Below are 228643 nucleotides of genomic sequence, written 5' to 3'. Positions count from 1 at the left end.
GAAGCAAGTCCTTGGCAAACCCTGCCAGGACGGTGCGGCCAGTGCTGCTGACAAGGCCCAGTGCCAGCGGGCACAGCAGCGGGGTCTGTGTGCCCACAGGAGCACAGCTCTGCCCCTCACAGCCTGCCCAGGGCTCACAGCTCTGCCCAGGGCTCACAGCTCTGCCCCTCACAGCCTGCCCAGAGCTCACAGCCTGCCCAGAGCTCACAGCTCTGCCCAGCGCTCACAGCCTGCCCAGAGCTCACAGCTCTGCCCCTCACAGCTCTGCCCCTCACAGCTCTGCCCAGGGCTCACAGCTCTGCCCAGGGCTCACAGCTCTGCCCAGGGCTCACAGCCGCGGCCTCCCCGAGCACCAGGCACCTGCAGTCCAGTAAAGCCCAGAGGAGAGCCAGTGAAGTGGGGAGTGCAGGGAGAGAAGACGAAAAAGAAGGGCACACTGTATACGTAGTTCAAGGAAAACAAACAAGCAAGCACTCTGAACAAGCCCTTTTTTTTTTGCACATAGAAGAATTCACAGCGTTACAGAGAGGGACTGCAAAGCCAGCGAGTTCTGCCTCGAGGCCCCGGACAAAGCTGGGCTGCCTGTGGAAGAGGATGGAGAATGCATCAGTGTAATGCTGTGTGCTGCCCAGGAAACACCTGTCAGCACGGGAAACCTGTGTTACTGCTTCGTGATCTCTTAAAATTGTAGCTAATAAATAATAACAAAACCGGATTGCACATTCATGATGGAATATTCAATTTGTTTATTCCCACTGATCATTGAAGAAAATACTAAATATATATATATATATTTTTACTATGAGGCATCAGAAGACTTCACATAGCACCAAGTTAACTTCTAGTTACCTTACATACCTTACATGCATTACTGCTGGGGAACATTCACAAAAAAATTATTAAAACTCCCAATATGAATAACAGAAGAAAATAAAGATATAATCAGAAGTACCAGCCTATAATCTCCATTACTAAGACTGATCAACACTCATTGTATAAGAACAAGTAAAAATGTGGTTGTTCTGTAAGCTTAAGTCAGATAAAAATAAGAAATAGTATTACATCCATCTTTGTTTTATGATTCAGGTCAGGTTAAGTAGTCTGACAATAAAGAATCTTTGTCCCAAATACAGCTAGCAATGCATTCTTGATGAGACCTCCTCTCATATCCAAACCAGTCCTTACCTTCCCCAACAATTAAAGAGGAGGCATAAAATAAGATCTGACAGGTTTGCACATAAAAAAGGGCAGACTGAATCTACAGGAGTGGTGGAAATGCATCAATTCCTCAGACCAAGCTGAACAAAGTGAACAAAGTACAGAGCACTGCAGTGGACAGGACTACAACCCCCCTGGTAACAAAACCCAGTCCCATGCAGCAGCAGAATGGTCACATCAGAGTACAGCCCATACTGAACGGGTTTAGAAGGAAACTGCTCATCAGGAGCTTCGAGACGCTTAACCCAGAGATAAGGAGATATAAATAGCAGTTGAAAATGGTATTCTTTAGGAGTGCTTCAGGACACGGCTCGCTTTCTCATTCTGTGGCTACACGTACACAAGATACAAAGAGAGGAGCTGGATGCCCCAACCCTGGAAACATTCAAGGTCAGACTGGGCTGGGCTCTAAGAAACCTGATTTAGTTGGAGATGTCCCTGCTCATTGCAGGGGGGCTGGACTAGAAGACACTTAAAGGTCCCTTCCAACCCAAACTATTCCATGACATCTTGCAGGATTTGATCTTCACTACACGTTCTGTACTAGTGCCATGGACTTGCTTTCAACATCAGTAACACACAGTTTTTGCAGTAACAACCAAAGTAAGACTATGCACTTCATAAGAAGCTATGAAACATCTCTCCAGGCTAGCCAGGCAATTATTCACTGCGGTCCTTTGGCTCCCGGTACTTCCACTGGATGTAGTCAAAGATGTCTTCTTCACATTCCACGGGCAGGGCCTCTCCAGCAACTCCTGCAAGTGAATTACAGATGCTGTTTGAAAGGGGGATGGTCTGTGCCATTCCAGACAAGCCAAGTGCATTGCAAGATGAAGACAAAACTGCTGTAAGTAAAGCAGACTTAAAAAATCACCCAGAAAAACCCTCACTGCTCCCCTGGCCTTTTCATACAGTGTGTAGGTGATTATTCCTATTAGTGTCAAAGGAAATAAGGTAATGAATGAACTTTGGGCCATGTGGTTGTGCAGTTAAATACATTTATAGTCATGTGCATGTGTGTATAGTCACCTCCCCTCCAAAACAAAACAACTGAAGGACGTGGCATATCCTGTGAAAAGAGTGGGAAACCCCTTATGTGCTGTGCTTGACACAGAAAAAACAATCTTTACACCAGTAAGACTTTAAGAAGATTAGGCAGCCCAAAGAGGTAACTCTGTGCCACAGCACTGCCTGTACATAAGCAGGCTCCCTCTTCTTGCTGTAATGGTGCCCAACACCAAAAAGGACACTGTAAAAACAGTGTTTATCAGAGCTATTTGCAAACCACCCAGAGATCACACCCAGCATGTGAGCAGAGGAACACTGTGCAGAGCCCCAGACTGACCAGTGACACCCAAGCGACGGATGGTGTACTCATTGATGGTGAAGCCCATCTCCAGGGCATGAGCTCTCATGTTCTTATTGAATATATCACTCCCTGTGAAGTACAGCACACCACAGTAATACTGATCCTTGGGGATAAGCCTAGAGGAAAAAGCAGAAGTGCAGACAGAGCAAATATATAACAAAAAAGCTACAAGCCACTTGAAATTCAGCCCTTCAGACACTGCTGTGGGTCTGCTTTCTGTTTATGTCCACACATCCTGCAACTCTGTACATTTGATTTTCCCCAAGCCAGATGCGAGAATGAAATGAACTAAATATCAAAGAAAGGTTCACCTGACCCAGAAGTTACTGGTGTTCAGCCACTACCTGGTTATGGTGCTTGCACTCCTGCCAAGAATTAATGTCAAAGCAGGACGGTAAAACAGGACACAATTCTGAACCTGGATAGAATGTCATGATTTAAAATACAGCATTATTGCTAATAACCTGTTGGAGATACTGGCAGTTGTACAGTGGCTTCCTCAGTGCAAAGGAATTAGAAACCCAGTAAATGCCGTGTTCTGCCAATGGAAGGAGAGATCTGACTGCAGAAGTGGATGTAAATGCCTGCTCTGCAGCAGACAGCTGCACTGGGGGTCTGGCTGGGGTTTTTTGGGTGCATTACCTGATATCAATTCTCCTGTGGGGATAGGCTGTGCCATCTTCTTTCTCTGGCAGCTGACAGACACCCTGGGAGGAAGTAAGGCAAGCAAGAAATCCAAATGAAACTAAACAGATTTGAGATCAATCTTTACCACCCCACCCTTAAAAACCCTCTAAACAATCCTCAGTTATCTGGAAAGCAAAGTTAAATTCCAGCTGATTAAATATTTCACTGGAACAGCTGGATATCTGAGTACAGTAAATCATTAGAAACTGGGGGGGTAAAGGAAGTTTTTTCTTGAGAAATCCTCTGCCTCTTTTCAGTTCAAACTGCTTTTTAATCTTCATGCAATATTTAAGTTAAAAAAGAAAAGGAAAAGCTGCGTTGTGTGCAAGGGATCTAAGAAAACTAATGTTCCTGTAATTCACTTCTTGCTTTAGGCATCCAACACAATCCCTATTATATCCTGAGTCTGGCATCTTACCCATTAAATCTGTTCTGCAGCAAAACTCACAAAAAAAAGGAGACCAAAGTGTGTTGTGTATTGGACAAAATCAGGGGAACAGAGGTCCGAGAGCACAGACAAGTGTTACCAAGGTCTCGAGGACAGAGTTAGGAAAGGGGTCACTGGTGCTGCTGAAGGAGGGAGGTTGTGCTGAAGTTCTGGGGAAATACCACCAAACCAGAGACACAACTGACCTGGTGTGGTGCAGGGTGTCAGAGCTACAGAAATATCTGTATACTTACTGAGATCTTACTGTAAGAGATTCCCTAAGAGCTAACTGTAGGAAGTTTTTATGGGAGGCAAGGGGGAGAATTAAAAATAAAATAAAATAAAATCACAATTCCAGCAGTCTAAAGAATGTATCTTGTATGTATCCCAGCTTCTGTCAGGAAAGGTAATCCCACCACAACATCCCTCACCACCAAAGAAGCCCTTACCATGAATTTGGTGTCACCTTTAGACAGCATATCTGTGACAAAGTGGACTTTTTCCAGTTGTTCCACAACTTGATGCAGAAGTTTTGACTAGGAACAATGACAACACAACAGAAATCAGTTCACAGGTAACGAGAATATCTTACCTATTTATACTAGATGGTGGCTCACATAAGTACAGGACATCACCATAAATATATGTATTATTCTACACGAGATTTGACCCCGGGGGAAAAAATGTAAGTGATTATAACTCCTCAAATTAAACATGGTGATCCAAGAGAGGAGATTAAAATTACAGTAATGAGAAGATGCAAAAAGCTGCAGTACAAGTCTGAGACTACATCTCTTCTGAATTTAAACACACCCTGGTGGAAGGAAAGCCCAGCACTGACTCACAGCAGCTGCAAACACACCTGTTTGGAGGACTGGGATGTGAAGCTCGGATGGGTCAGGAGAACATCCATATCACCACTTGACTCTGCACCTGGGCGAGGGAAAAGCACAGAAAAACCCCTCTGTGCATGACAAAGTGCACTGACATTGGTGAAATTCCATCTAACCTTTTCCTATAAACGTGTTTTTCTGGTAGAGTCACTGTTCAAGAATATTTGTTAAAAAAAAAAAAAGAGAACCTTGTTCTTCCACCAAAAAGTTTCTATCCCCCATACCTCAGAAAATTCCCCAGAATTTCCTGCTGTACTCTCTGGCAATAAGGGCAAATGTTGATCATGCAAAGCAAACAATTCACATTAGAACATACTACTCTTTATGGGGGCAGAAGCAAGGGTTCACGTGGCTGCCTCATCACTGAACTGACCCATCAAGACAATACCAAGAGGTCAGGTTCTGGCACAGACTGTCTCTGGAAGAACATCACACACAGTAAAGGGTCTTGCTTATTATCCCAAAATAAACATAACAAGATCAGAGAGTACCAACCTCGTCTAAAACTGCCACAGACCGTAGCAATATAGTTTGGGTCCAGCTTCTTTACCTCTTTCAGCACAATTTCCTGTGTAAAAAGGAAAGATGTGTGTTGGGAGGCGTCAGTCATTCACTGGCCATCAGTACCTCACATCCTGAACAAAGACATTCTTACCTGCATTTGCAGCATTTCTTCCCTTGGGATTCTTTTCTCAAAATCTTCAAAATATCTGCATATATAAAAATAAAAGTATCTAAAAGAGTGCCAGAGGTAGCATCTTAATTTTTTAGTCAATTAAATGCGTATCAGAGGAAAGAATACAACTTATGTTACTGTCACATCACAGAAAGCTCCCAACTCCCACCAAGGGGAGAGTAAAACCTCAAAACTGCAAGTCTGACAATGCTTAGAAGATGGTTTCATTATTTCCACTGCACATGAAGAGCTGCTATGAGGTGGGAGTAGTATATCATACGTTCCATCCTGGTGTCTGGAGGAGCCACTAGAAAAGCCAAGGAAGCTTACTTCAGTCCAATTCGCTGGTGGTGGGTCAGCTTGTGCTCATTTTTTCTGAGATCTAGAACAATTAAGAAAAAAAAAAAAAGAGTTACCTTAGGACTCAAAATATTACAGTAAGTTTTCAGCAATGCAAAAATGATGCACACAAAGAATACGTGAGGAGAAGACAACAAGCTCAAGGGAAGGAGTGTTAAACTGACTGTGCAGCAGCTGACAGGATGACCACAAATGCACAGAGCACTTCCCAATAGACTTAGCAGGCTACTGAAGAGCACATTTGCTATCACAGAACCCTCTGGGAGAGGCAGCACGACAAAAAAAAACACGACACATCAGTGGAGTGTGAACTGAGGCCCTAAATCTACACTTACCTTCTAAAGTCTTAATTCCTTCCTCGACAAACTTCCTAGCAGCAGCAGGACTGCAAAGAGACAAGGCAATCTGGCATCAGGAACGGCAAGAGTCTTACAACACTGAACAGGACATCCCAGTGCACTGTAACTGGCTGGGTTCTTAAAGGCCGAGTCTGAGGGCACTTGTGACCTTACCCTCTTCTCAGCATTAGGCATTTTCAGTGCATGCTTTCAGCTGGAGCCTCAAGAGAGGCAACTTCCACTGTCCTGAGACAGGACAACACCCAACCTTCTCCTTCTGTGTCCCATCTCAATTCCTCAAAGGCATTCTCAAATCCCAGCATATCCTCAACCTTTGTGCACAGTTTTTCTCAGAACTGAGAATGATTGCATTACCCACCCTCAGCCTCAAGGGTTCTAACAAAACAAAACAATTGTTACCCAATGCCAGTAACTCGTGTCAGGAAATTGATAGAAGCACTTGTATCATCTTGTCGAATCTACGAAAACAAAACAACACAAGCCAATTCCTCCTTTACTCCTTTTGCAATTAACAAAAAACCCTCTGAGAAGATAAAACAGCTTAGTCAGACTCTGCTTTGGAGGCTCACCACAAATTTCTACTTACCATACACCCTATGTTCACCATTCTTAAGACTGACCTCAATCTCTCCAGGGACAAGAACAGAAACTGTGCAAAGCAAGCAGGCTACTTTGCAAGTTCCAAAGGAAAGCAACTATTGAGAAACAGAGCACAAGGGAAAGAAACCCACCTTTTCCAATTTGCGTAGTTTTCCAGTGGATAAGAACTCATCTATCTTCTCGGCAATCTTAGCACCTACTCCATCCTAAATATTGGGGGGTGAGGACAAACAAGTTACCTTCAAAAATCACTTAAAGTCATTATATTTGGGAAGAAAAGAAAGCTCCCTAGAATTTAGAGTCCCAGAAAGAACTATGGGCCTCCCAAGACCACGACAAAATACGGGACCACAAAGGAGCACAGGAATTCCAGGCTATAACACAACTCCCTGACAGGAGTTACAGGTTCGACTCGATGATCTCAGAGATCTTTTCCAACCCGGCTGATCCCGGGATTCTGTGAAACCCCCACAGTGGCCACCTCGCCCCCGAGCCCCGGGTCCCCCCGCGGGCACCAAAATCCCTACCAGCTTCTTGGCCTCGGCGCCGCTGCGGATCTTGCTGGGGTACCGGGCGATCACCGAGGCCGCCTTCCTGCGGAAAGTGCCGGTCAGTGCCCGGGCCGGGGGGCGCGGGGGCCGCGGCGGGGCCGGGGGGGCTGTACCTGTAGGCGTTGTACTTGTGGATGGCCCGGTTCACGTTGCGCTCGTAGTTGGCCAGTTCTGCGGGAGGAGAGAGTGGTGAGAGCCCGGACACGGACACAAACACACACCCTACACACACCCCACACACACACAGACACACCAACACACAGACACACATACCCCAACCACCCACACCTACAGACACACAGACACGCACCAACACACAGACACACACACCAACACACAGACACACATACCCCAACCACCCACACCTACATAGACACACACAGACAACTACACAGACACACGCACACCCACACACACCAACCTACCCACACACACGCAGACACACCAACACACAGACACACCAACACACAGACATACATATCCCAACCCACCCACACCTACACAGACACACACACACACACACACCTACGCACAGACACACACACACAGACACACACAGACACAGACACCCCTACGCACAGACACACGCACACACAGACACAGACAGACACACAGACACACACCCTAACACCCACACACAGACACACACAGACCAACACACACCAACCCACACCCCCCCACACACACCGGGCGGGCAGGCGGCACCTACCCATGAGGAAGTCGGTGATGCCCTCGTTGGGGCTCTCCTGGGGGGCTTTCCGCTTGCTCATGGCCGGCACCGGGGGCGGCCCCGAGGGGACGGGGATGGGGTTCAGGATCGGGATGGGGTTCAGGATCGGGATGGGGTTCAGGATCGGGATGGGGTTCGGGATCGGGATCGGGACCGGTCTCGGCCCTCGCGGCCGCAGCTCCGGGAGCTCCGCGGAGCCGCCTCAGGGAGGCGCTTCCGGCCGTGTCGTCACAGCCGGCCCGGCCCCGGAGGCCTTAAACTGAGCCAAACTCCCCCTTTTACACCTTTTTCGGCGTTTAACTTGAGGCGAGACCCTTCTTTCTTTATGAAGGATCAAACTGAGGGACACACGCACCCCCTTTAGCGGCGTTTAAAGGGTTTAAATCGAGAGGAAGACAGTGACGTGGACAGGGAGACATCCCCCCCCTTCAGAGGTGTTCCCTCGCCCGCCTAATCCAGAGGAAAATAAAAGAGAAAAAAAAATGAAAGAAAAAATACAATAAAGACTAAATAATACAAATATAGAAAATAAAAATAAAATTAAAAAAATAAAAAGTCCTGGGAGAGGTCTGGGATCTACAACCATAGTAAATTAGGATTGTGAGCAGGGAAGATACCAGAATCCCGGAGCTTCCAGCCACCTGAGGAGCACATTTGCATCCCTTTGTTTATCCCACCTGTGTCTTCCCAGCATCTCCCTTTCTTTCCAGCGGGAGGGGTCTCTCTTTGAAGCCTTCCCGGCCTCAGGAATGAGCATCTCCATTCCTGGGGGTGTTTGAGGTGGCTTTTTTCAACGCTCTGTGTGTTCAGATCCTTCACACCCCCATGGAACGTGATAACCCCGAGCCGTGGGTGGGAGGATCAGCACAAGTGTGTCCCTCCAGGTGTGGGAGGTTCCCAAACTGCTCTGCCTGAACAAACCCTTCCTTTCCAGCCACCTGCACATGGAGCTGCTCCTGGGAAAGTGGCACCAGGCCCCGCTGTGTTTTGGGTTGACTCTTGTTGTGGTTTTTTCTCTGGATTCCCAGTAAAAAGGGGCAAAAATGAGGCTTTGCCTTTCCAGGCTCACACAGTGAGGACTCCTCAGGACTTCCTGTAATACAGGAATATTATCCCTTTCCAGGATAAAAAAACCAAACAACTGAGGTGGTAAAACCTGCCCCATCGTGGTGTCCCTGCCCATTAATTCAGCAAATCCTCCTGGCTGATGAGGGGGAATAATGACAAATGTCAAAACATTCCCACCTGACAGTTAGAAATGCGCATTTAGGAAGCACTCCAGTGTTTCAGCAGGATTTCTGGAGAGGGGCACTCTGTTTAGAGAGCAGACTTTTCCTTGGAAACAGCCCTGAAGGAGAACAGGGGGAGTTCAAGGGCAGACCTGGGTGTGATGTTAAAGCCACTCCCCACTGACCTGCAGCTCCGGGTGGGATTTTCCCTTCCCTGAAAAGCCAGAAGCTGCTGTTTTTATTTCAGCCTGAACCAAAACCCTTGATTTTTTCATCATTTGTCCCAGTTCAGCTGTGGAGCTGTGAACCCCTGGCGAGGTGGGGTTGGAGGAAGATGAGGGTTTCTTCCCCGACATGGATGTAAACAGGAATGCACATGGAGGGGTCGGCTTCAGAGATCCAAAATAGCTTGTTTTGGGATTTAACTAAGGCAGAACTGCCCCCTTGGAGCCTGATCCCAAATGGCTGGTGGTTCCCCTCTCCTCCGATGTCTGCTGAGAGCCAGGGATCCCACAGGGATTTGCGTGGAAGCAGGGGATGGAATGCTGGGGGTAGGTGGGCTGGTTGGGCTCCATCACAGGAGGGTTCCCAGGGACACTCTGCAACTCCAGGTGCTCCATTGCTCCAGGCCTCAGTTTCACAGACCGGAGCATCCTGGATCCTGTGGATGCAGTGGGAGAAGCCTGAGGATGCCAGGAGATGGCACCATCCTCCCGGCTGGAGCTGCCACCTCTTCCTTCAGGGAAAGGGCTGTCTAGCCCTGGAACAGGTTGCCCAGGGAATCACTAAGGATCATGGAATCATGAAGGTTGGAAAAGCCCTCTAAGGTCACTGAGTCAGGTGCCCAGGGCCACCACTAACCCATGTCCCCACGTGCCACATCCACAGGGATGTTAAATCTCCCCAGGGATAGGGACTCCACACCTGCCCAGGGCTAGGCAGCCCTTTCCATGAAGGAATTTCCCCAATATCCAACCTGAACCTCCCCTGGCACAACCTGCGGCCATTTCCTCTCAGCCCCGTGTTCTCAATCAAACAAAGGACCCACATACTGGGGGAGCCTGGGAGGGCAGAATCCCTGATTTGGGAGCATTTGGGATTTATGGAGCTGGGATGTGACGAGGGTCATCCAACAACTCACCCAAGGACATCTGTGGTGTCTGACTGAGAAGAAATGGAATTTTAATAGGAAGAAGGAACTGGATTTTAGTAGGAAATTGTTGTCCCAGTGCAGCGGGTGCCTGTGGGTGCAAGATGAACCTTCAAAAATCCCTGGCCAAAGGAGTGTGTGGGAAAATAGGGATTTTTATCCTCTTTCTTTTATATTTCTCTCCTGTTCTCTCCACAGAGCTGCTGGCACACGGATCAATAGATTGGCACCTTGACCTTGGTGCCGTCCCCATCCCAATGGATGCGGGTGGGACACCAGCACAGCGGGATTGGGGCAGGATTGGTGCAGGATCCCCCGGGCACCACCGGCCGTGCCGGGATGTCTTCCTGCTTCCCAAGCCACGGGATCTCCCCTGGACCATGAGCCGTGCCAGGATGTCTCCCAGCTCCGGAGCCAGGCTCCTGATGGATTTTTGGCGGGTTGGCCCCTGGCCGAGCCGCTTCCCCGCCGTTCAAAGGCTTTTCTTGTTCGGCGCCGGCTCCCGGAGAAGGGCTCCTTTCACAGCCGCCTTTCCGAGACAGAAATTGTCATTTTCCAAACACAGCTTCCCTTCTCCTGGCCCAGAGCCTTCCTCCTCCCTGACGTCAGCAGCCTTTGTGATGCTCTGGTGGAATTTTGTGCTCCTGGTTCTTTTCACTGGGTTTAGATATCAGGGGGTGAGGGGCAATGGGGAGGCCACGGTGGGATTCTGACGGAGCCAGGGGGTTGGCACTGGGATCTGAGCAGGTCTGGAGCCTTGGGAACCGGCACAGAGTCCTGACAGATGTGGAGAACTTTGGTTTTGAGTTTCCTGGTGTGATGGGAGAAGAAAGGGATGAATTTTTGTCATGATTATTCTCATTATTATTTCATTATCATAACTGATCATTATTGCCATTATTACCTTGTCTTTTACTAATTCCTAGGTTTTTGGGGCTGCCAAGGATTTTCCAATGTGCTCACAGAAACCAAGGTGCACGTCAGAGAGGCCATGGCTCCATGTCCCTGGAGAACTCCGGGCTCACTCAGCTCTGGTCCATCCTGAGGGGCTGAAGGCTCCTGGTGCCTTTTCCACGATGGGGAAATGAGGGTGAGGAGCTGGCACAGACATGCAGGGGGTGTTTTCCCTCTTGCGAAACCCCTGGGTGCCGTCACCTGGCCGAGACACAGTCACCACTCAGGACAACATTGCAACACAACCCCAAAATAGCAGCAATCCCCAGAAAACTAATGCCCTGCTCCCTGCCCGAATTCCCCTCCTTGCTCCAGCCCTGTCTCCTGGATCCATCGGAATGCCTGGAGGGCAGAGCTGGTGGCATCATCCCAGGGTTTGTCCCTGCAGCCCCGGTGACTCCCGGCTGTGCCCGCGCTGCTCCTGGCACTCGAAATTTTCCAGCCCTGGCCCTGGCCCAGCGTCGGGGTTTGTTTGGCAGCAGTGCAGAATCTGCTCAGTGTTGCCACCGGAGCAAAGTCTGGGTCTCTCCCGGGCTCTTCCCATGGAATGTTTGTGTTTCATCCCGATTCCCATCCCCACCCTGGTGGCTCAGCCGGGACGTGTCCCCTGCAGAGTCCCCTCAGCCTTGGGGCCCTGTGGGGTCACACTTGATCCTTAAAAGGGGTCTGGGGGGTTGGGATGGAATGGGCTGGCACAGCAGCTCCTCTTCCCATTCCCATCTCATCCATGCAGGGGACCCTCGTGGTGCCACCAGCCTGTCACCTTCTGTGTGAGGGTCCCCTGGCACAGCTCCTGGATCCATTGGAATGCACAGCATTCCAATGTACAGGTGAGGTCTCTGGTCCCCACCACTGCCCAGAGCAGGGACACCGAGGTGGGGGACACCAAATTCCTGGACTCCCTGTCTGCCAGAGGGTCATTGCTGGCTCTTCCCAGCTCCATAATGAGCCAAACTCCGAGCTTTGGAGTGCTTTAGGGTCTGGCAGCAGTGGCTGTGCCGTGACCTCGCCAGGATCAGGAGCAGATCCCAACCTTCCCCTCCCAGTTTGTCTCCCTTGGGAAACGCAGGTGTGAGCTGTGTAAGATCTCAGGGATCTGCGAGTGCCTGGGAACATCCGATGGCTCCAGGGCCTTCCTCTGCTTCCCAAAGGAGTTCCGGAGAGCGCCTGGACCTGTCAGACCTGTGTGGCCTTCCCGGGGCAGGGACACATTCCAGCCGTTCCTGCGGGCTGAGTCACGCGTGGCTCCCGCGGCTCCTGGCCTGCGATCCTTCACCCCCATCTCCACTTCCCAAGGTGAATCATTCCCGTGGGAGGGAGCTGGGAATCGCCTATCGCACCGGGGAGGCTCAGCCCGGGGCAGGGACCACAACAGGGCTGTTTTCCCACGTTCCCGGGGAAGGATGGGAGCTCTGGGCATGATCCCGGGCAGCCGAGAGGCTGTGCTGGTGCCATCCCAAGGGGCCCATAACATCCCAAATCTCCTGGCTCTGGTTCTGGCAATGCCATCCCAAGGTGCCGATCCCATCTCAAGATGCCAATGCCATCCCAAGCTTTCCAGCTCCTGTTGTGCCGATGCCATCCCAAGGTGCCAATGCCCTCCCAAGGTACCAATGCCATCCCTCCCCTCCCATCTCTGGTTGTTCCACTGTCATCCCAAGGTGCCGATGCCATCTCAAGGTTCCAATGCCATCCCAAGGTGCCGATGCCATCCCAAACCTTCTGGCTCTGGTTCCGCCAATGCCATCCCCAGGTCCCAACACCATCCCCAGGTGCTGATCCCATCCCCAGGTGCCGGTGCCATGCCCTGCCCGGCTGCGGGAGCGGGCGGATTCCCGGGCAGGGGATGGATTCCCGGGCGGTCGCCGCGTGGGGAGCGGGGCCGCGGGCGCTGAGTCAGCGCTCCGGAGGGTGCGGAGCCGCTCCTGCCGGGCCGGCACAATGGGAGCGCTGGATAAACAGGCTGAACAAGGACAAACAGCTCCCGCGGGGGCACTGCCAGCATTGTGACCGCCCGGATTAATGGCCCGGACACTGAGAGCCTCTGTTCCACCGCCGGCTGCTTTCCGGGGGCTTTTTCCTGGCTGGACACCCTTTCCTGGCCCTTTGCCCTGCTCCGGTGGCTCAGGGAGAAAGGAAGGACACAGGGAGGAATCTCAAGCCTGAACACCTTAGCTGCATGGCTGGGGAAACCTGCCTGGGGGTCCCACCTGTGCTGGGAGGGTATCCTGAGCCTCCCAGCCCCTTCCCGGTGTCATTTGGGAATGTTGCTCCCCCAAAAGTCACCCCAACACCCTCCTGCCCTTCCCCACTCAGCCACTGAAAAACCTCAGAGGGATCCTGAGGGGGAGAAGGAGAACCAGAGCATGGATTTGGGGTCCCACTGCAATGCCCTGGGCAGATCCCTAGAAGGAGTAGGAGAACCAGAGTGTGGATTTGGGGTCCCACCACAAAACCCCAGAGGGATCCCAAGGAGGAGGAGGAGAACCAGAGTGTGGATTTGGGGTTTCTGAGGGCACAGCCAGACGTGCAGCCGCCCGAGTGCTCTCCAGGCTCGGGTCACCGCAGCTGAATGATCCCTGTGTCCGTGGCACGGGTGGACGTGGCTTCCCATGACCACAGCAGGTCACGGAGAGCTGGGAAACCCCAAAACACCTGGCACGGGGACCTGCCAGAGCCACCACAGGGTCGGCTCCGGAGCGGGATCAGCCCCTCTCCTGCATTCCCGGGGAGAATTCCTGCTCACTCTGGACATGCTGATCCCTGCTCTGCCACTGCTGGATAAACATATATTTAATATAATCTGGTGCTAACTGATCCATTATTGACATTATCCCGGGAGCTGCCAACCCGGAGCCGGCGGCATTCCGGCAGCCAACAAAGCCCTTGTTAGTGTCCAGCCTTGGACTGCTCCAAAATCCTTTATTTATGGAGGTTTTAGGTGAAAAAAGGGACATAAACAGAAAAGGGGGAGTAAGGAAAAGGGGAGGGAAGGGAGAAAACCCTGAGAAGTTATTTAGGAAAGGAAGAAAGAAAAAAAAACTGGAATAAAATGGACATTCACGGGGAAAATCCTGGCTATGAAAGAGCCTTTTAAGCCGGTGGAAAAACAGAACCTGTAAGATAAAGCCAGGAAAAAATTCCCAATAAAGCCCCATTTTTAGTGGGATGGAAGAGACATTGGAGGTGATGCCTGCCTGATAATGGGATGAAGATGCCCCGGGATGGGTCAGACCCCCAAAATTTGGGTCTGGGGAGATGTTGGAGGCACTGCCCTTCCAGTAACAGCCCTGGCATGGGCCAGACCCCCAAAATCCAGGATGGGGCAGCAGCGATCGGAGCATCCCGGGGCTGGGACTCTCCAGAGCAGCAACATTCCTGACCCTGGGAATAACATTTAATTTATTCTCAGCCCATATATTAAGAAAATAAACACGGGGGGGAGGAGGGGCTGTTCCCCCCCTCAGCCGCCGCCTGATTGATTTCAGGGCTCCCCGGAGCAGCCAAACCCATCCCGGCGGCTACAATTTGGGATTGTGTGAGGCGGCGGGAAGGGCCGGGGGGAGCCCAGCGCCGTGTTTTCCCTCTGCCTCATTTTCACCTTCCCCATCCAAAGCAAACAGGCGGCCGGAGGCTTTTCTGCCGGACACGAGAACACACAGCTCCCTTGTTCCTCACTTCTCCGGGGAGGGAGGGAAACGGGGGGATTGGGGGATTTTTTCCTGTTTTTTTCATCACCACATTGGAATATCGGTGATTAAAATCATGGGAGCACAAGAGGGATGAGAATCCACAGTGAGGAGAATATTCCCTGTCCATCCCAGGGGGCTGGAATTGTCCCCGTGGGGGCACAGAGGGTGTTTGGGGGGGGGGGGGAATTCCCCAAACCCCCAAAGTCCCATATTTTGGGTGAGTTTTCCCATCAACTGCTGCATGGAGGGGTCCAAAGCCTTGCCCTCCAGCCTGGATAAATCCCCAAATCCCACGTTTTGGGTGGGTTTCCCACTGGCTGCTGCATGGAAGGGTCCAAAGTGTCACCTTCCACCCTGGATATCCCACAGGCAGGGAAAGAGGAGGGAATGGAGGTTGAAGGGGAAAGGGTTTATACACCTTTTTCAGGGATTTGCCCTAAATTGATGGATTTATCCCAGATTCAACTCGGCTCTGCTGGATCTGTGGGATCTGCCCCTGGGAATGACCCTTTAATCCCAAACCCAGCATAAACCATGGACAAAGAGCAATTCCAAAAGGAAAACCCAACCCCCGGAGGCTCCCAGGGCAGGAACAATTAAAGAATCCCAATTTAATTATCCTTATAATCCCAAAATAACACCTGGCTTGGGTTTGTGGTTTTATAACTCAGGGAAGAGGAACTGGAGCCCTGGAACTCTGGAGCCAGCACTCGGAGAGGGCTGGATTGTGTGGGGTGATGTCCTGCGTGCTGCTTCCAGAGGGTGGGGATCGGGAATGTTGGTGGGGGTCGGGGGTGCTGGAGGGTGTTGGGAATGCTCATAGAGGATGTTGAGGAGTGTTGAGAATGCCAGTGGGTGCTGGGAATGCTGGAGGGTGTTGGGAATACTGGTGGGGGCTGGGAATGCTGGTGGATGTCAGGGATGATGGTGGGTGTCGGGAATGCCAGTGGGTGTCAGGAATGATGGTGGTGCCAGGGAGGAAAGAGTCACCTTTTCATACACCCTGCCCATGACATTCCAGGTGCTTTTGAGGTACTCGGGATCAGCCCAAATCCCTTTGGCTCCTCCTGCCCACTCCACTGCCCTGGCCCTGCCACCATTCCCATTCCAATGGCAGCTAATGCTTGCAATGCTGATTCCCAGTGGGTGGGAGGACGATGGCACGGGAGGAAACCTCTGCTTCCAAAGAAACCTCTTTGAAAACTCTGCTTCCCTGTTATCATCCCAGGAAAGCAGAAATGGGGGGAACACCCCACCTTTCCCATACTGGGATCGGCTCCCAGGGTGTTTTCCCCTTGGATGGCTGGAAGGGGAATCACTGGCAATGGCAGAGGATCCTTTATGGGGTTGGCGGGACCCCACTGAGTGCCACCCCAGGATATGGCAGCTGGATTTGTCCTGTCCTCGGGGATATATCTGCCTGGAGCAGCTGGGAAAGACTTGGGATGGTTGGGATGAGCCCCACTGGGTGGAAATGCCGTGAGTGCCTGAAGGAACAGAGAGCCCGGGATGTGCAGCCCACAGGGCCCCCCGTGATCCAACAGGCTCCAGTGGGATTTGGGGATGGCCATGGCACTGGGATGCTTGTGTTCTGAGGTAACATTCCAATGGATTTTGGGGTGCTGGGGATTCGGGATCGGCAGCGTTGGGAAGAGCTGGCTCCCAGCCCCTTCAAAGAGCCGCTTTCAAGTGCCGAGGGGAGATGGTATCACCTGGGAACGGGGAGGGCTGGGCCCCGCTCCCACCACAGGGCTGGGAGCAGCTCCCACGGGACGCCGGCACAGCCCGGCATGGCTGCAGGGACTCCTGGCACAGCGGGGTCCGGGTGGACCCCCTGCCTGTCCCCACCCCTGGGGGCTTCCATGGCTTAAATACGGTATCCCAGGGGATGATCCTCATGGATCACAGGGGATGTGTCAGCCACCAGATGGATTTGAGCCACCACAGTCTCTTTGTCCCCAAACAATGTCTCCACAACACATATCTTTCCCGAAAGGAATCCCAGCTGGGCCTGTCGGATTTTGGGATGACCAAGGTTGGGATCAGTGGGGTGGGGACCCTGTAGATTTTGGGCTGACCAAGGCTGGGATCAGCAGCAGTTGAGGATGATGAAGGATGTGCTGGCAGCAGATTTGGCAATCCGGGAGTCACGGGAGTGCACAGAGGGATGGGGGGGGCTCCTGGTTCCTCCTGCTCCCCCTCCTTGTGGGGACCCCGGTCAGGAGGTGTCACTGAGCTGGGGGCTCTGGGGGTGTTGGGACTCCAGGGAGTGTGGGGGGTCCCAAATGGTCCCATGGCAGAGACCCCGGGTAGTTCCATGGGGGTGTCCCGGATAGTCCGGTGACGGGGGCGCCCAGTGGGGCCACAGATAGTTCCGTGAGGGGGTCACGGATGACCCCGTGAGGGGCGCCCTGGATGTTCCCATGAGGGGGATCCCGAGCCGTCCCATAACGGGGGTCCCAGGCAGTGCCGTGAGGGGGGTCCGGGTGATCCTGCGAGGGCTGTCAGGACAGTCCCCTGAGGGGGGTCTCGGGCGGTTCCGGGGGGGGTCCCGGATAATGCCCTGAGGGGGTGTCTCGGTGCTGCCCTGAGGAGGGTCCCGGATAATCCCCTGAGGGGGTGTCTCGGTGCTGCCCTGAGGAGGGTCCCGCTGTCCCCTGAGGGGGTGTCTCGGTGCTGCCCTGAGGAGGGTCCCGCTGTCCCCTGAGGGGTCCGGTGGGCGGCGGTTCCCGCGCTGTGCCCGCCCCGGCCCGGCCGGTGCCGCCCATTTCCGCCGGGCGGAGCCGCCCCTCGGCCCCGCAGCGGCCCCGCCGCCACCGCCCGCCCCCGGCCCCGGCCCCGGCGCCGGCCCCGCTCGCTCCGGTGCAGCCCCGCCATGGCGGGCGGCCCGGCCGCGCTGGCCCTCGGTACGTGCGGGGCCGCTCCGGGACCGGGGGGCTCGGGGGGCTCCGGCCCGGGGGGTCCGCGCCCCGCCTGCCCCGCACGGACCCCGCCGAGGGGAGCGGGGGGGGACGCCCGCAGCCCCCTCCGCACTGGCGGGTTCTGAAGGGTTTGGGGGTTTTGGGGGTGGTTTGTGGTTGTTTGGTGCGCGAATGCCGTGAAATCCCATAAAATCCCCCGGGCGGTCGCTCCCGAAGTTCGTTCCCTGTGGGAAGGCGCCTTCGCCGCGACGCGTGAGTACGGCCCCGGCCGCTAATTAGGGCGGTTAATTAGAGCTGGGGGCTAATTAGAGCAGGGGTGGTGGTTGCCGGGGAAAGGGGGAGCAGGGGGAAGCGGGGGTTCTCCAGGATGGAGCGGGGCGATGCTGCGGATGGGACGGAGGCGCTTCCCAGGCTGGAAGTGGGATGAGTGTGGATGTGGGAGAACGCGGAGCCGGGTCCTGGGTGCCCCTCATGGGATGCGGCACCGGGAAGGATCCGCGGTTGGATTTGTCCCGCTGTCCTCCAGGAGGACGTGGTGTCCCCGCCTGTGTCACCCACAGCTCCGGGGCTCCTCGCCGGGGCAAGGGTTGTTCTATCCCGGTGGGAAAGAGCCGCTTGGCAGCGCTTGGATTCGGGAAAGTGGCTGGAATTGGCTCCGCTCCAGCTCTTGGAGCTGCTGCTTTGGCTCCGCGTCTCCGGATCCCTCGGGGGGTCTGAGAATCCCTTGAGGGTGTCGGTGACACCCCTCAGCTCATCCAGGGGCTCCCCTGGCCCCTCTGCTCATGCTGCTTCCCATTCCTGTGGCTCCAGACCTCTCCAACCCCGATGGTTGCCCACCTCGGGGGGCTGATCTGCAGGTTGCCCACCTGTCTGGGCGCTGTAATCCCCCATCCAGGAGCAGTGGCTCCTGGGGGATCAGATCCAAATCTCGATGGGGAGAGAGCTCTGGATAAAATGCATCAAGCCAGCAGATCGGAGCATCCACTTGGAATATCATGGAGAAGGGGAAAACCCCCTCCAGCACAACGTACATGCACCTAAAGGCTTCCAAGGGCTGGGCTGGAGCTGAGGGGAAATTGGAGCCAAGCGGATCAGGAGGGAAAACTTGGAGCAGGGAACAGACCCCAGCGATAACAGCGGAGGCAAGAGGAGCTGAGCCCTTTGCTGGGGGAGGAGGCTGGGAATTAGTGAGAGGGAGAACCGGAGGCTGGGAATTAGTGGGATGGAATTGTTGGATCTGTATCTATCCATCAGAAAGGCTTGGGAGTCCCTCGGTGAGCTGGGGGTTCATGCCAGCAGGGTGACTTCAGGGGGCTTGGCTGGCAGAGGAGGTGATGGCAAGGAGAGCTTCCCAAATGTCCCCAGAGAACGGGATGGGACTAGAAAACCAAGTGAGAGCAGCTGCCTGGGATGGCTGGTGGAGGCAGCCCCAGTCCAGGGGCCGGTCAGACCGAGGGTGTGGATTCCACTGTGTCCATGAGGTGTCCATGGGGAGCCACTGGAGCCCTCGGCTGGCGTTGGGGATGGAAAACTGCTGCCAAGGACTGGCACCAGTGACAAGGTGGTCACACGGGGCAAGCTGGGCTTCCCCCTCAGCCGGGCTTTGCAGGGGCAGATGTTACACCTGACAGGGAAGAGACGTTGGGAAGAGGCACTGCTGGAGCCAAGAGGGATCCCGGCAGGAGAACAGGCAAGCCAGAACTCTGGAGGGAGTGGTACAGCCACCCCATGGCACAGGGATGAGCCATTTCCCAAATAACACCTGGAGTGGAGGGCAGAATATCGGGACAAGCCGGAGCGGGGCTGGAGGACGGAGCACTGTCCAGCACTGAGCCAAAAAAATGGGAAAACCTGATTAAATTTCCATGGGAAGAAAACCCCTGAGGTCTCCAACAAAAGCAGGGAAGCCGTGGCTGATCCCTGAAGCTGCAGTGATCCCTGGAGCCGTGGTCAGTTCCTGAAGCTCCAGTGATCCCTGAAGCTCCAGGGCCGCTGGGATTTGCTGGATGTGAAGCCCGAGGGTCTGTCTCGCCTTTCTGCGCCGTTCGATTAAATCCATGCAGGAAATTGGGTCAAATCCAGGGAAGGGGCTGCTGCCCTCGGCTGGCTCCACAGCCCAGGAAGGCTCAGAGCGGGGGGGCCGCTCCATCCCCGCTAAGGGGGCAGCTCGGGGGGGTCATTCCAAGCCTTCCCGTCCTGCAGCCCCTCCTTCTGCCTGCACAAGGAATTCCTGCGTTTTCCTTAAAACTCTTGGAGTGATTTTGGTGAACCCTCTCAGCTTTTGGGGGGTCACAGCGTGGCTGATTCCCATCTCTGCCCCTTCCCACAGGTGTCCTGCTCGCCGCGTGCCACGCGCTGGAGAACACCACGGCAGCCCGGAATGGTGAGTGTGCCAGTGGGAATTGTGGGGTATCCGTGTTTCCAGCCTGCCTGGGATCAGCCACATGGATGCTCTGGCATCCCACCCTCCTCCCTGCAGGATAATGGGGCGCTGGGTGGGATCCTGCCCCCACAGGGACTTTATCCCTAAGGAAAAACTGGGCTCTGCAGTGGCTGTTGTCCATGCACCTTGCTTTTGGGGGGTGGAAATTCCTCAGAGTCCTGCTGCGTGACCACTCGGAAGTGTGTCCCACCGGGAAGCTGCTGGTGCCTGACGGTCCTGGCGGCACCGGGAGGATAAATTGGCTCATTCATGGAAGTGGCACAATGGGCTGTGCCAGCCCAGGGCCCTTCGCTCCCAGCACAGCTCCGATGGGATGTGCCAGCCTCGGGAAGGGCTGGCTGCAGGCGGGGCTGGGACATTTGGGGCTGGAAATGCTCCCTTTGGGGCTGGACACCCTTTCCTTTTAGGGCTGGGAAACCTTTTCCTTTTGGGGCTGGGAAAGTCTCCCTTTGAGGCAGGAAAACTTCCTTTGGGGCTGGAAAATGGGATAGTTCAATGGCGTCGTTTGGGAAAGTGGTGCCAGGAGGCTTTGGAGCAAAACCCTGTGGCACTACCATCACCCTGAGGGTGCTGGCAGCCCTTTTGCTGATGGATGTGTGCCCAACCTCCCTTTGGGGCTGGGAAACCTCCTTTTGGGACTGGAAAATGGGATGGTTCAACGGCATTGCTTGGGAAGCATTAAAGGGAACGGTGCTGGGAGGCTTTGAAGTAAAACTCTGTGGCAGGGAAGGCACCCTGAGGATGCTGGCACCCCCCTTCCCAGTGGATGTGTTCCCAATCTCCTTTTGGGGCTGGGAAATCTCATTTTGGGCTGGCAAATCTCCTTTTGGCGCTGAATAATGGGATGGTTCAACAGCATTATTTGGGAAGCAGTGCTGGGAGGTTTGGGAGCAAAACCCCGTGATGGGGTTGGCACTGGCATCCTGAGGATGCTGGCAGCCCCTTTCCCAGTGGATTTGTGCCCATCCCAGAGGCTGGAGGGTGGGAGCTGATCCGAGGGGACACTGCAGGGACAGGGATCCTTGGGGTGGGAGGAGGAGGAGGAGGAGTTGGCTGCAATGTGGGCAACAGCTGGGAATGCCGAGGCTGAACAGGAGCCAGGATACCCCGGGAACTGTGCTGGATCCAGGGATGCACCACAGGGACAAAGGGACGTGCTGCCTCTTCCAGCCCTGCTGGTCCATCCTCAGCAATTCCAGGGGGCTCCGAGCCTGGCATGGGGGGCTTGGAATCCGGGGGGCACAGCAGGCACAGGCTTGGATTTGTGGGTTAAAACCCTAAAAAGGGGTAGTTTTGTAAAGATATTCCAACCAGAAGGAGGAATCTGGGCTCTCCTGGGATATTCCATCCCTGGGGATGGAGGTGTCGGGGTTTTCCCGGCGAGGCGCTGATTTTGGCAGCGATTCCCACTGTGAACTCCAAATCCCTGTGGGAGCCATCCCGCTCCGTGGTTCCTCGCCTGGGCTCCCCGAGGACCCGGAAGCATTCCCGCATCCATGGCTTTAATTACCCTGGCCTGCCATAAATCCACGGCACAGGAACTTGAGGTGGCTTTGAAACGACAGCGATCGGATGTGCTTTATTCCCGGGATAATCCCAGTGCAGGATATTTGCTTCCCGTGTCTATAATTCAAACCAGCGTGGGATGTAATGGAAAACAGGATCCCGGCAAAGCCACCGGCTCGGGCAGAGCTGCAGCGACTCCGACGTTCTTTAACTCTCTCCTCCTCCATTTTAAGCTCTTTAGGAAATTCCTTCAGGATTATTTTTTGCTGCTGGTTTAAGCAGGACCCGTCTGGGCTCCCTTGGGTGGTCACTGGACTGTATCCCACGTGCTGATCCCAAAATAAAGCCATCCAGCCCCAAAACAGAGCTGGGTAGGTGTTGGGCTTGGGAAATTCCCTAAAAATGCTGTTTTGTCCTTGTTTTTGCTCCCAGCTCCAGGCCCACCGGTGGCAGCGGCCGTGAGGTCCCACTTCAACGACTGTCCTGACTCCCACAGCCAGTTCTGCTTCCACGGCACCTGCCGGTTCCTGGTCCAGGAGGACAAGCCAGCGTGTGTGTGAGTGCCGGGAAACCTCTGGGGTGCAGCTCCTGGGGCTTCCTTGGGGTCTTCCCTCGTCTGTGCCGTGGGGATCCCCAAAGAGCCAGGTTGAGCCTGGCTTTGCTGGCTGCCAGCGGGTCCTGGGGCTGCCTCTGGTGTCCATCCCATGTGTCCTTGTTCCCAGGGTGACTCCCCTGTCCCTCCCATTTGTCCCTGGGGCTGACTCCCATGTCCCTCCTGTGTGTCCCTTATTCTGGGCTGTCTCTGCTGTCCCTCCCCTGTGTCCCCTATCCCGGGGTGACTCTTGTCCCTGCGGTGTGTCCCCTGTCCTGAGGTGACTCCTCTGTCCCTCCCCTGTGTCCCCTGTCCTGAGGTGACTCCTCTGTCCCTCCCCTGTGTCCCCTATCCCGGGGTGACTCCTCTGTCCCTCCCCTGTGTCCCCTATCCTGGGGTGACTCCTCTGTCCCTCCCCTGTGTCCCCTGTCCCAGGGTGACTCCGCTGTCCCCGTTCCTGGTGCAGGTGCCACTCTGGGTACGTGGGGACACGCTGTGAACACGCCGACCTCCTGGCCGTGGTGGCTGCCAACCAGAAGAAACAGACGATCACAGCCCTGCTCGTGGTGGCCGTGGTGGCCTCGGTGCTGCTCATCTCTGTCTGCGTCCTCATCCAGTGAGTATCCGGGGCCGGGGGCACCCCGGGGCATCCAGCACCCCCCGGATACATCCCGGGGAGGGGCCTGGGACCCCCTGACCGCCCCCTCCCCGCTCCCTTCCAGCTGCTGCCGCCTGCGGAAGCGATGCCCGTGGTGCCGGGAGCCCGGAGGGGGCCAGGAGAAACCAGGGGGGCTCCTCAAGGGGGGCACCTCCTGCTGCCACGCTGAGACAGGTGAGGGCTGGGGGGACCTCCTGCTGGGACAGGGAGGGGACAGGGGGCACCTGAGGGGTGGCACCTGCTGCTGAGACAGGTGAGGGACAGGGGACACCTGAGGGGTGGCACCTGCTGCCATGCCAAGACAGGTGCCCGGGGGCACCATGGTGGGACCACAACCACCAGCACCCCGGGGTATAACCCACTGCCCCCTCCTTCCCCACAGGTGTGTGACGGAGCCAGGACCCCCCGGACCCCGGGAATGGCACAGCACCTCTCCTCTGCTTTCGGTCTATTTTCTGGGATGTTTTCCCCCTTTTTCCTCATTTTCCCACCACCACGGAAGAAGCAAGGCAGGAACGTACTCAGCAGCACCAGCAGAGCCACGGGCCCGAGCCCTGGCCTTGTGCCAGTGGGCTTTGCCTTCGGTTTTGGGTTGTTTTCCCTGGTTTTTGCCTCCTGGATGATTGTTTTTAAACCAGAACCCCGGCAGGATGGGGCTTTATTTTTCTACAGAGACAGAACCTCGGCAGCCACTCGGCCCATGCTCATTTTGGGGACAAATACAAGCTTTTTATTAATAATAAAATGAACCTTAATCCTAGGAAACCTCCTCGGGCTGGAGCTCCAACCTCCAGCACGGCCTTAATCCTCCCCGTAGTCCTTCTCATAACCAACCTGGCGCTTTTTCCTCTGTTTTTTGGGTTATTTTTGGTTTTTTTTAAGTCATGGTTACTCTTATGTCTTCTGTATATGTTGCACTGAAAGTTAATATTTAATGTTTTAATTTATTTTGTGTGGTTTAAATTAATTTTGATTCCTATAAATATGTTCTTGTGATCGCCTGGTCTTTTTTTTTTTCCCTCTCCTAATACCTGGATTAGAGTTATTTAAGTGATATAAAAGACACTTTTTTTCAGAAAACTCGTGGTTTGGGGCTTTTTTGGGGGGATATTTGTGAAGGAGGTGCTGGGTCCTGTGACAGGGTGGGGAGTACCCCCAGGGTGCAGGACTGATGCTCCAGTGATGGGCTCAGCCCCCTTTTCCCATGTTTTTATACCAAATCATGAAGCCAGGAGTGAGGAAAGGGTGGACCTGCAGAATTTGGGGGCCTGGGGGGCCACATCCCCACCCCCCCAGCAGCATGGGGGATGTGTTTGGGGGAGGGTGAGCCAGAGAATTCGGGGGGCTGCAGGATCTCATCCCTGACCCAGCCCGCCAGCACTGTCAGGGATGTGTTTGGGGGGGGAACACAGCGAATTTGGGGTGTTGCTTTTCCTCCATGGCCAGTTTGGGGGGTGAGGGGGGAATGACCTTAATCCTTGTTCTGGATTAAAGTCATAGGGGGTGACCCCGGTCATTGCAGCACGTGGCAGGGGGGGTTGCATTGCCCCCCTGGCCCCCCCATGGGGCCCCGCTCGCCCCCCCCCGTTTTTTGGGGGGCGAGCATTGCAGTGAGGAGGGTGGGCACTGCCCCCGCCCCGAGCCCCCCGGTTTTGGGGGGTGGACATTGGAGCACGGGGGGGTTGTATCGCCCCATCCACCCCACCCCGAGCCCCCTGGGGTTGCCCGGCCCGACCTCTCCCCCCCCCGCCCCGGTGTTTGGGGGGCAGCAGGGGCTGGGAATTCCTCGATTCCCTGGGATACACCCCGATGGTTCCCGTCCCCCCGGCCCGGCCCTGGCCCGGCCCCCCCGACCCCAGCCCGGCCCCGCTCGGGGCGGGCCCGAGGCCGCGGTGCCGGGCGGGGATGGCGGAGGCGGAGGCGGCGCAGGGCCGGGTCCAGGCGGCCGTGGAGAGCGCGGTGCAGGGGCTGGAGCGGGAGCGGATCCGCGCCATGCAGGTACCGGGACGGGGGGGACACGCCCGGGGGGCTCCAGGGCCGCGCAGGGGCCGCTTCCCCCCCAGCCCCACGTGTGACCCGGGCAGCGCCGTGACCAGCCCTGTGAACCCCCCCCGTGCTTGTTCTCTGTCCCCACACACACCATGTGTCCCCTACACGTGCCCTGTGCCCCCTAAATATGCCCTGTGCCCCCCCCACGCCCCGTCCCCCCCATTCCCAGGGCAGCTGCAGGCTCAGGGGGCTCCTCCTGGGGTCTCCCACAGAGTGTGGGGGGTGTCCCCCACGCTGACCCCCCCTGACACGCCCCCACACTGCCCCCCTGCTTGCCATGCCCCTCTGGATGACCCCACTAACCCCCCCCGTCCCCTCCACACCCCTGGGGGTGCCCCTCATTAGCCCCCCTCCCCTCCACGTCCCTGGGGGGGGTCACTCACTGCCTCCCCCTCCTCTCCCTGTCCCTCAGGGTGTCCCCCATCAACTCCCCTGTCCCCTCCACGTCCCTGGGGGTGCCCCCATTAACTCCCCCCTGTCCCTGGGGGTGTCCCCTCTCACCCTGTCCCCCGTGCCCAGGGTGCCATGTTCCGGTGCAGTGCCCGTTGCTGTGAGGACGGCTCAGCCTCCATGCAGGAGGTCCAGCGCTGCATCGAGCGCTGCCACGCGCCCCTGGCCCAGGCCCAGGCCATCGTCACTGCCGAGCTCGAGCACTTCCAGGTGAGACATTCCCCCCCCAGTGCCAGCCCCGTGCCCCCCAGCACACCCTGAACCAGCCCTGCCCACCCCCACACCCTGTGCAGGGCCTGACCCCCCCCAAATCTCTGCACCCCCTTACTGCATGTCCTGTGCCCCCTAAATATGCCCTCTGCCCCCCAGTGCATCTCCTCTGCCCCCCAACACACCCTGTGCCCCCCAAAACACCCTGTGCCCCCCATTGTATCTCCTGCATCCCCCAACATTCCCTGTGCCCCCAGACATGCCCTGTGCCCTCCATCCAGTGCATCTCCTGTGCTCCCCAACACCCTGTGTGCCCCCCAGCACCCCCCATACAGCCCATGACCCCCCCAAATCCCTGTTTCCCCCCCCAGGACCGGCTGAGCCGCTGCTCCCTGCAGTGCCGGGACCAGGCGAAGGACGCGCTGGACTCGGGGGGCTCGGAGCCCAAGGTGAGGGGGCAGCTGGACGCCTGCCTGGCCTCCTGCGGGGACCAGCACCTGCGCCTCGTGCCCCTCATGGCCAGGAAGATGAGGGACGGGCTGGCTGCCATCCAGCAGTGATGGGGGGGCACCAGGGAGACCCCCCCCAACGGCCTCATCAAAGGAGAGCGGCTGCGGGGACCCGGGAATTCCCAAAGTGCAGCTGGGACACACTGAAGGACATTGGTACCACCCAAACCCTGCCTGGGACCCCCCAAAATATACTTGGTACAACCCAAAACTCACCTGGGACCCTCCAAATACACCTGGGAGTTCTCAAAACGTACCTGGGATACATCAAAACTCACCTGGGATTCACCAAAGGACATTGGTACCACCCAAACCCTGCCTGGGACCCCCCAATATACACTTGGTACAACCCAAAACTCACCTGGGACACCCCCCCCAAAATACACCTGAGCTGGTTCTGGCTTCTCCTGCACCCCAAAATACAGCTGGGACACCCCCCCAAATACACCTGGAAATTCCCAAAACACGCCTGGGATACACCAAAAGATATTGGTACGACCCAAAACTCACCTGGGACCCCCCCCAACTGGGATTCCCCAGAACACAGGAGGGGCCCCTCCCGTGGGTGCTGGGGGTGTCCTGAGTGGGTGGGTGAGGGTGGGGCTGGTGGGCACCCCCATCTTGGGGGCTCGGGGGAGGATGGGGCACACAAGCGGGGCTGCTGGGCACCCAGGGGGGCACCCCCAACTTGAGGGGCTCGGGGGGCTGTGGTGGGGAGGGTGGGGCCGGGGGCACCCATGGCCCTGCTCGGGCAGGGGGAGCCCAGAGCGCTCTGTGCGGGGCGATGCTGGTGTGGGGTGACCCCAAATGTGCTGGGGGGCGGTGGGGGGCGTCTGCAGGGCCCAGGGGGACCCCCCCTGTGTGTGTGTACGTGGCGTGGGGCGGCTCCTGCACACGGGCACAGCCCCGGGGTGAGCCCCAGCCACACACACATTGCACACATGTGCACACATGTGCACACACCCCGTACATGCACCGCACACGTATGGACATGGGCACACATGTATAACACACATGTACACATACATGTACACACATGCGCACACACCCTCTACACACCTCCTACACACATGCACACACACACTGTGCACACATGGCACGCATGTGGACACATGCACACAACATGTGCACACGTGCACTCACCTCACACACGCGCACACACACATTCATTCACACACGTGTTCTCACACACCCATACACACACATGCACATGTTCTCACACACACACATACACACACGTGTTCTCACACGCACGTGTTCTCACACACACATGTTCTCACATACACACACACGTGTTCTCACACACCCGTACACACACACATGTTCTCACACACACACACACGTGTTCACACGTGTTCACACCCGCACACCCCATGGCGGCCGTACCGTACCTCCCGTAAAGCCTCGCACTCCCGCTCCCCCCAACCTACCGCGCCGCTACTCGAATCAGTGCGGTAGCGGCGCCGCGGGCTGCCATTGGCTGGCGGGCCGCAGTGGCGTCGAGGCGCGGTGACGTCAGAGCCAGCGCGCGGCAGGGACGAGCTGAGGGCGCCATGAGCAAAGCGCACCCGCCGGAGCTGAAAAAGTGGGTCCGGGGGCGGCACCGGGGGTGGGACCGGGCCGGGGACCGGGTCGGGGGGCGAGGGGGCCGGGGGGAAGCGCGGGGGCCGCCGCTTGCCGCGGTTCCGGCGTGCACCGCGCTGTCATGGCGGCGGCGGGGTGGTCGCCCCGGTGTGATGGCGGCGGTGGAGGGTGCAGGGGGGTCTCTCGCCCCGTTTCCCCCCCGCCGGTGCTGACCCGGCCGCCGTTTCGTTGCAGGTTCATGGACAAGAAGCTGTCATGTGAGTCCCGTGGCTGATCCCGCCCCCGCGGGGGGAACGGGACCCCTGCCCCCCCCCGCTCCCCCGTGATGCCGTTTTGGGGACCCTCCCGGCCCCTCTGCCGCTCACAGTGCCCGGGAACCCTGCCTCGCTCCCTCTCATGGCCCCTGGTATCAGGGCCCTCCACCCACGCCGGTCCCCCGCACGGCCCCTGATTTTGGGGACCCCCTCACAATGCCCAGGGAGGAGGGTCCTGCCCAGCACAGACCAGACCCCCTGGAGCAGACCCTGCCTAATTTCAGGCTTCACAATCCACTAATTTAAATTAAAATCCATTGAAGTTACAACCCATTAAGACCTAATCCAAAAACTTAAGTATAATATTAATTTAAAACTCCCTTTTTCTCCCTCTCTCCCCTCACCCCCTCAACGGGCTGCACTAAACCCTCCCCATTAACACCCCCCACACGTGTCCTGCCCCTCCCGGGCTGCGGTTTTGGGGTGAATCCCTCCCGTTTTGGGGTTTGCCCTTCCCTAACCCCCCTGGGTTCCCTGCAGTGAAGCTGAACGGGGGCCGACACGTGCAGGGGATCCTGAGGGGCTTCGACCCCTTCATGAACCTGGTCATCGACGAGTGCGTGGAGATGGCGCCGGGCGGGCAGCAGAACAACATCGGCATGGTGGTGAGTGCACTGGGGGCACTGGGACGGACTGGTGGGCACAGACAGGGCCGGCGTGGGCAGAGCAAGGGACAGGTGTGGGATGTGTCAGCCTGGGCTTTACAGAGCTTTGGATGCCGTCTCCATCCTGCTGCACTCTCAACTTTCCCCTTCCAGGTGATCCGAGGGAACAGCATCATCATGCTGGAAGCTTTGGAACGAGTATAACTCTGGAAGAACCCAAATCCCGACCCACCGGTGCTGTTCCCTCCCCCAGGATGATGCCCACGAGGATACAACTATTTTGTTTTGTTTTAAAATAAATTTTGTAATGGTTGACATAACTCATCCTTACATCATTTTTTGCCAGCTGGGTGTTAATTCCACTCCCAGTCTCAGGAGAACTTTAAAGGAGCCTGAATTTATTGAAGAGGGTGTTAAATTTGTGCTACTTCTGGTGTTATTCATGTTATTTCATGACTTAAAAAAATGTCAGGCCATGAAATTCCTTATTAACTCCTTCACACACACATACAGCGATGGATATTTGTGGGTTTCCTTCTTTCCCACCCATTTTGGCAGCTTGCAGCACACAAGTTCCCCTCCCATAAGCAGTTTGGGAAGCTAATTAAACCCCAGTTTCCACCCTGAGGAATAATTAGTTGGTAGACAGTTTGGAAAGTAGCTGAGGCAGAGAGATGGACAGTCAAGGAGTGGATATTCCAAGCTGGAGAAGGGATATCACAGGGTTATCAGAATAGGGATAGGGATATCAGCAGGGCTTCACAGTGATCCTGAGCTGGGAGGGAACTTTTGGGGTCAATATGGCACTTTTGGGGTCAATGTGGCACTTTGAATGACTTCTCTAATCTCAGACAGGGATAGCTGGAGCAGTTTGAGGAAAAGGCATTTGCTTGAGGAAAACGTCCTGGCTCGCTTGGGAATGCCTCCTGTGCCACTTCACCCCTGTCCTGCCCCCTCTTGGGTTGGCCAAATGGCCTCAAGTTGCACCATGGGAGGTTTAGGTTGGATATGAGGAAAATTTTCTTCATGGAAGGGGTTGTTCAGCCCTGGAAGCGTTCAGAAATCACGTGGATGTGGCATAATTAGTGGTGACCGTGGTGGTGGTGTTGGACTTGATGCTCTTGAAGGTCTTTCCCATGGTGGTGGTGTTGTCAGACGTTGGACTCGATGATCTTAAAAGCCTTTTCCAAACCTATCCCACAATTCTACAGAACACCCTGGGTGGGCTCAGCAGGGAGTTGCTGTTCGTTAGTGTTAATGAACCCCAGGGCCCCCCCTCCCCGGGGGTCAGAGCTCCGTTTTGAGCTTCTCGTGCAGGCCCTCCTGGTCGATCCTGTCGGAGCGGCCGTGCCAGCGGTGGAAGGCGAGGAGGGCGGCGTTCCTGGCGGCGATGGCACACATCTCCATGGCGCTGGCCGCCCGCTCCAGCCCGTTCAGGTAGTACACGTGGTCGTGCAGGATGATGGGGGGGCATTTCTCGGGAGGGCTGTACTGGGGATACGCCAACCACGACTTCACCTTGACCGAGTCGTACGAGGAGAAGAGCAGGGTGAGCTGCTCCTTGGTGAGCACTTCGTTGGAAAATATCTTCCAGATGGCTGATTCCAGTGGTAGCTTCCCGTCCCCAGTGGCGTCCCCCACGGGGTGCACCACCCCCAGGCTGTTGATGAACAGCTTGGGGTTCTCCGTGGTGAAGATGCCGCTCAAATGAAAGGCCTGTGGGTCCTGGTAGCCAAAGAAAGAGGTGTTTAACCGCCCGTGCACCAGGGTGGTGACAGTCTGGTGGTAGGGATTTGGGAATTCCGGGACGGGAGGGTCGAAGTTCCTGAAGGTGATGTTGGCCATGCTGCGGCCCAGCGGAGCAGCGATGATGACCATGTCGTACGTGTCCCCTGTCAGCCCTGAGGACGTGTTGTAGGTGACCTGGTACAGCTTCACAGGATCCCCTGCAGAGAACAGCTCAGTTATCCCACCTCCTGACGGGAGGGAATCCCATTTTTCCCATTTGGGTTTATAGTACCAGCTTAGCTGTCAGCTGAGTTTTGAGTCCTGTTTACATGGAATGGTTTGGGTTGACAGGGATCTTAAAGCCCATCCAGTCCCACCCCCTGACATGGGCAGAGACACTTTCCACTATCCCAGGTTGCTCCAAGCCCCGTCCAACCTGGCCTTGGACACTTCCAGAGATGGGGCAGCCACAGCTTCTCTGGGAATTCCATCCCAGCCCCTCCCCACCCTCCCAGGGAAGAATTTTCATCCTGAAAGCCCAAGGAGCTGCAGCCATGGGGCTGAGGGTGGTCTCCAGTGTTGCCATTCCCCTCCCCACTGAGGGAAATCCACCCCAACTCACCACTGGGCCTGGGTCTGATTTTTGGCTCTATGGACACAACTGTTCCAGGGATAACATCAGCCTTGGAGGCATAGAGGAGGCCGGGGCAGACGAGTTTGTTGCCCCCTTTCACAGACCAAAGACCTGACTGCACCCCGGCCAGAGAAACAGCACCTGCAAGGAAACCACTATCATTTGGTGTCATTGTGTAGGGAAGCACTGGAAAGGCAAAGCGGAGAATTAGGGGGGATAAATATCCCTTTGGGGCTCAGCTTGGAGTCCAGGGAGCAGGAATCCCAACACCTGTGAAGAGCATGAGGTCCCTGGGACAGCCAGGATGGGAGACTGACCTCCAAAACACTCACCTACAAAGGCATTGATGTTGACTCCTTGCCCATAGTTAACCCTCATGACCGGACAGATGACCTCGTTGATGAATTTTTGGGAGAACCCCGCTCTCTGCAGGGCCTCGTCGATGCTCTGGTTCAGCATCCGCATGAAGTCGTCCCCTCCCAGGGCGTGCACCAGCTGCTCATTGCTGCTGAAGGCGTAGTCGTGCATCTGGTAGCGATAGATCCTTTAATTGGAGACAAGGAATTCGTTATTAATTATCTCTGTGGCTCTGGGAAGCTGTTGGGGATCTCATGATGTAGCTCCCAGCCCTTCGTGGGAGCAGCAGGACAAGGGCCTGGAGGGACAGGACAAAGAGGGGAGGTTTAGGTTGGGTATAAGGAATTTTTTTATGATGAGGGTGGGGAGGCCCTGGCACAGGTTGCCCAGAGAAGCTGTGGCTGCCCCATGCCTGGAAGTGTCCAAGGCCAGGTTGGACGGGGCTTGGAGCAACCTGGGCTAGTGGAAGGTGTCCCTCAGATGGTTTTTCCATCTTTTTCGCACTTCTCCCCTCTGAGGGCCCAACATACCTCATGAACTTGTCCAGGATGTCCTCCACCCACATGGACATGCGCAGGGGGTTGAGCCCATAGTGCCAGAGCTGCTTGAGGAGGTTGATGATGTACCAGCTGCTCTCCTCAAACACAAACTCCTCCCCGTTGTAAACGCCAGCGAGGCTGCCCGGGACTGGGGTGGCTGAGAGGCCTTCAGGAAAAGGGGTGAAAACATTAATTTAGGGAAAAGAAGAGCTCTTACACCTTGATTTTACCTTTCTGAGACAACCTGGCTTTGCGTTGATAAGGGTGAGTGACGAGACTGGATTATTCCCAAGGGATGGAAAGGGGAATTAGCTCTTGACAAGGAGCCAGGAAGTGATCTGAGGTGACTTTTGGACCTTTATTAAGGCATTAATGGGTCACTCATGGGAAGGGGGTGTCCCACTTCCATTGGGATGTGGGTTTCCTTTGCCTGGAGGGGGGCTGGGGTACCACAGGGGCTATAGGGAGAAGATATGGGGGGGCTACTGGGGAAAGACATGGAGGGGATATTGGGGAAAGAAGAGGGACCATTAGGGAAGGATATGAAGGGCTATTTGAGAAAGGAAGGAGGGCTCTTGGGAAGGATATGGGGGGCTATTGAGGAAGAAACGGAGACTGCTGGGGAAGGACATGAGGGGGATTTGGGAAAAGGAGGAGGACTGCTGGGGAAGGATATGTGGGGGATATTGGGAAAAGAAGAAAGAGGGGGGACTACTGAGGAAGAATATGGAAGACTTTGGGAAAGGAAGGAAGGCTCTAGGGAAGGATATGGATGGGCTACTGGGGAAGAAAGGAGGGCAAGACCTGTTCTTTAGAGGGATGTCCCCCAGCAGAGTGGGATCCAGAGCATGCCAGGGGGATGATTTTGGGATCAAGGGATGATTTGGGGGCTGGAGGACACTGTGACTGGGGATCCCCACTCACCCAATTCCTTGACAAAGTGCTTCATGTGCAGGTTGAGGGGGTGGATGATGGACCCCCCGGCCTCGTAGGCGGCCCCCTCGACGTCCAGCGTGGCCAGCCGGCCGCCCACCGCCGCCTTCTCCAGCACGTCCAGCCGCACGCCCGGGCCGAACTTCTGCCGCAGGAAATACGCGGCGGCCGAGCCGCCGATCCCGCCGCCCACCACGGCTGGGGAACGGGGCCGGTCACCTCCGCGGGTCCCTCACAGCCCCCGGCCTTCACAGATCCCCTCACGGGCCCCTCCGTCACAGATCCCCTCACAACCCGCCTTCTCACCCTCCTCACAGATCCCCTCACAACCCGCCTTCTCACCCTCCTCACAGATCCCCTCACAACCCCCCTTCACACCCCCCCCAGATCCCCTCACAATCCCCCTTCTCACCCTCCTCACAGATCCCCTCACAACCCCCCTTCACACCCCCCCCAGATCCCCTCACGGGCCCCTCCTTCACATCCCCTCGCGCTCCCCGCACCCCCTGTCCCTCCCCGGCCGCACCGATCCTGGCGGGCGCATCGCGGCGGCCGCGGGCGGGCGGGCAGAGCGCGGCGAGGAGCAGCAGGAGCGGGCACAGGCCGTGCATGGCGCCGGGCCCGGGCGCAGGACGCGGCCGAAGGGCGAGGGGCGGGCCGGGAGCCGGCGCAGGGCCGGAAGCCGCTGGGATGATGAGGGGCCGGGAGGGGAAGTTGTAGCAACCGCGCCGCTGGTGTAGTGGTATCATGCAAGATTCCCATTCTTGCGACCCGGGTTCGATTCCCGGGCGGCGCATTGAGATTTTAGTCCCTCGACCTTTAATTCTTAACCGAAATATTTGTACTCCCTTCACTCTGAATTTCTTTACTTTCAATTCAATTCTTTTAATTCTTTTATTTTTAACTTCTTCATTTTAAATTCCTTCACTTTTAATTCCTTTATTTAACGCCTTCGTTTTTCTTTTCCCACCCTCCACCCCGATACCCCCGTTCCCAGCGACCTGATGTCCCTTTTCACCCCTTTCACTTTTAACCCCTTTACTTTTAACTACTTCACTTTTAACTCCTTCCTATATTTCAATTCCTTTACTTTTCAATCCCTTCATTTTAACCCCTCTATTTTTAATCATCCCCGCCGTTCCCTGTCGCGCACGCGCAGATTGGCAGCGGGCGGGGCGCGCGCTCCCGCTCCGTTCCCGCGCTCTCTCCGCGCACGCGCGTTCCCGCCCCTCCACCGCCCCCCCCCAGCCCCCTCAGCCCGCCCGCCCGCCGCCATCTTGCGAGGAGCTGCCGCGGGACCGTCCGCCGGCGGGGCCGGCGCCGCTCGGGCTGCCCGGGCTGCCCAGGGCTCACGGGGCCGCCCCGGCGGGCGGGAAGAGCCGGGGTGGGCGGCGGCGGCGCCATGGAGGATGAAATGCCCAAGACCCTGTGAGTGGGGAGGGGGCGAGACCGCCTATTGTTCCCGGCTCCGCGGGGAGGGGCGGCCCGGGGTCGCCTCACGGAGGGGCCCCTCAGGCACCGGCGGCGCCGCTGGGGCTCCGCCGCGGGCCCTCAGCTGCCCGCAGTGCTGGGGGAGCGACCCCCGCCTGGGGCTAAGGGGTACCCGGCGCCCCCTGCGGTGTTCCTGCCCCTTCCCGGTTCCCAGTGCTGGTCACCGCCGTCCTGCCCCGCGATCCGGATGTTATCCCGGGCCTCCAGCTCACTTCTGGAGGAAAAGGGGGTCTGGAAGATGTGTCCGCCCTCCCCAGTCCATCCTAGCACGTGGCAGGGGACGGAACTGGATGATCAAGGTCCCTTCCACCCCAGACCGTTCCATGATGACGATCCTATCATCCCACATGCTCCATGTGCATTTTGTGAGCGTCTGGCTGGATTTTACTATCTCTGGAGCACGTGGCACCACCAGCTCCCAGGGAATGTGGGCACTGCCCTGGGAAACAGCTGGAGCCCCAGTGCCATGATCAGCAGCTCCAAGGAAGTACCCAGGAGGTGCCCATGAATCCGTTGTTTGCCCCAGTGTTCAAAGCACGCCTTGAGCCTGTTACTTCCCAAAGAACTAATTATGAAGCTGTGTCGGGGAGGTTTACATTGGGTATTAGGAAAAGGTGGTGGTGCTGTGGACACCTGACACTTTTCCAGGCACGGGAGAGCTCCTGTGCACCCCTGGTGCTGTTTCCCAGAGCTCCTGTGCACACCTGAGCTGTGTGTTTCCCTCCTTTTCCCAGGCAGGTGTTACCTGGAGTGGTATCCCTCGTGTAGATCAGGGAAATCAGCCTCCAGTCTTCCCATCTGACCTCTACCAGCTTCATTCTCCAGTGCAGGAGCAAAGGCAGGAGGGAGAGGGAATCATTCCAAGGCGAGGGAACATTGTGCCCTTGGATTGCTGCACCTCCCCAGGGCTTGAGAAACAACTTGGCTGAGTGACCGCAGGAAAACAAGCCCTTGAGGTGCCTCACGGCAGTGACCACTCTGTCTGCTCCTCCAATCCCGTTGTCTTCCCACATTTTGGGAGCTATTCTCGGCATCAGCAAACATGGTCAGACCTGTTGGTGTGTTTTGTGTTTATTTAGGAAGATGTCCCCCCCCCATCCCAATGGTTGTGTGGAGCCTGGTGGTCTCGGTGTGTTCCCGAGGGAATGAGGTCCCTGTCCTGGAGCACGTGCAGCTTGTGGCACAGACATGGAATTACTGAGGGTGGAAAAGATCTCCAGGATCATTGAGTCCGACCTTAAACACGGCCGGGTTCTGAGCACAGCTGAGGACTGAGCAACACCCTGGGATGGGATTCCTATGGCACCTCCCAGTGACTTTCTCAAATCACACAGGGCATTGTCACGAGCTGGGTGTCACAGGGCACGTTTAGAACGAGCAGTTGAAGGCAGAAAGTGCAGCTTAAGGTGATCTTTGCAGCTGGGGGGCCAAAGTGCATGTTAAATCCATGTCTACGCGAGGATTTCTGTAGGATTTCTGCTCCAGAAACCCCACCTGGGTGTAGATTTTGGGGCTCCCTCAGTTGTGTGACATCGTGAGGGGCCTCCAAAGCCCTCTGCACCCCTGTCCCTGTTCCTTTCCTTCCTTTAGCACATTTCAGACATTTTTCTGGAATAGATTCCAGACGTTATTGGAAGTAACACCTTGGTTTTGCCATTTCCACATAACCCGTGTCTGTGAGGGGGTGTAGATCCTTTAGGAGCTCTTTTATGTAAATGATTTCCTGGAGAGGCAGCTTGTTCTCCCTTCCTTGAAAACCACTCTTCACCAGCAGATTGCAGATCTGCAGAGTGGTTACAAGATGGGTTTGAAGTGACTAAGTCCTCTTGTTTGTGTTTTCCATGGAAGTCCAGGGATGCTTGTGGAATACGTGTCCTAATTCAGTTTGTGTGTCTGAAAGAAGTGCTGGCAGTGGTTGGGTTTTACTTCTCAAGAAGCCACACGCAGTGAATAAAGTTGGAAAATACAGTCCTTCATCTGCAGAGAGTCACCAACCAACTCATTAATTGGATTCTCTTCCAATTAGCAGGAAAGAGAAGGATGGGAAAGGTGCAGGAAGAGACAGGACTGAGATCTCCTCCTGTGAGTGCAGAGCTTGGGGTGTGGGCACCCTGTTTGGGGAACTCTCAGTCACAAATTAATTTGGACCCAGAAGGTCACATGAGGCTCAGTTTATGCATTATCCAAAGGATGACAATATTGAAAAAAAAAGGGGGAGGAAAAAAGAGGCCTTTCTAGTTCTGGTCTGGTTGACAAGGTGATGATCAGTCAAAGGTTGGACTTCATGAGGTCTTTCTCAAGTAAATGATTCTGTGATTCTGACTCTTGGTTGAACTTGATGTGGGGGATAATGTCCTGGTTAATTACCTTAATGAAGTGCACCAATCCCTCCTTTTTTGAAGGTTTTAGGGCTTAAGGAAACTTGTCAGAAGTGCAGGAATTACTCAGAGCAAGATGATGGCTGTGAAGGTCTGTCTGGGGATTTTAAAATACACTCCTGACTCCTCCCTGAAATAGTTGTCCAAATTATTAACACAGGGCTCCTGTATTTATCACTTCTGGCAGCAAAACAGGCTCTGTGTCTCCTTCCCACAATATCTGCCTAACCAAATATTGGAGCTCATCCCTCTGGCAGGTTCCTGGCCTTGTGTCAACACCAGGAGCACGAGCAGCCCCTGTTGTTGCTGCCTGGTTGTTTTCCTACAACACCTTTACAACTCTTGGCAGCAGGTGGGGGGGTTGCAGGTGCACCCAGGTGGTTTTGGTGGTGGGATTTGTCCAGGATTCCCGTGGCAGAGGTTACCCACAGAACATTCCTTTGTGGGAAGCTGCTGCCACACCTCGGGGGCTGAGGTTTCTCGCTGTGCTTTTTATAAAAATCTCGTGACTTGGGCTTGACAACAACAACAAAAACACCCACCTGTGGTTCATGGGGGTCTGAGAAAGCCAAAATCCCAGATGGGAGCAGGGGTTGGGGTTGTGTTTGTGCACTCGAGCACGTTGGCCTGTGGTCTCACACAGATCTGATGCTTCCAAAACCTGAGGCCTTTGAAAGAAATGGACCAAATGTTGTGTAACAACCTTGACAAACACCAGCCTGAGCTGTTGGGGCAGCTGGGAAATGGTGCCTGGGGAATGATGATGTTGTACAGATACCAGAACTGCCATTTCTGTGCGTGGAAATCAGTTTGGTGGGTTGAGTTCATGGAGTTACAGGGTCATGGAGTTATTTGAGTTGGAAGGGACCTTAAAGATAATCCAGTTTATCTCACCCCCCTTTCGTGGGCAGGAACACGTTCCACTAGACCAGGCTGCCCTGTTGGACTGACCCTTCCTCTCCAAACATCCCATACAAACCCAAATAAGTTCAAATAAATATGATTAAATAATAGAATCATAGAATGGTTGGGTTGGAAGGGACCTTAAAGCCATCCCTGCTCATCCCAGGGGCAGAGACACTTTCCACTCTCCCAGGTTGCTCCAAGCCCTGTCCAGCCTGGCCTTGGACACTTCCAGGGATGGGCAGCCACAGCTTCTCTGGGAATTCCATCCCAGCCCCTCCCCACCCTCCCAGGGAAGGATTCCTTCCCAGTATCCCATCTAACCCTGCCCTCTGTCAGGGGGAAGCTATCCCCCTTTTCCTGTCCCTGCAGTCCCTTGCCCAGAGCCCTCTGCAGCTCCCAGTGTGACCAACACCCGTGTCTGTGCTGTGTTTGATCCTCAGGTACGTGGGGAACCTGTCCAGGGACGTGACCGAGGCTCTGATCCTCCAGCTGTTCAGCCAGATCGGACCATGCAAAAACTGCAAGATGATCATGGATGTAAGAGCCTGCACTGATTGCCGTGTTCCTCATGGCTCATGGCTCCAGGCCGTACTTGTGTGTCTGGGAATTCCCCTGGAAAAAGGGCACGACCAGTTAAAGGGGGTAATAAGCCTGGAGGTGCTGCTGTGTGCTTTTGGCATCATTCCTGCCTTGTGCCTGGGGTGTGAATTTAAGGATGGGTGGACATGGCGAGGGGGAGTGAACAGCTTAAACCGTGGGGGGGGTTGTAAATGAGATTTTAAAAATTCTCTAATTTCAACTTTGTAAGGCAGAGCTTTGTCAGTCCCTGAATGCAATCCCTGTGCAGTGAAAAAGCCTGTCCACGTGGGGATGCTGAGGGGTGAGGAATCAGGAGCTGAGCAGAGCAGCTGAGTGCAGCCTGAGGAGGTTTGCATCCCTGACCCTGGGTTTGCCTGTTGTCTCAGACAGCTGGAAACGATCCCTACTGCTTCGTGGAGTTCTACGAGCACCGGCACGCGGCCGCCGCGCTGGCGGCCATGAACGGCAGGAAGATAATGGGTAAGGTAAGCTGCCCTGGCTGCGGGTGAGTGAGCGGGACAGCAGGCTGTCCCCGGGTGGGGAGGATGGATCCAGGGGCACAGTTCCACTGCAGACACACTGGAGCTGTCAGACACTTCGTTGGGACAGAGACTGTAACAGAACGCGGCTGGGAAGAGAAGTTCAGACTGTTGTAGGAAGAAGGCAGAGGGAGGTGGGAATGTGGAACTGGGAGGGAGGAACGCCCACAGAATTCCAGAGTGGTTGGGGTTAGAAGGGACCTCTGGAGATGATCCCACCCAGCCCCCCTGCCAAGGCAGGTTTACCCAGAGCAGGTTACACAGGGTGTTGTCTAGGCAGGGGTTGAATGTCTCCAGAGAAGATTCCACAGCCTGTTCCAGGGCTCTGTCACCCTCAAAGGAAAGTTTTCCATCGTATTTTCCTCATATTCAGGTGGAAATTCCCACGTTTCAGTTCATGCCCGTTGCCTCTTATCCTGTCACTGGGCAGCACTGAAGAGAGTCTGTCCCCATCCTCTTGACACTTCCCTGTAAGATATTTGGAAGTCATTCCCCGTGGTCCAAAGACCCTCTCCAGCTCTTGGAGCCCCTTTAGGCACTGGAAGGTCTCTGAGGTCTCCACAGAGCCTTCTCCAGGCTGGACGCCCCCAGCTTTTCCAGCCTGTCTCCGTGGCAGAGCTGCTCCAGCCCTCAGAATAATCTTAAGAACAAGCCCTCTCCCTAGAAATATGTGTTAAACTTGACCTTTCACCCCAGCCTTGCCCATGGGGAGCTCTGTAGGGTCAGAATTAAGTGCTGGAGGTGTCTTGAGCTCAGTTGTGAGTTCCAGGATCTAATGATCTTCCATTTGCAGGAGGTCAAAGTGAACTGGGCCACCACCCCCAGCAGCCAGAAGAAGGACACCAGCAGTAAGTACCACTTATGCCTGAGTTGTACAAGTTCTTAAACATAAATACATCAAATGATGCTTTGTGGGAATGTTTTTATTGTAGTCCTAATTAATGTCTTTGTCTTAATAAACTGAAGAAGAAATCTGATCTTTGCCATCAGGTAGTTCCGTTGCCAGCACAGCGTTCACAAGGTAACTGTGTCTTCTTAAACATAAGTGGAAATATCTCCAGGGTCTTCACCAACCACCTGAAGCTGTGTTTGGGTGGTTTTGGTTTTTTTTTTTTCTCTCCATTTATTTTTTATGGAAAGGCTTCCCTTGGAATTCCTGTAGGCTGGTGAGGGTAAACCACGGCAGCATCTGAGTTGACTGGAGTTTGGTATCTGCTGTAGCACAGATCTGGGGGACACGGTGATTGTGGTGAAAAACTCTTTAGATTCAGGACTGGTTTTCCTCCTTTCATGGCAAACTGTTAAGTTGGGTTGTTTTGATCTGTCCTTTATGACCTGCAGTGTTAACCCAGACATTGTGGGTAGGATCAAAATCCCTCCTGCGTTTCTTGAAGCATTCCAGCTTATGGGACTTCAAGGAGCAAGTGATCTCCTGCCACATCCAGAGGAGCTAAGGCTGCCCCACCCCTGGAAACGTCCAAGGCCCGGTTGGACAGGGCTTGGAGCAGCCTGGGATAGTGGAAGGTGTCTGTGGCAGGGTATGGGACTGGGTGTTTTAAAGGTCCCTTCCAACCCAAACCATTCTATGATTCCATAATTCTGTGTCACAGCTTAATGCTGGCATAGGAAGAGAAAAATTTTTGTGTAATCTGGACACATTAAGTAAGTAGTTTCAGATTTGTACAGTAAATACTGGCAGGTCTTAAAAGCAGTTGGTAAAAATCAAGATACAAAAGTGACTGCAGTGTCCTTCAAATCACTGACTTGTAGCACTGCCAAGCACAGAGAACAGCAGTGAATTCTGTTCCACAGCAAACTCTGGTCTTCATGTAGAAGAATATTAATTCATGAATATTAATTGATTATTAATTTATTTTTTGTGGTATATATTAGGTATTTTTGTTGTATTTAATAATGTATTTTTAATAATAGCTGGAGTTTTAATAAAGGTTTTCTTAATTTATTTTTTTTTTTACTCTATTCTGTACAGAGTTGTTCAACCATTAAGTGCTTCTTTCTCTTTTTCCCCAAAAGACCATTTCCATGTCTTTGTGGGAGACCTCAGTCCAGAGATCACAACTGAAGACATCAAAGCAGCCTTTGCCCCCTTTGGAAGAATATCGTAAGTCCTTTTTTAGGGCACATAATCTCCAAGTTCTCTCTCCCAAGTGGAGGCAGCTTTGTGTGTGAGTAAGTAACACTGTGCAGGGCAGGGACACACACTCCTCTGGTCACACAGCAGCCTCTCACCCGAATCCTTTATCCCAGTTTGTTCTGCTTTCCTGGAACAGTTGTGTCCAGCTTGCTTTGGCTTTATCCTCCTTGCCTCATTTGGCAAAGCAACACTGGAAAATCCAGACTCTTCAGCCCGGGGTGTGCATTTCCCTGGCCCTCTCAGCCCAGTTTGCACTCTGGATTTTTGGGGTGCCAGCCACTCATGGCCAATGTTTTTTATGGAGTTAATCCCCATTTCCCACAAAATGAACCTTTTTTGAGCACAAGGCTCGCTGGGGCACTGGGGCAGCGTCAGCCCTTGACCCAGGGCCCCCCAGAGGGGTCAGGGAGCTGAGCTGGTCCCAGCGGGGCAGGGATGGTCCCAGCCCTCCCTGCCAGTCTGTCCTACTCAGGGTGTAGCAGAGAGAGGAGCAGTTCCTTCATTCCGTCCTCCAAACGTAAACCATTAATTTTCCTTGTAGTGTTGTCTGTACTGGACATTGGAGTTTCTTGATGGTGATGTAAGAACATAGAGTGCTTTGGAGTGTTGGGTAGTGAAGCATTTAATTGAAGTAAGTTTGTTTTTTGTTGTTTTATTTTTTTTTACCCCTCAAGAGTCCAGTTTATTCCTCTTTTAATGCCAGCTTGATTTCCTTTTATTAGAAGGTTTAAAATTTATCTGTGTGTGGTCTTGCTTCAGACATCCCCAATGCCTGACTGCAGCTAATGGTCACCAGGGAGTGCAGAGGGAGGGCTCCAAGGAGGCAGTTCATGCTCTCATCCTCTGGCCAGATGTGCTGGATGGAAGGGACAGGCTGGAATGATGGGAGAAGGAGGCAGGAGCGGGCAGTGAGAGAGAGTTTCCCCCTACCTGGGTATCAGAGGTGACAGCTCAGTGGACACACATTCCATAAATAACCCCCTAAGCTCCCTCCTACCCCTGAATTTGAGGCCAGGCCTGTTGTCCCATCTTTCCTGGAAGAGTTTTTTCCCTGGAAGAGCTATCCCTGTGTGATGGTGGTGATGGGGAGTGGTGCTTGTGCTGCTGACACACAGAACACTTGTGGTTTGCCTTGGCTCAAACTGACCATCCAAGCTGAAACTCAGTTTTTTCCCCAAAAAAGCAGAATTATCCCCTTAATGACTTTTTTGAACTCTTTTTCCAAACTCAGAATGACCCAGATTTTCTTCTTATTTAAGTTTAACCTGGAAAAACAAGTGATTGAATGAAGTGACTTGACTTTACCTGTTCTTTATCAGTGACCAGCCTGTGGAATTGTGCTGCTAATGGAATATTTCCTGATTGATTTCTTTTTATTTTAATCTTTACTGGTGCCAAACTGAGCTTTTTTTCATTAATGACACCGAGGTTGAAGTACTGCATGATTAGCTCAGAAAGAAATTGGGTAATTCTTTGCATCTGGCTTTTTTTAAACAAACACCGTTTCGTTGTGGTTCCTTTTTTCACTTGCTCTGTGCATGTTTTCACTTGTTCTCAAGTCTTTATTCCCAAGTTTTCAGTTGAGGGTAAGTAGAGATGAGTTTTTCCCTCACTCCCTCTCTAGACTCAGCTTCCCAAAGTGGCTTTTCTCTGGCAATTTGTAATGTTTGATCCAAGTTCTGACCTAGGAAAGAGAAAAAAGGGGAAGTGGGGGAGGGTCTAACAGAGAGGAAAGGACAAATATTCCTGCTGTAGCTTTGGGAGAGGGATTTTCATTAGGCACCACTGACACTGTCATGCTGCGGGTGCCATAATTACACTTAATTAGGCTTACAAACTCCAGGCCTTAACAAACTTTCTCTCCATTGTGGCTTCTCCTTTGAGTCTCAATGCTGTGCCCACATTAACACTGTTTTTCCTCTGCCCCCTCTGACTTCTCCAGCCCTAAATTGCATGACTTCCTGAGTGGTTTTGCTGCTGTTTCTGTTTCTTTTCCTGCCTGTCCGTGGTGGGAGGGAGGAGAGGGTGGCCTGGGATGAGGACACCTCACCCTGGGCTGGCTGGGCCCCGAACTGCTGCTGTATCCTCCAGTGGGTTTAGCTCTGGTAACTGGGTTCTCTTCCTAACTCAATCCCAAATAATAGGGCTCTGGTTATTTTGCAGAGTGTCCCTGAAGAATGGACAGAATTCCATGGCTAACCACAAGCTACAGTTCACAGTGGACAAACGTTGTAGTTTTCTTATTTATTTTTATCAATTTTATTCATTTTTTTCCCTCTTTTTTATATATATTTCGTAGTTCCAATCTCTGTTGTACCAATGCTGTGTAATGTGTAGTTTGTAAAGATATGAATATTGCAGTGTTTTCTTCACTAATTTCTGAAATATCAATCTCTCAAAATTTACAGCTGCCCACAGTCCAAACAGGGGGTAACGACCCAAGAATTAAAGAATTCAGTTAACAGGCGATGTATGCCTTTTAATTCCTATCTTCTTTTTTTTTATTTTTTTTTCTATTTAATATTTGGAATGAGTATGTAGAATGTGTTGGCAAATAAATAAAAGTTTAAAAATGGCGTGGTTCAAGAGAGCCATTCAGCTCACGTCAGCCTTAAGCCATCTGGAATAGCTGCTTTGACCATGCTTTGTGCCTTAACGGTCTGTGAGAGTGTTTTGAAGCAGGAGCCAGCTGTAGAGTGCAGACATTTGTTAGAGAAGCCATTGATTTACATGTTTACACAATTAAGTTTTAATTTTGCTGCTACCTGGCAAAGCCTTAGTAAAGTTCTGTGTAGACAAGGAGCCTTTTGCTTTGAGTGTGTTGCTGGTGCAGTGAAGAGCTGAGGATTAGTGGAGGTGAGAGAGGAAAATGACTCAGGGACTCGAGGAGGGGCTGCACTGGAAGGGGCTGAACTGGCTCTTGTTTGTGCTTTGTAGGGACGCACGGGTGGTCAAGGACATGGCGACAGGGAAGTCCAAGGGATATGGCTTCGTGTCCTTCTTCAATAAATGGGTAAGATCCCTTCCTTTCCTTCTTCAGTAAGCGGGTAAGATCCTCTAGTTTCCTTCTTCAATAAAGGGGAAACATCCCTTTGTTTCCTTCCTCAGTAAATGGGTTACATCCTTCATTTCCTTTGTCAATAAATGGGAAAGATCCCTTCTTCTTCAGTAAATGGCTGAGCTGTGCCATGGTCTTGAGCTTGCCTCGATGATTGTCACTGGAGTGTTCTCAGTCCCAATCTCTCTCCAGCTTTGGTTTCCCTGCCTGTCATGGGGAGAAGCTTCTCTCTCTATATATAAACCCATATAAATCACAGAATCCCACAATGGTTTGGGTTGGAAGGGACCTTAAAGCCCATCCAGTTCCACCCCCTGCCATGGGCAGAGACACCTTCCACTGGACTAGGTTGCTCCCAGCCCCGTCCAGCCTGGCCTTGGACACTGCCAGGGCTTTGTCAGTCAGGAGCACGGCGATGTCACTCCCTTGGCTCTCTCACAGGGGAGGAGTTGCTGACAGAGGGTTTTGTTGTCTCCTCTCCCCACAGGACGCAGAGAACGCGATCCAGCAGATGGGGGGGCAGTGGCTCGGGGGACGGCAAATCCGCACCAACTGGGCCACGAGGAAACCTCCGGCTCCAAAGAGCACCTATGAGTGTAGGTGCTCAGCTGGGTGCCTTGCCAGCCTCCCGAGTCAGGGAATCACGGAATGGGTTGGGGTGGAGGGACCTCAGAGCCATCCCATTCTACCCCCTGCCATGGGCAGGGACACTTTCCACTAGCCCAGGTTGCTCCAAGCCCTGTCCACCCTGGCCTTGGACAGTGCCAGGGATACAGGGGCAGCCACAGCTTCTCTGGGAATTCCATTCTCAGCCCCTCACCACCCTCACAGCCAGGAATTCCTTCCCAGTATCCCATCTAACCCTGCTCTCTGGCAGTGGGAAGCCATTCCCCCCTTGTCCTGTCCCTCCATCCCTTGTCCCAAGTCCCTCTCCAGCTCTCTGGGAGCCCCTTTAGTCACTAGAAGGCGCTCTTAAGTCTCTCCACAGAGATTCTCAGTGGGGTGTTTGCAGGTTGTGCTCAACACCTTTTGCCAGTCAGGATTATAATTATAATTCCCCCACCATTCCTGTCGAATCCACTGAAAATCCCTGTCCAATCTCTCCCAGCAAACACCAAACAACTGTCCTACGACGATGTGGTCACCCAGTCCAGCCCCAGCAACTGCACCGTGTACTGTGGGGGGGTTACCTCGGGCCTCACAGGTACGTGGGGTTCCCCCTGTGCCCCCTGTTCCTGGGGTTCCCCCTGTGCCCCCTGTTCCTGTGCCCCTGCGGGTTCCTCACGCCGCTCCCTGTCCTTCCTGCTCCAGAGCAGCTGATGCGCCAGACCTTCTCCCCCTTTGGGCAGATCCTGGAGATCCGAGTGTTCCCGGATAAAGGATACTCCTTCGTGCGGTAGGTGGGCCGAGGGCATGGTGGGTCTGCACGGGTGGGAGTTTGCCAGGCTGCAGAGCCCACGCTGCAGCAGCTCCCTCTGCTCTGAGGAGGGGTTATGGGCTGTAACACGCAGGAAAACCCCCAGAAAACAGCTGGAACCGTACAGGACCTTGGTCTGTTGTGTCATCTCAGAGGAGTTACTGAAGCACTTTGAGTCTTTCCAAAACCACCATCCCTTTATTGATGAAGCTCCATATAGCAGAAAACATCATAAATTGACTGCTCTCCTTGCTGGATTTTCCAGTGTATTTAGGGAGAATCACAGCATGGGGACAGGAAGAGCAGCCCCAACCCTTCGTCACCCGTGACCTCACGTCCTGCCACCTACTGGGGTGGGACAGGGGCAGTTCCAGCTGATTCTGAGGCCCCAAACCCATCCTGGGCTAGCGAGGACCCTGGGGGTTATCCCAGCTGTTATTCCCTGAGTGAGTGGCTCGTGTTGTCCCACCTTGATCCCGGCAGGTTCAATTCCCACGAGAGTGCAGCGCACGCCATCGTGTCCGTCAACGGCACCACCATCGAGGGCCACGTCGTGAAGTGCTACTGGGGCAAGGAGACCCCTGACATGGTCAGCCCCGTGCAGCAGGTCAGGGCTGCTCCTCTGGGAAGTTCCTTAGTGTCTGCTGGGAATTCCTTAAGGGGCTGGAAAATGTGAATGAGCTGGGGGGGCTCAGCCTGGAGAAAAGGAGGCTCGGAGGGGACCTTGTCGCTCTCTGCAACTTCCTGACAGGAGGGGGGAGCCTGTGTCCCTGGCAGTGTCCAAGGCCAGGTTGGAGCAGCCTGGCCTGGTGGAAGGTGTCATTCCCTGATTCCTACCCTGGCTCTTCCCACAGAACCAGCTGAGTTACCCCCCTCCCTACGGGCAGTGGGGGCAGTGGTACGGCGGGGCCCAGCTCGGGCAGTACGTGCCCAACGGGTGGCAGGTGCCCACCTATGGCGTGTATGGCCAGGCCTGGAACCAGCAGGGATTCAGGTGAGTTCGGGGGGGGCTTTAATCTCCTTTTTATCCCCTTGGGAAACGGCTTTGTGACCCTACAACCCCCTCAAAGCTGTTCCGCTCCAGGACATGGCGCTTGGGACGGGTGGAGAACAACTCCCCCACCCCTCTCAGTGCCCCAATTCCTCATCAAACCCCCCTTCCCTTATCCCCCCCCATTCCTAAGGGATTCTCCTCTCCCCCCACAGCCAGACCCAGTCGGCAGCAGCCTGGATGGGCCCCAACTATGGAGTGCAACCCCCCCAGGGCCAGAACGGCGCCGTGGTGCCCCCCCAGCCCGGCTTCCGCGTGGGCTTCGAGACCCCCTGAGCGCAGGGACCCCCCAGCACCCCCCACCCGGGTATTTATTACCAGAGCCACAATCCGAGGGGTTGGAATCATGGAAAAATCGCCCCCACCCTTTCAATTTTAACAAAATCCCCCCTTCCCCCCCCACACCCAGATGCTGGATCGCCGCCTTCTGCCTTGGTTGTTTTTTCCTCCTTTTGATGTGTTTCTTAAATTCAGTGTTTTTTAGAAACACAAATGCAGGGACTTCGCTGCCTTAGCTCAGAATTGGGGCAGGAATTGCACAAGTCATCCTTGTTTTTGTATTTTTGGGGAGGTTTTCCCTCGGAGCCGATGGAAAAATACACCATAAACAGCTGTAAACCCCCCCAAAATAAGCCAAAAGTGTGGGAATCCTGGAGCTGCCACATCTTCAGCCTCACACCCTGTTTTTAAGCAGCCTCTTGGAAAAACCCTCTGGTTTTTCTTCCACCGGGAGGGGTTTTTTTTGAGGATAAATTACTCGTTTACATCATTTTTTGTGGATCTCAGTGTGTTTTTCAGGGTCGGTTTTGCCTTACGATGGGGGGAAAAAAAGGGTGTGACAACACCCATCTCCCCACGTGAGCCAAGATTCCCACCCTGGGACAGCAAAATTCCTGTTGCTAAAACGTGACAAATCCCTCCAGGGTTGTTACTTTGATTTTTTTTTTTTTTTACTGATTTCTACATTTTCCTGTAAAATATTTGAGCAAATTGAAGAATTTTGCACAACTTTTGGCCACTTTTGTACTTTTCCTTATTTAAAGGTAGGACATGGAGTCTTTTTGATGTGATTTTATGCCTCAAATCTTCTTTTTTTCCCTTATTTTTTTGTGGATATCAAATATCTCTTGGAATATAAAGTTTTTAATGAATTGTGTAAAATTCCCTCGATATCCCAGGTGTGTTTTACAAGGGAGTGAAGGTGAGAAGAGCTCCCAAACCTGATCTATCAGAGGCCAAAAACACCCTTTTTTTAATCCTACCTCTTGCCCAGCCTTTAAAAAAAAAAACACAAACCCACAAAAATGGAATAAAAAAAGGAAAAAATTTAAAAAAAAAAAAAAAAAAAAAAAAAAAGGAAAAATTAAAAAAACCCTGAAGCTTGTGTGCTGTGTTTTGTTGGTCACGGGGGGGAGTGGAGCGGGTGCTGGTGGGATTTGGGGGGAAAGGTTGGAATTTGGGGGGGAAAGGGGAGAAAGTGGTGAAATTTTGCCGCGGGGGCTGCTGGGAGTTGAAGTCCAGGCCCTGGTGTGGCCGTAGCCCCTCTTTGGACTACATCTCCCAGCAGCCCCCGGGACGCACACGTGGTGCTGACAGACCAATAAGAGCGCGCGAATGGCGGAAGTGGGACCCCCCCCTCACGGCGCCCACAGCGGCGGTAACGGGGCTGCAGGTACCGGGGCGGGGGAGAGACCTCCCTGGGGCTGGGGGGAGAGATCCCCGGGCTGGGGGTCAGGGGACGCGGGGCAGAGCAGGGACGGGCACGGCTTCCTGGGGGTCACGGGGAGCCCTCCCACTCCCCCCCAGTGTCACACTGGGATAGGGAGCTGTGTGAGGGGGGGAATGGGTTGAGGGGCTGAAGTCGCTGTTCTGATCCTCAGAACTGGCCAAACTGGTGCAAAACCCAACATGGGGGGGCAAGAGGGAATCGCTCCATTCCTGCCCCCATTCCTGCCCTATTCCTGCCCCATTCCTTGCCCCCATTCCTTGCCCCCATTCCTGCCCATGATTCATGTTTTCTGGGGTGACATGGGGACTGTCAGGGTGGCTCAAGGACTGTCAGGATGGCACAGGGATCGGACAGCGTGTCCCAGGGACTGTTGGGACACCACTGGCACCACCAGTGACCAGCCAACTAATCTGTTCCCCCTCATTTCCCCCCTCTGTGCCCTCCCAGCTCCCTGAGCATGGACTCCCCGCCATCGAGGCCCAAAGCCCCCTCCTTCCTGTCGGACCTGGGCAAGGCCACCCTGCGGGGCATCCGCAAGTGCCCCCGCTGTGGCACCTACAACGGCACGCGGGGGCTGAGCTGCAAGAACCAGCGGTGTGGGACGGTGTTCCGGCCCGGCGCCCGCCGCCCACCCGGCCCCGGCGCCGTGCGCGTCCTCACCGGCTCCCCCGCGCAGCTCTACTCCGTGCGGCACCGCGGGCACCACGCCCGCTGCTTCGTGGAGCTGGGGGTCTCCGAGACCGCCATCCAGACTCCCGAAGGCACTCTCATCACCCAGCTGAGCTCGGGGCGCTGCCACGCACCCGCCTGTGGCACGGCGGTGGCGGAGGACAAGCAGTGCCAGCACCTGAAGCTGGCACTGGGCTGCCAGGCCGAGGCCACGCCGCTGCCCCTCAAGAGCTCTGTGCTGGGCTCCCTGCAGGCACCCCCCGAGGCCAAGCAGAGCCTGTGGGAGCTGGCGACGGAGCCCACGGGGCCGCTGGTGCAGAGGGTCACCAGGAGCGTGCTGGTGGTCAAGTGCCAGGCCAGCCAGAGGCACGACCTGGGCTACCTGCACGCCTGCTTCGCTCAGCACCGCTTCTCCTGCGCCTGCCGGAGCCCCCGCGCTGGGCACGGCAAGGGGGAGGAGGAGGAGGAGGAGGAGGAGGAAGAGGTCCCACCAACACGCTGCATCCACTTCTTCGCCTGCATCTGCGCCTTCGCCAGCGATGAGAGCCTGGCCCAGGAGTTCGCCGAGTTCCTCGCTTCCGACGCCGGGGGTGGGAAGGGGGGGCACACGGGGGCTTTGGGGGGTGTTGAGGGGTTGGTGACACCCCAGCCTGGGCCCTGGCAGCTCCCAGCAGCCCTTACACCTGCTCCCGGTCAGCAGCTACCCTGGGGGTTGGGTTTGTGTCCTGCCCAGTCCCTCTGCACGGGGAGTGATTCCCACCATGATGCAGCCAGCTCCTGGTTCCCAGAGTGTGGGAGCAGAATGAGGAGCTCCCCGTGCTCCCATGAGAGCTAGGTGGGGGCAGATCCCACTGGGATTCACTGCCTTGGGTGCTCAGGGCGTGCTGGGGTTGTTTTCCAGGGCTGGAACCTGTGAACCCCCTCCCACAGCAGCCTCTGGGGTTAATTCCCTGTGAACCCCTCCCACAGCAGCAATATCTGGGGTTCACTGCCCCAAGGGGGTTCTGCACCCCAAAAGCTTCACCCTGATATCCCCATCCCATGCTGTCCTTGGGCATCCAAAGGTTGGAAACCCCCCCTGAGGGCACAATGGGAGCAGGATAAAATCCCCCCTCCCCTCAATGTCCCCCCAAAGGAGCATGTCCGGAGGAGGGGGGATTCCCCTGCAAACATTTGGGATGTGCTGGGAGGTATTGGAGGGGCACATGAGCCCCCTGTTCCCTGGTTGAGATGTTTTTAGGGACAGGATTTGTGTCCCCAGGTCTGAAGGGTGCGGTGATTCCACAGCTGGTTTGTGGCCCCAGATCCACAGCACGGCCTCGGGGGGTGGCTGCTGGCAAGGCCAGGAAGAGGAAAAAGGATGTGGGGCCAGGTGAGTGGCCCTGGGAAGGTCTGTGGGATGGGTGAGAGCTGAAATTCCCCTTGGGAGCACCTCCAAGGGACTGGGATCCAGCTTGAGGATTGGGTGGGATTTGAAATCCTCCAGCAATGCAGCTCCAAGGGACTAGGATCCAGCTGTGTCGGTGCCAGTGGAGCCTTGGGAACAACCCCAACCTGGCCCAAAGGGGTTTTTTCCCATGCTCATGGTGGTGTTATGGAGGAGAAGGGCTCCAAGGAAGGAGGTGACAGGCAGGGATCCCATGGGGTGACTCCTGCAGTGACAACCCCTCCCTCAGGGACACAGGTGACCAGCCCGCTCCTGGCTCCGGACCCGGCTCATCCCGGCCCCAGAAGGAGCAGCCTCAGGAAGCCACCAGTCGCCTCGTCCTCCCTGAAGAGACACAGTGAGTCTGGGGGCACCCAGGGCCCCCTTGGCAGTGCCCACTCTGGGTTTATGTAGATTTATATGGGTATTGGGAAGGGATTCTTCCCTGGGAGGGTGGTGAGGGGCTGGGATGGAATTCCCAGAGAAGCTGTGGCTGCCCCTGTATCCCTGCCAGTGTCCAAGGCCAGGCTGGACAGAGCTTGGAGCAACCTGGGATAGTGGAAGATGTCCCTGCCCATGGGATGGGCATGGAGGGCTTTAAGATCCCTTCCAACCCAAACCATTCCATGATTCTATGATTTGAGTTTTCATGGGGTGTTTGGAGAAGGGTCTGTCCTTTTGAGTTTCTTCAGAACCCTGGAGAAACCCTCTCTCCATGCTGGCAATGCCCTGTGCCAGGGCAGGAGCCTCTGCTTGGTGCTTTTCTCTCTCTCAGCTTTAGTTTTGGCCTGGAAAGTGGAACAAATCCCTCATTTTTCCCTTTTTCCCTGAGACAAAGCACATCCATCCCACCCCACAGCCAGGAAGGGCTGGTTTGGCTTCCACAGATGCCCCTGGGGAATGTGTGGGTGCTCTGGGGGATGACATTCCAACATCCCTTCCCTCCCTCCTGCAGGCTGTACCCAGGTGCTGGATGAGTCCCAGGTGTCCCTGTCCTTCCAGGACTGGCTGGCCAGTGTCACGGAGCGCATCCACCAAACCATGCACTACCAGTTTGAGGGTGAGTCTGGGGGGCACCCAGGGGGGCTTTGGGGCTCCAGCCCACCCAGGGACTGCCCCCAGGGCTTTGTCTGGTTTGCAGGGAATTTATTGTGCCCTGGGAAGTTTTACTGCCTTTGATTCAGGTCAGATCAAAGTGAGGGGGGGGATTCTGCCCCTCTGCCCTGCTCAGGTGAGACCCCACCTGCCTCCAGCTCTGAGACCCCAACATGGAGGAGGCCACAGAAATGCTCCAAGGGCATCTTCAGGTGGCATCTGGAGCACAGACAGCACAGGGAAGGGACATCGGGGGATTTCAGGGTGGGAGGGAGGAACAGGGTCAGAGTCCAGCTCCTCATGGACAGGAGGGTGCTGGGTTCCTCTCCCAGGGAGGGGACAAGGGGCACAGGGCACCCAATGAAATACCAGCCTCCAAATCCAAGATACTTCCCTGGAAACATGGTCAGACCTCAGCACTGCTGATCCAAGCAGCCCCAGGCACGCTCAGGGCCCGAGCAGGATGAGGGTCCTGGATCCCCCAGCCCCTGATCCCTGTGCTCCCCCTGTTCCCCCTGCAGGGCGTCCTGAGCCCCTGGTGTTCCACATCCCCCAGGCCTTCTTTGATGCCCTCCAGCAGCGCATCTCCAGTGGGAGCAGCAAGAAGAGGCTCCCCAACTCCACCACGGGTGAGGGATCCCAGGGGAGAAAAGGGAGAAAAAAGAGGTGGGGGGGAAAACAGGGGGGAAAAAAGAGGGTAAAAAAAAAGGGGGAGAAGGGAGAAAAGAGGGACAAAAAAAGGGGGGGAAAGTGGGGGGAAAAAAGTGTGTGGGTGAGGCAAAAGGTGAAGGGAAGAAAGAGAAAAAAGGGGAGGAAGCCCCGCAAGACCCCCCCAGCCCTGACAGCCCACCCTCCCCAGCCTTCGTGCGCAGGGACGCGCTGCCCCTGGGCACCTTCTCCAAGTACACCTGGCACATCACCAACGTCCTGCAGGTGAAGCAGATCTTCGACACGCCTGAGGTAAGGGGGGAGCAGCCCCTCCGGCCCCCCAGAGCCCCCCCACAACCCCTCCTGACCCCCCCCTCGCCACAGCTGCCATTGGAGATCACGAGGAGCTTCGTGCAGAACAGGGATGGCTCCTACGAGCCCTTCCGGACCCCCCGCGTGGAGGTGGAGCCCGTGGGAGACGGGTTTGGGACACCCGAGAAACAGCCCCCCCTGCGGCCCCTGGAGCTCCAGACCTTCCTCAAAGTTGGTGAGTGAGGGGGGGGGAGCAGAGTGGGACCCCAGAATCCACAGGGAGGGGCAGGATGGGACCCTGAAATCCACGGGGAGGGGGAGCAGAATCCTGGGAACCCTGGGGACTGTAAAGAGAGGGAGAAAAGGGGGAGCCCAGGGGAGGGGGGGGCTCGGAGGAGGGGGCAGGCCCAGAGGGTGAGGGGGCTTCAAGGGAGGGGGGAAAGGGGGACCCAGACGGTGAGGGGCAAACACACAGACACCCCTGGAGGCTCTGAAGAGAGGCAGAACAGGGGGTCCAGAGAATGGGGGCTACAAAAACACCCCTGGAGGCTTCAAGAGAGGTTAAAGGAAAGTCTGGAGGGTGGGGGGCTTCAGTGGAGGGGCAGGGGGGGCCTGCACCCACCCCGCCGTGCCCCCCCAGGACACACATCCCCCACGCAGAAGGAGCCCACCCCATTCACCATCGAGTGGATCCCCAACATCCTGCCCCGCTCCCGCCTGGGGGAGCTGCGCCTCAAGTTCCAGTACGGCCACCACGGGGGGCCCCGGCCCGCGGGACCCCCCCGGGACCCCCCTCCGACCGACCCCCCGCTGGAGCTGCCCCCCCTCAGCACCATCGCCTTCCCCTGAGCCCCCCAAACCGCCCCCCGGCACTGGCACCTGCACAGACACGATGGAGCCCCCCCAAAATAAACCCCCCTCAGCACATGCTCTGAGTCTCCACTGCAGGGGGGAAGGAGGGACATCTGGGGAGACCCCCAGGGTGGAGGGGGGAAGAGGGGGAGACCCCCAGGAGGGGAGTGGAAAGAGGGGGGAAACCTGGGGAGCCCCTCAGGATGGGTGGGGGTCACCCGGAAGGTGGGAAGGGGGGCTGTGACTGACAGCCGGGGGGGGGGGAGGGGGCCCAGGGTATGGGGGGCAGACCCCCTCATATGGGGGGGGGCTCTGAGGAGGGTCTTACCTGGGTAATCCCAGTGGCTGCTGCAGGGTTTGGGGGGGCACAGAGAGAGCCCCCGGCACCCCAGAGAGGAGGGGCAGTGCCCCAACACCCCATGGTGGGGGTAGCCCCCCACCCAGCAAGGCCAGGGACCCCAAAATCGAGTTTGAAAGAGAGACGGGGGCTGGGGGGGGGCAGCCAGAGCCCCCCAGAGCCCCCCGGCAGTACTGGGGGGGCAGCCAGAGCCCCCCAGAACCCCCCGGCAGTACTGGAGGGGCAGCCAGAGCCCCCCAGAACCCCCCGGCAGTACTGGGGGGGACCCAGTGCCGCCCTCCCGCCGCCAGGGGGCGCTGCCGCCCCGGTCCCGATCCAAGATGGCGGCGGCTGCGCGTGCCCTGAGGGTGAGGGGGCACCGGGGGAACCGGGAATGGGGGGGACACGGGGCCGGGGGGGGATGGTGGGGGTGGGGGGACACTGGGAACACTGGGAATGGAGAACACAGGGGATGGGGGTACTGCGGAAGGGGGTCACTGCGTATAGGGAACACTGGGGACACTGGATATAGGAAACACGGAGTGCGGGGGGACACTGGGTGCAGGGGACACCACGTGTGGGGGGCACTGGTCCCCTCCCCGGGGGGCTCCAGCAGCGCTGACCCCACTCTGGGGACAGCGGGGTCCGGGGGGACAGTGGCTGTTGGGGGCAGGGGACTGGGACAGGCCCCCAGCCCCGGCTGCCCCCCAGCCCTGTGACCCCCCCAGGTACTGCCCTGTGCCCTGCCTGTCCCCCGGCACCTCCACACCACCCCCGCCTGCCTCAAGGTGAGTCCTGGGGCCCCCGGGGTGTCCCCTCCCTGCGCCCCCCGGGCTGTGCCCGCCCCGGGCTGTGCCCCCCTGACCCCTGTCCCTGCAGACGCGGGCGGCGCGGGTCCGGGTGGGCAAAGGGGACAAGCCCGTGACCTACGAGCAGGCACATCCCCCCCACTACATCGCCCACCGCAAGGGCTGGCTCTCCCTGCACACCGGTGGGTACCGGGCACGGGGGGACGGCGGGGGGGCGTGGGGCACACAGAGGGGCAGCGGGTGGGGAGGATGAGGGCACCCGTGGGGAGGGATCACGGGGCGTTGTGGGGACAGCGCCGTGTGGATCACACAGGGGCAGGGACGTGGGGCACGAGGGCACTGTGGGACACATGGGTGTTGTGGGAGCAGGGATGTGTGGGGTGGGCACAGGGGGTCGGCAGTGCCAGCACAGGGTGGCAGCAGTGCCAGCCCCCGGTGCCAGCCGTGCCCCTGTGCCCAGGTAACCTGCACGGCGAGGCAGGCGCGGCAGAGCGGGCAGTGGAGGACTCGTTCCTGCGCCGCTTCATGTATGGCACCTTCCCGGGGCTCCTGGCGGACGAGGTGGTGCTGAAGCGCCGCGGGAACCTGCTGGTGATCTGTGCCCTGCTTAGCCGGGCACTGCCCCCCAGCAAGATCTACTTCCTGGTGGGCTACACCGAGACCCTCCTGAGCCACTTCTACAAGTGCCCCGTGCGCCTGGAGCTGCAGACGGTGCCCGCCCGCGTGGTCTACAAGTACCTGTAGTGCCCGGCAATAAACACCTAGCTCTGAGTGGTTTGTGGTGCAGGGACCTTGGGACCCCCAGTGCCACCCCTGGCACGGGCAGGGACAGTGCCACCAGCACAGGGGGCTCCCAGCCCCGGCCAGCCTGTCACTTGGTCTGTCCCCACAGTGCCCTCGTGCCCCAGAGAACCCTGTCCCTGTGTGTCCCATCTCAGTGGTGCCACGTGCCCCCCATGTCCCTGTCCCCATGATGTCCATGTCCCCATTGTGTCCCTCTGCCTCACACATTCCTGTGTCCCTCATGTCCCTGTCCCCACACTGCCCGTGTGCCTCACACGTCCCTGTCTCCACACTGTCCATGTCCCTGTCCCCACAGTGCCCTTGTGCCACACACATCCTGTCCCCGTGTCCCCATCCCATGTCCCCATCCCCATGTGACACTTCAGAGCCAAGACACACCCCCACCCGCCCCAGTTAAACCAGTCCAGTCTCTGAGAAAACCAGTTTAAATAGAACAGCAGCAGCAATGGGAGCAAGAGGGGAGTGAGAGGGGCCAGGAGGGCTCAGCTCTTCCCGGGCTTGTCCATGTCCTTGTCCTTGAAGTAGGTTTTGCCAGAGCCCAGCCCTGCACCCTGTGTGTCCCCCGGCGTGTCCCCTGCTGGCACCCGCGGGCTGGGCCCTGTGGGGACAACAGGGATGGTGCCAGGCTGTCCCTGTGCCCCGGGGGTGGCACACAGGGCCAGGGCACTGTCCCAGGGGTGGGGCCAGGGGATCCTTACCGATGTAGCTGAGGAGCACGGGCAGGAAGACCAGGCCATGTGCCAACCCCACGAGGGTGATGATGAAGTTGAGGCGGAAGAAGAAGATCTGGATGAGCTGGGCCTTGGCGAAGGCCAGGACCACCACCCCCGGCAGGCTGGTCATGGCTACCCCGGCCACCACCTGTGGCCACAGCAAGGACGCCATCAGGGACAGGGTGGCCAGGCCACCCTGAGCCCCCCAGCACAGCAGGGGAGGGGTGGGGGCCCAGGGGCTTGGGGGCACAGGGTGTCCCCCCCCCAGCACCACGTCCCTCTCCCCCCTCCCCATCCTGGGCCTCCCATGGTGTCACCTTTGGCCCCCCAGGAGGATTTGGGGTGCCATGGCATCCCCCCAATCCCAACAGGGTTAGGGGTCCCACAGTGTCACCCCCAGGCAGGACTGGGGGGCCCACAGTGTCACCTGTGCCCACCTTGCTGCCCATGGTGTTGGTGGCCTCGGCAGCTCGTTCCACCCTGGTGGGCTGGGCACTGCGGGCGAAGGCGCACGTGATGTGGGACACGAACTCCACCGAGATGCCCACGGCCTGTGGGGACACCGCATGTCACCCCCTCTGCTGCCACCCCCTGTGCCCCCAAAGCCACCCTTGCCTCCCAAATCCCTGTGCCTATTCTCCCCATGCCCCTTGTCCCCTGTGCCACTCCGTGCGTGCCAGGTCCCCAAACCACCCCACACTGCCAGTGTCCCCGTGCCCCCCTGTGTGTCCCATGTCCCCATTCCACCCATGTCCTTGTGCCACCTCACATTTCCCGTGTCCCTGTGCCACCCCTCATGCCCTATGTCCCTGTGTCCCCAGTGGGCCCCGTGCCCCCCGTGCCCCCACCGCGACGAGGTTGATGAGGGCGACGGCGTTGTAGGGCACGTCCCAGAGGGCCATGAACCCCACGGTGTCCAGCAGGATCATGGCGATGGTGACCAGGGTGGCACAGCTGGAGCGCAGGTCCATGCCCAGCAGCAGGAAGGACACGGCGAAGGTGGGCACCAGGCACATGGCCAGTGTCACCAGCCCCTCGACCACCACCGTCAGGTACTGCTCGTAGTACACGTACGTCACCCTGCAGGGGTGGCACCATGATGTGACACTGTGACAGGGCACCAGGCACCCAAAATGGGCACTGCGTACCCGAACACAGGCACCCGCACCCCGACGTGGGCACTGGGACCCCAACAGGGGTTCCCACAGCAACCCCAGCCCTGAACTGGGCACCCCTGTTAACCCCAGTGAGGCACTGAAGTGCCCACATTGTCCTTGACCTGGGCACCCCTGAACTGGTCATCCTCTAACTGGGCACCCACAGTGACCCCCAGCAAGGGCACCCTCAGCACCACTGGATGGGCACCCCTTAACTGAGCATCCCCAACTGGAGCACCCCTTGACTGGGAACCCCTTAACTGGACACACACTTGTGATCCCCAGTTCGAGTGCTGGGGCACCCACAGCACCCCACAATGGGCACCCTTTAACTGGGCACCCCTTAAGTTGGGACCCCCACTGACTCCTGACTGGGGCACCCACTTGTGACTCCCAAGAAGGGTGCTGGGGCACTCCCAGGACCTCGTGCTCTGCACCCTGGCCTGGGCACCCTTAACTGGGCGTTCCTGAACTGGGCACCCATTGCTGACCCCACACCAGCCAGCGGTGCCCCCCCCAGCACCTCGCCCCTCTCCCCCTTCCCCATCCTGCACCTCCCATGCCCCCTCCGGTCCCAGGTGGGCACTCACGTGTAGGGGAACACGCTGAAGTCGGGGTCTGTGCCGGGCACCCTGCGCAGGGTGCGGGTCAGGGTGTCCCCCAGGGCACGGGCTGCCCGCAGAGCCGCCGTGTACTCCTGCGAGGTGCGCAGCGGGCGCTGGTACGCCATGAACCGGGTGGCTGGCACAGAGCGGGGGGGGTCAGGGGCACCCCCGGGGGCCCACCGGGCACCCCCCGGCCCACGCCAGCCCTGCACTCACCCAGGATGGTGCCGTTCTCGTCCATGCTCACTGAAGTGTCATAGGCGCCCAGGCCCCTGCGGGGGGGACGGGGGTCAGGAGGCACCCAGGGGGGCACCCAGGGGTGGGTGGTGGGCGGTTACCCACTGATGGCCATGTCTGGGTAGGGGACCCCCAGTGCCACGTACCCCTTGGCACACTGCAGGGTGGGCCGGTCCTGCAGGAACCAGGGCAGGAAGCGCTGGAATTCCTCGGCCGTGGGGCGTCGGAGCGTGTTCAGGCACTGCCCCGCAAGACAGCTCAGGTTATCTGTGGGCACAGGGGGTCAGCAGTGGGGGGCACCCAGTGTGCTCCCAAGGGCCTCCCAATGGCCACCACAGTGGCCACTGCGTGTAGACCCAAGAACCACCATGGTGGGCACCCACTGGCCACAGTGGCACATCCACCCCGTGCCCCCCAGCCCCTACTCACTGCTGGTGGAGGGGCAGAACTCCCCCTTGTGCTCCCCAAACTGGTGGATGCGGCAGCAGCGGCTCGTGGGGTTCAGCCAGTCCAGGAAATCGTCCACCCAGGAGGTGGCCGGGATGGCCAGGTAGGACCTGGAGGGGGCACACAGGGCTGGCAGGAGCTGGTCACCCCTCCCCTGTGCCCCCCCGTGCCCCCTCTGTGTACCCACACATTGGGGAAGTCGGTGGCGTGTTGGATGGTCTGGGTGAGCGAATCGGAGTCGCAGCCGGCGCTGGAGCAGATGGCGTTGGTGCCGTTGGCAGAGGAGAAGTCGTACCCGCCCGTGGTGACGAAGTAGGTGGGCACCCCCACGGCCAGGTACTGGTTCAGTGCCGAGAAGTACTGCAGCATGTACGAGTCCTGGGGGCACCCCCGTCAGCTTGGAGGGCCCAGAGGGTCCCACCATCCCCATGTGTCACCCTGTAGGGCCTTGTCACCCACTGCAACACCCTCAGGGTCCTAAGGGGTCACGAGGGTCATCCCATCTCCATGTGTCACCATCTAGGGCCACGTCACCCGCCCAGCACATGCAGGGTCCTGTGGGGCCCAGAGGGTCACCCCATCTCCGTCTGTCACCACCTAGGGCCATGTCACCCCCCCATGTGTCACCCTATAGGGCCATGTCACCCCCACAATGTGTCCCCAAGCCCCCTCATAGGGGCCACCCCCCCGAGATGTCCCCCTATAGACCCCGCTGTCCCCTCGTGTCCCCCCTGTCCCTGTGCCCCCCCCACCCCCTGGCGGTCCCGCTCCCACCTCGGGCAGGGCGAGCTCCTGGTCCAGCCCCACGGGCACCTGGAACAGCAGGAACAGCCCGGCACAGGCCAGGAACAGAAACAGCAGCACCTGGGGGGCACCTGGTCAGGGACCTCCAGGACCCCTGACACCCCACAGCTCCCCCTGGTACCCCACAGCCCCCCAAATTCCCTCCCAAGACCCCTGGTCCCCTCCAGCCCCCACGTCCCATCCCACTCCCAAGCCCCCCATGTCCTCCCCACCTCCCAGGACCCCCCAGAATCCCCGTGCCCCCCATTCTCCCATTCTCCCCGATGCCTCCACAAACCCCCATTCCCCTGGTGCCCCAACGCCCCCCATGGCCCCCCCCACCATTCCTCCCATGCCCACCTTTCCCCTCATCCCTCCACTCCCCCCCAGCCCCCCACTTCCCCCAGCCCCCCTTCTCCCCCCGTGCCCGCCGTGCCCCCTCACCACGCAGGGCCGAACGCGGCGGTGCAGCAGGAAGGGGGTGTAGTAGCGCTCCAGGAGGGGCCGCAGCAGCCGAGCCCCCTCCCCGGCCGGGCCCCCTCTGCCCTCCCCGCAGCAGCAGCACAGGTCAAACCTCCCGGCCTGGGGGCACACGGGGGGTTGGCACGGGGCCCCCACGGCCCCCTGCCCACCCCTGGCACACACTGCCTACCCTGCGCCCACCCCCTCTGCCCTCCCCACGCCCCCAGAGCCCCCCGGGTGGTACCTCCTGCCGCCGGGCATCCAGTGCCACCAGTGCCACGAACCCCGACATCTGGAGCAGGAAGTCGAAGGCGATGGCGACGGCGGCCGTGAGGGCGAAGGTTTGCACGGCGGGCATGGACGAGAGGGCACCTGCGGGACCCCGGGCTCAGCGGGCACCCCGCACCCCGCAGCCCCCGCGCCAGCGAGCGCTGTGCCAGCCCCCTGCACTGCCCTGTCCCCCCTGTGCCCACCGTGCCCAGCTCCTGTGCCGTGGTCCCGTGCCCCCACGGTGCCCCCCCTGTACCCCGTGCACCCCACATGTCCCTCCATGCCCCCATGTCACTGTGCCCCCCCCGTGCTCCTGTTGCCCCCCACCATTTCCCAGTGTTCCTGTGCCCACCCTGTGCACCCCCATGTCCCTGTGCCCCCAGTCGCCTCTGTTTCCCCATGCCCCCCGTGTTCCTGTGCCCCCGCTGCCCTCCTGTGTCCCCTACATGTCCCTGTGCCCTTGGTCCACCCCCGTGTCCCTGTGCCCCCCCCGAGCCCCCCGAGCTCACCCAGGAGGAAGCAGATGGCCTCGGAGATGCTGCACAGCAACATGCTGGGTGCCACCTCCGCCAGCACCCGCCCCAGGTGCTGCTCCCGCGTCTCGTCCGGCTCCCGCTGCGACTGCTGCTGGCAGGGGTGGTCAGGGGGGACCCCATGGGGCACCCCCACCCTGGGGGAGAACCCCAAAGGTACCCCCCACCCCCTGGGGGAGCCCCATTGGGCACCCACCGCCCGGCCTTGGGGCTGCTGTGCCCCATGGGCGCCTCCCTCCCCACCCTACCCCATGGGGACCCCCAGGTGCCCCCCCAGGGCCACATTCCCCATGAGAATCCCCGAATGCCCCCGTGCCCCCCCTGCCCTCGGTGCCCCCCCATCCCGGACCTGGAACTCCTGCACGAAGATGAAGATGTTGTCGGCGCCCACAGCGAGCACGAGGAAGGGCACGACCTCGAGGATGATGAGGGACGAGGGCATCCCCAGCAGCGCCAGGAACCCCATGGAAGCAAACACGGCCCCCAGGACCACGGCGATGCCCCCCATTGCCAGCGTCACCTTCGACTCCACCTGTGACACCCGCACTCAGCACCCCAGCTCCTCTAGAACCCCACCCAGATCCCATTGGGACCTCCCAGAACCCCTGGACACCCCCCGGGACCCCCCCAGATCCCCCAGGACCCCCTTGGAACCCCTGGACACCCCCCAGGACGCCCCCGGATCCCCCAGGACCCCCTTGGGACCCCTGGACACCCCCCAGGACGCCCCCGGATCCCCCAGGACCCCCTTGGGACCCCTGGACACCCCACGGGACCCCCCCGGACCCACTGGCACACCACCCGCGATCCCCCGGCTCCACCAGGACCCCCCCTGGGACCCCCTGAACCTCCCGTAACCCCCCCGGGACGCCCCTGGGACCCCTGGACTCCCCGGACACCCCCCTCGGGCCCCCGGGCGCACCAGCACGCGGCTCCAGGCCGTGTACTCGCCCAGGGCCAGCGCGATGTAGGCGAACACGAGCAGGTAACTGAGCGCGAACACCGGCAGGTCCTCCCCGCTCGTGCGGTTGATCTCGTCCTCCAGGGAGCGCTGGGGGGGCACCGACAGGAGAGGGGGAATGAGGGGCACGGACAGCCGAGGGGACACCGGGCACGCCGGGGACCCCCCATCCCACCCTGAGAATGGGCACACGGGATGTGGGTGGGGAAATCAGGGGCACAGGGACATGGGGGGGCACAGGGATGTGGGGGGGGCACAGGGATGTGGGGGGGCACAGGGACATGGGGCACTGGGGGCACCAGGGTCACGGGGGACATGGGGGGGTATGGGGAGCACTGGGGGCACAGGGACACAGAGAGGACGCAGAGGGGACACAGGGGACACCGGGAGGGGTCTGACCTCGGCCATGAACGTGACCGACAGGTTGGGGCTGTGCGAGCGCTGGAAATCCTGAACCACCTCGAGGAACTTGCTCTCCCAGCTCAGAACCCACTCGAGCCGGGGGTCACCGCGGGGGAAGTTGTTCAGGGAGTAGGTGATGATCAGAGCCTCGGCCTCCGTGTACTCTGAGTCTGGGGACACAGGGACATGGGGGACATGGAGGGACACGGGGGACACGGCAGAGACACCTCACAGGTCCCCCCCTGCCCCATGGAGCCCCCTGTCCCCCCAAGGTGTCCCCATGCCCCCTGTCCTACAGGTGCCCCCCAGGCCCTATGAGGACCCCTGTCCCCGAGGTGTCCCCATTGCCCACAGGTCCCCCACACCCCATAGAGACAGACCTCTGTCCCCCCAAGGTGTCCCCATGTCCCACAGGGACCCCCATTGCCCACAGGTCCCCCATCCCCCAGGTGTCCCCGTGCCCCCAGGTCCCCCCTGCCCCACAGAGCCCTCCACCTACCCAGGTCCCTGTGTCCCTTGCCCTCTGTGCCCCCATACCCTGGTATCCCCCGAAGGCGATGTATGGGAACACGGGCCCGCCATACTCGGCCATACAGCTCAGCTCCAGCGCTGTGATGTCCTTGAAGGAGAGCGGGGAGCTGGTGGGGACAGGGTGCCAGGGGGTCAGCGGGGGCACCCATCACCGCCCTGAGCCCACCTGGACCCAGCTGCAAGGGGGGACCCAGAGAGAACCCCAACCCCACAGCCTGGCACCCTGTGGGCACCTGCCAGTGCTGGGGGACTCAGAAATGGCACCCCAACCCCACAGCCTGGTACCCCATAGACACTGTGCCATGCTGGGCACCCCATGGAGAACCCTCCAGCTCCACAGGTATCACCCCAGCCCCACACCACCGATACCACCCCACGGCCAGGGTCTCATGGACATCACTCCAGACTCTACTGGGCTCCCCATGGGCACTGTGCCATAGTGGGCACCCCATAGAGACCCTCCCAGCCATCCCCCCAGGGACACCCCCTGTGCCCCCCGTGGCGCAGCACCCACCTGACGCAGTAGATGAGGTGGTCGTGCCAGTCCACAGTACCCGTCTCTTTGCCGTCCTCCTGCAGGGCGGTGAGTGCCAGGTGGGAGCGGTTGTTCTGGAAGTACTGGGTGACGCTGTTGACACAGCAGTCGCCCAGGGTGGGCTCTGTGGGGTTCAGGGGGGCATAACACACGTCCTTGAGTGTCACGTTCCTGCCCGCCTGTGGTGCCCAGGCTTCGATGCCCGCCAGCCGCTCCTGCAGCTCCAGCAGCGCCCGCAGCACGTCCTGGGCCAGGACCCCACTGAAGTTCTTGGCCCCCAAGATCACGGAGTCGTAGCGAGCCCCGGCCCTGCCCGGCGCCGTCACAATGATCTGGTTGGTGCGCAGGAAGGGCCCGAAGTGCTGGTCGTGGAAGGCCTTCTCCTGCCTGGCACGGCTGCCCGGCGCCGACCAGAGCTCCACGGGGTCCGTGGTGAGCCGGAGGGTCACCATCCCGGCCGAGAGCCCCCCAGCCACCACCACGGCCACCGCCAGCACCACCACGGGCCTTGAGGCCACCAGTGTCCCCCACCAGCGGAACGCCCGTGCCAGGGCCTGGTGACTGACGTCGCTCGCCCGTGCTGAGCACCCGCGGGCAGCGGGCACCGCCTGCGGCACCGTGAGCCCCTTGGAGCGCCGCTGGCACAGCAGGGCCACGAGGAAGACCATGGCAAAGAAGGCGAAGAGCAGGACACAGAGCACCAGGACGCCGTCGGCCTCGCCCAGCCGGAATGGGCGCGACGGGTCTGTGGGGGCCACCACGGGCGGGCAGGACTCGGCGCAGTCCTGGCATGAGCAGGGCTCTTCATCCTCACTCGGCGCCTCACTGCAGCGCCAGACCTGTGCGTCCAGCGGCTCGATGGCATCGCCCGGCTCGGTGCCGTTGGGCACCAGCTGGAAGTTGATCTGCAGCGGCGCCAGCCCGTTGTTCTTGTCGCCCTGGAAGTCCAGCCAGCGCTGGGGGGTGCAGAGCTCGGCACCGTAGCGCCCGCACATGGTGGCGATGGCGAAGCCGCCGGTGGACGGGAGCCGCACCCCTTGGCACGAGGAGAAGGCGGCATCGGCGAAGCGCTGCCGGTAGAAGCTCTGATACTCCACCACCGCCACGCTGGGCACCCCAGTCACCGATGTGCGGTTCACCACCCGCGTCACGTTGGTGAAGAGGCTCTGGTCGGGGCTGCAGGTGTTGTGGCAGTACAGGCTGGCGAAGTTGCGGGCGCAGGACGGGCACCGCGCCAGGACGGTGCCCGAGAGCGCGACGCTGAGCTGGAGCGCGCTGAGCTGCGCGTAGGTGCAGCACACCAGGGTGGTCTCGTTGTCCCCCCGCACCAGGTCCGGGCACACGGAACGCAGCAGGGTCAGCACGGTACTGGTGGCCACCCGGGCAGGGGTGTTGGACAGGCAGGGCACGTTGGAGGGCACCAGCGACACGTTCACCTCGGGGTTGCGCCCGCACTCGCCATAGAAGGAGCAGTACCCGGCACGGTGGATCGGGGTGAAGGATGGGGAGGCCTGGGGGGGCGGAGGGGGAGGCGGGAAGGGGTTTGGGGAGGGGGATGGCACTGTCAGCATCCAAATGGTACCCAACAGGCATCTGGTGGGCACTGCAGAGGTGTCCCCCCATCTGTCACTGCTAGGCCCTCAAATCACTACCCAAAGGGTACCACAATGGTTTCCTCCCACTCTGCCACCCTCAGCCCCACCACTGTCACCCAACAGGCACCCAGTGGGTGCCACACCAGTGTCCTCCCAGCTCTGCCACCCCAAGACCCTCCAAACATCACCCAATGGGCACCATGCCAGCGTCCCCCTACTCTGCCACGCCCAGCCCCTCTAAATGTCACCAAATGGGTACCAGAATGGGGTTCCCTGGCTCTGCCACCCTCAGCCCCCCCAAGGGGCACCCAACAGGCACCCGATGGGCATTGTACCATCACCCCCCCACTCTGCCACCCTCAGCCCCCCAAGTGTCACCCAGTGGGTGCCACACCAGTGTCCCCCTACTCTGCCATCCCCAGCCCCCCACACCCCACCCCTCCCCCTCAGAGTGCCCGTGTCCCCCCAGTGCCACCCCAGCTCCTACCAGTGCCAGCAGTGCTGCCAGGAGGGCGCTGGGCAGCGCCAGGGACCCCGCCATGGTGGCAGAGGGGTGTCCCCGACACCGCCCAGCCCGTTTTATATGGGTGGCACCCCCGGGGCAGGCACTGCCTTGGCAGGGCCCTGCTGGTCTGATAGCCACAAGGCCAATCAGCCCTGGTCAGGGCTGTAAATGGGGGATCATTAACCCGGGGGATCATTAACGAAGATCGATCGATTGATCCCGGGGCGGGGCCGGAGCCGCTTCCTGGGAAACCCGAACCGGCACAACAGGGGAGCTGGGCACGGAAATGGGGCACTGGGGCACAAACCGGGGGATTCGGGAGCGCTGCGGGGGCACACGGGAGTGGGGGGAGGGAGCGACAGTGTGGGGTCACCCCCGGGTGTTGTGGCAGTGCCAGGGGCTTGCCACAGGTGTGTCCTGCAGGGAAACCCCCCTGTGCTCCCCACTCTGTGGCCAGGGATGTGCTGGTGCTGGTGCCATCCCAGGGGCAGGTGGGTGACACTCTGCTGCCATGCCAAGGGGTGGGTGGGTGATATTTCAGCGCCATCCCGGGGGGCAGGTGGGTGACATCCCAGTGCCATCCTGATCAACAGGTGGGTGCCATCCTGGTGCCATCCCCATGGACAGGTGTGTGACACCCCAGTGCCATCCCAGTGGTTGGGTGGGTGCCGTCCCAGTGTCATCCCCGTGGGCAGGTGTGTGACACCCCAGTGCCCTGTGCCCAGTGCCAGGGAAGGGTCCAGAGCCTTGGACCCCGATAAGGCCCTGGAACCCTGATAAAGTGCCGGGAACCCTGATAAGTGTCTGGGTCACGATAAGTGTCTGGGCGGGCACTGACGGGCAGGGCTGGGCCATCCCAGCCTGGTGCCATCCCGCCACAGCGTTCCCTTGGGGTGCCTGAGGGGCTCCGAGCCCCTGAACCCATCGGTGCCACCTCTCAGGGTGTCCCTGCCCCCCCCTTTATGACCCTGGGCGGTGATAAGGGGGGTGGTCCCGCTCTGGCACCTTTGCCCGGGTCCCACACCTGCGACACCAGCCCAGCCCTGGTCACGTCACGCAGGGCGGGCACCACGCCCACACACACAGCACCCCAAAACCAGCCCCCTGGCACCTTTATTGGGCACAGCACAGCCCTCGGGCCCTGGGGGGATGCAGGGGGGCACAGCACAGCCCTCAGGCCCCCGGAGGGGCACAGGGGGGTCAGGGGGTGGGCACAGCCCGGCCCTTGGCACCACGCCGGGAGAACTTGAAGCTCTGCAGAGGGTTCCCGGTGCCACGGGGCTGGAAAAGAAGAGCAGGGAGGGGATCTTCAGGGGGCTCAGGAGGGATATTTGAGGGTGTTTGGGGGCATTCTGGGGTTCAGGGGAGGGAGCTGAGGGAGCGGGGAGGCATTTGAGGGTGCAGTGGGGAGATTTGGGGGGATTTCAGGGAGCAAGGGGGGATTTGGGGTATTTTGGGGGGGTTAGGGGCTCAGGGGAGATTTAGGGGAGTGGGGGTGATTTGGGGGTGTTTTGGCTTTGCAGGGGAGGATTTGGGGGTCCAGGGGGTAATTTGGGGTTCAGGGGGAATTCTAGGGAGTGAGGGGGATTTGGGGGTCTGTGCAGGGGATTTAGGGGTGTTTGGGGACGTTTGGGGTCTCAGGGAGAGGATGTGGGGGGGATTTGGGGTCTCAGGGAGGGGGTTTGGGGGTCACTCACAGCAGGTTTCCCCCTGTGGGCACTGGGTCCTCGGAGCACTCGGGGGCCCTTTCGTTTCCTGGGGCCAGGCCTGGCAATGCCCCGGAGGCTGGGGGGCACTGTGGGGGGGCACTGGGGGTTAGTCCTGTCCCCCTTCCGCCCTGTTTTCCCCCTAATTCCCCCCATTTTCCCCCCAATCCCCCCCATTTTTGCCCATTTCTCCCCCCATGCCCCTGTTGTGCCCCGTTTTTGCCCGTTCCCCCGTACCCAGGTAGTCTGGCACGTTCCTCAGGTGAGGTTTCACGATGGCCGGGTGCAGGGGCTTGTCGTGGCGCAGCACATGCAGGTCCCGGGGGTTGTCCTCGAAATAGGCCTGGCCGTGGACAATGAGGGGGGGGAAGTTGGCACTGCCCAGGGATCCCCTGTGTCCCCCCAGGGACCCCCAAACCCCTCCCCGAGCCCCTCGGGGTCACCTTGAGCTTCTCGGAGTTGAGCAGCTCGTCCCTGATCTCGCGCAGCCGCGCCTCCTTCACCGCCTGCTTGGTCACCGAGCGCATGGCATCCTTTGGGGGGGCACAGCGGGGTCAGAGGGTGCCACTCCCCCTCCGAGTCACCAGGACCTTCCCTGGTACCACCAACACCCCCCTGGTGTTGCCAGGACCTCGTCAGTGCCACCAGCAGCCCCCTGTCCCCCCCAGCCCTGCCGGTGCCCCCCGTACCCGGCAGCGGTAGCGCAGCGACTCGATCTCCTCCATGCAGAACTTGTAGGGCTGGAGCATGGACTGCCCGTTCTCTGAGGGGACACAGAGGATCACTCCAGTCCCCCAGTGTCCCCCAGCCCCCCAGGTGGCACAGGGACCCCCAAACCTCCTGCCAGCGCGTCCTCGATGCGGGTGAGCCCCTCGTGCTCCTCGGGCAGCGCCAGGGTCAGTGCTGTGCCAGGGTTGTCACCGCGGGCTGTCCTGGGGGGTGCAGGGGGGACACAGGGTGGGACCACGGCCAGCCTGGCACCCCTAGGGTCCCCCAGTGCCCACACAGACCTGCCCACACGGTGGATGTAGGACTCGACTGTGGGGGGGACGTCGAAGTTGATGACGGCCGAGACGTTCTGGAAGTCGATGCCCCGCGCGACCCCATACTCGGGGTCCTGGGCCTTGGCCTTCCCCTTGTCCTTGGCCTTCCCCTTCCTGGGGGAACACAGGGACACCAGGGGTTGGGGGGGCTCAGGAGGGACACCCAGAGCAAGTGGGCATCTGGGATATGGGGACAGGGAGGCTGGGAAAGGGGATCCCCTGGGCACAAGGACATCCTGGGCACGGTGAGGCCACGGTCACAGGGACACCCTGAGCCCCCCAAGGGGGACACATTTGCACAGGAACAGGACACTGGTGGCCACCCAGGTCCCTGGTGATGCCCACAGGACACTGGTGTTACCCATGTGATACTGGTGGCATCAGTGGCTCCCTGGTGGCATCTTCAGGGCACTGGTTGCACTCCCAGGTCCCTGGTGTCACCCCCTCGTTACTGGTGCCACCCACAGGACACTGGTGGCACCAATGGGTCCCTGGTGACATCCCCCAACCCCCGTGCTCACCCCGGGGTCCCCCCTTTCCGTGCTTGGCGCTGGGGGGTCTCCACAGGCCCCTCCTCGTCGGTGGCCACGATGAAGTCGTAGAGGCCACGGTTGAATTGGGCGATGACGTGGCACCTGGGGACAGAGGAGACCCTCAGTGTGCCCACCCCCCTCCGTGTGACACCCCCCGGACACCCCCAGGGACCCCTGTCCTTCCTCACGGGGTGTCCTTAATCCGCCTTTTCCCCTGGCACCCAAGGGACACCCTCTTGTCCCCAGGAACCCCCCCATGACCACCCAGCTCCCAGGGACCCCCCCAGTGTCCTTATCCCCCCCAGCACTTCCCCTGGCACTCCACAACTCACCTGGGACACCCCCTCTGACCCCAGGGAGAACCCCCAGGGGCTCAGGGGGCATGCCAAGGTGTTCTCCGGGTGCCCCATCACTCCCTGAGCCCTTTGAGGACCCCGTGAGCACCCCGTTCTCCTCTTTACCCTCTTTCCCACCTCAAGGACGCCCCACCCCATCCAGGCACCCACCATCTCCTTGGGAATACCAGGAGCAAGTGGGAATCCCAAACTGATCTCCTTTGTGGACATCCCTGAGCACCCCATTATCCCCCTCACCCTCTTTCCCACCATCCCAGGAACACCCCACCCCACCCAGGCCCCTTTCCCACCCTCTGGAATACGGGGACAGCATGTGCAGCTCGGAGCTGAGGGTGCAGGTGGGGATCCCAAACTGAGACCCTTCACGGACACCCCTGTCACCACCTCAGGGACACCCCTGCGACCCCAGGGACACCCCTGTGACCCCAGGGACACCCCAGGGCCCCCCCAGCACCCCTGGTATACCGGGAGGCCGCGGGCAGCTCGGAGTTGAGGGTGCAGGCGGGGATGCCGAACTGCTCGAGGAAGAGCTTGAGGCGGAAGGCCCTGGCCAGGCTGCCCACGAAGAGCAGGGCCCGGCCCCGCAGCAGCCGCAGCTGCAGCAGCGCCACGAGCACCAGGAACTTGTCCTCCTCCGTCCCACAGCGCACCTGGAACTGCTGCAGCTGGGAATGGCCCGGCAGCCGCGGCTCCGGGGGCAGCACCAGCACCTGGGACGGGGGAAAACGGGGAAAAACGGGGGGGCTGTGGCACCCACAGGGTCCTCTGGGCTCCTTGTGTCTCCTAAATCTGCTCCTGGGGGGCGGTGCTCCCAAATCCCGGCATTTTCCCATCTTTGTGCCCGCTCTGGATCCTCCTTGGATCCTGCAAACCTCCCTCAGAGCCCCCAAACCTCCCCCTGGATGCCCCAAACCTCCCCCTGGATGCCCCAAACCTCCCCCTGGATGCCCCAAACCCCTCCCAGCCCCTCATTCCTCACGGGGTTGTGCAGCACAAGCTCCTGCAGCGCCTCCAGCTCGGGGTTGAACGTGGCCGACACCAGCAGGGCCTGGTAGATCTTGGGCAGGTGGCTGAGGGGAACAGGGGGCTCAGTGCCCCCCAGGCCCCCTGGCACCAGGCCTGGTGATGCTCTGCTGCCCCTCTCGAGCCCCCCTGTGCCCCCCAGCCCTGGCAATGCCCCCAAAACTCATTGTGCCCCAAAGTCTCCCTGCTTTAACAATGTCCCCCAAACCCCAGCAGTGCCCTCCAAACCCAAGGTGGTGCCCCCATAACTTTCAGTGCCCCCCAAACTCCTGGGCTGTGCCCCCCCCACAACCTCCACCCCCAACAGTGTCTCCCAGTCCCCTGGCTGTGCCTTCTACCCTTTCCAGCCCTGCTGCTTCCCCCAGCCCTGGCAGAGCCCCCCCATGCTCCCATCCCCTGCCCCCCATGTCCCCATCGGTGCCCCCTGTGGCACTCCACCCCAAACCCTCAGTGCCCCCAAAACCCTCAGTGCCCCCAAACCCCTGGCACTGCCCTCCATGCCCTCCACCCCCAGTAGTGGCCCCAGTACCCCCATCCCTGCTCCCATGTGCCCTGTCCATGCCCCCCACACCCCCTGTGCCCCCTCACCAGAGGAGGGCCTTGATGTCGTCCCCAAACCCAAAGGACAGCAGCAGATCGGCCTCATCCAGCACCAGCAGCTCCAGCGAGTGCCGCAGGCTCAGGCTGTGCCCGCCCAGGTGGGCCAGGACCCGCCCCGGGGTGCCCACCACCACGTCAGGCTGCTCCATCAGCACGGGCCTGGCACACACACGGGGTAAGGGAGGGCTGAGGGGCTCAGGGGGCACAGGGAGGGTCGGGGGCACACAGGGCACAGGGGTCCCTCACCTCTGGGCAGCAGGGTCGCTCTGTGAGCACAGGTCCACCACACGCAGCCGGCGGGCACAGAAGGCCGAGAGCTGGCGCAGGGTGTGCCCGACCTGCCGGCCCAGCTCCGCCGAGGGCACCAGCACCAGGGCACGGACGGCCTGGGGCAGCGCTGGGGATGCCTGGGGGACAGGAGCTGTCACTGGGGCACACAGGGATCCCCCCGTGTGCCATAGAGCCCAGTCCTGCACCCCCCGAGGGCACCAGTGCCCACACAGCCTGTGGGCACCAGCACTGACACCGGGGGAACAGGGACATCAAGGACACCCCTGTGCCCCACAGAGCCCACCATGTCCTGGATGCCCCATGGTGCCCCCCACCCCAAGGTGCCCCCATGACCCCACTGCCAGGATGCCCAATACCCCCCATCCCCCGTGCCCCCCATGCCCTCACCTCTTTGATGCTGAGCAGTTTGTGCAGCAGGGGCAGCCCGTAGGCTCCTGTTTTCCCGGAGCCCGTCCTGGCCCGTGCCAGCAGGTCCCTGCCCTCCAATGCCAGGGGGATGGCCTGGGCCTGGATGGCCGTGGGCGTTGCCCAGCCCAGTTCTGCCACCGCCTGGGGGGACACCGGGGTCATCACAGGGATTAGGACAACCCCTGTCCATGGTGGGGGACACAGAAACCCCCCCAGATAGGCCCTCTCCACGGTGGGGTCATCAGTGCCCCCCAAGGCCCACAGACACCCCCTCCTCAAAACGGGGGACCTCACTGTCCCACTCTGTCCTACAGACATCCCCACCAAAACCCGGGGTCCCCAATGCCCCCCCAAGACACTCCCTCCCCATGGTGGGGGTCCCCAGGGACTCCAAAACCCTCTCAGCCCCCTCGAGGCCTCCCCTCACTCCCCGTGGACCCCTCCCGTGGGGCTGAGCCCCCTCCCCGTGTCCCGAAGGCCCCTGTTTTCCCCTCCCGTGTCCCCCGGCCTCCCCACCCTCAGCAGCCGCGGGTCCAGCCCCATGTGCTCGAAGCCCGACGCCGCCGTGTCCGCCGCCATCTTCGCCGCCCCGCCCACAGACACTTCCGGTTGTGTGCACAGAGCGCCGCCGAGGAGGCAGGCGCCGCAGCGCCCCCTGGTGGTGGAGGAATGCTCGGGGCTGGAGGAGCCCCTGAAACCTCGTCCCCCCCCTGTCCCAGGGGTCTTTTTTGGGGGGATTCATTCCCCAGGAGGGGGAAAACGCACTGTAGAAAGGTAGCTGGATGGCTGAACCCCCACCCTGGCTTCCTGCAGCAGCAGATTCCCTCCCCAGTCCAAAAAAGCACCAGGAAGCCCCATTGAAACAAAAAACCCTTTTATTTTCCCCAATAAAATCTTTATTTTCCCCCAAGTAGGGGGCGGGTTCCCCCCTCCCAGATGGCAGGCAGGGCCCCCCCAAACCTGCCCACCATCCCCAGCGTCCCAGCAGGCAGCAAAGGTCCCTCCCCAGGTCTGTGGGAGTCCCCCGGGGCGGGCTGGATCCCCCCTTTGGGGCGTGTTGGGTGATTTGGGGGAGCCTCTCAGGGGTTTGGGGTGGCTACACCAACTTCTTGGCCTCAAAGAAGCTCTTGAGGTGCCTCATCTGCCAGATACCAGTGAGGATGAGGATGATGGTCTGGGCGATGGACCACCAGAGCACCCTCTGGTTGGTGCTCTCGCTCGTCATGCGGAACCGCTCCTCCCGGTACTGCCCCAAAAATGGGGAAAGGGGGTCAGAGAGGGGGGGAAACTGGGTGATCCCCCCAAACTGACCCTGCAGGACCCCCTGCTCACCCTCTGGTAGTTCTGCTCCTTCTGGATCTGCTCCACCTGGTCCAGGAGTTGCCGTGCCCGGAGCTGCAGCTCTGTCAGCTTGTCCTTGGCCGCGATCTCGGGGTAGTTGTTGGTGTGTTCACCCACCTGGATGTCCAGGTGTACCCGCTGCAGGCACAGAAGGGGTCGGGGGGGCTCAGGGGGTGGCACAGGGTGGCAGAGACCCCCCCTAGCGTTGGGGACCCCTCCCCAGTGTTCCCAGTTTGCCCCAGCAGTACCAGTTTGCCCCCAGCGAACAGGGCCATGCGGGTGGAGTTGGAGTGCAGGCAGATCTGGTGCTCCCCCGGCGTGTGGGATGTGAAGGTGAAGCGACCCTCGGAGCCGTACTGGCGGGACAGCACCACCTGGGACAGGGACAGTGTCACACACAGCCCAGGGACCCACAGGGACACTGTGACACTACGGGGACAGCACCACTTGGGGACATGGGGGGCGTGTCACACCCCCAGGACTGGGAAAGGGCCACTGTCACACCCTGGGACACTGGGACAGGGCCACTGTCACCCACTCCAGGGCGCCAAGACAGGGCCACTGCCCTGTCCTGGAGGTGCCCACCTTTCCGTCGGGGTCCTTGACCTCCACGTGCATGCCCAGCCCGGGAGTGGAGGGCAGGAACGACTCGGACTGTTTGTCCCACAGCTGTGTCCGGTAGTTCCCTGGGAACGGGGGGGACACGGGGTCGGGGAGGGTCCAACTCCCATCCCAGTGCCCCCCAGCCCGGCCCCTCCATCCCCCTTCCCAGGGGTTCCTCCTGCCCTTCCCCATCGCACCTGGGGGGTTTCTCAGTCCCTCCCATCGCCCTCCCCCCCAACCCGGTGGTCTCCAGTGTTGCCCCCCCCCCCAGTGCCCGGGGGTCGCTCCCGTGACATCCCTGGTGACCCCTCCCAGATCCCGGTGGTCTCTCCCATCCCCAAAAAGCACCTGGTGGCCCCTCCCGGTCCCCACTGGTCTCCTCGTCCCCTCCCGTACGGAGTGGTCCCTCCTGTCCCCCCCCCCAGATCCCGGTGGTCTCACCCCCCTGCAGTACCCAACGGTCCCTCCCATTACCCCCAATCCGCAGTGGTTCTTCCCGTTACCCCCCAAGTCTCCGGTGGTCTCTCCCCCCCCGCCACAATGGTCCCTGCCGTGCCCCCTCCCCTCGCACCGATGACCATGGTCTCGTCGGGGATCTCCTCGATGAAGCAGCGCTTCTCTGTCTCCCCGATGTGGAAGTAAAGCCCGTGTGCGCCGCAGCCGAGGAGCAGCAGCAGCAGCGCGGCCTCCGCCGCGCTCAGCGCCCTCAGCGCCGCCATGGCCCAGCCGCTGCCGCCCGCGGGGGCGCTCTGCGCATGGGCTGCCGCCTCACCGCGCACGCTACGCATGCGCTTCTCCCGCACTTAGCGCCTTGCGCCTGCGCCGGGGCTTCACATCCCGCATTCCGCAAGCGCATATCGCGCCCTTACCGCCCTGCCCGTGCATGGAGGCTTCACATCGCTCTCTGCGCATGCGCTACCCACCCCGAGCCACTCAGCGCTGCCCACGCCGCTCCTGTGGGCCTCCCGCCTTCGTAACTGCGCATGCGTACGACGCCCCCTCGCGGTGGCGCAACAGGGAGGGCGCCGCTCCCTCACTAGGGAGACTTGGGTTCGAGACCCGCTGCGGCCAGTCGGGGGTCGCACTGACCCCCTGTCATGTCGCCGTGTCGCCCCCCTCAATGTTTCACCTCGGGTGTCACCCCCCCGAGCTGCCCAGCGCTGGGCGGGGGCGAGCCCCGCCTCCCTCCCCAGCAGTGTGGCAACACCACTGCCACCCTCCTTCCTTCCTTCCTCCCTCTCGCGGTCCCGCAGCATGAGTAGGGTGGGGGGTCCCGCGGGTGAGAGCGGGGACCCCCGGCAGGGCTCGGCGGGCCGGGAGGGGAAGCGGAACCGTGGTGGTTGTTACGCCACTGGGAGCCCCCCACCCCCGCAGGACTGGCATTTCGAGGGGGTTATAAGGGCGGGGGTGCTGGGCCGGTGTTGGGGTGCCAGAGGGTGCCAGGGCGGCTCCGGAGCACCATGGCCAGCGCCCTCACCCTCTCCCTCTTCCTCCTCCTCTGCGCAGAGGCTGAAGGCTTCTCCCCCTGCCAGGCACCCACCCTGCAGACCAAGGTGTTCCAGTACCGGTAAGGAGGGCAGGGGGCACCCCTAGGGGACCCTGAGGGGTGGCAGAGGGTGACACCGCTGTCTGTGCCCCCCAGGCTCTGGGATGTGAACCAGAAGTCGCTGTACCTGCGGGATGACCAACTGCTGGCCGGGCACCTGCAAGGGGCCAACGCCGCCCTGGAAGGTGATGAGGGGTCACAGGGGGGACGTGGGGGTGGTGAGGGACCCTGACCCTAATCCTGATGGCCCCCCGGGTGTGTGACCCCCCCAGAGAAGGTGTTCTGGGTGCCCAACCGCGCCTTCGAGCCCACCCGGCTCCCCGTCATCCTGGGCATCCGCAACGGCACCCGCTGCCTCGCCAGCCACCCCAAAACCAGCACCACCCCGGCACTGCAGCTGCAGGTGGGACAGACACGGGGACAGGGGCATGGGGACACTGAGGGGACACCAAAGGGATGGCGACACCATGGGATGGGGACACTGTGGGACAGGGATGCCAAGGGGATGCCATGGGGATGAGGACACCACAAGGGTGGAGACATGGGGACTGCAGGGATGGGGACCCAGGGACCTCAGGGATGGCACGGTGTGGGGTGGGGACACAGGGACTGTGGGGATGGGACATCGTGGGGACAGTGCCACCTCAGCCCCCGGTGGCACAGCGCCCGTGTCCCCTGCTGGCCGTGGGTGCCAGCCCTGCCGTGCTGCCCCCCAGGCCGTGGGTGACCCCTCTGTCCCCGCAGGCCGTGGACATCCGGGAGCTGCCCCACACCGGGGAGGCCTCGGCCGCCTTCACCTTCTTCCGCTCCTACAAGGACGGGCTGTGGCGCTTCGAGTCTGCTGCCAACCCCGGCTGGTTCCTCTGCACCTCTGCCCGGGGCCACCAGCCCCTGGCGCTGTCCCGCAGCCACGATGCCACCCACCTGCTCGACTTCTACTTCCAGCTCTGCTGAGCCCCCCTGGCACAGCCATGGGGACACTCCCAACTGGGAACAGGGACGTCCTCAGCCTGGGGACAGTGGCACCTCCCCCAGGATAGTGCCAGCTCCTTGGGGAGGGTGACATCCCCACCCAGGTTGGTGACATCCTCACCCCGAGGATGGTGCCAGCCCCCTGGCGAAGGTGACATTCCACTGGGAAAAGTGACATCCTCACTCCAGGGTAGGTGCCATCCCCACAGGACGGTGCCATCCCCTTCGGAAGGGTGGCATCCTCCCCAGGATAGTGGCATCCTCGCCCTGGGCATGGTGCCAGCCCCATGGGGACGGTGACATCCTCACCCCCGGGCTGGTGCCACCAGCCTCCCACCACCTCCGACGGTGCCATCCCCGCGGGGACAGCGCCGTCCTCCCCCCTGCGCCGCTGAGGCAATAAAGATGCTCAGGCCAGCGCGGTGCCCGTGGCGTGGGTGGCACCGGGGACAGGGCACGGGGGGGCGGCGGTGGCTGCGTCACCCGCGGAGTGTCCCGGGTTGCGCCACCGGCCCGTGGGGACGGGAACGGCGCGTCCCCAGCCCGGGGTGACGCAGCCGGGGCTGCCCCGGTCCGGGCACCTTCGGGGCCGCCCCTTCCCGGATCCCGCCGGGGAAACGACGCTTCCCGCCCGGCACACCCGGCCTGGCACCGCGGGGAGGGGACGCGGGGACACGGCACGCGTGGGAATGGGGCACAGGGACACCGCGGGGACAGGGGATGTGGGACCGGGGGACACCGGGACACGCGGGGCTGTGGGGACGGGGCACATGGGTACAGGGCACATGGGATCTTGGGGACAGGACACCACGGGGACAGGGCTTGTGGAACCATGGGGACAGGGAGGACACAAACATGGGGACAGGTATCACGGGGATGGGGCACATGGGCATGTGGGACCCAGGGACAGAGGGCACAGCACAGGGACAGGGGGCACAGGACCATGGGGATGGGACACAGGTGCCTGTGGGGACAGGGCTCACAGGCACCATGGGGACAAGGCACATGGGAAAATGCTGACAGGGCACTGGGGACACACCGGTACCTGTGGGACAGGACACACTGCGGGGACAGGGCTGGTGGTGGGGGACATGGCACAGGGGACATCCCTGCCACGGTGACCATGGGCAGCACAGTGGATAATGGGGACAAGGGGCCCAGGTGGCATTTCCCCATGCCAGCTTGGCACTGCCCTACAATCAGCAGGGCGGGCTCTGCCCCCCGCCCTGCCCGGCCCTATAAAGCCACCACCACCCCCAGGGGACAGAGCCCAGACAGGACCGGACCTCGGGAGCTGCCAGAGTCACAGGTACCTGGGAATGGGGACAGGGACAGGCCAGGTCCTGCCTGGGAACAATTCCCAGGGCTGGGAACAGGGACAGGGACAAGCAGGTCCTGCCCAGGAAGGATTCCCAGAGTGTTCACTCTGGATGCTCCTGATGGCCGGGGCTGGCAGCAGGGGACAGGGGTGAGTGGCAGGGGTGTCCTCCACCTGTGTCCCCCGTGTCACCCGTGTCCCCCTCTCCCTCCAGGCCCAGCCATGTCCCGCGTGTCCAGACCTGCTGTCACGTGAGTGGGGACAGGGTGGGATGGGGCTGCCCCTCCCTTCGGACCTGGGTCGGGTCACCCCGTGTGACACCCATCTTCACCCCCTCTCTCTCCCCCCTCCCCGGTGCAGAGGGGCCCGGGGTCCCCGGGGACCCCCCAAGCGGTCCCACCCCCTGGGAGTCCTGACGGGGCCCGGGAACGCGGCCGAGTCTGTCATCGACCCCGACATGGAGGCCCTGTTCGAGGACTTCCTGGGGAAAGGTAGAGGCAGTGCCTGCTGGGTGCCCCACGGGTCCCCCGTGTCCTCAGGTGTCCCTGTGTCCATCCCTGCCCCCAAATTCCTATGTCCCCCATCCCCACATCCCTGTGGTGCCCACTTGTGCCCGTGCACCCATGTGCCCCCTCGTGTACCCATGTGTCCATGTGCCTCTTTCCCACTCCCCACGTCTGCCACACTCGTGTCTCCAATCCCCATGTCCCCGTGTCCCCCATCCCCACATCCTTGTCATGTCCCCAGTCATGTCCCCACGTCTCCACATGCCCAAGACACCCCATGTCCCCATGTTCCCCATGTACCCGTGGGCCCCATCCCCACGTCCCTGTGATGTGCCCACGTCCCCATGTCCCCGTGTCCCCACGTGTCCGTCCCCACCGTGTCCCCATCCCCACATCCCTGTGTCCCGTCCCTGTGTCCTCACATGTCCCCGTGTCCCCAAAAGTGACGATGATGGCCTCGGCGGCCTCGCGCCCCCCGGCCCAGCCGTACCACTACGTGCTGCGGGACACGGAGCAGAAGGGGCTGTGCCTGCGGGACGGGCACCTGGTGGCCACCAGCCTGCAGGGCGCCAACGCCGCCCAGGAAGGTGGGTGTCGTCCGTGGGGAGGGTGCCCCCCCTCGAGGGCCCCCACCCAGCCCCGTGTCCCCACAGAGCCCATCAGCGTCGTGCCCAACCGGCACCTGGAGCGCTGGCGCTGCCCCCTCATCGTGGGCATCCGCGGGGGCACCCGCGCCCTGTCCTGCGGCACCGGCCCCGAGCCTTGGCTGCACCTGGAGGTGAGGGGGCACCTGGGGGGGCAACAGGGTTGGTCAACCCAAGGTAGAGGGGCACCCAGAGGTGGGTCAACCCAAAATGGGGGCACCCTGAGGTGGTGGGGACCTGGTGGTGATGTCACCTGGAGATGGGGGTTTCTTGAGGTGGGGTCACCTGGAGGTGGGGTCACCTGGCAATGGAGTCACCTGGAGATGGGGGTTCCTGGGATGGTGCCGCCCTGGGGTGGTGTCCCAGCTCTGTGTGTCCCTCCGGCAGGACGTGGAGCTGCTGGAGCTGTTCTCAAAGAAGGGAGACGAGGCCACGCCCTTCACCTTCTACAAAACCTTCGGGGGGTCCACGCACACCTTCGAGGCCGCAGCGTTCCCAGGGCTGTTCCTCAGCACGGCCCCAGGCCCGGGGGAGGCCCTGGCCATGGCCCCCCCCCACGGGGCCACCGCCTTCTACCTGCGCCGAAAGTGACCCCGGCACCCACAGGCGGGGGGCACTCATGGGGGGCACCCATGGGGGGACATCCACGGGTGGGGGCGTCCTCCCTTCCAAATAAAGCGACAGTCTTGGTGTCAGCTCAGGGTGTGTGATTTGGGGAGGGGGGCCAGGATCGGGCCCCGTGGGGCAGGATCGACCCACAGGGTCAGGATGGTCCACGGGGGCTCCATCGGGATCGGTCCCGCGGGGCAGCCCGGGGGCTCGTGGCCTCTCGGGGGGCGTGGCCTAACAAGTGGGCGTGACAACAACGAACTCATCGAGCCCCTGGCCCCGCCCCCGAGGAGGGGGCGTGTCTACCCGACCCCCGAGAGGGGGCGTGCCCAGCCGAGGCCCCGCCCCCGCCCGCGCGGCAGTGCCGGTAAGGGGGGGAGGGACTCCGGGGGTCCCCACGGCCCGGGGGGTGGGAGCGAGGGGTCCCTGTGGGGCCCCCAGAGCCCTCGGAGCCCCCCCGGGCTCCCCACACCGCCCTGCAGGGTCCTCCAAGCCGTGAGGGTTCCCCCAGAAAATCCAGGATACCCCCACCCTTCGGGCCCCCCCGTAGCCCTCGGGGCCCCCCATAACTCTTGGGGTCCCCCCATAACTCTTGGGTCCCCCTTGGACTCTGAAGGTCCCCCCTGGAGCCCCCACTTGTCTCTGGGCCTCTTCACTCCGTGGGGTCTCCCCCACCCATTTGGGGTCACCCCTACACCTTTTGAGGTCCCCTCAACCCCTGTGGACCCCACCCCCCTCCTGAGCCCCCCGAAACTTTTGGTTTGCCCTGGTCTTTGGGGTCCCACCCATCGGGGTCCCCAACACCCCCCAGAGCACCCCAAATTCCTTTGGACTCCCCCACCCTTTGAGGTCCCCCCCCTTTGGGGCCCCACCCCAACTTTTGGGGTCCCTACCCTCAGATACCCCCCACCTCTCCCCATAACCACTTGGGATCCCCACAGACAGACCTTTCCTCCCCCTCCTCAAGCCCCTTTAAAAGCCTTTGCGGGGCGGTTTTGGGGGGGATTTGGGGGTGCAGCCCCCCCCCCCAGGCTGAGGGGGGTCTGTGGGTGCCCTCCCCCCGTTTCCTGCCCCGCGGGGCGGAAGCGGTGCCGGTGACGCGGTGACACGGGGTGGGTGACGTGGGGCCGTGGGGTGACGGGGCCGGACACGGGGTGTGCAGGTGCTGGGTGAGGGTGCCGGGACCCCCCACCTGGCCGTGGGGGCCTCCTGACCACCCCCTGACCCTCCTTCCCTTCCCCGAGCCTCCTCCCCCTCTCCCTCCTCCTCCTCCTCTTCCTTCCTCCTTCCTCCTCTAAGCCCTCCCTCCTCCTCCTCCTCCTCCGCTTCCTCCTTCCCTCTCTCCTGCCTTCTCCCTTCATCCATCCCCCTCCTTCCCTCCTTCTTCCTCCATCCTTCCTTCCCTCTTTTCCTTCATCCCTTCCGCCCACTCTTCCCTCTCTCTCTCATTCCCTGCCTCCCTCCCTCCCTTCCTCCCCCCTTCCTTTCCTTCCTCTTTTCTCCTTCTCCCTTCCCCCCTTCCTCCTTCCTCCTTCATCTCTTCCTCCCCTCAACTTCCCTCCCTCTCTTCCCCCTCCTTCCTCCCTTCCTCCTCTATCCTTCCCTCCTCCCTCCTCTTCCTTCCCTCTTTCCTCCCTCCTTCCTTCCTCCCTCCCTCCCTTCTTCTCCCCTCTTTCCTCCTTCATCCCTCTCTCCCATCTTTCTTCCCCCTTCCTTCCAACCCTTCCTTCCTCATTCCTCTCTTCTCCCTCCCTCTCTCATCCCTCCCTCGCTCTCTCCCTTCTCCCTCCCTTCCTCCTCAATCCCTCCTTCCCTCCTTTCCTCCATCGTCCTGCCATCCTTCATCCCTTCCCCCTCCCTCCCTCCTCTCCTTTCTTCATCCCTCTCTCCCTCCTCTCTCCTCTCCCCCTCCTCCTCCTCCCTCCTCCCCTTCCCTTCCCACCCCACCCCACCCCTCCCTACATGTTAGACCCCCCACCCACATCCCCTCTCCTCCCTCTGCCCCCAGGGCCCCCCCCGCCATGGGCACGGACCCTTTGGACCCTCAGGACCCTCAGGACCCTCGGGGCAGCGCAGCCCCCCCCAGCCTGGCCGGGCAGCTGTAGGGAGGGGCCCCATGGAGCCTGCGGGGACCCCCCCGACCCCTCCCGGGGTGCTGGCGGCGCAGGACGCCATCGTCTTCTCCGGGGGGGGAGCCGAGGCGGTGACCCCCCCCCTGGCACCCCCCCTGGCATCCCCCTTGACCCCCACCCTGACCTCCCCCCAGGCACCCCCCCTGACTCCCTCCCAGACCACCCTGGCACCCCCAGTAACCCCCTCCCTGACCCCCGTGACCCCCACCCAGGCCCCCTCCCCAGCCCCCCCCCAGGCCCCCAGCGCCCCCCCCGACGTGTTCTGGGCCAGCCTGGCCCGTGCCCAGCTCTGCGTGTGGGACCTGCAGGGAGCCCTCGAGGGGCAGCCCCCCCCCAGGGACCCCCTGCCCCAGCACCCCTGGGACCCCCCCCACTGTGGGGACACGGCCCCCGGCACCGCCCCCCCCCAGCCTGGGGGTCCGGAGGAGAACGTGCAGAGCCTGGGGGTGGATGGGAGCAGCTTCCAGGAGCTCCAAGGCTGTGGATCCACGTTGGAGAACATCTTCCACATGTCTGTGGATGGGAATGTCCCACCCAAACCCATGGATAAGAGCAACTTCCAGGAGCTCCAAGGCCATGGATCTACATTTGAGAGCATCTTCCACGTGTCCATAGGGGGGAACATCCCACCCAAGCCTGTGCTCATGGATGGGAGCATCTTCCACACGTCCATGGATGGGTCCATCCCACCCAATTCCGTGCCCATGGATAAGAACATCCCACCCCAGTCCATGCCCATGGATGGGGGCACTTTCCATGAGGACCAAGGCCACGAATCCACACACAAGAGCATCTCCCTCGTGCCTTCAGGTGGGGCCATCTCCCTAAAATCCGTGCCCGTGGACAAGAGCATCCCACCCGAGTCCTTGCCCTTGGATGGGAGTGTCTTCCAGGAGGACCAAGGCTGTGGATTCATTTTTGGGAGCATCTTCCATGTGTCCATGGGTGAGAGCATCTCCCCCAGGTCCATGGCTGTGGGTGGGAGCAGCTCCCCCACGTCCATGCCCACGGATCAGGGAATCTCTCAGGAACATGTGACTGTGGATGGGACCATCTCACCCAAGCCCGTGGCCATGGATGAGACCAACTCGTGCACAGGCAGGAGCATCTCAGGGGAGACTGTGCCAGAGGGTGGGACCATCTCACACGTGTCCATGTCCACGGATGTGCCAAAGGATGGGACCATCTCACCCAAGTCTGTGCCCATGGGTAGGACCGTCTCTCAGGAGAATGTAGATTCGACCATCTCACCCGAGTCTATGACCGTGGATGGGCCCAACTTGCCCAAATCTGTGCCTGTGGATGGGACCATCTCACCCAAATCTGTGCCTGTGGATGGGACCATCTCACCCAAATCTGTGCCTGTGGATGGGACCATCTCACCCACGTTCATGCCCATGGGTGGGACCATCTCTCCAGAGGATGTGCCCATGGACGCAGCAATCCCATCTATGCCCATGACCATGGATAGGACCATCCCATCCAGGTTCACGACCACAGATGGGACCATCTCACCCAAATTCGTGCCCATGGATGGGACCATCTCTCAGGAGCACCTGACCATGGATTTGACCATCTCGGCCAAGTCCGTGACCATGGATGAGACCCACCTGTCCAAGACTGTGATGATGGATGGGACCATCTTGCCCAAAACTGTGCCCACGGGTGGGACCACAGCCCCTGAGCCCCGAGCCCCCGAACGCGGCAAAGAGGAGAAGAGTGAGGATGATGAGGTTGATGAGGAGGAGGATGACGACGATGACCACGGCAGCACCTCCCCAGAGGAAGATGCCGAGGACGAGGAGGACCTGGAGGAGGAGGAGGAGCCCCAGTTCCACACCAACCCCCTGTTCCAGAGCCGGCTGGTGGCCCTTGGGGGGGCCCAGGGGGTGCCCCTTTACCGGACCCACAGCGCCGCCTTCGCCGAGGGGGGGAACACCACAGGGGGCACCGGGGCAGAACGGGGGGACCCCCAAACCCCCCCCATGCCCACAGCCCTCAGGGGTCACCCCGAAGGGGACATCGGGGACATCGCCGTGGAGTGGGGTGAGTGTGGGGACCCCCCATCCTTGGGGAGGCTGGTTTTGGGGGGGGCACTGATGCTGATGGGGACCACCCCCCCGTGTCTTCTCCTCCCCCAGGACCCCCTCAACCCTCAGACCGGGCACTCTCTGACCCCCCGGAGCTGCCCCTGGGATCTGGGAGGGGGCAGCTGGAATGGGCGGAGCAGGACCCCCCTGCAGTCCCCACCCCTCTGGAGCCCAGCCCAGGTGAGGGGGACTGGGACCCCCCTACCCCTCCTGAGCTCACCCCAGAGCAGGGGGGCCAGGACCCCCCCACTCCCGGGTACCCCCCAGGAGGGGGACATGAGGATCTGCCCCTCCCCAGGCCCCCGACCCCCCCAGAGCCACTCCTGGGAGAGGGGTCTGGGACCTCCACCAGCCCCCCAGTGCCCCCAGATTTGCCCCAGAAGGGGGGGCAACAAACCCCTCCAGCCCCCCCTGATTTGCCCCTCAAAGAGGGGCAAGAGACCCCCACAGATTTACCCCAAAAAGGGGGGTTCCAAACCACCCCAGCCCCCCCAGATACACCACAGAAAGGGGGGTACAAGACCCCCCCCACCCCCTCCTCTTTGTCCCCAAAAGAGGGACACCAGAGCCCCCCAGAACCCCCAGATTTGCCCCAGGCAGAGACACACCAGGCCCTCCCAGCCCCCCCAGATTTACCCCAAAGAAGGGGGAAACGAACCCTCCCAGACCCCCCCAGTTTGCCTCAGGGAGGGGGGTACGAGACCCCACCAGCACCCCCAGATTTGCCCCAAAAAGGGAGGAACGAAATCCCCCCAGATTCCCTCAATGTGGCCCAAAAAAGAGGGGGGTACCAGACCCCCCCAGGCCCCCCCGACCTGGCCCAAGAAGGAGGGGACCAAACTACCCCAGATTTGCCCCAGGGAGGGGGGCACCAGACCCCTCCAGTACCCCGAGATTTTCCCCAGAAAGGGGGGTACCAAACCCCTCCAACCACCCCAGATTTACCCCAAAAGGAGGGGCACCAGGCCCCCCCAGATGTGCCCCAGGTCGGGGGCCATCAAACACCCTCAGCCGCCCCCAATATCCCCCCAAAAGGGGGGCACCAGACCCCTCCACCCCCCCCAGATTTGAACCAAGGAGTGGGGTTCCAGCCCCCCGCCGCCCCCCCAGATTTGCCCCCAAAAGGGGGGTTCCAGCTGCCTGTCAAGTCCTTGCCACCCACCGATTTATCCCAGGGAGGGGGACACCAGAACCCCCCCAGCCCCCTGACCCCCCTCAAACCCCCCCTCAGCCCCCTTTACCAGCCCCCCCCCAACTCCCCCCAGCTCGGCCCCCCCGCCCCCCTGAGAGTGATGCACAAACCCCCCCCCAGCCCTGTGACCCTCCAAAATCCCCCCCAGCGTCCCCCCAGCCCCCAACCTGCCCCGTATCAGCCCCCGGGAGGGGGGTCCCAGCCCCTCTGCCCCCTGCCCTCACCGCCCCCCCCGGGACCGGGGCTTTCCGAGGGGTCCCGGGGGGGGCCCCTCCTGCCAGGACGTGGTTGTTTGTGGCTCCCGGCCCGGGGGGGGGAAGGGGCGCAGGGACCCCCCCTCGGGCCCCCCCCCGCACGCCCCGACATGGAGGAGTCGCCCCCCGAGACGGGCCTGGAGCCCCCGCCGGACCCCCCCGACAGCAGCCCTGGGTGAGGGACCCCCCCGCCGGCGCCGGGACCCCCAGACCCGTGTGGGACACCCCCCTTCCTGCTGCCCCCTCAAAACTCTCTCTGACCTCCCACAAACTCTGTCTGACCCCCCCGGCCCCCCCATCTCTGTCCCCCCCACCTGCCCCTCCCAGAGCCTCTGTGACCCCCCCTCACCCCCATGTGTCCCCCTGGCTCCCCCAGTTCCTCCAGTCCCTCCTGTACGCCCCCATTCCTCAACCCCCCCCCCGTGCTCCTCCAGCCCCCCAAATCCTGTCTGTCCATCCTCTCAGACCCCCCATTCCCCCCCCCATCCCCCCGAACTCCCCCGGCTCCCCTGCCCCATCCAGGCAGGGATGGGGACCCCCCCAGTCCTGCCTGACCCCCCCAAACCCTCCTTGCCCTGTCTGTCTGTCCCTCAGCCCCCCATTTATGCCCCCCCAACTCCCCCCAGACTCCCCCTCACCCCCTCGAGCCCCCCATGCCCCCCCAGTCCTCCCCTATTCCCTCCCACACCCCCTCCTCCCCACCCAGGCAGGGTTTTGGGGTCCCTCCACCCCCGGCCCTTCCTGACCCCTCCTTCCCCCCCAGATCCCCTTTAGGGGGGCCGGTGGAGCCCCCCGGGGGGGGGTCCCAGCCGGGGCGGGGGGAGGCCCAACGTTTGGCCTCCCGCCTGTTCCACCTGGAGGGTGTCCGGAAATCCCAGGTGGCCTCGTTCCTCCGCAAAAAGTAAGGATTTGGGGGGTCCCCTCCCCCTTTTGGGGGTCCTCTGGGCTCCAATCCCACCCCCCCAAACTCGTGTGCCCCCCCCAGCAATGATTTCAGCACGATGGTGGCCCAGGAATACCTGGAATTCTTCCAGTTCCGGGGGCAGACGCTGGACCAGGCGCTCAGGTTGGGATGGGAGGGGGCTGGGTGGGGCTTTGGGGGGGCAAAGGGACACCCCGAAATCGATGGGGGGGTGGGAGGGATGTGGGGTTGGGGGACGTGAAGAAAGGAGATGTGGGGTGGTTTGGGGAATGGTGGGGTCTGGGGGGGGGAAGATTTGGGGTGATGAGGGATCCGGGGGGATAGATTTGGGGTCCAGGGGGGCCGATTTGGGGTTCAGGGGGCAGATTTGGGATCCAAGCAGGCAGAAACACACCCAAGGGGATGTGGTTTTGGGGTCCCCCATGCTGGAGATGTCCCTGGGGGGGTATTTTTGGGGTCCCCCCCGGTGGTGCCCCTGGGGGGTGTTTTTGGGGTCCCCCAGCCCGGGGTTCCCCCAGGTCGTTCCTGCAGGCCCTGGTGCTGTCGGGGGAGACGCAGGAGCGGGAGCGGGTCCTGGGCCACTTCTCCCGGCGCTTCCACCACTGCAACCCCGGGGCCTTCCCGTCCCCCGGTGAGACCCCAGACCCCAAACACCCCCCGGGGACCCCTAGAGCTGGTTAATGCCCCCTAACCCCCCCCGTGCCTCAGTTTCCCCACCCAGCCCCTCCCAGGGCTACAAGGCCCCCCCCAGCTGCACCTTTTGGGGTTCAGGGGGTGGGTGCCCTTACTGGGGGGGGGTCTCCTCACACCCTCCAGCCCCCTCAAATCCCCCTCAGCCCCCCAAACCATCCCCACATCCCCACAAAGCTCCTTCACCTCCCTCTGTGCCTCAGTTTCCCCACTCACCCACACCCCCTCCCAGCCCCCCGGGGCCCCCCCAGCTGCACCTTTTGGGGTTCAGGGGGCGGGTCCCCTCACCTGGTGGGGTGGTAGAACCCCCATGTGACACCCCCAACCCCCCAGACTCGGTTCACTCCCTCACCTGTGCCCTGATGCTGCTGAACACGGACCTGCACGGGCAGGTGAGCACGGAGGGGGACTCCAAAACCCCCCAAAATCTACACCCTGCCTTTTTCGGGGGGGACTGTGGGGGATATGGGAGTGTGAGGGGCAAGGGGTTTGGGGAATGGCTTGGGGCAGATGGGGAATTTTGGGGGGGCCCAGGGGGTGGATTGGGGGTTTGGTGGGTGCAGGGGCAGATTTGGGGTGTGTTGGGATCTGGGAGGGCACATTTGAGACATTTTGGGGGCAGATTGGAGGTTTTGGCGGCCCCAGTGGGACAGATTGGAGTTGTTTTGGACCTGGGCAGGGGGCAGATTTGCGGTCTCCCCAATTTCTGGGCTGGATTTGGGGCCCCCGCCCTCCAACTGTGCCCCCCCAGCTCGCAACACCCCCAAATTTGCCCCCCCAGCACCTGCGCCGGGCCATGACCAGCTCCGAGTTCGTGTCCAACCTCAGCGGGATGAACGACGGGCAGGACTTTCCCAGGGAGCAGCTCAAGGTATTCTGGGGGGGGCCTGAGGCTGAAAAAGGGGGTTCCCTCCCCTGAACCCCCTCAAGCCCCCCCCACACCCCCTGACCCCCCGAATTTCCCCCCCCCAGGCTCTTTATGGCTCCATCCGCAGCAAGAAGCTGGAGTGGGCGACGTGAGTGGGGGGAGCTTGGGGGGGATTTGGGGGCTGGGGGGGGCTTCCTGTGATCCTGAACGTCCCACAGGGAGGAGGAGGAGGAGGAGGAAGAGGCCGGGGGAGGGAAGAAGATCCTCCCCCAAATCCCAGAGCTGCCAGGGGGGGCCGTGACCTTCCGCAGGGGGTGGTTGGCCAGGAAGGTCCTGGCAGAGGCTGATGGCAAGAAAAGTGAGTCTGGGGGGATTTGGGGGGCTTGGGGTACAGGGGGAAGGATTTGGGGTGGGTTAGGGGGTGCAGGGAGGCAGATCTGGGGTGGTTTTGGGGCTCAGGGGAGAAGATTTGGGGGGCGTTTGGATCTGGAGGGGCAGATTTGGGATTTTGGGGATCCAGGGGAGCAGAGCTGGGGTGTTGTAGGGTAGATTTGGGATCCATTGGGTCAGGCTTGTGGGGGGTAGATCTGGGGTGGTTTGGAGTTGGTGGGGGGGCATATTTGGGCTGTCTCTTCCTCTTTAGGGTCCCAGAGGGTGACTTTGGGGTGCGTTGGGATCTCTGGATGCAGCTTTGGGGGTGGGACACAGATGTGGGACCGTTTGAGCTCCACTGTGACCTGGGGGGGCCCATTTCAGGCTCCACTGCACCGGGGCAGTGTCTCACTGTAGGGGGGTATTTTTGGGGTGTCCTTTGTGTCCCACCCCCATCTCACCGTTCCAGCTCCCTGGGGCCGCCGGGGCTGGAAGCCCTTCCAAGCCGTTCTCCGCGGGACCTTCCTGTTCTTCCTCAAGGCTGGGGGGGGGGCCCGGGGGGTCTCCCGACGCCCCTCAGAACCGGGGCCCCCCGGGGCCCCCCCAGAGGAGGGTGGGGGGGCCGAGGAGCCCCTGGGGGTCCATCATGCCCTGGCTGAGAGGGCCCCCAAATACACCAAGCGGCCCAACGTGTTCCGGCTGCAAACGGCCGAGCGGAGGCTGTTCCTGTTCCAGGCGCCGTGAGTGACCTGGGGGGGGAAAAAAGGGGGTCACGGCAGGGGGTCCCTGCAGGGTGTGACAGCACTGGTGACGTCACTGGTGATGTCACGATCCAGCACCCCCGAGGAGATGCTGTCCTGGATTTCCCGGATCAATCTCGTGGCCGCCCTGTTCTCCTCCCCTCCGTTCCCAGCGGCCGTGGGGTCCCAGCGACGCTTCGTGAGGCCCATCCTGCCCACGGCCCCCAGCAGGAGCCCCCCAGTAAGACCCCTGGGACCCCCAAATAGGGGTGACACCCCTGGGTGCCCATCACCCCCAGCTGAAGCCCCCGAGTGAGACCCTTCCAAGCCCCCTGAGTAGGAGGGTTCACCCCTGGGTGCCCAACCAGCTCCATCCTCCCCACAGCCCATGGTGAGACCCCCAAGGCCCCTGGGTGGGTGGAGACACCCCTGGGTGCCCATCAGTCCCCCCCGAGCCCCCCGGGTGGGTGGGTGGGGGTCAGCCCTGGTCTCCCCCCAGGAGGAGCAGCTGCGGTGCCACGAGCAGTGGCTGGAGCGGGTGGGGCAGGAGCTCCTGGAGCACCAGAGGCACCTCCCCGAGGGCCGGGGCCGCGCCCGGGACCTGGACGAGTATCGGGTCAAGAAGGAATTCCTGCTGGAGGAGGTGGGTGGGGACATGGGGACACCCAAGGCAGGGGGAACACCAGGACACCGGACACATCAGGGACACTGGGGAGGTCCCCAGGGTGGTTTCTTATTTTAATCCTTTTGTTCTCCATGGAGGACACCAGGAACGGCCCCATGGCAATGGCTCATCTCCATCCTTATCTTCCTGGTGGTCTAGGTAGCACTGTGGGACAGGGGGGACACTGGGAACACCAGGAATGTCCCCGTGATGGTGGCTCATTCCCATCCTTATTTCTCCCATGGGATGGACACTGCTATGGAACAGAGAGACCCTGGGGACAGGAGGGGACACAGGGGACAGGGGTGGTGACCGGGGGGGTGACCCGTCCGTGACCCCCTCGTCCCCCCAGCGCCGGCGCTACGAGACCTACGTGCAGGTGCTGGAGACGTGGCTGAACTCGGGCGCCCGGGACCTGGAGGGGTGGGAGGCGCAGGCAGGGGGGGCCCCCCCAGACCCCCCCACTCTGACCAAGGCCCACTCGAGCCCCTCACTGGCCCCTGAGCCCCCCCCGGGCCCCACCGTCCGTGTCCGGAGGAACATCTCGGAGCGAAGGACCGTGAGGAAAATCGTCCCCAAGCGCAACAAGAACCTGCTGTGACCCCCTGGGGGGACCCCAAGGGACAGGATCCCACCGGGGAGCCACCCCCAGGACCCCTCGGTACGAGGTTCTTTGGGGGGTCCCGGTACGAGGTTCCTTGGGGCCCCCCCAGTTTGAGCCACCCTGGGGGGATTCAGGATGGGGAAACTCAGGGAAAACACCCCTTTCCCCCTCCCAAAAAGGGGGCTGGGGGGGCTGAGGGGTTGTAACTCCCCCCCCCAGGACCCCCAGCCTCCCCCCTGCACCTGCTGCCTGCTGCTCTCTGTGTGCAATAAAGGTGTGTCCCACCGCTGGCATTCCCAGATCCCAAAATTCCTGAGGGGGAGGGTCAGGGTGGGATTTGGGAACCCTGGGAACCCCCCCCTTCCCACCAGTGCTGCTTCATCGGGGGGGGGGGTAGGGGTGTGAAACCCACAGCACCAACCCCCCACTCCCTCCAAAATAGCGGGAAACCTCCCCAAAATTCCATGCTGGAGAATGGGGGGGAGGGGTGTGGAACCCAGTGGACCCCCCCATCCCCAGAATTCCAGTCTATGGGGAGGTGGGATCCACTGGAAACACCCCCCCCCAAAAAAAAATTAGACCCACTGGAAACTCCCCCAAAATTCCAGGTGTGAGGGAGATGGTTCCCTCTCCTGAAGTTTTCCTCATTAACTATTGGTGCTAATTGGGCTGGGGGGCTGAATTTTGGGAAGGAGGGAAGGTGAAAATTGGATACTCCAAAGGGAGTGATAAAATTAGGATAAATTTATTATAAAGTGAGAATTTAGAGCGATGATTAAAGGGGGGCCCAAACCCCCCCAAACTGGTGACTGGGAGAAGGGGGGTCGTCAATTAGGAGCTAATGAAGATCCTAGATGTTTATTAAGTAGTTTTCTGCTCCTCCTGTTTTCCCAGATTCCCAAGGCCGACGGAGACCCCCCAAACTGGGGAGGGGGCTCAGGGTGACCCAGGGCAGCACCAGTGCCCCCCAATCCCTAAAACCCCCCCAAAACTGCCTTTTTTTCCCCAGTTTCACCAGTTCAAACACCCCTTCCCAGAAATCCCAACCCCCATCCCAGTAATCCCAACTCCCAGTCCCAGAAATCCCAAAGGGATGAGTTCAAAGGGCTGTTTCTGGGGGGAAAACCCCGTGGAAATGGTGACGTGGAGCACCATCACCAATCCCTGTGGTGCCACCGCATCCCGAAAACATTCCAGTCTGAGCAGGGATGAGGAGTGGGGAGAACCCACTGCCAGAAGAAGTGGGAATTCCATGGGTTTTCCCTGTTAGGATGAGGAAACATCGACCAGGAGACGCAGATTCCACCACAGACACGCAGCAGGGGGAACAAATCCCTGTCCTTGAGCATCGGGAATGGGATGGGGAGGGAAAATGGGGCTGAAATCCCACAGCACAGGTCCCTGTCCGAGGCAATTCCCAGAATTCCAGCGCCTCAGGCATATTCCAGCTGGGCGGGGCCACAGGGCTCCGGGGCCGTGTCTGAGCCCTTGGAAAGGTAATCCCGGACCTCCAGCTCCATCTTCTTGGCCTTCAGGGCCGCCGAGTGCAGTTTCTCCAGGAAATCCGGCATTCCTGGGAAAAGGGGGAGGGAGAGCCCACTGGGATCCAGGATTGCTGAGGGAAGAGGCTCCCAATCCATCCCCTCCTCCAGCTCCGTTCCCAGCTCACCTCGTTCTTCTCCCTCCTGATTTTCCCTTTCTCTCCTTGTTTTTCCCTCCTAATTTTTCCTTTCCCTCCTGATTCTTGTCCTTCCCAATTTTTCCTTTTCCCTCCCAGTTTTTCCTTTCCCCCCCAGGTTCTTCTTCTTCCCAGTTCTTCCTTTCCCTCCTGATTTTCCCTTTCCTTCACAATTTTTCTTTTCCCTCCAAACTTTTCCTTTCCCTCCTGATTCTTCCTATCCCTCCCAATTTTTCTTTTTGGTCCTTCCCCATTTTTCCCCCCATAATGTCACTTTTTAAGCCTCTCCATGTATCCCCCTCCCTGCTCTGGAGCGGGAAGGGAAGGGGGCCCCTGTGGAGGGAGGATCCCGAGGGAATTCCGGGCACTCACCGCTGGAGACCATCCAGCTGACGCAGTAGCGCGGGAACACGGTCTGGGGGTTGTCACTGTAGGTGAGCAGGTAATCGAACCCATTCTGGGGGGACAAACATTCCTGGGATCCCCAGCCCATCTCAAACCCCCGCTGGAGCCGCTCCCACCTCCCCCAAGGAATTCCCTGTGGAGCTGCTCATATCCCACAGGAAAAGCTGCCAGAGCCTCTGAGAGCATTGACAAAAGACCCAAGGAAATCCCACCAGGAGGGAATTTGGGAGGAGGAGGTGGCATTCCCTGAGTATTCCAAGCTCTACCCATGCTCTGGACGGCCTGGAAATAACCCATAAACCTTTTTCCAAGAGGATTTAGTGCTTGGAATGAGACTTGGGAGGCTCGTGGCTTCGTAAAGGGAGCTCTGAAAGGGAGTGTTTGGCTCCCTCAAGAGCACCAAATTCCTGAAGGAAAAGTCCCAGGATAGTGAGATAGAGCTGCAAATCCTTCCCAAGCCACACATGCATATGCTTTCCTTGCCTTTGGAAAAATAATTCGCCCTCCTCCCATAAATCATGGAATGGTTTGGGCTGGAAGAGACCTTAAAGATCATCAAATTCAACCCCTACGGCTGGACTTTCCCAATGTTTGGATTATTGCCCAGCTCCCAGGGCAGGAGAAGGAGCAGATCCCTCTGGAGCAGCAGGAGGATCCTCCCCACGCCAGGTTTTCCGCCCCCTTTCCCAGATTTACCTCATCAAAGGTTTTGTGGGGTCGGATCACCATCTGGGACTCGTAGGTCCTCACCCGGACGTACTCGGGATCCTCGGGAACGCTGGGATGCTCCACAGCCCTGGGAGGAGGAGGAGCATCCCAAGGTGAGCTCAGGGTGCCAATTACACCCAGAATCCACCAGTTTTTTGGAGGTGGGGGGTAAAAAACCGACATTTTCCCCCCAAAAAACAGTTGTTTTATTTCCCAAATGAATCTCGGCGGGATCGATGGGGGTCAGTAAAGTCAGTTAAGTTTATACCCAGCTCCCCGTGGATCTTTAGGGATGGGAATGGTGGGAATTCCCTCCAGGAACACCCACCTCGACACCAGCACCATCAGGTTGTTCTCCTTGTCCACGTTGTAGCGCCGGACGTAGACGTAATCCCGGGAATACATGGGATACTGCAGGAAGGGCCCCGGGATTGGGATCAGCCCCCGCTCCCGGCCCTGCCCAGGGCAGATCCCGGGATGGGCGGGGACTCACCGGGAAGTGGGTGACCCAGTGAATCACCTCGGAGCCCGTGGCCACGTCCCGCTCGATCACATCCAGTTTGATCACCAGGGAATCCCATTTCTTCCGATATTCCGTGTCCAGCTGGGAAGGGACAGAAGCTGAGTCAGCGGAAATTCCAGCAGAGGGGGATGAAGGGAGGGAAATATCCCTTTTTTTTTTTCCCTGTCTCCTGTGGGAACATTCAGTGTCATGGGCAGGCAGGGAATTATTAATATCCTGGAATATTCTGGAAGTTGGGAGAGAGGGACTTGGGATCAGGAATCCACTGGGATCCTGCAGCCCAATCCTTCACTTCCAGCAGCAAAACCCACCTGGAGAACAGGATAATCCACTGGGATCGGCTCTGGATCGTGCAAATGGTACAAAGGGAAGGGAATATTCCCAGTTCCCCCATCCCATCCTCTGGAAGAGGCTCCTGGAGCTCCATCCCACCCCCTGAAGTGATTCCAAAGGTGCTGCTCACCTGGACATTGAAGAACTGCCTAGGAGTCACATCCGTGTAGGATCCAAACACTGGAAAACAGAGCCTGGAATGAGAACTCCTGATCCCAGGAAAGGATTGGCAATGAGCAACTCCTGATCCCAGGGCAGGGTTAGGAGGGAAAGGGGAGTTTTAAGGCCCTCTGGAAGAATAAAGTGGGATGGAGCAGCAGGGATGGGTGTAAAGGATGGTAATTCCTGTTTTTCCTGAGGACAGGGATGAGTGAGGCCCAATCCCAGGGGACCTGGGCCATGGAAAAGCCCATGGATACCTCGGTACTGGTACAGGTGGGATCCCTGGATCGGCCTCCGCCACAGCCTGAAGTGCTTCTTGTCCATGATGAGCTCCCAGGGCTGCTCCCGCTCCGAGGGCTGGAATTCCATGGGGCCACTGCCCTGGGCCAGGCTGGACAGGTTCTCCATGTGCTTCATCTCCTGCGCGGAGCTGCCGGAACAAATCCCACCAGGAGTCAGGAATGGGCCCCTCGGAGCGGCCGGGAGCCCCCCGGGCTCGGAAAACACCCCAGGACTCAGGGAGAGGGGCAGGGAACTGAGTTTGGGTGTGGGAATGGCATGGAAATCCCAGGTTTTGGGGTGGGAAGAGCTGCCTGGGCTTGAAAATCCCATTTTTTGGGGAAATCCCATTTCTTCGTGTGGAAAAAGCTGCCTGGGCTTGGAAATTCCTTTTTTTTATTATTATTTGCTTTGGGAAGAGCTGCCTGGGAATGGAAAACGTGTCCTCTCATCCCTCTTCCCACTTTTCCTCTGCTGGAACTCTAGTTTTTGGAAATACCAGCCTTTCTCTAAGGGAAAATAACCCTCAGGGGGTGCAGAGCAGGATTTGTTTTCCTGGCTGGATCAAAGCTGAGCAGGATGGAATGGGATGGGAGATGGATTTAAGGAAAAGCAGGATTTGGAGGCACCAAAATTCCCCGTGGAGCTGCTCACATCCCAGATGTGAGATGCTGCAAATCGTTCCCAAGCCATGCAGAGGATTGGGATTTGGGGGGAAAAGGAAGCAGGGATGGGGTTCCTGCTGTTCCAGGGGGTGGGAGAGGGGGAAGAAGGGAATCTCCAACAGCAGCTGGAGCAGGAAATGGCAGTCACAGGAGGAAAGGAGCTGGAAAAGCCCTGGATCAACCCCCAGTTTCAGCCTCCTCAGCCAACAGAAACTGGAGCTGGATTTGGATCCCAATTCCCAAAAATCCAGCGGAAAAAAGCCTGGAACCCCCCCCCCCCACTGGGATAACCCCTCTGAATATGGCCTAAGCTCCCAAAAACAGCCCTGGAGAGGGAAGGCTGGTTCATCCACCCCCAAAGCCCCTGGGAATGCCAAGGAAGGAGGGAGGAGGATCCCGGGGTGCTTTCAGAGGCACTAATTAATGCAGGTAATTAATGAACAGAGCTGGAATTAACGACCTGGGACCGGCCGAGCTCGTGTTCCCATTCCTTGGAACCACTCCCTTCCCAGATCTCCAGGCAGATCCCAAAGCTCCACAGCATCAACTGGATCCACAAGCCTGTTTTCTGCAGGTATTCCCTTTGGGACTGAGGCTCTTCCACAACCCCAACCCCTCCATCCTGCCCTTCCCGTCCCGGGATGAGCCATTCCAGCCCCAGCCCTGTCCATCCATGGGATCAGCAGCATTCCCAACCACCAGGTGAGCCACTGGACATGGGATCCAGGGACAGGGAGCCGAGAATGATCCCCAGGGGGGTGGGATGGGATCCAACTGGGACAAGGAGCAAAGTGCTCCTGCTTCTCCAAATCCATCCTGCCCGGCCAGGAAAACCACAACCACGGGATTTATCCCTTTGGAATGAGGCTGTGCCCGCCCTGCTCCCCTCCCAGTCCAAGATTCCTGGCTCCCTGAGGAGGGGACACAGAACCGGAGCATCCCAAAGCCCAGACCCCCGAACCTGCTCCTGTCATTCCCAAATCCCATGAATTACTGAATTAGGGATGTGGTTCCCAACCTTGGCAGTGGCTCCATCCGGCACAGCCCGATCCCAGGAGCCTCCAGACAAGGGGACACCAAGGGGACACTGGAGCCGCTTCCCTGGCCCCTGTCCAGCTCCACGTGTCCAAGTGGGACACGTGTGATCCCCCCATGGCACCTTCCAGCCAGGAATTCTACTTTTCCCAAGGAAAAACAAGCCTTTCCTGAAGTGAAATGAGCAGGAAGGAAAACTGGGAGTCGACTGAAACCCCGGGAGGTGACTCAGCCCATGAGGAAAAAGGGATTCTCTGTAAGGATTTCACCTGTTCATGGATTCCTGGGATCATTTTAGGGCCTGTGTGAGGCTCATTCCCACCTGTCCAGCCAAAAATGTTGGATGTGGAAGAGGGGAAGGAAATTCCTGCCTGCCAAGAGCTCCCAGAATTCCAGCCAAGATCCCACTGGGGGCTTTGCTGCTCCCAGAATTAGGTTGGAGATGGAGAGGAAATAAATGGAATGAGGAGAAAGGAAAAACGAAGAAGAATCCCAGGGAACGTTCCTGTGCCTGGGAAAAGTCTCAGGAAGAGGATTTGGAATCCTCAAATCCAGTTGAGGAGGCTCAAGACCTGACCTTGAGCAAGGAAATCCCGCCTGGTTTTAATCCCAGGACTAAACCCAGCCCTGCTGAGCCACTGGAAAACTCCCCAGGGTTTATCCTCAATCCCAAAGGCTCCTTTTTGGGGAATGAAATTGGGATTTGGGGCTTTTTCCCAGCTGGGAATCTCCCTAAAATCTCCAGAGGTGCCAGGAGGGGGGGGGGGATTCCTCATTAACTCCAGGGTTAATTAAGCCTTAAATGAGGTGCTTCTCAAACTCTGGGTGATGAATCCCTGTGGGATGAGGAACCTGGAGGTGGAATTTCAGATCCCAAGATTCCCATAAAGGGTTAATTACCCCCTGCTGAGTCATGGGGTAATTAAGGGAATTAATCCCTAAGGAAGCCTCGAGATTCCAAGGACACTCCAAGAGCTGCTGGTGGGGGGGAGGCCCTTCTACCTCCATCCCGTGAGATTTGGGTGTCTCACCCCCCCCTTTGGGCACAGGGATGGGTTTGGAGGGTCCCCAGCAATGGAGTGGAGAACCCCTTTTTCCATGGGGAGAATTCCCAATGACACCACCCCCAGGCAGCATCCCAAAGTTTGGGGCGGGTGGAGGGGACACCCCAACAACCCCCTCAGGAATTTTGGGGAGGGATTTGGGGGGACAGGGGGGTACCCCGAGATCAGAATTGGGGCACTCTAAGGTCCGAATTGGGGAATACCCCAGATGGAGAGGATTTAGGGAACAGTGCCCCCCAGCACCCCAAAAAAGGAAGGGTGTACCTTCCAGGGCAAATTTTTGCAGGGCACCCCCAAATTTAGGGGGGCACCCCCAGATCAACACGGGATGGGCACTCCCATCCCAGGAAATCGGGGGGAACCCTGAGGATTTGGGGGTACCCAGGATCTAAGGAAGGGGAGAGGGCGCTGGGGGACCTGGAGGCCCCAGTGGAGGTGGGGGGGGGTGTCCCTGTCCTGGGTGTCCCACGGTGGGGGTATCCCGGGGACTTGGGGGTCCCGTTCCCAGTGTCCCAACCCCAGGGCCCCGTTCCCGAGGGTGCCCCATTCCCAATGTCCCCGTTCCCGGTGACCCCTTCCCGGGGGTGTCCCATTCCTCGTCCCCGGTGTCCCGGTGCCCTGTTCCCCGTATCCCGCTCCCGGTGTCTCCCCGCTCACGCACCGCCGCAGCTCCTCCTCCTCGATGCGCCGCCCGTCCCACACGAACACCCCGGCGAGCGCGGCCATCAGGCGCCCGGGGCCGGCGAGGGCGGGGCGGCCGCGGAGCGCTCCCCGCCACCACCCCCCCCAGCCCGATCCCGATCCCGATCCTGATCCTCCTCCTCCTCCTCCCTCCGCCGCCGTCCCCTCCCCGTGCCCGCGGGGCCAGGCCCGCCGAGCCCGCCGCGCCCCGTGCACCGTCACGCAGCTGCACTGGCGGGCCAACAGCGCGGCGGGGGCGGCCCGGGGAGTCCCTGCGGGGGTCCCTGCTCGGGGGGTCCCGGGGGTCCCTCCGCGGGGGCTCCGCGCGGCGCGGGCGCCGAGCGCCCTCCACATGCCGCCGGAACGGCCCGTCGCCCCCGGGGCAACGTCATCGCCCCGCGCCGCACAACCCATTGGCTGCGACCGCACCGCCCCCCGCGCTCATTGGGCCGTGTGGGACGGGCGGCCACGCCCACCCGGAGGGCGAGGGCAGAGCTTGGGATGCGGGATTGGGCGGAGCTTGTGGGAGGTCAGTTGGGGATGGGGCGGGGTCTGTAGAAGGGACACGCCCCCAGCGGGGCGGGAGGGGAATTGGGGGGCAAGGGGGATTTTGGAGGGTAATAGGGGGGTAAGGGGGCTATTGGGGAGTAAGGGGGATTTTGAGGAGTTATGGGATGGGCAAGGGGGACTTTGGGGGGGAATGGAGGATTACAGGATTATAGCAATGGATGGGTATCGGGGGCCGGCGGGAAGGGGTCAGGGGGGTCCGGGGAGGGGCAATGAGGCTGGGGCAAGGCGGGGTTTGGGAGTCAGTGGGAGGTTATGGGTGGCAGGGCTGGCCCCTGGTCCCTGCCCAGAAGGGCCCAGTCCGGGATGTTTTGCGGGGACAGCACAAGGCCCCCCTTCCCCAGCCCAAAGCAGGAGCTCCACACACAGCTCTTTGCACCCCTTTATTCCCCCTGGAGCCCCAAATCCCGCGGCTCCCACATCCCAACATTTCCAAACCCTAACCTTCCCCCCTTTCCCCCGAGCTCTACAGGAAACAACATCATGTCCCATTTTGGGGTCTTTTTTTACCCAAATTCAGAACGTTTAAGCTCAGACTATTTACACCCAACCCCCCTCTTGCATATCCAGGGAATCCCAAAGCCTTTCCCAGCTGCGGGATGTTCCCTTTGGGAGCCCCTGACCCCCCATTCCCAGGATCCCCCCAAAGGGGTTTTAGTGTTGATTTGGCTCCTTGGAGCCTCCCAGGGCTCGGGAAGGGCTTTTCCCAGGATGAGTTTTCCAGATTCCGGATTCCACCCGGAGAGCGACCGAGGCTCTTGCATAGCCAGGGGCAGGGGGGAAAAAGGGATGGGGGTGGGGGGGCAAGAAAGCAGGAAAACAGGGATAAAAGCGTTGGGGGAACGGTGGAAAACCTAAACCAAGCCATTTTCCAGGCCTAAAGCTTCTTCCTGGAGCCAGCCTGGGGCTTTCCTGGATCGTCTTTCAGGCCCTTCCAAGCCAAACCATTCCATGATTCCCTGGTGGGATTTTCGGTGCTGGTCGATGAATCCCATGGGTTTTTTCCTTATTATTTGCCTTAAACAGCCCCAAAATCTGCTGGATTCCTCCTCTGGGATGGGAAATGCTGGATCAGCTTCTCCTGGTGCTCCAGCACCATCCAGGGAAAGTGTCTGCTCCTGGATGGAGCATCCCAGGGACTGAAGAGGGAAAAGGGGGCAAGGAACCAAGAGCAGGAGGGAAAAACAGAATTTGGGAGGAAAAAGCAGGAGAGTGGGGGCGGCGTGGAGGGATTTGCATAAAAGCTCCAGGATTTTTCCAGCGTGGGCTCCTGCTTCCCAGGAGCTGTGGCTGGGCCAAAGTCTGGGGTTATTTTGGCTAAAAATCCCAAAATTTTACCGGCAGGAGTCAGATGATCCCAAAAACCCCCAGAGTTTTCCTCCCCGTGCTGTGCCAGAGGCCCCAAAACTGTCCCAGTCCTTCCCAGACCTTGGAATAAAGTGCAGAATGTCCGTGTAGTGAGAAGAGAGGTGCAGGGAGAGCCGGGAGTGGGAATTTCCACCTCCTGCCGTGCAGGATGGGCCATCCCTGCCCTGGGAATGTGGTGGGAGCTTCCCTGATATAAATATATATAAATATATATAAATATATCCACTCGTGTCCAGGCCTTGGGGGCCTTGGAGGAGGAGGGAACGAGCTCTGACGTGGGAATGTGGACCCCACACCCCCCATTCCAAGAAGAACTGTGGATCCCAAACCTCTCATTCCCAGGAGAATTGTGGATCCCTCATTCCCAGGATTGTGGATCCCTTATTCCCAGGGGAAACATGGATGCCCCATTCCCAGGAGGAGCCATGTGGGGGAAACGAGGCTGAGTCCAAATGTCGCCGCGGAGCCACAAACCCAAGGCCGGGAATCAAATGCCACCAATCCGCCCCAAAAACCTCTTGTGGAGAGCCCCGGGAGCCACAGGAGGTGGGAGTGGGGCCGGAGGGACATTCCAGGCGGGATCAGGGGGTGTAGGCCGGCGGAGGCTGGAACTGGTTGATCACCTCGTACTCGGCCGGGTAGGGCTCGTTCTCCTCCATCTCCGAGAGCAGCTCCAGCGCCTGCTCCTCCTCCTCGGTGGGATAATGCCGGAGCAGGTTGGCGGCCGTGGCCAGGATCGAGGCCCCCCCCGCCCCCGCCACCAGGTAGAAGCTGACGGCGAAGATGACGTAGACCTGGGAGCCGTGGTACTTCTTGTGCTGCTGCTGCTGCGCCAGGATCAGCTCCGACGCCCAGTAGCAGAACCCGATGACGGTGGCACATTGCAGGACTGGGAGGGACAAGGAAAATGGGGAGAAATGGGAGAAAAATCAGTCACAGAGTGGTTTGCGATGAACAGGGATGTGGGCAAGGGCAGAGCTCGGGGTGAAATGTGGTGACAAACACCCAAAACCCAGCCAGAAATCTACAAAAAATGTGAGGCTTTCCCTGCAGGAATTCCCGGTTGGAATTCCCTGGCTGTACCTGTGAGGATTTTTCTGCAGAATTCCCGGCCGTACCTGTCAGGATGTGGGCGAAGGCGTAGCGCCGGGTGATTTTCAGCGCCGGGTGTTTGGGGCCGAACACGTCGAGCAGAAAGGCCGAGAGGCTGCACAGGATTCCCAGGAAGCAGAAGGCAGCAATGACCCGGAGCAGCAGCACCGTCTGCGGGTTCATGCAATAGTCTGGGAGAGAGGGACGGAGGTGAGCACCCAAAAAACCCTCTTTTCCACCCAAATTTCCCCCTGCTCCAATCTCACCCGAATCCTTGAGGATTAAAATCAGAACCCTCCAGATTCCACAAGATCCATGACAGGGAAAGGGGCTGTAACACTGCCACTCCCCCACACCATCACAAATTTTAATAAATTCATCCAAATATTCATTTAAATATCATGTTAATTAGTGCTAATGAACACGTGCCAGTGTGAGACATGCTGGGAATGAGTCTCCAGTTCCATCCGTGCCTGAGGAGGGTGAGTAATGCTGGAAAAATAGGTGGGAAGGGGCCTCTCCAAGGGCCACAGTTAACCAAAAGCAGGAAAACAGGCAGGTGTGCAGCTGCCTGTGGAGTTATATCCATAGAGTTATACCCCCTTCCAACCCGAACCATTCCAGGATTTTATATCTGGAGCTGAATTTGTACAGTGGGGCCGTGGGTGTTGGTGGAAGGGAACGGGAGGACTTGGAGGGGGATGTAGGGGGGTCAGAGAGAGACGGAAAGGGATGGAGGGGGTGGAGAGGGATGGAAGGGGGACAGAGGGGTTGAAAGGAGAGGGGAGGGAAGGGGATGGAGGAGAACGGAAGGTGAGATGGAGGGGGGACAGAGAGGGATGGAAGAAGGATGGAAGCAGGACAGAATGGGGTGAAGAGGATGGCAGGGGACAAAGGACTGAAGGGATGGAAGGGGCCAAAGGGGTCTCACCTCGGAGCAGCTCGGGGTTCACATAGCCCAGTACATCGGCCACCCCCAGCTCCTGGCGGGAGCAGGTGCCGCCGTGGATGCGGAGCCAGGCGGGCTCAGCCAGGGCGGTGCAGAGCGCGGTGATGGACAGAGCCCCGGGCAGCGCCGACGCCAAGCTCCGCTCCGGCTGCTTCGGCAGCCCCGCCGCGCCCCGCCGCCGCCTCCCGCCCGGCCCCGCCGGCCCGCCCGGCGCGTACATCGCGGCGGGCACCGGCACCGGGGGCACCGCCGACACCGGCACCGGCAGCACCGGCACTGGGGCCGCGGGCACCGGGGACACCGGGAACGGGACCCCCGACCCCCGCTCTCGACCCCCGGCAGTGGCTCCGGGACACTCGGCGGCGAGCCCGGGACCACCGGCAGCGGCTCCGGTCCCACAACAGCGGCTCCGCGTCCCCGATACCGGACCCGGGCCCCTGACACCGGCCCTGGATCACCCGACACCGGCCCGGGGTCCCCGCAGCAGCCCCGGACCCCCCGATACCGGCTCGGCCCCTCGGCAGCGGCTCCGGACGCCCCGTTCGCGTCCCCCCTTCCCGGTTCCCGGCCCTGCCCGTTCCCGTCCCCGCCCTAGTTCCGGCGCGGCCGTTTCCGTTTCCGCGCTGTCCCCGCGATGCCCGAAGCGCTGTCGCTGCTGTGCCGAGTCCCCGCGCACCCCGAGTCCCGCTGCTGGGCCCTGGCCTGGAGCCCCGGCGGGGCCCTGCTCGCGTCCTGCGGGGGCGACCGCGCCGTGCGCGTGTGGGGACGGGCGGGTACGGGGCAACGGGCCGGGCGGGACCGGGCCGGTGTGGGGGAGAGCGGAGCGTGCGGGGCTGGCAGGGGGAGGAAGGACCGGGGCTGGGCGGGTACGGGGGGACCGGGCCGTGCGGGGCCGTGCGGGTGCGGAGGAGCAGCAGGGGGGAAAGGGGGGCTGTGAGGGGGGACGGGGTTACGGGCTCGCTGTGGGCGTGGCTTTACTGGGGGCGGAGTTAGAGGGTTTGGATGGGTTGTGGGGGCGGGGCTACATCGCGGATGGGGGCGGAGCTGTGGCGAGGGGCGGGGTTAGCAGTTCATGTGGGCGGGGTTATCATCTTGTGTGGGCGTGGCTTGGTCGGGGGCGTGTCCCGTGTTCGGGTGGTCCCATCCTGGGCTGGGTGAGGCTGGGGGTGACTGGGGCGGGGCTGGGGTGGCAGGGGCGTGGCCTGTGCCCATGGGGTCCCATTCCACGTGCCAGGCAGTGCTGGGTATGGCTGGGGTGTGGTCGGGGCAGTGCTGGGTGTGGATCTGGGTGTGGCCGGAGCGTGTCCCGTGTCCATGGACCCTATCCCACCCCCCCAGGCTCCAGCTGGACATGCCGAGCGGTGCTGGGGGACGGGCACCAGCGCACCGTGCGCAGGGTCGCCTGGTCCCCCTGTGGCTCCTACCTGGCTTCTGCCAGCTTCGATGGCACCACCTGTGTCTGGAAGCGGCAGGAGGATGGATTTGAGGTGAGACCACCCCCTCAGAATCCCCCCATCCCCCCTGGGGCCCTCCAACCTGTCCCAGCCTTTACTGTCCCCCTGCAGTGCGTGGCCACCCTCGAGGGGCACGAGAATGAGGTGAAGTCAGTGGCCTGGGCACCCTCAGGGTCCCTGTTGGCCACGTGCAGCCGAGACAAGAGTGTCTGGGTGTGGGAAGGTGAGGAGGGGCTGGGGGGGGCTGGGAAAGACTGGGGGGAGGTGTTCGGGGGCTCAGCCAGACCCCCCCTGACCACTCTGTCCCCCCACAGTGGATGAGGAGGAGGAATATGAGTGTGTGAGTGTCCTCAATGCTCACACACAGGACGTGAAACATGTGGTGTGGCACCCGAGCCAGGAGGTGAGAGGGGGGACTTCCCAGAGTCCCCCCGGTCCTATCCTGTCTCCCCCCGCCCCCTTCCAGCCCCTCCTGTGGTCCCATCCAGAGTGATTTAGGGTCACTTTGCCCCCCCACCTGCCTCCCCAGCTCCTGGCCTCTGCCAGCTACGACGACACGGTGCGTCTGTACCGGGAGGAGGAGGACGACTGGGTGTGCTGTGCCACCCTGGAGGGACACGACTCCACCGTCTGGGCCGTGGCCTTTGACAAGGAGGGGGAGCGTCTGGCGTCTGTCAGCGACGACAGGACCCTCCGGGTGTGGCGCCGGTACCACCCCGGGAACCAGGAAGGTGAGGGGAGGTGGGGGGAGAGCTGTGGGGAGGGGAAAGGGGGAGAGAAAAGAGGAAGAGGGAAAAGAAGAGGGAGAGGGGAAAGGGAGGAGAAAGAGGGGAAAAGAGAGGGGAAAGGAGAAGTAAAGGAGGAAAAGAAAGAGGGTCAAAAGAGAGAAGGAGAGGAAGAGGGAAGGCAGAGGGAAAAGAGGGAGAAAGCATAAGGAAAGGGAAATGAGGGAAAGGGGAGGAGAGGGAAAGGGAAGGAAGAGGGAGAAGGAGAGGGAAAGGGAAAAGAGAGGGAAAGAGAAAAAGGGGAGGGAAAGGGCACTGAGCTCTCTCACCTCCCTCCAGGCGTGGCCTGCAGTGGCACCGATCCCACCTGGAAGTGTGTGTGCACCCTCTCAGGGTATCACAGCAGGACCATCTACGACGTGTCCTGGTGAGGGGCAGGTATTGGGGGCACCCCAAAACAGGGCCCTGTTCCCTCCTGGTGACACCCACGACCCCTCCAGGTGCCACCTCATTAGGGCCCTGTCCCTTCCAGATGCCACCTCCCCAGGTCCCATCCCCTCTGTGTGTCCCCCAGGTGCCACCTGACAGGTGCCCTGGCCACAGCCTGTGGTGACGACGCCATCCGGGTGTTCGAGGAGAGCCCCACGTCGGAGGAGGCCCAACCCACCTTCAGCCTCACCGCCCACGTGCCCCGGGCACACTCCCAGGACGTCAACGGGGTGGCCTGGAACCCCAAGGAGCCAGGACTCCTGGCGTCCTGCAGCGATGACGGGGACATCGCCTTCTGGAAGTACCAGCGCCCCGAGGGCTGCTGAGGGGGACAGACCCCCTTGTGTGTCCCCTGAGCCCACCCTGGCCTGCTCCTCCTTCTCACCTGTGGGAGGCCAGGACAGCTGTGCCAGACTCTGGTTGGATCCAGGATCTGGAGCAGGACTTTCTCCCCTCTCTTCCCCCCCCCCCAATAAATCCATGAGCTCCTGGCCTCTGGATCTTCCTTCCACAAGTGGTTTGGAGCTTATAGTTCTTGGGTTGATGGTTGGACTCGATCCTAAAATCTCTTCCAACCTTCAGGATTCCATGATCACACACCTGGGATCTTCCTTTCACACTCCAGGAACCCTCAGAGTGACACAAGAGAGTGTGGGTGCTCCATGGATGAGGTGGCACGAGGGGACAGGACCACCCAAGGGGAAGCACTGAGGTGTTGGGATCATCATAGTTTTCCCAGAAATGTCCTAATTAGTGCTGCTGATGAGCTGGTTGAGCCTCAGGGTGAAGGCAGAGCTCAGTGAGTCTGGAGTCACACTTTTTCCCCCCCTCCTCACCCCATCAGCACAGAGTCAGGTCCCGAGATTTATTGCAGTTGCTGTCATGCAGCTCCTGCCTAGAAAACACTGTACAAAGCATCCACACTTTAAAAAACCAAAGGAAAACACGTGGAAAACACATGGAAACAACACAAAGGGAGGGGACACGAGTGCTGTGGAGGTTGGGAGTGGGGGGCTGAGCTCCGGGGGGGATCCTCTGGCCTGGGATCAGTCAGAGTCGCTGTCGCTTTCTGCCTCCTTCACGTCTACACTGAACTTGTACTCCTGGTCACAGCCCATGTAGGCGTCACTCATGAAGTACAATGTGTAGTTGTGAGTCCCCGTGGCTGGAGCCACGAAATCCAGCTTGACCTGGGTGGGGAGGGGGAGGTGTTGGGATGGCAGCAGGGACAGCAGGGAAGGTAAGGTGCCCAGTGCCACCCCCGGTGCCACCCCCTACTCACCTTGGCCTTCTGCTGCAGCGTCAGGCGCTTGATGGAGATGAGGCTGTTGGACTTGGAGTCTCCGATCACCACCCACCAGCCCTCCTCACGTTTCTGAGGGGGAGGGAGGAGCAAACAGGTGAGATCTGGGGACAATTCCCCCCCTCCCCAACCTGCCACCCCGGTGTCACCATACCTGAGGGAACAGGGGTGCGATGACGGGCCCTGTGACCTCCTCCTCACGCTCCAGCTGCACCAGCACCACCACGGGCCCTCCACTGCAGGAACAGAACCACAGGATCGTGGAATGATTGGGGTTGGAGGGACCTTAAATTCCACCCAGCTGGAGGGACCCCAAGGCCACCCACCTGCGGATGCTGTCCTTGTCCACCACCTCGTAGGACAGCTCGATGTTGGGGTAGCGGTTGCAGAACCGGGCGACATCGGCGATCTGGGCATCTGAGAGCTGCAGCAGCGCGTTCCTGTCCTCGTCCTCCATCTCCATGATGTCAAACACGCTCTCCACACCCTGCAAGGAGGGATTTTTTCAGCCTGGAGCTTCCCGGCACTCCGAGGGCAGGACCCTGGTGCTCCTCCCACCAGGATTTTACCTTGTCCGTGCAGCGCTTGATGTGCTCCGAGGTGAAGTGAGGCAGCTGCTTGAGGTAGGAGTCCTTGGACCACATGGCCTGGGTGACCATCTGGGCCAGCTCCATGGCGGCCAGAGCTGGGCTCAGCCACCCATTGCTGGACAGCACGTCCACGCAGGCCTGGATCAGTCGGATCGCCTGGACATGGGGGACAGAACGGGTTAAGGGGTGGAGACGGTGACACGGGGAGTTGGGTTGGTGTGCCCAGGGTTTGGTAGTGGAGGGGCTACAGGGTTGGATTCAGTGAGAAACTGCCAGAAGTTTGCCCCGTGTCCAGCAGAGCCAATTCCAGCAGAGCCAGGACAGACCCACCACTGGCCAAAGCTGAGCCCAGCAGGAATGACAGTTACACCTCTGGGATAACATGTTTAAGGAAAAAGTTATGGCACAGATGGAACTGGGTGCAGGGAGGAGCAGAGTGAGAACATGTGAGAGGAGCAGCCCTGCAGAGCAGGAGGAGCAACATGGTATGAACTGACTGTGACCCCCATTCCCATCTCTGGAGGTAGGAGGGAGAGCCTGGGAAGGAGGGAGGGGAAAGTGTTTTTTGAAGACTTATTTAACTTTTCATTATCCTGCTCTGATTTGGTTGGTAATAAATTCAATTCCTATCCCCAGTTCGAGTCTGTTTTGCCCATGGAGGTGATTAATGAGGGATCTCTCCCTGTCCTTATCACAACTCATGGACCTTTCCCTATATTTTCTCTCCCCTGTCCAGTTGTGGAGGGCAGTGACAGAGTGGTTTTGGTGGGCCCCCCAGCCCCACCTTGCTGAGGATTTCCTCGGTGTCCGACTGCAGCTCCGCACTCAGTTGCATCCGGGACAGGTGGGCCTGGAGCAGCAGGTTGGTCTTGACGTGGGGATCATTGAATTTGGGGTTGGTCAACTTGTGGGGGACCTTTTGGGACAGCTGTGGGAAGAAATGATTAACTCATCAGTGCTTTACCCTGAAAACATGGACAATTCCATCCCTGGGGTGATGCAGAGAAACCACCTTTTGGAATCACAGCATTAATTAGGTTGGAAGAGACCTCCAAGGTCACTGAGTCCAATCTGTGACCAATCCCCACCTTGTCACCCAGCCCAGAGCTCTGAGCACCATGTCCAGTCGTTCAGAAATTCCCCCCCTGAGCCTCACCTGGCGCAGCAGGTTGTCCTCGTGGTGCCGGATGGGGATGTTCTCGTACTCAGCGGCGTTGGAGATGATCTCAATGAGCCCTCTCACCTTGGTCTTGGCATTAAGGGACATGCTGAAGAGCTCTGGGGAAGGGACGAGTGGAGACAGCATGAAAACACTGATTTTTTTCAGAGAAAAGAGGCAAAAGGATGGAGTTTTACACAGCCACAGCACCTTCTCTGTCACCTGCGGCACTGGATCAGGGACGGAGGGCAGGTGTGGTGCCTGTCCCTGGGGAGCCCTCACCTATGGTGGTGTAGTTGATGTAGTAGTAGGCAGCAATCATGCCCAGGTTCAGAGGAGCCACATCCATCTCATCTTCGATGCTGATGCACTTGGACTGCTCCAGGTCGCTCAGGGTCTGCTCCACCAGCTCGGAGAGGTGATCTGAAAGGTGCCTGTGGGACACACCTGTGGGTACAGCAGAGCTCAGAGACTTTCCAGGAAGGGCAAAAAAAGCTGCAGAGCCCACAGGCAGAGGGTCCCTGATACCCTCAGCCCTCTCTGCCCACCTTGCAGGTTGTAGTAGTTGGGGTTCTGGGTCATCCTGCGGTACAGGAAGGTCCATGTGAGATAATCCACCGCATCCTGCTTGTTCTCGATGGTCTTGGTGACGATCTCGGCGTTGAAGTGGTCGTGCATGCAGTGATCCAGGTGGGATTCCACTGGCAGGGGCTCGTACAGGAACTTCTTGAAGAAATCCTACAGCCAGGGCAGGAGGGAAGGGGTAAATAAACCTCCAAAATCCCAGAGCGACTCCCAGGTCGCAGCCACACGGCTCTGAGTGAGGGTTATCCATCAGCTGGGAGAGAAACATCTGCCTCCACACCCTAGGAAGATATTTGAAGACCAGGAACGTGCTCCAGCCCTCACCCACCTTCTTGGACCCCTGGCACATGATGACACAACGGCCCTCGTCGTCCTGCAGCGGGCGGTTGGCGTGGCCCACCATCTGCAGCACATCGTAGATGGGGTAATCCACATACCTGGGCAGGGACAGAGGGTGAGCAGAGCTCCAAGGAGAGCTCCCAGGGATCCCCTTGGGCAGGAATGAGGCCCTGTGGGATTGGGGGGCTCCACTCACGCATGGATCTTGCCGTTGTAGTACTGGGTGTCCATGATGATCACCAGGTGGGCTGCGATGTTCATGCCCCAGCACAGGCTGCGGGAGGCCACCATCACCTGGACTGCGCCTGGAAGGGGAACAGGGAGGGTGCTCAGCATTTTTGCAGGGCACTGGAATTGGGGGGGGGGAGAGATCTGTGGGGTTCTGTGCTCCCCAGAGGGGTCTGGGAATACAGGGAGGTGCAGGAAAGGTGGGGGGTGATGTTTAAGATGGCAGATTTTTTGGATGTGAGAGGTAGAGGATCACGGAATCATGGAATGGTTAGGGTTAGAAGGGACCTTAAAGATCTTCCTGTTCCACCCCCTGCCATGGGCAGGGACATCTTCCACTAGCCCAGGTTGCTCCAAGCCCTGTGCAACCCGGCCTTGAACACTTCCAGGGATCCAGGGGCAGCCACAGCTGCTCTGGGAATTCCATTCCAGCCCCTCCCCACCCTCACAGGGAAGAATTCCTTCCTACTATCCCATCTAACCCTGCCCTCTGTCAGTGGGAAGCCATTCCTCCTTGTCCTGTCCCTCCAGGCCATTGTCCAAAGTCCCTCTCCAGCTCCTGGAGCCCCTTTAGTCTCTGGAAGGGGCTCTCAGGTCTCTGTTAGAAGTGCCACAAAGCTTGGACAAGGTGTCATCTCCAGTCCCAAGACTTTGGGCACTGCTGAGCTCCAAGGAAAAGGGTTCCAGGCCCTGTCCCCACCCTACCCCTTACCAGAGCTGAAGAGCTGCTCCACCACACGTCGTTCCATGGCCGTGAGCCCCTCGTGCAAGTACCCAACCCCGTTCACCAGTGTCTCCTTCAGGGTGTTGTCGTTCAGCTTGTCCAGGTACGGCACCAGGTCCTTCTCTGCGCAGTGCAGGAACCTGCCAGGGAACCATGGAATGGTTTGGGTTGGAAAAATCCAGTAAGATCATCGAGTCCAACTGTTCCCCCAGTGCTGCCCAGGCCACCACTGACCATGTTCACAAGTGCCATCAGGGATGGGGACTTCACCTCTGTGCCAGGGCTGGACAGCTCTTTCCATGAAGGAATTTCGCCAGTATCCAACCTGACCTTCCCCTGGCACAGCTTGAGGCCATTTCCCCTTGTCCTGTCCCTTGTTCCCTGGGAGCAGAGCCCGACCCCCCCCAGCTCCCCCTCCTGTCAGGGAGTTGCAGAGAGTGAGAAGGTCCCCCCTGAGCCTCCTTTTCTCCAGGCAGAGCCCCCCCCAGCTCCCTCAGCCGCTTCCCCAGCTCCGTCCTCTTCCCTGGACACGCTCCAGCCCCTCGCTGGGGTGCGAGTCCCCCCGTGATGTTCCCCCAGGTGCCCCATGTCCCCCCCCAAGTGCCCCATGTCCCCCTCCAGGTGCCCCATGTCCCCCCCCAAGTGCCCCATGTCCCCCTCCAGGTGCCCCATGTCCCCCCCAGCCCCGTGTCCCCACCTCTGGCGCTGCACATCCGAGGCACAGGTGGTGAGGATGTTGATGGCCGTGAGCCGGGTCTGTTTGCGGGACGGCACGAAGACAATGACGGGTTTTTTGGGCGAGTGCTTCATGACAGCGTGGTACACAGGCTTGGCCATGGACAGCAGCCGCGTCTGCGTGTGGCTGATGTTGAAGCCCTGCCCAGGGAGAGTCACCAAACCAGTTACGTTTTCTTTAAAAATATAGATATTGTATTATAATCACATTATAGTCACATTATAATCACATAATCACACTATAACCACATTATAAAATATATTAATAGTCTTGTGCCAGCTGCCTTAATTACCTGTTATCAGTGATTAGTTAATGTGGACTAGGAGACATCTTAGATTTGGGAACAAGGGTTGTGTGTCAGAGCAAAGAAGGCAATAATAATTGCAATAATATATATCAATGCAATATAATAAAATAATAACTTATATTTTTATTAATTAATTAATTTATAAACCCCAATCATTCAGTGTCCTTTCACTCTAATCTATCCCAAAAGGATTACTAACAAGAATCAATGAAACAAGAATTAACAATAACAGGAACTAACAACAATCCCAAGGGATTATTAACAACAACAAGAATTAACAACAATCCCAAGGCACCATCCCCCTCCGGGGCAGGAGGCACACAGGTGCCATTCCCAGCCCTACCTGGATGTGCAGCTCCAGGGGCACGGGGCGCACGTTAGGGTGGAAGTTGAAGGTGGAGGTGGCACTGCAGCCCAGCCAGTGGGCCACGTCCTTGGCGTTGGACAGGGACGAGCTGAGGGCCACGATGCGGATCGGCCGCTCGATCTGAGAGGAGATGTAGCGCATCCGGGAGCAGATCACCTCCAGCACGGGCTGTGGGGACACACCTTGGAGTGGGAATGGGGACACGGAGAGCTCCCTGCTGGGGGACAGGTGGGAGATTCCAGGGGATGCCCCTCCTGAGCTTCCCAAGGGATACAGCTCTCCTATGCCAGCCCATGGGAGAATTCCCAGCTGGGGAAGTTGAGCTGAGAGTGGATACAGCATCAATCCACCCCATTCCCAGGAAGGAAAGCTGATTGGACCTGGATACAGGATCAATCCACCCCATTCCCAGCAGGAAAAGCTGATCCAGACTGGACACAGCACCAGTTCACCCACCATGAGGGACATCCCCCAAGGAGAAGCACTTTCTCCCCTCCCCAACTCACCCCATTTTCCCCCCCAATCAGGTGCACTTCATCCACGATGAACAGGTTCACGTTCTGGACGTTCTTCCTCTGCTTCCAGCGGCGGGACAGGATGTCCCACTTCTCTGGGGTGCTGATGATGATGTTCCCTTTTCCCAGCAGCTTCAGGTCGGTGCTGGTTTCCCCCGTCAGCAGAACCACCTTCTTGTTGAGGCGCTCCTGGAACTTCTCGTACCAGTCCATGAAAACCTGCCAACGAATGAGAAAGATGCTGCTGTTACCCTCAAATTTCTACCAAATTCCTGATGCAGGCTGGCAATGGGATAGTGCCTCTGCTCCCTCAGGGAGGACACAATAATCAGATAACTCTGGAGTTATCCCAAGGGTTGTGACAGCAAAGAAGGGATGAGGAAAACGAAACGGGGGATGAGGATGGAAATCAAAGCTGAGATAAAGCCCCAGGTATTCCCAGGATGTTGGACCCACCTGCTCTGCCAGGGCCTCCATGGGAGTGATGTACACACAGCGTCCTTCGGAATTCTGGAGCAACATCCTCAGGATGGCAAACTCGGCACAGATGGTTTTCCCACTCCCCGTGGGGGCTCCCACAAACACGTTGTCATCGCTGTTGTAAACCGTGTTGAACACTGGGGACACAGGGACAACCAGTTCAGTGAAAATCCCCATGGATTTCTGGGAATGGGATGGGAAAACATGGTCTGGATCCAGCCTACACAAGAGGAGCTCCAGAAAAGGCTGTTTAGGGAGTTTTAGCCTAGGATTCACTGAGCAAAACAGGTTCTAATCTGTGACAGGAGCTCCCAAGTGGGAATTCCCCACTCCAGGCAGGGAAACTCCAAGAGGGAAGATCCCAACTTCATCCCTGCAAGCAGCAGAGCTGGAAAAGTTTGGGCACAGCATCCAGGAGCAAATCTGCTGCTTCAGGAATGTGCCAAAGATCCTCTGGAGGAAGATTTTGAGACATCAAACCTCGCAGGCTCCAGGAGGTTGAGGGAGACATCATTTGGTATGAAATTCCTGACTTCACATGGATAAATCCCACAAAAACAAGGCTGGATGGGGCTGGGGGGGCAGCTTGAAGGAAGTGAAACACCCACCCTGGGTCTGGATGGGGTTGAAGAAGGGGAACTTGTCCTGGTAGAGGCTCTCGAAGGCGCTGTTCCGCAGGGCCGACACGGGCAGGGGCTGCAGGTCCAGCAGCTCCGTGGGGGGGGGATACTTCTCTGGGAGGATCAGGTGCCGGAAGGAAACGGGTAGCTGGGTCTCACAGGCTGTCACACACACAAAAACACATTTTCACCTTCAAAACCACTCCCATGGCTCCATCTCTACACACAAAAACATATTTTCAGCTCCAAAATCCCTTCCACGGCTCCCTCCCTACCTGCACAAACATTTTCCCCTCCAAACCCACTCCCACAGCTCCCGCTGTCAAGGGGTCCTCCAGTTCTGTTGTCACTTGGATTCCAGGTTTTTCCTCCAGAAAAGCACTCAGAGGGAGGATTATCCAACCCCTGAGGCCCTTGGGGGAAGCACTGGGGTGCTCTGGGGTGAGGGGACTCACAGAGCCAGCGATCGGAGACCACCCGGATGAAGTACTGGGGGGGCAGTGGCTCAAACACAGGCACAAAGAAGGTCACCAGGTGCTCGTCCTGGGCATACTTGGATTTCAGCAGGAAGTACTCATGGTGCAGAATCACCTCACTGTCCACATCCTCCACCAGGATCCAGAAGGCCTCGGATGAGCCGTGGACCTGAGCAGGGACAGATCTCACCTTCAGGGCACAGCCCAGAGCCCCCAGTTCCAGACAACCAGCAGCTGTCCCACAGCAACCCAGACCCAAAAATGCCCTTTTTCCAGCAAACAGGGTATTTACCCTGATGATTTTCACAAACAAGTCCCCAAAAATGCCCTTTTTTAAACCAGAGTATTTTCCCTCATGATTTTCACAACTCAGCCCCAAAATTCCCCCTTTTCCCTGCCATCCTGATGATGTTTGGAGGCAGAACTCACCTTCTCATCCCACTGGAAGTCGGGAGCGATGGTGAGCTCCACTTTGAGGGTGGAGCGGGTGATGGGCTGTAAATGCACAGACAGCTCCAGTTTGGGGAACAGATGAACATATTTGTGGATTGTTTTGCCCATTTTGGGCATCCTGATCAGTTCTCCTGCAAGAAAAAGGGGACACCGTGACCACAGCTCCCAAACTGAGGATTCCAAGCAATCCCAGCAGCTGGAAGGCACCAGGATGAAGCCTCTGCCCTCCTCCAGCTGTACCAAGACCCTCACCAGGAACAAGCCCCCCAGTCTCTGCATCAAAACATGGAATCATGGAATGGTTTGGGTTAAAACCCATCCACTCCAACCCTCTGTCAGGGGCAGAGACACCTTCCACTAGATCAAGTTGCTCCAACCTAGCCTTGGAACACTTCCAGGGATTCAGGGCCAGCCACAACCCCTCTGGACAAGCTGTGCCAGTGTCCCACATCCCTTCCCAAAGGAGGGGTGGGAACAGGCAGCCCCTTCCCATGCCTCAGTACCGATTTCATTGTGGTTCAAGTCGTAGAGTCGCTCGAAGGGGAAATTCTTCTTCTCGATTTTTTTCACCACCTCCTCAGGCAGCTTCTTGAACTGGCGCAGAGGACACATGGATTGCCACCTGCAGGGACACACGGATCAGGCACGGGAACCCTGGGAAGCCTGGAAGCAGGACCTCCCCGGACCTCCTCACTCACATGCGCTTGTCGATCATCTTGCAGAGGTTGAGGGTCTTGTCTGTGAGTTGGGCCCAGCCCCGGTTGAGGACGATCTCAAAGATGGCTCTCATGAGCCTCCCGGCCGACTGTGGGCATGGAGCAGCTCTGGGTCAGCATATCCCACCCTTCCCTCCTTCCCACCCCAGTTCCTGACCAGCTAAAACTCATGGAATTGTTTGGGCTGGAAGGGACCTTAAAGCCCATCCAGTCTAACCCTCTGCCATGGGCAGGGACACCTTCCACTATCCCAGGTTGCTCCAAGTCCCATCCAACCCGGCCTTGAACACTTCCAGGGATCCAGGGGCAGCCCCTTAATTATTGTGATTCCAAACCAGAGACTCCCATGAAGATCTCATTCCCACCCCGACAGGAATTACACCTTCCCACCGCTCCCAGCTCTGATTTCCGGAGGCATTTTTGAACATAAACTCAATGTCTGAGGTGGAAAGAGTTGTAGGATTAGACAGATCCTAAGGGAACATGCTCGCTCCTCACCTGGGTCACATACACCATGTCAGCCATGAGGGCGAACCCCTCCAGCTTCAGCTGGGAGATAAAGGCCTGCAGGAGCACGTTGATCTGGGAAGGACAAGGAGAGGCTCTCAAGATACATCCCGGGAAAGCTGTTTTTCCTGGTGCCATATTTCCCAGGAAAGCTGCTTTTCCTGCTACCTGATTCCCTCTCTCAGCTCCCCTCTTGGTGCCCAATCCCAGTGGATTGGGATGGACACAGCAGGACAGCAGTGACCAATGGGACTGGTTGTCCCCAACCAGGGACATGGAGCACCTGCAGCTCTTTGAGCATTCCAGACACATCCAGGATGTCCCACAGAGGGAAGGGAGCAGAATTCCTTGCCCAGGGGGGAATTTGCTATCCCAGCTCTCTCCCAAGGATCCTGCTCCCCCTCTAGACAGGCAGAGAAGCCCCTCCAGGGCTCACCTTGGCACTGGGCTCCTCAATGCTCTCCTTCACCGGGATGGGAACTCGCTCCAGCAGCTTCTGCAGCTCCAGCTTCTCCTCCTGCAGGAAAACAAGGCAGGAGGGATGAGATGGTCCCTCAGGGAAAGCTCTGCTTTGTTCCTGCAGCACCAGGATCTGTGTCACCCAGAACAGGCAGATTTTTCATATTTTCCCCACTTTTCTCTGCCTCGTCTGGACACTTTTCCTGCCTTCACAAAGCTGGGAGGGGGTTGTTCCAGTGGAAAAGGGTCTGGAGGTCTTTTAAGGTCCTTCCAAGCAAACACTCCCTAGAGGAGAGCTCAAGCCAAGACTCGGGGAGGGGGGGAACAGGAGAATTGCAACTCTTGAAGAAATTAAACTCACCAATTTCAGATCCCCCTTACTAAATAAAAGTCTGACAAGATTAGAAATGAATTCTAGAGAAATAATTCCTAAGGTTTTTATCCTGTTTCCTGGGAAACAGGCTCATGTCTGTTTTGCTCATCAGTCTTTTCCTCTCCTAGGAACTTCTGAAGATTCCAATTTCCAGCTTGGAATCACTTGGAAAGAAGTGGAAGATCAATAATACTTCCAAGTATTAAAAATATTTTATATTCTATATATTCTATATTCTGGGTCTCTCATTGCTCCTCTTATTCATAGGAATCTTTTCCTCACAATCATGTCTTTCCTTATTTCTTTAACCTGCTCCCTCACAGGGTGATGCTTCCAAGAAAGGCCTCAGAGAAAAAACAAACATGTTCCTTCCCTGAGCTTTTCCAGCCAGATTTTGGCATTAAAAATGGTTGTGAAATTAGGGATGCACATCCTGAAACTGGGGATGCACTTCCTGAAGTCAGGAATGCACATCCTACGAACAGAAACTGGGATGACAGAGGATGAGAGAACTCGATCAGAAAAGACCTGGATAGAAAACACTAGGAAAATATGGATCAGCTATTGCAAATACACATTGCATCCTAGTTCTTTGGGCAAAAAAAAGCAGGATTGATCCCATATCCTTCCATCTTTCTCCCTGACCACTCTGGGACCCTCATCTTCTTTTGCTTCTGGCTCTCCTGTAGTTTTGCTGTTGTTGTTTGGCTCCGTACCTCCCTCACGGTGATGTTCCGGAATTCCGAGGACAGGGAGAAGACCCGGAAGAGCTCAATCTCGCTCAGGGTGGGTTTCAGGAGCTGGTTGTAGGTCTGCACGGTCTCGTTGGTGATGTAGTAGTGGCTGGCAATGCGGCCCAGCTCCGTCACCTGGGGGGACAAGGCTCAGATTCCAACTGCTCCTGGCACAGGCTGGATGAGAACAGGGCTGCAGCAGGGAAAATGGCTACAGGAAAAACTTCTAGGCTGCAAACATCCCAGGAAAGCTGCTTTTCTTGATTTCCCAGGAAAGCTGTTTTTCCTGGTGCCTAATTCCCCTTTCTTGTCTCACTCTCTCTGAAGCAATGGAAATGCAACAGGAAGGGGAATCTGCCCAGGAGGCAGCAGTAAACACAAAGCAGGTTTGAGGGCCAGGTGTTATCCCAGGTGTTATCCCAGGGCCAGGTGTTATCCTGTGCCACCTCCCTGGAACCACAGACATGCCCAGCGGCATTCCTTGAGATCCGTGTTTAACTGTATCCCTTCTCCCAGCCAGGGGATGCTCTGTTGGCTCCCAGTACCTTCCCCAGGGGCTGCCTCACCTGGAAATTCCCAGTTTTCTTGTCGTACTTCACCAGGTTGTTCTTGTCCAGCATCAGGGCCGCGGTGTGCACCAGATCCAGGCGCCGCTGGTCCAGGAGCGGATCTGCCTTCAGGTCGTCATGGGAGATTCCATAGAGGGTTGGGGAGCGCAGCATCCGGATGTACAGGTAGGTATAGCCCAGCCAGTTCACTGCATCCTGAGGGAACACCAACACCATCCCATGAACACAGCCCTTGGAAATCACAGGTGATGTTCCAGCTCAGAGCCAGGTGCTCCAGATCTACACAGAGCCTGATCCCAGCTCAATCCCACTGGATCACACTAAACCAGAGCATGGAAGCCCAGCAGGACCACCCACAGCTCCTCTCCTGCACCAGAAAAATATTAATGAATTAAAATCCAAAAAAACACCCATCTTCCACATGCAGATTTTTCCCTGAGTGTCTTTTTCCACATGGAAAACTTCACTCTCAGTGATGGAAGCATCCACTCTGCACCTGATTCCCCACCCAGTAATTACCATGGCTCCAAATCTCTTATCTCCTCCCAGTTCCCACTGGGTGCCAACCAAGGGCAGAGATTCCCACTCGCCTTGGCATTCTGGACATTCCCAAGGACGGTCTCTGCGTTCAGCATGTCTGGGAGCTTTGACACCATCTGGCTCTCGATGGGGAGCTGTTGGTTGAGCAGGGACAGGTAATACTGGAGCTCGCCATGGGATGTGATAAGAATTCCCTCTCCTTTGGTGTCGTACTGGGGTCTCCCAGCACGTCCCAGCATCTGAAAATGGGAAAATGAGGTCAGCAAAACATCAGAGCTTTGGAATTCCATTGTTTTGGTTGGAAAACACCTCCAAGATAATCAAATTCAACCATCAAACAAGGAATTTCTCCTTGCTGCCATGTCCTGGGGCTTTTCTGCCAGGTTGCTCAGCCTGCTGCTACTTCCAGCTGGCAGGAGACACATGGAAATAGCTCAGATGTGTCTGGGCAAGGAATTATGGAGGAATTGTTTGTCCAGAACACAGGGACTGTCTGACAGGAAAGAATAGGGAGCGACTACACGGAGAAGACACAAACAGAGATTTTAAATGTGGGATCTGAGGAAGGGAAAATCCTGCCCCGGGGTCCTGGTGGTTTCTTTGTTCCCAGAAGTTCACCTGGAGGATGTCCAGGGCTCCCAGCTCGGTCCAGCGCCCCTTCTCCGGGCTGTACACCTGAGTCCCCTTGATGATGACAGTGTGGGCAGGAAGGTTCACCCCCCAGGCCAGGGTGGCTGTGGAGACCAGCACCTGCAGGGAAAAACAGGGATCAAAGCCAGGCACAAACCTCTTCCGAAGGAAAACATGGATCTAAATGCTGGGCCCAACTCCAGACAAGCACAAAAGGGATAAAGACTGGGAAATGGGACTGTCTTAAAAAATCCTTCCATTTATCCCATGGCCAGGAAATTTTGGATGAGGTTTTGCCAAAGTGGCATTTGAGGAGGAACCAGCTCTGGGACAGAGCTCTGGTTGAAATCACCTGAAATTCCTGCCCTCTCCCCTCCTGGCCACATGTTTTTACCTATTTTATTCCTACTCTTCAGGAAAATCAGCCAGGCCAAGGGGATAAATCCATGCCCTCTCTTCTCCTGACCAAATGCTTTAAGTCTCTATTTGGATCCTATTCTTCAGGAAAGTCAAGGCTGCCTCCAGCAGCAGAGTGGGATGGGGTTGGCTACCCTTGATCCTCAGGATTTTGCCCAAAAAGGCCATTGGAAAACACAGACTGTGTTTTTTGTGAAGAGCCTGCCCTGGCTAAAGCTGTGACTCCTCCTGGAAGTGCTCCTGGCTCACCTGGATGTGCTTGTCAGCAAACAGATCCTCCACCAGCGTCCGGTCCACGCGGGTCATCCCGGCGTGGTGGATGGCAAAGCCGTAGGGCAGGAGATCCTTCAGCTCCAGGTTCTGTGGCATAAACACAACCAGCTCTGGGGTTTCTACCCAGGGAGAAAACAAGGTGGAGCATCCCAGGGGAAAGGCTGTGAATCTGCACCAATCTGGTAGGATGTTTATCATGGAATCATGGAAAAGCCTTCTAAGATCATCGAGTCCAACCATTCCCTCAGGACTACCAAGGCCACCCCTAACCCGTGTCCCCAAGTGCCACATCCCCAGGGATGTTAAATCCCCCCAGGGATGGGGGCTCCACCCCTGTGCCAGGGCTGAATGGCCTGTTCCATGAAGGAATTTCCCCAGTATCCAATCCAGTCTATCCAATCTCACCTTGCACTGCTCAGCTTCCGTCCTCAGAACTTCGGTGGAGGCTGAGCCCTCCCGCAGGAAGAGGCCCAGGGTGTCCTTCTCCAGGCACATGTCCCTGATGGCCCTGGCTGTCTTCCCAGTCTCCTTCCTGGAGTGCACAAACACCAGGACCTGTCAAACAAGCAGATGAGACATCACTGAGCAAGGAATCACTGTGGTAGCTCCTGAAAAAGATGCCCAACCCAACCTGTTCCTGGTGCTCAGGGTAAGGAGAGACCTGGAATTAATCCAGATGTGGCTGCACATAGAGCTCCTGATTTATTAGGGCAGCACACCAAAATTCCCTCATCCTAAAAGGACTATCCCTACATTAATCAGAGCTGGCACAGAAAAAACTGTGTGCCTTCTCCCCTCATGGACCTCCCCTCTACTGCAGCTTCTCCAGAGCAACAGGAGCTCAAAGGGGATTAAGTGTGTCAGGAATGAAGTCTCCAACCTGGTTCTTCCCAGCATGCTCCATAATCTTCTCATAAACAATCTCATTCATGATCTGGAAGCGTTTGATGGCTTTCTTCTCTGTGATGCCAACATAGGTCTGCTCCAGGGGCACTGGGCGGAAGCTGTGGGGAAAAAAAACCCCAACCCATCAAAGAGAAAATGAGAGAAAAAACCCTCCCACAAAGGTCAAAAGGTATCCAAAGGCATCCTGCTTTTTGGCCAGCTCAACTCCTTTGTGCCTTGATGTACTCAGAGCTCTGATGGCTCTAGCTGAGCCATAAGGACCAGCCACAATCCCTCCTGATTCCTGGAATCCATTTGCTACTCAGGGAGCAAAGAGGGTGTTCTGGGAACTACCATCATCCTAGTTTAGGCTTCCTTCCAGCAGCTCCTGCTGCCCACAGGGGTGGCAGAGCTTCTCTGCCTTCTCCCAGCACCTTCCTGCAGGGATGACCATGCAGAAACATGATTTGGGGGATGTATTTAACTGCTCTAGACCCAAAAATGCTTTTAATGACCCATCAAAGAGCAACTAAACATGTGCTGAAGGTCTGGTAAGGCCCTGGCACCATCTGACAGATGGACACTCTATGCTGCTGAAGGAGGGAGGTGTAAGTCCAGCTGGAAAAGCTTTCCAAGGTACCTGTTATCAAAGTAGAACAAGCCTTTGGCTGGGTCCACCCTCAGGAACGTGGCCACGTCCTCGTAGTTGGGCAGGGTGGCACTGAGGCCAACCAGCCTCACATCCTCCTGGGTCATCTCGATGTTCCGGATGGCTCTGGCCACCAGGGACTCCAGGACGGGGCCGCGGTCGTCATGCAGGAGGTGGATCTCATCCTGCACAGAGAGAATGGGAACAGGGTTATCCCTGCTCCAAACTGCCTCTTTCATTGGACTGTGGAATGGTTTGGGTTGGAAGGACCTTAAAGCCATCCAGTCCCACCCCCTGCCATGTGCAGGGACACCTTCCACTATCCCAGGTTGCTCCAAGCCCCATCCAATCCGGCCTTGGACACTTCCAGGGATGGGGCAGCCACAGCTGCTCTGGGAATTCCATCCCAGCCCCTCCCCACCCACCCAGGGAAGGAATGTCCCATCTAACCCTGCCCTCTGTCAGGGGGAAGCCATTCCCTCTCGTCCTGACCCTCCAGGCCCTTTCCAAAACCCCTTCCCCATCTTTCTTAGAAGCCCTCTTTAAGCAGGGAATTATACTTTCAAACCTTTCATCCCAAAAACCTACAAGTGGAGCAATTTGTTGATTCCCAGCCTTGGAAACTTGGGATGTCTCCAGGGGTGGGCAATCCACAACCTCTCTGGAAAACCTGATCCATTTTTGGGGTGATTCCTTGGCTTTTGTGGACTGGAGCAGCTCAGCGCAGGGCTCAAAGCCTGAGTGTCTCCAGAACCAAGAGACACCTTCACACACGTTCAGGAACCACAGAGATGGAGGACACAGTGCTCCCCACCCCCCTCCTCCTCCCTGCCGGGGCTCTGGAGGCCCTAGTGCTGCTCACCAGTATGACCAGTCGCACCAGCTGGGTGTAGGTCCTCTCCCCTCCCTTGCGGGTGATGATGTCCCACTTCTCGGGGGTGCACACGATGATCTGGGTCGCGCTGATCTCCTCCTTGCACAGCTGGTGGTCCCCGGTCAGCTCGGCCACGTTGATCCCGTATGTGGCCAAGCGCTGGGAGGAAACCACAGGGCAAACATGGACAGCCTCTTCCATGAAGGAATTTTCACTATATCCAATCTAAACCTCCCCTGGCATAGCTTGAGGCCGTTTCCCCTTGTCCTGTCCCTCGTTCCCTGGGAGCAGAGTCTGACTTCCCCCAGCTCCCCCTTCCTGTCAGGGAGTTGCAGAGAGCGAGAAGGTCCCCCCTGAGCCTCCTCTTCTCCAGGCTGAGCCCCCACAGCTCCCTCAGCTGCTCCTGGTGCTCCGGACCCTTTCCCAGCTCCGTCCCCTTCCCTGCACATGCTTCAGCCCCTCAATGTTTTGTCATGAGGAGCCCAAAACTGCTCCCCAAATTCAAAGTGCCTCCCAGCACAGGACACCCATCCACCCTCACCTATGTTCCCGCATGGGCAGGACCAAACCTGTCCTCACCTTCCCAAAGCTTCCCACCATCTCCTGCACCAAGGACCTCATGGGAGCAATGTAGATGATCTTGAAATCATCCACGTTGATGGTCCCGTCCATGTTGATGTGCTTCCCGATCTCCCTCAACATGCACATGAGCGCCACATTCGTCTTCCCAGCGCCCTGGAAGGCAAGACCACCAAATCACATCAAATCCCTGGCTTCTTCAGGGGAAAGGGTCTCCCAAAGTCATCATCCTAGTGGGTTCCCCTCACACAGGCCCTGAATCCCGGGATCTCACCGTGGGAGCACAGAGCAGCAGGTTCTCATCCGACTCCAGCGCTGCACGGTACAGTTTGCTCTGGATACGGTTCAGGGTCTTAAACCCCTCAAATCCAGCCTGGGCGTATTTGGGCAACTTTTCCACAGAAACCAATTGCTGAAAAGCGGGGAGAAAAATGGGAAAACATTGAGTTCAGCCTTGAGTTCAGAGGCTGCAGGGCAGATGTGGGATCTCGAGGACAGCCTGGTGAGCAGCAGCAGGGATGTCTTATTTCCAGATGGGAGGAAAATCCCTGTGCCCTGGGATCATGGAGCAGGTTAAGGAAGGATCAAACAGGGCTCATTAGCAGGCACATGCACTTCAACCAGGCTAAGTTATATCTGACTACACATCAGAAGACCAAACCCCTGCTGTGCTCCTGTGGTGGGACAGATCAGACCACATTGGTGCTTCCAGTACGGATCAAAAGAGGGGATTTATCCCAATTAATCACACAGCTCCAGCCCACACGGGAAGGAGAGAGAAAAAGCGGAGCTGAGGGCTCAGCAGAGCAGCTGGACGGGGCAGAGCAGCCCCAAAACGGAAACCACTGCACAGGATGAACAGTCCACAAGTGGGAAACCAGAAATCAGGAAGTGTCTTCAGACACGTGGAAAAGAAGGGTCTGCAGGGAATGTGAGAGAGAGGAACAGCCACATCAAAGCTGCTGAGTCACAGGAAGTGTCTGTCACGGCATCAGCAACAGCTCAGGGACTCACACAATGGTTTGGGTCGGGAGGGAACTTAAAGGTCATCCTGTTCCAACCCCTGCCATGAGCAGGGACATCTTCCACTATCCCAGGTTGCTCCAACCTGGCCTTGGACACTTCCAGGGATGGGGCATACACAGCCTCTCTGGGAATTCCATCCCAGGCCCTCACTCCCTCACAGGGAGGAATTCCTTCCCAATATTCCACCCAAATCTCCCTTTTTCCAGTAGGAAGCCATTCCTCCTTGTTCTGTCCCTCCACCCCTTATGCAGAGCCCCTCTCCAGCTCTCTGAGAGCCCCTTTAGGCACTGGAAGGGCTCCAAGGTGTCCCTCAGTACTAAGTAAGTGAGAACAGACAGGTCACCAACCTCTTCAGCCCCAAAAGGCTTTGGTTTCAGGGCAGGCACATGAACCTCCTCGTAGCCCTTGCGCTGCCGGCGGAAGGATCCATCCGGGAGCTGGCATCGCTTGTTGGCCATGAAGTGACTGCCCTGGGCAAACACCAGATCCTCCAAATCCAGCACCTGTCGTGGAGCCAGTGCCTGGAGATAGATGGGAAAGGGGCACAGTTTAGGGAACAACATTCTCCTGGTGTTTTCACCCTGGGATGAAAGGAAAAGCTACTGCATCCAGCTGGAAAGCGCCTCTGGAGCACATCAGGGCTTGTTCATGGTATCTTCATGCTCATGTTACTGCAAATACCCTTTTTGCTCTGACTGAGCATGTTTCAGGAAGACTGGGAACAGATCCAAGGGTTTTACCTCTCCTCCTTGGTCCAGATCCATGGTCTCCAGGTCCGTGTCCATGCGGGACTGCCGCACACGCTCCCGGCGGGACCGCTCCTCCTGTGGGGAGAGACCAGGAGTCAGCCCTGGGAACAGCCTGAGCCTCCTCCATGGGCTGCCAGGAGCTCCTGTCACACCCTGCAGGTCCTGTGCCCCCATTCCCTTTGAGCATAGGCATCCACAGAAACAGGAAAAACCATTTGTGGCAGGAAAAACCAGTGCCCTCAAGGCCAGGACATAAATGTGACATCTGGGAGAGCAGAAGAAGGGAAGCAGGGAGGGAAAATGCAGCCAGCAGCACCTCCCAATCCCAGAGACACCAAATACACAACATAACCAGGGGAGTTTCCAGCCACAAACCAGGAATGTAGTATTAATCCCATAAAACAACCCCCAAATCAGTTCTGGAAGAGCAAAGGCCAAGCAGGGGTCATCCTGCACAGCAATAATTAGGTTCAGTGTCCCATTCCAGCCCCAGAGAAGCAGAGGTGACAACCAGAGGGGTCGAGCCTCATATGGGGGAGGCCAGAGGTGAAAGAGGACACTTGAAGACAGTTCATAAATGTGGAAATTGCTGACATGACCCTTTTCCTGGGAAAGCGGAGCCCTGCGTACCTCAAAAATAAGAAGTGGTGAAAAGACTGTCCTTTCTGAGCAGCATTTCCCACGGACTGGGGGCTCCAGCTCGGTCAGCAGCTCCTCTCTCCCACCCAAACCAACCCAGACAGTCCACAGCCAATCCCCCATCCTGCCCCAGCTTCCCCCCAGCTCACCCGGATCAGATCCTCCTTCTCCGTCTCGTGCAGCTGGTACAGGAACTTGGAGAGCTCGGGATCTGCCTCCATCTTGCCCATGATCCTTTCCTTCTCAGCTTCACTCTGGGCACTGGCCAGCAAAGTGCAGTACAGGACTGGGGGGGACAGGAGTGAGGGTGAGCCAAACAAGGGACAAACACGGGTCCAACCTTCCCAAGGCAACAGTTCAAAAGCCTTGGATTGTGGCGGAATCATGTCAGAAGAGCAGGAAGTGGAGGGGAAGATGAACGTGGAGGTGTGAAGAAGGAGCTGACAGTAAGAGTGAAAGTGGAAGTGAAGGTAGCGGAGAAGGTGGAAGGGAAGGGGAGGTAGAGGTGAGGGCGGAAGGGAAGAGGAAGGTGATGGTGGAGGTGTGAAGGTGAAGGTGAAGGAGGTGAAGGAAGTGAAGGTAGAGGTGGAGGTGATGGAGGTGAAGACGAAGGTCACTCACTCATCATCCGGTGCTGCCGCAGGACCTTGATGAAGTCGAAGGTGTTGAAGCCCAGGAGCAGAACCAGCTGGTTCTCACATTCCCGGTCATCACTGGCAGTCTGGGAGAAGAGATACGGAATGACCAGTAATCTCTGTGCCCACAGACCCTGGATCCCTGTCTTCCATGAAACTGAAGGCACGAGCAGCTCAGCAGCAGCAGCAAACAAGGCCAGGTTTGAGCGACTGGGCCTGAAATAACAATCTCACCTTCCCTCTAATTCCCTTTTTTCCCACCAGGCCATGATGCCCAAAACACATCAGCAACAGAATTAGGAGGGAAATGGACACTATGGATGCTGATCTCCCAGCAAACACCAACACAAACCCACCACCTCCCCCTCAAGAGATCCCTGTGAACTAAGACTAAGCCCAGCCTAGTCCAGTCTTGTCCACAACTCAATCTAATGTGAAGAAACCTAAATTTTGGGGGCAAATTCCTGCCTTCCAGGCAGATAGACACTTCAAGGCCGCTGTGATCCCATAGATCAGGTGTCCACTGACCTTCAGGATCTCCAGCACCTCATCTGCCTTTTTCTGGGACACGATGGCGTCATCGTAGAAGCGGCTGAGCTGCCGCTGGAGCCAGAAGGCATCGATGTCTCTGGGGTGTAGATCCTTCTTCTTGGAGCTCATCAGCTCCCCCGATGCCACGAGCTTGGGAAAAGCCCCAAAAAACATTATTTCCCCGTGGCCTTGGTGTGGTGGAGCTAGAGTTTGGGGTGTCAGAGGGATGTTCATTCTTGAACACCCATTTTGGCTGCACTCAGAGAACTCCAAGGCTCCTTTCCACCCCCAAAACCCAACAGGATCACCAATCCTGCTCCAGATGATCCCAAGCCCACGTTCCATGTGACTCACGTTGGCTGAGAGGGTGCAACGCACAACAGCCTCGTCCCCTTCCATGTCATCGTCCGACGCCTCGTCACGGACTTCCCCGTAAATGTCCTCATCCCCTTCCTGTAGAAAGCAGGAATCTGGTAAGTGGCTCTTCCAAACATCAAAGAGCAGCTTTTCATTGGCAAGAATGACTCATCTGGCAGCTCATTCCCAAGGGGAACAGCCTGACTTGTGCTTTTAGCGGGAATGTGGCGCTGCAGCTCAGGTGAAGCTCCACGTGGTATTTCTACTCTAAACAGGATCTGCCAGTGACTCCTCCAACAATCCCCTATTTATCCCTCTTTTCTCTTAGCCCTTTCCAAAACCAATCCTGGAGAGTGTTTCTGTGCAACACCTCCACCCAGCGCATCCAAATCCCTCTTTTCCATCTGTCAAGTTTCCCCACTAGATCTAAATGTCACCATCTGTCTCCCATCACGCTGAGTCATGGTAAGCCTTGGATTAGTAGGATAAGCCACAAATCCTCCCCAGGCTGGGAAGTGGCATCTAAAATAATCCAGGTTCTGCCCGTAAGAGACGTCCCAGCCTGAGCCAACGTCCCCTTTCTGAATGGGACAGAGGGAAATGGGACAAATGCGGTCCCTGCGGAGCCACCTCCAGCCTCATCTCCTACCTCCTCATCAGACTCAAACTGCACGTTCACCCCGTAGGTCTCATCGATGTTGTCGTCTGCAGGGAAGAGGGGAGGGAATTCAGCAGGGAATCTGGGCGACACATGCAAAACTTCCAGACCCATATCCCACCCACATCCACACCTCGGAAACACCAAAATAACGCGGTTTGGGGGCCTGGAAACCACCTCAAAGCGTTTCCCTGTGTGCCAACAGCACCAGCCACCCCTCTGCCCGACCCCACCGCCAGAGAAGCCCCATACCCATGTTCTGGATCTCCTTGTCCCCCCCATAGTCGGTGATCTTCTTGCCCAGGTTCACCAGGACGTGGTACCGCGTGTCGTCCGTCTGGCCCAGCAGGAGGTCGATCTCCTTCCGACGCTCCTTGTCCCGCAGCTTCTCGTTCTTCAGCACAGCCAGGACCTCATCAGCTGCCCCACAAAGGATGTCCCGGGGCTGGGAAAGGGGTGACAAGCAGGGAATTCAATATGGAAAAAGTCTTGAATCTTTCTGGGCCCCCCAAGTACCAAAGAACCACTTCACCACAATGAAATCACCATCGGAACATCCCCAAGCCCCAAAGCAGCACCAACAGAGGAAAAAAAAGGATGCCCAGAGAAGCTGTGGATGCCCCTGGATCTCTGGAAGTGTCCAAGGCCAGGTTGGACAGGCCTTGGAGCAACCTGGCCTAGCAGGTGTCCCTGCCCATGGAACTGGATGGTCTTTAAGGTCCCTGCCGAGGCAAACCACTCCATGTGCTAGTTTAGATTGCATATTGGGAAGAAATATTGGATGTCCCCGGGTCCCTGGAAGTGTTCCAGGCCAGGCTGGATGGGACTTGGTCTATGGAAGGTGTCCCTGCCCATGGCAGGGGGTGGAATGGGATGATCTTGTCCCTCCAACCCACACCATTCCATATCTCCATGAACCCATGGGATGACAGGGATAGATTAACCAATCCAAGGGTTGGATCTCTCTAACCCAGGCTGTGATCCCAGCCTCACCTGGTCCCCCAGGGCTGCCTGGATGAAGCTCAGCAGGACCTCGTAGGTCTCACGAGTCTCCTTGGTCTTGGGTTTGTAGATGATCCCAACCATCTCATCGATGCCCTCAGACAGCAGAGTGTAGCCCTTCATCTTGTTGATGTCGTGCCTGTCCTCGTCTCTCTTCCTCCTCCTGTGGACAGGAGCAGGAGCGGGACATGGAGTCAGAGCCACAAAGTACCACAAGGCTCCTTAATTTCAAAAATAAAGGGGTAAAAGTGATTGATTTTAATTTCTCCCCTTCGATTTGCAGTTCCTAACACAGAGCAAGTGACTCCAAGTGGAGAAAACTATGTGTTTCTGACATGCACGTTGGTGGGGTTTGGTCTCCAGCCCTGTGCTCACATCACCACAAGGTTTTCCACCTCCAAATATTCCCAACATTGGAGAAGAGAAGGGTCCAGGGAGACCTTGGAGCCCCTTCCAGTGCCCAAAGAGGCTCTAGGAGAGGGACTTTGGACAAGGGATGGAGGGACAGAACAAGGGGGAACGGCTTCCCGCTGGAAAGGGGGAGATTTGAGTGGGATATGGGGAAGAAATTCCTCCCTGTGAGGGTGGGGAGGGGCTGGGATGCAATTCCCAGAGAGGCTGTGGCTGCCCCTGGATCTCTGGCAGTGCCCAAGGCCAGGCTGGACCCTGCTCTGGTGTCAGGCCAACGGTCTTTAAGGTCCCTCCCACCCCAAACCTTTCTGTGACCCCCCAAAATCCTGTTTGGGGACAGGAATTCCCATTCCAGGCCCAGCTCCCACTTACTTGGCTCTTCTCTCCTCCTGCATCTGGGGTTTGGTCCTCTGGGCCTTGTCTCCCATGCGGGTCCCCTCGAGCTTCCCCACCAGTGACAGCACCTCCCCCGTAGGCTCGTCCCGGCGCGTGCGATCGATCAGGGACCGGTCGGCTTGGAGCACCAGGTTGGAGTTCTGGGGGATGGAGAACGGGGTCAGGGGGGCTCAGGGAAACCCTGAAATGGGGCTGGGGGGGGGAGCAGGGAGACCCTGGAATGGGGCTCAGGGAGATGAGGATCCTGAAATGGGTCTGAGGGGAACTGGGAGGGGTCCCAGAATGAGGTTGAGGGGGATCAGAAGGTCCCAAAATAGGGCTGAAAAGGGTCAGGGGGGGTCCTGAAACGGGTCCCTCTATAGGGCTGAGGGTCCTGAAATGGGGTTCAGGGACACCGGGGGTCCCAAATGTGCGGCTGAGGAGGGTCAGGGGATCCTGAAATAGGACTGAAGAAGTCAGGGGGTCCCACTGGAGATCCCACCAAGGGGTCGAGGGGGCTGGAGTGGTCCCTCCATGGGAGGGGGGGGGCTGGGGATCCCGAAATGGGTCCCAACCTGGGGCTGAGGGGGGCCTGGGGGGTCCCGAAGGAGGGACTGAGGTGGGTCAGAGGGTCCCACCGTGGCGCTGAGTGGGGTTGACGGTACCGGGGGAAGATTCACGGCACTGGGCCCGTACTCACCGCCTTGTACTCATACTGCAGGCTCCGGGCGGTCACGTCCGCCATAGTGGGGCCGAGATGGGGGCCGAGGCCGGGACCAGGGTCAGAACCGGAGCCGGGGCCGGACGAGGCCGCGCCGCCGCCGCGCCGGAACTTCCGGGTCGCGCCGCCGTTTCCGCCTGACCCGGAAAAGCGTCCGCACCCCGGGAGCGCAAGGCTGCGCCCACCCCACTCTGATTGGTTGGTGCGGGCTACACCCCGCCCCCCGGCACAGAGAAATGGCTATGATTGGTTTAACTGCTCGCCCGCCGCGCTCTGACTGGCCAGCAGATGTGTGGGTGGGGCGGAGAGTTTGAAAACGCAGGGGCGGGGCAGGGACGGGGTCAGCTCTCCGTTCACCGCTTCCTATTGGCTGTTCCCGAGTAAGCCACGCCACCTGCTCCTGGCCCTGCCCGTTCCGCGGTGAGGGGACGCGTGAGGGCCTCGCGAGATGCTGCCCACCCTGCCAGCCCCCGCCAGCCCCCGCCAGCCCCTCTGCTCCTCCCAGGCGTCTGTCCTGCTCCCGGTGCCACGGCCTGGTGCTGTGTGCCCCGTGGGTGCCCCACGCATGCCGCGGACGCTGCGCCCTCGTTATCTCTGCCCCGCTAATTAGTGGAGCAGTGCCAATGCCAGCGCCTGGAGTGGTGCCCGCCGGCCATGCCAGCCTGGCCCTGCCCTAGCGGGGACATCACCACGGGGGTTTTGAGGCCCCTCGGTGACACGGCACCTTCCCCCTCCAGTTCCTGGGGGTCACCCAGCTGTGCCACCACATCCACAGTGCCCACCTGGAGCTCATCGTCCTCCTCTCCTCCCTCACCCTTGCCCAGGCAGGTACTCCAGGAAAGTATCCTAGGCAGGGACCCTGTAAAGGTATCCTGGGCAGGGATCCCGGGCAAATACCACAGGCAGGATTCCTGGGCAGGGATCCTGGGAAAGCATCCTGGGCAGGTACCCAGGCAAGGACTCTGGGCAGGGACCCTGGGCAGGTATCCAGGAAAAGTACCCTGGGCATGGACCCCGGGCAGGATTACTGGGCAGGTGTCCCAGTCAGGTCCCAGCTGGGCCAAACTCACCCATGCCCACAGTGCTGTGTCCAGTGGGATGCCATCGGCCTGTGCCACCCGCGGGAGGGTGGCAGGAGCTGCCAGGGCCCCGTGCCAGGGCCGGGAGGCGGCTGCTCTAATTCCTTTATTCCAGCCGGTTGTGCAGACACAAAGCAGGCATGGCCCAGCTGCTGGCACTGTCCCCTCGCCACGCTCACCAGGGGCACCAGGGCTGGGGATGGCACCGGGAATGGCACCAGGACCATGACACCAGTGGGTGGCACCAGGGATGGCACTGGGGCCACAGCAGCACTGGGGGTGGCATCAGGGACAGGCACGTGGGCACACACTGGCCCCTCCCTCACCTCTTGTCCCTCTCCCCAGGGAATTTTTCCAGGCCATGCTGGAGCTGCTGTGGGAGCCACCGGACACGAGGCCACCCCCAGGGCATGGGCACAGTCGGTGGCACCATATAGGGGGAACCTGCCAGGAGGTCCAGCCCTGAACCACCTCTTGGGATGGTTTCCAGTGCTGGCACAGCCCAGAGGGACCCAGAAGAGGCTGACCAGGAGGTGGGACCCCCCTCGGTGGGGTGTGGGTGACGTGGGGCACCCCAAAATGTCCCCGTGCCTCTCTTGGTGACCCCTGTGCCCACTCACAGGGAGTCAGGCTGAGCCAAATGGGGTTAAACCAAGCTGGGCTGAACCAAACTAGGCTGAGCTGAGCCTGGTTAAGGTGACTTGAACTGGACTGAGCCAAACCAGGACACCCCAAACTGGACTGAGTTGAGCCTGGTTGAACTGAGCTGAACCAAGCTGAGCCAGGCCTGGGCTAAGCAAGACCAGGTTAAACTGAGCCGAGCTGAACTGAACTGAGGTGAGCCAAGCTAAGCCGACCCGGCTAGTTCCAATCTGACACAACTGGTTCTGATCCAATCTGAGCCGACTGTTTCCCATGCAATCCAACCCAATCTGACCCGATCCAAACCTGGCTGAGCAAAGCCAGGTTAAACTGAGCCAAGCCCAGCCAAGCTGAGCTGAGCTGACTGGTTCCAATCTGATCCAACTGGTTGTGATCAGACCTCAGCAGAGCTGAGTAGAGCTCAACTGAACCAAGCTGGGCTGAGCCAAGTGGTTCCAAACAGACACGACTGGTTCTGATCTGATCCAACAGGTTCTGATCCCACCGGGCCATGATGGGGGTGCTGTGGGAGCTGGGCTGAGCCAATGGGTTCCAATACAACCCAACTGGTTCTGATCCGATCTGATCTGGGCCGGGTTGAGCTGAGCCCAGCGGAGCTGAGCCGAGCTCACTGGTTCTGGATCCGACCTGACTAGTTCTGATCCAAATCAAACTAAGCCAAACCGAGCTGAGCTGGGCTGAGCCATCTGGTTCCAATACGACCTGATTGTTTCTGATGCGATCTGATCTGAGCTGACTGGTCCTGGATCCGAACGGAACCGAGCTGAGCTGGGCTGAGCCAACTGGTTCCAATACGGCCTGACTGGTTCTGATCCCATCCGAGCCGAGCGGTTCCGATCCCACCCGAGCGGTTCCGATCTGACCCGACCCGACCCGACCCGCGCCCCCTCCGCGGGGCTCCGCACGTGACGTCACTGCGGGGGCGTGTCCCCGCGGAGCCGCGCGGCGCGCACCCGCCGCCGCCCCTCACGGCCGCTCCCGCCTCAGCCGGGCCCCCCCGGGCCGTCCCTCCCCCCCCCTCACCGCCCCTCACGGCCGCTCCCGCCTCAGCCGGGCCCCCCCGGGCCGTCCCTCCCCCACCTCACCGCCCCTCGCAGCCGCCGCCGCCTCCCGCGCCCCCCCGGGCCCCGCGCCCCTCACGGCCGCTCCCGCCGCCCCCCCCGGACCCCCCCGGAGCCGCCGTCGCGCCCCGAGGTGAGTGCGGGCCCCCCCCCGCCGGCCCGGCCCCCCCGCCCCGCCCCGGTATTGTTGTGGCGGAGCCGCGGGGGCGGGGGGAGGAGGGGGAGGCGCTTTGTTCCGCCCGGTACCGGCCATCGGCACCGGCTCCCCCTGCTCGTGGGGGGACCGGGACCCCCCGTCGGTAACGGGGACGTCCCTTCTGCCGGGAGCCGTCGGTGCAACGGGAACTGCCCCCCCAGTACCGGCAACTGGTGCGCGGGAGGGGCCCTCACCCGCGGGTGCCGTGGGGAACCCCGGGATGGGAGCATCGTGGCTGGCGCTGCAAATAGGGACCCCCCAATCTGGGATGGGACCCCCGGGTGGCACCGTCGTGGAGACCCCCCTGGGATGGGACCATTGTGGAGACTCCTTGGGTTGGCACTGCCACAGGGACCCCCTACCCAGGATGAGACCCCACCCGGGATGGCACCGCTGTGAGATCGTGGGACACCAGACTCCCTGTGGGATCCCCAGGTGTACAGCACCAAAACTGGGGACCCCGGGGACCCCGTCCTGCCTGTTGCACTCTGATGGTGCCTGTCCCCGCTTTGGGCACCCTGGCCGCGCCCAGGGCACCCCAGCTTTGCCTGTTGCACCCTGACTGTGCCTGTGGCGCCCCAGCTATACCCATTGCACGCCAACTGTTCCCATGGCACCCTGGCCATGACCAGGGCACCCCAGCTTTGCCTGTTGTACCCAGCCATGCCTGTGGCCCCCCCCAACTTTGCCCATGGCACCCTGGCATGCTCAGGGCACCCCTGTTTTGCCCATGTCACCCCAGCTGTGCATGTGGCACCCTGGCCATGACTGTGGTCTGTGGCACCTTTACTGTGCTTTTGTCTCCAGAGCCAAGCCCGTTGTACCCTAGATATGCCCGTGGCACCCCAGCTTTGCCTGTTGTACCCCAGCCGTGTCCCTGGCACCCCAGATTTGCCTGTTGCACTCTGCCCATGCCCATGCTGCTGTGGCCATGCCTGTTGCACCTCATCTTTGCCTATGGCATTCCAGATTTGCCTGTTGTACCCTGACCATGCCTGTAGCACCCCAGAGTTGCCCATGGCACCCCAGCTATGCCCACAGCACCCTGGGCATGCCTATGGCACCCCAGCTTTGCCTGTGGCATCCCAACTGTGCCCATGTCCTGGCCCTGCCCAGGGCATCCCATCTTTGTCCATATGACCCATCTTTGCCCGTGGCACCCTGTCCACGCCCGTGGCACCTCAACTGTGCCCGTGACACCCCAGCTTTGCCTGTAGCACCCTGACTGTGCCCATGACACCCCAGCTTTGCTCATGGCAGCCCATCTTTGCCTGTCGCACCCCAGCTGTGCCTGTGGCACCCTCAGCCCTCCACCCTGCCGGGGTGTCCCCCATTCCCACGCCTGTTCCCGGCCTCCCACCCTCCCGGAAATCCTTCCCTGGCGGCGCGGGGGCCCTCCCGGACCCCCCCAACTTCCTGCTTCCCGCCGGGCAGGGCAGAACAATTCCCGGCCGCCGCATCCTGCCCGGCCCGGGGCGCGGGAGGGGGGCACTGCGGGGGCGCCCCCAGGACACCAGGCAGGGCCTGGGGGTCCGGGGCAGGACGTGGGGTGGGGAGGGAGAGCGGACGGGACGAGTTTCCTGAGCCTCGTCACAGCTGGAGGAGGGGCTGTGGCGGGGGGGGGGGGCAGAGTCGGGGACCCCCCAAGGGCGTGGGGGGCCCTCGTGACACCCTTCCCTCAATGCCGCCTTGTCCCCGTGCGGCCCGCGTGACGCTGCTGCCCCGTGGCCCTGACGGGGCCCCGGCGTGGCCGTGTCTCCCCCCAGGGACCCCCTGGTGTCCCCCCCGCCCCAGCGCCATGGCCCCTGGCCGGCCGCTGGCCCTTGCCTTGCTGCTAGCCCTCGCCACCGCTGCTGCTGCCACCGCTGTCACTGCCCCGGGGGCCTCGTGGAGCGCTGTGCCCCGGAGAACTGTCCTCTATGCCGGTGAGTACTGGGGGACACCCTGGGGGGCTCAGGGAGGGAGGGGAAAGGGGGGAAACTAAGGCACAGTGGGTGGGAGTGTTGATTCTGTCCCTTGCTGACAGCGGGTGACACGTTGGTGGTTCAGGCATGAGGCTTTGGCTTGTCCCCCCAAAGCTTGTCAGCATTGTGGGACACCCCCCACCCAGGTCGGTGTTCCCAAAATTGGGAGTCTGTGGAAGAAGAGGAGGGACATGCAGGGACTGCTCCCTGTCCTGGTGCTGTGCCGGTGCCTGGGGTCCCCAGGCCTGTGATATGTCCCATCCCTCTTCCATGGCCCTTGTACCATCCCTCTGGCATGTCCCCTGTCCCCAGCCCTGTGCCATGTCCCTTGTCCCGTCCCTGTCTATGTCCTCCTGCCCTGCCAGCATCCTGAGATTCCATCCTTTTCCCATCCCAGCACAGTGTCCCTGTGCTGTGCCATCACCCTGTGTCCCCATCTGCCGTGCCCTGTGTTCCTGTCCCCGTGCTGTGCCAGCTCCGATGCTCCTGTCCCTGTGTCCCCATGTCATGCCCCATTCCCCTGTCCCTGTGGGGTGGCAGTGCCCTGTGTCCTCTATCCCTGTTGTGTGCCAGTGTCCCTGTGCTATGTCCCCTGTCCCCCTGCCTGTGACTCCTGTCTCCTTTACTGTGTTCCGTCTGCACTCCTGCAACCCCCACCTTTCTGCCGTGCCACTGTCCCCATGCAGACCCCATCCCCTGTCCCCTCTCCCCACACCCAGGACCCCCACCCTTCTGCCGTGTCCCTGTGCCGTCCCCGTGCCGTCCCCGTGCCTCCCCCGTGCCGTGCCATCCCAACATCCCCGTCCCCACCCGGGGGCCCTGGTGCTGCCCCATCAATGGGCCCTTTCTGCAGGGCCCGGGGGTGGCTGGGGGGCACAAGGGGGGGCCGGGGGGGGCCGCAGGGTCTCTGCAAAGGCCACTGTGTTCGCCCGGCGCCGTCCGTGTGGGTGACAAAGAGCCCTTTGTGTGCCACAGGGCCAGGGGGCTCGGGGGGGTTCTAGTGGGCGAGGGGGGTTTTGTGGATGCACCCACCCAGGGCAGGGGGTCCCTGCAGCGCTGGGGGGCTCTGGAGGGTTTCCAGTGGTGGTGAGGGGCTGTGGGTGCACCCAGCCAGGGTGGGGGTCCCTGCAGGGCTGGGCAGTTCTGGGGGAATTCTGGTGGGGGATGGTGGTTCTGCGGGTTCACCCACCCGGGGTGGGGGTCCCCATGGGGCTGGGGGAGTTTAGGGGTGTTCCAGTGGGTGGGGTGGTTGTATGGGTGTGCTCGCCTGGGATGGGGTCCCTGCGGGGCTGGGGTGTCCCAGCCTGATGTCCTGTGTCCCCGCAGAGCTGCGGGATGCAGCCAAGCGCTTCTCCCACGGGGGGGTCTCGCACTACCTGACGCTGACGCTGGACGAGGCCGAGGGGCTGCTCTACGTGGGGGCTCGGGAGGCCCTGTTCGCCCTGGCCACCGGCACCGTGGAGCTCAAGGCAGCGGTGAGGCCCCAGAACTCTCAGAAGGAGGGGAGGTTTTGGGGGGAGTGTGAGATTCCAGCCCCCTCACCCGTTCTGCGCCCCCAGATCTCCTGGGAAGCCCCGGTGGAGAAGAAGGCTGAGTGTGTGCAGAAGGGCAAGAACAACCAGGTGGGTGCTGTGAGCGCAGTGGTGGGGTTTGGGGCACTCTGGGGTGGCCCCCCCTGTGAGGACACCCCATTAATGTTCCCTCTGTCACCCCCCCAGACCGACTGCTTCAACTACGTGCGGTTCCTGCAGAGCTACAACAGCTCCCACCTCTATGCCTGCGGCACCTACGCCTTCCAGCCCAAGTGCACCTACATCGTGAGTGGGGGGGGGGGGCAACACCTGGTTAGGCCCCAGTGCACCCCTGTACCCCGGGATGAGGCCCAAGAGCATCACTGAGGGGTGTCCCTCTTGCCAGGGGCAGCATTCAGGGGTGCCCCTGTGGGCAGGGGGGTGTCTTATGCCCATGAGGTAGGTTTGGGGAGGGTCTCCTGTGCCCTTGGAGTGTTGTTGGCGTGTCTCTGTGCCCAAAGGGGTCATCTGGGGCGTATCCCTGTCCACAGGGGTGGTATTCACTCCCCTGTGGGCAGGGGAGTGTCTTGTGCCTGTAAGCAGGGGGAGTTTGGGGGTGTCTTCTGTGCCCTTGGAGTCTTGTTGGGATGTCCCTGTCCACAGAAGGGTCATCCAGGGGTATCACTGTGCCCAGGAGGTTCATCTGGGGTCATATCCCTGTGCCTGGGGCCTGTCTGGGCATTGGGGGACATGAACTGAGCAGGGGGTCGGGACCCCCACCTACTCCTGTGCCCCCCAGGAACTGTCCGGATTCACCCTGGACCAAGTGGCATTTGAGGACGGCAAAGGGAAGTGTCCCTACGACCCCACCAAGGGGCACACTGGCCTCATCGTGGGTAAGTGGCACCACTGGGCACCTGCTGGGCTCAGGGGGATGCCCACCGTGCCCCCCACCCCCCTAAAACCCCTCCCTCACAGACGGGGAGCTCTACTCAGCCACCTTCAACAACTTCCTGGGCACGGAGCCTGTCATCCTGCGCAACCTGGGCCCGCACTACTCCATGAAGACGGAGTATCTCACCTCCTGGCTCAATGGTAGGGATGGGGGACACACAGGGAGGGGACAGTGGGGTCAACCATGTCCTGGGGACATCAGGCCCAACATCACCGGCCAGGCGAGGGAGGGGATTGTCCGGCTCTGCTCTGACCTGGGGTGGCCTCACTTGCAATATTGGGGCAGTTTGGGGGGACAAAATATAAGGAAGATATTGAGCCATTAGAGAGTGTCCAAAGGAGGCAACGAAGATGGTGAAGAGCCTTGAGGGGAAACCGTGTGAGGACGCTGAGGGCATGTGGTCTGTTCAGCTGGAGAAGAGAAGATTGAGGGGAGACCTCATTGCAGTTACAGCTTCCTGGGAAGGGGAAGAGGAGTGGCAGGCGCTGAGCTCTACTCTGTGGGGACCAGGGACAGGACCCCAGGGAATGGCCTGAAGTTGTGTCGGGAGATATTAGAAGAAGGTTCTTCCCCCAAAAGGGTGGTTGGGCACTGAACAGGCTCCCCAGGGCAGTGGTCACAACCCCAAGGCTGCCAGAGCTTAAGGAGCATTCAGATGATACTCTGGGGCACATGGTGTGACTCTTTGGAATGGGCCTGCACAGGGCCAGGAGTTGGACTCGATAATCCTTGTGGGTCTCTTCCAACTGAGCGCGTTCTGCCACTCCCCCACCCCCACACGGTGTCACCCCGTGTTTCCCCAGAGCCCCACTTCGTGGCCTCAGCGTTCGTGCAGGAGAGCTCTGGCAGCAGCACCGGCGATGACGACAAGGTGTATTTCTTCTTCAGTGAGCGCGCGGTGGAGTACGACTGCTATGCTGAGCAGGTGGTGGCCCGGGTGGCCAGGGTGTGCAAGGTATGGAGGGGACACCACAGGGACACCAAAAACCGGGATAGGAACTCTCCAAGCAGTTTTTTGGGTTGGAAAGCTGACGTTCCTTTGTTGGGTGCACCCAAATGCACCCCCAGCACCCACTAGAGCAGGGGACAGTCATGAACTGATCCATATTCATCACGTTGTGTAACATATTCATTGTGTTTCCTGAATAATCTGCTAATTATTTCCGTGGATTTATTTGGATATGAGTAAGGGTCTTTTGAGGGTCTTTGGTGGTCGTTTGGGAACATCCCATTCCCCAAATTTCCCTTTGATGGTTCTGGATCTTCTGATGAATCTTTTCTCCTTCTCAAGTACATGGTCAGGTCATGGTGCCCCTTCTCTAATCAGTCTTTGACACACAACCCTTGTTCCCAAAACAAAGACATCTAGTACTTATTAATCATTGATATAGGTAATTAAGGCAGCAATAGCTGGAACAAGACTATTAATCACTGATTTAGGGATCAAATACTGTTGTGTTGAAGTTAATTGTCCAACACCTTCCCCCACTGCTGCACAGACCCTTTGTAACCAGTTTGGTGTCACCGTGGTGGCTGTGCCATGCGGTGACTGTGGCCTTTTCTCTGTGTCCAGGGGGATGTGGGTGGTGCCCGGACGCTCCAGAAGAAGTGGACGACATTCCTGAAGGCCCGTTTGGTGTGTTCAGCCCCGGAGCAGCAGCTCCACTTCAACCGGCTCCAGGCCGTGTTCACCCTGCCCGGGGCTGAGTGGCAGGAAACCACCTTCTTTGGGGTGTTCCAGGCCCACTGGTGAGTCCGGGGGGATGTGGCATGCCAGGGATCCCCAGGATGGAGGCTTCCTGCCCCAACCCCTGCTGTGCCTGCAGGGGGGACGTGGATGTCTCAGCCATCTGCCGGTACCACATCCTGGAGGTGAAGAAGGCATTTGAGGGGCCCTACAAGGAGTACCGGGAGCAGGCGCAGAGGTGGGGCCGTTACTCAGATGAGGTGCCCAGTCCCCGGCCCGGAGCGGTGAGTGGGCACTGGGGACTAGGGGGGAAGGGTGGGATCCATCTGTGTGGCTGAGGGCCCTCAGTGCCCTCCTAAGAGACTGGCATCTGTCCATGTGCCTGATAGTGCTCTCTCTGCCCTCCTAAATGGGCTGGGATCCATCCACATGGCTGATGGTGCCCTCCTAAAGGGGGGTGGGATCCCTCCATGCTCCTAATGGTGCCCTCAGTGCCCTCCTGAGAGGGACTGGGATCCCTCCCCGCTCCTGACACTGCCCCTATGCCCTCCCCACAGTGCATCACGGACTGGCACCGGCAGAACGGCTTTGCCAGCTCCCTGGAGCTGCCCGACAACACCCTGAACTTTGCCAAGAAGCACCCACTGATGGATGAGCCGGTGCCGCCGCAGCGCGGGCGCCCGCTGCTGCTCAAGAAGGACTCTAACTTCACCCAGCTGGTGGTGGATCGCGTGGCTGGGCTGGATGGCACCGTCTATGAGGTGCTTTTCATCGGCACAGGTACCTGGGGCAGCTGGGAGGGCACGGAGGGGACAGTCCATGCTATGGCACAGCCCTGAGCACCTGCCCTGCTCACAGGTGATGGGTGGGTGCACAAGGCGCTGGATTTGGGCACTTCCATCCACCTGGTGGAGGAGCTGCAGGTGTTCGAGCCGGCACAGCCCGTGGAGAGCCTGGTGCTGGCCAGGAGGAAGGTGAGCAGGGCTGTGGGGCCAGGGGTGGCACTGCGGGGACACCTCGGGGCAGGGTCACCTCAGCCCTTTTCCCTGCCCTCGTAGAAGCTGCTCTTCGCCGGCTCCCGTTTCCAGGTGGCCCAGCTACCCCTGGCCGACTGCGGGCGGTACCAGTCGTGCACAGACTGTGTCCTGGCACGGGATCCCTACTGCGCCTGGAGCCGGAACGGCAGCACCTGTGTCCGGATTGATGGGCAGAACGGGTACGGGATGGGCTGGGGGATCCCTCATCTACAGCTTCCTCATGGGAGGAAGCTCCATCTCTGTGACTGGTGACAGGACCCTAGAACAGCTGGAGCTGTGTCAGGGGAGGTTTAGGTCGGATATTGAGAAAAGGTTCTTCCCCCAGAGGGTGGCTGGGCACTGAACAGGCTCCCCAGGGCAGTGGTCACAGCCCCAAGGCTGCCAGAGCTCAAGGAGTGTTCGGACAAAGCTCTCAGGGACAGGGTGGATTTTGGGGTGTCCTGTGCAGGGCCAGGAGTTGGACAGGATGATCCTTGTGAGTCCCTTCCAATATTCCATAATTTTAGATTGGGGAATGTTTAGACAGTGCTCTCAGATGTTGAGATTTGGGGACTGGGGGGTACTTTTGGGGGTGTCCTGTGCAGAGCCAGGAGCTGGACTCATCCTTGTGGGTCCCTCCCAACTCAGGATATTCTGTGATTCTCTGGGTATGGGGCTCCCCTGGGAGGGGGAGGACACCCTACAAGGACTCCTCCTCACTGCACCCCCTCCTGCCACAGGTCCCACCTGGTGCAGGACGTGCTGAGCTCCGACACTGGCGCCTGCTCCGTCCCTCAGGCAGCCAAACAAGGTGAGCCCCCCTGAGCCACATGGATCCCCCATGCTCTTCCTGCCCTCCCTCCTGACCCCCCTCTCTCCCCACAGGGCCCCTCACCCCCAAGAACGTGACGGTGGTGGCAGGCACCGACCTGGTGTTGACGTGCCGCCTGGGCTCCAACCTGGCACGGGCGCAGTGGACGTTTGAGGGCCGTGCGCTGCCGGCCGAGCAGGCGCTGGTGCTGAGCGACGCGCGGCTGCGGGCGCTGGTGGTGCCGGGCGCTGGTGCCCAGCACAGTGGCACATACCGGTGCCTGGCGGAGGAGCAGGGGGCCCCCTTGGGCACCCAGGAGTACCAGGTGACTGTGCTGGCGGGGCCCGGGGCGCCGCTAGAGGCGCGGGCACCGCTGGAGAGCCTGGGCGTGGTGTGGGTGCTGGCCGTGTGCCTGGGCGCCCTGTGCCTCGTACTGCTGCTCGCTGTGCTCTCGCTGTGGCGGCGCCTGCGTGAGGAGCTGGGCAAGGGCACCAAGGCCATCGAGAGCACCCTGGTGTACCCCATTGAGCTGCCCAAGGAGCCACCCAGTCCCCGCTTCGTGTCCAGCGCCGCCTCCGACTCGGATGAGAAGCTCTGGGACCCCTCCAGCTACTACTACTCGGACGGGTCCCTGAAGATTGTGCCTGGCCACGCCACCTGTCGCAACGGCGGCCCTGGCACCGCTGCCTCGCCACCCGCTGCCATCCCTGGGCAGCCCCTGCACTCGCCCACCCGCATCCACCTGGGACCCCTGCGCGGCTCCTCGTCCAACGGGTACATCCGGCTGGCACTGGGTGCCGAGGAGCGCCCACCCTGTGCCGACCTGGCTGAGGAGCTGCGGCGGAAGCTGCAGCAGCGCCAGCCCCTGCCCGACTCCAACCCCGAGGAGTCATCGGTCTGAGCCGGAGGGATTGGCACCACCTACCTCAGGGCCCCACCCCAGACCCCAGGGTGGGCACCCTGGCCTAAGGACTGGCACCGGCACCCAGCCTGGGGCTGTGGGGTGGGCGCTGGCACCTGCCCTGGGGACAGGATTGTTGCCTCGGTGCCAGTACCCGCCTTGGGAACTGATATATTGGCACTGGTACTTGCCTTGGGAACAGGATTGCCACCCTGGTACCCTCTTTGGGGACAGGATTGTCACCCCAGCACCTGCTTTGGGGACAGGATTGTCACCCCGGTACCAGTACCTATGTTGGAGACTGACACACTGGCACTGGCACCTGCTTTGGGGACAGGATTGTCACCCCAGCACCTGCTATGAGGACAGGAGTGTCACCCTGGTGCCAGCACCCACCTTGGGGGCAGGATTGTCAGCCTGTTTGCCAGTACCTGTGTTAGGGACTGACCCACTGGCACTGGCACCCACCTTGGGGACAGGATTGTCACCTGGTACTTGCCCTGGCAGTGGGATTCCTACCCTGGCACCACCTTGGGGACAGAAGTGTCACCCTGACACTCACCCTGGGGTATCACATTTGGGGTCCTGGTGCCCATTTTGGGCCCCAGAGCCACCCTCGGTCACCACACCCGCCTTCGGTACCATGTCCCACACAAGGGACAGACCTTGGGGACAGCCCCCTCCCCAGCCCACGCCCCGGTGGCCCCAGGATGTTTTTTGGGCTGATTTCTGAACTGATCGGGTTTTTCTTCCTGAGAACTTTTCTATTACCCCCACCCCAGTGTCCCCCTTCCCAGGGCTCTGCCCCCCCAGCCCTGACTGTACATCCCCTCCCAACCCCCCGCCTGCTCCCCCTGCACGGTCCCCTCCCATTTTGTATAACCCTCCCAGTGTAATTTATTTGTTACCGAAATATATTTATTTGCTGTAAATACGTGAGTATTTTTATATTAATAATAAAAGGAGTTGAAAATACGAATTCTCTCTGAAAAGTGACACCTGCGGTGGCCACAGCCAGTGCTGGGAGGGATGCTGGGCCCCCCCCGGGTGCTGAGCTCATGGAAAAAGGCTCATAAAAGGGCTATAAAAGGGCATCGCGGTGCCGTTCCCAGGCGGGGGGGCCGGGGCTGCCCGTGCCCCCCCCCGGATGCGGGGGGTCAGCACGGGGGGGTCCCCGGGGAGGCTCTGCTGGGAAACCAGGCGGAAGCAGGACCAGGATCCTGGGGAGGGGGGGGGGGCTTGGGAACGGGGCCAGGGGTGGCACCAGGGCGTGGGAAGTGGGGCTGCGGGGGCCCTGAGCCCTCCGGGGTGGGAGGGTGAGGACTGGGGGCTCTGGGACACCCATTGCTGAGGGGAGGATGGGGGTTTGGGACCCCACAGCCAGGAGGGGACAGGTCTGGAGACCTCCCAAGTATGTGGGGGGTGATTCCTACACCCCCCAAAGTATGGAGGGGTGACCCCTGGGCCCTCCACAGTGAGGAGGGGAGACCTGAGACCCCCATTGCTGGGTGGGGGGTGAGGCTTGGGGATCTCACAGGTAGGATAGGAGAGGCCTGGAGACATCATAAGTGTGTGGGGGTGGTCCTTAAGCCCCCGTAGCGCGGAGGGGTGGCCCCAGGGACCCCCATGGGGAGGGAGGCCGGACCCTCCATAACGGGGGAGTTGGTGGCCCCCGGGGGGGGGCGGGAAGGGCCGCTGAGCACAGTGGCGGGCGCGGGCGCCCCCTGGCGGCGGCTCCGGGGCACTGCGGGGGAGCGGGCCTTTGCCTCGGGGGCGGGGCCCCTCGGCTGCATTCGGCCCTTTCCGTCAATCTTCGATTTCCGTCAATCCTCGGTCCTTTCCATCAACTTCCGGTCTTTTCGTTCAATTTCCGGTCCATTCCGTCAACTTCCGGTCTTTTCCGTTAGTTTCCGGTCTTTTCCGTTAATTTCCGGTCTTTGCCATTAATTTCCGGCTATTTCCGTCAACTTTCGGTCTTTTCCGTCATTTTCCGGACTTTTCCGTCAATTTCCGGTCTTTTCCGTCAATTTCCGGTCTTTTCCGTCATTTTCCGGACTTTTCCGTCAGTTTCCGGTCTTTTCCGTCAATTTCCGTACTTTTCCGTCAGTTTACGGTCTTTTCCGTCATTTTCCGGACTTTTCCGTCAGTTTCCGGTCTTTTCCGTCAGTTTCCGGACTTTTCCGTCAGTTTACGGTCTTTTCCGTCATTTTCCGGACTTTTCCGTCAATTTCCGGTCTTTTCCGTCAACTTCCGGACTTTTCCGTCAATTTCCGGTCTTTTCCGTCAATTTCCGGTCTTTTCCGTCAATTTCCGGACTTTTCCGTCAGTTTCCGGTCTTTTCCGTCAGTTTACGGTCTTTTCCGTCAACTTTCGGTCTTTTCCGTCAGTTTCCGGACTTTTCCGTCAATTTCCGGACTTTTCCGTCAATTTCCGGTCTTTTCCGTCAGTTTCCGTACTTTTCCGTCAATTTCCGGTCTTTTCCGTCAACTTCCGGACTTTTCCGTCAATTTCCGGTCTTTTCCGTCAGTTTACGGTCTTTTCCGTCAATTTCCGGACTTTTCCGTCAGTTTCCGGTCTTTTCCGTCAGTTTACGGTCTTTTCCGTCAATTTCCGGTCTTTTCCGTCAATTTCCGTACTTTTCCGTCAGTTTACGGTCTTTTCCGTCAATTTCCGGACTTTTCCGTCAGTTTACGGTCTTTTCCGTCAATTTCCGGTCTTTTCCGTCAGTTTACGGTCTTTTCCGTCAATTTCCGGTCCTTTCCGTCCATCTCCGCCCCCGTCCCAGTCGCCCCCCGGTCTCTCCGGTCCCCCGGCGCCATGGCCGGGGGTCGCCGCTCTCCGCCCGGTCCGTGCTGCCCCGGGCAGGGGGCGATGTCCGATCCTTGCTGCTCGGGGCCGGTGGCCGTGCCCAGCGTACACCAGAGCCTGGCCGAGATGGACTTCGAGCGGGGTCCGGTGGGCTCTGGGGGTACCGGCGGGGTGCGCGGAGGTGCCGGTACCGGGAGGGTACAGGGGGGCTCTGGGCAGGAGTACCCGGTACCGGGGGTCCCAGGGCAGCCCCGGAGGTCGGTCCCGGCCTGACCCGGCCCCGCTGCCTGCAGGGATCTGGGCGGCCGCGCGGGACGGGGACGAGCCGCGGGTACTGCGGCTGCTGGAGCGGCGCGGGGACCCCGGAGAGCCCGACCGGGCGGGGTACACGGCACTGGTACGGGGGTCTGGGGGTCCTGGGGGGGCACACGGCCCTGCTGCGGTGGGCACGGGGGATGGCACGGGGGGCTCAACCTGGCGGGTACACGGCCCCGGTATGGGGGTCCCGGGGGTCCCGACCCCCCTGCCCACTCTCTTCCCCCCTCCTTCTCTCAAGCACTACGCCAGCCGTAACGGGCACCTGGGGGTGTGCCGGGTGCTGCTGGAGCGGGGGGCTCCCTGCGACGCCCGGACCCCCGGTGGGGCCACCCCCCTGCACCGCGCCTGCTACTGCGGCCACCTCGCCGTGAGCCGCCTCCTGCTCCAGCACGGGGCCGACCCCGCGGCCACCGACGGCGACGGGCGGACCCCCCTACACAAGGTGGGGAGGCACGGGGGGGAACCTTCTGTCCTTGGCACTGAACAAGGTGGAGGGGTTACAGGATGGGAGGGGGCAAAGAGGGTCCCCCTGTCCCTGGCACTGCACAAGGTCGGTGGGGGGACACGGGGGGAGGGACCCCCTGCGCAAGATGGGGGGAGGATACAGGGGGTCCCCTCTTTCACACAAAGGGGGTGGGCGCACAGGGTCTCCCCTCCCATGGCATGACCTGCACAAGGTGGTTGGGGGGCACAGGAGTGTTCCACCTGCACAAGGTGGGAGCTGGGGGTCCCCTCTTCCCCTCAAGGTGGGTGGGGGGCACGGGGAGCCCCCTTTCTCACCTAAGGTGGGTGGGGAGCCTGGGGGTGGGGGTGTCTCTCTGTCCCTCTGGGGGTCACACAAATGCCCTCCCAGGCAGCCGAGCAGGGGCACCGTGAGCTCTGTGCACTCCTCCTGCGGCTCTGCCCGGCTCTGGCCACACTCCAGGATTCCAGGGGCCGCCTCCCGCGGGATGGGGCCCACCCGGACGTGCGGGACCTGCTGGACACCTGAGGGGACACGGGACACCCGGAGCCACCCCAGTGGGACCTCCAGAGGCGTCTCCAATGGACAAACACAGCCTGTGGCACCAACTCTGTGCCCTTGTCACCTGTGCCAGAGGCCAGGGTGTGGGGGGGGTCACACCAGGAGGGAGGGAGGTCCCCCTCCCGCCTTCCAGGGACTTTGTTTCCTAAAAAACCCACTAAAAATGTGGAAAAGTTTGTTGAAACAGTAAATTCCGCGGGAGGTGGGAGGGCTCCTGTGCTTCCCCCTGGGGTGGTTGGGAGGGAACAGCAGCTGCTCAGGGGATTCTGGGCGGATCCAGATCCCACTGTGGGGGGAGGCAGAGGCAGGAGGGCCGTGGATGGAACCTTGTCCTTCAGTGGTTGGGCACTGATCCCGCTTGTCCAGGATCTCCAACAGCACCTTTTCCTCCCTGACCTCAGAGACGAGTCTCCGCCTTTGTGGGTGCCTAGGTAGGACTTCATGGAATCCTCAAATGGTTTGTGTTGGAAGAAACCTTAAAGCCCATCCAGTCCCACCCCCTGCCACAGGTAGGGACGCCTTCCACTAGATCAGGTTGCTCCAAGCCCCATCCAACCTGGCCTTGGACACTTCCAGGGCTGGGGTGGTGCCAGGTGGTGCCCTCGGGATCCCCCTCCCATCACCAGGCCCCTCGCCCCCCGTGAACCACGGCAGAGACCCACGTACAGATATAGACTTTTATTACCCATCTGGCAAAAAAATCCCTCAAAAAAACCCCAGGAGATAAAATCCCGTGGTTGTTTCACAACCAGGAAGGGGGGGGGGGATTGGGGAGGGGTAGACCCTGCCCTCTCCCCTCCAACCCACTGGGCCCTACCCTCCCCAGACATACAAATCAAACCTGAACAATAAATAGGAATTCCCAGGGGAGGGGTTAGGGGTTTGCATAGAGGAAGATTTAATAAAAAAAAGGGCTTTTTTTTTTGTCCTGGCTTATTATTATTAATTATCATTATTATTATTAATTATTATTATTCTCTCTAAAAATGTCCCCACAGAAGGACCTCTAGGAACTGATCGTCAAGACATGATTAACAAAAATAATTAATTAACCTTCTCCCAATAACTTACAGAGTTCAAATCAGGGAACTTGTGCTTTTCTTAGGGGGGGTCTCCCCCTTTCCCAAAACTAGGAATAAACCCAGAGGGAGGGGGGTCCCGATGGCTTTGGGGGTCCCCCGGTGCCTTGGGGGACACATGACCCCCTCCTGCCTGTACAACTTTGGTCACTAGCGCTGTGTCACCCCAAAAAAACCCACAAAACTGGGATCCTGGTGCATCTCCCCCCGCCCCCGTACCGACCCCTGACCCCCTTCCCCAAGACCCTGAGACCCCCTGTGGTGGGGGGAAGGCACTGAAACCCCCCAAGGGGGACCCCGGACTGCTTGTGGTTGGGGGGTCCCAGGGGGCTCCAAGCCCATCCCCATGTCCCCGGCCAGCAGGAAAGGGGGTTGGGAATGGGGAGGGGGAGAGGCTGCAGCACAACCAGGGGGTCCCTGACACCAAAAACACCCCAGAGGGGCAGGGACCCCCATCCTGGGGGGGCCTGAGGGGCTGGGACCTCCATCTTGGGGGTCCCAATGTGGTGTAGGAATCCCAAGGGCTCAGGACCCCCATCCCAGGAGGGTGTAGAAGTCCTCAGGGATCTGGGATGCCCATCCTGGGAGTACCACAGTGGTGTAGGAGACCCCAAGGGGCTGAGATTTCCATCCTGGGACCCCCCCAAAATGGTGTAGGATTGGAACCCCCATCCCAGGCTGGTGTAGGAGCCCTGAGGGGCCGGGATTCCCATCCCAGGGGATCCCAAAGAGCCGGGATGCCCATCCCAGGGTCCCAACGTGGTGTAGGAGAGCCGAGGGCCCAGGACCCCCATCCCAGGCTGGTGTAGGAAAGGGAACATCCATCCCATGGGTCCCAATAGCACAAGAGCCCTGAGGGGGTGGGATGTCCATCCTGGGGGTCCCAAAGGGTCAGGACACCCATCCTGTGGATCTGAAAGGGCCAGGACATCCCAAGGATCCCAAAGGACCAGCCCATCCATCCCAAGGGTCTTGAAGGGCCAGGATGTCCATTCCGAGGATCCCAAAGGGCAGGAACATCCATCCCCAGGGTCCTACTGTGGCAAACAAGACCCCAATGTCCCTGAGCTGTGTGGGCGGTGCTGGCGGTGCCTTTGGTGCCGCCTCCGCCGCTGCTCCAATCAATCCCAAAAAAACGAGCCAGCCTGGAAACAGCAGCAAATTCCAGCTCCTCCATTCTTCACTGTGCTGTTGTCACTTCTCCTGGCTCATATTCCAGTGGCAGCCAATTCCTGCCGGGATGGGGGTCCCTGCACCGGGCACGCCCCGGGCCCTCCGGAGCGCGCCGGCGCTGGCCGGGGTCAGACGTTGTTGTTCTCCGTGGAACTGTGGTTGCTCCGGCGGCCCTGGCAGTTCCTGTCGTTCAGGAGGCTCGTGGTCTCATCTGCGGGGGCCGAAGGCTCTGGTCTCTCTGGATTGTCGGGGCCCGGTCTGGGGGAGTTGTTGCTGTCAGGGGACTGGGGACAACTGTCCATGCGGGAGGCTGTGAGGCCGTTCAGGTACTCCTGGCGTGTGATCTGGGCCAGGGAAAAAACAGGGATGACGGAGGGATTCCTGGTGTTTCCCTGTTCCCCTTCTCAGTGTTTCCCTGTCCCTGGTGTTTCCTTGTCCCCATCCTGGTGTTTCCCTGTCCTCCTTCCCAGTATTTCCCTGTCCCCATTCCCACTGTTTCCTGTTCCTGGTGTTTCCCTGTCCCCAGTGTTCCCCTGTCCCCATTCCTGCTGATCCTGTCCCCATCCCCACCGTTCTGTGCCCACCTTGACGAACTGGAGGTCGGTCAGTGCCCGGAGGCTGAAATCAGCCACGTACTGGTTCCCAGTCCCGCTGAGCTGGTTGGTGCTGCTGCTCACGGCCGACGAGATGGACTCGGAGCGCTCGTGGTTGCTCAGGGAGGCCGAGCGGGCCAGGCCGCTTCCACGGGATGGGGACCGGAATTCTGGGGGATCAGAGGGGTGGGGTGAGACCCCAGAGCCCCCGGAACTGGGAGGGGACTATGGAGTGCTGGGGAGCGGGCTGGGAGCTCAGCCCAGTCACAAGGGGCCAGGACACACATCCCAGGGCATCCCACAGCTGTCCCAGGGCATCCCAAGGGGGTGTAGGAGACCCAAGGGGTCAGGACACCCATCCTAGGACATCCCAAGGCAGTGCAGGAGCCATCTCATCCATGAGGCTCCCCGTGTGGCTGCTCAAGGACCCCAAAGCTAGGGCAATGGGATTCAGCCCAGGTGTCCCTGAGGACACACTGCCCAACCCAAGGGGCACCAACAGGGCTCAGAGCCTCCGGCATCTCCCACCTGCAGCCCTATCCCAGGGAGCATCCCGAGGGATCAGGGGCTTCTCACCAGATCCAGGAGGGGGGCTGAGGGCCATCACCCCGTAGTAGGTAAACGGTCCCGCCTCAAACTTCATGCACTCCTTGCCAGCCTCCACCTCCACCTTGCCCTGCCAGGCGGAGACATTCCATAATCCACATCCTTAAGGAATGAGACCCCTCCCCTCCCCACAGCATTCCCAGTGGAATGGAGGCCCCCAGGAACCCTCCAAACCTGCAGGATGAGGATGAAGTAGTCAGCAGGCTTGTTCTTGCAGTAGAGGTAGTGCTGGGGGGATTTCTTGTCCTCCTCATTGAACTTAAGCTCCTGGATGACGTCAGAATATCCAAGGAGCCGCAGCAGGATCTTCTCTGACATGAGGGTAGGGCTGAAAAGTGGCACCTCTGGGAGAGGGAAAAGGGGTCACACATGGTTTTTGTCCTTCCAGGGGCAGGTGCAACCTCCCCATCCCTTGGGATGGTGCCTGGGATGGAATGGGCTCCAGCAACAGCTCCCTCTGGGAGAACTCACGGATCCAGCTCCAGGTCCCCAGCAAGGGCATTCCCTTGGGAACAGGATCATCCTGGAGTTGCACCCCCCGGAGGTCCCCAGCTTTGGGAATAGGATCATCCTGGAGGTCCCCAGCAAAGCCATCCCCAGCCTTGGGAACAGGATCATCCCAGAGGTCCTCACCCAGATCATCCCAGGGGGACAGGGCCCTGTCAGAGGCAGGTCTGGCATTCCCAAACCTCATCCCTTCCCATTTGGGGGGGGGAAGGGGAAACAGAGCAAAGGAAAGCAGGACAAGACCCATCATTTCTCCATGAGATGGTTGGAGCAACTCCTTGGAGTCTCCAGGGCCAGAGCTGGCATGGGGGACACAGGGACACACCGAGCCCATCCTGGGTTTCCCTGAGCCACAGGGAGCTCCCCCTTCCCAGAACTCACCAGTCAGGAGGAACCTGTGGGCAGCCAAGAGGAGCTGAGGGGATACCTTGACCTTTTGCTCGCTGACGGGGTCCTTGAAGGCCGAGAAGTCCCTCCTGTTCTTCTGGTTGGTCACGCGCTTCCGGCTGCGGTTGTCGACTGTGGGGGGCAGGAGTCAGCTCTGGGGGGGATGGCAGGACCCCTGGCACGGGGTGGAGGGAGGATCGGTCCAGAGTGGGTGGGAACAGCCCATGGGGGAACAGGAGCAGCCCATGGGGGGACAGGATCTCCCCACAGAGGGGGTCAGGATCTCCCCATGGAAGGACAGGATGATGGGAACGGGGGGAGCCCCAATACCTACTGTAGGTGTCAGACTCATCCAGGATCTCGGACTTGATGATCTCCTCGATCACATCCTCCAGGGTCACCAGCCCCAGCACCTCGTAGAAGGGATCCCCCTCCCCCTCGTTGTTCACCTTCTGCACAATGGCCAGGTGGGATTTCCCTATGGATAGACAGAGATGTTGGAATGGGAGACACCTCAACACCCTGGGATGTCCCTGGGCCCGGCCCTTCCCTCCCCAGAGCAATAAACCAGTTCAAATCTAACAATAAACCAATTAAAACCTAAACCAGTTCAAATCTAAACAAGCCCTTGGGCCGGGCTTGGCTCCCAGGGTAATGACACTAATTAAGCCCAGGGTGGTGATTAAGGCTGGGACTGAGGCACCCTCCAAGCTGAAGTACCTGGGAGCTGCCTTGGGATGTGGGATTGGCCAAGGGCATCCCAGGGGATGGGATGAGACAAGAGCAACCATGTCACCACCACCACGGCCACCAGGAATTGTGTTTCACCCAGAATTCCTTTCCCAAATTCTTTGGCAGCTCTTCCAAGCTGATCCTATCCCAGAGGAAACGCTCTGGACACCTGGTGTCCACCCGATCCCAGAGCTAAAACACCCCAGGGAACAGAGCCAAGGGCCCTGGCCAGCAGCAGTAATGTCCTTCCAGGCAGGAAAACCTTCCAGTCCTGGATTTAGGGCTCCCCTCATCCCATTCCAGCAGGATTCCAGCTAAATCCCAACCACTGAAAGTGCATCATCCTGCCCCAGCTGCTCCATGAAATGGAGTTTCTCCTGCTTTGTCCCAAAATCCCGCAAAACCAGCAGAAAAAATTCCTAGGATGTTTCCACTTCCACATGGAAAACTGGTATCCTTATCCTGGGGAAACTGGGGCTTGGAGAGGGCAACATTCCCTCCCTGACCTCAGTGCATCCCAAAATAAAGGCACTTTTACCTTCTCAAGGCCTACACGGGGTGTCCCACTTGTGTCCTGCTCTGGCATTATTCCAAACCTGCCCTTCCTGACTCTCTCCACTACTTAATTTTAGAGCTACAGGCCCCTCATCACTCAGGGAAAGGGGAATTTTAGGGATGGGCACCACACAGATCTCCTTTTTCTCCCCCTCTGGCCACGCTCCTTCCAAAGCTGGAAAAAGGTGGTGCCTGAAGGGGTGGGAATGCCCAAAAATTGTTGTTTGGGTCATTAAACCCCCTTTATGGCCCTGTTTGACACCTGGGTGGGGCGTGCTGGGGACAGGTGACGGGACTGGGGCCGGCCCAGGTGAGTCAGGAGCTGCTCCCTGTGGGATAAGCAGGACAGGGAGCGGCCCCGGCACAGCAAACACAGCCCGGGGAGCCCAAACCCACAGGCAAAGGGCACCTGGATGGGCATCACCAGGGAGTGATGGATACTGGGACCCCCTTTGGGGCTCCCCACAGGAACAGGGAGCTCCCCATGGGGTGTTCTTGGAATCCTGGAATGGTTGGGAGGGAACTCAAAGGCCATCCAGTGCCATGGGCAGGGACACCTTCCACTATCCCAGGTTGCTCCAAGCCCTGTCCAACCTGGTCTTGGACACTTCCAGGGATGGGGCAGCCACAGCTTCTCTGGGAATTTCATCCCAGCCCCTCCCCACCCTCACAGGGAAGAATTCCTTCCCAATATCCCACCTAAATTCCTCCTTTGTCCTGTCCCTCCATCCCTTACTCAAAGTCCCTCTCCAGGTCTTGGAGCCCCTTTAGACTCCGGAAGGGGCTCTAAGGTCCCCCTGGAGCCTTCTCTTCTCCAGGCTGGACATTCCCAGCTCACCCAGCCTGTCTCCATAGGCAAGTTCCCCACTTAAAAGCCTCACACCAAGAGGAGAAAGTTGGGAAGAGGCCAGACATGGATGTGGAAACTATCACCCCAAGGCCAGTGACTGTGACAACAGGAGAGTTTTGGCTGCCAAGCCCCACAATTAGCACAACTAGTTAATTATTCCCTCTGGATGCACCTCTCGTGCCTGATCCAGGGGGATGAGGCAGATCCTCACCATGGAGCTGCATCCATGAGGAATGTGTGGGGCTCAGCTCCAAACCAGCCCCACAAATTCCCTTCTCCTGACCCGGTAGTGGAAAAATAAGAGCCCTGGGTGTTATGGGCGGCTTTGAGCCCGGAAGGAACGTGGTTAAATCCCTTAATCAGGATCCAACGAGGGAAAGCTGCTGCCAGGAGCGGGGATAACTCCAGATCCGGCAGCAACTCTGCTCCCATGTCCTGCTTTTTGGAGCTGGACTGGGGTGGGACAGCCCTGGAGAGCCAGGCTTGGATGTGCCAGCTCCCAAAGCCTCACCCAGGCTCCAGGAGGGATTAGGATCCCCAAATCCGTGCATGATCTCCCGGGAATGTCCTGCGAATCTCCTGGATCTGCTCCTGGTGCTCTGGAAAGTGTAACAGGAGCTGGAGAGTGTGTGGGATCATGGATGGCCTGGGATGGTGCAGGATCACCCAGCACCGCTGCTCCAGAGCTGGGATCTTCCCTCCATCCTGGCCCCATGCAGGAGCTGGGCAGGGAAGGAGGTCCCTGCCTGGGCTGGAAAGGCCTGGGGAGGGCAAATCCTTCCTGGGAGCTTTGCTGTGCCTGGTGGGTTCATCCCACAGCAAGCTCACATCCCACTCATCCTCCCAATCCCACTTTTTGGTGCCCTGATGCCACGAGTGGGAGGAAGAGCAGGGATAGGAGCCAGGACAGAGCAACCCTCACCATTCCCAAGTGTCAGGAAGAGCCTGGAAGAGGGAGCCAAGCCCAAAATCAGGGACCAGAGTGATTCCCCAGCCGTTATCCAAAAGCCTCCAGGGCTGATAATCAAAAACAAGGAAACACTCCCAAAGCATTCCTGGAGGCAACACCGGGTTTGGTGACCCCCTGTCCATCCCTAGGTGGCCTCAATCCCTCAGGATCACAACCACTCAAACCATGAGGAACCCCAGGGAGGGCAAAACTCCCTGGAATTCTGCCTCCAGCTGGCAGGAACCAGCGACCCCTCTACCTTTTTTGAACTCCTCCAGCATGGCATCGAGCTTGGTGTCATGGAACACAACGTGCACAGGGTGGTTGTAAAACTTGGTGATGGTCTTGAGGGCAGTGCAGTCATCGGGGTCCACGAAGGCCAGGTCCTGCACGTAGAGGATGTCCATGATGTTCGCCCTGTCGCCCTCGTAGACGGGGATCCGGGTGTACCCGCTCTGCATAATCTCAGACATAGTGTTGAAGTCCAGGACGGCATCGCTGCTGATCATAAAGCAGTTGGGCAACGGGGTCATCACGTCCTCTACGGTCTTGGTGCGCAGCTCCAGCGCACCCTGGATCATGTTCAGTTCCTCCTTGACCAGATCATTGAAAGACTCCGTCACCTTCAGCATCTCCAGGAACCTCTCCCGGTTGTAAACGGTGCTGATCTCTTGGCCCAGGATGCAGTCCAGCAGTCTGCTGATGGGGTAGGACAGGGGCAGCGTGAGCAGCATGAAAAACTTGGTCACCAGAATGGTCTTGGCACCCACAGCCAGCCCGTGCCGGGAGCACAACGCCTGGGGAACAATCTCCCCGAGGATCACGATCCCCACGGTTGAGGCCACCACGGCGCCTACGCCGGAGCCAGTCAGGTCATCCAGAAGGATGGTGAGGGTCGTGTTGACCAACACGTTGCCCAACAGCAGCGAACAGAGCAGGTAGTTTCCTTTCTTCCGTATGGGGCTGATCCTGCGGGCATAGCGTCGCTCCTTCTCCGAGCCGCAGTTCTGCAGGATGCGGAGCTCGATGGGGTCGAGTGCCATCAGCCCCAGGTTCAGCCCGCTGAACATCCCGGACAGCCCCAGCAACGCGGCGATGAGAATCACCTGCAGCCACAGCGGCAGCAGGGACTTCTTCTCTTCCAGGACCACCACCTGCCCATCGGGTCCCTGGTGCGGCAGCCAGGGCTGGTCAGGCCGGCGCTGCGAGCACAGCACGTAGGCCTTGGCTTTCTCGTGCTTGCGCAGGGGCAGCACCCGCAGCCACAGCAGCGCCGAGGTGTCGCGGGGCTCGGTGGGGCCGGGCCGCACCAGCAGGTCCTGCGAGCGCTCCCCGCACGTCTCGTTCACGGCCGGGATGGCATCCGGCCTCAGCTCGGCGAAGGCCACACGCTCCGCGGCTCCCGGGCCCAACCCCAGCCCGTAGAGCCGGAGCAGGGCCTCGCTGCCCTCCGTGAGCCGGATGGGCCCCGGAGCCACCCCGGCCACGGGCTCGGGAGGTTTCGTGCTGCCTTCCAGCCGCAGCCCCAGCACTACGGTGTCGAGGGCGGGCGTGGCGAGGGCGGGCTGCGGCAGGAGGAGGAGAAGGAGGACCGGCGGCAGGAGGAACCCCGTGGGCAGCGGAGCCCCCGCGGAGGGACCGGAGCTCCCGGGGCCGCCCCCGGCAGGGCTCCCGCAGCCGCTGCCGCCCGCCATGTTGGACACTGGCGGGACCGGCGCGAGTAGGGGGCGGACACGGCGCGATGACATCATAGGGGGCGGGACTATCGACACGCCCCATGGGGAGCAAATAGGAAGACCACGCCCATTTTGTGGCGTAATGCAAAAGGACACGCCTCCATAGGAGATCACACAGCGACACGCCCCGTTCGTGACGCCTGCACATGGACACGCCCCTGCGGGTCAATTATCGGGACACGCCCCGTTCGTGACGCCTGCACATGGACACGCCCCTGCGGGTCAATTATCGGGACACGCCCCCAATGGTGACGTCACGCGGCGCGACACTCTCCCCGGGCAGCAGCGACTCCGGTCACGTACCCTGAGGGAGGAAAGATGCGGGGATAAGCCCCCGCTGTGACGTCACGAATAGAAACACGCCCCCTCGGGGAATCGCTAGAGGGACACGGCTCGGTTGAGACGTCCCACACAAGACCACACCCTCTCGTGGAGTAACTCTCGGTCACGCCCCCGATGACGTCGGCCAGAACGCCACGCCCCTGCTCGGGGAGCCACACGACTGACCACGCCCCCCACACGGCACGTGCTGGGTCACCCCCCTGGAATGACGTTATTCGCTCAAACCACGCCCCCGAAGGCGGGAGAAGGGTGGCACTAGAAGCTACAGTGGGCACTAGGACCTGGAGGGGTGGGGGGCATTAGGACTCGGGATGGGGTGGCACTAGAGCCTGGAGGGGGTCACAAGGAGCTGGTGGGAGAATAGCACATGGGAAGGCACTAGGGCCTCTAGGGTGGGGGCACAGGGACCTGGAGGGGAGTGGCACAAGGTTCTGGGGCGAGGGGAGCATTAGAACCGGAGGGGGGGGGGGGCACTAGGACCCGGGGCTGCAGGTCCCACATTACCTTCCGCTCTCAGGCGCCCAGAACTACATTACCCCCCACTGCCCGCGCGCCTCCCGCCCTCCCAACTGACAGACAGCCCTCTTCACCAACCATCCTCGCTGAACGCCCCAGTGGGCGGGCACATTGGCTCGGGGCAGCCAATCGGCGCGCGGGGAGGGGCGGCGGAGGGAAGATGGCGGCGGTGGAACGGTGGCGGGCCGGGATGGCCTTGCTGGCCCTGCTGGCCTTGGGGTTCGGCCGGGTCCGGGCCGAGCAGACCGAGGAGCACCTCAAGCGCGAGCACTCGCTGTCCAAGCCCTACCAGGGTGAGAGGGCGGGCGGGTGGTGAGCGGTGCACGGTGCCGGTGCTCCGGTACCGACGATGCGTGTGGGCCCGCAGGTGTGGGCTCGGCCAGCTCGGGGCTGTGGGACCTGCTGGGCAACGCCATGGTCATGACCCAGTTCATCCGCCTCACCCCTGACGTGCAGAGCAAGCAAGGAGCCGTGTGGAACCGCGTGGTGAGCGAGGGGCGCCGCGGGGGCACCGGGATGGGGGGGGAGGGAGGTAGGGGAGAGGGTCGGGACCGGGGGGACTCAGGGATGGAGTGTTGAGGGCTGGGGGAGAGGGTCGGGATCGAGACAGGAGGGGGCCGGGATTGGGGGTGACACGTTATGGGATCAGAGGAGAGGACTGAGATTGGGACAGGAGAGGGTCGGGACTAGGGGGACTCGGGGATGGAGTGGGGAGGGCTGGATGAGAGGGCTGGGACACAGCAGGCATCGAAATGACGGAATGATGGATATTGGTGAAGGAACAAGGAATGATGGATTTTGGTGAGAGAAAGGGGGAATGAGGGCATGTGGAGTGTTGAGATGGGCAGGGAATGGCATGGACAGTTCCTGTTGTCCCCTCACTGTTGGCAGGAGAGACCCACTAAATTCCCATTTTTCCCCTCTTTTCCAGCCCTGTTACCTGCGGGATTGGGAGATGCAGGTGCACTTCAAAATCCATGGACAAGGCAAGAAGAACCTGAACGGGGATGGCTTTGCCATCTGGTACACCAAGGACAGGATGCAGCCGGGTAAAATCCCATGGGAAGGGGTCAGAGCACACCTTGGATGGGCCTTGGAGCAATCTGGATTCATGGAAAAGATCCCTGACTGTGGCAGGGGTGGGACTGGATGGTTCTTAGGGTCTTGTCCAAGCCAAACCCATTCCATGACGATAAGGAACAAACCCTGCCTGGCATTTCCAGCCTCATCCCAAGGTCTCTCCTTCCTCCTAGGACCTGTGTTTGGAAGCAAGGATAACTTCCTCGGCCTGGGAGTGTTTGTGGACACTTATCCAAACGAGGAGAAACAGCAGGAGGTGAGCAGAGAGGGAGGAATGGGATGGGTTACACCAAGGTTATGGACACAGCTTTTCTTTGGAATCATAAATTCAACTCAGCTCCTGCTCTTCCTCCTTCCTCTGCTTTTCTACAGGGTTGGATTTAGTTCCTGGTGAGGGAACATGGGAGAAGCTGGGGGTGGTTTTGTGGGAAGCTTTTTCCCAGAAGAAGGGATTTTAGGGCAGGAAGAGCTGAGTTGATGGAGCTGGGAATTCTGCTGTTGGGGGCTGTACCAAGAGTAGGGGCTGAGTAAACCTTGAGTAAGGGCTGAGGAGCCTTTCCCTATTCTCAGGCGCCTCTTCGAAAGGTCTAAAGGGCCTCGTGTTCCTGATGTTGTTTGGGGTTTAGTGGTGTCATTCCCGTGGAAAAATAAGTGCAGAGGTGGATAAACCTGGACTATTCCCACCCTGTTATAGAATCATGGAATCCTGGAATGGTTTGGGTTGGAAGGGACCTTAAAGCCCATCTAGTGCCACCCTTGCCATGAGCAGGGACACCTTCCTTTAGCCCAGGTTGCTCCAAGCCCTGTCCAACCTGGCCTTGGACACTTCCAGGAATCCAGGAGCATCCACAGCTTCTCTGGGCAACCTGTAGCTGGAAACTTCCATCCCTCCAAACCCAAAGTTGGGTCTTCTCTCATTTCCAATTCCTCCTAAAAACCAGGTGATACTCTAACCCAATACTGATATTTTATGACCTTGAGTAACTCTCAGCTTTTATCACAATCCCCAAACCCACTGGCTCCGAGGCAGGGATGGACTTTGTGCTGGGAAAAGCCTTTCCAAGCTGCTGGATTAGCGAAGTGTTGGATGTATCTTTGGATTTGTAGAGTGGCAGCTCTGCTTTTATGGGATAAAGTGGCACACAACACGTCTTAATTAGAGGGAATAACTAGTGGAATGTGGGTGACACAGAGCAGGAGCCGGAAGGGGGTCAAGCACCAAGAAAAACTGTTTCTGTGGGTTCCGAGCTGCTCATTCCCACTTTTGCAAGGACAAAAAAAAAAGGATTTTATTCCCGAGGGAAGCTTGGTTGGGATTCCCTGTGGGGCTGTGGGGGTTCAAGGAGCGACTCCATCCGTGGTCTTGTGACTCCATCTTGCCTCCTGGCGCTGCTTCCATGCCGTATATCCCGGGATTTGGTACTGACACCCCCCCCCCCCATGCTCCCAGTCCTGGGAAGGCAGGAGGTGCTCCAGGAGGAGGTTTCCCGGGATGCAGGGCCCTCCTGGACTCTGCCCTGTGACCGTGTTGCTCTGTGCTCTCTCTTGCTTTGCGCTCATTCCGGAGGGCAGGCTCAGAAGAGGAGGTACAGCCCAGGAAACCAGGTACTGGCTCCTGCTCCTCAGGGTTCCAGGGCAAGGAATTCCCTCCCAAGGGCTCCAGGAATCCCTGTGGGAGCCGGGAGGGACTGCATGGAATGTGTGCTCCATCCAGGATCTCTGGGAGCTGAGGCTGAGCCTTGGGGATGGAGTGGGGTCATGGTGGTGTCTTGTGGAGCAGATTTTTTGGGAGTGAAGGAGTTTGGGGCTAGGGATGGAGCAGGGTCATGTTGGTGTCTTGTTGAGCAGATTATTTGGGATGGAGTTTGGGGTTAGGGATGGAGCAGGGTTGTGATGGTGTTGTGTGGAGAAGGTTATTTGGGATGAAGGAATTTGATTGGGGTGGAGTTCAGGGTCAGGGGAGGAGCAGGACCATGCTGATGATTGTTGAGGCAGATTCTTGGGGAGTGATGAAGGAATTTGGGGTCAGGGGTGGAGTGGAATCATGTTGAGGCAGATGGTTGAGGTGGAGTTTGGGGTCAGGGATGGAGCAGCGTAGTCCTGATGTTTTGTGGAGCAGATCCTTGGGGTTGAACAAGTTCAGGTCCAGGGGGCTGCTGTGACTCTTGCCTTTGGAGATGCTCCGGGGTCCAGACTCCCTTGTCAGACCCCAAACTCACTCCCTGTCCCCCTGGCAGCGGGTGTTCCCCTACATCTCAGCCATGGTGAACAATGGCTCCCTGACCTACGACCACGACCGGGACGGACGCCCCACGGAGCTGGGGGGCTGCACGGCCATGGTGAGGAACTTGCCCCACGACACCTTCCTGGTCATCCGCTACGTCAAGAGGAGGCTCACGGTGAGTGCTGCCCATGATGCCTAAAAACAGCACTTAAATAAACCCCCCAAAACTCAATTTGTGAGTTTTAGAAGGTAGCATTTCCTTTTATTATGCCAAATATAATATATGTAATATTTATATATTATTACATTGATATATTAATATATTAATTTTACGAGAATCTAATTTCTTCCAAAGCATGCATGCAGTTACCAAAGCCTCTTGCTTTTATTTAGTTATTTATTTTGTTTATTATTTAGTTAATTTAGTTAATTAGTTAATTTATTATTTAGTTTATTTAGTTAGATAATTTATTATTTAGTTACCTGATTAATAATTTAAAGCATTACCTAATACTGTTACACCCACTTCCAAAACCATCCCTCTCATAGTACCATCTTTGCTCCACCCCTGACACACCTCCTGAATTTGAGTCGGAGGTCTCAAAGACCCTTGATCTTCCACTTCCTTGTTTCCTTTGGCACAGTATCAGCCTTCTGGAAGGGTTTCAAGGCTTCTAAATAGCTTCGACTGCTTATATCAAGTGTTATGTGTCTTTCTCAGCACATTTTTACAGACAGAGAACTCTCCTCCTCATTAAAATCCCTCATCTGTTGAAATTCTTAACAAAGAACGTAAAAACAGTGTTTGTAGAATTCTTGTTCGAAGGCACCAACAAGTTACCCCAAAACTTATAGGATATAGATTTGAAGGCATCACCCACCTGGGGGGGTTGCCCAGGGGGGTCCCCATGGGGCTCAGGGAGGTGTTTGTCCCACAGGTTTTGATCGACATCGATGGGAAGCACGAGTGGAGGGACTGCATCGACGTGCCGGGCGTGCACCTGCCCCGAGGGTACTACTTTGGGACGTCCTCGGTCACCGGGGACCTGTCAGGTACTGCCAGGGGAGTCCAGGTAGGATTCCCTAAAGGCTATGGCAGATCTGGGGAGCTACAGGGCCTTATGGAAGCATTTGAGGGCCTTTCCCTTCTTTGGGGAGCTTTCCCTGCTTTGAGGAACTTTCCCTTCTGAGTTTTCCATGGCATTCCGGCCCCTGGCCAGAGCTTTGGGAATGGGTGACCCCTCAGGACACCTCAGTTTTCCCTCTCCTTCCAGACAACCATGACATCATCTCACTGAAGCTGTACCAGCTCACAGTGGAGCGAACACCGGAGGAGGAAAAGCGGGACAGGGAGGTGTTCCTGCCTGTTGTGGACAACCTGAAACTGCCTGGAAGTGAGTGAGAACCTCTGGCTTCACGGTGGGGAAGGTGGGACAAGGAGGGATTTGGGGACACTTGGAGCTGGGGAGGAAAAAGGAACTTTGATTTTCGGGGTCCCCACTGTGAGGGTCCATCTGCCAGTCTGGGGTGGGAGGGAGGTGGGTCATGTCCCATCCTGAAATTCCACCATGAGTTCCTGGTTTGCCCCAGGGTCTCAGGGCCCAAAAGCTTTGGGGAGCTGAACCCCTAGGGGTGTGGGACGGTGAAAACGTCTGGAGCAGGGAAATCTCTGCTAATTTTGGGGCTCTCTGAGGTCTCATGGGGTTTTCCCTCCCTCTTCTCCCAGTGGAAGCACCTCTGGAGCCCATGAGTGGCCTGGCCCTGTTCCTCATTGTGTTCTTCTCGCTGGTGGCCCTCGTCTTCGCCATCGTCATCGGAATCATTGTCTACAACAAGTGGCAGGAGCAGAGCCGGAAACATTTCTACTGACCTGGGAAACACCCGGGATGGCCTACTCCTGGGCTTTGCCGGCCACATCCCAACTCCCACCCATCCCAGACTGGCCTGATGGACAGACCCTCGTGGTGGAGACCACGAAATCCCAGCGGGAGCAGCCACTGTTCACCTGAGGGCTCCAGAGCTGCTGCGCGGATCCCAGTGGGAGTGGATGTGCCATGGAGGGGGAGCTGAGTCCTGAGGGGGCTTTGCTGGGAATGGCTCCGGAAGGGGGGGTTTAGGGAGCCCCAGCACAGGGGCTGTGACACCCCAGGAGCCATGGGAGCATGTCAGTCCTCACTGGATTCCTGCTGGAGCCCCTCATCTCAAGTGATGTCAGTGCCAGGAGAGACTTTCCAAGCTCTTCATCCCACTCTGGCTGCTTCCCACGTGGAGGCCAGCCTGCTTTGCCTTGTTGGAACCCCCGACCTGCCCCTCTGGGTGCTGAGTTTTGGTGTTTGGAGCCAGATGCTGGTGGTTCTCCAGCAGTTTTCCCAGCGGGATGAATTGGGAAGCTGTGTGGCTGCAACCCCCTCCCCACATCTCCTGCCGCATTCCTGCTGCGTCCTGCATGTCGTGTCCTGGCTCCGGGACTCACTGCATCCTGGAACCCTCCAGGAGGGGATTCCCAAGCTTTTGGAATCGATTCCTAAGCCTCTGAGCCAGAGCTCCTGCTGCCTGCAGGGAGTCGGGGTTGTTCCTACCTCAGTGACTGTTTTGGGAAGGGATTTCTCTGGAGGGTCCCTCACCCCTGGACACCCAATGGTCCCCAGAGAGACCCAGGAGAGGGAAATGCTGAATCAGTGGGGACTCTGGCTCTGGGAATATGAAGATGGCAGCTCCCTCCTCGCTGGGATCCAGGGGATCCAAGCCCAATCCTGTGGTTTTCCAGGACATTCCCACCCAGGACAGATCCTGGGGGGTCTCAGCGGTACCTGGGCCAGGGGAGGACACCCGTGGCTGGTGGTTTTTCGGGTCACTGGGGGCAGTGGGAGCTGTTTTCCAAGTGCCCAATGGGGGGTTGTGGTGTGGAAGGAGAGTTTTCCTGGTGTTTTGCCTCATTTTTGCCTGATCAGGATGGAATTTTGTGGCCTCTCTCTGGAGCTGTAACTGGTGTCTTGGAATAAACATTGGAGGGTGTGTGTGATGTCACCGTGGTCCTTGTCACTGCTGAGGCCCCTGGATGTGGCAATTCCCTCCCAAATTATCTCCCTGAGTGCCAGAATGAATTGGGAGCTGTGTCCTGGTGCCATGGGGCTCCCCAGAGTCATGGAATCATGGAATGGTTTGGGTTGGAAGGGATCTTGAAAGCCCATCCAGTCCCACCCCTTGCCATGGGCAGGGACACCTTCCATCATCCCAGGTTGCTCCAAGCCCCATCCAACCTGGCCTTGGATGCTGCCAGGGGTCCAGGGGCAGCCACAGATTCTCTGGGCAACCTGTACCAGTGTCCCAACCTCCCGTGAACACACGAGATGGCTTCATGAGATGGACATCAGGAGGAATTTCTTCCTGGAAAGGGTGATCAGGCATTGGAAGGGGCTGCCCAGGGAGGTGGTAGGGTCCCCATCCCTGGAGGTATCCAGGGAACGACTGGAGGTGGCACTCAGTGCTCTGGTCTGGGTGACAAGGTGGGAATCGGTCACAAGTTGGACTTGATGATCCCAGAGCTCTTTTCCAACTTCAGGGATTCTAGGATTCTGTGATAAGTGGAGCAGCTCTGGCTGCTCCTCTTCCTCCTCTTTCTCCTCCTCTTTCTCCTCCTCTCAGGCGGCCTTTGCCGGTGCGGGCGGGTCCGGGGCACCCGCGGCGTTGGGTGACACCCCTCACAGCCCAACCCAGGACCGGAAAATCAGGGTGATCGTACCCGGAGGTCCCCCCCGGGGGGTCTCTCGGAGCGGATCCTCCACCCCCCGCTCTTCCCCCAGCCCCGGCCGTTATCGCACGCGCAGCGCGCGCCGCCGTTCAAACCGCGGGGCGGTCCACGCGCTGATTGGCCGGCGGGGCGGGGCGGACTGCGCGCTGATTGGCCCCTAGGGGCGCGCGCGCGGGGAGGGCGGGCGCGGCCATGGCGGTGGGCGGGGCCCAGGGCCGCGTTTGATCGCGGGGCGGTCCCGGTTCGATGCCGCCGGGACTGGGGTTCGGACCCGCTCGATCCCTCTCCCAGGACGATGACCGCCCGCACCCCGCGCTGCGCCGCCGCAGCCTCTCCGGCCCCGCGGGCCCTGGGCAGCGCCGGCACCCCCGTGCTGGCCGAGTGCCCCGGCAACGACGATGAGCGCGAGCGGCGGCAGCGCCGGCGCTCCAGGGCCGCCGACTTCTCGCTGGGCCTCGGCTCCCCCGCGCCCAGGTACGGTCGGTGCTGCCTGACAGGAGGGTGGAGCCGCGGGGGGGTCGGACTCTTCTCCCAGGACAAGAGGGCACAGTCTCAAGCTGCGCCAGGGCAGGTTTAGGTTGGACATTAGGAAGAAATTCTTTACAGAGGCAGTGATCAGACATTGGAATGGGCTGCCCAGGGAGGTGGTGGAGTCGCCGTCCCTAGAGGTGTTTTCTAAGAAGAGACTGGATGTGGCACTCGGTGCCGTGGTCTGCATGACAAGGTGGTGTTGGGTCACAGGTTGGATTTGATGATCTCAGAGATCTTTTCCAACCTCAGTGATGCTGTGATTCTCAGCCCCGTGACCCCTCCGTGTGTCCCGCAGGCAGGAGGGCTGGCAGCTCCCGCAGTGGAGCAACGTGCAGATCTCGGAGCACTACAGCACCTGCATCCGCCTCTCCACGGAAAACGTGAGTCCCAGGGCATCGGAACCGGTCCTTAAATACTCACTCTGGAGGTTAAATCCCCCTGGCTGCAAGGTTGGAGGGGGATTTAAAAGCCTTGGGCCTTGCATGGTTATTCATGTGTTGCCTTAAGAGACCGCAGAAAAAAAGGACTCCAGCCAATTAGTGGATAAGACAAGATAAAGAGAGTAGGTCCTTTAATTTCAGGCCTGAGGCCCAGTGAATACATATGACACGCCTGCCGTGTCCACGGGGTTCCACAATTTAAGGTATTATCTCAACCAATCCCAGATCTGTCCACCCCCCAGATCCTCCTCCCGGCACACCCCTCTGGAAATTGAGGCAGGGGGCTCTGGGACCCCCTCTTCCTTGTCTTCATCTTCCTCAAAGCACATCCAGTCCTTGGAGCTCCTCCAAAGTTCTGGGCTTGAAGGTCGTTGTGTCTGTGGAGTATCTTGTTCAAACCAGGGTGCAGATGTTCTTAAACAGAATGAAGGCCTACCTTGAGGGAAGTCTAAACATGCTAACGGAATTCAGAGGGGTTGATATGGAATGGGGAAACAGGGTGGGGTAAATGTGTAAACTACTGTGCTAAAGGGTGAGCTAACTACAGCTACATTAAAATCTACATTCACTACACAGCTTCTAAAATCTACAAAAGTTAAGAAAACCAAAAAGCTCTGAGGCATCATATGGAATCACAGGATGGGTCGGTGGGTCCAACCTTGCTGCTCCAGCAGGGCCTTCCCAGAGCACATGGAACAGGATTGTGTCCAAGTGGTTCTGGAATATCTCAAATTACAGTGACATATTCACAGTTTGTCCTAGAAAGGCACAAGTCACAGAACCACAGAAATACAGAATGTCTAAGGTTGGAAGGGACCAAGGGCTCACTGCTGGTCAGGGAAGACCTGTCCACAAGGACCCTCAAGTCCCCCCCCCCCCAGCCTGTGCTGCTGCCTGGGGTTGTTCCTCCCCAGGTGCAGGACCTGCATTTGCCCTATTGAATTTCAGAAGGTTCTTCTCTGCCTGTCTCTCCACTGTCCTCCTATTCCTCTTCCCTGGGCCAACCATGGGCCTGTTGGTGCCCTCCCATCACTAACACACCTTACAGCCCATGTCCCCTTGGCCCTGCCCTAAATCCCCCCCTGAGCTGGGGGTCCAGGCAGGGTGAGGGGTGTCCTTGGCCCGGGGATTGGTCCCAAGCTGTGCTTTGTTCCAGAAAATCACCTCGAGAAACGCCTTTGGTTTACATCTCATCGACTACATGACTGAGATCCTGAAGCAGAAGAACTCTGAGCTCACAAGCTTCAAGGTGAGAGGAGTTTATTTCCATCTGGTGCTTTATTTCCATTTGGATTTAACCCAGCTAATATCAACCCTCAAATAATGCTCAGGTAGCTGAGCCTGTTACTGCCACCAAAAATATCTGGGAGAGGCAGCACATTCACTTGTTGCAGGAGTTTAAGGCTGTGAATAATCCTTTTGTACCACAGAAATTAATGTCTGAATTCTCTCAGTTATGGTCCTTCTAAAGGAAATCTTGCTTAAAAGTAAGGTTTGTTAATATTGAGTGTTAAAGCCAGGAAAAAAATAAGGCTGGAAAAGAAAGGAAGTTAGTGCTGGTCTGATTTTGATCTAGGAATGGATCAGAATAAGAACTTGCCAAGGAAAAGACAAACTTTAATAGTTGACTGATGCTGGGAGGGAAAACTGGGTTCTTGGATGAAGGAATAAATGGCTGAACTTTTGATGTGGCCTCAAGGAACCTCTGAATGAGCTGGTTGTGTTTGATGGGATGAAGAAAGGCTGGGAAAGGCTGCACAGGATTTTATTGGGGGATTTTCCACCTTCCAGGGGGAAGTCTGTGATCAAAAAAGGAACTTGGTATCTCCTGTTTCTTCACCTCTGGAGTTCATAATCTGGGAAAACAGAACGATACCAATGGGGTGACCCTAAAAAAGGCATGAAGGGGAAATGGAGGAGAGAGTTTTGCTTCTCCCCATTGCTTAATCTTGGCAACTTTTTAAGCATTTTTCTGTGTGATCCCAAAAGATGAAGCAAACTGTGGGGAAAACACACCCTGGCTCCTGCTGGGGGGCCATTAGCTTTTAGAATAAATCCTTTTCCAACTGTTCACAGTTTTTCTTGTGATGCAGAGCATTCAGGAGCTCAGTCTTGTATCTTATAGATGAGACTTTTCCCTTTCCAACTGAGAATTCCCTGTCCCTGCTGTCAGGTCGCAGCTGGAACGTTGGATGCCAGTGCCAAGATCTACTCTGTGCGTGTGGACACGGTCTATGCAGACACCTACAAAGTCCTTGGGGGCTTGGGCAAGGACTCAGCACCTGCCAAGGGCCTGGACAGCCCAGGGGAAGGTGGGCAATTCCCTCATTTTCCTGTTAAGCTGCTGCTTTTCCACCTGGGAACAAAAGGAACCTCAGTGCTCAGGGAATTTCAAAGCGCTTTAGAATTAAATTTTCAAGGTCTGGGAGGTCCCAAATTGATTTCCCCGGGTGTTTGTTTAGGGAGGGTTGGGATGAGGATCTGCATCTGTTGCTCAGTCCTGAATTCAGTGGTTTAGTCCAGGGATTTAGATTTAGACACAAACCGCAGTTGGTCTGATCTGAACCAGTAACAATGAAGGGCCTCATGCTTTGCTGTCCTTTGCTTTGAAATAAATGTGCCAAATAGAGGCAATTTGTGGCCAAATAGAGGCAATTTGTGACCAGGTAGAGTTGATAAAAAGCAAAACAGCATCCAGGCAGTGAAACATTGGTGGTTTATGCTAATAAATCACTGACTGAGCAACTTCATTGTGTATTTGTTGTACAAATTGAACTCAAAGTTGTTCTATCCCTCCTTGGGGTATTTTAGCAAGTTTTCTAAGTGTCATTTGTTCTTCTTTCCCTTTCAGAAGACAGTTCAGCTCCTGAGGCCGTCAAGAAAGTTCAGCCAAAGAAAAAACAGTCCTTCAAAACTATCGAGCAGAATTTGAACAACATCAATGTGTCAGAGGCCAATCGCAGGTGGAAGGTGGGTTTTGGGGGAGGCTGCTGGAGCAGCTGTGTGTAGGAGGAAGGGGGTTGTCACCTCATCTTCCTCATCTCTGTTTTTCTTCTTGTTCATTCCTCTCTTGGGCTCTGACAGTCACGTACATGTCTGGATTGTGCTGCTGCAGCAGAGTTGTGTCCAGTCAGGTCTGAAAGGGAGCTGGGAGGGCTCTTTCCTTACTTGAAAAGATCATGAATTATGGGATGGTTTGGGTGGGAAGGGATCTTAAAGATCAACCAATTCCACCCTCTGCCATGGGTAGGGACACCTTCCACTATCCCAGGTTGCTCCAAACCCTGTCCTACCTGACCTTGGACACTTCCAGGGATGGGGAGGAGATGTTTGGGGTCATTATCCACTTCCCTCCACACCTGCAGGTGGATCCCATGTTCCAGAAAGCAGCAGCATCCTTTGATGAATGCAGCACTGCTGGGATTTTCCTCACTCGTCTGCGCTCCCAGAACTTCCACAGCGAGCTCCAGTTTGAGTCCAGGATTGTCCCTCTCCCTTCCTCGGAGACTCTCTCGCTGCCAAACTCAGATCCCGTGAAAATGATGGGTTTAAAGTGTGGGTGTTGGGCTTATCCAGACCTTTCTATGCTTTTCATCTCCCAAGTGAGCTCATTTTAGTCTCAGTTGCCTTGAGCTGTGCTTTGGTCACTGCTTGGCTGTCCTGGGGCACCAGTGCTCTGATCCTGGCCCAGTTGGGAGCAGCTGCTGGAAAACCAGGACCTCTGTAGGTTTTAGAACTTGACCTGTCACCCAACCTCTGGCACATCTGGCACAGCAGATGCTGGTCTGAGCTTTGCAGGACTTGGGATTAGTGCTCCAGGCTAAGGACTGACCTTCTCAGAGTGTGTTGAGCCTGGATATAGGACCAGCCCCAGCTGCTCTGACAAGATTCCCAGAGTTATTCCCACCCTGGAGTTAGGGTGGGAACTGAAATATCCCTTATAAATGAACTCTGCATAGAAGAAGAGCTGCCCACATACGTGACTTTAAGATTAATTAATTAAGAAATCATGCCTGGCACTAGTTTTAGGTGCTGGTTTTGGATCCTGAGTCTAATCCCTCCCCATTGCCCTCCCTGTCTCCAGCCCTGCTGGCTCAGTGTGTTGAGAAACGTCCCATTTGCTCTTCCCTGGCTGGTTTCCAGTTCACAAAGTGGGATGAGGAGTCCCATGAGGAGGTAGGTTGGATGGCTCTGTGCTGGGTGGGATAACTGGGCCAGGTGGGATACCTGAGTTCTCACCTCCGAGATACACAGGGGGAGGTTGTGCTGCAGGGCTGCTGCTATCCTGCTTTTTCATGGAATCATAGAATCCCAGACTGGTTTGGGTTGGAAGGGACCTTAAAGCCCATCCAGTCCCAACCCCTGCCATGGGCAGGGACACCTTTCACTATCCCAGGTTGCTCCATCCCTGTCCAACCTGGCCTTGGACACTCCCAGGGATGGGGCAGCCACAACTTCTCTGGGAATTCCATCCCTGCTCCTCACCACCCTCCCAGGGAAGAATCCCTTCCCAATATCCTGTCTAAATCCACCCTCCTTCAGCTCAAGGCCATTAAGCTGAAGCTTCCTTAGCTTCAAATACCTTCCTGAGTTCCTTCTTCTCTCAGTCAGTGTTGGCCCTGCTGGATAAATTTAAGAAGAGTGAGCACGTGTTTGACCCCAACGCGGAGGTGGAGAGTGATGGGGAGGGCTGTGCTCCCCTCCTGCCAGAGGATGACTTCCACTCGGATTCCCCTGGGAGCAGAGCAGCAAAAAAGCTTGAGGATATCACAGATAACATCAACTCCTTTGGAACAATCAGCCAGAACCAGAGCAAGAGGTGAGTGCTCGCTGAAAATCCATAGCTTTGCTTTGATGGCAACTCACAACTTTTGGCAGCTCTCTGGGGAATCTTTTGTTCCCTGCTTCCTCCTCCAGTTCTGGGTAAATCCAGGGATGTGTTATGGGAATATCTCTGCCTTCCAAGGGGATCGTTGTCAAATCCACCTCTTTTTTTGCAGCAGCCTCACAGATTTAAGACATTGCAACACCCCCAGCTCTGGTTAGAGACCAGGAGTCCTTCCCTGCTGGCACAGTGAACGGGAACGTCTGTCCAGAGCTGCCCTGGGTATTCAATGCCCTCAGGAGTGCCAAAGGAATGGTTTCACTGAGTGCACATATGCTCTTTCCAGGACTGACGGGGCTCTTTTTGGAGAGGGAGATGTTGAGACCATGTGCCTTCACCTCTCCATGAATCCAGGGGAATATTCCTACTTCAGTCCCCGCACTCTGTCCATGTGGGCTGGCCCCCAGCACTGGCGCTTCAAACCTCGCCACACATGTAGGTATTTGGGGACAGCAGCTGCTGCCAGGTCCTGCTCACCCCAGAGATCAGGGAATCATGGAATGAGTTGGGCTGGAAGGGAGCTCAAAGCCCATCCAATTCCATGGGCAGGGACACCTTCCACCAGACCAGGTTGCTCCAAGCCCCGTCCAACCTGGCTGTGGACACTTCCAGGGATGGGGCAGCCACAGCTTCTCTAGGAATTCCATCCCAGCCCCTCACAGAGAGGAATTCCTTCCCAATATCCCATCTAAACCCACCCTCCTTCAGCTTAAGGCCATTAAGACTAAATTAGACTTTCTGCTTCCATAAAAAGATGCTGATCCCTGTAAAACATGAAGGTGACAACAACACATTGCTTTCCCAAAACAAAGGGTGGGATCCATCCTTGTGGGTGGATCTGTGTGGAGCAGATGCTCAGGTTGGGAGTGAGCTGCTTGTCCTGGCTCTGTCACCAAGCACTGACACTTCACTTCCTTTCTGCAGCCAATGCCAACTCTGAAAAGGAGACCAGGAAAAGGAATGTAAAGAAAGTGTTTGAGCTGGACTTTGATGAGAATGTTGACTTTGAAGCCTATTTCCGTAAGACCAAGGTACCTGCTGAGTTCCTGCCTCTTCCTGCTCTCCATTTTGCTGGATTCTTCCTGGTTTACACCCTTCCTGGTTTACACCTGGTTTACAACTAGGTGTCCAGGGTGCTGAATGGAAGCTACTGGATGCACCAGCTGAACCCATTGTGGAATTCCTCCTTGGAGGCATCCCAGACCTTGCCCCCTTTTAGACAAAGACCTGTGTTCAAAGCACTTATTTGTGCATGAAAAGCTCCTGCCTGATGGCATCTTCCACCCCTTTCCCAGGCATCTGTAACTCTGGCCAAATCCATCCTGGAAAGACAGAATGTGAGAAGCACCACGCTCCCCACAGACTTCACCTATAACCCTCAGAACATGCTCCAGCTGTTCCTCAAACCACTTGTTAAGGTAAGAGCCTTCTCTGAAGTCCTCTCAGCAATAAGTCCAGGCTCAAAATCTCCAAAATTCTTGAAATCCTGGGAGTCTTTTGGAATGCTCCTCAGGGTTGGGGATGGGCCAGTGTGTGACACGGAGCTGACCCACTGTGGATGCCGAGGCTGTTGTAGGGGGTTGCTGGAGGTGTGTGAGGAGGAGGAAGAGCTAGAAGGGGATGAAGGAACATGACACAGGCATTGCTTGGGGAAATATTTAATATTTTTCCTTCCCTGGTCTGTCCCTGTAGCTCAACAGGACATCGGAGCCAGTCACCCCCTTGGAGAACGAAGCTGAGATTGGGGACTATGACTACAACAACCCCAATGACACCTCCAACTTCTGCCCTGCCCTACAGGTAAAGAGCAAGAAAGTCTTTTTTCTGTTTGATACATGATGGGAATGATTTAGGGATAATCCATGTCCAGAATTAATTACTAGTGAAAAGGAAGTGGAGCTGTAGAGTCTCTGTGCCCATCCCATCCCCTCACTGACATCACCTGAACTTTGCCTTTGGTGTTTGCACCTGCTGCAGAAACCCCATTCCAGGCTTTTCCAGGCCCCGAAGTGGGAATAAATTCCATGTCTCACCTCTGCACTGAGCTCTGCACAGGGAGTTTTCCTCCCAGCCCTTCCAAGCTCCAGTTGAAGTTGATTTCTCTTAAAGCTTCAGCTTTCTGCCAGGTGGTGGTTGTCACAAGTCCTGGCTGGTCCCACTCTGGCAGCAGAGCCCTCCTCTCCTTGTTTTTCCATGTATTATGGGATCCCAGAATGGTTTGGGTGGGAAGGGACCCTAAAGCCCATCCAGTTCCACTCCCTGCCATGGGCAGGGACACCTTCCTCTTCACCAGTTGCTCCAGCCTGGCCTTGGACACTGCCAGGGATGGGGCAGCCACAGCTCCTCTGGGAATTCCATCCCAGCCCCTCCCACACCCTCCCAGCGAAGAATCCCTTCCCAATATCCCATCTCAACCCACTCCCTGTCAGTTTAAATCCATTGAACCAACAGTTTAAACCCAAGTATTTCAGCTGCCTCTGGGGTGGGTCTGATGAGGGTCTGAGACCCCCAGTGCTGCTGGTGGGATGGAGCTGGAGCTGCCAGAGATGGGCAAGAACATGGAATGGTTTGGGTTGGAAGGGACTTTAAAGGTCATCCAGTGCCACCCCCTGCCAGGGGCAGGGACACCTTCCACTATCCCAGGTTGCTCCAAGCCCCGTCCAACCTGACCTTGGACACTCCCAGAACGCAGGACATGTTTTTGATATTCTTCTCTCTAGATTCAGCCTTAGAGAGGCTGAATAAGACCCTGTTCTGTGGAGAATGTGGGCAGGAATTGCCACCGTGGAGAGGCTCCTCAGGGATGTCTCTTGGTGGTGTCACTGCTGTGTCTCCTGTCCAGGTCGCAGACAGTGACGATGACAATAACCCTTCTGAGTTCCTGGGTCAGACAGAGGAGTTCAATCCCCAGGGGCTGCAGCTCAACAGGGTGGACGTCACCACGTACGGGGAGCTGAACCTCATCGCTGAGCCCCAGAAGGTGAGCACTGGGGGCTACTCCCAACACTCAGAAATTTTTGAATTTCTAAAAATTAAAAGCTGTTTAAATTAAAAAATTAAAAGTTAAAATTAGAAGTTTCTTAAAATTAAAAGACAGAACTAGAATCTAGTTGATTCTGTGATTCTGTCAAAGTTTCTTAAAATTGAAAGTTCCTTAAAATTAAATATTTCTTAAAATTAAACATTTCTTGAAAGTTGTCTCAGGATTAGAGATTCCGAGACAGCTTTCCCTGGTGCAGGGTCTCCTGGGTTTGCTGCTGGATACTTTATTCCCAGCTGATCCTTCATGTAAGAGGAGGGAATTAAACACCAAAGGCCATTCCCAAGGGAACCATGCCTTGGTTATCCCTGTGATCCCAGTGATCTCCACTTACCCTGCCTGTCCTTCCCTCAGATCAATAAAATTGAAATTCAATATGCAAAGACTGCCAAGAAAATGGACATGAGGAGGCTGAAGGAAAACATGTGGCAGCTGTTGACTGATGGGCAGAAGAAAGGGACAGTGGGAGAGGTGAGTGCAGGAGGAGCTGGATTCCTCAGGAAGTGTCCTGAGGGAATTGTGCAGGTTTATCAGCAATCCCTTTCTTGTTCCCATGGGTTGGTGGTACAGACCAAGTGTGACTTGCAGGGGATTGTATCTGGATTTTGGGGAGCAGACTTTGTCTCTGATTTTTGCTGAGTAGGTAGAAGATGCTGAGAAAGAGAAGGACGCGTCAGTGGTGGCAGGAGAGAAGAAGCTGAGCAACATCACAGAGGACCTGCTGCACAGGTAGAGACTCTAAACCAGGTTGGACTGAAGATAGGACAGACTTTAGTGAAGTTTGGGCAAGAACAGCCCCCTCTGTGTCTGTCACAGCCCTTCTCTTGCTCCAGGTTTTCCTGGGGGAGCTGTGGGTTCATCCAGCTCAGCAGCGGAAGGGGAAAGTGGAAAAAAGCAGATCCCTAGGGAGGAGCTGATCTCTGTGCTCTGTCCATCCTAATCTTGGTCTCCCTTCCGTTCCATAGGCTTCCTGCTGCCATGGCAACCAACCTGTCCGTGCCCTTGGCCTTCATGTGCCTCCTGCACTTGGCAAATGAGAAGGTGAGTGCACACCTGGGGCAGGACCGCTTCCTGAATCAGGATTTCTGGACTTTTCCCATGCCCACAGTGGACACTGATGGGCTGGGAACACCAGCATTCCCAGCTGGTTGCTCTCAGTCCTTCCCTGTCCTTGGGTCTGGCAGCACTTTGCTCCTCAGAGTTGTTTCAAGTGTTGTGAGTGTTCCAGGTTCCCAGTCATGGAATAGAATCCCAGAATTACTGAGGTTGGAAAAGACCTCCAAGATCACAGAGTCCAGTCTTTGACTGATCTCCACCATCCCAACCAGCCCAGAGCACTGAGTGCCACCACCAAGTGAGGTGTTCCTTTGACACCTCCAGGGATGGAGACTCCACCACCTCCCTGGGCAGCCCCTTCCAATGCCTGACAACCTGTTCCACGGAAAAATTTCAACCTGAACCTCCCCTGGCACAGCTTGAGGCCTTGTCCTCCTGTCCCTTGTTCCCTGGAGAAGAGTCCAACCCCAAAAAGCAACAGCCCTGGCCTTGCTGAGGAGGGGCTGGAGTTGTTCTGAACCTTCATCCTGTGGGGGTTTTACGCCTTCAGACTTCGAGGGGTACAGTCTGGCTTTGTCAAACTCAGCTTTCCCTTTGTATTCCCAGAGTCTGAAGCTGGAGGGTACAGAGGACATGTCTGATGTCCTGGTGACACAAGACAACTGAGCCACATGTGGAGCAGCCCCCTGGAATGACCCCAGGCTGGAGCTCAGTGTCCCAGCTCTGGACTCTGATCAGTGGCAGATGTTTCTCCTCCCAGCTGAGAAATCCCACTGGTCTCTGCACCTCAGGAAGGCTTTTAAGTCAGGGATGTCCCACTTGACCACAGGACCTGCACAGATGGTTGTGGCTCAGCCTTCCTGGCTCCTGCCATCTCTGATCCATCAGCTTTTCCTGGAATGGGTAGTGGAGTTCCTCCATTTCACTGTGAACCACCAGTGCCTACAGCAACAGGCTCTTCTGTGTGTGTCCCAAAAGGTTCCTCTGTCTGTCTCAAAAGGTTCCTCTGTGTGTCCTTCCCTGTCTGTTATTCTTAGTTTTTGGACTGACTGTTACTCCTATCTCCAGTTCCTCCCACAGTCCTGTTCACCCCATGAAAGGATTTACCTTTTACACTGTGTTTAAAGATAATAAATTGCTCCACACTGTGCAGATGGGCCTTTGAAGGAGTCTCCAAACCAGAAGGAGTTAAAATAACACAGGAGGGTTGGGGGCAGAAGGGTTGGGGCAGCTCCCTAAAAAAGGGGGTCCAGGAGTCATTGGGATCATGTGGTTGGATCACCAGCCTCGACCCCTCCTCCAGTACCCAAACAATGGGAGCAGGACCAGCCTGGAGATGGTGACCAGGGTCAACCAAGAGCTGAGATCACCAGGGATGTTCCTGGTGCTGAGGCAGGTCCAGGATCAAGCTGGGAAGTCGGTCTGGAGGTCGTGTTTGGGTCCAGGTTCCACGTGCCAGACTGGAGCTGGAGCTGCAGCTCCCTGCCAGCACCAAGGCCATCAACCCACAGGGGGAGGATTCATTCCAGCCCCAAAGCCCCCCCAAATCCCTGGAGATAAGGAACCCTCTCCCTGCAGCCAAAGCTCCTGCCAGAGCTGCCAAATTAGCACAGACTCAGAAGCTGGGCTTGCAGGTTTGGGCTATTTTCCCCTTCTTTTCCATTTCCTTTTCCTCCACCTCTTCCTTCTCAATTACCTTTTCCTCCTACTTTTCCTATTCCGCCTTCTCCTTTTCCACATCCTTTTCCATTTCCTTTCCCTCCATCTCCTTCTCTGTTGTCTTTTTCCTTCTTATCCTCCTCTTTTTCCTCTTCCTTTTCTTTTTCCATTTCCTTTTCCTCCATCTCCTCCCTCTCCTTTTCCATTTTCTTTCCCTTCATCTCCTTCTCCTCTTCCTCCATCTCCTTTTCCTTTTTCTTTTCTTCCTTCTCCTTTTTCCTCTTCCTCCTTTTCCTCCTCTTTAGGGATGGCAGCTGGCTCAGGGTTCCCCCCTGGCTGAGCCCCAACACCTTTTATTGCACCGATGGCTCCTCTCACTCCCGACACCTTCCAACCCCAACAATTCCCCTTTTCCTCCAACACCTCTTCCAGGATTAAAACCTAAAATCCCCCTGGGGAAGAAGATTTCCCTGGAGCTCCTGTTGGAGTGGAGCTCTGAAGGGGCTAGATCCCACCGAGGGGTGCTCAGCTACCCTTGGTACCCTGAAATTCTATGTATTCCTGAAATCCAGTGTAATTCCGAAATCCAATGTATTGCCAAAATCCAAGCCATCCCAGAGCTGACGGAAAGTCCCTGCAGGCTGGACCCTGATCATGGGGAAACTGAGGCAGGGACAACCCTCAAATCCCCCTTCCCACATCTCTGGACACACCCCCTCCCATTCTGCCCAAATATAAACCAGAGCCGGGAATAAAAACCCGAATAGGGTTTCTTTTGTTGTTTATTTTACGCATTTTTGTTAAATTCTGATATTTTTACGTAGAGGGCGGGAGCCTTCCTGGAATGAGAGGGTTTAATGTCACCTCGGATCCTTCACCCCCTTCCTGGCCCCGGAGGAGGGGACAGGAGCCAAATCTTCCCCCTCCCCCAATTTCCCCCCGCTTTTGCTTTCTCTGCTTTTTTGGCCCAAAATGAGTCACCGGGGGATTTTTTTTCTCTCATTTTTCGGGACTCTTTCACAAGCCGAAAGAGGGGAGGGATTCTCGGGGGGCTGCAATGGGGCTGAGCACCCCTGGGTGCCCTCCAGCAGCCCCAGCTGGGGTTCCCAACGAGGGGACAAGGGACGACATCCCTGGAGGTGTCACCCACCGCCCGCGCGGTGCTGGGACCCCCCCCCGGAAGGGGACCAAAGTGGCCACGTCCAGTGACCGCGACGCAGCCGTGTCCCCAAGCCCCGGGTGGCTCCGGGGGGGAGCCTGGGGCTGGAAAGTCCTGCCTAGTCATCCAGGGGGTGGCGCGGGGTGAGAGCCCCAAAAAGCGCGTCCGTTCCGGTAAGGAAAGAGTCAATGGCCCGCGCGGAGCCGCCTCAGCCCCGCACACGCCACTTCCCCGAGCGGGGCTGACTCATCCCCGCGCTCCGTCCCGCTCCCGATACCGGCTCCCACGCTCCATGAGCCGCTCGACCTGAGCCCCTCCGTGAGTACCGGGGGTCCCGTAGGGGGTTGGGGGTCCCGGCATCCGCCACGAGCCACGTGTCACCCCGCCCCACTGCCCGCTTCGCCCCATCCCGGCGGGGACCCCACGAACTCGGCTGGGAATCCCAAAATCCCAAACCCCATAGAAGTGGGGTGCCCCCCAACTACGCGGGGAGACCCCAACCTGTGCTCGCCCCCACCTGCCCCAAAGCCCCTTTTCCAGCCTCTCCCACCGCGCCGGGTGATGTCAGGGGTTCGTCTCCCGGTGCCCGCGGGATGGGAAGGGATGACTTCACCCCATTACTCACCCGCCGTCACGATTTGGCTCCGCTCCCGCGCTATTCCCGGCTCAGCCCCGTGCTCCAACAGGGAATTCGGGCCTGGATAGCACGAGTTCGGCTTAATGGGGGGATTTCGGGAAAGAGAGGGAGCCCCAAAAGCGCTCCGGGGGGTCGCAGGGGTTCGGAGCGCGGCGGGATTTGGGATGAGTTTGGCCGCCGCGAAAGAGCCGCCGAAGCGCCGTTAACTGTCATTTTAATCAAATTATTGAGTAATTAGAGTCACCTCCACCCCATAACTCCCCCGCTCAAGTAGGTTACAGATGGTTCCCGCCGGCAGGAGATGTTCATCCCCGAATCGGCCGTTTTTCGTCCCCAAACCCCCGACATCCCCGCCGGCGGGGGGAAATCGCGTCAGCGGTGCCGGGAACCGGCCGGGAACCGCCGGAATCGCGGGGAGCACGAGAAGGGGGACATGTGTGAACATGTGTGAGCTTCACCTGTACTTGAACACGCGCGCACGCACACACACACACACAGAGGTGCCCACCAGCACCCACACATCACCTCCACGCAGAGGTGTGTCCCCCCACGTGTGTCTCACTTGTAGCTCACCTGCACATGTATGTGCTCACCTGCACACACCTGTACTCACCTGTGCTCACATGCATGTTTGCACTTGTGTGCTCGTGTAAACACACCTGGGCACGTGTTCACTCTGACGCGCGTATGTGCTCATCTGCACATGGGGACACACATTACGTACCTACCTGCACTCACCTGTGCTCACACGCACACACATATCGGCACTTCTATGCCCTCATATACACACCTGGCCACGTGTGTTCACCCTGCATGAGGACAGACACGTACCACTCACCTGTACTCATAGACATGTTGGCAGCTGTATGCACGTGTAAACACGCCTGGGCACGTGTGTTCACCCTGCACACGAGAACACACATGTACACACCCACCCATGGCCGCGCAGACGCTGCCGCTTCCGGACTACAAGTTCCATCACACCCCTCGCCGGGGACGGGGCCGACCCTCCCGACCGCCCAATAGGCGGAGGGGGCGAGTTGGTCCCACCCAATGGGGGCCGAGGGGGCGTGTTGGCCCCGCCCCTCGGGCGCGCCCCAGTCACGTGGTGCAGGCGCGGCGGGTGAGCGATCAGGGGCGGCAGGGGGGGGGACGGGGACACGAGGGGGTCCCGTGGGAAGGGGTGAGTCAGAGGGGGGTTGGATCCCCCCCCGACCGGGCCTCATTTACTTCAGGTTGGCAGCGCCTTTTTTTGCCGTTTTTCCATGGGTTTTACCCCAAAAAGTGGGCGGGGGGGACTATTGGGGGGGTACCGAGGCCTGGATTGGGGGGGGCAGTCAGCGAGCAGCTTCAGGCCACGAGTGGCCGATTTCGGGTGACGCCGTGACCCGAATCATCCCGATTTCTCCTTAATTTTATGGGAGCAGCAACAATTTGGGGGTCTCACCTCCCCTTCCCCCTCCTTTTTTTTTCCTTTTCAGGACCTCTTCCTAAAGCAACAGTTTGGGGTCTCTCACTCCCCGCACCCCATTTTTTCCCCCTCAGGACCCTCCTAAGCTCAAAGCCAACGACTCCCCCCCATGGAGAACAACCAACCAGGGCAACAAGACCCCCAAGAAGCCACCACCAGCAATCCCACAGTGAGTTCACCCCGAGATTTTAAGGGGGGTGCTGAACCCTCCCAAATTTGGTGGGGGGACAAGGGCGAGCAGCGCTTTGGCCGCCAGTGAAAGAGAGGAAGAGGAAGAGAAGGGTGAAATTTCCAGCCTTGCGGGGGAAAACCAGACCTAAACCGGCATTTTTTAGAGGAAAAATGAACTGTCCCATATAAATAATACTTTTTATAATTAGTTTTTATCCTGAAGAGGAAACAGCATTTAGATTTTGTGGCACTGGATCCCCCTCCCTCCTCAGCGGCTTTTTCTTCCACCCCAAAAAAAAAGCGCCTCAAAATAGTTGAGCCATTAAAACCCAGCATCTGTCACAAGAGTTTAAATGAATCGAGAGAAGAATCACCACCAAAAAAAAACCTAAAAAAGAATCAAAGGCCGGACTTGGGAGCCAAGCAGCTGCTTTGCCCAAAAATAGCAACAAGTTTTATAACTCCGGAAAATGTAGAACAAACAAACGGGGCACATTTTTAGCTGAGAAAGGCGGTGGCGGTGGGAGGGAGGGAGGAGGAATTCCTGCCCCTCTGTTTTCCTGGAAGCTGTTCCTCGTGTTCTTGCCTGGATCCAGAGCTTTGACCAACTTGGCCACTGTCCCGGGGTGACAAAAACGAGCCCAGAGCTGCTTGAATCGCCAGGCAGGGGGTGGGGGAGCTGCTGCTCGGCCTCAGTTTCCCCAAATTTCCCCCCTCCCGTGTCCCACAGGAGGATCTGGGTCCCGAGGATGGATCTGAGCAGGAGAAGCCAGTGGGGGAAGGGGAGAAGGAGAAGGAGGAGGAGGAGGCTTTTCTGGTCAGTCTCTACAAGTTCATGAAGGACCGACACACCCCCATTGAGAGGATCCCCCACCTCGGCTTCAAGCAGAGTATGGACTCCCCAAATCCCCTGGGGACAGGGAGACCCCCCCGTGTCCCCCTGACCCTTGGCCTCTCCTCTTTATTGCCAGTTAACCTCTGGAAGATCTACAAAGCTGTGGAGAAGTTGGGAGCCTATGAGCTGGTAAGTGGTGTCTGGAGGTGCTGGTGTCCCCTGGGTGCCAGGATGTCCCTGGGTGTCAGGATGTCTCCTGGGCATTGGGGTGTCCGGATGTCCTATGCACATCACAATCTCCTGTGCACACTCGGCTGTCCCCTGGGTGTCATGGCTGTCCCCTGGGTACTGGGCTGTCCCCTGAGCACCCGGTGTCACCTCTCCCTCCCCGTGCAGGTGACAGGGCGCCGGCTCTGGAAGAACGTGTACGACGAGCTCGGGGGGAGCCCCGGCAGCACCAGCGCTGCCACCTGCACCCGGCGCCACTATGAGAGGTGGGCACACAAGGGGGATTGGGGGGGTGTCTATCCCTTCCTGGGCCTCAGCTCTCCCTCTCAGGGCCAGTTCTCACTGTGCCCCCCCCCCCCCCCCCCCCACCCACAGGCTGGTCCTTCCCTACGTGCGGCACCTCAAGGGGGAGGAGGACAAGCCGCTGCCCCCCAGCAAACCTCGCAAGCAGTACAAGGGCTCCAAGGATGACAAGAGCAAGAGGGCCAGGAAGGAGAAGGGCAGGGAGCAGGTGTGTGGCTCCTCTGGAAGTTTTGGGAACAGCCTCGGACCCCCATGTCCATCCCTCACCCACTGGGGTGCGCAGGGAAGAGCAAGGAGGGATGTGGATCACTGGGAAAAGGGAGTGGAGGGTGGTTGGAAAAAGGGAATGGAAAAGGGGGAATGAAGTTGGGGGATCCAGGAGCCCATCCCGGGATGCAGCACCCACTTCCCAATAACTCCCTCTGCCTGCAGACGCCTCCGGACAAGGTGAAAACGGAGGTGGCAGCTGGCACCGAGGACACCCGGGACATCCCAGAGCGGGGCCGGGTGGCCCAGGGATCCATCCCAGCAATGCCACCCCACTGCTCCAGCTTGGCAATCCCGACTCCCAGCCCCTCGGGGGGGCATCCCAGCCCCTGCCAGACCCATAGCGAGACCTACAAGTGCCTTTTCTCCAGCTTCTACTCCAAAGGGAACCACCCCATCATGTCCCCACTAGCCAAGAAGAAGCTGCTGGCCCAGGTGAGCGAGGCTGAGTCCCGGCGCTGCCACAAACGCCACTGCCTCGAGGGCCGGTGGGCACCAAGCGCTGCCACCACCAGCCACAACCCGCCCCGGCCGGCCCCTGAGAGGAGCCCGGAGCCCTCAGCTCAGGATACAGTTCCGAGCATCAGGAATGAGGTGGGACCTTCCACCAGCGCATCCCCCGGGGGCACAGACACCCAGGGGTGCCCCCGGGCCGAGAATGGGGGTCCGGCACCTGCCGTGTTCACCGGCTACTTCCATGCCTACCGCAGCGAGGGGCTCCCGCCCAGTGCCCCCCATCCGCTCTGGGGGTACTTCTCCAACCTGAAGGATTTTTTGGAGCCGCCTCCTGCCTTCCCAGAGCCAGAGCAGCCCCAGGACCTGCGGAGCAAAGTGTGGGAGAGCCAGGGGGCTGCCGTGCAGGCCTGGGTGCCCCCCGGACCCGGACCCGCTGCCAGGGCCAGGCATGGCCATGAGAAGGAGGAGGAGGAGGATGACGAGGAGCCCTTTGGCCCCAAATTCGGCGCCGTGTCCCCCTTCCCCAGGGAGGCCGAGGGCAGGGACATGGGCTCCAGCCCCCTGGGGGGCCACCGCGGGCTGGCCAAGCCCAAGGCCGTGGTGGCCAGTCCCAGCTTTGCTGCACTGCACTTCCCGCCAAGCTTCGGGAGCCCTCTGGAGCACCTCAAAACTCAGGGTGTGCCTGTGGCCCCTGCGCTCTCTGCCAACCCCTTTGTCATCCCGGCCTTTCCCAGCCCCTTGGTGGTGGGCTCCACGCAGCCCCCGGAGCTGTGCCGGCCACTGGGCACCGGCCCCAGGCACTACCCCAATTCCTACAGGAATTCCCTGCGCCACCGGTCCTACCCATGGCACAGCCACCATTCCTGTGGCTCCCAGCACGTGCCAGCCTTCCACCGCCACACCAAGCTGTAGGAATTCCATCCCAGCCAGCAGCATTCCCTGTGGAGGAGGGAGAAGCCAGGATGGCCCACCGGGAAGTGCCAGGGCCATCACCGCTCCAGGGCTGAGAGGGGACAATCGGGACCGAGTAATTTTTACTCTTGATCTTGAGCTGTTTGTATCCAACCTTGTTATGGTGGTGACTTAATTACGTATCACATAGTTCTATATATATTTTATATACACACCTATAAAAAGGGAGCAAAATGAGTGCTGGACCCATTCCTATTTTGTCCCTCTGTTTCTCTACAGAAATCCACCCTCACCACAAGTTCCCCCCAGCTGCCTCTGGAGGGGCTGTGGCCACAAACTCAGCACAGAAGAATAAAAAAGGAAATTTTTATTAAACAATAACAAACCCAGAAAAACATCACCCCTCTGCCCAGGGGGCTGCTCCTTTCCCACCCCTCAGCCTTCCTGTGGGTCCCTGGGGTCCCTACGGCTGGTAGGTGATGCTGGAGGAGCTGTCGAGCCTGAGGATGCGCACAAAGTGTCTGTTGGCTTGAGCCTCCCTGGGGTGGATGATGGTGCTGCCATTGTCCACCATGGGGGGAGCCCTCCCCAGGGTCTCCAGGGGCCCCAGGACGTGGCTCTTGGCTAGGCTGACCTGAGGTGTCCCAGGGCCCTGTCACCCTTCCCTAGGATCAGGAGGAGCATCCTGGAGGGGCTTTGCAGGGCAGGTCCCACCTTGGGGTGCACCAGGGTGGCAAAGGGGAGGGCACCAGTGGAGGAGGAGGAAGGCTGGATGCCCAGCAGTGTGAGGGGCACGGCAGGAGCCTCACTCATCCCAGGCTTGGTGAGAGCTGAGAGCCTGGCGGCTGACATGACGTAGAGGGTCTTCATGGGGCTGGTGGCGGTCACTGTGGAGAAGGGGAGAGGATCAGCAGTGGGGGACATGGTGCTCACCCTGGGAGCTGATGGGAATTGTGCCCCCCAAAAGCATCTTGGCCATGAAGCAAATGTTGCTTCATGTGAAGCAAAAATCAAGGGCTTGAGGTGCAGCTGAGCCAAGCCTGGGATGGGGACATGGAGAGCACTGGGATTATCCCAATGCTGCACCCTTCAGCTCTTCCAGACTGAACAGAAGGACCTGGCCCGGTCCACTCTCCGGAGTGAGACCCCAAAACTGGCACAACCCCAGCCCTGGCACAACCCAGGCAGGGAAACCATAACAACGAAAACTGGCACCACTCTACTCCCAGACCACTCAGATTCCCCTCCTGTTTGATGCCTAGGGGGAAGGAAAGCTACCCCCTCAAAGTGCAGCTCAGATGCTCCAGGCACAGTTGAAATCCATGACCAGTTGAAATGGCTTCCAGCTTCCTGCAAAGGCCCAGCTGGAATTTCAAAGGGAACAACCAACAATAGCTCCGGCTACTGCTGAAAACACAAGAGTTTAAGCCCCCAGCATTATCCCCCAAAGCCTTTTGTAAATCCAGTCTGTTCCAGGAAGCCCTGGATTACGTAACCCTCTGCGCCAGAGGGACAGGGAGCTGATGTCAAGGGCTATAATTAGTTACAAAAACACACAGCTCACCCCATTTCCTGTAAAAGGCAGCTTTCAGTTTGCTTTTGAAGCAACTCTTACACCAGCCACACAATTAAGCCCTGCCTTGAACACACAAGCTCAGCATTGTAGGGAAAAGTCACAGCTCAGGATCAAATATCCACTTTCAAGTGGCACCACATAAAAAATTAACCCTTCCCTAAACCACTCAACCCTGGAGTCAATCTGTGTCAAGTTCCATCACTTCTCCTGGGTATTTAGGGGGTCTCAAAGGTAACAAGGACATGAAGGAAAGCACAGCAGCTCTGATGTTTACTGAAAAGCACAAAAGCTGTTTCCCACATGGATGAGGAGTTTCAGACCTACACAAGTTACTCCCCTGGTGCTCAGGGGGGATCTGAGGGGCACCAGCTCGGGATTCTGAGCTCTGCCTTAGCCAGGTTCTAAGCTCAGCGACTGAAAGAAACTCAGAAGGATGTGGATGCTCCCAAATCTGAGCTTTAACCAGCAGTAAACCATGATTTTGCATGGGAACTCCCAGCAATGACAGATGCAATGTCAGCTCTAACAGGACAAACAAAGGATTTCTGGCTGCTGCTCTTTGTACTCACCCAACTTCCATCCAAAGGCTTCACCTGAAGGGTAATTTTTACCTGGGGATTCAGTAACATGCTGATGGCAGTTTTCCAAGTCTAGCTGGAGATTCCCTTGGTGCAGTATTAGTGTGGGAAGGTTTAGATGGGATACTGGGAATTGTTCCCTGGGAGAGTGGGGAGGCCCTGGCACAGGTTGCCCTGCAAAAACCTTGGAGCTCTTTCCAGTGCCTAAAGGGGCTCCAAGAGCTGGAGAGGGACTTGGGATAGAGCAAGGCAGAATGGCTTCCAATTGTCAGGGGGTAGGGTTAAATGGGATATTGGGAAGGAATTCTTCCCTGTGAGGGTGGGGAGGGGGCGGGATGGAATTCCGAGAGAAGCTGTGGCTGCCCTGGATCCCTGAAAGTGTCCAAGACCAGGCTGGATCGGGCTTGGAGCAACTTGGTCTAGTGGAAGATGTCCCTGCCCGTGGCAGGGGGTGGAATGGGATGAGCTTTAAGGTCCCTTGCAACCCAAACCAGTCCATGATTCTGTGATATCAAGCACAATCAACCCTGACACAGACACGATGATGACTTGGATCTTCTCAACCACCTCAGCAAATCACCAACTCATCACACCCAAGAGATGTGACCAAGAACACTTTCCCCCCCACAGCCACACCTGCCCTTGGACTGCGACAGTCAGAAACAGCTCAAGTGAGCAGTGATGGACATATTCTGTGGGGAAGGGTGTCCCAGATTACCTGAGGGCCCTGTGTCTGCATGGGCTGCTCCTCCAGCTGGGGCTGGATCATCCCCATGGCCGCCTGGTTCAGGGTGCTCACACGGCCGGGCTGCCCTCGCAGGGTCACAGTGATGGTCGTGGGTGCCTTCAGGCCTGGAAAACACACATGGGAGATGTCCCTGAGACAGAGGGATTGTGGAAGCCACAATCAGCAGCTTGGGGGGCACCAGAAGTCTTTTCATCAGAGGCGGCTCCTTGGAAACTGCCAGCACATGTGGTTGTCCATAAGGAAAAAGGTTTGGGAACGCTGGTCTCGGGGTGCTCCAGGCACCTGGATCACCTTCCAGCCTCCCTTCTCCCTCACCCTCAGGGTGCTCCAGGCACCTCCCTGCCTCCTTATCCCTCACTCTCAGGGCGTTGGGGTGTTCCAGCCCAGTCCTTCCTTCTTCCTCACTCTCGGGGGTGTTCCAGATGCCTCCCTGCCCCCATGTCCCTCACCTGCTGCCTGGTTGGAGATCTGGGCCAGCCCTGGCAGGCTGCTGGCCAGCTTGGCCAGCCCCCCATTGGTCAGCAGCTGGTGGATGGCCGAGGGCTTCCCACTGGCTGAGGCCCCCAGGGCCAGGGAGGTGGGCACAGGGATGGTGCGGACGATGGTGCCCGTGTCTGTGGTGATGGCACTGAGGCTCTGTAGGGCTGTGGGAGCCTTCACAGCTGAGCTCTGCAAGGACAAGCAGCAGCACTGAGCACCTGGAAAGAAAGGGGATGAGGCGGTGGCACAGCCTCTCCCTCCCACAGAAGCCAGAGGTGTTAGAGGTCATGGTTTTCCCACTTTTTTCTTGGTCACACGCAGGTTTAAATGCCAGTAAACTTGTCCCTTCCAGTTTGCACATCTCATTTCGGCTTGATACTATGACTGGAAGAAACTGAGCCCACTCCAAATGAAGCCACGCATGAAATCACCTCACACTGAAGGGATGAGCAGTGCAGTGAGAGGTCACAGGTGTGTGTTTTCCCAGAATATCCAGGAGAATGATCCCTGATTCCTCTAAATCCATTCTCCAACCCAGCATTTTCTAGAAGGCTGCCTAGAAACACCTTCCCACAGACCCCTTCCCTAGACCTGTCACTGAGCCTCCCCTCCTCATCTCTCCTGGTCCTGGAGCAAACAGGGCCTTGTCCAAGTTCCCTCTAACTCCAGCCTGCACACAGCTTCCCTGTGGGATCTCCAGTGGATACCTGCACAGGTGGCCCAGCAGCCATGCTGGCAGGGAGGGTGGATGCCTTGGTCCCAATGTCCTGCAGGCTGAAGCTCAGCCCTTGGAGCAGGCTGCTGGCAGATGCTGCTCCTAAAAAAGAAAAAAATCCAGGAAAAGAATCAAATCAGGCTTGCAGAATTCAGCAGCATGAAATTCCAGGTGTGTCCCATGGCTGGAAACCTGCTCTTTAACGAGCAGCAACCCGAGGTTGGCGGGAATCCTCCAAGCTGCTCTACACACATAGTGCCACATGTTTCATAGAATCATGGAATATCCTGAGTTGGATGATCCACAAGGATCATGGATCCAACTCCTGGCCCTGCACAGACACCCCAACAATCCCACCGTGTCCCTGAGAGCGTTGTCCCAACGCTCCTTGAGCTCTGCCAGCCTTGGGGCCATGACCAAACTCTGGGGAGCCTGTTCAGTGCCTAACCACCCTCTGGGGAAAGAACCTTTTCCCCATATCCCACCTAAATCCCCCTAGCACAGCTTCATTCCACTGCTGCAGCTATAAATGGGGTCACTTGTGAAACCCAAGATGCAAGAAGAGGTCGGGTTTGGTGTTTCAAGGCATCATTACATACAAGTGACACAATTATCAGATCAGCTGCTGCATCCCACTGCATCTTCCACAGCAAATCCCTACAAATCCTGCCTCAACCAGACCCAAAGCAACCAGGGAATGCAAGGAAGAGCCTCCACTGAGTGATTTTGAACCTGGTTTACCTTTTACCTTCCCGGGACAGACATAGGGAGGTGGATACCTTGGAGGGCACTGGTTGGCTGGGCCTGCAGGCCGTGGGTGCTGCTGGCCACCAGCCTGCTCTGCAGGGCATGGAATGCACTGGGAGCTGTGCTACTGGGAATTCCAGTTGGAGCGGGGCTTAGTGATGCCTCTGCTGCTGAACTCAGCCTAAAAGAGAAGAAAGAGGCTCCCATCAGTGACAAACCACACAGGGACACAGATGGCACCAACCCAAACAACCAGCAGGACTCCTGAAGGAAGGGAGTTGAGCTACAAGAACCCAAAGCAAGAGAATCATGGAATTGTTAAGGTTGTAAAAGGCCTTTAAGATAATCAAGTCCAAGGGAAGTTTCCCTGTTCCACTGCAGGAGCACCTGTGGCAAAATCCATGGATTTCCAAACTGGAAGGGCTTGTTACAAGCGTGCACCTCTCTGGGTCACCCTACACAAAAGTCGTTGACCCCAAAGCGACACTCTTCCTGTTTAAAACCTATTTTCTATTTAAAACAACTCTTCTCCTCTCTCAGATCACAGAATCTCAAAACATTTTGGGTCCCATTTGAGGGACCTCAAATCCAGTTCCACCCAGGGACATCTTCCACCAGACCAGGTTGCTCCAAGCCCTGTCCAACCTGGCCTTGGACACTTCCAGGGATGGGGAATCCACAGTCTCTCTGGGCAAAAAGATCAGTCAGAGTCTGGTTGCACAAAGCTTGGGTTTGAATTAGAAGGGAAAACAGGCATCAGCATGAGATTCATCCCCCAACAGAAATCTCTATGGGCAGTTAATGACCTTCATGAGTCACTTTGAGGCTTTTCCCTGTCTTTGGGAAAATAAAAGTTTGACTGTCAAAGGGAATTAAGGGAAGGATTAAACACTGAATTTCTGCCAAAGCCACCCCAGTCATTCAAAAGACAGATAACCTGAATTTGGGGAACTACATAAAACATAACCCAACAGCCACAATACCTTCTACTTCTGCCCATTTCTGCCATTCACAGGCTCGACTCCCAGGTGACAACGAGTTTTCAGGAGCCCAAAAGCCTCCTGCCACATGGCAGAACATTCCAGTGAGAAGCAAGAAACCAGAAAGCTCCATATGCAGGACTGCCCCTGTTGTGGTGTTTCCTGTCGAAGAGACCCACAGCTCATGAATCCCAAATTCCCACTCACCTGGGGGTGGAGAGCAGCCCCGAGAGCTCCTTTGCTCCAGACACGGCCATGGGCACCGGCTTTCCGGAGACAACTGCAAGAGAAAAAGGACAATCCTCATTTTCCCTCCTCCACGGGGCTTTAGGGAATTTTTAGGGATCCCCCTCTCACACAAGTACCCACAGGCACGGCCATGGGTTCATCCTGCCCCCAGAACATCTTCTCCAGGAAAAACACACATCCCAAAGAACAAAGTCCAATCAAAACTGCTGTGGAACGACAGCCAAGATTGAAGGATCAGCTTCCAAAGTCTCGGGAATCTCAGCCCCTCGACACCAAATCCAAATCTCTCTCCTAAACATTGTCTCCACTAATCCCCTCCTAAGTTCATCATGGCACAGTTGAACCACCTCAATGGATTTTTGGGATCTGGCTGATGGATTTTGTAAGGATTCTTTAATTAAAGACACTTTACAAAATACACAGGGATGCGACGAGTCACGAGATTTGTTTATTGCGGTGTTTTTTGGGATACAACTGTGTTTGTCTTGTGCTTTCCTCCTGCTCACACCGGGTAAGAGGGAATTCTTGTTTTGGTTCATGTTTTACTTCTGTAATTCATTTCCTTTCTGTGAAAAGAAGTAAAGTTTGGAAAATTAAATAAAATAAAATAAAAAAAGACTCCAGAAAGCAGAGATTTTCAAAGCTGCCCGAAGATCAACTGTAACCTTCCAAAACGATGTGGATTTAGGTACTTTCACAGTTTAAAACAACTGTTAAATTAGCAGGAAAGGAGCAGAATTATTTCTCAGCTTGGAAAAGCTCTGATTTCTGAGCAGAACGGAGACACTTTCAGTCCGTAACCTTATGGATCTGGAGCTCTGGCAGGAGGAAAACACACACTCCAGACAAGAAAACATCCTTCAGGGTCACAGGGAACAGCAGCCAAAGCTTTTGGTCTCTCTTCCAAAGGCTCAAGGGGAAGAAGATGGAGCACATCACCTCTCCTTGGATACAGGATGTATTGTGGTGGGTCTTCCCAGATGCAGAGGTAGGAAAGCTGGGATTTTTATACGTGCGCCAACTGTGTGCTGTGCCAGACTCCAGGCCCCACGGGGCTGAAGTGTCTGAACACACAAAGGTCTTCCAAAGGGAGGAACACGGTTGCCATCCCTAAAGCAGGAGCATATTCCAGGTGGGAGGAGCAGAACCAGAGATGCACCCAACCTACGTGGAGCAAGGGGTCCAGCAGGACCAGCATCCTGCTTCCAGCAGCAGCTCCACACTCAGAGGAAGGAGGGAGTAAGACCAGAGGAAAGTGTAAAACCAGAGGAAGGTGTAAGACCACAGGAAGGTGTAAAATTCACCTCCCAGCTCCAGGCTGCAGCCAAGCATTCTGCTGGAATGTGCAATTCCAACTGCTATGGAAAACAGGATCCTGTCAAGCCCCAACATGTCACACTCCCCCAGCTGCCCCCAAGCCACTCACACCTTGAGCCACCACCTTTTCTGCAGCAAACTCCTCCAAAAATGGCAGCAATAGGTCAATAAATCACAGCTCCCTCCCCTCCCTGCAGGTGCCCCTGAGGGCAGATCTGGGCACAGCCAGGGCCCCGTTTTTGGGTTAAGAAGCAGCTGTGCAGCCACAACTCACTTTCTGCCTGGGTGGTGAGGGCTGCTCCGGTGCCCATGGCAGCAGCATCCCCGTGGGAGACAATGGTCACCTTGATTTTGGCTCGTTTGGAGGATTTGGAGCACTGGGTCGGGCTGGGGGGCTGGTGCCTCTTCAGCTGCAAACGCACATCATCTTTCTCAGCCCCTTCCGAGGGCTCTGGCACCGGAACTGGGGGACACAGAAGGAGCTGTTTGAGCACCTCTAGGTCAGCGCTGCTCCTCTGGGCACAGGAGGGACACATGCCCATGCACACACCTCCTCAGTTCCCTCCATGTCAGCCTTGCCCACTCCCATGCACCAGGAACACGCTTTCCTTTCCACCTCAGCTGGCTCCTGCCTGTCCTGCGCCGAGTTAAGGCCAGGATTTGGCTTAAGCTACTCACAGGCTAAGGCAGGATGGGATGTAACATCTGTCTTGCCTCTGCAGAGAAGGGAAATGGATGTGGACAGTGATACCACACCTCCACATCAACACTTTTCATTTCGAAGTGTGGCACATACAAATCCTGGCAAAAGGCCCCTCCAACATCCCTAATTTCCAGGTGAGGGGATCAAGGTGGAGACTTGCAGAGATGGTGCAGGATCAGAGCTCAGCCTGCTTGCTCCTCCAACACAGCCAAGGGATTTGCACACCTATTATTCTTCCTGGAGCTGGGCAGGTTTTTGGGAGGCACCAAGCAAAGCAGAAAAGGTGCTGCAGCAAAGCCAAGCCCCTCAAAGTCCCACACTGGCACTTGGGGAGAAAACCCACATGTTGAGAGTTCTCTTCCACACCAATGTGTCATTTTGCTGCCACATCCTTGATGTGTCACATCCATTCCATCCTCCCTAAAGCATAAACTTCCCAGGGCCAAAGCCTGTGAAAAAGCACAGGGGACCCACAACAGCTCAGGAACAAGACATAGCCATGAGCTGCCACATCCTGCCCATCCAGCATCCCCCACGATCATCCAGTCCAGCCTGAAATGCTGGGAATTCCCTGTATCCAGATGGTCCTGGGCATCCAAGCCATGTATTCCACAGCCCAGAGGCCAAGATGTACATCCCTTTTTATTTATAAATATCCAGGTGCAGATATATTGTATAAAATATATATAGATATGTGTGTACGTATATATTTACACACTGTGTACCACCTACACACCTCAGAACTGTGGATGTAGGACAGGATTGCAGTCAAATCCCGAAATTTCAGGCAACTCCAAGCATTTTGGGGCTGCTCTGGTCCCCAAGACAAGTGCCAAGCTTGCTGTCCTGCTCTCCAAGGCTGGACCTGAGGCCTGTTCACTCATGCAACACTTTCATGCCTTTGCCCTCCTCCAAACATGCACCATCCAGGCCCAGATGCATCCAGGAAGTCCTCGGAGCCGTGCACAGCCTGCAGGCCCCACAGCCCCACCCAAGGGCCACCAGCCAAGCAGGACAGTGAAAGGCACGTGCACAGGTGTCAGGTGTCCCTCAAAGCATCAACAAGCAGTGACCCAACGTCCCTCTGTGTTCCCACCACTCCAGGGAGGACCCTGTTCTTCCTTGTGGATCCATGAAGCTCCACTCCCCTTCCTGCCTCACATCTCAGGCATTAACAAGCCCAGAGATTTTAACTGGCTTTTGAAGTTATGAACAGACCCCCCCCAGGCTTGTGCCAGGCTCTCCACAGCTCCCACCAGCTGGGGATTCCCCTGCAGGGCTCCAAGTGTGCTCTCTCCCCTCATGGCACAGGGGAGAGCTCTAAGCGAGGCTCCAGGGAGAAAGAAACCCCTAAACCAGGCTCAAGAGGGAAAGAAACCTTTCAAACCACCAGCCTGGGGCAATACCTGCCTCAGGGGTTGATTACCATGGTTGGAGAGTTAAAGGCAACAGCATTTGGGGTGGCAGAGGAACTTCTCACCCAGATCAGCTCTCAGCACCCTAATGGAGTACTGACATACTCATATGACACCACCACAGCCTCCCAAATCCTTGGATTTCCACTTTGCCTGCCCTCCTAACCCCAGATCCACACGTTCACTGGCATTCGTGATGGTAAAACACATCTTCAGATACTATGGATTTCGCCCCTTGATTCCAAACCCTCAGAGCATGACACACTCAGTTACCTCTGTGCTCAACTTGAGAGACTCTAGGACTACAGAGCGCTCACTTCCACATGTCTCCTGGTCCAGACAGTATCCCTCTCCCCGATCTATCACAGCTTCCCAAAGCCACCCCTCTCCCTGATCCATCACAGCTTCCCAAAGCCACCCCTCTCCCTGATCCATCACAGCTTCCCAAAGCCACCCCTCTCCCTGATCCATCACAGCTTCCCAAAGCCATCCCCCTCCCTGACCTCTCTGCTCTAATTCCCTCAGACCAAGCAAAGCTGCTCCACGTGTCCCTTCTGAGTCACTTGGCTGTCCCTTGTTTCTCTCCCACGTGTCTGGGATGCTCCACCACAACCACACATGGTCTCTTCAGGTTGATGTCCATGTCCCCTTCTCACCCCCAGCAAAGAAAAAGGGTTAAACTCGTGCACAAAGCTTTAGTCCATCAGAGCAAACCAGCTGCCAGACACTGCCTTTATCCACTGGGAACAAGGAAGAGCTCGGGAAAAGTCACAGCTCCCAGGTAAAGTGGGCCCTTGGCTCCAGCTCCAAATACAGCAAAGAGGAAGCAAAAAGCAGGGGGACAAGGGGACACGTTGGGCCACATCCCCAAATCAATGCAAGGGGAGAGGAAGATGATGGAAGAAGGGAGCAGAGACAGAGAGGAGGGAGATAGGAAGAGAGACAGCTGGAAGTGAGAGGATACTCACCAAAGAGACATGAAGAGGTGCCAGGAGGAAGAGCTTTCCTCACCAGCATGTTTTGTTTCAGAAAAGCAGCAAACTGAGCTGAAATGAATCAGAGAGAATTACAGGATCACAGGATCTCTGGAGGGGACAGGGAGCTCCAGGGACACCACAGACAGACCTCTGAGCAGAGACAGAGCTCTGGACATAACTCATCCAGCCACAGGCACAACGGAGACACAGCCACCTCTTTCTCATCCCACCTCTCACTTGGAGACCTCTCCAGCCCCACAGCCACTGTGAAAAGGCCCTGGAAACAAGAGCAGGCCTGGCTGGAAGAGCACAGCTAAGATTGGCTCAGTTGCACCAAGGAGCTGAGAGCAGCTGGGAGACGTGAGCCAGCACATCCCTCAGCAGCTCCAGCCAGGAGCAGCAGCATTGCTGACTAAACCAGAGAGCCGTGACACAGCCAAAGACCCAAAAAGACCCACAGACCCTCCTCCTGCCTCCCATGTGCTACCTGGAAACTGTTTCCCTCAGCTACAACAACAAAGGAATACAATCCTTCAGTCCATTGTCTGAGAAATTAAGGAAAATGCAAGCTTCAGCTTCCTCCTGGAGTCTATCCCTGAATTAGGAAAAGGTTTCAGAGGATGTGGAAGGTCACAGGAGACAACAATGAGCCTGTTCAGGTCTGCCCTGGGCAAAGAAATAAGGAGAGAAGGAAGGATGGAGAACTATTGCCCAGGGATTTGCCAGGAGGATCCTCATCCACAAAACCACTTCCTACGCTCCGAGCATTCACCACCACAATGAAGCTGCACAGAAAGGTTTTAAATCAACACTAACAGGACACAAAACTCCACAGGGTGGGTTCTTATTCAGAGCGGGTTTTCCACAGTCATTTACTGCAAGATCACTCTATAATCCCCTAAATCCCACAGTTTCAGTCTCAATTCAACAGCCTCAAACATCACCTGAGCATCTTTATTCTCTCCTGAGCACCTTCAGTCTCTTCCCAGGGAGCCTTCAAGGATTCATGACACTGGACAAGGGGCTCCCACTTCCAAAAGGATTAGAGCAAGGCTACAGAGGGATTTGATGAGCCAAAGTGAAAGTCCTTCCCACTCCCCAACAGCAGGAAGACTCCACAAGCTCCACAAACATAATTCCCAACATAATTCCAACCCTCCAATCCTTTCAGATGGCAGTGACAGGGACTAAGCTGGAGAAAAAGTTGCCACGGGGAGCTTGGAATTCAAGACAGGACTCTGAAGACAAAAACCTCCACACACTAGGACAGAAAAAGATCAAAAATCTGGATGCTAAAAGGGTGGGAAAGCTGCAGGGAATTACCTTGTGCCTGCTTGTGTGTCAGGACTGTGTCTGCCCTCGGCACCTGCCTCTTGAGGAGCTGTGTGGTGCCCACCGGGGGGGGCTTCTGGAGGGACACGGTGGCCACTTTGGTCTTGGGGCTGGAAGTGGGGCTGCTGGAGACGCTGGATAAGTCCTGCTGGAAGAGAGGGACACCTCTTATCCCAACGTTTCCTCAAGTCAGTCTTAACCCTGAGTGTCAGGAATCCTTCAGCTGGAGCACACCTATCTCTGAAGGTTCATTTGTCTCACCACAAGCTATTGGAACAATGGAATTGTTAAGGCTGGAAAAAACCTTTAGGATCATCAAGTCCAACCATAACCCACCACCACAGTCACCACTAAACATATCCTCAAGTGCCACAACCATGTGTTTTTTGAACACTTCCAGGGATGGTCACTCCACCACTGCCCTAGGCAGCCTCTTCCAATGCTTTACAACCCTTTCCATGAAAACTTTTTCCTAATATCCAATCTAACCCTCCCCTGGCACAACTTGAGGCCATCACTCCTCCATATCCTCTTACCTCCATCTTCAACACTAATCACAGCTCTCACCACATATTTCAGTGGCACAGAGGTACCTCTTTACACAACCTCAGCCTTTCCCAGCTGGAATTACCCTGGGAAAAGCTCCCACCTCTGATCCTGAGGGCGAGGCTGGCACTTTGGCTGCGGGGGAGGTAGGTCTGCTGTTCCTTTCTGGCAAGTCAAAGGATAGATCCCTCCTGGTGGAGTCACGGGGCTTTTTCTTCTTCTCAGCATCCAGGTCCCGGGGGTCGGAGCCCGAGTGGCTCTCGGCTCGGGTCAGCACTCCAGTCAGGAAGTCAGCTATCTCATCCTAGGGAGGAGGGAATAAATAGCTGGATTAAGAGGTGGGTAGGTCTCTAACAATGGATCTTCACAGCTTGAAGCAAAGGAGCAATAAGATTCCCAAAAAGATAAATGGATAAGGCTCTGTAGGTTTGATATTCCGCAGGAAGAATCCCTAAAACCTCACAGACAGACCCAAGAATGAGACTCCTGAAGGAACAAATGGATAAGGTTCTAGAGGTTTAATATCCCGCAAGAAGATTCCCTATGAACTCACAGACAAATCAAAGAATGAGATTCCCAAAGGGACAAATGGATAAGGCTCTGGAGGTCTAATATTCCACAGGGAGAACATCTAAAACCTCACAGACTTTGGCTTTCTCATTAAAACTCACACCCTGCTGATTTTGGACACCTGGGAGAGAAATATGATGGTTTCTTCAAACTCCCCAAAAATACCACCTGTGTCCCTTGAGAGACTTAGGAAACTGCTCCTTGTTTAAGGTGCACCACCAGGAATCACACATCTCTACTGAAACAGCCACTTCCAAATTCCCCTCAGGAGACAGATTCCCTTCAATCCAACCAATCCTGGCTGGAACCTTTGGGCATTGAGACATTTCAGCAGGGATTACCCCTTTTTTTGGAGGTGTGAAGGGAAGATCCCCATGGTTACCTGGATGCACCTGTCCACCATGCTCTGGGTCAGGCCTTCTGACTTCTTTTTGGCTTTGCTTATCCTGGGAAATAAAAACAGATGGAAATCAACGTTTGGTTTTCCACTTCCATGCTCACAACATCCTCACCTGAGAGAAAGATTCAAGTGACACAAGGTGGGCCCCTTACCCAGTTACACATTGAGTAAGGCCTGAGTAAGAGCCTTCATGTCACAACCCAAGAGCTGGAAGGATGAGATTGATCCCTCAGAAGTGCCAAGACAAACTTTGAGGAAAAATATCCAGCATCCCAAAGCATTTTCCAAAGCAAATCTGACACTTGAGAGCTCTTTCTCCAGACCCAGCGTCAGAATTTTATGTTTCTTTCTTTCCTCTCCTTTACTGATTTTTCCCACTAGAGATTTCTGATTCGTACGATGCTCTAAAACCTGATCTGTGCTCTGGGCCCAGCTCTAGATCAGGCAACCCCATTCCCATACACAACTGGTTCAGCTTTTTGGTGCAATTATTCCAAACTCACCCAAGTATGGAGCATTTTCATGCCATTCCCACCGAATCTGGGGTTTATTTACACAGCACGCCTAGATGTTGCCCAGAATTCCTGGGAAAAGAGAGTATCCACCTGACAGGGTGTTACCTGAGGTTGTCATCTGCTCCCCCCACCACCACCATGCTGTTGTCTGCCCGGATTTTCTCCCGGAAATCCTCCATGGCTTCGATGTTGCACTGCAGGGAATTCTGCCCAATGACGAAGAGGACGGGGGTCTTCATCTCCAGGAGGGGGTCATCAACATCCTGCAAGAGCACAGGGAATTGCAATCTGGAAGGGCTGAGCCAGGATGAAGAATCTTTGGAGCTGAACACCTGAAGAGGCACTTGGGGTTAATCCCGATGGGATTGACAGTTGTACTGAGTCCAGATGAAAACTGCTCCAGCAAACACCTCCCAGATGGATTTCCAACACCCCCAGAATTAGCCACTGCATTTGCACAGCTCTAATTATTCCCAAGCCAGTCACACACTGCTCAGTTCATAAAGGAATAAACCAGCTCTGATGCCAAATGATACAGTTAATGAGGGACCCAGGGCATGGTTAACGAGGGATCTACACGTCCAGCAAAAACAGGTCACAGCCGAGACAAGCACAGATAGCACCTCTCACACCTGCTATTGCATCAAGAATCCCACCAGGAATGCAACAGTCCCTACTCTAAATGCAACACCTCCTTCAAAGACAAATCACACAGATATTCTGCAAAAAATATGCCAATTTCACTGGACTTCCAAGCCTGATTCCATGAAACAATGTAGGGAGGTTTAAAGAAAAGCAGAGTTCTTTCAACAGCTCCACCTGGTCCTTACCCCTCTGGGGCCATCCACGGTGAGCAGTGGGAATCCAAGGCACACAACGGCAGTGACATATTCCATCACTGAAACCTGGGCAGAGAGAGCAGCACTCAGCATTCTCACAGCACAGAGCATCCCAGGAGCAAAAGCTGCTGTGCCAGGCACAGAAACACTTTCCATAGCTACACTTGGCTTTGGAGATTAAAAGAGTGATTAGAAAATGTTAAATGACTCAAGTTGCTAATGGCCCACAACCACAGACTGGTCAAAAGCAGGCCACGGAAAGAGGAAAGGGACAAGGAGAACCCATCAAGTGTAACAGTCTCTCAAATCCATCTCTGAACTGAGGCTGCCAAGTGGGCTCTGGGAGAATCACAGAACCCTGGAAGGATTTGGGTTGGAGGAGCCTTAAAGGCCATCCAGTCCCATGGGCAGGGACACTTTCCACTATCCCAGGTTGCTCCAAGCCCGGTCGAACCTGGCCTTGAACACTTCCAGGGATGGGGTAGCCACAGCTTCTCTGGGAATTCCATCCCAGCTCCTCGTCACCCTCACAGAGAGGAATTCCTTCCCAATATCCCATCTAATCCAGCCCTCTGGCAGTGGGAAGCCATTCTGCCTTGTCCTGTCCCTCCATCCCTTGTCCCAAGTCCCTCTCCACCTCTCTTGGAGCCCTTTCAGGCACTGGAAGGGGTTCTCAGGTCTCCCTGGAGAGGTCTTCTCCAGGCGAACAGCCCCAGCTCTCCCAGCCTGGCTCCAGAGCAGAGGGGATCCATCCCTTGGAGCATCTCTGCAGCCTCCTCTGGACCTGCTCTAACAGATCCATATCCTTCTTGTGCTTCCTTGACGATGTAAAGGAATCAGGTACTCACGTGACAGGCCACCAAGGCACCCGTGTTCCACCCGATCAGGATGATCTGCTTGTGAGAGAAGTGGTTGTGAATCTACAGGAGACAAAAACACAGGAATGCAGAAGCAGGACAGACAATGAGATGATGCCCTGGGGTAGCACAGCACCTCCAGGAATGGGAATAAGGTCAATGGGAGCACAAAGACTCCCTTATAAACCCGTTACCTCTCCCTCACCTCTGCCACTTTGCCCCTCACAGCCCCAATCATGTGCTCCAGACACTGCAGCACTCCTACCCCACTGCCATTGTTCAGCAGGGAGGTGGCAATGGGAATCACCTGCCAGTGGAGAGGGAAAATCAGGAATTAACCAAGGCCTTACTGAGGACAACAGGTGCCGACAACAATTAGCACAGAATGGAGCCCATTTTACACATGAACTCGTGCTTTCTCTCCTTCTTTACCCTAGGATTCATTTCTAGCTACTAAAACCACAGTAAATGGAGAACTCCCCATGGATTCCCACCAGAAAACATCTCCCCTCACTCCAGTGTATCAAGCACACTCATTAGGAGATGAGTGAGCAGCTCCATAGCCAAGAGGACTAACATGACCTCCAGTCTCCCTTCTCCAACCCCTTCCTACCAGAACCCTCATTAATCCTTAATAACAGTATCAAAAAACCTCAAACACATTGGATTTGGGCAAATCCATCCCTATGCAGTCTCCAATGGCAAACCCTGAGGCTGGCAAGCATCAGCCTCTGCTTTCCAAGGATTTTGGTGCACCAAAGGTTTCTGGAAGCAGCTCTGTCCTTCCCCCAGAGCCAAGCCCACACACCTTTCCCAGGCAGGAGAGCTGTGACTGCCAGAAGCGGTGCCGTCGGGAAGCAGGGAACATGGAGTTGGCAGGGCCAGAGGAAGCGATGAGGATGAGAGGGGAACCAGGCAACTTGCTCTGCAAAGTTCAACAAGAGACCTGTCAGGGAGAGCAACTTCTCTGGAGGGACCTCACTGCCTTCCTGGCTTGCATAGGGAAGCAGGAGGGACCTTGCACAGCTTGTTAAGTGATTGTTTTCCCAAGCCAAAGTTTGGGACAGTCCAGGGCGAATGTGCCCAACAGGAGGACTCCCTGTCATTGAGAAAGTCAAAAACACGGGGAAAAGAGCTCAGGGAGAAGACAGAGGTGGAAAGAAAAGGAGTATGAATTTCCCAAGCCAAAGCTCCCTTGGGATAGCCCAGGGGGAACATGCCCAACAGAAGGACTCCCCATTACTGAGCAAGTCTAATGCGGGGGAAAGAGCAGAGCAGACAGAGGTAGAAGGAAGAGGAAGAATAAAGTTGATGTGGGACCTCTCGCACCCCACAAGCCCCCAGAGGCACTTACTGGTTTATTATGGGACAGGACACCCACTGCTGGGTCCCAAGGCCTCTTGAGCAGCAGGGACAGAGCCTCAGCCCCAGCTGCTCCTGTCTTGGCCGTGGAAGAGAGCAGCATCCTGTCGATCAGCGTGGGGATCTGAAACCAGAGGCCAGGAGGGACTGAGAAAACACACATAAAACAAGGGATAACAATTCCATCTGCGAGCTGGATAAAGGGAGAAGGTCATCCACGACAGCCAAGTTTCCCACTGCTTTTATCACCTTTCCTTTCAGGGTCTGCAGAGCATCCAGGTATGCGGCCAGCACGGGCAGGCTGAGGGTCTCCACCAGTGTCGTGTGGAGCCACTGGATAAGTTTGGTGTCCCAGTTCACACTGGCCAGGGCCTGGCGCACCCTCCGGGCACATTTATCCACCGCTATCCTCCTCAGGACAGGCTCATTGCAAGCCTGGAGACCAGGAAATCCAAAAGGAACAGTTATGGGGAAAATCAAGCATGTCACATGCATCCTGATCCATAGGGAAGTGTTGGCTTGGGCAGCCCTAAGACCCCTGGAAGCAAAGCCCAACATCTGGCCGTGAGGACTAAACCTGTCCTTGGAAGGCAAGTGGAGGCTGAGGGGAGCCCTCCCAGAAAGTCAAAACTTCCTCCTGAGGGGCAGCTCTGATCTCTGCTCTCTGTGACCAGTGACAGGACATGAGGGAATGTGCTGGAGCTGTGTCAGGGGAGGTTTAGGTTGGATATTAGGACAAGGTTCTTCCCCCAGAGGGTGGCTGGGCACTGAAGAGGCTCCCCAGGGCAGTGGTCACAGCCCCAAGGCTGCTAGAGCTCAAGGAGTGTTTGGACGACGCTCTCAGGGCCAGGGTGGGATTGCTGAGGTGTCTGTGCAGGGCCAGGAGTTGGATCAATGATCCTTGTGGGTCCCTCTCAATTCAGGATATTCTATGATTCCACAAAAATCATGGCTCAAAGAAGCCCAGAGCTGCCTGTTCCTTGAGGCTACATGATCCAAAGGCCAAGACTTCCATCCTGGCTTTGCTGAGAAGGACAGATAAAACCAACTCTTACCCCCTCATTGGCCAGGCGAGCCAACCTGTCCGACTGCAGCGCTTTGTGGATCTTGTTAAACAGCTTGTTCTGGGCCATGGTCCACCCTGTCCTGTGGGGAGAGACACACAGGAGCTGTCACACACACGCCTGGGGCCTGAGAGCTGCTGTCCATAAAACAACCAAATTCCTCATAATGCTAACACTGTGGGCTGGAGGGTTCCACAGGGTGGAATTTATGCACATCCTCATTTTCTTTGACATTGGAACATGGTTGAACTGAGGATCTACGTGTAATCCAATGACTCCCCATATCCCTGTCTGTGCTGGGCATTGCTGAGGCTCCTCCATTCCTGGGGACAGTTCTGGGCCCTCACCTCAATGCAGACATTGAGGGGCTGGAGTGTGTTCAGAGAAGGGAATGGAGTGGGGAAGGGGCTGAAGGAGCTGGGGGGGCTCAGCCTGGAGAAAAGGAGGCTCAGGGGGGACCTTCTTGTTCTCTGCAATTCCCTGACAGGAGGGTGAAGCCAGGAAGGGTTGGGCTCTGCTACCAGGGAACAAGGGACAGGATGAGAGGAAACGGCCTCAAGCTGCGCCAGGGGAGGGTCAGGTTGGATACTGGGGAAATTCCTTCACGGAACAGGCCATTCAGCCCTGGCACAGGGGTGGAGTCCACACCCCTGGGAGGATTTAACATCCCTGTGGATGTGGCACTTGGGGACACGGGTTTGTAGTGGCCTTGGCAGTGCTGTGGAATGGGTGGACTCAATGACCTTAAAAATTTGGCTTTTCCAACCCAAATGAGTCTATGGATCTGTACCATCACTCCATGACTCACTGTTCCAACCTCCCCTGAATACATGAGATGGATTCATGGGATGGACAGCTGGAGGAATTTCTTAACAGAAAGGGTGGTCAGGCATTGGAAGCAGCTGCCCAGGGAGGTGGTGGAGTCCCCATCCCCAGAGGTGTCCAAGGAACAACTGGACGTGGCACTCAGTGCTCTGGGGTGGGTGACAAGGTGGGGATCAGGCACAGGTTGGACTCAATGACCTCAGAGGTCTTTTCCAACCTTAATGATTCTGTGATGCCATGTGGGAGAGGTTCACCAGCTGGGCCACCCCCCACCATCACACTCAGATTTCACAGCAGCCAGATGAGTTTGGACACAAAAATCCATTTTCCTTGAACATAGCTCAGTTCAGTAACATCCCTGTGTGTCCAGTCTCACCAAAACCCTCCCAGCACTCCAGGGGGTGCCAGAATTCCCTGTCCCTGCTGTCCCTGGGTACCTGTTGACGTGCTCTTCCCAGTCATCAGGGGGTGGAGGTGCATCAGCATCAGTGCGTGCGAACATGACGTGCCTCTCGCACTCGTTCATCACACTCCGGGCCTTCTGGTTGTCGTACAGGGGCACCGGGGTAGGCGTCACTGTCTCCACGTCGATTGGCATGTCGGCCTCCCTGCCAGGGAACGAGGGTTTAGGGCAGGGACAGATTTAGAACAGGGACGGGTTACCCTGGGCTCTGCTATGGTGGGCACTGAGATTCAGGGACCCTGTTACTCCTGATCTGTGCCCTGGCAGCCCCCTGGATTCCAAACTAAGCTTCCCTGGATGCCCAAACCAAACCCCTGCACCCCCAAACCAAGCCTATCCTGGACCCCAAACCAACCCACCTGGGCCCACAAACCAAGCTCTCTGGATGCCCAAACCTGCTCTTGTCTTCCCAGGCTCACATTCTCCCCTTCCCTCAACAGCCTCTCACAGATCCCTCAGGGCCTGTCCTGCTCCTCCCCTCAGGCCCCCCAAAACTTCCCCCATCCCATGGGACCACTCACATGACTCCAGCCCTACACAAGCCTCTCAGCTCCCCCTGACAGACAACACAGCCTCCCCTCACAGACCCCACCTGCCCCACAGGTCCCTCAGGACCCCTTACAGCCTCTCACCCCAGAGGACCCCCCTACCCACCCCACAGTCCACCCCGGGACCTCAGGGTGCCCCCACCCTTCTGCTCCACAAACCCCACACTACCCCCAGGACCCTCATCCTTCCCTCATACCCCCAGCCCCACACTGTCGCCTCACAGCTCCTCTTCCCACCTCACAGCCCCTCAGGACATGCTCTCAGCCCCTACACAGGTTCCTGATCCCAACGGTCCCCCCAGACCCACAGGAGCCCCGACTCCCCTCACAGCCCACCCATCTGCCACTCAAGACCCCCACAAGCCCCCCAGGACAAGCTCCCAGCCCCTAGGGAGGTCCCTGAGCACCCCCTCCCCTCTTCTCATCGACTCCCCAGCCCCACACAGCTCTCTCTGACCCTCAAAACCCCCACAGGCTCCTCAACCCCCCAGTCGCCTCAGGATCCTCACAGGCCCCCTCACAGCCCCCCACCTGTCACTCAGGGTCCCCCTGGCCCTTCTCCCTCCTCTCACAGGCCCACTTAGCTCCCTCAGGACCACCCACTCGCTCCTCACAGGCCCACCACCTGCCCCTCAGGACCCCCCCTGGCCCCCTTCAGACCCCTCACCCTCTTCTCTCAAGACCCCCCTTCCCCGCAAGCCCCCTAAGCCCCTCGAGACCCCCCCACAGACCCCCCCCCTCCCCCTTCAGTCCTCCCCTCAGCCCCTCGGTGTCTCACGGGGCGGTGCCGAGGTGCCTGCGGGGTGTGATGAAGAGCAGTCGGGCGGGCCGGGCCGCGCTGGCATCGGGGTGCGCGCTCCAGGGCTTGGCGTAGCTGTGGTCGAGGCACACGAGGTCCAGCTCTCGCTCGTGCGCCGACAGCTGCAGCAGCAGCGACGTACCCATCCTGCGGGCCGACCACTGCAGCTCCCGCTCCCTGTCGTGCTCCCTATCGCGATCGCGGTCCCCGTAGCGTTGCGACATGGCGGGAGCGCTCCCCCCCCCCCGCACTGCGCGTGCGCGGGGCCCGCCCCCGCCCCGCATCCGCAGCGCGCGTGCGCGGGGCGGGATGCCGAGGATATCCTGAGGGGAATGAGGGAATCTGGGAATATCCCGATTAGGGAGGGACCTCCAGGGTTCGTGCGATGGTCCGAGTGGGAGGAGACCCACACGGATCAGTCAGTCCAACTCCTGGCCCTGCACAGGACACCGGGCGCTCCCACAGAATATCCTGAGGAGGAAAGGACGCACAAGAATCCGATAATGTCCTGGGGGGAAGGGACACACAAGGATCATCCAGTCCAACCTCTTTCACCACCCCTCAAGTGCACACGAGCGTTGAGGGAGCGTTCCCGTGTTCTCACATTCCCATCGTCTTGCAGTCCCATGTTCCTGTAGTCCTGTGTTTCCGCTTTCCTGTGTCCCATCCACGAACACTTCACATCTTCCACGTGTCTCCTCCGTTTTCCATCACTGGTGTCTCCATGTCCCCTCTTATTGTCCTCTCCATCATTGCTCCGTGCCCTCTCTGTGTCCCCTTCCTGTCCCCTCTGCATCCCTCCAATGTCCCCACCATGTCCCCTTTGCGTCAGGGTGACACAAGACATGGGAGCACATGAACACGGAGGCACAGGAACACGCTGACATGGCTGCTCATGGACATGACAGTGACAAGGACATGGGGACATGGCTGCTCACAGACATGGCCACACAATGGCAGAGACATGGGGACACAGGGACACATCTATCCATCCAACAGTCCCTGCCCTGCCTCCCTCCCATTGACATTCTGGAACGTGAGAACCAAACCGTTATGCTGCTGTGGTGTCATCAGTTTGGGGACAGCACATGGAGGGGCACATTGGTGGCACCCCTTTGGTGACAACCTCGAGAGTGGCACATTGGTGACAAACCTGCAGTCATTTCTTTGGTGACAGCACTGAAGCCATCACCAGTGACAGCACCTCAGGGGTGGCCTATTGATGGCAGCCCCTTGGTGACAAACCTGCAGCCATTTCTTCGGTGACAGCACCTCAGGCGTGGCACATTGGTGGCAGCCCCTTGGTGACACTCCTGCCGCCACCCCCAGTGCCAATGGTCCCTGGCCATGCTGCGACTCCATGTGGTCAGTGTCCACATCCCCGGGGCCACTGGCTTTGGTCCCAGTGTCCATCTGTCCATCTGCTTCCGAGGTACCACTGGGAACAGGAAGGGGACACCACAGTGGCTGTCCCTGTGGGGCTGGGTGGTATTGGCCATCCTGGTGTGAGGGGTGGCATCCCAGTGGGACAGGATGTTGGTGGCCACAGCTGGGGACAGCTCTGGGTGTCCCAATGCATGGGGCCAGTGCCAGGCTTACCCTGCTACCCCAATGACCCCACCCTGAGGTGCCACCACCCTCCTCTTGTCCTCTCCACAGGTACCTCCAGGAGAACCCAGGTGGTACCTGAGGAGCGCAGCCCCACCTGGAATGAGGTGAGGTGACCCCAGGGGGACCTGCAGCGGCACAGGAACACACGGGTTATCCCCCTGACCCCTTGTCACCTCCCTCCAACCCCCAGGAGCTAGTGTGGTCACTGGACGAGTGTCCCCTAAGCCCCACGGACACGCTGAGCCTGCGCCTCCAGCACTGGGACCACCCGCTGCCCCGGGGGTGAGTGGCAGGTGTGGGTGGGCACCCCAGGGTGACCCCCACCTCATAGCCACCCTCACCATGTTCCCCTGTCCCCACAGGGACCTGGGTGGCACCACAGTGTCATTGGACCAGTTGGTGGCCAACCCCAGCCTGCCGATGGCCCGCAGGGATGTCCTGCTTCTGGACCGCTGGGATAAGCCCACAGGGGTGAGCTCCCCCCCACAGAGCCCCCCTCCAGCACCCTGGGGTGCCACCAGGGCCACTGGGGTGTCACCGTCCCTTTGCAGTGCACCATCACCTTCCGCTGTTACTACACCCCCCATGGCAAGGCTGGGAATGCCACGGTCACCCGTCAGGGATGGGTGGCACTGCCAGGGGCACTGGAGACACCTCAGAACTCTGGCAGGGCCCCTGTGGAGAGGAAAGAGGATTTCCAGGTATGGCACTCCGAACTAAGCCTGGCCTAAACCCCAGATCAAGCCTATCCTGGACCCCCAAACCAATCCCCCTGGAACCCAAACCAAGCCTATTCTGGACCCCGAACTGAGCCAAGCCCCCTGGACCTTCAAACCAAACCTCCTAGACCCCCAAACCAAGCCTATCCTGGACCCCCAAACCAATCCCCCTGGGCCTCCAAATCAAAATCTCTTGGACCCTCAGACCAAGTCCCTTAACCCTAAACCAAGCCTACCCTGGACTCCAAACGAAGACTATCCTGGACTCCAACCCAAGCCCCCTGGACCCCAAGACCCCCGGGGGTGGTATCCCACCCATCGCCCACTGTGGTCCCTCTCCCGCAGGTTCGGGTGAGGATCATCCAGGCCCGGCAGCTCCAGGGCAACAATATCAGGCCGGTGGTGAAGGTGCTCATAGGGAAGCGGCACTTCCGGACCCGGAGCCGGACAGGGAACAATCCCTATTTCAATGAGGTGACCCCGGGGAGGGGACACGGGGACCCCCAGTGTCCTTCAGCCCACGCTCACCCTCTTTGCCCTTTCCTTAGGTGTTCTGCCAAAATTTCCACGAGACGCCAGAGCAGTTGGTGGCACAGCCCATCCGGATCCAGGTGGGAGGGATTGGTGGCACTGGCAGGGATGGAACAGGGACAGGAACAGGGACAAGGACAGGAGGTGGCTCCTGATGCCATATCCCCTCCCTGTCACAGGTGCTCCGTTCCCAAAACCTCTGCACCAAAGCTGTCATTGGCACCTTCGAGGTGAGGGATGTGGCTTGGGAATGAGGAATTGGGAAATGGGGGACTGGAACAGGGCATTGGGAGTTGGACTTGGGAATGAGGTGCCGGGAATGGGATGTTGGGAATGGGGGGTCTGGAACAGGGCATCAGGAATGGGGTTTTGGGAACGGGGCGAGGGGAATGGGTTGTTGGGAATGGGGTGTGGGATCACTCTCACCCCTTTGCCATCCCTGCAGCTCGACATCGGCACTGTGTACTCTGCACCAGGTGGGCGAGAGGGTTGAGGTGACACTGGAGTGACACCAGGGTGATTCTGGGGTGACCCCAATGTGATCACGAGGTCTCCCCCCATTTCAGGGCGCACCCTGAGCTGGCAGTGGTTGAGCCTGCAGCACCCACAGCACCATGACAGCCACTCCCGGGGGTACCTGCAGGTCAGCCTGGCCGTGCGCCGGGCGGGGGAGAGAGTGCAGGTGAGGCCCCCTAAACCCCTCAGCACCCCGAAAACCTTCCTGCGGGGTTCCCTAATTTGTGGCACCTCCCCAAGGAGCAGGAGGTGCCAGCGGGGGACGAGGACGTGAAATCCAACCTGCTGCGCCCACCCCCATGTGCTACCATGCTGCAGATCCGCGTGTACTGCGCCCAGGACCTGCCACAGGGTAGGCACAGGGGGGTTTGGGGTTGTGGGGGTTTGGGGGACTCCCCTGCTCATCTGTCTCCCCTTCCTGTGGCAGTGGAGCCGGCGCGGCCGTGCCTGGGCGTCAGGAGGGACTCGGGGAAGGTGGCAGTGCGGGTCAGCTTTGCCGGCAGGATGGTGAGTGCTGGGCAGGGAATGGGGCGCACCAGGAAAAACAGGGGGACTGGGTGATGGTGGGGGGCTCACGGCTCTGCCCAACGCAGCTCTGCACCCGAGTGATGCTCCCCAGTGCCAACCCCGAGTGGAACGAGGTCTTCTTCTTCCCACTGAGGGTGAGGTGTCCCCCCAGACCCCCATCCTACACCTCTCCCCAAAACAGGGGTACCCAAAAAAGGGGGACAGCCCCATTCCCATACCCCCATTCCCACATCCACACCTCCATTCTCACACCCCCTTCTCACTCCACACCCCTATTCCCACACCTCCATTCCCAACCCCACACCCCATTTCCACACCCACTCCTCCATTCCCACATCCCCATTCCAATCCCCACACCCCCATTCCCACACCCCCATTCTCATTTCCACACCCCCTTTCCCACCCCACACCCTCTGTTCTCCCTCTGCAGCTGCCCCCCATCTGTGAGGAGATCCAGCTGGACCTTCTCCGGGGGTGAGTGGGGGGGCACCTTGGGATTGGGGGACACCTCCTCGGATTTGGGAAACACCCCTGCATTTGGGTGACCCCCCATGTCTGGGGGACCCCTCACACTCCCCTCCACAGGTCATGCCGGAGCAAAGTCCTGGGCGCTGCCACCATCCACCTGTCCCAGATCTACCAAGACCCTGAGGAACTCCAGGGTGAGCAGGGTCCACTGTTGGGGGGTCCCCAGCACCCAGACCCCCCCTGGTACCCTGACCCCCCTTTTTTTTGATCTCAGGGGGGACCCCCGGCTTCCTACCCTGCTTTGGACCCGCCTTCCTGCCCCTGTATGGCCCCCGGCCCGACTGTGCCCGGGTACAGAGTGAGAGGGTGACAGGGTGGGCACAAGGGGGGTGACGGGATAGGCACAAGGGGATGGCAGGATGGGCACAGTGGCCTTTTTGGGGAGGGACGCCCACCCAAACCTCCCCTTTGTTACCCAGGACTTGGGGGTGGATTATCGGGGTCGGGTGCTCCTGGAGATCTGCACCAGTGAGGGGACCCCAGACGGGCGGCAGAGAGACATTGTGGCACCCGTGGATGTGGAACGGGCACAGGTGGGACATGGGGACAGGGGGACATGGAGACATGGGGACATGGAGACATGGGGGATATGGGGACACGGGGATATGGAGGATGTGGGACATGGGGACACATACTTATTTATTTTTATTAATACATATATTCAGCATATAACATATATAATGTATGTTATATAATATGGTTTAAGTATTTATATATAAAATATATACTACATATACACTATAGTATATCTAATTAACACATACTCATCATCATGGCTAGGCTTCGCAAATGAAGATTTGGGAAATTAACACGTACTATATGATATTTAATATCCAATATAGAATTAACATGTGATTAATATATATTAATAATATATTAATATAATTAACATGTGATTAATGTATACTTTAATATTTCTTTCCCCCAGGCTTTGTTCATTGAAGGCCATCAGGCTTAATTTAGCAAAACTCAAAGTCCCACTAATTTCCTCAACCTGTGATCCCACAAAAGCCAAATTTTGCTGAATGCCATCTGAAAGTGCTTTAAGCCCAACCCCTGGCTTGTGGTTAAGAGTGCTGATGAGTAATTCAAACCATTAATTAACCCCCCATTTGAGTGGTTTTGGGGTTATTTTGCAGCAGCAGCTCCTGCCCCGGTGCCAGTGGGGGCTCTGTGGGGTGTTTTACTCAGCCACGATGGTCCCAGAGGGTCCTGATCTGCTGGGATTTGAGCTCGGGATTGGACACGACTCCTCGGCCACCCCCCTGAGCCCCCCCGTGTTTGATGGTGAGTGGGGGGGACACCCCGAGAGGGGGGGAAACACAAACCAGGGTGTATTGTATAAACACAGAAAATATCATGTAAATATAAAATATTATATAAATATAGAAAATATTATACACATATCTAAAGTATTATATCAGAATAATAAAACAATAGTACAAAAATAGTGTTTGATCCCTATATCAGGCTTAGTTTTGTACCATGTATTGCTTAGTACAAACACCAGAGATTAAAGTGGCTTTGTGTTAATTCTCTATATCTGTGATTAATAATCTTGTGCAAATTAGTCCTTCATTAATTACCTAAATCAGTGATTAATTAATATGGATTGGGAGATGTCTCAGTTTGGGGAACAAAGGTTGAGTGTCACAGCAGAGAGATCAGGGAAGGGGCACCATGACCTGAGCATGTATTTGAGATGCTCTCAAGGAGAGAAGATTCATCAAAAGATCCAGAACCATCAAAGGGAAATCTGGGGAATGGGATGTTTGTAAATGACCACCAAAGCCTCTCGAAAGACTGCTACTCAGATCTAAATAACTCCATGGAGATAATGGGCAGAGTATTCATTAAATGTGATGAATATGTAACACAATGTGATGAATATGGATCAGTCCATGACTGTCCCGTGCTCTGGTGGGTTCTGGAGGTGCATTTGAGTGCACCCAACAAAGGAATATTGGTTTTCCAACCCCCAAAAAAACCTCTTGGAGAGTTCAATTCCTGTTTTTTGGTGGCGCAGGGAACCTGTACCACCACCTACCCTGGCACGGGGACAAGCCTGTGGTGGCTGTCACCTCGTCCTGGGAGGACAATTGTCGCCGCTGGGACACCCTGAACCTCCTGCGCACCCTGTGCCGGCGCCTGGTGAGACCCTAGGGGTGGGCAGGACTGGGGTGGGGTGGCACCCCCCCAACCCAGCTGGAATGGCTTCGGATGTGATTTCAGGAGAGGAACATGGCGGAGCTGCGGCGCTGCCGCGGGGACACCGCGAGGGACGTGGGGGTGAAGCTGCTCTGGGAGCTGGAGCAGGACTGCACGTGAGGGGGGGGGTCCTGGGGGTCCCGTGCTCCCCAAATCGGGGCTGGGGGAGCAGGACTGCGCGTGAGAAGCGGGGGGCTGGGGATCCTGAGGGTTCTAAATCCCCCAAATTGGGGTTTGGGGAGCAGGACTGCACGTGAGAGGGGGGCTGGGGGTTCTGGGAGTCGTCTTTCCCCCCCCCCCAGATGGAATGGGGAGTTTAGAGGGTATATGGGATCCCTGGGCTTGTCAGTCAGAGTTCGGGAGCGTGGAATGGGGTATTTGGGGGGGGGGGGAAATGGGATTTTTGAGCTTCTCAGTCAAGGTTTGGGGGAGTGGAATGGGGAATTTGGGACATTTTCGAGGATGATGGGACATTTGGGGCGAACATAGAATGACGGGGAAATGGGATATTTGAAGGTGCAATGGGGCATTTGGGGGAAACAATGAGGAATTGAAGCAAATGAGAATTTGAGAAGATAATGGGACATTTGGGGTGGAAATGGGACAATTGAGGAGACAATTGGGTATTCGGAGGGGGAAATGGGACATTTGTGGGGGCAGCAGGGGATTGCTGGGTGGAACTGAACTTCGTGGGGGAAACGGCATTTGGAGAGACACAAAGCATTTTTAGGGAAACCAAGTGGGGAAAAAACCGGGCATTTTGGGTGCAAACTGGGAGTTTTGGGGGTGTTTTTGCAGGCAGGCACTGGCCCAGCTGGAGGCACAACCCACACCCCTCACGGCTCTGGACAAGCAGCTCAGGAATTCCCGGCGGCTTCTCCTGCGACATTTGTGGAATGTGGCCAAGGAGGCTCCAGTAAAGGCTGAGAAATACGACTGGGACACACTGGTGTCGGGGGCTGAGAGGTGGCTCAGACGGGTGGCTGCCCTGGCAGTGGAGGTGGGGAATTTTGGGGCATGATCATCTCTGAACAAGTTATATTTCTTTAAAAAGCAAATTAAATTTAATTAATAGGAAATTTAAATTATAATTTAAATACAGATATAAATAATTATGAAATTAAAATTCAAGTGTAAAAATAAATTACAATTTAAATATAAATTTAATGGAAATGTAAATTTAAAGAAATATAAATTTCTTTAAAATTTCTTTCCATGCAGCCGGGGGGAGATGTTGGAAAATTCTTTTAACTTTAGCACAATAATATTTGATCCTTAAATCAGTGATTAACAGTCTTGTGCCAGCTATTGCTGCCTTAATTACCTGTATCAGTGGTTAATTAATATGGACTGGGAGATGTCTTAGTTTTGGGAACAAGGGTTGTGTGTCAGAGCAGAGAGATCAGAGAAGGGGCACCATGTATTTGAGATGCTCTCAAGGAGAGAGGATTCATCAGTAGATCCAGAACCATCAAAGGGAAATTTGGGGAATAGGGTGTTCCCAAATGACCGCCAAAGCCCCTTAAAAGACAGATCCCAATAACTCCCACAGAGATAATTAGCAGAGTATTCAGGAATGCAATGAACATGTAACACAGTGTGATGAATATGGATCAGTCCATGACTGTCCCCTGCTCTGGTGGGTGCTGGGGATGCATTTGGGCGCACCCAATAAGGGAATGTCAGCTTTCCGAACCAACGAACCTCTTGGAGAGTTTAATTCCTGGCTTTTGGTCTCTCCTTGTGTCCCTGCAGCCCCAGGCCGGTGTCCCCAACTTGGTGCTGTGGCTGCTGCAGGGGCAGCGCCGGGTGGGCTGTGCCCATGTCCCTGTCACCGATGTCACCTTCTCACCAACTGGCCCTGACGCCTGCGGGCGGCTCTGCGGGAGGATGCAGACCATCTTCCTGGTGGGAAGCTCCCCGTGTTCTCTCTATACCCCCTCCACATCCTATTTGTGCCCCTGCATGTCCCCTCATGTCCCCTCTGTCATCGCTTGATGTCCCTTCCATGTGTCCCTCCCTGACCCCAAGCATCTCCCTCCCATATTCCCTCCTTGTCACCTCACTGCTTTGTGTTCCCTCCATATTCCCTCAACATCCCCCTCCATGTCCCCTCTATCATTGCTCTGTGTCCTCGCCACATCCCTCCCCATGTCCCCTCTATATTCCCTCCACATCCCCCCCCCAACATCCCCTCCAAATTCCCACTACGCCCCTTCCATGTCCCTTGGTGCCCGTTCTGTGTCCCCCCCATGCCCTCTCTCTATCCTCTTCGCTACTGCTCCATGTCCCCTCCACCCCCCCCATCTTCTCCAAATTCCCACCACATCCTCCCCATGTCCCACTCTCTGTCCCTCCCCGTCCCCTCTCTCTCCCCTCTCCGTTTCCACCCCTCACTCACATTTTGGGGTTCAGGGCTCCGGGACGGTCCGTGCCCAGGTCCGTGTCCGGCTGTGGCTGTGCCGGGTGTGCGACAGCGGGGCCCTGCCCCGGCTCCTCGAGGGGTCCCTGCAATTCCACACCGAGACCGTGAGTGTGACACCACCCTGGGACCACCCAAACCCCCTGAGGGAACCCCCAAACCCTCCCCAACCCTGCTGTGTTTTTTGTCCCCCCAGTACGAAAACCAGACAAGGCTTCTGGGGAAATGGGGGCCCTGGAAGCTGTTGGGGCATCCCCCCTTCTCCGATGGCATGGGCAGGGAGGGGCTCCCTCCGGGAAAGATCCAGCCCCCCAAGGGATGGCGCTGGGAGGGGCCCTGGAACGTGGAGCTGCAGCCGAGGTGGATGAGGGGGTTTTGACGGGATAGGAGAGGGTTTGGGGGGGGATGTTGGGGTGGATATGGGGGGATTTAAGGGGGTTTGGGGGTTATAGGTGGGTTTGAGGGGAATACAGGAGGGTTTGTGGGGGGGTTGGGAGGGTTTGGCTGGGATACGAGGGGGTTTTGGGAGGATATGGGGGGATTTGAGCGGGTTTGGGGGGATGGGAAAGGGTTTGGGGGAGTTTGGGGAGGATATGAGGGGATTTAAGGGGGCCATGGGGGGTTACAGGTGGGTTTGATGGGGATACAGGGGATTTTGAGAGGGGGTTGAAGAGGGTTTGTGTGGGATATGAGAGGGTTTGGGGAGGATATGGGGGGACTTGAGGGGGTTAGGGGTAGTTTGGGGATTTGAGGGGGTTTTGGGGGATTATGAGTGGATTTGAGGGGGACACAAGGGGGCTTGAGGGGGGCTTGAGGGGGCTTTGGGTTCATATGATAGAGGATTTGAGGGGGTTTGGGTGGGTTAGAGGTGTGTTTGAAAGGGGTACAGGGGGTTTGGGGAGGATATGGAGGGATTTGAGGGGATTGTAGGGCATACAGGGTGTTTGGGGGCATACAGGGGGGTTTGAAGGGTGTTTGGGGGCATACAGGGGGGTTTGGGGAGGATATGGGAGGGTTTCAGGGCGTTTGGAGGGGATACAGGAAGATTTGTGGCGGATATTGGGAGTCTGCAGGGAGTTTGGGGGGGATACAGGGGGGCTTGAGGAGGATATGGGGGTTTGAGGGGGATTTGAGGGGGTTTAGAGGGGATACAGGAGGATTTGAGGGGGATACAAGGGGAAAGCCACCCACCTGCCACCACGGGGACCTGGGTGACACCAGCACTGTCCCCTTGTTCCCAGGGAGATGCTGGACGCAGGCAGTGCCGTGTGTGAGATGCTGCAGGAGCTGAACGGGAACCAGATCCAGAGGAGCCGCTCCAACGGGACCACCTCGGATACTGTGAGTGAGGAGGGGGGAGGAGGGAGCAGGATAGGGGGATGGCAGGATGAGGGGTCAGGGAAGGGGGTGTCAGGGATGAGTATGATGGGGATGGGGGTAACAGGGACGGAGGGGAATGGAGGTGGCAGGTTGGGGGTGATGGGGATAGGAGGAGGGAATGGGGATGGCAAGATGGGCTGATAGGGATGGTGGTGTCGCCATGTCATGGTGTCCCCATGTTACTGTCCCATGTCCCTGTTGTCCTATCCTTCCCCAGGACCCTGGAGCAGTGTCAGAGGACGAGCCCTGGCAGTCTGAGTGTTTCTGGCCCTGCCCCTTCCGTCCCAAACCCCCAGGGGGTGTCCTGGGGGGGGCCCTGTGCCGGCGGCGCCGCTGGCACCGTGGCTTGGTGCTCGCCCAGCCCACGGCCGTGGCACCCCTGTTCCTGCTGCAGGGAGTCCCAGTAGGAGAGAGGGTGGGGAGGGGTCTGGGTGGAAGGGGGGAATGGCGAGGAAGGGGTGGAAAATGGGGGAAAGAAGGGATAGATGAGGGATGAGGCATAAATGGAGGGATGGATGGAGGGATGGGAGCAGAGGAATGGATGAAGGATAGAGCATGGAGAGATGGAGAGATGGAGGCAGGGATGGGGAAGGGAGGGAAGGATAGTGGCAGAGGGATGGATAAGGGATGGGAGCAGAGGAATGGATGAAGGATAGAGCATGGAGAGATGGAGAGATGGAGGCAGGGATGGGGAAGGGAGGGAAGGATAGTGGCAGAGGGATGGATAAGGGATAGGGCACGGATGGAGGGATGGGAGGAGGGATGGAAGGATAGGGGGCAAAGGGACGGCTGAGAGATGGGGAGATGGAGGGAAGGAAGGAAGGATGGATAAGGGATGGGAAATGGATAGAGGGATGGCAGGAGGGATGGAAGGATGGGGGGTTGGATGGAGAGATGTGGAGAGTGATGGAAGAGGGAGGGAAGAGGGAGGGAGAAAGGGAAGAACGGGGCAGCAGGATGAATGAGGGATAGGGCATGGATAGAGGGATGAGGGAGGGATGGAAGGATAGGGAGGGCAGGGATGGAAGTGATGTGGAGATGGGCCGTGATAGGACTGCAGAACACAAGACAGCAGATGCAGGACCAGAGGACAACAGGGCCAGAGGGGCTCCCACCCCACGCCCCATATGCCTCACCCCCCATCCCTTCCTGCCACAGGACACGGAGGACACGCCCAAGGAGGACAATCCAGCCGTGGCACTGCTGGAACCCTGGGGGTCGCGGCCCCCCCTGGAGCAGCCCCCGCCCTTCATTCTCTGCACTTTCCCCTGTGAGCCTGGGGGGGGAGGGGGGATGTGTGTGTCCAGGTCCAGCCTGGGGGTCCCAGCCCCCCTGACACCCCTGTCCCGCAGGTCCCAGCCGCTTCCAGCTCCGCTGTTACCTCTTCCGGGCCCTGGATCTGACCCCTGGCATCTCCAAGACCTCTATAGGTGGGACCCCCACCCCATGCCCCCTCTCCAGTGGCCCCACAGGGTACTGATGGTGTCACTGTCACCCAGCCACTGCTGCCCACGTGTCGATCATGGATCGGAGCCAACGCTCCCGGGTCGTGCGGGGTGTCCTGGACCCACTCTGGGAACAGACGCTGCTGCTCCACCCAGTGCTGCTGTTCGGGAACCCCCAAGGGGTTCGGGAGGACCCCCCAGCCGTAGTGGTGGAGGTGTTTGACCAGGCTGGGGAGGTAAGGATCACAGTGGGGGAGGGAGGAGGGAAGGAGGGATGAGAGAGAGGTGGAAGGATGGGGGGGTCAGGGATGTAAGGAATTGGGGATGGGGGGAGCAATGTGGAGAGAGAGGGAGGGAGGGACGGAAGGACGGCAGAGGGATGGATAAGGGACAGTACATGGATGGAGGGATGGCAGGAGGAATGGAAGGATGCAGGTCAGGGATGGAAGAATTGGGGGTAGACTGAGCAATGTGGGGGGAGGAGGGAGAAAGGAAGAGAGGAGGGAGGGAGGGAAGAAGGGAAGGATGGGGGCAGATGGATGGATGAGGGATGGGACATGGATGGAAGGATAGTGGGAGGGATGGAAGGATGGGGGGTCAGTGGTGAAAGGATTTGGGGATGGAGGGAGCGATGTGGAGAGGAAGGGAGTAGGGAGGGAGGCATGAAAGGATGGGGGCAGAGGGATGGATAAGGAATGGGAAATAGAGGGGTAGGAGGAGGTAGGGAAGGTTGGGGGGGTAAGGGATGGAAGGATTTGGGGACGGAGGGAACAAGAGTGATGTGGAGAGGGAAGGGGGGAGGGAGGGAAGGAAGGATGGGATCAGAAGGATGGATTGAGGGATGGGGCATGGATGGAGGGATGAGGGAGAGATGGAAGGATGGGGCAAGAGATGATGAGGGATGGGGGACAGAGAGATGGGAGAAGGGAGGGAGGAGTGAGGGAGGCAGGGAGGGATGGATATAGAGGTATGGATGAGGGGTGGAACACGGATGGAGGGATGGCAGGAGGAATGTAAGGACGAGGGGTCACCCACGGGTGGGGGAAGCAATGGGAAGACCGAGGGGGTCAGGGATGGAAGGATGAGAGAGGCACCCATGGGTGGGGGCAGCACCTTCACCCAATCCCTGCCTCACAGGGTGCCGGTGTTTTTCTGGGGAGGTGTGTGTGCACCCCCGAGGTTTGGCTGGATCTGGGACACCGGGAACCCCCCCGGCTCCAGCCTCACCCCCTGCGTGGGCCGTGGGGCCCGGCCGGGGACCTGGTGGCTGCCTTTGAGCTGCTGCTCGAGCCCGAGGTGAGCAGGGGGCACCAGAAGCACTGGGGGGGCACGGAGGCACCCAAGGGTGGGGTCCCATTGTCATTGACCCCTCTCCCCGCAGGACGGGGCCCTGGCAGTGCTCACACCCCCCCCGCTGAGGAAGGATGTGCTTGGCATTCCCCTGGGAATCCAGCCACGGCTCCAGAGGGTGGCACTGGAGGTGGCATATGGGGACACTCGGGGGGGGGGGGATACAGGGGGGAATGGACAGGGAGGGGAACATGTGGGAGTAGGGATGAGAACAAGGAGGAAGCAGGGAATGGGATGGGGACAAGGGTGAAGCAGGGAGAGGGATGGGCACAGGGACTGGAACAGGAATAAAGACAGGGTGGGCACAGTCTAGGATGGGACAGGGATAAAGGTGGGATGGGGACGAGGTCTGAGATGGAGACTGGGAGGGGAACAGGAACAGGGACAGTGCTGAAGGTCCTGGGGATGGCGACATGGACAGGGGTGAAGGGGATGTAGATGAGACAGGGACAAGAACAGGGATGAAGATGAGGACAAGCACAGAGGGATGAAGGCAAGGACAGCTCGGGGCCGGGATGAGGACAGGGACAGTGCTGGAGGTTCTGGGAATGGGATGGGGACAAGGACAGGGATGCAGACAGGGACGAAGGTGGGATGGGGACAGTATCTGAGATGGAGACTGGGAGGGGGACAGGGACAAGGGACAGTGTTGAAGGTAGTGGAGATGAGATGAAGACAAGGACAGGGTGGGGACAGTGGATGGAGACGGAACAGGGACAGGGACTGCTGAAGGTCCTGGGGATGGGCTGGGGACAAGAACAGGAATGGGACAGGGATAAAAGTGGGGTGGGAATGTGGTGTGAGATGGAGACTGGAGTTGGATGGGGATGGGGACAGGAACAAGCACCTTAACCCTCCCACTGGGCACAGATGCCCTTCAAGGGACCCCCAGGGCACCCAAGGGTGACACCTTCCAGGTGTCCCCACAGGTGCTGGCCTGGGGGCTGCGGGGGCTGCGCGGGGCTGTGAGGGAACCCAGGCTGGAGCTGCAGTGGGAGGACCAGACCCTGTGGACTCCTGTGATCAAGGATTTCGCCTCCAACCCCAATTTCCCCACCACCACCTTCCTGCTGACCCTGGTGAGTGGGGGGGGGGCAGGGGATGACCCCCACCCGTGCGTGCTGCTGTGGCACCCTGGGGTGTCCCTGTGGCTCGTCCCCAGGCCCTGCCAGAGGAGGAGCAGTTGGTGCCCCCCATCCGGCTGCAGGTGTGGGACAGGGGGAACAGGAAGCTGGAGGTCCTGGTGGGACAGGGCTGCGTGCGGGGACTGGGCCAGTACCGCTGCAGGACCCCTGGCCTAGAGCAGCCCCCCCGCCAGGAGCAGCCCCCTGGCCCTGGAGACACTGGGACTGGCTCCTATACAGTCGTGTCCATGCCAGGTACTGCTTATCCCTGCCCCATCCCTGGTACCACCTCTCCCATTCCAAATACCCCCTGTCTCATCCCTGCCCATCACAAGTACCACTTGCCCTATCCCAGTTACCCCCTGTCCCATTTCTCTTCCCCTCTACCCCATCCCTGCCTCATCCCTGGTACCATCTCTCCCATCCCAAATACCCCTTGCCCCCTCCCTGGTACTCCCCGTCCCATCCCAGGTAACCCCTGCCCCATCCCTGCCCCACCCTTGGTACCCCCTCTCCCACCCCTGCTCCATCCCTGCCTCATCACTGCCCCATCCCAGGTGCCCCCTGCCCCATTCGAGATGCCCCCTGCCCAGGTCCCATCCCCGCACCATTCCTGCCCTGTTCCTGCCCCATCCCAGGTTCTTCCTGCCCCATCCCTGCCCATCCCTCTCTCCCACAGATGAACCCCTTTCCCTGCTGGCCGTTTTCAGTCTCTGGAAAGGTTTATGTTCCCACCTCCTCACCAGAGCCTGGGCCAGGATCGCCCAGGTGAGTCCCTGGGATGGCACCCCCCACCCTGGCACTGCTGGGCCCCGTGCCTCAGTTTCCCCATGTGCCCTTTGCTCCTGCAGATCCTGCTCAGCTGCCTTGGGAAGAAGGGGAATGGCGACAAGGTAGGCACAGGAATGGGGCTACCCGGGGGCCACCAAGGCCACCTGTGCTACCCGTGCCACCCATCCCACCTTCCCCTGTTCCCTTAGGACATGGAGGAGGAAGAGGAGGAGGTGGACTGGTGGAGCAAATTCTACATGGCCTTGGAGGATAAGGGAGAAATCCCGTGGGGAACAAACAGGGACAGACTTAAGGTGAGGCAGAGCCTGCGATTGGGATGGGGACAGGAGTGGAGATGGGACAGGATGGGACAGGGGTGGAGATGGAACAGAGGTGGGGATGGCACAGGATGGGACAGAGATGGGGATGAGACAGGATGGGACAGGGATGAGTGGGGACAAGGACACAGACGGAGACAGAGAGGAAAGTGGGATAGGGATGGAGTCAGGGATGATGGAAACAGGATGAGGATGGGGATAGGGATGGAGATGAGGTGGGGACTGGGACAGGACAGGGATAGAAACGGGCTGGGGACAAGGGCAGGGATGGAGATTAGAAGGGAAGCAGGATGGGGACAGGGACAGGGATGATGAAGGGAGGCAGATGAGGACAAGGACAGGGCTGAACAAGAGGACAAGGATGGGGATGAAGATGGGAAGGGGACAGGGATGGGGATAAAGATATGGTGGGGATGAAGTTGCAAGGATGTCGAGGACAGGGATGAAGCTGGGATGGGGATAAACATAGGAAGGGGATGAGGATGAAGAAGGGGACAGGTCTGTGATGGGGAGAAGCACAAATACAGGACAGGGATGGGGGTGACAGGGATGAGAACAGGGATAAATCCCAGGCTGGGCATGGTCCTGCAGATCTATGGCTGTGAGCTGGAGGCCGTGCCCGAGTTCCAGGGGCTGCAGGATTTCTGCCAGACCTTCCCTCTCCACAAACCGGGTGGTCCCCCCGTGCCTGGGCAGGATCCTGAGCCTGTGGGTGAGTTCAAGGTGAGTGAGACCCCCCCGTGGGACCCCAGAGCTGGGGCCGTGAGACCCTCCAGGGGTGCACGGCTGGGATTCTCTCTCAGGGGCTGTTCTGTATCTACCCCCTGCCCGAGGAGCCCAGGGTGCCCCCCCCACCCCAGCACTTCCAGCAGCTGCCCCCCAGCAAACCCCAGGATTGCCTGGTGCGGGTCTACATCGTCCGGGCCTTTGACCTGTCCCCCTGTGATGTCACTGGACTGGTAAGGACCCCCGGGGGTCTGGGGGGGGGTCTCCTGCCCTCTCCCCACCCTGGTGCCACTCTGACTGTGCCCTCCCTGCTGCTAGAGTGACCCCTATGTCCGGGTGTCCCTGGGGAAGAGGACCCTGGGCCAGCGGGACCAGTACGTGCCCAACACCCTGGAGCCCGTGTTTGGCAGGTGGGGATGGGCTGGGGGCCTGTGGGCACAGTCATCCCTGGATGGCACAGGGATTGGAGGGGAGTACTGGGCGGAGGGGGGCTCATTCTGCATGTCAGCACATCCCTGTGCCAATCTGTCCCTGTGCTACCAGGTCCCCCTTCCCCATGCCGGTGGATCCCAGTGCCACCAGATTCCCAATGCCAGTGGGTCCCTCTGCCATCAGATATCCCATTCCCATGCTGGAGGGTCCCTATGCCACCAGATGTGCCATTCCTGATACTGGTGGGTCCCCATTCCACCAGATATCCCTTTCCTATTGCCAGTGGGTCCCTGTTCCACTGGGTATCCCATTTCTTGTGCTGGTGGATCCTGTTGCCACCAGCTCCCCGTGCCTGTGGGTCCCCACTCACCAAGCCAGTGGGTGCCCCTACACAATGTCTTGGTGGGGTCTGGGAGGGGTCTAGGTGGATCTGGGGGAGGTCAGTGTTTCTGGGTAAGACTGGGTGAGATCTGACAGGGATATCTGAGGGGGGTCTGGAGGGGTCTGGGTGGCTCTGGAGGAGTCTGGGGGAGGGAGTCTCAAGGGGCGTCTGGGTAAGTCTGGGGGAGGGATCTGGGGGGGTCAGGAAGGTTGGTTGTCTGGGGGGATATGGAAGGGTCTGAGGGGATCTGGGTGGAGGTCTGGGGAGGGTCTGGGAGCATCTGGAGGGGTCTGGGAGAAGTCTGGGGGGGTCTAGGGGGGTCTGGGTGTGGTCTGGGTGGAGATCTGGGGGGGTCGGGGGGATTGATTGTCTGGGGGCATATGGGAGGGATCTGGGGGGTTCTGGAAAGAGCTGGGGGGGATCTGAGTGAGGTCTAGGGGGTTCTGGAGGGGTCTGAATGGTCTGGGATGGTCTGGAAAGGTCTGGGTGGGATCTGTGAGAGTCTGTGGGGAGTCTGTGAGTGGTCTGGGTGGGTCTAGGGGAGGTCTAGGGATGTCTGAGGGTGGGTCTGGATGGGGATCTTGCGGGGGCTCAATGTGGGCTGGTTGTCTGGGAGAAAATGAGGGGATCTGAGGGGATCTGGATGGGGTTTGGAGGGGTCTGAGAGGCATCTGAGTGGGGTCAGGGTGAGTCTGGAGAGTCTAGGGGAGTCTCAAGGTGGTCAGGGAGGTCTGTGGGGGGTCGGAAGTTGGTTGTTTTGGGGGATATGGGAGGGGTCTGTGGAGTTTCTGGAAGGATCTGGGGGGGTCTAGGAGGAGTCTTGGAGGGTCTGGGGGAGGTCTAGGTGTGTCTGGGGGTGGGTCTGGGTGGGGGTCTGGGGACTTGGGGGGGTTGGTTTTCTGGGGAGATATGAGGGGGTCTGGGAGGGGTCTGGGGTGCCCCCCACCCCCATGTCCCAGTGCCGATGCCATTCTGCCCCCCCCCAGGATGTTTGAGATGACGGCCACCATCCCCCTGGAGAAGGACCTGAAGGTGACACTGCTGGACCGTGACCGGCTCCCCCCGGACCAGGAGATCGGCAGCACCTCCATCGACCTGGAGAACCGTCTGCTGTCCAACCACCGTGCCCACTGCGGGCTGCCCACCCTGCACCACACGTGGGTACCACGGGGGAACACAGGGGGATGGGGTGGGCATTTGGGAATGGGCACAGGGAGAGAGTTAGGGATTGAGTGGAGACAGGGATGGGGTAGGCACAGGGGGATAGGGGGGCACAGGGAGATTGAAATGAGGTGAGAAGAGGGATGAGTGGGCACAGAGGGATGTGGGGCACAGGGAGATGGGGGCACAGAGGGGTAGGAATAGGGTGGGCACTTGGGAATGGGCACAGGGAGTCAGCGAGTGGATGAGGGCAGGAGTGGGAACAGGAGACAGGGATGTGGTGGGCACAAGGAGCTTGGGATGTAGGCACAGAGGGGCAGGGGCACAAGGAGGATTAGAGGGCATAAGGAGGATGGTGGGCACATGGGGGTAGTGCTGGGGTGGGCACAGGGATGAGAATGAGGGATGGGAATGGACACAGTGGGATGGCACAGGGGGTACATATAGGAGAGGGTACAGGGGGGACAGCTGGTAGGGAGGTTTCGCAGCCCCCTGCCCACCCCCTGCCTCTCAGTGCGGGCCCCGCAGCCTGGAGGGATCAGCTGTGCCCAAGCAGGACCCTGGAGCTCGTCGCTGTCACCCGGGGGCTGCCCACCCCTGAGTTCAGCCCCGATGGATTGGCTGTGACCTTCAACCACCGAACCTTCCTCCTCAGGCACTTTGGTGGGTCCAGGGGCTGGGGTGGTCCAGGAGGGGCTGGGGGGATTGGGGAGAGAACTGGGGGGGTATAGGGGGGACTGGGTGGAGACTGAGAGGGTCCGGGGGGGTGTGGAGGGGGTGGGGGGGTGTCTGGGAGGGGCTTGAGAGAGTCTGGGGGCGTGTGGAGGAGGTGTGGAGGGGACTGGGGCGGGGGGTCTACAGGGGTCTGAGGGGTGAGGAGAGTCCGGGGGGTCTGGGTGGAGTTTGAGGGGGATCTGGGGGTGTGTCCGGGCCCTGTCCCACTTGTGCCGGTCCCTGTGCAGAGAGTGGCCCCCCCACGTTCCGCCACCCTGGGCCCCCCCGGGAGCGCCTGGCCCTGCACGTGCTCAACCTGTGCCCCTTTGTGCCTGAGCACCTGGAGACACGGTCCCTCTACAACAGTGCCCAGCCCGGCCTCGAGCAGGTGGGCACCGGCACCATGGGTGGGGGGGGACATGGGGACGGGCATGGGGACACTGGGGTGACAGGGAACCTGGGGATGGGGTCCCTGGGGTGACAGAGACCCCAGGAGTGGGTGATGGGGACCCTGGCGTGACAGGAACCCTAAGGGTGAGTGATGGGGACACTGACATGACAGAGAACCTGGGGGTGGATGATGGGGACCCTGGGGTGACAGGGACAGATGCACTGGGGTGATAGAACCTCACAATGATGCAGAACTCCAGGCAGGGAGGGATCCTGGGGTGCGGGGGTATGATGGGCACCTGGGGGGATGTGACCCACCCTGGGGATGGGTGATGGGGACTCCAAGGTGACTGAGAGCCTGGGGTGAGGATCCTGGGGTGACAGACTCTAGGGGTGGGGAGCCTGGGGTGGCAGGGACCCTAGGGGTGGGTGACTGGGTCCCCCAGGACCAAGGGGTGCCTGAGGTGTCCATTCCCAATCCCCTCGTGCCCCATGCAGGGCAAGCTGCAGATGTGGGTTGACATTTTCCCCTCCAACCTCGGACCCCCTGGACCCCCTGTGAACATCGACCCCCGCAAGGCTGAGGGGTGAGTGGCTCTGGGGGGTTGGGGCGGCTATCCCTAGGCAGACGGGGACACTGCTCTGTTCCCCCCAGGTATGAGCTGCGTTGTGTGGTGTGGAATGTGCGGGACACGGACTTGGGGGACACCAACCTGCTGGGGCAGCGCATGAGTGACATCTATGTGACTGGGTGAGCACAGGGCACACGTGTGTGCCCCACAAATAGGTCCACATCACTGTGGGGTCCCTGTCACCCCCCAGCATCTGTCCTTGTCATCCCAGGGTCCTCATCCCCAGATTCTGTCACCCCAGGGTCCCCGTCACCCCATGACCAAGTTCTACATCATCCCAAGGTCCCCATCCCCAGGTTCCCTGTTACCCCAGAGTCTCCATCCCCAGGTTCTCCTATCATCCCAGTGTCCCCATCCCTCACTCTTGGGATCCCTGTCACCCCTATCACCCATCACCAGGTTCTCTGTCACCCAGAGTCCCCATCCCCTAGCCCCATGCTCCCTGTCACTCCATCGTCCCCACCCCCAGGCTCTCTCTCACCCCCGGGGTCCCTGTCACCCCAGGGTCCCTCTCTCCATGTTCCCTGTCACTCTAGTATTCCCATCACTCACTCCTGGGATTACTGTCACCCCAAGGTCCCCTTCGCACATCCCAGGTTCTCCACCACCCCAAGATCCCCATCCCTAGGTTCCCTGTCACCCCAATGTCCTCACCCCCAGTCCCCCCATGACCCCCAGCTGTGATAGCCGTGTCCCTGTGCCCAAGTTCTTCCTGTCACCCCAGGGTCCCCTTCACTCACCCCAGGGTCCCCATCCCCAGTTTCCCTGTCACCTCAGGGTCCCCATCACCCACTTGGGGTTCTCTGTCACCCCAGGATCCCCATCACCCACCCCAGTGTCCCCATCCCCAGTCTCTCTGTGACCCCAGGGGTCTCTGTCAGCTCAGAGTCCCCATCTCTCTGTCACCCCAGGTTCCCTGTCACCCCAGAGTCCCCATTCCCAGCCTCCTTCTCACGCCAAGGTGCCCATTCTCAGATTCCCTGTCAGCCCAGCATCCCCACCCCCAGTCCCCTGTGCCCCCTGGCAGTGCTCTACGTCCCTGCAGGTGGCTGGACGGTCTCCCTGAGCAGCAGCAGCACACAGACATCCACTACCGCTCCCGGGACGGACACGGTGCCTTCAACTGGCGCTTCCTGTTCCCCTTCGAGTTCCTGGCGGCTGAGAAACTCTGTGTCATCGGCCGCAGGGTGGGGGGACACCCCGGGGGGATTGGGGGACAGAGAGACTGGGGAGGGAGGGGGGCATGGGGTGACAGAGACCAAAGAAGTGGATGATGGGGACCTGGGGTGAGAGGGACTCTGGGGTGACGGAGAACCTGGGGATAGCCCTGGGGGAACAGGGACTCAAGAGATGGGTGATGAGGACCCTGGGGTGATAGGGACCCCAGGATTGGGTGATGGGGACCCTGGGGTGACAAAGAACCTGGGGGTGGCCCTGGGAGGACAGGGGCCCTGGGGATGGATGATAGGGACCCTGGGGTGACAGAGGACACTCCCGAGTGTGACAAGCATGACCCCTCTTTCCCCCTCCCCAGGAGCACGTCTGGAGCCTGGACAAGACAGTGCTGAAGGTGCCACCCAAACTCATCCTCCAAGTGTGGGACAATGACAAGTTTAAAGCAGATGATCTTCTGGGTGAGACCCCATTTCCCTACCCCTGGACTTCCAGAGGGTTGGGGGGCACCCACTGGTGACAGGGAGCACCCACAAATGATGGGAATCACCTACTGGTGACAGGGAGCACCCACTGGGGATGGGGAGCACCCACTGGGGATGAAAAGTATCTGCTGGGGAAGGGGAGCACCTACTGGTGATGGGAAGCTCCCACTGGTGATGGGAACTCTCTCTCCTTGCCTTTCCCCACAGGCGTCCTGGAGCTGGACCTGACCAAGCTGCCCTACCCAGCTCTGACCCCCAGGCTGTGCAGGGCCATGCCCTGGGAGCACCGTAGTGTCCCCTGGCCCTGGTGCAGGACCCCAGCCCTGGCCCCCTCCTCAATCAACCTGTTCCGAATGCGGCGGACGCGGGGCTGGTGGCCCTGCACGATGCAGGAGGACGGTGCCCAGCGGCTCTCTGTAGGTTGGGAATGTTGGGATAATGGGGGGCAGCCATGATGGAGGAGGGCAGGGACACGCTCTGCATCCCAACTGCCCCCACAATCCCTCCAGGGGAAGCTGGAGCTGAGCTTGGAGCTGCTGACAGCCGAGGAGGCCGAGGAGCGGCCGGTGGGGAAAGGGCGGGAGGAGCCTAATAACTACCCAACGCTGCCAGTGCCCAGGTGAGTTCTGGGAAGGAGCATGGGGATGTGGGGAGGGAGATCAGGGGTGGGGTGTCTGAGCTCCCTGTGATCTGCAGGCGCTCCAAGTCCTCGTTCCTGTGGCTGCAATCCCCGCTCCGCCTCCTGCGCTATGGGATCCGCTGGCGCTACTGTGGCTGGGCCGGGCTGGCATTGGTGGCAGTCTTGCTCCTCTTCCTCATGCACATCTTCTTTCCGGTGAGCACCCCCCCGCCAAATCCCACCTCTCCTGGCTGGGGACACCCCCTGAGCTCCCCTCTCTCCCTCCTTGCAGAGTTCTATGACTGTTAAGATGGTTGACCAACTCCATGTCCTACATCCTGCTGGTGCAGAGCATCCTAAAATGGAGCATCCCCCTGGCAGAGGGGCAATGCCAGCCTGAGGAGCCCAGGAACCCCTCAACTCCCCCCTTCCCTGGCTACCAACCCCTACCTGAGCTCCTCTCTCTCTCTCCTTTTTGGATTATCCCACCATGGAGTGGATTGTCCTGCTCCAGAGGCTACATCCTGATGAGTATTCTAGGAATTAACAAAGTAATGTCCACCAACCATCAAAGTGCCATCTCAAACTCTGTGGGCTGGGGGTGAGGGACATGAACATGGCCCACGGAGCAGATCTGCATGGAGGCAACGTTAGGGGACTGTCATGATCAGGTTCTTAAAATTATTAGAGAGGTCTCTGCCAAAATTAAAGTGCAAATGGGACCATGTTGCAGAGTCAACAGGACGGATTTTTATTAACAGTTAATGTGAGGCAGAGAGAGAGAGAAAGAAATAGGAAAAAGAGAGAGAAGTGGAAAGAGAGGGTGAGGGCTTTCTTTCCTGGGTGGAAGGGCAGTCGTTGGCTTGCAGGAGAACGACGCTGCAAGGGGCCGTCCGAGTGCCAAAATTCAATACGGACAAAGATTCCTCCCAGACCAAAGGTGCCCGCCCACAAAGCTCTTGCTGCCCACGTAGTGCAGAAAGTGGCGCACTAACTGCAGGTGAGAGACAGAGGGCAAGGGCTTTCTTTCCTGGGTGGAAAGGCAGTCATTCACTTGCAGGAGCGCCACACTGCAAGGGGCTGTCTGAGTGCCAAAATTCAATACGGACGAAGATTCCTCCCAGAGGAATGATCCCGAGTCACCTTCTCACCCAGGTGGGGTCTCGCAAAGGGGGGGGGCGCGCGGCTGCAGTGCCGCTCCCGGCCGTGTCCGCCAGGCGGCGACTGCGAGGCAGGGCCCGGCGGTCGGGGCGGGCTTGGAAGCGGCGCCTGCGCAGAGCGAGGCGTTGGCCGGGCCGGGCCTGAGGCGCTCGGGGCCGCCGGGCAGGGCAGTGGCCGGGACCGGCCGGGGGCGGGGGGGTGGTGGTGGGGGGGTGGCGGCCGCCTTCCATGGGCTTTCAAGAGAATAATAACGAAATTTAAGGATAAAATAAAAATTTAAAAAGACAACAGAAAACGCATTCAACCCGAACGTTTTTCTGCAGGAGGTGGGCTGTGACAGGGGAATTGTCTCCAAGGCGGCCCGGGATCGGGGTGGGCTCTGCGGCGGGGACGATGCCGCTGCCAGATGGGGAAAGGCACCTTCCCCCCACTGCCAAAAAGCTGGGAAGGGATAACATCTTCCTGCAGCTGCCTGGAGTTGCTGTTGGCCCTGGGCTTTCTGTGCCACTCGTGGCCACGGGCTGATGGCAGGATTGCTCCAGCCTTGGGACAGACGGCCTGAAGGCGACCCCCGGGGCCTGTGCAGGGCAGGGCTGCCCTTTGGCCCCTGAGCGCGAGAGGGTGTGGAGAGAATGGACCGGCCGGGCTTTGGCAATCTGGCCCCCAAAAAGACTAAGTGACCTCTTCCAACAGGGGAAGACTGAAGCAAGCGGGGCCAGAAAGAACTGGAGTTTCTGGAGAATAAAACCTGGAAGTATGCCCCTGAAAATCCCCCCGGGTGGTCACCGGTCTGACTACCACAGAACGGTCGCCTTGGCCAGCAGTGCCTTTGCCAGCAGTGCGTTTGCTCAGGCTGTAATTTTAATTTCCATTGGATGCTGGCAAAGCCCCCCTGGGTGAGCCCCAGTGCCTGGCATGAGCGGAGCGGGCTTCCAGGGAGGTATTCACCTGGTCAGCGTCAGGAGCCATCCTAACTGAGGCCTCGGTGAGTGCTTTTTGTGTGACTGGACGGTGAAGCTGTCTGTGGGAATGACCCGGCTATTGCTCGGTGTGGTCCTAATTAAGGTGTCTTTTACTCCGTGTTCCCAGGCTCCCTCTTTTCCTTCGGTCGCCGTGGGTGTGCCGGACGCCTCTGGCAGGACTAACCCCGTGGCTTTTCTGTCCAACGTGCTGTGCTGTGTGTGCCTGCAGGTAAGAAAAGCGGGGAGTGCAGTCCCTCTGCTTTGATTGCTGTGTCTCTTGGGTAGTGATTTTGGAGGGGAATCCCAGAGCGATTTGGTTTGAAGGGGACCTTCAAAGGCCAGCCTGTCTTCCGTGGGCAGGGACACCTTCCACTGTCCCCGGTTGCTCCCAGTCCCGTCCAGCCTGGCCTGGAACACTTGCAGGGATGGGGCAGGCTCAGCTTCCCTGTGCAGTGTGCTCTAATTCTCTCCACTGGCATCCTGAAAAATGTTGTCAGCGTGTTTTGTTGGACGACGGCGAGCAGGACCCGGGTGAAAAGGACATTCTCTGAGGTGCTGGGAGAAGGAGGACTCGTGCGGGCACCTCCAGAGACAGCGGGAACGGGAGCGTGCTGCGGAGAAGGAAAATTCCAGGGGGTGGGTGCCGAGAAATTTGTCCTTCCCTCGCCCTGTGCTCTGCACTTAGCAATGGGTCAAGTGCAGAAGTTTCCTGGGGACCCTGGAAAATGATGCCGGGTCTGCTAAGAAAAGTGGGGCCAAAGGAGCAGGACCTGGGTCTGCGAGCGTGGGAGAAACAAGGGCCGGGTCATCCTCTGCCTCCGGGAGGGAGGGCAGCAGGAAAGGCCACGGACTAAAGCACTGAAGTGCCGTTCCCCAGGGAGCCCCTGCCCAGCACTGAACTTGCTTGTGCACTTGCTGTCCCTTTCCCAGCGGAGCCGAAGCGTCGGGTGCGGGTGCCGGGGGGATGGAGCTGCCAAGGACAAACTGGGAGGGTGTATGCGAGGGAAGGGGGTAGAAGGAGCTCTTGACGTGCTTTTTTTCCTTCTTCATCCCACAGAATTGCCGCGAGAGGAAATACCTCAGAGGGGCTTCCCTCCAGGTAAGCCCTGAATATGCCAGGAGGTTTCAGCCGGGAGGAAAGGAGCTGTGGAAGAAAAGCAGCCTAAAAATAGCCAGCGGGGATCATCAGGTTTTCCAGCCAAGAAGCACAAGGAGAGAGATGAGGGAATCGGGTTCCAATTCCTAATGATTTGGTGGGTGCAGGAATGATTTCTGTGTGTTTTCCAGTCCCTTTTGATTCCTGGGATGATTTTAAAATGATGGCTTTAGCAATCAACTAAATCGGAGATGTTGTTTCTGAGAGGAAATGGTGCCAAATAAATGCAGAGTTTTGGGTCAGTTTTGGGGATGATTTGGGTCAGTTTTTGGGGTCAGTTTGGGGTTATTTTTTGGGGTGATTTGGGTCAGTTTTGGGTCAGCTGTTGGGACGATTGGGGTCAGTTTTTGGGGTCAGTTTTGGGATGATTTGGGTCAGTTTTGGGTCAGTTTTGGGTTTGGGGTGATTTGGGTCGGTTTTGGGTCAATTTTTGGGGAGCACTGGGTGTTACTGGGGGTTGTTGAGGAGCACTGGGTGTTACTGGGGAGCACTGGGAGAGACAATGAAAAATAAAGAGAATAAAAAATAAACGAAATATAAAAGGAAATATAAAATACAAAAGAAAATTAAAAAGAAAAAAGGCAAAAAAACTAAAAAGGAAATAAAATGAAAATGAAATAAAAGAGGAAAAAAAAAAAAGAAAAAAAAAGAAACCCCTTCTTGGGCACCCCGTTTCCTCTCCTCCCGCCCCCCGAACCGTAAATTGCGGGGTCATCACCCCTAAAATGTGAGACGGGGACCCCAAAATGCGGGTGGGGGAACCCCAGGGAGCCGAAAAAGCGGAGGGGGAGCCGCAGTAAGAAAGCGAAGCCGGGCGGTCGGGCGGCGGGGTGGGGGGGCAGGCAAGGTGGCGACGGCGGCGCGTGCGCAGTCGTTGGCAAGACGCCGGCGATCACGTGGTAAGTAAGGGCAGCCAGGAGAGGGACGGCGACGCATGCGCAGTGGCTCTCGTGGCGGTGCAGCGCTCCCTGCTCGAGTTAAGGGCCGGTTCCGGCGGCAGGGCGGGACTCGCGGTCTCCCGTCTCTCCCGGGGTGTGTGTGGGGGGAATAACACGAAGATTTTTTGGGGTGAAAGCGCAGAAATTAGCGAGGAGGGACGCTAATTTGGGTAAACTCGGTCACCGGAAGTAGAGAGCGACCGGAAGTCCTCCAAGGCCCCGGCCCGGAAGTCCGCCAAGCCCACAGTAAAGATGGCGCCGCCAGGACCGGAAACGACCACACTAAAGATGGCGGTCCCGGCCCGGAAGTCCGCCAAGCCCACAGTAAAGATGGCGCCGCCAGGACCGGAACGACCACACTAAAGATGGCGGCCCCGGCCCGGAAGTTCGCCCCGACGCCACACTCAAGATGGCGCCGCCACGACCGGAACTTAGCCGAGGCCACACTAAAGATGGCGGCGAGAGGCCCCCCCGCCTCAGAGAGGCGTCTATCCTGTTGCCTGACCTCCGCCGCGACCCGGACCCCCGCCCCGCGCCCGCAGCGCCGTCTCGCCGCGCCGCTTCCCGCTGTGGGGACGGGGCGGGGGGCTCGGCGGCGCCGGGCGCGGGCGGCAGGTTCGTGGCCGGCGGCAGGCACCGGCGCGGGCAGCCCCCGTCTCGGAGCCGCGGCGCGCGAGGACCCCAGGCGGCGGGGTGGGGGGGGGCCACGCGAGGGCCGCAGGGGGCGCCGCGCCGCCCGCTCGCCCCGCTCCGCTCCCGCGCCCGCTCGCCCCGCTCCGCTCCCGCTCCCGCTCCCGCTCCGCTCCCGCTCCCGCTCCCGCCGTGCCCTGGAGATGCTATCGGGGCTGCGCCGCCGCCTTCTCCCCCCCCCCGGAAGCGACCCACGGCGGCAGATCCGACGGAGATCGTCCCCGGGGGTAAGCTGGGCGCGGCGGGTGGGCGCGGCCGCTCTTCTGCCTCTCCCGCGGCCATCGGGGACTGCAGGCCGGGGAAGCGACAGGCAAGTTTCCCGCCTCTGCGGAGAAACTCGCACCTGCGTGCCGCCGCAGGGCCGGGTTCGGATGTGCCCTGGCATTGCACACGCACCACACCCCCCCGCGGGGAGGGTCTGCGCTGCCTCGGGGACCCTGTCTGTGCTGCCGGGAGAGAGAAATCCTTTGGGAAGCTGGGCTGGAAACAGCAACTCTGTGAACTGCTCAGCTTTTCCTAGGCAAGGGCAGGTTTTAGGGAAGAAAGGCCCGGACGCGCGAAAGGCGCCGCGGGTCTCGCCAAGGGGGGGGGGGCGCGCGGCTGCAGCGCCGCGCGCGGCTGCAGTGCCGCTCCCGGCCGTGTCCGCCAGGCGGCGACTGTGAGGCAGGGCCCGGCGCTCGGGGGCGCTCTCGCAAGCGACGCTTGCCCTGGGAAAGCGGCGGGCTTTGGGCACTGCCGGCCTTCCCCCGCAGTGCCCGGGCTGGCCCAGCGCCTGGCAAAACCTCGTAGGGAAAAGGCAAGCAACACCTGCGGTGGTTCTGCCCTTTCTTTAGCCAGGGACTGGAACACAGACAAAATCAAGGGGCTCTTTGACCTGGGCAGGCTCCCAGCATTTTTCAGCCTTCCTTAGCAGGGCATTCTCACCCTCTGAAAAGCTGAAAGGCTTTAACAGCTGGAGACGCGCCTGCAGCTGTGCAGATTAATGTAGTTTCTTTGAGGAAACGAAGGGGAGGTTTTCCTGTTGTGAGCCTAAATACCGAGTCTACTCTGCTTTTTCAATCAGGTGACGAAGCTTATGGAAAAAAAGACCAAAGGCCTCGAGGTGAGCACATTCTACCCAGTTCTGCTTTTCTGGGATCGGTTTGGGAAAATCACGTGAAATTCTAAAAAGCTTCTCTCCGTGTTTTCTAGTTGTTTTTTCAGCCTTGGTCTAAGTTTCATGTAGAAAAGGGCATAGAATTATTAGAACAGACCAACTAGACTTTCTCGGGAGAGATGGAAGAAAAGGCTGCTGATTGCAGTTCTGCTTTTCTTGTCTTCCCTTCGACCGTCATTTTCTCTCCCCTGCTGTTCAAATAGGCAGCAATTAATTGCTCTGCTGAAGAGTTTGCTGTACTAAGTGTCTGTCAAATTGATGCCTTCAACTCGAGATAGCACCTGCTCCTTAGTTACAAAAAGTTCCTCACAGGAAATTTTCAGGCGTGCCCATAAATCTCCTGGCTGTTTGTTTGGGAGAACAGGGTTTTCTCGTCTGTAACAGAATAGTCGTGGCATTTGCTATGGAATGCTGGTGGCAATCTAGTCAGAAGAGGACCCCGTGCTTCACTAATTTTGCCTTTTTGTTGTTCAGGGTGACTTCTTCCCAGGGATGTTATTCTTGACACCCCGGGGCAAATGGAGGTATTCACCTGGTCAGCGTCAGGAGCCATCCTAACTGAAGCCTCGGTGAGTGCTTTTTGTGTGACTGGACAGTGAAGCTGTGGGAATGACCTGGCTAGTGCTCGGTGTACTCCTAATTAAAGTGTCTTTTACTCCGTGTTCCCAGGCTCCCTCCTTCCCTTCGGTGGCCGTGGGTGTGCCGGACGCCTCTGGCAGGGCTAACCCCGTGGCTTTTCTGTCCAACGTGCTGTGCTGTGTGTGCCTGCAGGTAAGAAAAGCTGGGAGCGCAGTCCTTCTGCTTTGCTTGCTGTGTCTCTTGGGTAGTGATTTTGGAGGGGAATCCCAGAGCGATTTGGTTTGAAGGGGACCTTCAAAGGCCAGCCTGCCTTCCGTGGGCAGGGACACCTTCCGCTCTCATCCCCGGCTGGATGCTCCCAGTCCCGTCCAGCCTGGCCTGGAACACTTGCAGGGATGGGGCAGGCTCAGCTTCCCTGTGCAGTGTGCTCTAATATCTCTCCACTGGCATCAGGAAAAATTTTGTCAGCGTGTTTTGTTCAACGATGGTAAGCAGGACCCGGGTGAAAATGACATTCTGTTAGGTGCAGAGGGAAATAATTCTCCTTTGAAGCCAAATGGATTCAGATTTGCACGAGTCTTGTCTGCCTTATGTTTGAATTGCTTTCTATTCTAGGCAGTTGTTTTAAATTAAACTTTTATTTTGTGTCTCCCCCCCAGTATCCTGTCCAAGACAAAGCTACCTTTCCTCGTGGGAATGGACCGGCCGGGCTTTGGCAATCTGGCCCCTCGAAAGCCTTAAGTGACCTCTTCCAACAGGGGAAGACTGAAGCAA

General features: G+C 58.2%; 26 protein-coding genes and 1 non-coding gene across 45 annotated transcripts; 17 read left to right on the top strand and 10 right to left on the bottom strand.

Annotated features, from left to right (window-relative positions):
* Nucleotides 1–715: 715 nt before the first annotated feature.
* On the bottom strand, nucleotides 716–7997 carry POLB (DNA polymerase beta). The gene is made up of 14 exons (XM_027744313.2): nucleotides 7850–7997; nucleotides 7254–7311; nucleotides 7117–7183; nucleotides 6721–6795; nucleotides 6389–6447; nucleotides 5966–6015; nucleotides 5601–5652; nucleotides 5250–5304; nucleotides 5090–5162; nucleotides 4564–4634; nucleotides 4151–4237; nucleotides 3230–3294; nucleotides 2564–2703; nucleotides 716–1973 (listed from the first exon to the last, which is right to left on the bottom strand). The coding sequence occupies exons 1-14, from the start codon at nucleotides 7908–7910 to the stop codon at nucleotides 1879–1881; spliced, it is 1008 nt and encodes a 335-aa protein (XP_027600114.1). The 5' UTR covers nucleotides 7911–7997; the 3' UTR covers nucleotides 716–1878.
* Nucleotides 7998–17739: 9742 nt separating this feature from the next.
* TGFA (transforming growth factor alpha) lies at nucleotides 17740–24011 on the top strand. The gene is made up of 6 exons (XM_027744317.2): nucleotides 17740–17801; nucleotides 20146–20199; nucleotides 22198–22321; nucleotides 22824–22973; nucleotides 23080–23189; nucleotides 23398–24011. Exons 1-6 carry the CDS (start codon nucleotides 17771–17773, stop codon nucleotides 23403–23405), a joined length of 477 nt encoding a protein of 158 aa, XP_027600118.1. The 5' UTR covers nucleotides 17740–17770; the 3' UTR covers nucleotides 23406–24011.
* An 836-nt stretch (nucleotides 24012–24847) lies between these two features.
* Nucleotides 24848–26697, top strand: FAM136A (family with sequence similarity 136 member A). Its single transcript, XM_027744352.2, has 3 exons — nucleotides 24848–25013; nucleotides 25584–25724; nucleotides 26096–26697. Exons 1-3 carry the CDS (start codon nucleotides 24921–24923, stop codon nucleotides 26282–26284), a joined length of 423 nt encoding a protein of 140 aa, XP_027600153.1. The 5' UTR covers nucleotides 24848–24920; the 3' UTR covers nucleotides 26285–26697.
* An 839-nt stretch (nucleotides 26698–27536) lies between these two features.
* Nucleotides 27537–29056, top strand: SNRPG (small nuclear ribonucleoprotein polypeptide G). Its single transcript, XM_027744353.2, has 4 exons — nucleotides 27537–27818; nucleotides 28052–28074; nucleotides 28612–28736; nucleotides 28890–29056. Exons 1-4 carry the CDS (start codon nucleotides 27787–27789, stop codon nucleotides 28938–28940), a joined length of 231 nt encoding a protein of 76 aa, XP_027600154.1. The 5' UTR covers nucleotides 27537–27786; the 3' UTR covers nucleotides 28941–29056.
* Nucleotides 29057–29113: 57 nt separating this feature from the next.
* PCYOX1 (prenylcysteine oxidase 1) lies at nucleotides 29114–33557 on the bottom strand. The gene is made up of 6 exons (XM_027746698.2): nucleotides 33454–33557; nucleotides 32919–33125; nucleotides 31986–32160; nucleotides 31431–31642; nucleotides 31087–31239; nucleotides 29114–30682 (listed from the first exon to the last, which is right to left on the bottom strand). Exons 1-6 carry the CDS (start codon nucleotides 33536–33538, stop codon nucleotides 30024–30026), a joined length of 1491 nt encoding a protein of 496 aa, XP_027602499.1. The 5' UTR covers nucleotides 33539–33557; the 3' UTR covers nucleotides 29114–30023.
* A 95-nt stretch (nucleotides 33558–33652) lies between these two features.
* Nucleotides 33653–33723, top strand: TRNAG-CCC. The gene has a single exon. It is a non-coding gene; the product is annotated as a tRNA-Gly (tRNA).
* A 506-nt stretch (nucleotides 33724–34229) lies between these two features.
* TIA1 (TIA1 cytotoxic granule associated RNA binding protein) lies at nucleotides 34230–47837 on the top strand. Of its 4 annotated transcripts, none has more exons than XM_027746703.2 (12): nucleotides 34231–34355; nucleotides 38143–38239; nucleotides 38668–38766; nucleotides 39614–39668; nucleotides 40855–40942; nucleotides 43913–43988; nucleotides 44521–44629; nucleotides 45142–45237; nucleotides 45345–45429; nucleotides 45934–46057; nucleotides 46305–46444; nucleotides 46657–47837. In XM_027746703.2, the coding sequence occupies exons 1-12, from the start codon at nucleotides 34330–34332 to the stop codon at nucleotides 46775–46777; spliced, it is 1116 nt and encodes a 371-aa protein (XP_027602504.1). In that variant the 5' UTR covers nucleotides 34231–34329; the 3' UTR covers nucleotides 46778–47837. The 4 variants fall into 4 exon arrangements, with proteins under 4 accessions (XP_039242018.1, XP_027602504.1, XP_027602505.1 ...); XM_027746704.2 differs by having other exon boundaries at nucleotides 34255–34355; nucleotides 38672–38766; XM_039386084.1 differs by lacking the exons at nucleotides 46305–46444; nucleotides 46657–47837 and having other exon boundaries at nucleotides 34230–34355; nucleotides 45350–45429; nucleotides 45934–46020.
* A 290-nt stretch (nucleotides 47838–48127) lies between these two features.
* CUNH2orf42 (chromosome unknown C2orf42 homolog) lies at nucleotides 48128–53337 on the top strand. Of its 2 annotated transcripts, none has more exons than XM_039386065.1 (9): nucleotides 48128–48173; nucleotides 48678–49489; nucleotides 50161–50271; nucleotides 50576–50683; nucleotides 51281–51385; nucleotides 51942–52049; nucleotides 52280–52380; nucleotides 52453–52615; nucleotides 53041–53337. In XM_039386065.1, exons 2-9 carry the CDS (start codon nucleotides 48688–48690, stop codon nucleotides 53313–53315), a joined length of 1773 nt encoding a protein of 590 aa, XP_039241999.1. In that variant the 5' UTR covers nucleotides 48128–48173; nucleotides 48678–48687; the 3' UTR covers nucleotides 53316–53337. The 2 variants fall into 2 exon arrangements, with proteins under 2 accessions (XP_039241999.1, XP_027602486.1); XM_027746685.2 differs by having other exon boundaries at nucleotides 53021–53308.
* A 494-nt stretch (nucleotides 53338–53831) lies between these two features.
* Nucleotides 53832–55149, top strand: MRPS24 (mitochondrial ribosomal protein S24). The gene is made up of 4 exons (XM_027746702.2): nucleotides 53832–53937; nucleotides 54298–54357; nucleotides 54449–54560; nucleotides 54839–55149. Exons 1-4 carry the CDS (start codon nucleotides 53911–53913, stop codon nucleotides 55120–55122), a joined length of 483 nt encoding a protein of 160 aa, XP_027602503.2. The 5' UTR covers nucleotides 53832–53910; the 3' UTR covers nucleotides 55123–55149.
* A 442-nt stretch (nucleotides 55150–55591) lies between these two features.
* NPC1L1 (NPC1 like intracellular cholesterol transporter 1) lies at nucleotides 55592–64658 on the bottom strand. Its single transcript, XM_027746687.2, has 18 exons — nucleotides 62798–64658; nucleotides 62290–62390; nucleotides 61750–61922; nucleotides 61312–61440; nucleotides 60739–60921; nucleotides 60366–60480; nucleotides 59831–59958; nucleotides 59569–59706; nucleotides 59116–59205; nucleotides 58529–58719; nucleotides 58324–58451; nucleotides 58041–58161; nucleotides 57874–57929; nucleotides 57643–57793; nucleotides 56744–56975; nucleotides 56333–56446; nucleotides 55881–56043; nucleotides 55592–55780 (listed from the first exon to the last, which is right to left on the bottom strand). The coding sequence occupies exons 1-18, from the start codon at nucleotides 64387–64389 to the stop codon at nucleotides 55665–55667; spliced, it is 3921 nt and encodes a 1306-aa protein (XP_027602488.2). The 5' UTR covers nucleotides 64390–64658; the 3' UTR covers nucleotides 55592–55664.
* A 1350-nt stretch (nucleotides 64659–66008) lies between these two features.
* On the bottom strand, nucleotides 66009–71646 carry DDX56 (DEAD-box helicase 56). Its single transcript, XM_039386085.1, has 14 exons — nucleotides 71395–71646; nucleotides 70858–71019; nucleotides 70426–70586; nucleotides 70168–70338; nucleotides 69536–69626; nucleotides 69022–69266; nucleotides 68189–68302; nucleotides 67635–67781; nucleotides 67462–67556; nucleotides 67314–67387; nucleotides 67068–67157; nucleotides 66862–66967; nucleotides 66616–66713; nucleotides 66009–66199 (listed from the first exon to the last, which is right to left on the bottom strand). The coding sequence occupies exons 1-14, from the start codon at nucleotides 71455–71457 to the stop codon at nucleotides 66119–66121; spliced, it is 1698 nt and encodes a 565-aa protein (XP_039242019.1). The 5' UTR covers nucleotides 71458–71646; the 3' UTR covers nucleotides 66009–66118.
* An 89-nt stretch (nucleotides 71647–71735) lies between these two features.
* Nucleotides 71736–73625, bottom strand: TMED4 (transmembrane p24 trafficking protein 4). The gene is made up of 5 exons (XM_027746693.2): nucleotides 73394–73625; nucleotides 72805–72905; nucleotides 72468–72593; nucleotides 72211–72357; nucleotides 71736–72124 (listed from the first exon to the last, which is right to left on the bottom strand). Exons 1-5 carry the CDS (start codon nucleotides 73608–73610, stop codon nucleotides 71975–71977), a joined length of 741 nt encoding a protein of 246 aa, XP_027602494.1. The 5' UTR covers nucleotides 73611–73625; the 3' UTR covers nucleotides 71736–71974.
* Nucleotides 73626–74110: 485 nt separating this feature from the next.
* Nucleotides 74111–75409, top strand: LOC114001498 (interleukin-1 family member 10-like). Its single transcript, XM_027746694.2, has 4 exons — nucleotides 74111–74389; nucleotides 74465–74553; nucleotides 74641–74771; nucleotides 75113–75409. The coding sequence occupies exons 1-4, from the start codon at nucleotides 74283–74285 to the stop codon at nucleotides 75320–75322; spliced, it is 537 nt and encodes a 178-aa protein (XP_027602495.1). The 5' UTR covers nucleotides 74111–74282; the 3' UTR covers nucleotides 75323–75409.
* A 1564-nt stretch (nucleotides 75410–76973) lies between these two features.
* Nucleotides 76974–78405, top strand: LOC114001495 (interleukin-36 receptor antagonist protein-like). Its single transcript, XM_027746691.2, has 4 exons — nucleotides 76974–77149; nucleotides 77608–77751; nucleotides 77818–77942; nucleotides 78196–78405. Exons 1-4 carry the CDS (start codon nucleotides 77116–77118, stop codon nucleotides 78397–78399), a joined length of 507 nt encoding a protein of 168 aa, XP_027602492.2. The 5' UTR covers nucleotides 76974–77115; the 3' UTR covers nucleotides 78400–78405.
* A 2323-nt stretch (nucleotides 78406–80728) lies between these two features.
* LOC114001494 lies at nucleotides 80729–89238 on the top strand. Its single transcript, XM_039386064.1, has 11 exons — nucleotides 80729–82595; nucleotides 82691–82819; nucleotides 85071–85151; nucleotides 85526–85638; nucleotides 86479–86568; nucleotides 86670–86713; nucleotides 86784–86923; nucleotides 87407–87677; nucleotides 87774–87918; nucleotides 88177–88320; nucleotides 88694–89238. Exons 1-11 carry the CDS (start codon nucleotides 81059–81061, stop codon nucleotides 88940–88942), a joined length of 2943 nt encoding a protein of 980 aa, XP_039241998.1. The 5' UTR covers nucleotides 80729–81058; the 3' UTR covers nucleotides 88943–89238.
* Nucleotides 89239–89671: 433 nt separating this feature from the next.
* STARD7 (StAR related lipid transfer domain containing 7) lies at nucleotides 89672–96865 on the bottom strand. The gene is made up of 8 exons (XM_027746692.2): nucleotides 96459–96865; nucleotides 93012–93184; nucleotides 92723–92772; nucleotides 92230–92340; nucleotides 92065–92147; nucleotides 91725–91824; nucleotides 90996–91080; nucleotides 89672–90518 (listed from the first exon to the last, which is right to left on the bottom strand). Exons 1-8 carry the CDS (start codon nucleotides 96830–96832, stop codon nucleotides 90379–90381), a joined length of 1116 nt encoding a protein of 371 aa, XP_027602493.2. The 5' UTR covers nucleotides 96833–96865; the 3' UTR covers nucleotides 89672–90378.
* Nucleotides 96866–97415: 550 nt separating this feature from the next.
* On the bottom strand, nucleotides 97416–101279 carry TMEM127 (transmembrane protein 127). Its single transcript, XM_027746701.2, has 3 exons — nucleotides 100437–101279; nucleotides 99532–99696; nucleotides 97416–99302 (listed from the first exon to the last, which is right to left on the bottom strand). The coding sequence occupies exons 1-3, from the start codon at nucleotides 100672–100674 to the stop codon at nucleotides 98995–98997; spliced, it is 711 nt and encodes a 236-aa protein (XP_027602502.1). The 5' UTR covers nucleotides 100675–101279; the 3' UTR covers nucleotides 97416–98994.
* On the top strand, nucleotides 100931–105650 carry CIAO1 (cytosolic iron-sulfur assembly component 1). The gene is made up of 8 exons (XM_027746700.2): nucleotides 100931–101227; nucleotides 101793–101941; nucleotides 102020–102131; nucleotides 102223–102311; nucleotides 102438–102639; nucleotides 102973–103060; nucleotides 103208–104522; nucleotides 104634–105650. The coding sequence occupies exons 1-7, from the start codon at nucleotides 101089–101091 to the stop codon at nucleotides 103446–103448; spliced, it is 1020 nt and encodes a 339-aa protein (XP_027602501.1). The 5' UTR covers nucleotides 100931–101088; the 3' UTR covers nucleotides 103449–104522; nucleotides 104634–105650.
* Nucleotides 103974–127337, bottom strand: SNRNP200 (small nuclear ribonucleoprotein U5 subunit 200). Its single transcript, XM_027746699.1, has 45 exons — nucleotides 127293–127337; nucleotides 126590–126753; nucleotides 125798–125969; nucleotides 125057–125249; nucleotides 124796–124851; nucleotides 124144–124242; nucleotides 123787–123939; nucleotides 123245–123344; nucleotides 122773–122909; nucleotides 121976–122059; nucleotides 121583–121756; nucleotides 120484–120621; nucleotides 120210–120365; nucleotides 119619–119789; nucleotides 118748–118941; nucleotides 118103–118226; nucleotides 117628–117777; nucleotides 117199–117309; nucleotides 116521–116652; nucleotides 115953–116141; nucleotides 115360–115557; nucleotides 114776–114928; nucleotides 113664–113744; nucleotides 113219–113302; nucleotides 112703–112809; nucleotides 112508–112626; nucleotides 111981–112135; nucleotides 111531–111720; nucleotides 111064–111237; nucleotides 110432–110592; nucleotides 109967–110194; nucleotides 109437–109628; nucleotides 108748–108926; nucleotides 108039–108190; nucleotides 107295–107403; nucleotides 107088–107196; nucleotides 106723–106912; nucleotides 106457–106621; nucleotides 106172–106293; nucleotides 105800–105943; nucleotides 104995–105171; nucleotides 104752–104912; nucleotides 104580–104661; nucleotides 104405–104497; nucleotides 103974–104312 (listed from the first exon to the last, which is right to left on the bottom strand). Exons 1-45 carry the CDS (start codon nucleotides 127335–127337, stop codon nucleotides 104169–104171), a joined length of 6411 nt encoding a protein of 2136 aa, XP_027602500.1. The 3' UTR covers nucleotides 103974–104168.
* Nucleotides 127338–129871: 2534 nt separating this feature from the next.
* On the top strand, nucleotides 129872–140132 carry SEMA4C (semaphorin 4C). 2 transcript variants are annotated; one of them, XM_039386055.1, is made up of 15 exons: nucleotides 129872–130249; nucleotides 132079–132237; nucleotides 133603–133751; nucleotides 133836–133898; nucleotides 133995–134093; nucleotides 134587–134683; nucleotides 134766–134882; nucleotides 135546–135697; nucleotides 136316–136491; nucleotides 136569–136713; nucleotides 136987–137209; nucleotides 137288–137403; nucleotides 137488–137645; nucleotides 138186–138256; nucleotides 138331–140132. In XM_039386055.1, the coding sequence occupies exons 2-15, from the start codon at nucleotides 132111–132113 to the stop codon at nucleotides 139155–139157; spliced, it is 2520 nt and encodes an 839-aa protein (XP_039241989.1). In that variant the 5' UTR covers nucleotides 129872–130249; nucleotides 132079–132110; the 3' UTR covers nucleotides 139158–140132. The 2 variants fall into 2 exon arrangements, with proteins under 2 accessions (XP_039241989.1, XP_027602540.2); XM_027746739.2 differs by lacking the exon at nucleotides 129872–130249 and having other exon boundaries at nucleotides 131879–132237.
* Nucleotides 140133–141812: 1680 nt separating this feature from the next.
* ANKRD39 (ankyrin repeat domain 39) lies at nucleotides 141813–144226 on the top strand. Its single transcript, XM_027746737.2, has 4 exons — nucleotides 141813–142107; nucleotides 142259–142362; nucleotides 142522–142725; nucleotides 143137–144226. Exons 1-4 carry the CDS (start codon nucleotides 141975–141977, stop codon nucleotides 143272–143274), a joined length of 579 nt encoding a protein of 192 aa, XP_027602538.1. The 5' UTR covers nucleotides 141813–141974; the 3' UTR covers nucleotides 143275–144226.
* Nucleotides 144227–145543: 1317 nt separating this feature from the next.
* On the bottom strand, nucleotides 145544–152440 carry CNNM4 (cyclin and CBS domain divalent metal cation transport mediator 4). The gene is made up of 7 exons (XM_027746725.2): nucleotides 150998–152440; nucleotides 147987–148130; nucleotides 147647–147784; nucleotides 146933–147102; nucleotides 146729–146828; nucleotides 146144–146322; nucleotides 145544–145903 (listed from the first exon to the last, which is right to left on the bottom strand). The coding sequence occupies exons 1-7, from the start codon at nucleotides 152430–152432 to the stop codon at nucleotides 145688–145690; spliced, it is 2382 nt and encodes a 793-aa protein (XP_027602526.2). The 5' UTR covers nucleotides 152433–152440; the 3' UTR covers nucleotides 145544–145687.
* A 1042-nt stretch (nucleotides 152441–153482) lies between these two features.
* LMAN2L (lectin, mannose binding 2 like) lies at nucleotides 153483–159661 on the top strand. 2 transcript variants are annotated; one of them, XM_027746735.2, is made up of 9 exons: nucleotides 153489–153625; nucleotides 153700–153818; nucleotides 154264–154381; nucleotides 154586–154668; nucleotides 155985–156017; nucleotides 156650–156811; nucleotides 157575–157689; nucleotides 157911–158030; nucleotides 158363–159661. In XM_027746735.2, the coding sequence occupies exons 1-9, from the start codon at nucleotides 153493–153495 to the stop codon at nucleotides 158503–158505; spliced, it is 1026 nt and encodes a 341-aa protein (XP_027602536.1). In that variant the 5' UTR covers nucleotides 153489–153492; the 3' UTR covers nucleotides 158506–159661. The 2 variants fall into 2 exon arrangements, with proteins under 2 accessions (XP_027602537.1, XP_027602536.1); XM_027746736.2 differs by lacking the exon at nucleotides 155985–156017 and having other exon boundaries at nucleotides 153483–153625.
* Nucleotides 159662–160595: 934 nt separating this feature from the next.
* On the top strand, nucleotides 160596–171491 carry NCAPH (non-SMC condensin I complex subunit H). The gene is made up of 17 exons (XM_027746726.2): nucleotides 160596–160861; nucleotides 161214–161298; nucleotides 162515–162607; nucleotides 163532–163670; nucleotides 164210–164328; nucleotides 164724–164913; nucleotides 165443–165534; nucleotides 165966–166177; nucleotides 166530–166678; nucleotides 167168–167274; nucleotides 167539–167661; nucleotides 167936–168043; nucleotides 169086–169223; nucleotides 169638–169754; nucleotides 169927–170012; nucleotides 170249–170324; nucleotides 170946–171491. The coding sequence occupies exons 1-17, from the start codon at nucleotides 160683–160685 to the stop codon at nucleotides 171003–171005; spliced, it is 2073 nt and encodes a 690-aa protein (XP_027602527.1). The 5' UTR covers nucleotides 160596–160682; the 3' UTR covers nucleotides 171006–171491.
* A 1903-nt stretch (nucleotides 171492–173394) lies between these two features.
* ARID5A (AT-rich interaction domain 5A) lies at nucleotides 173395–178674 on the top strand. 3 transcript variants are annotated; one of them, XM_027746728.2, is made up of 7 exons: nucleotides 173434–173475; nucleotides 175276–175434; nucleotides 176167–176326; nucleotides 176408–176460; nucleotides 176668–176765; nucleotides 176875–177010; nucleotides 177235–178674. In XM_027746728.2, the coding sequence occupies exons 2-7, from the start codon at nucleotides 175375–175377 to the stop codon at nucleotides 178435–178437; spliced, it is 1710 nt and encodes a 569-aa protein (XP_027602529.1). In that variant the 5' UTR covers nucleotides 173434–173475; nucleotides 175276–175374; the 3' UTR covers nucleotides 178438–178674. The 3 variants fall into 3 exon arrangements, with proteins under 3 accessions (XP_039242014.1, XP_027602529.1, XP_039242013.1); XM_039386080.1 differs by having other exon boundaries at nucleotides 173395–173475; nucleotides 175340–175434; nucleotides 176408–176765; XM_039386079.1 differs by having other exon boundaries at nucleotides 176408–176765.
* Nucleotides 178675–179686: 1012 nt separating this feature from the next.
* Nucleotides 179687–199329, bottom strand: KANSL3 (KAT8 regulatory NSL complex subunit 3). 5 transcript variants are annotated; one of them, XM_039386074.1, is made up of 21 exons: nucleotides 199022–199329; nucleotides 197670–197840; nucleotides 196399–196489; nucleotides 195593–195778; nucleotides 195336–195467; nucleotides 194790–194906; nucleotides 194187–194288; nucleotides 193973–194044; nucleotides 193116–193190; nucleotides 192391–192548; nucleotides 191753–191816; nucleotides 190904–191104; nucleotides 190246–190402; nucleotides 188914–188991; nucleotides 186102–186290; nucleotides 184469–184541; nucleotides 183314–183462; nucleotides 182527–182636; nucleotides 181789–182008; nucleotides 181310–181443; nucleotides 179687–179801 (listed from the first exon to the last, which is right to left on the bottom strand). In XM_039386074.1, exons 1-21 carry the CDS (start codon nucleotides 199324–199326, stop codon nucleotides 179712–179714), a joined length of 2874 nt encoding a protein of 957 aa, XP_039242008.1. In that variant the 5' UTR covers nucleotides 199327–199329; the 3' UTR covers nucleotides 179687–179711. The 5 variants fall into 5 exon arrangements, with proteins under 5 accessions (XP_039242008.1, XP_039242009.1, XP_039242010.1 ...); XM_039386075.1 differs by having other exon boundaries at nucleotides 190246–190399; nucleotides 199022–199328; XM_039386076.1 differs by lacking the exon at nucleotides 186102–186290 and having other exon boundaries at nucleotides 199022–199328.
* Nucleotides 199330–200211: 882 nt separating this feature from the next.
* Nucleotides 200212–221795, top strand: FER1L5 (fer-1 like family member 5). Of its 7 annotated transcripts, none has more exons than XM_039386082.1 (50): nucleotides 200212–200407; nucleotides 200702–200757; nucleotides 200844–200935; nucleotides 201016–201124; nucleotides 201205–201354; nucleotides 201718–201846; nucleotides 201921–201983; nucleotides 202083–202133; nucleotides 202349–202379; nucleotides 202470–202585; nucleotides 202660–202771; nucleotides 202847–202926; nucleotides 203013–203081; nucleotides 203378–203421; nucleotides 203533–203609; nucleotides 203690–203766; nucleotides 203895–204008; nucleotides 204615–204762; nucleotides 205502–205626; nucleotides 205708–205799; nucleotides 206482–206683; nucleotides 207439–207591; nucleotides 208099–208212; nucleotides 208302–208465; nucleotides 209347–209446; nucleotides 209703–209900; nucleotides 210644–210755; nucleotides 210838–210915; nucleotides 210985–211166; nucleotides 212068–212226; nucleotides 212312–212410; nucleotides 213210–213359; nucleotides 213443–213659; nucleotides 214084–214172; nucleotides 214256–214297; nucleotides 214385–214489; nucleotides 215105–215236; nucleotides 215317–215472; nucleotides 215558–215649; nucleotides 217040–217210; nucleotides 217729–217877; nucleotides 218177–218316; nucleotides 218817–218905; nucleotides 218974–219069; nucleotides 219996–220137; nucleotides 220485–220584; nucleotides 220816–221024; nucleotides 221118–221227; nucleotides 221305–221443; nucleotides 221520–221795. In XM_039386082.1, the coding sequence occupies exons 1-50, from the start codon at nucleotides 200377–200379 to the stop codon at nucleotides 221625–221627; spliced, it is 5763 nt and encodes a 1920-aa protein (XP_039242016.1). In that variant the 5' UTR covers nucleotides 200212–200376; the 3' UTR covers nucleotides 221628–221795. The 7 variants fall into 7 exon arrangements, with proteins under 7 accessions (XP_039242016.1, XP_027602512.2, XP_039242015.1 ...); XM_027746711.2 differs by having other exon boundaries at nucleotides 200212–200474; nucleotides 202666–202771; XM_039386081.1 differs by having other exon boundaries at nucleotides 200212–200474; nucleotides 204618–204762.
* The last annotated feature ends 6848 nt before the right edge of the window (nucleotides 221796–228643 follow it).

This window comes from Pipra filicauda, unplaced genomic scaffold (genome assembly GCF_003945595.2).
Source record: "Pipra filicauda isolate LSUMZ 115617 unplaced genomic scaffold, ASM394559v2 scaffold462_size518177_pilon, whole genome shotgun sequence".
Lineage (NCBI taxonomy): Eukaryota > Metazoa > Chordata > Aves > Passeriformes > Pipridae > Pipra > Pipra filicauda.
This window is presented reverse-complemented; position numbering and strand designations above follow the sequence as displayed.

Bases quoted from the DNA above. Each gene is read 5' to 3' on its own strand.
- POLB (XM_027744313.2), bottom strand. From the start codon at position 7,910: ATGAGCAAGCGGAAAGCCCCCCAGGAGAGCCCCAACGAGGGCATCACC. The intron at 3,295-4,150 runs GTAAGGGCTTCT...ACTTCCTCCCAG, and splicing joins AAGGTGACACCAAATTCATG to GGTGTCTGTCAGCTGCCAGA. The intron at 2,704-3,229 runs GTAATGCACCCA...TTTTTCCTCTAG, and splicing joins CACAGGAGAATTGATATCAG to GCTTATCCCCAAGGATCAGT.
- TGFA (XM_027744317.2), top strand. From the start codon at position 17,771: ATGGCGGGCGGCCCGGCCGCGCTGGCCCTCG. The intron at 20,200-22,197 runs GTGAGTGTGCCA...TTTTGCTCCCAG, and splicing joins CACCACGGCAGCCCGGAATG to CTCCAGGCCCACCGGTGGCA. The intron at 22,322-22,823 runs GTGAGTGCCGGG...TTCCTGGTGCAG, and splicing joins GAGGACAAGCCAGCGTGTGT to GTGCCACTCTGGGTACGTGG.
- FAM136A (XM_027744352.2), top strand. From the start codon at position 24,921: ATGGCGGAGGCGGAGGCGGCGCAGGGCCGGGTCCAGGCGGCCGTGGAG. The intron at 25,014-25,583 runs GTACCGGGACGG...CCCCGTGCCCAG, and splicing joins AGCGGATCCGCGCCATGCAG to GGTGCCATGTTCCGGTGCAG. The intron at 25,725-26,095 runs GTGAGACATTCC...TTCCCCCCCCAG, and splicing joins CCGAGCTCGAGCACTTCCAG to GACCGGCTGAGCCGCTGCTC.
- SNRPG (XM_027744353.2), top strand. From the start codon at position 27,787: ATGAGCAAAGCGCACCCGCCGGAGCTGAAAAA. The intron at 28,075-28,611 runs GTGAGTCCCGTG...GGTTCCCTGCAG, and splicing joins CATGGACAAGAAGCTGTCAT to TGAAGCTGAACGGGGGCCGA. The intron at 28,737-28,889 runs GTGAGTGCACTG...TTCCCCTTCCAG, and splicing joins AGAACAACATCGGCATGGTG to GTGATCCGAGGGAACAGCAT.
- PCYOX1 (XM_027746698.2), bottom strand. From the start codon at position 33,538: ATGCACGGCCTGTGCCCGCTCCTGCTGCTCCTCGCCGCGCTCTGCCCG. The intron at 33,126-33,453 runs GTGCGGCCGGGG...CCCGTTCCCCAG, and splicing joins CGATGCGCCCGCCAGGATCG to CCGTGGTGGGCGGCGGGATC. The intron at 32,161-32,918 runs GTGAGTGGGGAT...CTTTTCCTGAAG, and splicing joins GCACTTTGTCAAGGAATTGG to GCCTCTCAGCCACCCCAGTC.
- TIA1 (XM_027746703.2), top strand. From the start codon at position 34,330: ATGGAGGATGAAATGCCCAAGACCCT. The intron at 44,630-45,141 runs GTAGGTGCTCAG...AATCTCTCCCAG, and splicing joins TCCAAAGAGCACCTATGAGT to CAAACACCAAACAACTGTCC. The intron at 46,445-46,656 runs GTGAGTTCGGGG...CTCCCCCCACAG, and splicing joins TGGAACCAGCAGGGATTCAG to CCAGACCCAGTCGGCAGCAG.
- CUNH2orf42 (XM_039386065.1), top strand. From the start codon at position 48,688: ATGGACTCCCCGCCATCGAGGCCCAAAGCCCCCTCCTTCCTGTCGGAC. The intron at 49,490-50,160 runs GTGGGAAGGGGG...TTGTGTCCCCAG, and splicing joins CCTCGCTTCCGACGCCGGGG to GTCTGAAGGGTGCGGTGATT. The intron at 52,381-52,452 runs GTAAGGGGGGAG...CCCTCGCCACAG, and splicing joins AGATCTTCGACACGCCTGAG to CTGCCATTGGAGATCACGAG.
- MRPS24 (XM_027746702.2), top strand. From the start codon at position 53,911: ATGGCGGCGGCTGCGCGTGCCCTGAGG. The intron at 53,938-54,297 runs GTGAGGGGGCAC...TGACCCCCCCAG, and splicing joins CGGCTGCGCGTGCCCTGAGG to GTACTGCCCTGTGCCCTGCC. The intron at 54,358-54,448 runs GTGAGTCCTGGG...CTGTCCCTGCAG, and splicing joins CCACCCCCGCCTGCCTCAAG to ACGCGGGCGGCGCGGGTCCG.
- NPC1L1 (XM_027746687.2), bottom strand. From the start codon at position 64,389: ATGCTGACAGTGCCATCCCCCTCCCCAAACCCCTTCCCGCCTCCCCCT. The intron at 59,206-59,568 runs GTGAGGGGGCAC...GGTGCCCCCCAG, and splicing joins GCCGCGTTCGGCCCTGCGTG to GTGCTGCTGTTTCTGTTCCT. The intron at 56,044-56,332 runs GTGGGCACAGGT...CTGTGGCCACAG, and splicing joins CCAACACCATGGGCAGCAAG to GTGGTGGCCGGGGTAGCCAT.
- DDX56 (XM_039386085.1), bottom strand. From the start codon at position 71,457: ATGGCGGCGGACACGGCGGCGTCGGGCTTCGAGCACATGGGGCTGGAC. The intron at 67,158-67,313 runs GTACGGGGGGCA...GCCCCCCCAAAG, and splicing joins CGCTGCGCTACCGCTGCCGG to GATGCCATGCGCTCGGTGAC. The intron at 66,714-66,861 runs GTACGGGGGAAC...GCCCCCCCACAG, and splicing joins GAACGTGCCAGACTACCTGG to TGCCCCCCAGCCTCCGGGGC.
- TMED4 (XM_027746693.2), bottom strand. From the start codon at position 73,610: ATGCGTAGCGTGCGCGGTGAGGCGGCAGCCCATGCGCAGAGCGCCCCC. The intron at 72,594-72,804 runs GTGGGCACCTCC...TCCCTGTCCCAG, and splicing joins TCAAGGACCCCGACGGAAAG to GTGGTGCTGTCCCGCCAGTA. The intron at 72,358-72,467 runs GTACTGCTGGGG...CTGTGCCTGCAG, and splicing joins TGTTCGCTGGGGGCAAACTG to CGGGTACACCTGGACATCCA.
- LOC114001498 (XM_027746694.2), top strand. From the start codon at position 74,283: ATGGCCAGCGCCCTCACCCTCTCCCTCTTCCTCCTCCTCTGCGCAGAG. The intron at 74,390-74,464 runs GTAAGGAGGGCA...TGTGCCCCCCAG, and splicing joins ACCAAGGTGTTCCAGTACCG to GCTCTGGGATGTGAACCAGA. The intron at 74,772-75,112 runs GTGGGACAGACA...CTGTCCCCGCAG, and splicing joins CCCCGGCACTGCAGCTGCAG to GCCGTGGACATCCGGGAGCT.
- LOC114001495 (XM_027746691.2), top strand. From the start codon at position 77,116: ATGGAGGCCCTGTTCGAGGACTTCCTGGGGAAAG. The intron at 77,150-77,607 runs GTAGAGGCAGTG...TGTCCCCAAAAG, and splicing joins CGAGGACTTCCTGGGGAAAG to TGACGATGATGGCCTCGGCG. The intron at 77,943-78,195 runs GTGAGGGGGCAC...TCCCTCCGGCAG, and splicing joins AGCCTTGGCTGCACCTGGAG to GACGTGGAGCTGCTGGAGCT.
- LOC114001494 (XM_039386064.1), top strand. From the start codon at position 81,059: ATGTCTGTGGATGGGAATGTCCCACCCAAACCCATGGATAAGAGCAAC. The intron at 86,569-86,669 runs GTATTCTGGGGG...TCCCCCCCCCAG, and splicing joins TTCCCAGGGAGCAGCTCAAG to GCTCTTTATGGCTCCATCCG. The intron at 87,919-88,176 runs GTAAGACCCCTG...GTCTCCCCCCAG, and splicing joins CCCCCAGCAGGAGCCCCCCA to GAGGAGCAGCTGCGGTGCCA.
- STARD7 (XM_027746692.2), bottom strand. From the start codon at position 96,832: ATGTGGAGGGCGCTCGGCGCCCGCGCCGCGCGGAGCCCCCGCGGAGGG. The intron at 91,825-92,064 runs GTGGGTGTTCCT...TCCTCCTCCCAG, and splicing joins CTGATGGTGCTGGTGTCGAG to GGCTGTGGAGCATCCCAGCG. The intron at 91,081-91,724 runs GTAAATCTGGGA...TTGTCCCCCCAG, and splicing joins CCCACAAAACCTTTGATGAG to AATGGGTTCGATTACCTGCT.
- TMEM127 (XM_027746701.2), bottom strand. From the start codon at position 100,674: ATGTACGCGCCGGGCGGGCCGGCGGGGCCGGGCGGGAGGCGGCGGCGG. The intron at 99,697-100,436 runs GTGAGACCCCTT...CCTCTCTCCCAG, and splicing joins GAACCCCGAGCTGCTCCGAG to ACTATTGCATGAACCCGCAG. The intron at 99,303-99,531 runs GTACGGCCGGGA...TGTCCCTCCCAG, and splicing joins CTTCGCCCACATCCTGACAG to TCCTGCAATGTGCCACCGTC.
- CIAO1 (XM_027746700.2), top strand. From the start codon at position 101,089: ATGCCCGAAGCGCTGTCGCTGCTGTGCCGAGTCCCCGCGCACCCCGAG. The intron at 102,132-102,222 runs GTGAGGAGGGGC...GTCCCCCCACAG, and splicing joins GAGTGTCTGGGTGTGGGAAG to TGGATGAGGAGGAGGAATAT. The intron at 102,312-102,437 runs GTGAGAGGGGGG...CTGCCTCCCCAG, and splicing joins TGTGGCACCCGAGCCAGGAG to CTCCTGGCCTCTGCCAGCTA.
- SNRNP200 (XM_027746699.1), bottom strand. From the start codon at position 127,337: ATGGCGGACGTGACCGCCCGGAGCCTGCAGTATGAGTACAAGGCG. The intron at 111,721-111,980 runs GTGAGTTCTGCC...GTCCCTGCTCAG, and splicing joins ACTTCCAGTGGGATGAGAAG to GTCCACGGCTCATCCGAGGC. The intron at 106,622-106,722 runs GTGGGCAGAGAG...CTGTACCCACAG, and splicing joins CAACTACTACAACCTGCAAG to GTGTGTCCCACAGGCACCTT.
- SEMA4C (XM_027746739.2), top strand. From the start codon at position 131,994: ATGCCGCCTTGTCCCCGTGCGGCCCGCGTGACGCTGCTGCCCCGTGGC. The intron at 132,238-133,602 runs GTGAGTACTGGG...GTGTCCCCGCAG, and splicing joins GAGAACTGTCCTCTATGCCG to AGCTGCGGGATGCAGCCAAG. The intron at 136,714-136,986 runs GTGAGTGGGCAC...CCCTCCCCACAG, and splicing joins CCAGTCCCCGGCCCGGAGCG to TGCATCACGGACTGGCACCG.
- ANKRD39 (XM_027746737.2), top strand. From the start codon at position 141,975: ATGGCCGGGGGTCGCCGCTCTCCGCCCGGTCCGTGCTGCCCCGGGCAG. The intron at 142,363-142,521 runs GTACGGGGGTCT...CCTTCTCTCAAG, and splicing joins GGGCGGGGTACACGGCACTG to CACTACGCCAGCCGTAACGG. The intron at 142,726-143,136 runs GTGGGGAGGCAC...ATGCCCTCCCAG, and splicing joins GGCGGACCCCCCTACACAAG to GCAGCCGAGCAGGGGCACCG.
- CNNM4 (XM_027746725.2), bottom strand. From the start codon at position 152,432: ATGGCGGGCGGCAGCGGCTGCGGGAGCCCTGCCGGGGGCGGCCCCGGG. The intron at 147,103-147,646 runs GTGAGTTCTGGG...TCCCTCTCCCAG, and splicing joins CCACAGGTTCCTCCTGACTG to AGGTGCCACTTTTCAGCCCT. The intron at 146,829-146,932 runs GTTTGGAGGGTT...TCCGCCTGGCAG, and splicing joins ACTTCATCCTCATCCTGCAG to GGCAAGGTGGAGGTGGAGGC.
- LMAN2L (XM_027746735.2), top strand. From the start codon at position 153,493: ATGGCGGCGGTGGAACGGTGGCGGGCCGGGATGGCCTTGCTGGCCCTG. The intron at 156,018-156,649 runs GTACTGGCTCCT...TCCCCCTGGCAG, and splicing joins GGTACAGCCCAGGAAACCAG to CGGGTGTTCCCCTACATCTC. The intron at 158,031-158,362 runs GTGAGTGAGAAC...CTCTTCTCCCAG, and splicing joins CAACCTGAAACTGCCTGGAA to TGGAAGCACCTCTGGAGCCC.
- NCAPH (XM_027746726.2), top strand. From the start codon at position 160,683: ATGACCGCCCGCACCCCGCGCTGCGCCGCCGCAGCCTCTCCGGCCCCG. The intron at 166,679-167,167 runs GTAGGTATTTGG...TCCTTTCTGCAG, and splicing joins CTTCAAACCTCGCCACACAT to CCAATGCCAACTCTGAAAAG. The intron at 167,275-167,538 runs GTACCTGCTGAG...CCCCTTTCCCAG, and splicing joins CCTATTTCCGTAAGACCAAG to GCATCTGTAACTCTGGCCAA.
- ARID5A (XM_039386080.1), top strand. From the start codon at position 175,375: ATGGAGAACAACCAACCAGGGCAACAAGACCCCCAAGAAGCCACCACC. The intron at 176,327-176,407 runs GTATGGACTCCC...CTTTATTGCCAG, and splicing joins CCACCTCGGCTTCAAGCAGA to TTAACCTCTGGAAGATCTAC. The intron at 176,766-176,874 runs GTGGGCACACAA...CCCCACCCACAG, and splicing joins ACCCGGCGCCACTATGAGAG to GCTGGTCCTTCCCTACGTGC.
- KANSL3 (XM_039386074.1), bottom strand. From the start codon at position 199,326: ATGCGGGGCGGGGGCGGGCCCCGCGCACGCGCAGTGCGGGGGGGGGGG. The intron at 194,045-194,186 runs GTGAGGGAGAGG...TGTCTCCTGTAG, and splicing joins TGAGGGGCAAAGTGGCAGAG to ATTCACAACCACTTCTCTCA. The intron at 191,817-192,390 runs GTAACACCCTGT...TTTATTTCCCAG, and splicing joins GGAGCAGATGACAACCTCAG to GATAAGCAAAGCCAAAAAGA.
- FER1L5 (XM_027746710.2), top strand. From the start codon at position 200,390: ATGCTGCGACTCCATGTGGTCAGTGTCCACATCCCCGGGGCCACTGGC. The intron at 214,298-214,384 runs GTAGGCACAGGA...CTGTTCCCTTAG, and splicing joins AGAAGGGGAATGGCGACAAG to GACATGGAGGAGGAAGAGGA. The intron at 218,317-218,816 runs GTGGGCACCGGC...TGCCCCATGCAG, and splicing joins CCCAGCCCGGCCTCGAGCAG to GGCAAGCTGCAGATGTGGGT.